This window comes from Artibeus jamaicensis, unplaced genomic scaffold, assembly GCF_021234435.1.
Source record: "Artibeus jamaicensis isolate MK-2021 breed Jamaican fruit bat unplaced genomic scaffold, CSHL_Jam_final scaffold_1964, whole genome shotgun sequence".
Classification (NCBI taxonomy): domain Eukaryota; kingdom Metazoa; phylum Chordata; class Mammalia; order Chiroptera; family Phyllostomidae; genus Artibeus; species Artibeus jamaicensis.
This window is the reverse complement of record NW_026522030.1, coordinates 23,017,075-23,305,432: the sequence shown is the minus strand read 5'-3', so window position 1 is coordinate 23,305,432 and position 288,358 is coordinate 23,017,075. Positions and strand designations below refer to the sequence as shown.

The 288,358-nt window shown below is 42.6% G+C and overlaps 4 protein-coding genes, 1 non-coding gene and 1 pseudogene across 16 annotated transcripts; 2 read left to right on the top strand and 4 right to left on the bottom strand.

Moving 5' to 3' along the window:
• Positions 1-75,329: 75,329 nt before the first annotated feature.
• APTX (aprataxin) lies at positions 75,330-158,443 on the bottom strand. Of its 10 annotated transcripts, none has more exons than XM_053656566.1 (11): positions 157,686-158,443; positions 151,805-151,893; positions 136,503-136,662; positions 131,809-131,945; positions 130,420-130,466; positions 129,881-130,183; positions 129,134-129,193; positions 127,744-127,970; positions 123,268-123,371; positions 122,365-122,547; positions 75,330-75,437 (listed from the first exon to the last, which is right to left on the bottom strand). In XM_053656566.1, the coding sequence occupies exons 3-10, from the start codon at positions 136,535-136,537 to the stop codon at positions 122,393-122,395; spliced, it is 1,068 nt and encodes a 355-aa protein (XP_053512541.1). In that variant the 5' UTR covers positions 136,538-136,662; positions 151,805-151,893; positions 157,686-158,443; the 3' UTR covers positions 75,330-75,437; positions 122,365-122,392. The 10 variants fall into 10 exon arrangements, with proteins under 10 accessions (XP_053512541.1, XP_053512540.1, XP_053512537.1 ...); XM_053656565.1 differs by lacking the exon at positions 75,330-75,437 and adding an exon at positions 117,106-117,672; XM_053656562.1 differs by lacking the exon at positions 75,330-75,437 and having other exon boundaries at positions 120,965-122,547; positions 157,686-158,442.
• On the top strand, positions 109,115-109,778 carry LOC119060033 (thymocyte nuclear protein 1-like; annotated as a pseudogene).
• Positions 158,444-158,552: 109 nt separating the features above from the next.
• Positions 158,553-168,391, top strand: DNAJA1 (DnaJ heat shock protein family (Hsp40) member A1). Of its 2 annotated transcripts, XM_037159913.2 has the most exons (10): positions 158,553-158,690; positions 159,365-159,586; positions 159,779-159,920; positions 160,055-160,232; positions 162,193-162,297; positions 162,904-163,131; positions 164,833-164,947; positions 166,456-166,571; positions 166,871-166,971; positions 168,003-168,391. In XM_037159913.2, coding segments are annotated over exons 2-10 (1,206 nt in total). In that variant the 5' UTR covers positions 158,553-158,690; positions 159,365-159,584; the 3' UTR covers positions 168,222-168,391. The 2 variants fall into 2 exon arrangements, with proteins under 2 accessions (XP_037015808.1, XP_037015809.1); XM_037159914.2 differs by lacking the exon at positions 159,365-159,586 and having other exon boundaries at positions 158,554-158,690.
• Positions 168,392-174,586: 6,195 nt separating this feature from the next.
• On the bottom strand, positions 174,587-202,916 carry SMU1 (SMU1 DNA replication regulator and spliceosomal factor). The gene is made up of 12 exons (XM_037159911.2): positions 202,812-202,916; positions 199,880-200,090; positions 198,180-198,332; positions 196,874-196,984; positions 185,721-185,849; positions 183,930-184,049; positions 182,522-182,638; positions 181,762-181,889; positions 181,134-181,260; positions 178,538-178,705; positions 176,893-177,045; positions 174,587-175,502 (listed from the first exon to the last, which is right to left on the bottom strand). The coding sequence occupies exons 1-12, from the start codon at positions 202,835-202,837 to the stop codon at positions 175,404-175,406; spliced, it is 1,542 nt and encodes a 513-aa protein (XP_037015806.1). The 5' UTR covers positions 202,838-202,916; the 3' UTR covers positions 174,587-175,403.
• A 26,492-nt stretch (positions 202,917-229,408) lies between these two features.
• B4GALT1 (beta-1,4-galactosyltransferase 1) lies at positions 229,409-280,277 on the bottom strand. Of its 2 annotated transcripts, XM_037159882.2 has the most exons (6): positions 279,661-280,275; positions 252,944-253,179; positions 235,094-235,281; positions 233,160-233,282; positions 232,509-232,613; positions 229,409-232,303 (listed from the first exon to the last, which is right to left on the bottom strand). In XM_037159882.2, the coding sequence occupies exons 1-6, from the start codon at positions 280,073-280,075 to the stop codon at positions 232,171-232,173; spliced, it is 1,200 nt and encodes a 399-aa protein (XP_037015777.2). In that variant the 5' UTR covers positions 280,076-280,275; the 3' UTR covers positions 229,409-232,170. The 2 variants fall into 2 exon arrangements, with proteins under 2 accessions (XP_037015777.2, XP_053512183.1); XM_053656208.1 differs by lacking the exons at positions 229,409-232,303; positions 232,509-232,613; positions 233,160-233,282; positions 235,094-235,281 and adding an exon at positions 246,938-249,554 and having other exon boundaries at positions 279,661-280,277.
• Positions 260,765-260,906, bottom strand: LOC119060035 (small nucleolar RNA SNORA19). The gene has a single exon (XR_008389963.1). It is a non-coding gene; the product is annotated as a small nucleolar RNA SNORA19 (small nucleolar RNA).
• Positions 280,278-288,358: the final 8,081 nt, after the last annotated feature.

The following is a 288,358-nucleotide window of genomic DNA, read 5'->3' as shown; positions in this document are numbered from 1 at the left end:
AAGGGTTTCAGAACCTCATAGGTCACTGTCCAGTGAGGAGGAGAGTGAAGAGAAGGGAGGATTCCTAAAGGGAAACATGTCAGATGACTGGGACCATGCCAGTTTGTGAGATACTAGTACCAAGCCCCAATGTTAGTCAAAGCAAATTTTGGGGAAATGTGATTAAAACTTATTTTTAAAGTTATTCCATGAAAGAAAGCTTTTGATTAATTATTTACCAAAATAAATCTTCAGGTCCTTTAAATACTTGTAAAAGTGGTCCAAACTGGCAGCCTATCAGTGCAGTCTGGCTGGCAGACACTCATTTTGCCTAAAGAGAGCTATAACTCAGGAAATTTCACATGAAAGCCTAAGCTGAGGAATTCTCTTGAAGACTTGAAATCTGAAGTGCTGGCACCTCATGGCGTCCATCAGAGGGGCTGAACAGTTGCTGCCTCGGTGGAAAGGGGCAAACACTCTCCAGCTTGTCCTAGCCTCTGCTACCCTTTCTTCTTCTGCCCTGCCTCTCAGAGGGGACTCTTCCATTCGGGCACAAAGTTGGGTTAGAGGCCACCGTCATCTGTTCCAGCCCTGCTCTATTACTGGGCACCTCCTATGCATGGGACAGAGAACAAAGGCACTGGGGATACAACGGCGACCACTCGCAGACTGTGAAAGTCGCAGAGACTGATGGAGCCTTCATCTCAACCGTATGGGGCTGCTGGGACCCTTTGACAGTACAGATTTAACTTTGCATTAAAAAAGTATTCCAGCTTTCTGTTCATCCCACACACCCACTGATGAACAAAAGTGCACTCAGAATGGATGCTCAGCTAGCTACAGAAATTCTGACGCAAATCTCCTGGAGTTTGACTCTGTTATAGCACATTGCTTTAGGAGTCAGGCCAGATCACTGCCTGAAGAGGGCAGGGGGGAGAATCATTGAGCACAATACAAGGAATTTAAAAAGAGCACTTGAATGTTTTTGCCAATAGCAATCTCACTGTATTCCTTCCTTTGTCTGCACAGGCTGAATGCACTTCTAATATTGTGCCGATATTTGACCTTGTCTTTCTTTGCCGGACTCAACTAAAGACAGTAAGACGATAGAACAGATATGACCTATAGGCTCAGAAGATTTATTTGTTTTGCTAAAACTTTCAGCTGATCATTCGGCCAGTGTAAGCACATCTGCCTGCCTGTGTCCCTTGGGAGTACTATTTTAAGGAGAAGATGCTCTGAAGAACAGAAAGGCTTTTTCACTATGAGCCTTCTCCTATTCCTGCAGCAGACAGAATGGGGAAAATAAATTTGACAGTTTCAATGTGGACTGAAAAAGGCATTATCCATATAAGATAAAACTTTTTTTTTGCAGTAGAATTACTTTTCTTTGAATAAGAAACAAAGATGAAAACAGCTGAGTCCCCAAACTAAAATATTCCCATTTTGAGAACTAATACTAATCAAAGACTGTGAAGGGGGGTGTGGAATCAAGGTGGAGGCAGTGGGTTGCTCTAAGTTTGGGGCGAAGACAATTACAAGATGAGATGCAGTCACATGGGCTGCTCTGTTGACCTAGTGGTCCCCCTACCTCCTCTCTAAGTCAAGACAGCACTTCACTCAGTGCATTATGACCACACACTTTGTGTTTGCCTGGGACGGACTCGGATTTGAACCCCAGCTCTGCCTCTTACTAGGTGAGTAACCTTGTAACCTAAAGTCTCTGAGCTTCTACCTCATTTATTAACAAAACTATTAATACACACACAGTTCAGAGGGCTGGGATGAGAATGGAATAAAAACCCTTTGCAAAGCAGCTGGTCCATAGCAAGCATTTACTCAATGACAACCAAGGAACAGATTGAGTCCTTCTGAGTATATGGTAAAAAAATATTGGGGACATCTTTATGATTTCAGTTATCAAAATTCGACATCTGAATTCCAGTACTCAGCCTAATTTTCAAACTATTCCAGTGCCCATTATATAAACCTGAAGAAGCACTACAAAAGGTAAGTGAAGGGGGCATGGACTGGATGGCCAAGAAGCTACAGAACAGATGTGGGAAGGAGAACTACTTTTCACTGTTCAAGCACTTTTTTTTTTTGCACATGGAATGTTTTTTGGCTTTATTGAGGTATAATTACAGACAGCAGTAAAATTCTCCCAGTTTAAGCGCATGATTTAATGAATTGGGGTAATGTACATAATACTGTACTTGCATAACCACTCAATCAAGACATACAACAGCTGTAGCCCCTCCACTTTCTGCTGTGCTCCTTCACAGCCGAACCCCTCTTCCACCTGGGCCCCAGGCAATGACCCATCTGCTCTCTGTCGTGATCATTTTGTCTTTTTTAGAATGTCATACAAATTAAATCTTACAATATGTAGCACTTGACCTTTATGCTTAGCATGTTTTTAAAATTCATTCATGTTATTGCATGTATTAATATTTCATTTCTTTTTGTTGCTGAGTAATAATCCATAATATGGATATATTATAATTCATTTATCCACTTACCAACTAATAGACATTTGGGTTGTTTTCAGTCTGAGAACTATTATGAATAACGCTACTGTTAACATTTGCATACAAGCTTTTGTTTTCTATCCTTTAAATTTTGTTCCAGCCCTGGCTGGTGTGGCTCAGTTGGTTGGAGCATTGTCCCACGGACCAAAAGGTTGCCGGCTCGATCCCTGGTTGAGGCACATACAAGAAGACAGCCAATTGACATTTCTCTCTCACATTGATGTCTCACACTGATATTTCTCCTTCTCTCCCCTCTCTCTTTCTCTCTCTCCCTTCTTTTCTCTCTAGAAACAATGAAAAAAATGTCCTTGGGTGAGAATAAATAAATTTAAAAATAATTTTTTTCTAAATGTAAATACTACTGTATTTCCATTTAAAAAATTAGGGCATGGTGGGAATCACCTCTCTGAATAACTAGAACATTTATTGGAATAAATGAATATAATTAATTTGGCTCACCGAGATTTAGATAACTTCTCTCCACATGCAATAATTGGTGTCCTTTTGTGTATGTACTACATGTGTAAATACATAAGAACTATGTGGCTTCCTCTAAGCAATATATCTGGTTGATTTGCCTAGCAGACAATATCAATCAAATCACTATGATGATATAAATAGCTTCCCTGTGGCCTTAAGGGTGTTTGATTTTCTTTAAAAAATAATCTTTAACAACTACAAGTGACAACATGTAGGAGATGGAACAAAAGAACATAAATTCAAACACAGGCAAAACTGATCTCTGGAGATAACAGTCAGATGAGTGGTTACCTCAGGCAGGGGTCAGTGGGGTTACCCGCAGGAGTGGGGAGGGCGGGGGGTGTTATCAAGTCTTAGGGTGCTGGAACTGTCCTCCATCTTCTTCTGGGTGCTACTTCCACAAGTGATTACAAAGAAGAAAATTCATCAATCTGTGCTATTAAGATCAGTACCCTTTATTGTATATATGTTACCTCAATAAAAAAAAAAGCTATAATCATCATCATCATCATCTTTAAATCTTGGGTCATATAAATCAGACACCTGGCATAGTTGGCCACATAATAAATGGTGATTAATAAATGCTCATTTCTTTCTTTCTCAAAGGGCATTATTTGGCAAAATGTTAACATTACAATCATGAAGTTTAAATATTCACTTTTTTTTTGCCTGCATAAATGGGGTCATGTTGTCTCTCTCAAATATTGAAGCATCATGGGGTATGAGCAAAAGTACAGAGGGCTCCTCACACATCCTATTCTGCCTTACTGGAATGGATCCCAGCACATACTTTCAGCTGGAACATCCAGCTGAAATTTCGGGCATGCCTGGAATCTCAGAGGGCTTGTACACAGCCACCAGGTCCAAAGCCATGTTTGCTACTTTCCCGCTGTGGAGGATCCCACTGGCCTTGGGTACCCTGGATACCACCATGTCTGAAAACATATGAAACAATGGCAAACCTGAGTGAACTAAAGCAAATATTTTAAGGCTGCTGGTAGGGGCTTGCCATTCCAAATCTTTAACTGGACCTACCTTTGCAGCTTGGAAAGTTCATGTAACACTCCAGGAGTGGACCTATGAGAGCAAAAGGCACTGCCCTTGGGTGATCTGGACCTGAAATGATCCAATAACCCTTTTTTGTTTATAGTGTAAACAGACTGATTGCTTCTTGGCAGCTGTTGGTCAATGCTTCTTATGTTCAAGCAGCACTGTGTCCTTTGTCCTCCTGAGAGAGCTTTGTCCTCTCACAGTCATTTCAAGACAAACTATGGGAACAGTTTGGAGCAACCAGCTGTGCTTGAGTTGATCTCTTATATACCTTTCACACTGACAGTAAGGACTCTGGGCCAAATCTACTCAAGAAATAATGTCACAAGAAATAATGAAATGATGCACTGAAGGTTAGTTCTTCAACTTCCACAAGAGCCCATTTATTATGCTCTAATAAATGAGCTGCGTTTACTATGCAGCCCAGTAACTTGGAAAGTCAGTGAGGATTTCAAAGATACGGAAAACTTAGGAAGATAACTGGGCTTGATGTGCCAAAAATGGAGTTCCTAACTCAAAGATGAATAATGTGTCTTGAAAAAGCTGACTTTCTTTAGAGAAATCTGACAAAATCTCAAAAACTCAAAACAGTATAATCTGTGATTCCCTGGAGTGGGGATCCAGAGTGTTAGAAGTTCCTACAGGAGATGAGGCTGGAGAAGCTGCAGGGGAGGTCGACACAGCAGAGTCAGGAGGATCAGAACATGGTCAAATCATAATGACACAATACAGAATGAGAACTCAGACACTAAGGCACTGACCTTGAATGTGTGACTGTTCTGCTCTGCTGGAAAGAATAGCTAATCACTTGGGATTTTATTGAAAGAGTGATGCTGCATGATGTTTCCAACCTTTTCTGACACGTTGTTTAAATGGGTAAGGAGACACTCTACTCGACACGCCCACTCTGTTTCTGCCTAGATGCTGAAGGTGCTTCCAGACACAATCTAGCACACACACGCACACACACACACACCAGTTGTCATGACAATTGAAGCATGGTATAAATAAAATACATATTGAGGCCATATCTGAGTAAAGCCAGTAATTCAGACATTTTGGGAAAGATATTTTGTTTTGGAGGAGGTGAGGGAACATGTTTGTCTAACCAACAGCAACAAAACTGCATCCGTCCACACTGCAAACAGTGATCCTGCCTAACTAAATGCTGGATTCTGGGATCTTGGAATACTAAAATTAAAGCATTGGCATTTACAGCATCGAACATTTTTCAAATGAGCACTTTGGATGGGGCTTGCCTATCTATCCTAGGTTTGAACCCACCAGGGGTCATAGGAACTAGACTGCAGTAAAAAACCAAACTAGTCTAGCATAAAACTCTGGTTTCTGGGATACATTTCTGATCATTTCATTTTGTGGAAAACATTATGGTCCACAAATGTCAATTCACCACTTGTTTTTTTCACTTGCAAACATTCTGAAGTTCGATTTGGATTTGATTGTCCTAAGGTCTAATGGCTCACTTAGGGAGCAACTTAGAGCCCACATAATCAGAAAGAATGAGATACAACTAACAAAGGTGCCTAATTTACAACCAAAGGGAAACTTAGTTCAGTTCATTTCTACGGAGATTTATTGATTGCCTTAGACACTAGGAAAATTATTGTCATTATTAACAAGCATTTTCTGAGCAATTACTTTGTGGTGGGCACTTAGGATATGGACAGAGATGAGGTTTGGGGAAATCTAAAATATAGGCCACTCACAGGGCCACACAAGGCAAATACCCAGCTAGTTGGAAAAGTGGGTGCTTAGGAAAGCTTGGGGTAAATAAAGTGTTGGGAACGAGTAGACTTGAGCTGAGCCTCATATAAAGCATAACATGTAAGTTTCTGGGAAGCAAAGGAAGAAATACTACAAGTAAAAAGAAATTGTATGAAAGCATGGGATGGTTTGGGTCTTTCATTGTTTGGCAGGTGATTCCCTATAAAAGAGTAGTGGGAAATAAGGCTGTGTGGTGGAGAACTAACCTCATCAAAAGAAAGATCTGGAAGATGGAGGCATAGGTGGAAACATTGTGCCTCCTCGCACAACCACGTTTAAAGACAACAAAGTTTTAGTAACAAAAAACTCAGCCAAAACACAGAAAAGTGAACTAAACGGAACTCCGACAACAACGAACCTTTCGGCCAGACCCATAAGAGGGGCAAAGCCAGCAGAGGAGTGGGGTCGGGCAGGAAAGATCCACTGGACCGACCCAGGTGCATGACCCAGGCACAGGGGCAGCCATGGGCAGATCCCAGGTGTAGGGTGGTGACAGGTGGACCCACTGAGGGCCCAAGGCAGCAGGCTGCCCACGGTCACACATTCATGTACAGATAAACCAGTGAAGGAGCAAGCAGTGAGACAGACCACTCAAGCCCCAACAGCGTGAAGCAGCAGAGGGGATTGCTATTGCCCCCCTTTGACCCTGCCCCCACATACAGCATCACAACCCAGCGACTTGGGTGGCCCCGCCCTGGTGAACACCTAAGGCTCTGCTCCTCATATGTAACAGGCGTGAAAAGACCAAAACATGGCTCAAGAAGAACTCAAAGCCCCAGAGCCCATAACTCTAAGCGATGAATAAATAGCAAAACTTTCAGATGCACAGTTCAAAACACTGGTCATCAGAATGCTCACAGAACTGGTTGATTTTAGTCACAAATTAGATGAACAAATGAAGGCTAAACTAGTTGAAATGATGGGAAATGCACAGGAAACCAATAGTGATAGAAAGAAAACTGGGACTCAAATCAAGGGAGTGGAACAGAAGGAAGAAAAAAATGACCAAACAGAAAAATATGAAGAAACAAGAATTTTTTTAAAAATGAGGAGAGGCTTCGGAACCTCCAGGACATCTTTAAACACTCCAACATTCGAATTACAGGGGTACCAGAAGGGGAAGAGGAACAGCGCCCAGTGGAAAACTTATTTGAACAAATAATAAAGGAGAACTTACCCAATCTGGCAAAGGCAATAGACTTCTAGGAAATCCAGGAAGCTCAGAGAGTCCCAAAGAAGTTGGACCCAACAAGGAACATACCAAGGCACATCATCATTACATTAGCCAAGATTAAATTGAAGCAGAGAATCTTAGAAGCAGCAAGAGATAAGGGCACAGTCACCTACAAAGGACTTCCCATCAGACTGTCAGCTGATTTCTCAAAAGAGACCTTATAGGCAAGAAGGGGCTGGAAAGAAGTATTCCAAGTCATGAAATCCAAAGACCTACATCCAAGATTGCTCTATCCAGCAAAGGCTTTATTTAGAATGGAAGGACAGATAAAGTGCTTCTCAGATAAGATCAAATTCAAGGAGTTCATTATTACCAAGCCTTTATTATATGAAATGTTAAAGGGACTTACCTAAGAAGAAGAAGAAGAGAAAAAAGATGGACAGTGAAAGGACAGCAAACTCACAGTTATTAACAACCACACCTAAAACAAAAGCAAACTAAGAGGACAGCTAGATCAGGAGCAGAATCATAGAAATGGAGATCACATGGAGGGTTAGCAATAGGGGAGTGGGAGAAGGAGAAGGGGGGAGAAGGTACAGAAAATAAGTAACATAAATGGTAGGTAGAAAATAGATAGGGGGAGGGCAAGAATAGTATGGGAAATATAAAATCTAAAGAACTTGAGACACATGGTCATAAACTAAAGGGGGGAATGGTGGAGGAGAGGGTGTGCAGGGTGGAGGGGAATGAGGGAGGGAATAGAACAACTGTAATGGCATAATCAATAATATATATATATATATATATATATATATATATATATAAAGAAAAATAAATTAAAAATAAAATTTAAAAAAAGAAAGATCTGGCCTTTGTCCTTGTCTACTAGGAGTTGACCTTTTAGGCCTCTGTAATTCCCGCCTGATAGGACGATCTTTGTTGCTGGGGAACTTTGGCCACTGACAGTCTAACAATGTGATTTTCGATGGGACTTTATGGCCACACTGTAACTAAAAGTATTAGCCTGACCTGTGCAAGTGGCTGGACACTAAAGGTCAGCCACGTAAACAGTATGTGATTGAGCCCCGATAAAATCTCTGGACAACGAAAGTTTGAGTGAGCTTCCTTTGTTGGCAATACTTTGTGTGTATTGTCATACATGGCAATGTATGACGTTGTCATACATCAAGAGCAGGAAATGCTGTTGATGACTCCATGAGGAGACCATGCTAGAAGCTCCATGTTTGAGGCCCTACTTGACTCTGCTCTATGTGTCTCTCACCTTGGCTGATTTTAAATTGTATCCAACTCTTTTTTTAAGTCTATTTTATTGATTATGCTATTACAGAGGTCCCATTTTTTTCTTCCATTTTGCCCCTCTGCCTTGCACCCCCCTCCCACCAGCATTCTCTCACCTTAGTTTATGTCCATTGGTCATACATATAAGCTCTTTGGCTTCTCCATTTCCTATACTATTCTTAACAGCTCTCTCTGTCTATTTTGTACCCACCATTTATGCTTTTTATTCCCTGTACCTTTTCCCCTACTCTCCCCCTTCCCTCTGAAAACTCTTCACGTATCTCCATTTCTGTGATTATGTTCCTATTCTACTTGTTGGCTTAGCTTGTTTTTTGTTTTTGTTTTAGGTTCAGTTGTTGATAGTTGTGAGTTTGTTGTCATTTTACTATTCATATTTTCTTTTTCTTAGATAAGTCCCTTTAACATTTCATATAACAAGGCCTTGGTGATGATGAACCCCTTTAACTTGACCTTATCTGGGAAGCACTTTATCTGCCCTTCCATTCTAAATTAAAGCTTTGCTGGATGTAGGTCCTTGCCTTTCATGACTTTGAATACTTCTTTTCAGCCTCTTCTTGCCTGCAGTTTCTTTTGAGAAGTCAGCTGATAATCTTATGGGAACTCCTTTCTAGGTAACTATCTCCTTTTCTCTTGCTGCTTTTAGGATTCTCTTCTTATCTTTAATCTTGGGTAATGTAATTATGATGTGCCTTGGTGTGTGCTTCTTGGGGTTCAACTTCTATGGGGGACTCTCTGAGCTTCCTAGACTTCCTAGAAGTCTATTTGCTTTGCCAGATTGCAGGAGTTCTCCTTCAATATTTTTTCAAGTAAGTTTTCCATTTCTTACTCTTCCTCTTGTCTTTCTGGCACACCTATGATTTGGATGTTGGGAACATTTAAAGTTGCCCCAGAGGTTCCTAAGCCTCTCCTCTATTTTTTGAATTCTTGTTTCTTCATTCTGATCTGGCTAAATGTTTATTTCTTCCTTCTGCTCCAAATCATTGATTTGAGTCCTGGTTTCCTTCCCTTCACTGTTGGTTCCCGTACATTTTCCTTTACATAGCCTTAACTTTTTCCTCTATTTTGTGGCCATACTAAACCATTTCTGTGAGCATCCAGATTACCAGTGCTTTGAACTCTGCATCTGACAGGTTGGCTATCTCTTCATCATTTACTTTTATTTTTGGAGCTTTGATCTGTTCTCTCATTTGAGCCATATTTTTTTTTTCTCAGCACAGCTCTTACATTGTAAGGGGTAGAGCCTTAGGTATTCTCCAGGGAGGGGCAACCCATTTCCCTGCATTGTGTCGTTGTATGTAGGGGCTCTCAATCTACTTTCAGTCACTTCCCCCGTTACCCACAAGCAAATTGGGCCCTTCTGGTGTTGATTCCCAGGTGGGTGGGTTTGTGTACATTCTAGGACCCTGTGGATCTCTCCAACTAACTCTCCTGTGAGGCTGGGAGTTTCTCCTGCCACCACAATCACCACAGATTTATACCACCAGATAATTTGAGGCTTTATTTCCCTGCACTGGAACCCTGGGTTGCACAGTTTGTCTTGCTCCCCAGTTGTTCCTCTCATTTTATTCACATGCAGACATGGGACCATCCAGTCTGCCAGCCACCATTTTGCTACATGTCTTCTGTGCCTTGGCTGCCCATCTCTGCCCTGCCTACCAGTCTGGATGAATGTTTCTTCTTTAATTCCTTGGTTGTCAGACTTCCATACAGTTTTATTTTTCTGACAGTTATAGTTATTTTCTGTTTTTAAATTTGTTTTTGTTTTTCTTCTGGTTATAGGAGGAGGCAAAGTACGTCTACTTATACCTCCATCTTGGCCAGAAGTTGTCTATCAATTTGTATCTAACTCTTGAATTCTGTGAGTAATTCTAGCAAATTATCCAGAGTGAAGGTGGTTATGGGTAACCCCAAACTTCAGCCAGCTGGTCTGAAGTAAGGATGGTCCTGGGACCAACAAACTTGTGGCTGATTTCTTAAGTGAGGGCAGTCTTGTTGGGATTGTTCTCTCAAACTATACAGTTGGCAAAATTCATGACAGAGGCTGAAGAAGTCAGTTATGTAGGGCATTGCCTACAAACCTAGGGAGTTTGGACATGATGCTATAGACAATTAAGTTCCTGAACAAGAAAATATGATAATCAAAACAGAGTTTCATCTCATAATAGTGCAGAAGACAAAGGCAAGGAGACTAGTTAAGGAACTGTTTTTATGCATTGGTAGGAAATGTAGGTCTGGAGCAGGGCTGAAGCTACATAAAAGAAAGGTTGTATAAATACTAATATTTATTGAGAGCATATGGTGCACCAGGCATCTTAAATACTCCATACACTTTTTTTATTTCACCTCCTTTTAAAAAGTTCAAGGTTCCTGCTCTATTTTCATTTATTCACACACTTTAAAACACATTCACAGAATATCCAAATATTAGAAATTAAAAAGTAATAAAATAAGGACTTACAAGTTAAAAGAATATTCTAGGCTTCAAAACAAAACAATACTAAATCAACTACTGAAACTTCCTTTGATCACAACACAAAAGTGTTTTGTTTTTAATGGGAAGGATTTAGGGACAAGAATTAAGCTTCCTGTACTGCCTGAGGCAGTCCTGGCTTCTTACCCTATGCTTTTAATCCTCAAAACAATCTTGTAAATTGGGCGACATTATAATCTTCATTTTGTAGATGAAAAAAATCTGAAGCATAGAGAGATGAATTAATTTGCTCAAAATCACCCAGCAGGCAAATAGCAGAGCTGAGATTTGAACCCAGCTGGAATCTGACTGCAGAGCCTGATTTATAACCATTCTATTGCACGAGCTGTAGCTCATATAAGATGCTTGGTAAAACGGTGGTTGTTTAATACTGTTGCTAACAGTGGTTTATGGCCAACCAGTGTAAGAGGAGAAAGTCAGGAAGGAGAAAGGACAACTCCATGGTTAGCACACTGATAAAGGGAAGATGTGGATGCCTCTATATCCCAATGCTTCTGTTTCAACATAAGCAACAAGGACATGGGCCCAGGAGACCTGAGTCATGGGCCAAATCTGCCACTAATCAGAGCACCTTCCCTAAATCAGTTAACTTTCATGGGTCTCAGGACTTTCAGTTGGAGTAAATCCCTAAATTCTCTGCAGGCCATGAGAAACAGCATGGTGAGCAGCCAGCAGCATGAGCTCTTGAATCAGATAGGTCTGAGTTCTGGCTCTGCATTGACTAGCTATGTGACCTTGGGCAAGTAACTGATCCTCAGTGTTCTCATCTGGGAAATGGGGATCATAATATCTAGGTCATAAAGGTGTTGTGAGGATACTTACTGTAATGAAATAATCTATGTCAAACCCTTTTTAGGGGTGTCAAACTCATTTTCACCGGAGCCACATAGTTGCCTTCAATGGGCTGAAAGTAATTTTAGGACTGTATAAATGTTACTACTCTTTAACTAATAGCAAGCAGCTTGGCACTGACACCAGGTAGAAACAAGGTGCTGGGCTGGATAAAACAAGGTGGAGGGCTGGATTCAGCCCTCAGGCCTTGTGTTTGCCACCTGTGCCTTAGTACAATACAATGCCTGGCACATAGCCAAGCATTTGCTACGTGGTGGCGTTATTACTAGTACCCTACCTCTAACATGCCATGAGATAATGCAAAACTTATTAGCCCTGAAACCACCCATCCAAATAATTCTATTGGCCAAACTCAAAGGTGAAAAATTTATTCTATCAATATTTATTAATAAATTATAAGAGAAGCTAATACTTTTTAGCTACTCTTACACAGATATACACTCTGTATTCTGTGTGATATTTGTTGTTGTCTAGTGCTATAGTAATATATATGATAAATATAGTTTCATACTGACATGTAACCAAATTATGCAATGACGATAAAACAGAAAGTCTTATAGGATGAAGATTCAGCATCACATGAGACCTTGACCAAAACACACATGAATCCACACATCCCTAAAACATAACAAAGCAGAGCCTACATTCCTAGTACTTTTAATCCAATTTTTATGAACTCCAAGCAAAGTTTACTTCATATTTAGCCAAAAGGTTAGTTCAATTTTTTTTCTTCAGTAGTGATCATCAAAGATTGTATTATAACTTCACCCACATTTCTGTATGATGAGCTTACCTCTTGGTGAGTGAAGAAAAATCCTTTAAATCTAGGGATTATTGAAAATCAGCATCCCTGCTTACTAAGTATCTAGAGCCCTACATTTTCCCATTAACAGATCTGCTAAAAATTCTCATCTTTTGCTGAGATCATGTTTGGATCTACCAATTCCAAATTAGAGGTACAGGAAAGAAAAGCCCAACCAGAGATAAAATAAAATGCAAAGCCAATGTGATTTAGTCACATGGTCATGTATGATAGACACTTGAACTTCAAAATGCAGTGTTTTTCGATCAGGAAAGGAAGCCTAAGGGATTGTATGAACACAATAGTTTCATTAACATTAACTTCATACCACAGTAGTGAACAGAAAGGAAAGGAATTGTGCGAGTCGCAGCAAAGAATGCATGAGTGACAGGTCAGGTAATGAAGGTGAAATGGTCATTCCTCTTCAGCATGGTTACTGGTCCCAGTCCTTCCTTCTACAGGCATGTGCTGTTCACAATGAGAATGTATTCTGAGAAAGGTGCGGTAAGGTGATTTTGTCACATGTGTACATTGTGGAGTGTGCTTACACAAACCTAGATGGTATCGCCTCCTACATTCCTAGACTGGATGGTATAGGTATGTTAAGGTACTGAATATTGTAGGCAACTATAACACAATGGTATTTGTGTACATAACGTATTGAAATATACTATAAAAATATGGTATCAAAGATGAAAAATGGCACACCTATATAGGGCACTTACCATGAATGGAGCCTGTGGAACTGGAAGTTGCTCTGGGTGAGTCAGTGAGTGAATGGTGAGTGACTGTGAAGGCCTAGGACATTACTGTACACTATAGAAGACTTTATAAACACTGTATCATAAGTTTATAAACACTGGTCACTAGATTTATAAAAATATATTTCCTTTCTTCAATACTAAATGAAACTTAGCTTACTTTAACTTCATAAACATTGTTTTTAAAAACTTTTCATATTCTGGTTTCTCTTTAGATCTTGTAAATCTTTTGCCTTTTTAAAAAACTTTTCAACTGTTTTCTAATAACACAGCTTCAAACACATATTGTACAGCTGTGCAAAGATTTTCTTCCTTTATATACTTACGCTATAGGCTTTTTCCATATGAAAATTTACTTTTTAAATTTCTTTGTTATAAACTAAGACTCAAATGCACACAAGTGCCTAGGCCTTCACGGGGTCATCAGGAGCATCAATATCACTGTCTTCCACCTCCACAGCGTGTCCCCCGGAAGGTCCTCAGGGGCAATGCCACACATGGAGCTGTCATCTCCTACGATGACAATGCTGACTTCTGGAACACCTCCTAAGAACATCCCTTGGACTCTTCTTGAGGAGCTGTCACTCTTTTCAGAAATATGCCCATGAAATAAAAAAGAAATATGTCCATGGTGGTTTGCTTGGTGGGTTTCTGTTTTTCATCCTAGATTTGCTTGTAACAGATAAGGCACCATGAACATTCCTCTCTATTATTGAAAATCTCTAGGTGTTAGGGTTTGTACCTTTGAACATCTTAAGAAGCTTATTGAAAGGTCTGCAAAATCTTTTCACTGAATTTTCTTGGGAGCTCTTCTTTTTCCGCTGCTGTTTTCTTTTCTCTTACCTCTTCTTCAGCTATGCATTCCTGTTTCAGTTCCAACAACTCAGTTCCTCAGGAGCCACCTCTAGGAGCTCCTCAATGTCACCTTCATCCACACCCAGCTTAACGTTGTTGCTATCTCAGCCATAGCCAGGTTGATTTTTACAGCCTCCTCATTCTTGGCAAATCCTTTGAAGGCATTGCCTATATCACTAGGCAAGAGGATTTTTCAGTTCCACTAAAGTCTTATAAGACAACCGTCACATATGCAGTCTGTCACTATGCAGCAAAATCTCATTATGTAGCATGTGACCATATTTATCACTGGACTGTAAATGCCCTGAAGGTAGAGATCCTGCCTCCCCCATGCAGCCTGATAACTACCAGAGCACCAGTGCTAACACAGTACCTGGCATCTACTGGGTTCTCAATAAATCAATTAAAGAGATGAATTACTATTTTCTAAATCTGTTTTGCAGATTTTGAAATGAGACATTTAGTTGTTCCCTTCTCAATTTGTAAAATTAAATTTAGAATTGAAATGATTATTGACATTATTTCATCTCATTACTGTGCTATGTTTGCTACCTCATCTTTCAAGGCTCGCCTTGTTCCTTCACTGGCCATGGGGAAAGGGAAAATTACATTGCAAACTAATGTGAGGGTCAGAAGTCATTGAGGTAAGTACCTGAGAGTCAGGCCATAAAAATAAATTATAAAACCAGATTTCCCCCCTTTTTATTGAATAAAGATGGCTCTCAAATCAAATCAATAGAAATTTTCTGGGTGCTCCCCAAAAAGTCATAAGCACAATGGAGGCCACTGAGATTTGATTATGACTTAGAAAAAATAGAAAATGTATGTAATTATTTGTTTCCATTAATTCCTGGTTTTTCAATATTACTCCATGCTTAAGGGACCACCCATTGTATCATTAACCTCTCACACAAATCTCCAATCATCTCCATGTTATGGACATTACAATGATCTATCATTTCATCAAAGGTGGTGTGCAAGTTGCCCAGGGAGTCCACTACTTAACAAAGTGTGCTGGCTCTGGAAAGCTGAGTGAGGCCCACGATGTCCCTGGAAAGGGGCAGCGAAGTAGAAGAAAGTTAAATCAGGCAAAATAATTGGCGAGACCTGGTTAAGCAGTAGTACCTCCTTATTCAGCACAATTCAGAAGCTCTCACGATTCTGAGCCAGGGAGACCTAAAAGTGATGGGCCTGTTAATTGCTTTAGAAAGTATATTTAGTTGTTCTCTATGTTTGGTTGGGGTTTTTTTGTTTGGTTTTGGGTTTGAGATTTTGAGATTCTGTTTTGGTTTTTGCTGAGCTTTGTCTTAGACTGGGTTGGTATGCTCAAAGCTGGGGCAGTTTGTTTGATGAGAACTCCATCTCCTAACATCTGGACTCGCCCTGTTTCTGTCCATCAAGTGAGTGGGTTTATATAACGAGAGACTTACATAGATTGAAACGGCTGTGCAAAGCTCGTTTAGAGAAGTCCTGTCGAGGTTAATTTGTTCCTAGTTATTCTCATTCTTACCTACATTTTAAATCTTTTATTTCCTAGACTTTTAACTGGAAAAAGGCTTTCTGCCTTCCCATCTCCCCCACCCCACCCTGGGAGAGTCATCATCAGTGACAAGGCAGGACCCTAAGCTTCTGTGACCTCTGTCCTCACTTTCCACCTCTGTAAAACAGGGAGGGTCCCTTGACCCCCAGCTAAAATGGGCTGCAGCAAATTGCTTGTGTGCAAACCATTTAGAATGTTTCAGCCTCACCATTTACAACTCCAATTTATGGGTTTTACTCTGAGCTTTCAAAACTGCCCTAAGGCAAGACGACCTCAGTTCTGCCTCATCCGTTGATGTGGCCATTGTATCCTTTGTCACTGAAGGGAAGAACTATTATATGACCTATTTATTCCAGGTTTTGAAACACATTCCCTCAGATGAAGAAGTATACCTTCCTGAAGCAATTTCCTGTGTCTTCGCTAAACTCAATACCTTTTAGCTCTTAAGAAACTGATTTAAGTTAAAAGCAAAAAACAAATAAGAAAGTAGGGGGTGGGGGAATTTAACAAAATCACACCAATGCATCTTACTAACAACATGCCTAAGTGGTGCGCTTGCTGCCACTTTACTCAAAGGCCTGCATGTTCTTCCTGTACAGGTGTAATTTCCTCTCCATCTACTAGCAGTTATGCACAAGTATAGTACTATAGGTTGCTTCATTTTTCTGTCTTTCGAGTTGAAATCATAACTACAGTTATGTTAATTTACTTGAAAATGATGGATGCACTCAGGTAACTCTGAGGTTGGCAAAATTGTCCTTGTCTTAAGGTCACCAACAACCTGTTTGGGTAACAGGCCTGTTTTCAGGTGTGAATTTAAACTGTTAATTATCCTCAAGGAAAAGGACACATAGGGCCTAATCTTCATGTCTGTATCAGCATCTGTCAGCATTGGCACTTTTGACTGTTCTGTCCTCCATGCACAGTTGTTTGCCTGGCCACAGTGAACTTGCACCAAGCCAAGCACATGCCCAACCCTGGCTCCCCCCGGGGACCAGTGTTGTGAAGGGTCATGAGTGCAGTCCGAGCCGAGAGTTAACTGGAGGAATGGAAGCTCTACCTGTATTCACATTCTCAGGGAACTTTACCCACTGAGCACTTTGGTCACTGAAATTGATGCCTCCCCTAACTCAAGACATTAGTATGGGAACCAGCACCTCAAAGGGTGAGTTAAGCAGGCTCAGCTGCCACCTTACAGGGATTTGCAATTTAGTTGGTGTGAGCAACCAGCATTGTTAGTTGAGAGAGCTCTGTGGCTTTGAACTTTGGGGGGTTTTATGGACCCTTTGTTCCCAAGAGCCGGTGATTACCTTTCATGGGCTCTTTTTCCTAAACTCAAATTGGTGCATGAACAATTTCACCCTGCCTCCAATATAGCCTTGGGGATTAAAAATCTAATGTTATTTGAGTCTCTAGACTGTTGGAAGAAGCAAACTAACTAAGGTCTCCATTCTGGCTACAGGGTAAAAACAATCAGAGTGATTTACTGGCATATTTAGCACACATTTCACTTGCAGGAAGCCTGGGACCCCCCTGGAGGAATAAAGGATGAATATTTATTGCAGTCTAATAATAGTGGAAAATTGAATTTTGTATTTTTTTCAGTGAAAGAAATAGGGTGATATTTTTGTATTTCCCTCAGGAATTTCTGTCTCAGTAGACCATTTGTGATATACATATTCATAACCTACCCGGGTAATATGCTAAATGCTTATAAATGCAGCACGATCTGGCTATGTTGTTATTTCTTGTATTTTTGTTAATGGAAGAATACGAAATGTACTCAGGCTTCCCATCAATATTTACAGAGCACCTACCATGCCCCAGGCACTGAGTTAGGCGCTGGAATCACAAAAATGAACAAAATTCAGTCCACCCACACAAATAACATATAATCCTGCTAGGTAAATAGAAATGTAATTAATCTCATATGTGTGCTAATTGAATATAAAACCCTGGTTTTCAATGGCCGAGAAAGGGTTTAAAGAAAGTATTGACATGTTCTGCCCAAAAGGGGATCTTTTCAGATAGATTTGGAAAGTTACTCATCCCACCAAAGGAATAAGATAACTCCTCATGTTTATCAAGCAAGACAGCAAGGACTCCAAGGCTGATAAAAATAAACCGCTAGTGTTACCTTGATTCTTCATTCTTGAGCCCCCTTTGCAAATATGGATGAAAACACAGCCCCTTTCCTAGGAAACACACACACAACCTTGCATACAGCTTTAGGGATTCATAACCTAACTAAAGCTCATACCTGGACTGCCTGGGGCACCAAATTTACCCAAAGGTAACATTCTAATACATGTCCACATTTAGGGACAAACAAGCACTTAAGGGAAGTTAACCAGAGAAGAGACATTGAAGGAAACCGGCATCATCAGAATTGAGTTGGATTGTGGGGGCTGGTCATCCAAGGCAGCTCTCTGAGTCACCAGTCACCACTGACTGATAAAATATCAATGTAAATACAGCAAAATGGAGAAAACTGTATTCACCAAAACTCCCCTAGAGGGGCTTAACAAATATGATTACAATGGAATACTTAGATAACCCAACTGAAAAGGAGAATGATAGCTCTAAAGGAATGCTCTAAAATAAAAGATTCTCTTAGTAAAGGTCTTAATTGCCTTCTAAAGCAGACAGGTCAGATTGACTATAGGGGGTTTTGTTTTTGTTGAGTAGAGTTTGTAAGTTTGGGGCCACAGCTGAACTGTTTGGGGGGGTGGGAGTGGGGGCAGAACCTGGGAAGCTTCTCTGCCTTCAAAACTACATAGTCAGTACTCAGCCCTTCCTCTCCATCATCACCCACCACCACCATCATCATCATCATCACAATCAACATCCTCAATAACACTTATTTTGTTCCAGGCATGGATCTAAACACTTTACATGGACTAACTCATTGAATCCTCACAACCATCCTATGATATAGGGGTTTTTTTAGATTTTATTTATTTAACTTTAGAGGGGAAGGGAAGGAGAGAGGGAGAGAAATATCAATGTATGGTTGCCCCTCATGCATCCCCTGCTGGGAACTGGCCTGCAACCCAGGCATGTGCCCTGACTGGGAATCGAACCGCGATCCCTTAGTTCTTGGGCCTGCGCTCAATCCACTGAGCTACACCAGCCAGGGCCTATAATGTAGATATTATGATCCCCATTCTACAGGTGGGAAGGAGGAGAGAAGAGCTAAGATTTAAACACAGCAAGCCTCAATCTAGAGCCCTCTTTCTCAGCTACAATGTGATACTGACAACATTATGGTAAAAGTTGAAAAAACAGAAAATTTTTGATCTGTCCAGGATGCCCATATGCCTTGTTTGAGCCCATGTCTTAGATCTTCCTTGAGTCAGAGAAGATAGAAAAACAAAAGAGCACAGTATCCTAGAAGCCAAGGGACCAAAAAGGAAACAGTAATCACTTCTCAAATTCTTTAGAGACATCACTAGGGAGAGGACTGAAAAGTAACCTTTGGTATAAGTCATGGCCTTGGTGAGGGCAATTCTTATAGAATGATGAGAATGGAAGCTATTCTGCAATGGGTTGAAAAGTGAATGAGAGGTAGAAAGAAATCATTGAGTATATACTACTTTTTCAATAAGGTCTTTAGCTAAGGGCACAGAAAATAAATTTACTTCAGGGTAAGAAAGTTCAAATTAAACCCTACTCCCAATTCCTGATCTCTACCCTCCACTCCCTCCCTGCCCTTCCAACCCCACCTTATTCTTCCATAGGAGAACCAACATTTGTGGCACCCCTATTAAGAAGCAACCACTAAGTTCCTCATATTCATTATCTCACTTCATTTTCATACTAGCCTTGTTAGGATTATTTGACAGAAGATAGCACAGAGGCTCAAAGAGATTGAGTCACATAGCCAAGAAATCAAATCGGAACTCAGGATGGTTTCATTCCAAAGCCCTTGGGTTTTACTCATATTAAAGAAAAACAGACCAGGAGTATTAGTAAACTGAGGTGAAGGAGCTACAGCCAAAGCGAGACTGGAGGTATAGAGTACAGAGCAGAGAGGAGATCACTGATGGGGCAAGGTCCATCACATTTTCTTCTTTTCTACTAGATTATTCCTTTAACTATTACATCTCCTAAATTTAATTTTTAAAAACTCATTCACTCCTCCAGCTACAGTCTCATTTCTCTACTCCCTTTCAGAGCAAAACTTCTTGAAGTAGTTACACTTATTTGCTGTCTCTACTTTTTCATATTCCTATTGTGCCCTATACACATTCCAAAGAAGGTGCTTTCTTCTCCATACTTCACCAAAACCACTCTTATTCAGACCAACAGGAACCTTCACATTGCCACATACAGGGGTTGATTTAAGGATCAACCTCAGCTTACTTGACCAGCAGCAGCATTTAACTTGGTTGATCACCACCACATCCCACCCCACAGGAGATGCTCTCCTTACTTGGCTTCTGGGACACCAGCTGATATTGATTCTAGCTACTCCTTCTCTTCCCCCTTTGCTGGCTTGTCCTCTCCCTCCACAAGACCACAGAGCTAAAGCCTAAGCTTGCCCCTGCTGTCTCGTCTACTTTACCTTCTACTTCTCTGTCCCACTGCCCCACTCCACTGACCTCCTTGCTCTCCCTCCAATTCAGAAAGAATGCTTCTACCTATGTGCCTCCTGTCTCCTCTGCCCCCAGATTTCCCTCACTTCATCCAGGGCTCTGCCACACAAGCCCCAGTCACTCTCTCATCCCTTAGAGGTGTTACTTTTCTTCTAGCTCTTATCACCACCTGAGACATAACTATTTACTAGTTTGTTCATTTTCTGTCTTCCCCTACTAGACTATGAGCTCCACAGGCACACAGACTCAGTGTGTCTTGTGTACTTCTGTACTCCCTGCCCACAACAATGCCTAGCACATAGTAAATAGTTAATAAGTATTGGTTCAACATTTAAATGAAAGTAGGAAGCAAGTTAGGAACCAGAACTTAAGTGGAGAGGTTGGCCTTGGAAAGCAGAAGGCACAGTTCTTCCTCTGAGAAAAGAAGCAGCATGTTAAGATAAGCCTTTATTGATAAGTTTAGTGATAGTTGGAAGTAGTGGACTTTGGTCAATTTTGCACTTTAGAGCCTACAGGTGGGAAGGCAGAATGATGGATCAAAACAATCCATTGAGAGTGAGGACAGATGAGATTAAAAAGGAATGTAAAGAAAGCAGTAAAGTAAGGAATTGCCATTGCAGCACTTAGAGATAAGTAAAAAGATTGCCACACAGCTGTAGTCTAGGTGTCCCAGAACACTGAGGTCATTGGCTGGAACTCTTACACATCCAGATCTCAAGATAGAAAAAGGGTTAAATCTGTAGGTTTGGAGATCAGTGGCATATTGGTAGTGGTGGAAACAGGGGTTGGGAGCTAAATCTGAAAGAGTTTAGAACAGGTAAGCAGCATGCCAAGGAAGCTGTCAACATCCAAGGTGTGTGTGAAGGATGCAGAGATTCTGCAAAGACAGAGGGAGTCTGCTGGGCAGCAGGAGATGAAGAGGAGAGAGGAAGTAGGGAAATCCAGGGAAGAGAAAACTTTAAAAAGGAGGGAAGAGGGAGCAGTGTCAAGTGTTGAAAAGAGGTCAAACAGAAGAAGAGCCAATTATTCCCACTGATTATTAAAGAGTTACAGGTTTGGCAATTATGTTGTTACTAGATGTTTACTGATTCCATTGCATTAGAACAATGCTTAGTTTACTTGTTAAACTGCTAGTCATTAGTTTTCCAAGCCGGGCTGCAAGTTATAATCCAACAACAAACTTTTCAAATATTAATGCCTGAATTTTCCCCTTGAATAATTACATCAGGATGTCAGAGAGGTGGGGCTCAGGCATTAGTTTATTATGAAAGCCCCAGGGGATTGGAATGGGGAGGCAGAATTGAGAAGTACTATGTTAGAGGAAACTGGGCTTTCTACCATAATCACATGGGGAACCTCCATGACTGGCACATACAGGGCAACCCCAGAGGACAGAAAACTTTAGTTCTTGGGATAATGGAACCAGTCTGTTGGGATACTAGTGGATCTTGACTCAGCACATAAGCCTGGAGATAAGATGGTCACCCTCTCTGCCAGGTGCCTGTTGCCTATTTGTTTCCTTGGTTTGGCAGATCCCTCAAAGATCCTGGTCTGTCATCACTACCACCACCACCATCATCATCACCATCTTCATCTTCATCTTCAACATCATATATTGAGCTCGTTGTTGCACCAGGCACTTACTAAGAGCATTACATCTGAATTAACTCAATTAACTCACTTAATGTGACATTCCCATGAAGTAAGTTCAGTTTTTAATTCCTATTTCATGGGATAAAGAAACTAAGCCTCACAGAATGACATGCTCAAAAATCATGAAACTAGAAAAAGGCAGAGCTGGGATACTAATCCAACTCTGACTCACTCCATAGCCCAAATTCTGAACCATGTCTACATAGTGCTGCTCCAGTCCATTGCTGGGGTTGAAACCCTTTATCTGCCTGTGCACCTCCCCCTTCAGTTCCTAGCAGAATTGCTCTCCCAGCTTCACCTCCCCCTGGGCTGGGCCCTTCCTTGCAATGTACAGCTACCCAAGATGCTGACATTAAATCCTTTCCTTGGTATTATAGGTGAAGTTCTGTCTTTTACCTTCGACCTTTTACACACAGTGACTTCTGTTAAAAAAACTCACAGTTACCAAAGTCTAGTGAAAATGAGAACTGACCCTTAAAAATCAATGCAAGCAGAACACAGGATTTTAAAACAAAGATATAAAATTGTGGTTTCCATGGCTCCAGCAATTAGTTCTCAGAAAAAAAAGCATTCCAGAGAAACAAAGTAAGTAGCAATTCACTAGCTAACTAAATCAGGCTTTATTATTGACATTGTAGTTCAATAAGGCATTACTTACTATGGAGCTGGCAACCGTTTTTTTGTTTGTTTGTTTTTCATAACACAAGTACTTCCAGGTGTTTGCTGTATTTCTCCATTTAGGCAACCATTACAAAGACATATTACTTCATGGGAACAGTTTGCTCCCTGTTTATTAATCTCTGACTCTGTGAAAGCTTCTAGAAGGCAAGGGAATTTCTGTAGGGGGCCCTTGGCTTATAATTATCATCCCCTTGTGATCAGCAACCCAGCCAGCTATGAGGGGGTGCACCACTGAGACTTTCCCTGAATGCTCTAGTAAATCCGTACATAAATGGATGCAGTTAGTGAGACCTCCCCCAACAGAGCCACAGAGCCAGCAGGTGGACCCGTATCCACAACTGCATCAACCTGGCTCACTATCCTGGGGATTCCCTGAGGCTCTGCCCCACCCAACATTTGGGCCCACCAAAGCTATTTCCAATGGCTTTGGAAATAGCCATTCCATATGAATGGCTTGTCTTGGCTTTGAATCATGCAGAACAAAAACAGAATCATACATACAGAGAATATTTTGATGGTTGCCAGATGAGAGAGGTGGGGGGGGGGGCAAAAAAAGGTGAAGGGATTAAGAAGTACAAATTGCTAGTTACAGAATAGCCATGGGGATATAAAGTACAGCATAAGGAATAGAGTAGCAAAAGAACATATAAGCATGACCCATGGACATAGGCAATAGTGAGGGAATTGCCTGAGGGAGTGAGGTAGGTTGAGTGAAAGGGGGTAAAAGGGGAAAAAATGGGATAACTACAATAGAATAAACCATTAAAAAGTAAAGTAAAAGAGAAATCATGAAAACAGAAGCATGTGCCCAAAATCTCTAGAGCAAAATGTAGTTTTAACCCCTCTGAAAGCTATTCTTGCCTTCACTGGCTTATTTATTTATTTATTTATTTATTCATTCATTCATTCATTTAATTAATATTTGCTGAACACCTATCATGTTTCAACTATGACCTAGGTACTTGGGATGCTGCAGAAGCAAAGCAAAGGTCCTGTCCTCAAGAAGTTTGTAGTCCAGAGGTAGAACACAGCAATCCACCAAACATATAATTGTCACTTTGTGATAAGACAACAGAAGAGAGTTTAGGAAAATAAATCTATATCAATGACAGACCATGTAATCTAAGCCAAGTGAGGGGGGGAAAAGGGTATGAGAGGGAGTGAGGTGCAGTCAGGTCAGTGGATTGTATCTCCACACCTGATAATTTGTGGAGTTGGGAAACTAAAGGGAATTTGATAGAGGAATAAGAGGTGGAGGTCAAAGAGTGAAATTTTGACACAGAATATATTGGGAGGGGATCAGATTATGAGCGATAATGATATATCAGTTTGAGATATAGAAATAGGTAGCTGGGGCAGGTGAAGGACAAGCTCATGGGTAAAGATAGGGGTCAAAGGATTAATAGGATGGGTATTGGACACACTGTCCTCATGGATGAAGTGGCCCATAATTATAATGGATGCGGGGCTGGAGAGAGAGAAACAGGGAGCCTGGGGCTGGAGAACTGAATAGGTATAAGGGAGAGAGCTGGAGCCTTAAACAGGTCCCTCAGTCTTCTGGATCACAGCTGCCTCATCTGAAAATGAAATAGCACAAATAAATAATCTATAAGATAATTTACAGTTAATAGCTCTAGTTCTGGATAGCCCCACAGGGACAAATTGAGGTGGTTGATTCAACCTGCTGGCTGTTCTCTGACAGGTAAAAAGGGCAAATTAGCAAGTGTATGAACTTATCTGTCAAAAAAGCATTTAGAATTACACTGTGAATAAGGTATTCCCTCATGAAATCCACTGTGGAACCATTGCTAAGTGCCTTCATTAACCACAAAAGAAAGAAAATTCTATTTTGCCACCAATACCCATCTCTCTTTTTTTTCTCTTCTTTCTGCTATGTCATTCCCACCACTGAAGAGCTGACACTGCTCCTTCCTGATCACATGTGATTTTCTCAACCTTGCATTTAAGAACCTCCACCAAAGGGTCCCTTCTAAACATTCAGTCATTCCCAGCGCTCCCCAACATGGGCTGGTCAACTTAAGCAATGCTGCTCAGGCCCCTTTACTCCCCACTATCCCTCACAGCCCACACCCTCTCCCCTGCCACACTCACTCCTATAGAGGACAGGGCGATGTCAGCCTGGCGCTGGCCGTAGACAAGTTCCATATGTGGTTACTGCTCAGTGTGGAATAACCTTGCTCATCTGCACTTGTCTTTGAGAACCTACTTTCAGATACTGATGAGAAATGGTGACTGGTATGAACCAATCCCCATGAGGAGTGGTAGTTTGTTAAGTTTTTTTTGTCTTGTTTTGTTTCTCAGGCTCTGTAGAATTACACTTAAATTTCATGGTTATTGAAAATTTACTTAAATATATATTAAAGCTGGACAATAATCAGATAATTGAGAGAAATGAGACAGATTTTCTCATTATATACTATCATCTTTCTGTTTCTCTTTGCGCCTATTTAAAAGTACCAAGGTCAGTCAATAATGTTTGATCCTTCTGGTTGAAATCCCCACATTCCCTGATTTATATGTTAAATGGCATTCAAAAGCACATAAAACTGTTGGTCAACACAGTTGCCAAGCATTTTATATTTTAAGTAATAAAATGAAAAACAATTTCAAGGAACATGCCCCACCCTCATTCACCTCCATTTCTCTTCTAGAAAATGTCCTTATGGCAGTTTTGGTATTTGTTGAAAATATGTGTAATTTTTGTGATCTGTTGGAAATTTTTAACCTGGAGAGAAATTTCTTAAGATAAATAAACAAAATATAAGGGTGAGAGGAATTTATTTAAGGACTCACATCCTGGGGAACAAAATCCATGCTCAATATCATTATGATTGGGATGTGGTCGAATGAAACAAATCCCAAAGGGCCCCTGTGTTCCAGATGCAGCCCGAGTATTTTTGGAGCTGCTGCCTTTCAACTCAATAGGCCTAGATTTGGATGGAGGAACTCATTCTAATAGCCAGAAGACTTTAGAGTATGGGATTTTTGTTCAGTGGTTTTCAAACCAAAAGCATAAGCTATTCAAATATAAATGAGGAGGAGGAAGTGGAGGCTGATGATGGTAATAAGTATATTTTATTCTCTTTGAAACATACATGAACAACTCAGATACAACACTGTTCTCTCCCAGGATAGGGCACACTGTTCACTGCTGAGCAGTGGAGAAGCAGATTCCCTGATGGTTCACTTGAAAAGATGTTCAGTAGACTCTTACCAAGATTGGGTCACTTCATGTGACGATCTCAACAAAATGATGGCATAGCTACAAAAAGACAGGTCATTTTGATGAGCAATTCCTCATCCAGAAAAAAATTTAAAATACACACAGATTTCTCATTCTCTGTGAAATGCAGAACCACTGTTTGCAGGAACAGTGGGGGCTTTGTTTTGGGCAAGCTCAGCCATATTCCAATTGGGAAATTCTATGAGGTCATCACAGTCTGGAAAAAAAAACCCTGAATATTTCTTCCAAATAAGTCTGATTCATTGGTACATATGTCACATTAAAAAACAAAGTTAGATGTTCAGAGATTTATCAGTAATTATAGAATAAAGGTTATTTGTTATACTTTTTACATTGCTAATACCCACTAGTCTATGGATATTAACCTGAACTCTTTTTAGTTATTCTCTGTAAGAAATCATGTTAGAAATGCTTTTTCCAACTACTTACTTGCCTATTAGTTTTCATTGCAGTTACATAATCATATATGAGTGTTTCTTTCTAGTACTTCTAAAGCTTCACTTTTCATATTGAAAATTTAAAGCAGTCCCAAATTAATTTTGGTTAAAGATGTGCACTAGGGATTTAATGTTATCTTTGCCAACTGGGTAGAAAGTCATCCTGAATCCTTTATTCAAACAATCTCTCCCGTCTTCACTGATTTGAAATTCCATTTGTATCAAACACTAAATTATCATATCTACTTTGGCCCTTTTCAGGACTATCTCCTTATATTCTTAGTCTCATTTCTCATCACTCCTATCTTCCACATCTACCTTAATCTCTACTCTGGTCATACTAATCTACCTACAACCTCACATTGGATCATCCTCTCTTTACACATGTCCCCTCTCTTTAGAGTGACCTGTCTTCTCTCATTCTCTGGCAAACATCTGTCCTTCCTCAGCCCACCTCCGCCATTGAGAAACCTGGCTTGGCCCATTCCCTATGCCCAGTCCAGACTAGATGCTACTCCCATAGCCCTGACATTTATCAACTGTTCTATAATAACTCTACTTATTTTTTTTCCCATCAGACCAAGATGTCCTGGAAGGCAAGGAACATTTCTTGTTTATTTTTGTAGTCTTCAGTGTATAACCCAGTGTTCATTAGATAAATTAATTAGACCTAGCCAGTGCCTACTACTTCACAAGAACTACTTGCTGTTGTCTGTAGCTTATACTCTCTAGATGCTAAAGGACTTCCTGCCAGCATCTTCAGCCAGGTCTCCCCTGGGCACCATTGGGTGGCCTGATTCAAAATTCTGTTCCCTCTAGATACCCCTGTCTAGGTATAGACTCACCCATTCCCATCCATGCCCCAAGATACAACATATATTCTCTTCCAAGGTAATACAATGCACTCAGATGGCAATAGATTCTTCAGGATGTTGATAGAAAGAGGGCTTGGCTGTGTTCCCTACCACTCAAATGCTGGGTTCTTAATAAAATTCCTAGTTGAGAGGAATGTCATCATTGAGCAGAGCATCCTTCAAACTTCCCTTTTGGCAGTATTCTGTCACAATAATCACATCTGGTACTTTAATACAGACTCCAATGAATCTGCAAATGGTTGGGTGACCTAATTCTCTGGAAAATTCAATAACACAGACCAGAAAAGATTTATCTGAATCATGATCTCCTAATTCCCACTTTAAAATTTGACCTAGTTTTTCTGACCACATAAAGAAACAAATATTCTCCTGGACTTAGTGTGGTGCATAAACAAAACTTGCAAACTCACTCACTGCAGAATAAAATATTCTGATGCAGAATAAAATATTTAGAAAAAAATACCATCATCATCACAATTCATTGTGGACCACACACTTTACATCCAGTATCTCTAATCTGTACAGCCCTGCTGGTAGCTATGATTATCTCCACTCTGAAGGAGAAAACTGAGACTCGGAAAGGGAAGCAGCTCAGCCAAGGTCCCCCATACAGGTAAGACAGCCAGATTCTAAGCCTGACTTTGCCTAATTCCACAATTCATTCATTTCTTTTTTAACATTGCCCTGGTGCATTCATTCCAGTATAAAATACAAATACAAACAGAAAAGTTCTTACATTGAGAAAAGTTTCATTTTTCTTAAAAATGTTGCTCTGGAAATAAAAGGCACTTTTCACAAGCCAAGAAGTGACAAACTTTTCAGTCTTTCCACACAGGCCCCTCATGTTTGTTTCTCTATAAACTGAGTGCCCGCCCCCACTCCTGGAGAGGGGGAAGGCTCTCCCGAATCCCAGTCCTGAGATTTCATTTCCGTGTCATTAATTACTACATCTGCACCTTCCGCTCCCAGGCACAGGTGCTGCTTTGTATAAACCAAGGACTGACTTGCAGATTATGCATGGGGAATTTTCCAGTCATAACATTTCTTTCCAATCAAAATTCCACCACCTTTTCAATTTAGTCCTTGTTTCTAGTCATCAGCCCTGAGATTAGATCACAAATGAGATGACCTGCAAGGGATAGCATAAAGCACTATTTTCTAGACTGCTGGTGAGGGGAGGCATAGTTATGCTTGTACAGTCCCGATGGGTAGATGAAGGGCTTTCTGTTCCTTCTCCCCTCTCTTAGGAGGACTGGGTAGAATGCTCTGGTCTCTCCTATCTCAGACTCACTTACCACTGAGAGAGTGGGCCTTCTGATGTGTAAGAGTTCACACTCAATGCACTGAGATTAATGGTGTGCAATATTACTGCATTAAATTCTACCTCTTGCATTTCTGCTCTACATGGTAAGCACCCCTGGGCAGTCCCTCCTAGGTGGGGCAGGGCTGCCATTCATTTTGTTTAACCTGTGACTGGGTGAGCATGGCAGGCTTGTAGTCCTGGCATGTGTGTGATTGGATAAGTGACTATATGCGCTCTGCAGGTCCAGTTTCTCTCTTGCTCACTCTGCCATGTGGCTGAGCACGTGAATGTAATAACTTGGGTTTGGGCTGGGTGGTGGAAGCATGTACTTCAACTCCATACCAAATACAGTTCTCTTCCAATCCAACTCTTACCAAAGTTTACTTTGGGGATCAGGAGCTTCTCTATCTATGAAAGGAGTGACACTTTTCTCTCTATTATCCCTTATGTATGCTCCCCATTGGTCAGAATCAGACAGAGCAAGAGAGCTTAATAGCATCCTGAACATTTAACAACTGAGAGTTCTTGGAAACCAGATTCTGAAAATATTCTCTATTAACATTAGAATGGCACCAAGTCAAGGGCACATAAAGGAACCCATCTTGACTGAAAAATGAGACCTGAGGGATGGCATTTTAAAAGAATGATCATTTGTGCCCTGCTTTATAATCCACAACATGCTTTTTATATACATATCAAGTAAATGATGCTTTGGTTTACTGAACCTGGCAAGCAAAGGTCAAGAATTGTGAGTTAAACAGTATTTGGCTGCCAAATACTGCAAGCTACTTTGTACCTAAAAGACTAGTTTCAGTGTCAGTACTATTTTGAAAAACTATAAACTTTTACCCAATCCAGCCTCTCCTAACCAATATAAACAGCAGCGCACCCCAGTGACTCTTCATTTTTCCTTACCTTTTTTTTTGTTTGAAGAGAAAGATGAAGACTGACATTTTGTCCCATTAGTCTTGGGAGTAAGAAAAAAGGGGGGGAAACAATGCGTGAGCAAGGTCCATGGCATAGGTATTGCACATATCTTTGTTCCTCAATTAAATAGAGTTGTTGTCGAGTCCAAAAGGCCAATTCACAAGGTATAGGTCAGAGGTCTAGCGTCACGATAATATATATAAAGAAGATCTGTAGTTTGAAATTACTTAAGCCCAATACAAGCCAGCGACACAAAAGCATCAACAAGTAGGCAGCTGCTACTGAGGGTGCCAGGGGTGAAGGTGTGCTGTCCAGTGCGGGGGTGTTATGCCCTATACTAGCAGTGTTGGGCTCCATCCCAGATGCCACACTTGGAAAGAAATGTTAGTCAACAGGCTGAAGAACCATGCACCCAAGAAAGGGCTTTGGACCCTGTGTTTTATGAGGAAAAACAAGGATGTTCAGCCTGGTGAAAAGAAAACTTAATCACCTGATATCCATCCTTCCCAGAAATCCAGCATGCTGCTGTCCCCAGAGTGGACCACCTGAGATCTTGGGCAGCACTCTTTTATCTAATTGGGTGGCCCACATGAGTGCTCTGGTGTATTTACCTGTGTGCCACTACCATGATGTACCAGCTGCACCCAGATGTCAGGCGAGTAGGCTGGGATCAATCAGCAATTGTAATTAAAGTTGAATATAATTAACAACATAACAATGAGATAGTCTTGTTTAATTTCCTGAAGTTGGGAGACTATGACATTCTTGACAGAAGATAATAAATATAAATAAAGCTCCCAAATTTCAAGGAACATTTGAGTCACATCCAAATGACTATTCACCAAGCCACTGTTACCAAACAGAAATTCACTAGCCCACACACAGAATAATTACATTAATTAATGATCTTTTGGCTCACTACCAATCAACTTGGATAGCCCCTGCTGTCTTTAAATGCTATAAAAAATAGATAGCCGATGATTGCACAACAATTTGAATGTACTTAATGCCACTGGACTGTATGCTTAAAAATGGTTAAGATGGTAAATATCATGTATATTTTACCAAAATCAAAAAGAAATGTTTAAGAGATACTGTGGAGTAATGATAAAAGTATAGTATAGGTTTGAGTCAGTCAGAAAGGAGCATAAATTCTGGCTGGGCTACCTGCTGGCTCTGTAGCCTCAACATAATTGATAAACCTCTCTGAATCCCAGTTTCCTCCTCTATAAAATGAGGTAACAAATGCCTACCCATCAAATGAGGTAAATAGTTGGAGTTAAGGAGCAGAAATGAAACATAGAAAGCACCCAGTGCATGGCACAGCAGCTGAGGATGTACTAGATTCATCATAAGGACAAATGGGCAGGATTTACAGGAAGACCCACTGGCATTTGGGATAAGAAGACTTGCTAACATATTATCAAACAGTAGAAGGGACACACCCACAGAAAGACTGTAGCTCAGTAAGACCACAGCTCTGGAGAAACAATAACCCAAGAACCAGAGGTTCAAAGGGGTTCACTCTGCAAGACTGAGGCTCCTAATCCATCCCACAGGGCAAGGAGGCCAAGGTTAACAGCAGACAACCACTGTGCAGTCTCAGGCTTCTCAACAAGGGTCATTGCTTGAGGCCACCAGCCCCATGTTTCTGATCCCATTACTTGCTTCAGTTGAATCACCTTGGAGAGAGGGTATGTCCTCTTCCTGATCCTCCTATGGCCACAGTCCTACCATCACTGTGATGAGAAAAGCCACTTGGACTCTTATTTGTGTGAAATCAGAACTGTGTCCCCACCTCACCCATGGATAAAGCTGAAGCAGTGTCACCCCCTCCCTCCAGGAGCAGGTTTGATGAGCTCAGCAATTTTCTCAAGAATGCGGAAGACACTCAGTTGTGGGGAGGCTTGGGAAGCTGGGGCAGCTACCTGGTATATATGCCCTTCTCACTGAAACCCTTACCTGGGGGTCCTAGTTGTTAGCTTTAAGCCTCTGAGGGGGTAAGAAATGAAGAAGCAGAGGTAAAGATTACTACTTCAGTGCACAGCTTTAGTAACATTTCTTACATTGTCTTCCCAGCTTTTCTGGGCATTGCCTTCTCAGAGCTCCCGCAAAATTGTATAAACCTCTCTTAATGCCTTATTTTGGACTATTTGCTTAAGTATCCAGATCTCTAGATACTGTGAGAAACCTGAGGATAGCGACTATATCTTTTTCTGTTTGTATTCCCTTCACCTTTCAGAAGCAAGTATAAAGTAAGCTTTCAATGTAAGGTTGTGAAATGAGTAAATAGAGAGCTGGGGCTAAATGGGCTGAAGAAGAACAAGGAAAGAAGGGTGAAGAAGAAGAAAAAACTACCACAGGGCACTGACTCCTTGCTTTACACACTTTCTCTCAGGTGATGGTTTAATCTTAGTAAGAATCCAACCAGGGCAGACACTATTATTATCTTCTTCAAACACAACAAAGAAGCAAAGTAACTTACCCAGAAATCTCCATCAGTGAGTGATGAATCAAGATTCAAACCATATCTGCCAGTTCCTAAGCCCAGGCTGTTTTCTCTGGCATACAACTCAGCCCCATCTCTTTCCCTGGTTCTGCAGCTCTGCCCTATCTCTGCTCTGCATGACTCTCTGCCTATCCTTAAAGCTTCCCCAACAACCCAAAGAGCTGTTAGTTTTGTGACAATTCCAAGTCTTAAGGACTATGCCAAAGCATTCCTGTGTTCTTCAAGTAGGAACTATTTAAAAGAATAGATTAATTATACATTAGTGAGGTGCTACTTTCATTCTTACAAAAGTAATAAAATACCTTTGCTGTGAAAATATGGTAGGAAATAAATTACCAGTTATGTTTTGTTAAAAAAAAGTTCTAATGAACATGAACCCAGCACACTAAGAGAAAATTGGGATATAGAATTTGAATTGGGATCAGCAAATGAATAGATTATATTCTCTTGTCAATGACTAAAAAGTTTTAAATAGTGAGCAAATCATGTTAATGTATTCATCTAATTGTATCTTCCCAGAAGGATCAAATGAGTTAGATATTTTCATCTTTTTTTAAAAAGAGAGAGGCAGGGAGGGAGAGAAACACTGATCAGCTGCCTCTGGTATGCACCCCAACAGACCAGGGATGAAATCCACAACCCAGGTGTGTGCTCTGACTGGGAACCAAACCAGCGACCTTGTGTTTTGTGAAACAATGCCCAACCAACTGAGCCGCACTGATCAGAGCAGATATTTTCATCTTTGAATGCAGACAAATCTATCAATATTTTCCTTTCAAGTTTATCTAATGCTTTTTTATTTTATGCAAAGCTTATAAACTCCTTTCTAGAAATTTATTTTGCTTTCATTTTTCACAATGGATTATTTAAATCATCTGGAATTAACAGGAAATAGTGAGATGAGGCTATAATTTGATTTTCCCATATAATTAATCTCTTGTTCCAACACAGTTTGTTGAATAAGTCTTCCCTTCTTCACTAATATTTGAGTTTTGCCATGCACTTATTTCATGTGTATCCTTTTGTCCATTTCAAACATCCATTCTACCCAAATCTATTTGCCAAGACTTTTTTCAGCAACACACTCTTATAATTACTGTAATTTTCTATTGTTTTTTATATCAAAGACTGAAAATACAGATTGTTGTACTATTTTTTAAATGTCCCTGGATAGTCTCATCTGTTGATTTTTCCAAATGAAACTTGGAATCATTTTGTTAGCATGATTCCGAGGCATCTGAGACAGTGAGCAGGCAATGGGGGAACAAGTACTGGCCCCCCTTCTCTCAGGCTAGCAGCACTGCCATTTATGTGAGATGGAACAGAGGAAGTCCAGGAATGGGTTTTCTCCGCCTACTTTAATTCCCTATAATTTTTGGAATTTTCTATTTAGAAGCTTCTTTTCTGTCAAGCAGAATTGTAGCAAAACTGGTTCTAGTGAAACCTACACTAGACATGTTAGAATGGATTGGATGGTTATGATGAGTGCTGGGCTTTCTGACAGACAGAACCACTTAATCACAATGCTTGTGATGGGTGTAGCAGACAATCTCAAAGTTACTTAGAAATCTAAAGGGAAAAATATTGTCACAGAGGTAGATTTTAAGTGAATGATTTCACTATCAAAACTGGACTGTGTTGTTTTGGAGTAAGAGAAAAATTTTCTAGTTAAATAGACTTCTTCCCCAATAAGTGATAGAATATTGGCCCAACAAAATAGTCTTTAGTATGATTTAGTGGATTTAAACCACACTAAAAACTGAAATTTTTGAATATTCATCTCTTTCCTTGTTTTTTAGGTATTTTCTTGAGAAGCTGGGAAAGGATGTATCAGGGGATGTTAAACAGATGCCATTAAACCATTACAAATGTTATTTTAAGAAGTTAGAAGGAAGCATACTAGGTGCTCTGCTGAGTAACTACCACCATCTGACCCAGAGTCTAGATATTCTCTAAGTTAAATTTGCACTACTTTTAATCAGCACTAGGACAAACCTGGTTTAAGAGTAAAATAATGTGCTTAGAATCCAACAGGCTTGAGTTCTAATCCTGCCTCCACATAAATCTATTTGAGGACTGCTCTGGCCAGGTGGCTCAGTTGGTTGGATCATCTTCCCATACACCAAAATGTCACAGGTTCAATTCCCAGTCAGGGTACATACCTAGGTTGTAGGACTGAGCCCTGGTCAGAGCACATATGGGAGGCAACTGATCACACTGATGTCTCTCCCCGCCCCCCCACCTTTCTCCCTCTCTAAAATTGATAAAAACAAATCCTCAGGTTAGGATTAAAAAATAATAATACTATTTGAGGACTAGCGGTAAAGATGGCACGTAGTTAAACATGGTACTCACATCCTCCCATAACCACATCAAAATTACAACTAAACTGCAGAACAACCATCAATCAGACCTGCCTGAAATCTAGATTACTAGAAGTCCTACAACCAGGAGTTTAAAGAAGAAGCCATATTGAGACTGGTAGGAAGGGCAGAGATGCAGAATGGGCTGCTCCCATGCCACATGTGGCAGATAAAACTCAGGAGGGATATGTCATGTGGGGAGTGAGGGGTCCCATACCAGACTGCCAAGCTCAGAGCTCCAGTGCTGGGAAGAGAAGTCCCCATAACTTCTAGCTGTAAAAACAAGAGGGAATTTAGGATGAGTGATACAGAGGGCTCTGGAGTCCCAGGCAGTTCCTCTTGAAGGGCCCCCACACAGACTCACTCTAACTCACTTTTTCTGAGCTCCAGCTCTGGGAGAGTGGCATGAAAGGTACCAGGGACATACAGGAAGAAACTGAACAGTCTGGCATCAAGGTGAGAGCTGGAGGAACAGCTTTCTCTAAGAAAAAAGTGCTGGCAGAAGGCATTTTTTTCCTTTGATGAGCCCTTCTTTACTGATCTGGCAGGCAGGCACCATACCCGAGTCTCCATCAACCTGGCCGTCACTGTTTTCCCCACCCTGGTGATTCCCAGAGACTGCTCCACCAAACTTGTGGGCCTGCCTAAGCTGTTTCCGGTACCTTTTTCATACAAATGGTCTGTCTTAGCTCATTCTTCAGACTTTCCTAAAAATCTCTCAAACAAGATTCATCTGCCCTTGGTAGGCCCGGTACCTTGTGCTAAGTGGCCCTGGGCATGACACTAGCAACAGCAAGCTTTGTTTTGCAGCTTGGCCTCTCCTGTGTACCTCCAAGCCCAGCACAAGTAGAAGAAAGCTGAAGATCACTTTTTAGCTCAAGTTGGGTGGCCGGTACAGAACACAGATGGTGGCTGACCTTGGCCTACACTTCCTAGAATGCCCTAAAGCCACCACTCCTGGTGGACAATTTCAGACCACATCAAAGCGTCACACAACCACTTCCACAGTGACATATTCAAAGGGTGTACTCAGTGGGTACCAGAGCCCTGCTGAAGTGCCTACTGCTCTGTGGGGTGGGTGCCTGCATACTTGTACCTCCACAGTTGTCAGTGGTCAAAGCCAGTCCTTGAAGTACATCTGCTTGGGGTTAAATCCCTCCCATTGACATACCAACAGTAATTAAGGCTCAACTACAACAGGAGGGGGAGGATATATACAGCACACACGCAGGGTTGGGGAGAAGAGCACAACTGAAATGCCCAGCTTGTGTGATCAGGGAGGCTGTGCCACTGGACCCTAAACAACACCTACTACATTGGGCCACTCTACCAAGCCCATGAAACATAGCAACTGTACCTGATACACAAAAACAAACACAGAGAGGTTGCCAAAATGAGGAGAAAAAAAATGTCTGAAATGAAAAAACAGAACAAAACTCCACAAGAAGAAATAAACAATGGAGACAAGCAATGTACTAGATCAAAGTTCAAAACACTGGTTATAAGGATGCTCAATGGACTTAGGGAAAGAATAGTTGAAATTAGAGAGAACTTCAACAGCATAAAAAAGGACATGGGAGCCATGAAAAAGAACCAGTCATAAATGAAGAATATACTAACTGAAATAAAGACTAATTTATAGGGAATCAACAGTAGAGTACATGGAGCCAAGAATCAGATCAGCAATTTAGAATATAAGGAAACAAAAAACACCCAATAGAACAGCAAAAAGAAGAAAGGATAAAAAAATAAAGATAGTGTAAGGTGCTTCTGGGACAATTCAGGCATACCAACATTCACATCATGGAGTTCCCAGAAGGAGAAAAGAGAAAATAAGAAATTGAAAGCCTGTTTAAAAAAATAATGACAGAAAACTTCCCTAACTTGGTGAAGGAAATACACATACAAGTTCAGGAAACACAGAGAATCAAATTCAAACAAGATGAACCCAAAGAGGAACACACCAAGACACATCATAATTAAAATGCAAAAAGTCAAAGACAAAGAATTTTAAAAGCATCAAAAGAAAAGCAGTTAGTTACCTACAAAGGAGCTCCCATAAGACTATTAGCCAATTTCTCAACTTTGGAGGCCAGAAGAGATTGGCAAGAAATATTCAAAGTGATAAAAACCAAGGACCTACAACCAAGAGTACTCTACCCAGCAAAGCTATCATTTAGAATCAAAGGACACATAAAGAACTTCCCAAACAAGAAAAAAGCTAAAGGAGTTCATCACCACTAAACCAGTATTCCATTAAATGTTAAAGGGTCTTCTTTAAGAAAAAGAAAGGATCAAAATTATGAACAATAAAATAACGATAAATATATATCTATCAACAAGTAAATCTTAAAAAAAAAAAACAAAGAAGTAAAACAGAAACAGAACATTTCTGTTCCCCATCATATACACAGGGAACATTTTGTTAGTTGCCAGATGAGAGGGGGGTTGGAGGGATGAGTGAAAAAGATGAAGTTATTAAGAAGTACAAATTAATTGCTAAAGAATAGTCATGGGAATGTAAAGTACAGCATAGGGAAAATAGTCAATGATATTTTAATAACTATGTAGAGTGTCAGGTGGGTACTAGATTTATCAGGATGATCACTTAGTAAGTTTTATAGTGCCTAATCACTGGGACAATCACTGAAACTAATATAATATTGCCTGTCAACTGTAATTAAAAAATAAAATTTAATTTAAATTTAGATAAATAAAAAATAAAACTGGAGGCCTTACCAATTCAACAGAAAAAAGAAGCCCTGGACAAGTTTATTTACCAGCTCTGCCTCAGTTTCCTTGTCGGTAATGTTGGGAAAATAAAACTGACCTGTAGGATTCAAGGATTAGGAATAATACATATAAAGAGTTTTGTACAATAGTTGGCATAAAGTAGGTCCCTGACAAATATTAGTTATCAATACCACCAATAATGCAAACAGTCTAACTTCCTTATTATTTCTAGTCTGAGAGCTTACTGACTGTGTTGAGTGCTGGGAAAAGATAATAGATGATTCTCCCAGTGTACAGAGTTTCTGTCTAGGAAACCGAGTTCTTGCCCCTGGTTTGAATGGTGTTCAAGGAAGCCCACTGACTACAGCTCAAGCTTAGTACAATGATGGGAACATGTCCCAGCCCCACACTGAACACACATTCAGGAGACAGCCTACTAGATCCGAGTCTGGGCAAAGTGCTGCTTCCTGCAGAATCACAAGCAGCTGAGCAAATGCTGTCCCAGTGCCCCAAGTGGCTGTGACTCTTTAGCCATTTAATGTGTAATAGAGGTACAATTTGAACTGAATTAGCCTAACTGCAAAATCCAGGCTTTTAACCACTATTCTGTCTTGGCAATTTGTCTCCCTTCACCGAGAGATGCAGAGATGCAAATGTCCCTGCATCTACAAGGGCTGATGGAGCGCCTAGCTGTGATCGCTCAATTTCCTCCTAGCGCCACTCACTCTCGAGGACAGCAATTTCTTCTTACCACTCCTAACACAGAATAAACACCTAAATATCATTCCATCTACTAACATTTCTTTAATCAAGTCCTCAAAAAGGGAAAAAAAAGGAAACCAAACCAAAACCAAACCAAAAAGAAAAAAAACAGCTGTCTTTTACTTTGTATCATTTGCCTCCCAAGCTATCCAGGAATCTTCAAGATGACTGAACCCCTTTCAAAACCAATCACAATGACTCTGGGTCCTGGTGATTCACAGACAAAAACAGAGGAGGACTGTTCAGCAATTAGGAAGGAATAAGATCACAGTTATGACAGCTACAAATAGCTTTCATAAGTCTCCTGTAAATAGGGCTGAAAAATGAGAAGACACCAATATGCTATTCACTGGTTATCAAAAAGTACAAAGTTGTACTTCAAAAAATATCAATAAGCTTCTATTACCTCCTGACAGGTGGAGAACAGCTAGGAGCTTCCGAGGAGCGAGGGTTAGAGTTCAGCCACTCCCTGGTCTGGGAGTCCTGCTGATCACAGCTCGGCAGCGGTTGGTTAGTCACAGAAGGAGCCTGATGGCACCTGTGCCAGAGATGCTGCGGGGCCATGATGGGAGTAGCAGCAGCGTGTTGTCTCCTAATGCCTTAGTCTGGATGACGAACGGCTCTTGTTGGGCTCACTGCCCTTGTTTGTAAGAAGCAAGAGCAGTCAACAAACATCTGCTGAGCACCTATCATGTGCAAGTGTTTCACTGCAGAGAAGGACTTATGCCTAAAGGAGGTGGCCTTCCAGACTCAATGTGTGTGTGTTCTGCTCAGCTCAGTGCCCACAGCAAGAGCAGTCTGGTTTACTAGGAAGACCATGAGACCAGGAGCCAAAAGGGTTAAGTCCGCATTCTGCCATTCACACCCTGTACAACTTAGGCAAGTCACTTAACCACCCACCTTAGTTTTCTCATGTGCTAAAAGGAATCTGACAGGTTAAGACCCAATGAAATGAATCCAGGATGATATGGTTAAAATTTAAGGGGAATCCTGGCCGGTGTGGCTCAGTGGATTGAGTGCTGGCCTGCAAACAGAAGGGTCATTTGTTCAATTCCCAATCAGGGCACATGCCCGGGTTGTGGGCCAGGTCCCCAATTGGTGGCAAGCAGGGGGCAACCAATCGATAATTCTCTCATGCATCGATATTTCTCTCTCCCTCTCTCTCTCCCTCCCCCTCTCTCTAAAAATAAATAAATAAAACCTTTTAAAAAGTAAAATTTAGGGAGAGAATGGAAAAAATGTGTTTTAGTCCTATTTAATTTAACCATTATAGCAAGAGTAATCAAATTCCCTGATTAAGTAAGACAGGGGGAAATTGAAACATAAAATCAGTCCCAGGAAAATAGGTTTATTTTTACAGTTTGGTTTATTCTCAAAGCTGCTGTCCCTTCTTTTTTGATGTTCACTTCACTCAGTGCCCAGTGCCAACATGGGGAATAGCCCCCACCTCCACCCCTTCCAGAATTACTGGACCTTATCAGTGGAAGTGCCCTCAGCCCACCTCATCCAGTGTTTGGCTTCCACAGGATTCCAGACATCAACATCCTGCTTGAGGCCTCCCAGCTTTTGCTTGAATACATGCACGGGTAAGGCATCATTGTTTGTCAACGTGCCGCTCCCTTCCTACTTAGCTCTGATGAGTAAAAACCACAAATTCCAAAACCCCTCCCGAAATCCACCTCTAACTGATCCTACATTGCCCCCCTGCAGCTACCTGAATTCGCCTAACCCCTCTTCCTCTCCGGGTGGTCTTTGACACAGTGCCTCATCCCCCTCTCCTTCATAAGAACGCCTATGAACTGCTTAGGGGTTTACAAAGCACTTTACTCACAGGTCATTGGAAAAATGACATTCCAGAGGAGAGAGGGGACCCACACTCTGGCATTGCTTGAGTGCTATTAACAGAAGTGAGTTTATTCAGAAGTTGACATTGGGCATAAAAAAATAGGCATGACCTTTTTAGTCAGACCCTAGGGAAGAGATACTAAAAATATATCGATGTCCTCAGGCACTATGGTCAGAGCTGACTCTATGAATGAGCCGACGCTATGAATAACCCTCCATGCTCCCAGAGATTCAGAAAGGCACAAGACAAGGCTTGCAGGCCAATTTATGTGGGGGTGCAAGGGGAGTCATCAGCCAGGGCTAGCCTTTGTCCCCTAAGAGATGAGGCGTGACCCAGAGCAATGGACCCTCATCCATCCCCAAGAAGTGAAATGGGCCAGAGGAGGAGAATGTGTAGACTATGCGTAGGGGGGTTTAAAGGGCTGACCATATTATAATCATAATAATTTTTCTCAATATCTTATTTATGAGCAAAGACTTAGACTGAAATTAACTTACAATGAAACTCTAATAGTGTTATGGTACTGTTGATTAAAATGAAATGTCTGACTATACTAAGTCCAGGTCACTAGGTCCTGGAAGGACTTAGTCCCACATAAGTATTATCACTATTAATAACAATAATATTAAAATTTATTGAGACAGCCACTATGCTTTGTATATATTATTTCATTTAATCCTCACAAAAACCCTACGCGGAGGTACTTTTATTATCCTCATGTTATAGTTGAGGAAACGGAACTGAAAGCAAGTTAACTAACTTGCCAAATCACACAGCTAATAAATAATTTACTCTGGACCCATGTGACTCAGATTCTGAGCTCTTAACCAAGAGACAAAAACATAAAGAGAATGAGGCCACCTTCCACAGCCAACCAGTTATAGAGCCATTCAGACCAGTTATAGAGCCATTCAGACCAGATCATAGTCTCTCTTCACATACCGTTCACTCCTACATGCAGACTTCTGACAAGAAAGCAGGAGAGCCCTCTGATTGATGCGGAGCTTCTGGGGACCTCCGGACCCAGGACTCTGCCCACTGCAATCTAGGCTTTACCTCAGCTGCCTATCACCTCATACCTGGATCCCAGGCTCCCTGCCCCTGCTACCACCTGTGCCAGCTTGACCTTGACAGAGCAGAGGTGCTCATTCCCCCAAACCTATGCTGACTTCCTGGACCCTTAAACCTAGCAGGTCTACTCAGAAAACCATGGCCCATCTGTTCTTCCCTGACAGTCACCCCCTTCCACAGGTGCTGAGCTCAGCCTGCCCGGGGGTCCGCCACAGCTGGCTGCTTCTCCTCACCTTCATTAAACTTATGGAACTCTGAACCTGGCTTTACACATTGCCCTCTCATGCCTATTTAAAACCTTAAGAGGCAATAAAACACAGTGGCTACAGTCCACCAGACCTGAGTTCACTCTTAAGCATACCATTTGGGAAATGAGTAATCTTGGGCAAGTTTCCTAAACTTATCCTCAATGTCCTTTTTTTCTGTGGTATAACTGACATAACATTATATAAGTTTCAAATGTACAATGTAATGATTTGATATATGTATTAGCCTCAATTTTCTCATCTGTAAACTTGGATTTTGAAGACTCAGTGAGGTAGGATACAAAGGGCCTTACATGCACTTGTGTTCAGTAAATGTAAGTTTCTGTCTCCAAATTCATTTTAGCTTTACTGCCTAGCCCAATCCTAACTCAAGTATTCCCTGGGTGCCTCCTACCGAGACGCTACCCAAGACCTAGCTCTGAGTTCCTGATTTGTTTTTAACCACCGTTCCTAATGCAGGGCTTCTCTGAACTGATAGCTCATGATATCAGACCACATTGGAGCTATGATGTTCACCTACAGCTTGTGCTTTACGGAGAGCTGGAGAGGGAAAGCACCTGAGAGAACCAGACCCCAAGGTCACACACCTGAGAGAGCGGGGATTAGAACCTGGGTTCAAGCAATTTGCCTCCTTGCTGCAACTGTTTTAAATTGACTTAACAAGTAAACAGAAGTAAAGTTTCTTGGCAAAAAGATTCCGTTTATAGGGTTATCCATTACTGTGATCCTCAGAATCCTGTAAGTTGAGTCACCTAAAAATCCTTTTTTATGAACTCAGTTTATCCTCACAATAAAGTATGTTGTGATAAAGGCTGTGGCTGACACCTTAATTTGAACATAATCTATTGGAAGGACTGTAGAAGGTGCTCTTACACCCTGGAGAAGCCCAACAGGAAGAACTCCGTTTATAACAGAACTCTATGGAGGTGGCAGCCCCTCCCCTTAAGCTCCTCTTCCCGCCTATAAAGCACTTGCTCCATCTCCACTTGTGCATGAAGCTCCACGCGGCTCACCACGGCTGCAGGCACTCAATAGCAATCTGTTTCTAGTCCCTGAATAAATTACTTTTGGTAATGCAAATATAATAAATAAATATTATTTTCTTTCACTTTTATTGCATTCCATTTATCTGCATAATTAGATTTATGGATAGGCTGAAGCTCAAATTAATTTCAGTTCCCTAATTTCAAGTGAGATGCCAGTGGAATTTGGAGCTGCAAGAATGGGCTGAGCGGCAGACAGAGCTAGCTTGGAATTCTGTTTTGTTGAATGTAATTTCTGGGTAATTGAGAAGTGACCATAAGCCACTTAGACTCACTGTCTCTCAGAGGTGGGAGGGACATTAACATTCGTACATTTCTAATCATGATGATTCCCAAACACCGGCAGTCACGTGCCACCATCGCAATTTTTGGAATACCTAATGGACCACTATTATCTACTTCATGTGACTCTGTATAATAGCTTATTTACTTTATTTAGTGTCTGAACAGTAACATCTGAAATCACAAGCTAATATTCTGGTAATTTTTTTCTAATACGCATTTAAAGAATTACACAACTGTTAAAATTTTTAAATTTCCCTTCAGTGATAGGTCACCAAGGTAGTACTGGGGATATTCTGCAACTTCTGCTTTTTTTTTTCCCAGAAAGAACTTCATGAGAGAGTAAGATTTTAAGGTCAGAGGTTGTTAGAATTTCAACTCTACCACTTGTAGATTCCTGAGTAACTAATGAATTCTCTGGGCCTCACTTTCTTCTTTCTACAAGGGGACAATGATACCCATTTGACAGGGTGGTGCTGTGGGTTAAAATGTATAGATCAGCACTTGGGCACAGCACCTGGCACCAAGTAATCACCTAATATTATGAGTTCTCTTCCTTTTCTACAAGATCAGTGAATAACCTGGAAACACTGACTAATGGCATCCTTTTGGTAAGAATTTGCCTGGTTTTTCTCTGGGAGGCACTCCAGTCACTCACTGTTTCACATATGAATTTGGCAAAGCATTTTTCTTTCTTTAAAAATTTATTTTATTGTTGTTCAAGTACAGTTTTCTGTCTTTTACTCCCAGACCAGCCCACCCCACTCCTAGTGCTCCCCGCCTCCCTCCCATTTCCACCCCCCTTAGTTTTTGTCCATGTGTCCTTTATATTTGTTCCTGCAAACCCTTGCCCCTTTCCCCTGAAATTCCCTCCCCTCTCCACTCTGGTCACTGTCAGCCTATTCTCTATTTCAGTGTCTTTGGTTATATTTTTGCTTGCTTGTTTGTTTTGTTGTTTAGGTTCCTGTTAGAGGTGAGATCATATGATATTTATCTTTCACCGCCTGGTTTATTTCACTCAGCATAATGCTTTTCAGTTCCATGCTGTTGCAAAGGGTAGGAGCTCCTTCTTTCTTTCTGCTGCATAGAATTCCATTGTGTAAATGTACCATAGTTTTTTGATCCATTCATTTACTGACGGGCACCTAGGTTGCTTCCAACTCTTGGCTGTTGTAAATTGTGCTGCTATGAACATTGGGGTGCATAGGTTCTTTTGGATTGGTGTTTCAGGGTTCCTAGGATATAATGCTAGCAGTGGAATTGCTGGGTCAAAAGGGAGATTCATTTTTATTTTTCTGAGGAAATTCCATACTGTTTTCCATAGTGGTTGTACCAGTCTGCAGTCCCACCAACAGTAAACTAGGGTCCCTTTTCTCCACCACCTCTCCAACACTTGTTGTTTGTTGCTTTGTTTATGATGGCCATTCTGACCAGTGTAAAGTGGTATCTCATTGTGGTTTTAATTTGCATCTCCCTGATAGCTAGCGATATTGAGCATTTTTTCATATGTTCCTGGATCTTCTGTATGTCCTCCTTGGAGAAATGTCTGTTCAAGTCCTTTGCCCACTTTTTAATTGTGTTGCTTGTCTTCTTAGAGTGGAGTCGTGTAAGTTCTTTGTATATTTTGGAAATTAAACCCTTATCTGAGGTATCATTGGTCACTATGTTTTTCCATGCAGTTGGTTCTATCTTTATTTTAATATTGTTTTCTTTAGCTATGCAGAAGCTTTTTATTTTGATGGGATCCCATTTGTTTATTCTTTCCTTTATGTCCCTTGCTCTAGGGGACATATCAGTAAATATTTTGCTGCGTGAAATATCTGAAATTTTCCTGCCAATATTCTCCTCTAGGACTTTAATGGTGTCATGGCTCATATTTAAGTCTTTTATCCACCTTAAATTTATTTTGGTGTATGGTGTAATTCTGTGCTCAAGTTTCATTTTTTTGCATGTAGCTGTCCAGTTCTCCCAAAACCATTTGTTGAAGAGGCTATCTTTACTCCATTTTATGTTGCTAATCGCTTTGTCAAATATTAATTGACCATAGAGACTTGGGTTTATTTCTGGGCTCTCTGTATTTTTCTTCAAACCTGACTGTAAGCCTGATTACCTTTCCAAACCATAACTAGGAGACATGGTCATTCTGAACATCAAGGCAGATTTTTTAACTGAAAGGGCAGAGCCCTCACTGTTGGCTTTCTAAGGGCAACAGGTTTCCATGATCCCAAGGGGAAATCTGGTCTTCCTGGGGAGGGGCCCTCTTGGGGGCAGGGTGGGCTCTAACCTGGAAGATACCACCCCTCAACCTGACTAGATGCTTAAGCCAACAGAATTTTGGCAGAGAAGCATCAACCATCACTGTCTAAAGTGCTGGGGCCTTTGAACTGAGACTGCACAGCTCACAGGAAAAGTTTAAAAAGTAAAGCTGGAGTACAGTCCTAACGAGGTGGTCAAAGCCTTATCTGCATTCATTTCACTCATTATTAAGTGGCATTGAGGAAATTTTCTGCTGAGCAGAGTGACCTTGACATGTGATTTCTTATGCTCTCTGGGTGTATACAGAACACTATAAGAAGTAATGATTCCCAAAGAGCCCATCTAATCTGACAGTTTTCATCAGCCTTCAAAGGGAGATTTTATCTTTTGTCCATTTCTCCAATTTTTTTAGTGTGTTACTATAAAAAGAGAGGGAGAACAAGATCTATGACCTTCAACAACGTCCTTGCAAAGTTAGGAGTGTAACATAAATGCTATAGCTCACTCGTCTTTGCAGCCAGTCAGCATTTCTCAGCAGGTGAATTAAACACACACGCACACATGCACACACACTGGCCAGACTCTCATCTTTGTCTAAATCTTGGTGGTACTCTCTAGGCACTGCATGTGAGTTTCACATAAAAGAGCCACAGACACTAGACTATCAGGACCAAGCACAAATCTAGGCTGTCAGATCCTGTCTACACAATTTTGAGTCCACATAGGTAATGTGCATAGTCACAGAGTTGGAAATAAAATTCTGATTCTATTCATTTACAAACATTGTCTGATATGAATGAAATCTACTATCCAACTTTCATCCCCAAACATCTTTTGTTTCTGATACTGGAACTACTTTTTTTTTAAGACTGTATTTATTTATTTAATTTTTCTTTAATCCTTTTTTGAAAAATATATTTTATTGATCACGCTATTGTAGTTGTCTCATTTACCCTGTTCACTCCCCTCCACCCTGCACACCCCCTCCTGCCCACATTCCCCCACTTCAGTTCATATCCATGGGTCATAAGTTCTTTAGCTTCTACAGTTCCCATACTATTCTTCCCCTCCCCCTGTCTATTTTCTCCCTACCGTCTATGTTACTTATTCTCTGTGACTTTTCCCCTCCTCCCACCCCCCTGTTGCTGACCCTCCATGTGATCTCCATTTCTGTGGTTCTGTTCCTATTTTGGTTGTTTGCTTAGTTTGCTTTTGTTTTTGTTTTAGGTGTGGTTATTAATGATTGTGAGTTTGCTGTCATTTTACTGTTCATATTTTTTATCTTCTTTTTCTTAGATGAGTCCCTTTAACATTTCATATAATAAGGGCTTGGTGATGATGAACTCCTTGAACTTGACCTTATCTGGCCTTCCATTCTAAATGAAAGCTTTGCTGGATAGAGCAAACTTGGATGTAGGTCCTTGCCTTTCATGACTTGGAGTACTTCTTTCCAGCTCCTTCTTGCCTATAAGGTCTCTTGAGAAATCAGCTGACAGTCTGATGGGAAGTCCTTTGTAGGTGACTGTCTCTTTATCTCTTGTTGCTTCTAGGATTTTCTCCTTCATTTTAATCTTGGCTAATATAATTATGATGTGCCTTGGTGTGTTCCTCCTTGGGTCCAACTTCTTTGGGACTCTCTGAGCTTCCTGGATTTCCTGGAAGTCTATTTCCTTTGCCAGATTGGAGAAGTTCTCCTTTATTATTTGTTCAAATAAGTTTTCCACTCGTGGCTGTTCCTCTCCCCCTTCTGGTACCCCTATAATTCGGATGTTGGAACATTTAAAGATGTCCTGGAGGGTTCTAAGCCTCTCCTCATTTTTTTGAATTCTTGTTTCTTCATTCTTTTCTATGTGGTCATTTCTTTCTTCCCTCTGGTCCACTCCATTGATTTGCGTTCCAGTTTCCTTTCCATCACTATTGGTTCCCTGTGCATTTTCCTTCATTTCATTTAGGTAGCCTTCATTTTTTCATCTAATTTGGGACCAAAATCAACCAATTCTGTGAGCATCCTGATCACCAGTGTTTTGAACTGTGCATCTGATAGGTTGGCTATCTCTTGGTAGCTTAGATGTATTGGCTCTGGGGCTTTGATCTATTCTTCATTTTGAGCCATTTGTGGGGGGGGGGTCTGGTTGTGCCTGTTACATATGAGGGGTGGAGCCTTAGGTCTTCGCCAGGTCAGGGCAACCCCTGTTACTGGGTTGTGAGGCTGTATGTGGGGGCGGGGTCAAAGAGGAAACAATGGCACTTGCTCCACTCTCTCTTGGACTTCAGTCCCTTCTGCCACTTCCCACAAGCAAATTGGGCCCTTCTGGTGCTGGTTCCCAGGTGGGTGGGCTTGAGTACATTCTAGGACCCTGTGGGTCTCTCCAGTGAACTCTCCTGTGAGGCTGGGAGTCTCTACTGGCACCTCAACTCCCACAGGTGTTTTCAATTGGTGCTTTTAGGCTTTATTTCCCAGCACTGGGGCCCTTTGTTGCGCAGTCTGTGTCACTGCCTGTTTTCACCTGGTTTATCTGCACACAAATGTGTGACCATGGTCAGCCAGCTGCCTTTTGCACCTCACTGGGTCTGCTCATTTCCACCCCGAGCCCAGGGTCTGCAAGCCCCGCACCACCTGCATGCCAGAATCACCAGCCACCACTTTTTCCTGCCACAACCCCTCTCCACTGGCAACTGACTCCGCCCCTCTTACTGGTCTGGATGAATGGTTGTCGGACTTCCATACAGTTCAATTTTTCTGTCAGCTCTGGTTGTTTTTCTGTTTCTAAATTTTTGTTATTCTTAATTTTGGTTGTGTAAGGAGGCACAGTGTGTCTACCTACACCTCCATCTTGGCTGGAAGTCTTGGAACCACTTTGTTTGTTTTTTAAAGAAGGAAAAGAGAAAGAAAAACAAAGATTGAAATATGATTTAAATGTTTTACAGTAAAAATGAATCAAAGCAATAGCATTCAGTACAAATTAACTGCGATGGGTTGAATACGGATTTCAATTTAAAAGTCATATAAATGAGAAGCCAAAGATGTGAGAATTTAATATAATTCTTAAATGCCACATGACTTTACTTCAGATTTATCAAAACCCTTTATTTTGATACACTGCACATTCTAGCCTCAAGTAAAAAAACATTATTTTCTAGCTCTTCAAAAGCTATTGCTATTCTTCCTCACATCCTGCTCCTACTTCTCTAGAATCCTTCTTTAGCAATCTTATGGATTCTTTTCTATTCTCTTAAAGGTTCGAAGGAAATATTTCTGTCTCAAAAACCCCCAACACACACACTTTGCCCTCACAGTCAACAAGCTCTGTTATCTATTCCAGGGAGGAAAATATTAGCATCAACAATCCAAAACAACAGAAAACACCAAAACATGGGCTTTTTGTTTCAGAATATACTATGTAGGTTTGGAGAGTAACTGTGTCTTTCTAATAATGCAGTTTCTATAATAATGCTTAGACGCACTTCGTCAATTTTCTAGGTACACGCCAAGTGGCAGGAGGAGCAGGAAGGAGCCCACACCTCAAAGAATGACCTAGTAAGAATCTGAGATTTTAAATTTGCTACGGTAGATGCACTTAAAGTTGGTGTGACAAGGAACCCCCCAAAATGCATAAGTAGCCCTCTTGTTTCCCCCAACTTCCCCACCCCCATTTAAGAAGGAAGTTATCCTAACTTCTGAATCAGTTTCTAGACCTTTCTTTATTGCACAGAACCAAGATAATTGGAGGAAAATTTAAGTTGCCAAAAAGGCTATGTTGACATACATAATGAAGAGCTGAGCAAAGAAGAAAGAATAGAGAAGCAACTTTATGTGGGTTCAATTGGGTAAATATTTGGAAAGTAGCTTATATTGGTGGAGAAGAAAGATTTTGAAGGAGCTACAGTGGTGGAGAGATAACATGAAATGAGAAAATGGGAAATGGGATTTTTAAGAACTTCTAGCCCTGGCTGCTGTGGTGCAGTGGATTGAGTGCTGGCCTGCAAATCAAAGGGTCCCTAGTTTGATTCCCAGTCAGGGCACATGCCTGGGTTATGAGCCAGGTTCCCAGTTGGGGGTGTATGAGAGGCAACCACACACTGATGTTTCTCTCTGTCTCCTTTTCTCTCCCTTCCCTTCTCTCTAAAAATAAATAAATAAATAAATAAATAAATATTTTAAAAACCTAAAATTCTGTTATAGCATTCTTAGGAGAAACAAGAATTCTTTATTTTGTTTATTTGTAACATGTAAAATATAATAAAGTTAATTATTTGCTGGTCTTTTTACTGAATGAGACTCCATGCTGGACTAGACCACAAGACGATTATCTCCATCTGCATATCAAGTGTCAACAAAGATTCAAGTTACCAGATTAGTTGGCAGTCATTGATACAGTTGTATGTGTGTGTATGCGCATGTTATTCTTTTAACATGGTTTGCTCTCCTCTTCCCTATTTTACTTTAAGCAGTTTGACATCACGTAGTCTGCCTTTTGTAAAACAAGAATTAAAAAGTACAGAGCTCTACACACAGTGTGGTGGGATGTGCTGATTAAAGTTTACTGCTTGATGCAGAGATAGGACTGAGGCCATTTAGCTACAATGGCCTCAATACAGAATGTACTACATGCCCTGTTCCTTTCGCTGAGGCTCTGGGAGAGGCACAGAAGTCCCAGCTGCCAATTCTGAAGTCCCCAGGTGCACCAGTCCCAGATTAGCTTATCTATTATTAACTACTGACATGTCACAATTCATTGCTCCACACCAGTGTGTCTTAATAGCATGGATAAGAACAGTGCAGATAAACCTTTTCCTTTAAGTAACAAAAGACTCCATTTGAAAACCAGCAATGTCTATAGTGACTGACTCCATTGTCTAGGAAAACAATCCCCAAAAAGCAGGGCCAGATAGTGATGCTCAAGTTCAGTGCAGACCTTGTCAAACTCAGGGACTAGTCTTGCACACCTCTCCAGCCCAAGGGAGTTAGGGTCCAAGATTTTCTAAAATGGGATGGGAAGAGCATTAGACCCACAGAACTGGAGTCAATCCAAGCTCTGTCACCATCTTAAGTGGCAACACTGGGCAGGAAGGTGTGCAAAGAAATAGACTTTGGAACTAGACAGACGGGGTTTAAATTCCAGCTCCCACACTTACTCTTTTGACCTTGGGCAAAGCACTTCACCTTTTTATGCTTCATTTTCCTCATCTGTAAAAAAGTCTAATAATAATTACTTTTCAGGGTTTGTTGTAAGAATTAAATAAATATGTGAGATGTTCCAGAAAGGTTAGTTGCTGCTGTGTGGCCATGGGCAAGTCACTTAACATCTCTGGACACCTCAATTTCCTCATTTGTAAAGTAATAGAAATGGATTATATAATTTCAAAGACTCTTGATCACTGCAAACTCTAAGAAGATGTCAGACCCTGACAGAGAATAATAAACATAAAGAACATAGCTAAGAAAAACTGAGCATGAGATGTTGGTTAAATCTTACCAGAATGGCCAAGGCAGAGGTGGTGGGAACCAAGCAGAATGGAAAGGCAGTCACTGCCCAGGCATCTGCAGGAAGTGGACAGTCCCCACAGACAGCTGGGCACCTGGGGCAGCTCCCACCTTCCTCTCAGAGGCCATCCCCATGGGCTGAGCCAATGGAGAAAAAGAAGAATGCTAAACAAAAACATTTTAAGACCAACAGGAGTAAATTCAATAAAAAATTATTTTTAAATAGAACAAAAAGCAGACTGGTCTAAGATCGGGTTCTGATGCTGATTCTATCACTGGCTTGGTTTCCAATTTTGCTTTAGCTAATCCTGAAGCTCATAGTCCAATTATTGTTCATTTTTAATAACTCTACAGAAGTTACATATTGTCACTGTCAGTTCACTCCCCTAACTCACTTACCCATTATAGTTTAATTTATTTTCCATGATCACAGCTTTGTTTTTATTTTAGATTTTCCTATTTCCTTGTACATATGCTTATAACCCCCCTGAAATCTTTTATGAGGCAAGGCAGGGTATAAATTAATAAAAACAATTCACAAGTCACTTAATCACTTTACACATCATTTCTCTATGGGACTCAATGTCCAACATCCCTTTTGGTGCTAATCCTATTAATTCTAATCTTGTATTTCTAAAACTCAAAGTCTGTATTAGGTTGCTTTTATGGAACCTTGACTTGCTAGATGTAAATAGTAGTAGGTTCTCCAATGTGCTTTAAGTTTTCCTTATACTTTTATTGGGAGCCATTTATGCTAAGATTATTGTCAGTAGCTCTAATGAATTTTAAAAGACTCATTTTGTGGATTCTCTCCACTCATATTAGGCATTCCATTAATTAGATTTATAAACTCTAATAGCTGAATGAGGTTTATTATTTGTAAATAAGTTATAACCTTGATTACAAATTTGAAATTATCTCACTTGAATCTTCAGCAACCCTGTGTGATAAGTGAAGCAGGGATCCTCCATTTTACAGATAACAAAAGAGAGATACAGAGTGAGTGATTTGCTCAAAGTCATGCAGGTAATGATGGGCACAGGCACTTGAACTCTGATCTTCTGATTCTAAACCTGCAGCCCTTTTCAACCTCTCAGCCTCTTCAAAAGACCCCTTCAGCTCCCACTGAACACTTCCAGGTCACACATCACATGGGACAGCCTCTTTGATGTATTGTTCTGGAGAGTTACCTGCTCCTGTCCTGAGGAGTACCACAGGATTGGTCTTACTCCTCTTTGACATGGCAGACTTTCTAATGTTGGAAACAGTAATCCTGTAACCCTTGAATCTTTATTCCTGAGCCAAACATCAACATTAAATTCCCTCAGGGCTGTTTTAGCTGTTAAGATAAAAAAAAATCCAGTGCTCAGGACGAAAAGCTTTCCATGGGCCTATGGAGGAAAAAAATGAATTGGCTCCAAGCTACCAAAAAGCAAACTGAAGTTAATAAGCATTTAATTAAATGCCTTAAAAATATAGCATTGTGTCAATGGCATTAACTGGTAAATTTATTATTCATAAAAATGTCATTACATGTGAGAATAATTTGTAGATTCAATTCTCCTGTTTTGCAAAAATTCCTAAGTAGGCACAATGATTGATTAGAAGACATAGTAAACTATAAATTTAATAAGTCACTCATAAGCAAACAATTTCAAAATTATAAAAATCTTTGCGACATAATTTTAATTTTTTATTAAACTATTGGGGTGACTGATGAATAGGATCATATAGCCTTAAAGTATACATTTCTATGATCACCCAACCTTTCAAAATTTTTATGAAAAATTTTACATTTAATTGAGATGTGCACTTTAATATTTGGTTTTATACCAAAGAGATAAAACCTCCAGAAGGGCCTACAAAAAGCTTAGAATGGTCTCCCATTCTGATGGGAGTCTCCCACTGTCTATGCAGACCAACAAGATAACTTTTAGTAAGATTGTTCTCTGTGGCCTAATAGTTTGTACAGTGTTTGCTAGTTGCTGGATTTTCCCAGCAAATTGTGCCTCATGGGTTTGGAATAAAATGAATTTTCTGGGGAGCACTTGGCACCTTGCTACAATATCACCAACACAGCCTATAATGTGTCAGAGCTAGTAAATAACTAGAAATTCTAAAGAAACCCATGGGAAGCTTCCTTTCTCCACACCGGTCAAACCCAGTCTCTTCCAGATGTGATGGGAAATGCTCTAAGAAACTTAAATTCTGGCAAAAAGAGCAGCTGTGGTCTGCATATTGCCAAGGGCATGGCTTTAATTGTCTCTTTAATTGGGGTGCATTGGAGACATCCTAAAACTATTGTAGGTTAAAAACCATCTTAAGTCATATCTGAAGAAATCTGAAACATGAATTCAAAAGCATAAAGACACCCTTATGTTCATTCATCATTATTTACAATATACAAGATTTGGAAGCAGCCCAAGTTCCTGTCAGTAGATGAGTGGATAAAAAAAGCTGTGGTACATTTATATGTTGGAATACTACTCAGTCATAAAAAAAGGAGGGAATCTTACCTTTTGCAATATCATGGATGGACCTGGAGACTATTATGTAAGTGAAATAAGCCATAGAAAGAAAAATACCATATGATTTCACTTACATGTGGGCTCTAGTAAACAAAATAAACTAACAAACATCATGGAAACAGACTCATAGATACAGAGAGCAGACTGACAACTGTCAGATGGAAAAGGGTTAGAGGACTGGATGAAAAAGGTGAAGGAATTAAGAAAAAAAAAAAAACCACCCTCAAAGGCAGACAACAGTATGGTGATTAGCAGAGGGAAAAGTGGATGGGGTTGGTAGGAAACAGTAAAAGGAGGGATAAATGGTGATGGAAGGAGACTTGACTTGGGGTGGTAAACGCACAATATAATGTACAGATGATGTATGATAGAACTGTACCCCTGAACCTATATAATTTTATTTACTAATGTCACCCCCATAAATTGACTTAAAAACCCATCTTATATCTAAATAAAGAGACTGCTCTTAATTTTGTTAAACTTCTTACTTCAAGTGATACTCTTGGCATCAAAAATGGGCAATTCTTTAAAGGCTCAAAGCCTCTGTGAGTGCTGCCTTCATGGACTCTAAAGTGAGACCATCTGGCATGAATCCTTTACCCTTGGTGCCCTCAGAAGCCACCAAGGCGAAAAGCTGTGGGGATTGGTTGTGAATCCTGAGGGCTGGTAATGATGACAAGCCTGCTTCCTGGAGGGCTGAGCCTGGAACAGCTGGCTTCAATCCCATGCTCTGGGAATCCTGGGGAGCTGCATTACTGAGGCAACATTTGATGGTACCTGCCAATTCTAGAAGTCGCTTGGGAAAGGAAAGCCTGAACCTTATTTGGGTTCTGGGAGGGCTTTCTGGATCTTTCTGCCTGAGGCAGGAAACAGCAAGTTCCTGAGAGGGGTGAGATAGGGGATATGGGGCCCTGCATCAAGAGGACGTGTGCAGAAAGAGCTTCTACTCAAAGGTATGCTATGTCCTCCAAGCTCAGTGCTCCAGGCAAGGATGAATTTGCCTGATAAAAGCTCCCTGTCTCCATCTAGCGCTTCGAGAGTCTGTCTAGGGCTGCCTCCTAATCAAGCTTCCAAGTCTGCTTCTTCCATCTCTGTGCCTCAAACTTGAGTTTGCCTCTCCACCCAGGCCCTCCAGATTGATGTTGAAATCAGCAAGAGTTCTTGACCCTGAATCCCCAAGTGCTGACTGCAGATGTCTCTTGTCTGCATTCCCAAAGCCAGACCAGGCCCCAGAACCCAGACAGGGCTGCAGAGCCACACCCCTGTATTCAGGCAAAGGCTCCGGATGCTCTGATGCAGAGATATCTAGAGCTTCTATGTAGAGATTCAGCCAGGGCCCTTGAGGAAGGGGGCAAGTTTGGCCATTGAGTAATAAACCCCTGTTAGCAATTCAGTAGTATTTATTGAGTACCTATGCTACACGAGAACTATGCTAAGTACTTGCAGTACAGTAAGGAACAATGTCTACCTGGGCTGTGTCCTCACAGAGTTTAGAGTCACTTTCTGACCTACTGAATAAGATATTCTGCTTCCTTACCCACTCTTGGTAGCACAGTGGTTTTGGCTTCCAGAGAAGCTTGCATCTTTCCAATTCTGATATGGGCAATAAGAGAGGATATACCTCATGGATGACCACCAGCTGGAATAGCAATAAAGCAAAGAATCCCTACAGCCAAGTTTCATCCCATCCCTTCTACCTGATTTCCATTCTAGTTCATGCATTGTTGCCCTGGGATATTCATGAAATATGGGTACCTCCAGGATACATCCATCAGTTGCTTCAAGTTATTGGTTTAGTGCAAAGAAAGAAAATATGAAAGACTACAAATAGCTGATGACCATTGAGTATAATGCATGTAAAACCTATCTTTCCACTGGAATAAGTATTTAGTCCATTGGAGCATACATGACAGCAAGATATATACATCTCCACACATACTTTGGGCCTATACCTATCTATAGATAGATATAAAGATAGAGATAGAGATAGGTCATGAAAACATACTTATTTTCTATTAATTTTATAACAATACCCCTCATCCATATTAAAATAGTACTTAAAACCAAGGTCATATCACCTGCAGGGTTTATGACCGATTAGAAAGAAGCGTCCTGAATCATGATGCTAATTCCTTGAAGAAGTCATACAAGAAGACAGACTGCTCTCTTGTAGATCTCAAGATAAGGTTCTCTCATCTATGACCATATGGGTACTGGTTTCTCTGAATTTTGCAAACCCTCCAAAATACCACCTAATCCTTACTATCTTATGGTATCCTCAGTGATATTCAATTTTGAAGATCAAACACACATCATTTAGGTAATACCCTTTAATAACCAAGAGTTCAATTTAGCATTTTTTAATTCTAGGATTATTTTTAAATTGGCTATTTCATGGTCTTCTCTATATTCACTGCAGTCGGTGTATCTCACTTTATGGAATAAATGCATCCCAGAAGGTTTATTTTTAAGTGAATCTTCTCCCTCTGACATTTACATCAAACTAATCCAAGACAAAATAAAATCACCTTTAATAATGTGAAAATCTTTTTAAAATCACACACTTAAAAGAGGGTTTTTTTTGTAAAATAATGATAATATACATATGAAGACTAAAGTTTCTTTTGTTTGGCAGAATCACTTTTGGAGTTAAGTGAAAACAGCAATTACAGCTTAAGAACAGAACATCATAGACTAAAAATTTATTCTGCTTTTATCAAATCTCCTTGCCATCATTTTATAAGAGAATAACAGGAAACTCTCCTCGGGGGCTCAGACCTTGTTTCCTAGCAATTGATGGAGACTGCAGGCTGTTAGGAATAAGCAATTGAGCCGAGGCTGAGGAGAGTGAAGATTGAGGTTTCATATCCCATAGGAAGTGGATCAATAGGCAATTATTTAAAAGTGGGCCTCCTTCCTATGTGTTCCTAATGTTACCTGTTCCCATTTAAAGTTAGGCCTTAGACATTATATAATAATTCCTTTAATAAACCAGAATCCACATTATATGTTTGTCCATAATGGTTGAGAAAAGGGAACAAAGCATGTAAGAAAAAGTAACAGTCTAGTACAAAAAGGCCCAAATGTAGATGTTGTGAATCAGGTTGCAGAGTGGCCAGGAGTTCAGCAACTGCCCAAAGACACCAGTCACAGTTGTGTGAGTGTGTCTGTGTGCGTGCACACATGTGCACATGCACACACATGCATATGCACACACAAATAACAGCATAATAACAGCACCATGTCTTTCCTAGGGGTTGGTAAAGACTAAATCAGAAGAAAAGATAAGGAGAAAAAACAGAATACAGATCTGAACACACAGTAGATTTGTAATTATGCAAAAGCAAAAAAAATTCGCCAAACTTTAACTATGGTTATTACTAGGCTTGTGGATAATTGTACATACTTTGTCTTTGCACTTTTTTGTATTTTCCTAATTTCTACAGTGACCATGCATTTTTTACTTCCACATATAATAAGAAAATGTTTTGTTTAGAAAAAGAAAGAAAAGGTTTGACATCAAAAAACAGCAAGCAAAGAGAAATTATGCTGAGAAGAAAACACCGAGAGAAGGAAGACTCAATCAAAAAGCTGAGGGCGGAGGTTGTGGAGAAAACTTTAAAGTCCTCCTGAGAGACTTCACCTAAAAAAGGTAATGGTTAAGCTTAAAGTCAGCTCTTGAGGTGACAAAGCAGGGGCTATAAAAGTGATGGACTAGTTAGTAAGGCTCTATAGCAGTAATTTACCCTCCTATGTGTGCTGGTACTCCCCCCCCCAAATTGCCTCACACTATAATAAAATAGACTTTAGACCTAAATTACCAACTGAATGTGCAACTCAAGACCCTCTCCAAAAGAGGGCATAAGAGGAGCGGAAGAAAAAAATAGGCATCCCAAAAGGTGGCATCTAGAAGGGATATGCCATGACACCACTGGCAAAGAAGCTATGACAAACACATCGCAAGAGCAGACTGGCAGTCACCGGAACCAGTCATTGAAACACATGGCATGGAACAACAGCTCTCAACCCACAGAAGCACAGAAGGAGCAATGGCGTCCCCAAGGAAGACCCAGAAGAGGATGGGGGAAACTCTGTAGAAGGCCCATTGTGAAAGCTGCCCTTCAGTCCTTCTTTCCTCAGTGACCTCGGCACAACCCAGGACTTGACCACCTGAGACTGAATTTCTAAGGGATGTGCATGAAGTACATGATAAGAGGGATACAAGTTTTCTCTTCCTCTCATGCTTACGAGAATTCTGTCTCCATAATACCTGATACCAAACTGTATTACAAGGCCACTGTAATCAGAACAGCCTGGTACTGGCATAAAAACAGGCACATAGACCAATGGAACAGAACAGAGAGCCCAGAAATAAACCCAAGTCTCTATGGTCAATTAATATTTGACAAAGAGGGCAGCAACATACAATAAAGATAGCCTCTTCAACAAATGGTGTTGGGAGAACTGGACAGCTACATGCAAAAAAATGAAACTCGAGTACCAACTTACACCATACACCAAAATAAATTCAAAGTGGATAAAATACTTAAATATAAGCCACAACACCATTAAAGTCCTAGAGGAGAACATTGGCAGGAAAATCTCAGATATTTCACACAGCAACATTTTTACTGATATGTCCCCTAGAGCAAGGGACATAAAGGAAAGAATAAACAAATGGGATTTCATCAAAATAAAAAGCTTCTGCATGGCTAAAGGAAACAGTATTAAAATACAAAGGGAACCAACTATATGGGAAAACATATTTGCCAATGATACCTCAGACAAGGGTTTAATCTCCCAAATATATAAAGAACTTAACACAACTCCACTGTAAGAAGACAAGCGACCCAATTAAAAATGGGCAAAACACTTAACAGACATTTCTCCAAGGAGGACGTAAAGAGGATCCAGAGACACATGAAAAGATGCTCAATATTGCTAGCTATCAGAGAGATGCAAATTAAAACCACAATGAGATACCACTTTACACTGGTCAGAATGGCCATCATAGACAAAGCAACAAACAACAAGTGTTGAAGAGGATGTGAAGAAAAGGGAATCCTAGTGCACTGTTGGTGGGATTGCAGACTGGTACAACCACTATGGAAAACAGTATGGAATTTTCTCAGAAAAATAAAAATGAATCTCCCTTTTGACCCAGCAATTCCACTGCTAGGATTGTATCCTAGGAACCCTGAAACACCAATCCGAAAGAACCTATGCACCCCAATGTTCACAGCAGCACAATTTACAATAGCCAAGTGCTGGAAACAACCTAGGTGCCCGTCAGTAAATGAATGGATCAAAAAACTATGGTACATTTACACAATGGAATTCTATGCAGCAGAAAGAAAGGAGGAGCTCCTACCCTTTGCAACAGCATGGATGGAACTGGAAAGCATTATGCTAAGCGAAATAAGCCAGGGAGTGAAAGACAAATACCATATGACCTCACCTTTAACAGGAACCTAAACAACAAAACAAACAAGCAAGCAAAATATAACCAAAGACACTGAAATAGAGAACAGGCTGACAGTGACCAAAGGGGCAAGGGGACGGAATTTCAGGGGAAAGGGGCAAGGGTTTGCAGGAACAAGTATAAAGGACACATGAAAAAAACTAGGGGGAGTGGAAATGGGAGGGAGATGGGGAGAGCCGGGATGGGAGTAAAAGGCAGAAAACTGTACCTGAACAACAATTAAAATTCTAAACAACGAAACAAACAAGCAAGCAGAAGAAAAAAACCCCAAAGACACTGAAATAGAGAACAAGGGGACAGTGACCAGAGGGGAGAAGGAAGGGAAGTTAAGGGGAAAAAGGGGGAGGGATTTGGAGGAACAAATAGGAAGGACACAGGGACGAGAACTAAGGAGGGTGGAAATGGAAGGGAGGTGGGGAGCAAGGGGTGGGGGAGGCTGGGATGGGAGAAACAGACAAAAAAAACTGTACTTGAAAAATAACTAAATAAAATTAATTTTAAAAAATATAAAAACAATTTTTAAAAAAACGAGAGAGAGAGAATTCTGTCTTGACCCTCCTTGTCCCACCTCCAAGCCAGGGAGGATCCTGCTTTGCTAAATAAGTTCTCTTGGGCCTTGTAATACAGAGAAAAGGAGCTGGGTGGATGACAACAGGCATAGAGGCAAGAGCTACTGTTGCATTGGGCGGGGTTGATGGGGGAAAGCTGGGGTGAGGAAGATGGGGGGGCTACTTCAATATAAGAAAAATAGATAGGAGAGAAAAGGAAAGGTTAAAGATTTATTACTGTGGTATACTCGCCTCCCCTTGCAGAGTTTATTAAAGGCAAGTAGAGGGCCGAGACCTTCTGACAGTGTTATTCTAACCTCAGCAGTGCTCTGAGGCAGTGCCACGAGAGCATAGGTTTTTAAAAGATTGCACATTGGTAAGGCACACATCCTTTCTATGGGGCCTTGGGGCTTAGGGCTGAGCTAACAAGAATCCAACAAAACCACAGCAAATGTTTACTTCTAATGTTCTTTTGTGCATTGGCTAAAATAAGGGTCTTTAGCCCTTACTGGTTTCCTTGGGGCTTTTTTCTAACAGAATTGTCCCTGAAGCTCCTAGCTGTGAAAGTTGCTCAAATTTCTCTGACAATACAGAAGATATTAAAGCATACTATGTTGGAAGTGACAGGGAAAAAAATGATATAATATCTTCCCTAAGCTTGAGCTCTACAGAAATGTCTGCTCCAGGTATGTTTTAAAGGATAAATGGTCAAATCTGAAATATTCTTTGTATCTGGAGCACAATGCTTGACAATTTCATAACTCGGTGCTCTATAATGAAAGCCAGGTTTCTAGAATGAAATCAACTGTATTTACCTTAATATGCAGGAATAATGAGCCATTCTGGGTACACCAAGATGGTGCTACTAATCTTACATGCAGAATCATAGGCAGATACATAAGGTACACACCAGGACCTGCTAGGGGTCATGAGAATTCAATAGTAAACCCTGAGTGTTGGGTAGCAGTTAGGGGCTAACTGGTGACAAATGACTTCCATATTGTGATACAGAAATATTCACTGCCATGGCACAATCTAGGACAAAGGTAGCACAAATGCAGCATCAATGCTACCACCCCATCTCAAATATCTGCTAACACCATAGCAGACATGTTTAATTAATCAAATAAATCTTTCCTACTGAACCAGTTGCAGTCTCAGAAACTTTATCATTGTAGTTCTCCAGGCAGTCTCTCCTAATGGATCAGGGCTGGCATATGAGATGAAACCTACTTGCCATTCCTAGCCTATGGGACGGTTAGGGCCAAAATGTCAAAGTGGAGATGAGTGCCCGGAGATCCCACTCCAAAGACACACAGAGGTTACTGGAGATGATGATCAGAGACATCATCAGAGACGAATGGACTGCAGAGCTGGCCTTCTGCAAAGGGTGAAAACAGGGCACTTAGAGTAGCAAGAGGCAGAAGAGGCCCCTCTTACCTCTATTCTCTCTCAAAATCCCAAACCTCACCTATTTTCACCTCTGACTTTAGGCACTGAAAGCTGCTGTTCAAATGAAGGTACCTTCAGGAAAGAGTAACTTTTTGAGTTATTGTCTTTTATAAACACTTTGGCTCAAATTAATTTTTCACATCAACAAATCAGATACCTGGAAAGATCCTGAAAGATTAGGGTTTAACCTGGATCAGGTTTGAAAAGACAAATGATCAGGGATTAATCAAAGAAGGTGTAAATGGTTGGTTACACCCGCAGCTTTCAGGAGGTAATCAATAAACTGAGCATCAGGTCCTCAAATAGGGAAGGAAAACCCATAGTAAATAGTGGAAGGAACCATTTACTTAGGGCTTTATCTTTAATCAATCAAATTAAAATTTAGAAAAGTAAGTTTGTTTTATCTTTTAATTAGGTTTTAATTGGCACAATTATGTATGAAGTCTTTAAACAAGTCAAACATTTATGTTAGGAAACAAAAAAGTATATAAAAGCATTATATAATATACTCCATTTCATGGTCAATTTTTTTTAATTAATTTTATTTAGTTATTTTTTGAGTACAGTTTTTTGTCTATTTTTCCCATCCCAGCCTCCCCCACCCCTTGCTCCCCACCTCCCTCCCAATTCCACCCCCCTTAGTTCTCATCCCTGTGTCCTTCCTATTTGTTCCTCCAAATCCCTCCCCCTTTTTCCCCTTAACTTCCCTTCCTTCTCCCCTCTGGTCACTGTCCCCTTGTTCTCTATTTCAGTGTCTTTGTTGTTTTTTTTTTCCGCTTGCTTGTTTGTTTTGTTGTTTAGTTTCCTGTTAAAGGTGAGATCATATGGTATTTGTCTTTCAGCACCTGGCCTATTTCACTCAGCACAATGCTTTCCAGTTCCATCCATGTTGTTGCAAAAGATAGTAGCTCCTTCTTTCTCTCTGCAGCATAGAATTCCATTGTGTATATGTACCACAATTTTTTGATCCATTCGTTTACTGATGGGCACCTAGGTTGCTTCCAACTCTTGGCTATTGTAAATTGTGCTGCTATGAACATTGGGGTGCATAGGTTCTTTGATATTGATGTTTTAGGATTCTTAGGATATAATCCCAGCAGTGGAATTGCTGGGTCAAAAGGCAGGTCAATTTTTATTTTTCTGAGAAAATTCCATACTGTTTTCCATAATGGTTGTACCAGTCTGCAATCCCACCAACAGTGGACTAAGGACCCCTTTTCCCCACAACCTCTCCAACATTTGTTGTTTGTTGCTTTGTTTATGATAGCCATCCTGACTGGTGTAAAGTGGTATCTCATTGTGGTTTTAATTTGCATCTCTCTGATAGCTAACGATATTGAGCATCTCTTCCTGTGTCTCTGAATGTTCTGTATGTCATGGTCAATTTTTATAGTAAGATATTGAAGAGGGTCACTTCAGCAAAAAACATTCAAGGACATATTAATTAACTAATATCAATATCTATTGATATTTAAATCATTTGCTTTGAAGACCTATCATGTCACAAACCTTACTGTTTTTCTCTTTGATTAACTTACCTGACTTTCCCAAACCTCATTTTTGTGTGACTTGACCAATATTCCAACATCATTTTCTTCAACTTCATGAAATTCTGAAATGTTTACAAGAGTTTGAGTCACTTCACAACCTATTTACACTGAGTCTGCATCTATACTATCAAAGATTACAATATTCATCAGCAAAACTGACTGGAAAAATATGTTGATAGATAAAGAGAAGCAGATATTGGCATAAAGCAGGATAGATGCTTGAGAGAAGATGAAGTTTACAGGTCGAAGAGTACGTTCACGTGATGATAAATGTTGCTGCCCTATGAAATCATGTAAGTGTGGCTGTGATCATGAACACTCAGGTTTAGGAGGCCTGTATGGTGCCACCCTCCTCCCTGGGCCACTGCTGATTGGATCAGAGATAGATACTAAACCAATCGTTTTCTCCTTCCTGGGATTCTAGGATTGAGACACTTACATGTATAGAAAAGTGGTCTCTGAACTTCTTTGGCTATACATCTGTTATCAGTAAAAAGGTTTAACTACACTTTCAACAGATATTTTTCTTTATAAATAATATTCATAATTATATTTATTATAAATTACATGAATATAATTTTTTATTCTTTCAAACATTTTATTCTTTCAGCATTTTAAATGAGTAAAGTATTTTTAATATTTTGATTTTTAAAGATGTTATTTACTTATTTTTAGAGAGAGTAGAAGGGAGGCAGAAAGAGAGGGAGAGAAACATTGATGTGTGAGAGAAACATCAAGCAGTTGCCTCCTGCATGTGCCCTGACAAGGAATCAAACAACCTTTTGCTTTGCAGGATGATGCCCAACCAACTGAGCCACACTGGCTAGGACTAATATTTTAATTTTATGACTAATATAAAAACCCTTTTATTCTTTATTTTAAGTATTAATATTTAATTTTAATTATTCATTTATTAGTTATTATTTTAAGAAACTTCATTCAAGTCTATGACACAAAAATTTACATTTGTTTTAATGGCTGCATGGCTGAACACTTAACTCATAATGATAATAGGTCCAAAAGGAAAAAACAAAAAAGATGCATCATTGGCAGGATTTTTAACATTATAATTTTTTAATTCCAACCAAAAATTATGCAAAGGCTTTTGCTGAAATGAGGCTCAGAAATTTCTACCTTCTCTGATGTCAATTGGTTCTTACAAATTAATCAACCCACCTTTTCTTCTGGAAATTTTTATGCCAGTTAGAAAATTCTAGTTTTTAAAGTGCAGAACTATCAAGGTTTTTATGTTTGAGATGCATAATTTTAACCACAAAATTATATAATGATAGAAACTTTTCTTTTTTAAGTATATTTTATTGATTATGCTATTACAGCTCTCCCAATATTTTTAATATATTTTATTGATTATGCTATTACAGTTGTACCATTTCTCCCCCTTCACCCTGCATACCCCCTCCCACACACATTCCCCCTTCCTTTAGTTCCTCTCCATGGGTCGTACATTAAGTTCTTTGGCTTCTACATTTCCTATACTATTCTTACCCTCCCCCTTTCTATTTTCTACCTACCATCTATGCTACTTATTCTCTGTACCCTTTCTCCCTCTCTCCCCCTCCCTCTCCTCCACTCCATGTGATCTCCATTTCTGTGTTTCTGTTCCTGTTCTAGTTGTTTGCTTAATTTACTTTTGTTGTTGTTTTAGGTATGGTTGTTAATGATTGTGAATTTGCTGTTTTTTTACTGTTCATATTTTTTATCTTCTTCTTCTTAGATAAGTCCCTTTAACATTTCATAAAATAAGGGCTTGGTGATGATGAACTCCTTGAACTTGACCTTATCTGAGAAGCACTTTATCTGCCCTTTTATTCTAAATGAAAGCTTTGCTGAATAGAGTAATCTTGGATGTAAGTCCTTGCCTTTCAGGACTTGGAATACTTCTTTCCAGCCCCTTCCTGCCTGCAAGGTCTCTTTGAGAAATCAGCTGACAGTCTTATGGGCACTCCTTTGTAGATAACTGTCTTGTTTTCTCTTGCTGCTTTTAAGATTCTCTCCTTATCTTTCATCTTGGGTAACTCAATTATGATGTGTCTTGGTGTGTTTCTTCTTGGGTCTAACTTCTTTGGGACTCTCTGAGCTTCCTGGACTTCCTGGAAGTCTATATCCTATGCCATATTGGGGAAGTTCTCCTTAATTATTTGTTCAAATAACTTTTCCACTTGTTGATCTTCCTCTTCTCCTTCTGGTACCCCTATAATTGAGACGTTGGAATGTTTAAAGATGTCCTGGAGGTTCCTAAACCTCTCCTCATTTTTTCCAATTCTTGTTTCTTCATTCTGTTCTGGTTGGATATTTATAACTTCCTTCTGCTCCAAATTATTGATTTGAGTTCTAGTTTCCTTCTCTTCACTGTTGGTTCCCTGTATATGTTGCATTATTTCACCTTGTCTAGCTTTCATTTCTTCCTTCATTTTGAGACCAAGCTCAACCAATTCTGTGAGCATCCTGATTACCAGGGTTTTGAACTTTGCCTCTGATAGGTTGGCTATCACCTCGTTGCTTAGCTCTTTTTCTGTAGTTTTGATGTGTTCTTTCATTTGAGCCATATTTCTTTGTCTCAGTGCACCTGTTAAGTTGCAAGGGGCAGAGCCTTAGCTATTCACCAAGGCAAGGCAACCCTCTTGGCTGTGTTGTGGCACTGTCTGTGGGGGAGGGGTCAGAGAGGGAACAATGCCACTTGCTCACTCAGCTCTGGCCCTACTTTCCAACAAACTCTCCTGTGAGACTGGGATTTCTCCCACCAGTGCAACCCCCACAATATTTTACCACTAGAGGTTTTGAGTCTTTAGTTGATAGAAGCATTTCCAAACATCAATTTTCAAGATGTTCTCTCCATAACAAGAGTTCTTTTGTAAAGCAGGTATTTTCTCTTTGTCATTGAAAAAAGGTCATCTTTGCCTTAAAAAAGCAGAATAAACTTTAAAAAAAAATATTGTTAGTCTTACCAAAATAGGTCTGTGAATTTGGAATATTGGTTGAAAAAGAAAACTGTGTGACTCATCTTTAAGAAGAACCATTCTTTTACCACAAGGTGACCAAAAAGTTCCTGTGATGCAAATGATTTTCATGGTCACTCCCTTTCTCTTTACAAATTTTAGAATGATTCTACTATTAATCCTTGTTTTTTATCAAATTAACCACATTAATGATCTCTGCTGACACTCTGTACTCTTCTGACTTCAACTCTTTTCTACATTACATTGAATATTAATAACAGTAAATGAATTTCACATGTGCATCTAATACCCTAGTCTCACCCCAGAATTATTTTTTATTAACTGCTCCATTAGTAATTACACATAGGCACAAGACATCACTTTTTTGAAGAATTTATCTCCATCCCGAATGGTGTGACTAAGTTGGTTGGGCATCATCATGCAAAGCAGAAGGATGTTAGTTTGATTCCTGGTCAGGGCCCATGCCTGGGTTGTGGGCCAAGGCCCTGGTCTGGGTACATTTGAGAGGTGACCAGTTAATGTTTCTCTACCTGTATTTTCCCCTCCCTTCTTCTCTTTCTAAAACATAAATTTTTTTTAAAAGAACTTATTTCTTATGTGACTATGGCTGACATTTGTGCGTCCTATGCAATGTATTCAAACACCTATGCCTCATACCTTAAATGTCCAGTTTCATATGGTTCTTTGCCAGCAGTAGACAGAGTATTATAGAATATTTGTCCATTATCAGGAATCCAGGGGCACATATCTCACATTTCCCCTTTGCCAGAAAAAAAAGAAGCTGTTTTATTAACAAGAGATACAGATGAGAAAGCATCAGTTATAATGACAAGAAAGTGTGGAGCAAAAAGCTAGTAAGAAAAAAAAGGTTCTGGTGGTATTATTTAAGCCCTTTCTTCTGATTAGGTCTACTTTGCAGCAAATGCAGAATGTGAATGGAATCACTCTGAAGAGCTCTGAAATGTGTTAAATTAGCTCTCTAGTCAGGATCTAATGCAACTAAATGGAATTCACCTTTGTACCAAATAAGAAAAATTCTTTTCTGTGCCTTTTATTCTCCAGGAATGCCATAGTAATGAGCTGGAAACTCAAAGTATAGTTATTATTTTAAAATGCTCAGATGATTCAGCCTATGTATGCTCTCAAAATATTTGAGTCACTAGAAGAAATTAAGAAAATGTACTGAAAGGTTAGAAGAAATTTCCAAAAGAATTATATTTTCACCTCAGATCAGAGTCCCTTAGCCTGCCATAACTATAAGCTTTGGCTGCTATTCTCACTGTATGTGAAATATTTTGGATGTTTCTCACTATTATAAAAATTTTTAATTTAATTGTAAACAATCTAATAGAAATGACATGCACCAAATTAAAAGTAATCACAATCACCATGGCTGTGACTGTACAAATATCTTTCCATCTTAAAATTATCAAAGCTCCTCTGCTTGCAAATGGAATTTAACAACCTGAACCTACTGTGACACCTCTGGTGGCTGGGTCTTTCCTTGCCATCACCAAGTGAGTGGAGCCTTTGGTAAGGGTTATCAATCTTACTTGTATTTATTAGCAGGATTGCTTTCTATTAAGATTTTATGTATTTTTAGAGAGGGGAAGGAAGGGAAAAAGGAAAAGAAACATCAATGTACAAGAGAAACATCAATGGCTGCCTCTCACATGCTCCAAACCAGGGACCTGGCCCACGATGTGTCCATAATGTACCCAGGTATGTGCCCTGACTAGGAATTGAAACTGTGACCTTTCAGTTTGTCGGACGATGTCCAACCAACTAATGCCACACCAGTCACAGCTATTTTCTGTTTCTTAGGATGAGGTGCCTGGACATACTTATTTTTCAAGTTTGTTTGGAAGTGAAAGTATGCAGTTCAACAGATGTGTTGAGCTCCCGCTTCATGCAGACTTAGTTTCAGTTTTGTGAGGGCTTCAGAAATGAAGAGGTCCAAGCTTTCCAGAGCTTCCTCAGGAAAGATGTAAGTTCATTTTTTAAAAAAGTCCTAAGAAGCTCAAAAATATAACACCTCATTTCAGTTCCAAAATTCCTCAATTATTAAATTGTAACATTTACTTAAGCAGAATAATCTAGGCTAAAAGCTAAATCCACTTTATCCCTTTGATCAAAACTAAAGTTCCGCCCTGGCTGGTGTACCTCAGTGGATTGAGCTCAGGCCTGCAAACCAGAGGATCGTGGTTTGATTCCCAGTCAGGGCACATGCATGGGTTGCAGGCCAGTTCCCAGCAGGGGACACACGAGAGGCAACCATACATTGATATTTCTCTCCTCTCTCCTTCCCTTCCCCTCTAAAGATAAATAAATAAATAAAAACTTTAAAAAAACTCAAGTTCCTATAGGTTGAAAGTACAGAAGTAAAATGTATAAGGAGGCAGAAAAGACAAATGGGGTAAGTCTATTTAATTTATAACTGGGCTTTTAACCCATGAATACATATGATCTAACTCCGTGTTGTCATTTTGAAAAGGTGCAAAGTGGAGGAGGGGAGTGTCTAAGAGGGGCTGAATTTTTAATGACAGGACCTCGAGGACAGTGCTGAAGCTGAGTCACCAGGATCCATTGTCTGGTCATGGATCAGTCAGATCCAGATACTGAGCCCAAGATGAGTGACTTCTCAGTGACAAGCTCATAGCAAATGGACCAGACCAATTCCTAAACCTAGAAAGCCAATTTTCATTTTTCATTCATATCATGACTTTCTCTAGCCTAAAATAAATGTAAGGATACTTAGAAATATGCAAATATGTTACAAGAGAAAATAAATTCAAAATAGAAAGATGAGGCAAAAAGGAAATCAAATTAAGAAAACAAGGTACCTTTGAGAGTGCAGTCATCCCACAAAGTATAGCAGGAGGTTCTATGTTCTTTCTTGAGTGGCCTCCTCATAGCTGGAGTAAGAGGCAAACACAGCGAGTTACACGCTGCACTGCCACCATCCTGGTGTTAAGATACCAAACAAGCCAAAGGGCAATCAGATGATTATTCAGAACAAAGGAAATATAGTTGATTGGGGAGAGACATTCACCCCATCTCTAGTAAAACTTGATATCTTGTTCCCAAGCAATACCCATGGTCCAGTGACACCATGGTTACTGAGTCTGCCACACACAGGGTCTCCTCCCTGGTCCATATGACAGAGTTGCTTTCCTGTACTCACATACTCCTTCACTAACACGTGAAATGTCACTGAGGATATGAAGTATCTTCAGACACTTGAACCAATTCCTCATGTGAATCTTAGACACACTCTGTCTGGTTCCATCTTTATCCTTGCATTTCATCAGACCAATCCTACAAACATCCTAGACAAAATGCACTAGCTATAACTAGATACATGATTCCCCAAAGGGCAGCAGCAGTGCTTCCAAGCTACTGGGGGGTCTTAGCATAGCATAAACTAAGGAGAGTAGCCCCAGACACAAATTCTTTATAAGAGATCCTACTTTCAATAGAATATAAATACTCTAAGCTTCACAAAAATGAATATGCCCCTTCACAAGGTAATTCAGCCAAAAGAAATTTCTTCTAAGGAGGATATGAAAAACAGGGCAGAGGTGGGGGGAAGCATGTTCAAAGATAACTACTGTCACACTGGCTGGGTAGCTCAGTTAGTTAGAACATCATCCCAATTTGCCAAAGTTGTAGGTTTGATCCCCATTCAGGGAACATGAAAGAACCAACCAATTAATGCATAAATAAGTGAAACAATCTCTCTCTCTCTCTCCAAAAAAATTTTAATTAAAAAAAACTATATTTTCAGGGATCATTTCTATAGTTTGTTAAAAAAATTTTTAAAAAATACAACTCCATGATATAGTGCCATGAGCTCTCATATTCTTCTTGTTGGGCCCTGAGCTGATCTTGCAACTGACCTTTTATTCTCCCAGAGTGGATCTTACAAACTGTTAAAGAAAGTATGATTCAATCACTCCATAAACACCTCTAGACACCCACTGTGAGCATAGACTCCTTCTCAGGTGGGGATTACAGAAAACAAAGACAAGGTTCCAATGGATTTGTCCTATTTTCAAATAGCTCTTAGGCTGGCTCAGAAAGAATAGCAGAACGCAGGAAGCAATCCTCACTACAGATGCACTTAGGTGTCAACTAAATTCATAGTTATCACAGGTGAAACAAAATAAAAAGGAAAATATTCCCCAACTCAAATGTCCAATGAGTTGGACTTGACAGCCTGGCCTTGAGCTTGTCTGCAGAAGAAATTCCCATTAGGTCTCATGCTTTTTCCCTCCAGAGAACAAGTCGCAATGCCTTTTCTTAAATCTCATGGCTTTATCTTTTTTTTAAATACTAACCCTTTGTTTTAACTGTACAAGTTTTCCATTAATAAACAACTATCACATTTAAAGCATATGTTTAAAATACACATTTACACAAAAGATAGTTTTGCCTGTAAACTACTCATTTGCAAAAACATCACCAAAAATATAAGGTCTGAATCTGTTGCTGTTAATGAGGATCCACTTTAGGAATTTTCTCAGAACAAGTTTCCTTCCCCTCTAGACAATTCAGAATCATGTCTCCCTCCTATCCTCAAAAGAAGTCAATTTTCAGACATAAATTTATGTGTAAATCAAAGTATGCCTGTAGCTTGTCATTTATATTAATAAAGTGACATGCATTTGTTAAATGCTAGCTGTGTGCCTAGCCATGTTCTAGGTGCTTGAAAGTACAACTCTCTGGATCTATTTAAAACCTATTTTGTCACATTGAAAATGCTTCAAAGATTCCAAAGATAAAAGAGCAAACTTTTTTCCACTGTGAGCCTTTGAAGCCCATGTTAAATACTACAGAAGAGTTTTTGAAACTTAGATTCTTAAAGAGGTGGGGAAAAAAACGTGTTGGCCTGAGGTTTGAAAGAGGTTGTGGCAGCCAGTATGAGGCATTCTTCAGGGAAAATAGTGCTTTTAGTGTTTATGAGTTCTTAACTATAAAGGCAGAGTCTAGCTGGCTGTGCTGTGGGGTATTAAGGCAAAATTTTCACCCTGGCTGGAAGGTAAGAGCTATAAAGCCTGTTAAGAGCTGCCATGGGTTTCTAGAGGACAATTCCAAATCATAAGAGCATAGAAAAACATAGAGAGGACAGGAGACATCAGAGACAGAGAAGGCTTTGCTGTTTTTGTCCACAGGAGGAAAGACATATGTCAGAGGCAGAGCTTCTGAAGCTCACTACTGCAGGTAGAAGGCAAAGAGGAGACCTTGTTTTGAGAAGACAATTGCAGGGATCTGAGTAATTGCCATAATTTTTAAATTGAAAGGTTAGAGTGGTACAGGACTCTTACTCGAATAAAATATTTACAGACAGTTTGAGGTTCAAATTATTATTAAGTAGACGAGGTTTAAAAATAAGTGATTCATTGAAATAGATTACAGGTATCTGGTTTTGCATGGTTCCAAGATGCAGAAATTTTAGTTACCATGAGTTAGTTAAATAACACCATTCAACAAAACAATTCGAATTTCACTTACCATCGTACATTAATTGTGAGTAAACAATTAACCACTGAACATTCATTATTCAGTTTTTGCACAGACATTAAAGAGTATAACTGTGTTGCATCCTTGTCTCCCAGTGATAAACTTATGAAACATGTCACAACAAAGATTCAAGTGCAGCAAAAAAAACCAAAAAGTGATAGTGCTGAAAGTAAAATAGGACATGATTAGAAGACTTGAGAAATGGCAACAGAAAAACAAAGATAGGATAAGATCTAAGCTTTCATGAAGCTATGGTATAGCCTCTATTGACAAAATGCAATGACTATGAAAACAAGGTAAAGTTACTTCATTATATTTTATAGATTAAATTGTAGTAGGAATAGAAAGCCAATGATGGTAGAAATGCAGCACTTCTTATTTGGATTGAAGACTGAAATAAAAAAATAATCCCAATCACTTTGATTAGCATTCAGGCCAAAGTGTTAGAATTAGCTGTGATATTGAAAGAAAACAGTAATTGCAAGGAGACCAAAAAGAGAACCTTTAACTTCCAGTTTCACCATTTCAGATGTCAGCGTGAACTGATTAGTGTTAAACTATCTGATGAAATGACTAGCACAAATAAGGATACTGCAGTGAAATTGGAACCCAGATTCCTAGGATTAGTTAAAACAGGTAGTTATGATGCTCTCAACTATGAAAATAGCTATGACAAAAACATAAAGATGTCCCGAGGAAGGGAGAGTGGTAAAAAAACAAACAAACAAAAACCAAAAAAAACCCTCAGGTTAAGAGAACTCTCAGAAACAGTTCAGATGTTGAAAATGCAAATGCAAAGAATGAAATTGAAAGCTGATGCAAAATTAGAAAGGTTTACATCAATTTACCAAGGCTAAAGTACTAATATATGCTACAACATGGATGGACTTTGAAACATTGAGCTAAGTGAAAGAAGCCAATCACAGAATACTACATATTATATGATTCTGTTATGTTCAGAATAGGCAAAACTACAGAAAGTAGGCTAATGGTTGCCTAGAAGTCATGGTAGGGGTGGGGTGGGACTGGGGAACTGGAAGGTGATAACAATGGGGTATGGTATAAGAGATCTGTTTAAAGATAGCAGAGAGCTATCAAAATAGAACAGCCAATATTCCAAAGAAAAAGGAAGCTCACTAAAATGAGTCCATTATTTTGTTTACCTCTTTACCCTTCAAGGCAATGATGAGTCTTACTGTGGTAGGGATTGTTGGGAGTGAAGGAATGGGGCTGCTGAGAAGCCAGGCAGAGAATGAATGTTAAGAGACAGAGAAACCAGTACTCTCATGGACTTGGTGAGGGAGTGGGGACAGGAGTTGGGGCCTGCCAAGGCAGCCAGGACTTAAATAGCCAAGACTCCCAAAGAGGGGAGGCCTAGGAAAGAGAGGGTGGCATTCAGTGATTTCCCTCCAAAACTAATAAAATTGTTTTAGTAAGACTAAAAACTATTTATTGTTTATTTAGTAAGACTAATCAAGAAAAAAGAGAAAAAACACAGATTACCAATAACAAAAATAAAAATAGAGACCTCACTATAGAGCCTACGAGTTTTAAAGAGAGTCTGATAGGCTATTAGACTAATTTTATGCCAATACACTTTAAAGTTTGGATGCAATGAACAAGCTCCCAGAAAAATAACTTAGCAAAACAGATACAGGAGGAAACATAAAATCTGAATAAAGCTTTGGCTATTAATAATACTGAATCTACTATTTTAAAATCTTTCTACGGGCTTCCAGTCAAGATGGCAGCACTCACATCTTCCACAACCACATCAAAACTATAACTAAACTACAGAACAACCATCATTCAGAACCACCTGTAGTCTAACTGAACAGAAGTCCTGCAACTCAGGATATAAAGAAGAAGCCATATCAAGACTGGTTAGGAGAAACAGAAACCTGAAAAAGAATAGTCCCATACCCATATTTGGTGGACAAAAATTAGCGGGAATGCCCTGGCTGGTGTGGCTCAGTAGACTGAGTACTGGCCTGCCAATTAAAAGGTTGCCAGTTTGACTCCCAGTCTAGGCACATGCCTGGGTTGCCGGCCAGGTCCCCAGTTGCAGGTGTGCAAAAGGCAACCAATCAATATTTCTCTCCCTCTCTTCTTCCCTCCTTTCCCCTCTCTATGAAAATAAGTAAATAAAATTCTTTTTAAAAACATTTTAAAAACTAGGAGGGATGTTTCGGCTACAGAGCCTCCCACTAAGGAGTGAGGGGTCCCAACCCCACTTCAGGCCCCATCAGCCCAGGAAGAGAAGTCCCCATAACTTTTGGCTATAAAAACAAGCAGGAAATGAAGCTGAATGAGACAGAGGGCTTCTGGGGTCCCAGGATTTCCTCTTGAAGGGCCCATGCATGGACTTACTTGGACTTACTCCATCTGAGTTCTGGCACTGGGGAAGCAGCAGCTTGAAAAGTATCAGAGACATACAAAGAGGAACTAAAGTGTCTAGCATCAGGGCAAGAGCTGAGGTAGCTTTTCCTCAGACAGAAGTGTTGACAGAGGCCATTGTTCCTTTTCTGAGCCTTCCCTGCACAAAGCCAGCAGGAAGGTGCCATATCTGAATCTCCATCAACCTGGCTAACACTATTCCCCTTGGCCCTGGTGATTCCCTGAGACCTTGCCCTACCCAACTTACAAGCCCACCCAAGCTGTTTCCAGTAGCTTTTCCATACAAATATCCTGCCTTGGCTCATTCTTCAGACTTTCCTAAAATCTGTCAAATAAGCAGCACCTGGTCTCAGCATTTTCCATACCTCTAAGTGACCTCAGGCCCAGCACTAGCAGCAGCCAGCCTTGGTTTACAGGTTTGCCTCTCCTGGGCACATCTAAGCCCAGCACAATTAGCAACCATCCTTATATCACTTTGTAGCCCATGCTGGGTGGCCCCATGCTGAACATAGGTGGTGGCTGACCTTGGCCTGAACTTCGTGGGAGGCCCCAAAGCCAGCTCAACTAGTAGACAGCTTCAAATCATGTGAAAACACCAATTAGACACCTTGACAAGAAATCCACTCAAGGGATAACCTCAGTGGGCACCAGAGCCCCACTGAAGTAAGTCCTGCTCTGTGGGGTAGACCCCTGCACAGCTGATCTTCCACGGTGGTTACAGCCAGTCCTGTAGCCTACTGGCTTGGAGATAAATCCCTCCCATTGATGTGTCAACAGTAATCAAGGCTCAACTACAAGAGGAGAGTATATACAGCCCACACAGGGAATAGGGGGCACATCTGTAGTGCCCAGCTTAGATGATCAGGGAGGCTGTACCACTGGACCCTACAGAATACCTACTGTGTAAGGCCACTTTACCAACCCTGGGAGGCATAGAAGCTCTACCTAATACATCGAAACAAACACAGGGAGACTGCCAAAATGAGGAGGAAAAGAAATATGTCCCAAAGGAAAGAACAGAACAAAACTCCAGGAAACGAATTAAACATAATGGAGAAAAGCAATCTACTAGGTGCAGAACTGAAAACACTAGTTATAAATATGCCCAATGAACTTAGGGGAAGAGTAAATGAACTTAGTGAAAACTTCAACAAATAGATAGGAAACATAATAATGGAACTAGAAAACATAAAAGAACCAGTCAGAAATGAAGGATACATTCAGTGAAATTAAAAATACATTATAGAGAATTAACAGTGGAGTAGATGAAGAAGAAAATCAAACCAGCAATTTGGGAGATAAAGAAGCAGAAAATACCCAATGAACAAAAAGAAAAAATAATCCAAAAAAATGAGAATAGTATAACGAACCTCTGAGACAACTTCAAACATACCAACACTTGTATCATGGAGGAGTCAGAAGCCAATGAGAGAGCAAGGAATTGCAAACCTACATGTAAAATAATGAAAGAAAACTTCCCTAACCTGGTGAAGGAAATAGACATATAAGTCCAGGAAACACAAATGGTCCCAAACAAGATGAACCCAAAGAAGCCCACACCAAGAAACATCATAATTAAAATGCCAAAAGTTAAAGACAAAGAGAGCATCTTAAAAGCATCAAGAGAAAAAGTTACCTACAAGGGAACTCCCATAAGACTAGCAGTCAATTTCTCAACAGAAACTTTGCAGGCCCAAAGGGATTGGCCAGAAATATTCAAAGCACTAAAATGCAAGGACATGCGACCAAGAGTACTCTCCCCAGCAAAGTTATCATTTATAATCAAAGAGCTTCCCAGACAAGAAAAGCTAAAGGAGTTCATCACCACCAAACCAATACTACATGAAATGTGAAAGGGTCTTCTTTAAGAAGAAGAGAAAAAAGATCAGAATTATGAACAATAAGAGGGCAATAAGTACATATCTACCAAAAAGTAATGCTAAAATATAAAAATAAAACAAACAAAGAAACAGAACAGAAACAGGCTCAAAGATACAGAGAACATTTTGACAGTTGCCTAATAGGAGGGATTTGGGGTCATGGCTGAAAAAGGTGAAGGGATTTAGAAATATAAATTGATAGTTACAGAAGAGTCACAGGGATATAAAGTACAGCATAGGGAAAATAGTCATTAGTAACAGCATGATAACTATGTATGGTGTCAGATGGGTACCTGATTTATTGGGATGATCACTTAGTAAGTTATATAATGTCTAATCGCTGGTATGTACACCTTAAATTAATATAATATTATTTGTCAATTGTAATTAAAAATAAAAAATTGTTTAAAGACAAAAAATAAAGTCTTTCGACTAAGGAACTCCAGATGCAGTTTTATTCCATGGATGAATTGTTCCATTAAAGAAGAAATACTAATACTAAGAAAACTTCTCTCAGAGAAAACAATCTATTTTTAAAAAAAAGTAAATTTAGCTCTGGCTGGTGTGGCCCAGAGGACTGAGTATCAGCCTGCAAACCAAAGTGTCACTGGTTTGATTCCCAGTCAGGGCATATGCCTGGATTTGCGGGCCAGGTCCTCAGTGGGAGTGCATGAGAGGCAACCACACATTGATGTTTCTTTCTCCCTCCCTTCCTCTCTCTCTAAAAAATAAATAAGTAAAATTTGTTTTTTTTAAAAAAGTAAATTTATCATGTTTACTAGAAAAAAGGTCAATGTACAACAAACATAAAATATCAAAAATAAACTATTAGAAAATAAGATTTGAAAAACTGTACAATAGTAGCTCTTACCTTCCCCCTCCCAGTGGATCTCAGATTTGAGGTTTTTTTAAAATAATTATCCAACATTGAATTTAACACTTTGGAGGAAGTCTTCATAAGAGATGGTCTATACTGATACAGTTGGACAATAGGACTCAATTTTCTCCAATATATGCATGTCTTCCTTTTAGACAGGCCATCAGAACAACTCTCCTGGTGCTCAGCTGCAAGGAAAGTCAATATCCCAGGAGCCACAATAGTTCCAGGTATGTCTGCCTAAGTTCTGTGGGAGAAGAAAGAGAGCTAAGTCACACAGCTGATACAATCCACCAGCTCATCCTCAGTTTACTTCTAGGTGCCTCTTGTTTCCAAGGGGCACTGACTCTATAGGGGGACCTGCCTTGGACCTGGCTGGAGAATCTCCCAGAAACGTAGGCAAAAAGGTAAGGGCTGGAGGCCAAGTAGCCTAACTGCTGATCCTCAGAGTTTGATGTTAAGCCTGCTCAGCTTAAAGACTGTTAGCACTTCCCTTCTACCACTGCACTGATGATTGTTTGGAAAAATTATTATGACAAATTTTACAATGGGTTGTTAATACCCTTAATATGTAAGAAGCATACAAATATCAATCCAAAAGACTGCTAAGGCCAAAAATACAAATAAGCAACAATCCTGAACAGAATTTACAGGAAAAAGTATCAATTATAATGTCCCATAACCATCTGAAAAGTGCTTGCCTGGGGTAGAAATCAAAACAAGGCTAATGAGGCTAATTCTAAACTAACTGCTATAAAAATACACAAATGCTACAAGTACAAGGGTTAATATGTCCTAGCTCATTTCATGTATAAATAAGTCAAAACACCTTTTACTCGAAATAAGTACAGGCTCCAGCTACAGCATAAAGGAAGATTACTATCTTCCTTTATGCTGTTGACCTGGCTCTTCTATCATGATTCAGGAATAACCTTAAGAGAGATGTAAATCTACTGGCAAACTATCAGGAAAAAGAGTTTTGGTAGAATATATCTCAGCATTCAGATTGACAACATACTCACAATATACCCCTTCAATACACACACACAATCACTCTCACACACATGCACACATACTTCCTGAAACTCATTTATTTTCAACACTTTTCAAAGCATACCACCTCTTGATCCTCTAACTTCTTTCTGACCACTTTCCACTTGCCAGCAAGTTTTCCTGTTTGCCCTATAAATGCCCTAAAAGGTTTGCATCCTTGGCTTTCTTCTCTTTAGGTTATACACATTTTTGCTTAGTGGTCTCAGATTCTATGATTGCTTCAAAAACTATCTCTATGCTAACAACTTCCAAATCCATATCTCCAAACCTGTGTGAAGTTTCCTCACAAATTCTAGATCAGTAGTTCTCATATTGACTTCAAATGTACACATCTAAAGTGAAATTTTCCTTTCTTACTTCATTTCATCTAATTTTTGTCCTGTTTATTCATTCATTCATTCATTCATTCATTCATTCATTTACTCATTCAACAAATAGTTTCCAAGTGTCAGCCATTATTCACCCTTCATTCTTCCAAGCAAGAGAGAATCAACCTTCATTCTTTTCAGCCCTTCTCCTGCTCAGGTCAACTTTGCATTCTAACTTCGATCTCTTGGAGTCAGCTCTTTTCTTCATGTCTACTAACTCTTTAGCCTCAGTTCCCATCATTTCTCACCAGGATGCTTGCAGCAACCTCCTGTATGTTTTCCCTGCCAGTGAAGTAAGTCTGTTTACCACAGTGTTGGCGGAATTAGCTTCCTAAAAAATAAATCATATCATGTCACCTCATGTTCTTAAAAGCCTCATAGCCCATAGCAATGATGGGGTATGTAGACCAGATGCACTGGAATCATCTGGGGAGCTCATTAAGCTGTCACTTCCTAAGCCCTAGTCCTATTGCATCCATCTCCTTGGAAAAGAGTCCTAGGAATACCTATTTTTAATGAGTTCCCCAGGTGATTTTTGTGCCCACTAAAGGTGAAGACCTACTGGCCCACACAAGAGAAGCCAAGTTCCTTAGACAGAAATACAAGGTTCTTCACTGACTGGGCCCAACTGGTATCAGTTTCCTCCCATTCTACTGTGCACCCTACACGCAACTCCCACTGAATCTCTCACTCTTGTCTAGACACTTCAGGACCTCCCATACCTCCATGTCCTTCTCTACACACAATTCCTCTGCCTCCTTCCCCTAGCAAAAAGCTAGTCTATCTTCTTTTGAGAATCCTCCCCTGACCACCACCCCGTCCTTCATCAGAATTGTCCCTTCCTCATTTGTTCATAGCCCTTTCCTCACACCCACACCACAGCCAGGCACTAGTCCCATTGAATCAGCCTTCATAACCATGTGACCCAAATCTTTATAATAAGTCTTATCTATTTGTGTGTTTGTTTGTTTATATACATACCTTATAAGTTCTCTGGAGAACTTATAAGATTACTAAAATAGCCACCAATTGGCCATTTGAAAAATGTTTCTATCTTAACCCCCATTGAAAACTTTGTTCCAAATAAGGCCCTGGCTGGTGTAGCTCAGTGGATTGAACGCGGGCCTGCAAACCACACGATCGTGGTTTGATTCCCAGTCAGGGCACATGCCTGGGTGGCAGGCCAGTTTCCAGCAGGGGACTCACAAGAGGCAACCATACAATGATATTTCTCTCATTCTTTCCTTCCCTTCCTCTCCAAAAATAAATAAATAAAATCTTTAAAATAAAAAAAACACCCACAGAATGGGAGAACATATTTGCTGATACATTTGATAAGGGGTTAATATCCAAAATTTATAAAGTACTTACTAAACTCAAGCTCCCCAAATCAAACAATCCAATCAAAAAATAGGCAAAGGACCTGAACAAACACTTTCCAAAGAGGACACACAGTTGGCAAATAGACATATCAAAAGATGCTCCACCTCACTAATCATCAGAGAAAGAAATAAAAATGACAATGAGATACCATCTCACACCTGTCAGAATGGCTATCATCAATAATCAACAAACAAATGTTAGTGAAGATGTAGAGAAAGGGGAACACTTTTGTGCTGTTGATGGGAATGCAGACTGGTGCAGCCACTGTGGAAAGCAGTATGGAGACACCTCAAAAAATTAAAAATGGATTTGCCTTTTGACCCAGCAATCCCACTTCTGGTAATATATCCCAAGGGACCCATAACACCAATTCAAAAGAACATAAGCACCTCTATGTTCATTGCAGCATTATTTACAATCACCAAGATATGGAAGCAGCCCAAGTGTCCATCAATAGATGAGTAGATAAAACAACTATGGGACATATATACAATGAAATTTTACCCTTTGAAACAGCATGGATGGACCTGGAGAACAATATGTTAAATGAAATAAGCCAGTCAGAGAAAGACAAATGCCATATGATTTCACTCACGTGTAAAATCTAATGAACAAATTGAACTAACAAGCAAAACAGAGACAGACTCATGAATGGAGAACAGATGACAGCTAGTGGGGGTGGGAGGACATTAGGGAGTGGAAGGATTGAGCAAAAAGGAGAAAGGACTCATGGACATGGGTAACAGAGTGGTGACTGCTGGGGGGAGTGGGGAATAAAGGGACTAAATGGTAATGAAAAAATATAATAAAGATTTTTTAAAATTTAAAGCCTTGTCCATTATGTTAAGTGCTCCTGTGAAACAGTGATAGACACAGCCTGAGTGTGCTGCTGATGCCCAAATGTGCATCACTTCCCTGTGTTCCATACTCACGGATCCAGCCGTCCACTTCAATTCTCAACTGAACATAAGTACCTCACATTGAACATGTCCAAAATGGAACTCCTGGTTTTACTCTCCAAACCAGCTTTTACCCAGTCTTCACTATCTCAAGAGATGGGTTGCCACTCACCCATTCACTCAAGACAAAAACCTACAGCAATTTCAATTCCTCTCCCTCATTTTCCTCAGTCAGTTAACCAGCAAGTCTTGTTGATTCTGCTTCAGTCTGAACACTTAACACCACGTCCACCAGCTTCTTCCTGGACCAGCCACCCAGACCTTTGCAATAGCCTCCCCCCAATCTCCCTGCTTTCACTGTTGTCTCCTGCTTTTCTCCATATAGTAGCTAATGAGTATTATAATTAGACATTTTGTTTTTTTAAGATTTTATTTATTTTTAGAGAGTGGGAATGGAGGGAGAAAAAGAGGGGGAGAAACATTGACATGCAAGAGATACATTGATCAGTTGCCTTTCACACACCCTGAACCAGGGACCTGGCCTGCAACCCAGGCATGTGCCCTGACTGAGAATCGAACTGGCAATCTTTTGGTTGGCAAGTCAATACTCAAACCACTAAGCCACACCAGCTAGGGCTATAATTAGGCATTTTAAAAGGTGAAAAAACTGCCTGCCCAAAACTTCCAACAGCTCCCCAATCACTTGGAAAAAATTGCAGATCTCCACAAAGCCATACGAGTCTACCTTCTCTCCATGCTTCTCCTACCAGTCCCTAGTCACTCAACCCCTCCACGGTTTTGTCCTCCCAAGTACATGCAAGTCTTCTCCAGTATTACTGGAGAAATTCTGTTTCTCAAATATATCACGTTTTCTCCTACCTCTGGGGCTTGGAGCTTGCTGTTCCCTCTCCTAAAATTCTCTTTGCATGGCTCACTCCCTCTTATCATCGGGTACCTACTCAGATGTCACCTCCTCAGAGAGACCTTCCGTCTGCTTCCCCAGTGCTCTCTATCCCACCAGTTCACTTCATTTGCCTTCAGAGCCCTCATTACCAACTGATGTTACTCAGTTTACTAACTTGTTTGGCTTTCCCTCTCTCCACTAAACTATAAGCCTCACAAGGGCAGAAAATTTTTCTTGTACACCTTCAGACACATGAAACATAGTATGTGTACAATAACTAAATGAACAAATGGGTTCTTCTTAGTATGTAGTGACAAAAAATTCAGTGTTTACACACTCATATGTATCCTCTTATGAGACATGGAAATTATATAATTCATCAAGTTTACCTTTTTTCTAAACTTCCAGGAAGTCCAATTCTAAATTTTGTATTTAAGGAGGTGGGGGAGGAGAGTGAAGGGGGGCTAAATGGTGATAGAAGAAGACTTGACTTGGGGTGGTGAACACAAAACACAATAGATGATATACAATAGAATTATACACTTTAAACCTACATAATTTTATTAACTAATGTCACCCCAACAAATTCAACTTAAAAATAGTAAATAAAAATAAATGTTGTACTCAAGCCCACCTTACATTGGGTTTCCTTTATAATTATCCCTCTATTACATGGCTCTTGATCTATTATTATTGTAACATTCTACAGAGTGATCTTTTATTGTAAGCCACCTCAATTTCTTAATCTAGGTGGACTATAAAAATTAATACATTTTTTTTGTTCTGTCATTAATTCATGGGTGTTAACATTGTCCCTCTAATGTGATGAAGCTTCTAGAAAACAAGCCTTCATCCAGGGTGGGGCAAAAGGTAGGTTTACAGTTGTGAGTACGAGAAGCAAAGTTTATTCTTGTACTATTATTTCTTAATTATTGTATTATTTTCCACATGAATAACTGAAGACCTACTTTTGTCCCACTCTGTATAATGATCCTTCATATTTCCTCAAGCACATTTCAAGGGGCAGAACTTACTATATTTGCGTAATAACATTATTAAAATATTGATTTCATCAGTGGTTAATTTATCAAAGACATAAGCACATTTGGTTACAAGTGAATAAGCAGGGTCTAGAGAAAGTTGTCATTTTCCTTTCAAAAAGTGGACAAAGAGTTGTTAGAAGTGAGAGAGCAGGAGCTACCTGCATAAGAAAGTGAGTTTGACTTGGGGAGGAAAACAGGGAGAATATCACAGGCACAGCTAAGACTGCTGCAAAGCTTAGTGGCAGAAAACCTAGAAGGGGCCAAAGGGTCTCCAAGAAAATGCTCCTGGAAAAACTGATAGACAGAAAGTAAAATACAGGGAGAAAACAGTTTGAGGCTACCTGGAGGAGAGCCTTGAAGAAGGGCGAAGCTATTGATCCAAATAGTTGGATCAATATGATCCTTTTGCTGGAGAGATATGAACACCCTTGGAAGAGTGATTGGGATTTGTCATGAACACGGAGGATTGCCTGAAAGTGAGGACGCCAAAGGTGGGGCCTAGACTAAGGTCAGAAAGACAAGATAGGAGAAAAAAGAGAGGGAGAGAGGTAAGTTCTGATAGAAACCTGGCAGGGCTGCCCCTTCACCACTAGTTCTTGACATTCAGCAAAAAGCCCAGCCCCAACATTTTTCTTTTTGAAGAGTGTATTTTATGTAAGATTTTATTTATTTATTTTTAGATAGAGAGGAAGGGAGAGAGGAGAGGGAGAGAAACATCAATGTGTGGTTATCTCTTGTGCACCCCCTACTGGGGACCTGGCTGGGAATTGAACCAGCAGCCCTTTGGTTTGCAGGCCAGCACTCAGTCCACTGAGCCACACTAGCCAGGGAGCCCAGCAGCAATCTGAAAGGCCAGCACTAACCATGAAGGCCAGCAGGCAGGGGAAGATGTTGACATGGTGGGGGCAACACTCGTCCCCACTGCCACCTTTCCAGCTGGCTGGATGCTCCACATTTCACAAATCTCTTTGGCAGCGCTGCGGTGCTAGACCCGTGTGAGGTTTTGAGTTTCTGTAGGTGTTTCCCCACCCCTACAGGCCCCGTGAGTCCACAATTTGCATACCTCACACCAGGAGAGGGAAACAGGATGGACAAGCAAAAGCTAGTGAACACAGCAGACACCCCTCATCCAGTCACTCTTTCAGCATCCAGAGCCTCCTACTGGACACTTCGCTCAGACATTAATGTCTAATAGAGCCTCAGAAATAGCAGGGACAAAATGTGACATTTCATCTGAAAAATGTGCCAAATAACTGCCTGCTAGTGATATAATGTGCCAGGGTTTTTTGTGAAGGGTTTTAGTGCACTCAGAGTACAGCTCCATTACTGAGCCACTTACCTATTCCAGAGCAGGAAACAGATGGTAGGGTGAGTTTTAACACATGAGGGAGAGCACTTTTGCTTACGGGGCTTTTGCCTAACTTTGGACCTAGAACCACTGACACCTTCAAAACACCTAGTAAGCATTAATTAAGTGACACTCACTAACCCCACCAAAAGATCAAGCTACCCTGATGAGAGGTCACTCATGATTTAATTGGTACAGGCAGGACAAATGGAATAAATTCACAATAAATCTTGAAAACTTTGCATCGAGTGCAGCTGCGACTGCCATGTCCTTCCCACTTAGCTCAGCAAGTCAGGTTCTCTTCACCCACTAACACCTTCCACTCCTTCTTTTCTACACTTGTAGAGGCACAGCCATGTCCATGCAAGATCCCCTCCACCATCAAAGTGCATGTTCATTGAATACTTCCTGTGTTTCAAGCACTATGTTTGCATTTCCATCTCATATAAGCATCCCAACGACCCTGCAAGTTAAGTACCACTATTACCCCATTTCACAGATAAGTAAATTCATCAAGGTTAAGCCCTTACCCAGTTGGTGGAGCCAGCCTTGGACCTAAAGTATTCTGACTCAAGAGCTCCCATTCTTCGCCTTTAAGCTACACTCTCTCCCACAGGATGACACGGGGTTAATGCAATAGATACCAAAATGAGGCACATCATCCCACACAACCACTCTTCTGGAAGAGAAAGAGGTGGTTGCAATTGACCGGGGGGAATGGATTTACAAGTCAGAGACAGAGAAGATGAGTACATTTAAAACTCGAAATGTACAATAACTCTGAATACAAGTGGCTTCATTTGCTAAATTAAACTGGTATTGGCTGAAATTACAGTAATTCAGCAATCCCTTTCATTTTAATCTAGTTTATAATATTTGAAGTTTCTTCCTAACAAACAAACATGACCCCTGACTGGTGTGGCTCAGTTGATTGGGCATCATTCCACAGAGCAAAAGGTTGCCTATTGGGTCCCCAGTCAGGAAATATGTTGCAGGATTGCTCCCCAGCCAGGGCACATACAAGAGGCAACCAATCAATGTTTCTCTCCCTTTCTTTCACCCTGCCTTCCCCTCTCTCTAAAAATAAATAAAATCTTTTTCTAAAAAACCATGAAGCTCAAGAGAACATCTTTCAAATAGTTCTGGGGAGATGAAACATTGGAAAAATCTGCATCAATTGATCTCAATGCAGAGATACTTCTAAAACTACAAATCTAAGCTCTGGATCTCAGCTTCCTACAGAATAACACACACACACACACACACACACACACACACACACACCCAAACACAGTACATTCATTACATATACTCCAACAGCACACACATACTAAAAAAAACACACACACAACATAAACACATACAACATACAATATACACCACAAATCATACACTATGCACACATATCAAAGCGCACACATATTCATCATCAAAAATATACCATAAATACACACACATACACCACACTCCTACCACATACACGCATATATGCCACCAAACCCATGCCACACAAACCACACAGATAGCACACACACACTAACAGCAACATGCACTGCCTTTGCTTTTAATCCCTTCTCTGCATCCATTTCTGGTGTAATTGCACCTTTTATTTTCAATGTGAAGCATACAGCTCTCTAGGGGCAATTGTTTTAAACTTCAGAATGCCTGAGTTAAATGACAATTTAAGTTAATTTTTATAATAAAAATGCAGTTTACATTAGCAAAAAAAGTGTGGGGCTTCAAAAATCATACTCTTAAGCTTACTAAATCACTGCAATTTTAAAATTTTGAATCTGCCATTAGGGGAAGAAAGGAAATTTATTTTGCAATCTGGCACATTTTCATGTTGACTTTATCACTGTGACTCATGCCATAGATGCCTTGTGCAAATGTAAAAGAAAATAACCAGACTAGTATGTGAAAAGAGTTTCAGTGACGGAGGAGAAGCTATATGGGAAGGTGAATCATGCACTTCCCAGCCTTCTGTGACTTGGAGCTCCTTGGACAGCCCAGATCATGTTTAAAATATTTATTTGTTTGTTTGTTTATTTTTATGGCCCTGGCTGGTGTAGCTCGGTGGATTAAGCATGGGCTGCAAACCAAAGGGTTACCAGTTTGATTCCCAGTCAGGGCACATGCCTGGGTTGCGGGCCATGTCCCCACTGGGGGCCAAGTGAGAGGCAACCACACGATAATGTTTCTCTCTCTCTTTCTCCGTCCCCTCCCCTCTCTCTAAAAATAAATAAATAAAATCTTTAAATATATATATATTTTTCTCATAGTTGGGAAGAGTCTCACAGAACACTAGTGGAGAATAAGAGACAATTTTTAAACTTGTTCTGACCAACACTTCCTGTGTCCACTGTAAAACAATCTCAGCCTAACAGCCTATCCTCTAGTTCTCTATTTTTAAGATTTTATTTATTTACTTTCAGAGAGAGAAGGGAGGGAGAAAGAGAGCAAGACAAATAAAAATGCATGGCTGCCTCTCACAGACCCACCACTGAGGACCTGGCCCACGACCCAGGCATGTACCTGGGCTGGGAATCAAATAAGCAACCCTTTGGTTTGCAGGCTGGTACTCAATCCACTGGGCCACACCAGCCAGGGCTAGCTTCTAGTCCTTTTATTCTCCCAATTGAAAACCTTATGGCTAAATGTGATTGGCCATAACTGCTTTCAAGCCTACAGCTAGGGAGGGTGAATGGAAGTGAAGAAAAAGAAGAAAGTCAAAGAATTTAATTAATGGGAGATTAGGCTGAGTGGGCTCCTCCAGGACTGGGTTTTTCAAAGTGGGAGGGCAGTAGCGAAGAGGGCAGGAAGAGCACAGGGTTGAGGAAGGTGGGTCATGCACCTGATTCAGAGGTGCGTGCCCAATTCTCAATATAATATGTGCCAAATAAGTTCATTAAATCTGTTTTGTACAGTGCCTTAGTGAGTTCGGTTTACACTGCAATTTGGGATTATCCACGACCGTGTAATTATCTCACCCTGTTGTTACTTATTGCATTGTGCTTATGTTTCAGGGAATGAAACTGTCAAGACTTCTTTTCTTCTTAATCTACTGACATAGAAGAAATCAGGTGTATGTTTTAATATAAATGTTGATTGCAATTCACCTTTAAGAAAGGTCTTACAAGTTTACTGTGAATCCTTTACAACATTGAACAATATCAGAGCCACTCATTAGGCTTCTTCATAAAAACAACTATTAAAATAATACAAAAAATTTTAACTTATTTGTGAATAAAAATAAAATATTATAATTAATCTAAACAATATTTCATAATAAGTGTTAGAGGCAGAAATTTTTTAAGAGTTTATCGTGTGCACAGAAAAGGTGCTAACAGAGTATTTTTAGTACAAGAAAAATTCTTATCTTCTCCCTGGGTGTCAGAAGCTGGAGAACAGATAGTTCAATCAAAGAAAATGCATTTGGCTTCGAAACTTTTCTTGAACCTCAAAATCTAGCTAACAAGCACTTTACTGATAAATTGACTTCTGTTATTAAAGGCAGGAATTGCACTTCTGTTCTTATAATTATCTTTCTAAAAATGGAATTTTTAAAAGATTTTATTTATTTATTTTAGAGAGATAGGAAGGGAAGGAGACAGACAGGGAGAGAAACATTTTTGTGCAAGAGAAAAACAGCTGCACTTCTCACATGCACCCCCCATCCCGCAACCAGGGACCTGGCCCACAACCCAAGCATGTGCCATGACTGAGAATTGAACCACCAACCTTTCAGTTCACAGGCCAGTGCACAATCCACTGAGTCTGTTACACCAGTCAGGGCTAAAAAAGGATTTATGTGATTTTTCTTTACTTAAGTTGAAAAACAGAAAATGAAAAATCAAGTCCCTCATAAGTTTTAGAATCAAGACACGGATATCCAATATTACAGCTATTATTTAACATTGCCTTTTGAGGATTTTGGCAAATGGAGGTGAGGAGAAGGCAATAAAAAGAAACAAGTGAAACAATCAGAAAGGAGAAAGAATTATTATTTGATGTCTATCTGAAAACTTCAGGATATCGATTGCCAAACTAACAGAACAATCACTAAGGGGTAATTACAAAATAACTAATTTTGGTTATTTCTATTTTTTATATACTATTAATTACTGCTTTTCTATATATTAGCAATAAGCCAAAATTATGATAATAAAAATAAAAATCTCACTTTAATAGCAACAGGATCTCTTTACATATAATGAACAACCTCTAAGATAAATAAGAGATGTGGAGGATGTAGATTGAGAGAAAATTATAAAACTGCTGTAAGGCATAAAGGAAGATTTGAATCAAACGGTTTTAAGGAAAGTTCAAAAGTTATACAACTGAAGTCCACCCAGGCCCAAGGATACTGCGTTTAAGGCCAAGGCCAAAACCAAACCTAGAGAAACGGACTTCCTACAGGAGTATAGTCATCAGTCATTGGATGATAAGAAGACACTATTCCTAAAGACATCACCAAATCCATTTGTCACCATGTTTTAACAGTGAAGAGACTTCATACAAAAACAGACGGACTCCCTAGTCATGTGGCTCAGTTGGTTGGGGTGCCATCCAGTACACCAAGAGGCCGTGGGTTCAGTTCCCAGTAGGAGTATGTCCAGGAGGCAACTAATCAATTTTTCTCTCACAGATTGGTGTTTCTCTTTCTCTCTCTCTCTCTCCCTCTCTCTCTCATCCTTCCTCTCTCTCTCTCTAAAATCAATAAATATGTCCTTGAGTGAAGATTAAATACATGTACATATGTATCTCAAAAGAAACCTTGCAGGCAAGAAGGGGCTGGAAAGAAGTATTCCAAGTCATGAAAAGCAAGGATTTACATCCAAGATTGCTCTATCCAGCAAAGCTCTCGTTCAGAATGAAGGGCAGATAAAGCACTTCCCAGATAAGGTCAAGTTAAAGGAATTAATCATCACTAAGCCCTGATTATGTGAAATGTTAAAGGGACTTATCTAAGAAAAAGAAAATCATCAAAAATATAAAGTAAAATGACAACAAACTCACAACTTTCAACAACTGGGCCTAAAAACAAAACAAAACAAACTAAGCAAACAACTAGAACAGGAACAAAACCACAGAAATGGAGATCACCTGTACAGTTATCAGTGGGGATGGACAGGTGAGAATGAGGGAAAAAGAGTACAGGGAATAAGAAGCATAATTGGTAGGTACAAAATAGACAGGGGAAGGTTAAGAATAGTACTTAGGAAATGGAGAAGCCAAAGAACTTACATGTATGACCCATGGACATGAACTAAGTGGGGAGATGCTGGTGGGAGAAGGGTGCAGGGTAGAGGGGAATAAAGGGGAGAAAAAATGGGACAACCATAATAGCATAATCAATCAAATATATTTTTAAAAAAAGAAAGAATGGACAACTCGATTTACTCAAAAGGCAAAGGAGGAGCTGCCCAATTAACTTCTTCATCTAACTGGAGCTTGCCTTTTAAATATTTAATTTCTAGATTTTACACACTTTAATGAAACTTTTCCTAAACTACATAACAATTTTGCTGTTTTAACAGAGTAGGTAATAATGAGATTTTTCCTGTGGCTCAGGCCCTTCGTTATGAAGATCGGCTGTGTTCCAGGAACTGCCTGCAGGAACTTTTGAAGAACTGCTGACCCTTTACCTCTAAAAGACTCGGGCTCCTTCTCTTTCTTTAAAACCCTCGGGTCTTTTTACATTTTTTCTCTGAATCCTTCCTCAGGGTAGAGTGGCACCTGTCATTCCTGCTGCTGTCATCACCCAGGCTTCTAGCAGTTCATTCCCTGCGAACATCTGGCTTCTACTAAGGGTTTATATTAAGGTATAAAAACTGTGTGTAAAAGAGAAACAAAAAGTGGCCCACTTCTCAGTAGAGAGTGTAAATTTCTATCTCTATCACCTGGACTTGTTAGCATTAACTTTGATTATCCAAAATCCTTCTTAAATGTTTTGCTCCCAAGTTTTTACTGCTTTTAGAAGTTGCAACTAACCATTTATGTTGGTATAGGCTATGATCCTAGGAAAGAGAAGAAAATTCTGCCTCAAAGAGAAGCACTTTACAAAGAAATCTAAAATACAACTAGAATAACAACTAATAAGAAAAGAGGTCTGCAACATACTGTTAGGAGAAAAAAGCAAACTAGAAAATGGCATTTATGGTGTAATCCCATTTTTGTAAAAAAGAGGAAGGAGAAGCACATGTTTGTATGTGCATAGAAAAAAGCCAAAGGAAGCAGGAGTGGTCATCTCTAGGTACAGGATTACTGAAAAAATTTACTTACAATGTCATTCATTTGAGTGTTTGACTATTTTATAAAAGTATGGGTTTTTATAAGCATAAAAACCAGTAAAGACTTAAGAATATAATTCACGCTGTCTTCTCAGAGTATAAGCTCCTTAAAGACGTGTGACAGATGAGCACTCTTCTACATACTGCCTGCTGCCACAAATAAGGGGGTTCTTCATAAACACTGATTTTTATAGACCAAAAAAAGGAGGAACTCAGAGTCAATCTCATAGACAGGGTAAGTTCCGGGAAAGTAGTGATGACTTACCTTCTGGAAGACTTCTGACTGGAAATCTGTGGGAGACCATATTAGTCAGAGTTTCAAGAACCCATCAAAGCCCTGGCAAGCTTATAATAACCAGAGCCACACTCTAACCTATACTAGAATTACGATGAAAATGTATTTAACAAGGGTAATTCTGTATAACTACACTATCGTAAAAAGCTTTTCAGAATCTACTTGACTTTTCTAACAAATATGTTGACAATTTAGTGTGGGAAACCAACACACAGAGCAGGATTTGTCTCCTGGTGTACACTGAGGGGGTCCTATGAGACGCCGTCTGCCCAGCATTTTCACTCTGCTCTGCACTAAAATATACAAAATATGTACAAGGAGTAAGTCAAGGCTTCCAGAATACACCAGTTTAAATAAAAATACACTTATTGGAAAAGTAATGTATCAGTTAACTATACCATTAAGCCACAAAAGAGCCTTACAGATGATTACCCTAAAACTATGGGGCATGCAACAGGAAGCATTTTTTTCTCACATAAGTCTGCAGGAGTTGGTTGGGGTGGCTCTGCTCCACATGTCATCACTCTTCTAGGAATAGTGGAGAACCCAGGATGTGTTCATGGCAATGTAGAAGTACAAGAGGGCAAAACACGTGGGTATATCCATGTTCACTAACATCCCATTGGTCAAAGCAAATCATATGGCCTATCCCAAAAGCAGGAGGACTGAAAATATACTCCATATCTAGTGAGAGGAAACACAAAGTCATATGGCAAAAGGCCGGAACACAGGGGTGGTTTGAAGAATTGGGAACAATAATGCAGTCTTCCAAAACTAACATGAACTCATTGTTAACCAATAACACAGTAACGTTTGCTTTCAGACTTAGTTGGTTTTGGAAGGAGGACACCAGGGAAACAGAACAGAAGGAAAGGGAAGAAGTGGGAACTAGAAAAGTGTAGCATTTTAGACATTTCCTAGAACAGAAGAAGGGCTAGAGGAGGTGCCGCAACAGAGGTCCCTGGAGGACAACATAAGAAAGCAGAACACCCTCATGAGTGACATTCGCTAATAAAAATTCAGGAATATAGAAAAACAATATAAGGCAGTAGGAAGAGATAGATATAAGAAAGGTGAAAGAAAATCCCAGAGCCCTGGCTGGTGTAGCTCAGTGGATTGAGCGCGGGCCTGGGAACCAAGCAACCACGGTTCGATTCCCAGTCAGGGCACATGCCTGGGTTGCAGGCCAGTTCTCTCTCTCTCTCCTTCCTTTCCCCTCTAAAGATAAATAAATAAAATCTTTAAAAAAAAAAAAAAAAAAGAAAATCCCAGAGAAAAACAATTTTTAAGGAAACGTCACAGAGAAATCAACTGTTCAAGCATAACATGTTTCTGCATTTGAAATTGGCATTTCTTATATGGCCATCCCTAGTGTATCACCTACAGTTTATGGTTTATAATCTGAAAGAGGTTGCAAACCCCCTTGAGAATTTCTCTGTTTAAAAAAAGTGTGTGTGTGTGCAGAATTATTTTTCAAACCAGGCAGATCAGAAACTTCCTAGAATTTGATCACAAAACTGAAAATGGCAGCAGCCGCACTCATCCTTCTGGCTGCCCTGAAGAGGCTGTCTCACGGTCACTGCTTCCAGGTTCTGAGAGCTGCTCCGTGTTCCTGAACCCTCTGAAGCCGCCCTCTTCTGAGTTTCCTGTGAACCCTGTGAACTGTCCTTTGATCCTACCAATACATGTATTTCTGCTTAAATGAGTCAAAACTGGTTTCTGTTGCTCTTAATCAAAGAACTGTGTCAGGTGTAAGTCCCTTTCTTTTTTGTTATCCCCCAAGGAGATAAGAGAGAAAGAGAGAGAGAGATCTTAAAGCAAACAACAAAGCATGGCATCACTCAAGAATCTAGTATCTAAAATTATTTCATGAAAATTACTGTTACTATGGCAACCTTTCTGTGTGTATTCAGTGAGTTTATAATATATTAACACTTGAATGTAACCAAACTATATTGGTTTATTCGGCCTTGATTCCTTTTTAAATGGTTTTGTCTCATAAAAGTTATCAGAGCTTCTAGTTCAAGATGGATGATTAAATGAGTAAATCTACTTTTCCCTCTAAAATTCCTATTGAAATAACAGCATAAAGAAAGTCCTCCACCATTCTACACACACACACACACACACACACACACGCATATAATCCTTTAAAGTCCCAGCTCCTAGCCCTGGTTGTTGTGACTCAGTGGATTGAGCACTGGCCTATGAACCAAACAGTCACTGGTTCAATTCCCAGTCAAGGCACATGCCTGGGTTGTGGACCAGGTTTCCATTAGTGGGCAATTGAGAGGCAACCACACATTAATGTTTCTCTCCTTCTCTTTTTCCCTTCCATCCCCTCCCTAAAAATAAATAAGTAAAAAATAAAGCCCCAGCTCCTGTTATTAGAATCTGTTCTGATGATCCAACATGGTTAATATCCCTCTCATTAACTGATACATTCAAAGCAATCAAAGTCAAAATCCTAATGAGATTTTTTTATTTGACAAGTTGAATAAGAAGTTCATATTGTATTTCTTGAAGGGTGACTATATCGAAGAGTGACTATAGAGGATCCAATAAAATGTGGAGAAGAACACTGACCAGACAGGCCATGACTACCGAGAAAGTGAAGATGGGTAGCAGCAAAGCTGCACAAAGAGCCCAGGGCATGTCTATTTCTCATCCTGCTGAGCCCCACACAAGCATACACTAGCACTTCCTAATTATCTACACCCAGGACAAGTTCATCCAGAACTTAGAGCAGCAAATTGTCTCCAAGAATACCATAAAATTCATTCAGATGCTACATGATTCTGAGATTCAGTGGCTCACTAATCCAGAGAAGAGCTTCATCTTGCCTAAAGAAACCAGTCAGGCACCAAGGAAGATAAATAAAACAGTAAATAAAGACGTGATCCATACACACTGAAGACAATGATGTCTTTACAACTACAGAGACCCTTAAAAAACTTAAATTCAGCAATAAAGAGAAATTGATTGCACACACACAAAGTCCAAATGATCAAAAAAATGAAGTGCAAAGAAAAAGTCTTAACTATAGAGAGCAACCCTTGCAATCCCAGCATCCCATGCTATGCAAGGCCTGGAAGGAGTGTCCAGCAAAGTCCAGCAAAGAAATGGAATAGTGATGAGCAGGAAAGAGACAAAGACTCTGTGGCCAAGGAAATAGAGATAGAAGCCCACGCTGGTTTGCCCCTTCCTCACAGGAGCATATGAGCTTGGCTAGGTGAATGAAATGGAAGCAGGGAAGAGAAAGGAGGAAGAGTGGGAAGGAAAAGAAAAAGAAAAAGAAAGAGTAATGAAAATATGGTATGAATTGAGTAATAAACGGCTCAATAGAACTGAAATAAGAGTCCATAATAGACTATTGTATTAAAATTCAGCTCATCATAATGGACATTTGAAGTGAATGAGAATGATAGCTATTTTAAATGAGTTGTAGTAATTACCTAAAAATTGAAAAAAATAAAGATGAATCCCTATCTCACAGTATACCAAAAAGTAAATGTCAGATATAATAAAGACCTAAGGTCAAAAAACAAAAGTATAAAAGTACCAAAGAAAATATAAGAATATATGGATAAGGAAGGCCTACTAAAGAAAAATATAAAATCCAGAAACAACAAATTAAAAAATTAATGCCTATTTCAGCTAGATAATAATTTTAAACCTCTGTATAATGAGAGACACTATAAATAAAAATAAAAGGTTAAAAGGTCAAAATCTGTCAAGTATTTGTGATATAATTTACAAATAAGTCAAGGAGAAGAGGCAAACCATTTTTTTTCCATGTGCAAGGGAACATTGCCAGAGACTGTTCAATATCTCCGATTTTTATTCTGTGATGCTTCTATAATAATAAACATTTTAGTTGGGCATGTAGTTACCCAAAATAAAGATATTTCACAGCCTCCTTTAAAGCTTAGTCACCTATAACACATGACTGAATTCTGGAGCTCAAGATGAATTCTGGCTTCTTTACATATTCTGGCAATATGTAAAGAAGGGTCCTGAAGGAATATCCAGGAACCTTCCTAAGAGATAGTATTCATGAGTCCTTGACTCACTTTTCATCTTTTCCTCCATCCTGCTGCCTAGTGATGTAGACTACAGCCAGCGGTGTCTGTGGTGTTGTGGCTGCGACAAACAAAATCACACAGACTACAGAAGTCCTGTGGAGAAAAAGGGACAGCATGGCCACTCTCCGAGTGAGAGAGTGCCCCAACCCTTGCCTGGACAGGCTTTTATTGCTTTCTGGGAGCATTACATCAAGGAAGGTCCTGATTCCTTATGCTCGGGTTTACTTCAAGTGATTACTTCTTACAGATAACAAAGAAAAGAATGTTGCAAATGCAAGGGAATGATAACAGTGATTGATCTGGTAATACTTGTGCTTGGCACAGACTTTAGGGAGTTACTTCAAAGATATACATTAAACATCTGCTGTCTTAACTCGGGGTGAGGAAGTCTTAGCAAAAGCAAACCTCAAAGCAGCCTAGGTACATTGCAGGCCTGGTCCCCCATGGGAAAGCCAATCTGTGGGCCTGGCTCCTGTGTGCCACCTCCCGCTTGTCAGTTTTCCAAACCAGAGCTAAGCTACATTCACCATTGCCACGCGGACCAATTCCCTATAGCCCAGAATGCAGATCTTTCCATCTTTGGACTTGAGCTCAAGATGAAAAATTGTATCATAACAAGAAGAGGGATCCCTTATCCTGTGGAAGAAAGTCAGGAATGGTATACATGTAGATGAGTGGCAGTGAGGGGGATGGATAGTTGAACAAGACAATGCTTAATGGCTTCTTTTTGATGAAACAGGAGAAAACATGGCTACAAGTAAGAAAAGTTAGAACTTAAAGACAATGACATTGACATCCCACAATTGTTGAAAACAGACAAGTCACAGAATGAAATAATAGTGCTGAGAGCCTAGCAATGGTTTAAGGGCATGAAGGTATAGTACCAATCCACAAGGTTTATTGCAAGCTCTACTGATTTTTTTTTCTAACACTGATTAACTTACGTGATGATAGGAGCAAAGGAAACAAACTGTGGCAATGATCCAAGGTCGAGATACGGTGGAATGGGTTTAGCAGTAAAAGTAAAATGGGTATTTATGGGGGAATATTTTAGATGATCAAATGCGATAAAGAAGAAAGAAAGCCCAACATGGAGTTACTAAACCAAGAGAAAGTGGAAGCACCAAAGGATTGAAAATCTGACAACGTTAAAAAACAGATATAGGGGAAATGAAGCTATGAAAAAGCTGGGGGCTGAGTCAATAATTAGGATTCTTGAGTTTTACTTGAGTCTTCCAAGATGAAGGTGTTCTGGAAGAAGGCAAGTTCCAGAATATGGCCATGCACTAAACAGAAGTGTATCTCATAGTTAAGAGCATGTACTTAGAGCCAGAGAAAATTTCTCTCACCAGTTTTATTGTTTATCTTCACTTAACCTTGCTTTTTTATCATACCTAATCCACATGAATGTGGTGCAAATTAAAAGGAATAACTTATTTAAAGAGTTTTATTCAATGTCCAGCACATACTGTGCTCTCAATAATTGCAAAAAACTAGAAACGTACACAGGTACCCTGTTATTCTGCCTACTATTAAGATGAATAACACATTATTGGATAGAAAATGTACTGCCCTTAATATTGACGCTAATATAAGCAAATCCCTAATAAAAAAAAAACAAGTGAAAATCCTAATTCAATTATGAGCTCTTATTTTCTTTGATTGAAAATTGCTCAGAGGCCCTGGCTGGTGTAGCTCAGTGGATTGAACGCAGGCCTGTGAACCAAAGAATTGCGGTTTGATGCCCAGTCAAGGCACATGCCTGGGTTGCAGGCCAGCTCCCAGCAGGGAACGCATGAGAGGCAACCATACATTGATATTTCTCTTCTTCCCTTCCCCTCTAGAGATAAATAAGTAAAATCTTTTTTAAATTAAGAATTAAAAAGTAAAAAAAAGAAAATTGCTTAGAATATGAATTTTAAGTACTACTCGCACATTAAGGTGAGTAGTACTTCATGAGGATGTGCCTGTTACAACTATAAGTCAGCAATTACAGCACAAACTCGACCTCTTCATCTAAGCCAACATTTTGAAAAGAGGAAACAAATATTTATAAATGAAAAAAAAAGCCTTATTTCAGATAACAAGTAAAAAATAATCATAAGTAAACAGACAACAAAGCCAGTATGCTTGGACATGGACGAATTATTCTTAGTAAAGCTGGAAAGGACATCAAAGTTACCTAGGCAGTCAACGTGTTCAGTGACAGAAAGCTTTTCCTACTCCATGTGCCCTTATCACACCTCTCTCACTCTGTAAATTATTGTCTGAAGTGTGAGAACTGGATATGAATATCAAAGGTATGAAATGAATCACTTCAGAGACTCAAGATGGAGATGGAGATAACACAGCTCATCTCCTCACACAACCACAGCAAAAATTATAACTAGACTACAAAGCAAATATCACACAGAACTGTCAGAAAACCGAGCTGCGTGGAAGTCCAACAACCAGGGAATTAAAGAAGTCACATTCATCCAGATGGGTGGGAAGTGCGAAGATGCACAGAGAGACAATGAGACCCAGAGACGCAGAAGGGACAGTCCCATACCCACATGTGGTGGATAAAAATAGGAAGGATACCTTGAGAGCCAAGGATGCCAGCCCCACACCAGACCACCCAGTCCAGGCTTCCTCCACCAGGAAGGTAAGTCCCTATAGCTTCTGGCTGTAAAAAAACAAAGAGGGTTGGGCCGTGGAACTTAGTGGGTACTTAAACGACATAAAAAAAAAAAAGACCAAAGCAAAAATGAAGGTTATACTAAATGAAATAAAGACTCTCAGCTGATTTCTGAAAAGAAACTTTGCAGGCTAGAAGGGACTGACAAGAAGTATTCCAAGGATGAAAAGCAAGGACCTACCACCTAGATTACTCTATCCAGAAAAGCTATCATTTAGAATGGAAGGGCAGATAAAGTGCTTCCCAGACAAGGTAAAGCTAAAGAAGTTCATCATGACCATGCCCTTATTGTATGAAATGTTAAAGGGACTTATTTAAGGAAAAGAAGATCAAAACTATGAACATTAAAATGGCAATAAATTCGCAACTATCAACAATTAAATCCAAAAAACTAAGCAAACGGGCAGAACAGAACAGAATTATACATGTGGAGATCATTTGGAGGGTTACCAGTTGGGAAGGGAAGAGAGAGAATGAGGGAAAAGGTGCAGGGATGAAGAAATACAAATTGGTAGGAACAGAATAGGCAGGGTGATGTTAAAAACAGTATAGGAAATGGAGTAACCAAAGAACGTATATGCATGACCCATGGACATGAACTAAGGTGTGGAGATTGCTGGAGGGAATGGGGGATATCTTGTGGAGGGAGTCAAAGAGGGAAATATTGGGACAACTGTAGTAGCATTATCAATAAAATATTTTTTAGAGATTAAACTCCAGTCATTTTTCCAGATGCAGGTTAACATTCCAACTCATTTGTTGCACCTGTGTGGAAAGTAAGCATTGTGTACAATTACAACTGCCAGTCATAATAGTTTTCACACTCAGGGTCTTGTTTTCCATGTGTTACATCTTCACAAAGCCCAGGAGGTTTTAAACCAATGTGACTAAGAGCAAAGATGGTCAACAGAGCATTCTCTCTTCTTCCGTGGCCCATTTCTTTCTGGATGGGCTACTCTGTACACGTAACATAATTGTGTTGTGCACGTTATCTACTCCTTTATTTAAAACTCAAAGGGGACTTATCAAAAAGAAAAGCAAACCACCTTTAAAGATGAAAAATACAGGTAAGTTCATTGCTTACAATCACAGTTGGAGGCTAGCCTAATAGGACCTTGTATTATAATTTAAAATGTTTCTGAATTGCTTTTTAGCATCTCATCATGTTATCCATATGGCTTCTGTTTCTTGAGAGAAAAACATAATTTTTCTCTTTTTTAACAGAATTTCCTAATTGCACAGTTATTTTCAACCATTCAAAAGCCAACATTAAAAACCAGCCAAGGGAAATAATTACAACTGTCAGACAGGGAAGAGGTAACTAATCTGATATGTATTCAATACTTCTTGTGCTTAAGGAATTTAATTTGACATCAACAGAAAAAGGATTTCTCTGAAGGAAAAAAATGCAATTTAATCCACAATGTATTTAGCTATAGTTCTATTGACAGATTTGTTTGTTTTTCTGATTCATTTGGTGCTTAACAAAGGTATTACTTCAGTGCTTGTATCTCAGTTCATTGTTGTATGATTCTTTCGTCTTAATTTTTTTGGCTGTGAGATAAGTAAAATAATTACAGTGAGAGATTTGTGGTGCATATCAAAATTGGACACCTCCAGGAGGCAAAACCACCTAAGGACATACAGGAACTGAACATACAATAAGTAAACTCATGTCTGTGGAACAGTTAACATAGTTGATTCCACATTTGATCATAAAGAAAATTCGATACATGTTTGTATTGTTTCACTTTTTGCAACAATCATGTGTTGCTTTTATGGTGCAAAAGCACAAAAATAAAATAGATTAAAAAATTTAAATGTGTTGTTTCTATTTCTAATGTCTAGAGCAATGTTTGGCACACATTAGGCACTCAGTAAATGTTGGCTGCATAAACAAACAAATGAATCTTAACATCCATTGAGCACCTGATATGTGTTAAGCACTAAACATCAGGTATTGCCTCATAACTGTGTGGTCTAAAGCCATTTGGGTTAAATGGACTTTATTTATATCACAGAGCAAACTATGTGTTCTAAAACATAAATAACAGATAACAAGTCTGTAGTCACTTCTTTAGTGAATGACAGGGGCTATACCTGTTCTGCAACTGCATTGTAAATTATTCTGCTCAATAGTTTATTTTTTCAGTTTCTTTTTGTTTTTTTCTTTTTTCTTTACTTGTATTGTTGACACTATTATAGATGTTCCCATATACCATTATTGTTTTTAATAATATATTTTATTGCTTCTACTACTACAGTTGTCCCAATATTTCCCTCTTTGACTCCCTCCACAAGCTATCTCCCCATTTCCTCCAGCAGTCTCCACACCTTAGTTCATGTCCATGGGTCATGCATATATGTTCTTTGGCTAATCCATTTCCTATACTGTTTTTAACATCACCCTGCCTATTCTGTACCTACCAATTTGTACTTTTTCATTCTTGCAGCTTTTCCCTCATTCTCCCTCTTCCCCTTCCCAAATGATAACTCTCCAAATAATCTCCACATCTATGATTCTGTTCTGTTCTGCCCGTTTGCTTAGTTTTTTGGATTCAGTTGCTGATAGTTGTGAATTTACTGCCATTTTAATGTTCATGGTTTTGATCTTCTTTTTCTTAAATAAGTCCCTTTAACATTTCATATAATAAGGGCATGGTCATGATGAACTTCTTTAGCTTTACCTTGTCTGGGAAGCACTTTATCTGCCCTTCCATTCTAAATGATAGCTTTTCTGGATAGAGTAATCTAGGTGGTAGGTCCTTGCTTTTTATCACTTGGAATACTTCTTGTCAGTCCCTTCTAGCCTGCAAAGTTTCTTTTCAGAAATCAGCTGACAGTTTTATAGGAACTCCTTCATAGGTAACTCTCAGCTTTTCTCTTGCTGCTTTTAAGATCCTCTCTTTATCTTCAACTTTTGGCATTTTCATTATGATGTGTCTTGGTGTGGTCCTCTTTGTGTCCATCTTGTTTGGGACTGTCTGTACTTCCTGGATTTGTATGTCTATCTCCTTCACTAAATTAGTAAAGTTTTCTTTCATTATTTTTTCAAATGTTTTCAATTTCTTGCTCTTTTTCTTCTCCTTCCAGCACTCTTAGGAATCAGATGTTGTTATGTTTGAAGTTGTCCTAGAGGCTCCTTAGCTAATCCTCATTTTTCTGAATTCTTTTTTTCTCTTGCTGTTCTGATTGCATGTTTTTTCTTCCTTATGTTTCAAATCATTGATTTGATTCTTGGCTTTATCCCCTCCACTATTAGTTCCCTGTATATTTTTCTTTATTTCACTTAGTGCAACCTTCATTTCTGCCTGTGTCTTTTTTATGCTGTTGAAGTATCCAGTGAGTTCCTTGAGTGTCCTGATCACCAGTATTCCACACTCTGCATCCAATAGGTTGGTTATCTCTGTTTTGTTTTGTTTTGTTTTGTTTTTCTGGAGTTTTGTTCTATTCTTTTATTTGGGCCATATTTCTTCATCTCCTCATTTTGACAGCCTCCCTGTGTTTGTTTCTATGTATTAGGTAGAGCTGCTTTGACTCCCTGTCTTAGTAGCATGGCCTATTGTAGAAAAGTGCACCTGTAAGTTGGAAGGGGCAGAAGCTTAGGTAATCACCAAGGCAGGGCAACCTGTGTCACCATTCTGTGGCTCTGTGTGGCAGAGGGCTCAGAGAGGCAATAATCTGCTGCCTGGCCTCTGGAGTTTTGTCTAGGAGGAAGCTATCTCCTGGAACTCACTCTATTACCAGACATTTCAATTTCTCCTCTTATCCCATTTGTGCCCTTCCAGCTGTTGCCCTGGTGCTGAGTCCCAGAGGCAGTGAGTCTGTATAAGTTCTAGGTCCATTGCAGGTTATTTAAGAAGAGTCTTCTGAGAATCACGCAGTTTCTTCCACCACTGAAACCCCCACTGATTATTACAGCCAGAAGTTATGGGGACTTATGCCCCTGTGCTGGAACCCTGAGCTAGGTGGTCGATGCACTGGGGCTGGGACCCCTCACTTCTGAGGTATCCCTCCCAAATTTTATCCACCTACATGGATGTGCTATTGCCCGTTCCACCTCTCCAAGTCTCTGTCCCTCCTACCTGGGTGGATGAATATGGATTCCTTAAATCCTTGGTTGTCAGACTTCCATACAGCTCAATTTTCTAACAATTCTGGGTGATATTTGTTTTGTAGTCTAGTTGTAATTTTTGCTGTAGTCATGTGAGGAGGCAAGCCATATTTACTTATGCCTCCATCTTGACCAGAAGTCCAATCTGGGAGTTTAAACTTGAAGTTGGCTATTGCTCCATACATTTAGGAAATTCAATTCACCTAAAATCTTCACCTGCCATTTTATTTTCCACTTCAGAAACATAATAGTTTATTAATTGATATAGAAACTACCATTACAAGCTCTTGTCTTTGGAGGAGAGGCTAAGTTATTTCCTTTCTGAAAATTCTTTTGAATTAAAAGTAACTTGTTTTAGTCCAGCTGGGTATCTTGGTTAGAGTGTCATTCTGATACACCAAGGTTGCAGGTTCAATCTCTGGTCACAGCACATGCAAAAAGCAACCAGTGAATGCATTCGAAAAAGTGGAATAACAAACTGATGTTTCTCTCCCTCTCAAATCAATAACTACAATTTTAAATTTTTAAAAACATGACTTTTTGTTAAGAATGTTTTACTTAGTCCTAAGACATATTTGTTATCTGCCAAATGATTCTTTTCTGAAGCTGCTTTGTTCATTACTGTTCATTGCTGTGTAGCTCCGTATCAGAAGAGAAACCACGAAGTCAATGAATAAATAGATTAAACCAATTCCAGAAAGTTTCCTTTAAAAACAGCTATTTGCCAATATCATCTCTGTTAGTGACCATCAACCAATGATTTACCCTCATTATTTCATTTAATGATCACCTTATAATGTCACCTTATAATTTTATAAGGTGACATATTACAGTGTCCCTGTTTTACTGGTGAGAAGTCCTAAGATCAGAAAAGTTAAACAATTCACCAAATGTTGCACCATTTCTAAGTGGTAAATCTGGGATTGGATCCGGTGACTTCAAAGCTTCTAGTGGGCTGTCATCTAGGGTTGGTTAACAAGAGAGACTAAGAAGAACCAAGATTGGTCACTGGGGCTAGAACAGGCACAGGTATTTCACCAGGAGGTCACTGAAAAACCACTTTCAGACCAAGGGCCCTGGGGCCCTGAGGAAATAATGAGTTCCCCTGCTCACAGCCCAGTCTCTGGGTGTTCAAGCACAGCCCCAGCAAGTCGCCAGGATAGCTGCATTCACCTAGCTGTCCAGCACGATGCTCTTGCCCGGGCAAAGCAGTTGCCTGCTGCTGTGGTCTCTGCTGTCCAGATCATGCCAGGCCTGGTCCTGGGATGAGCAGCACCTTCAGGGGCCTGAGCCCCCCTGAGCCTCCCATGACCCCAAACCCCAAGGAAGTCCCCATGCCAGGACCCCTAGCTCCAGGGTGGGTTTCCCCGCTGCCTGCACACAGCCCCAGTGAGGTTCTCAAGAGTCTGCTACCATTGAGAATAACTCTTGTGGGCACTGGGGGAGGAGAGCTAGGACCAAAGGCTTACCTTCCTGTAGCCCCAGGCTCATGGGACCCAGGTCTCCTTCTGAGTCACCATCTCCCATGTTCCCCACTTCTTCCAGCTTGAGCCCAGAATGGCAGCCTCCAGAGCCACCAGCATGCTAAGGAACCCTCAGAGCCCATGAGCCCACTCTTATAGTGGAGTCCAGTGGTGGTTCCCGAAGCTCCCTCACCAACAACTCAATGCAGTGATCCTGCCTGGCCTTCAGACCGTCTCCCCGGGGAGGACAAGGGAGGAAGGAGACAGGTAAGAGCTTCACAGCTGGCTGGGACTGCAGCCCCTTGCCCCCTCTCCCTGGTCCACCAACCTCCTCCCCTTCCTGAGGGTTGTGGGGGACACCTGCCTAGTACCTTCTCCCAGGCAGGCCCTCCATCCCACCTCCATGAGAATTAAAATCCACTGAATCAGTTGCTGTGCTGGGCACTTTAGATACTTTTATCTTCCTTACTTCTTACACTTTAAACCCCTGGCTTCACAGCAAAGAAAGCTGAGACTCAGACAAGCCAGCCGGAGCAGGGAAGAGCCAAACAGCCAAACCTGCTCAGCCTGCTCTCCTGCCCTTTCCACCTCACCTCTCTCAGTGGTAGCGCAAATTTTACTGGAATAAGTGATCTGTTAGCTATAATTTCCCAGTTCTCGCCGTTAAAAGAAAATCCTTTGGGAAGAATGGGTGCTTTTCTGAAAGGGATTGAGGGTAGAAGTAGGGTTTCCAAATAACAAGCCCCAGCCTTCAAAGTTAATCCCTTCAGCTCAACCAGACCTAATCATTCTCAAGTTGCCTTCTAACATCCTTGATTCAAATTCAAGGCTCAGTCACCAGTTTAAGGAACATGTCACATGTCGATAGAGAAGGAGACACCTGGGATGAGGGAGATCTATCTTCTGAGTGCCCTAACTTCCATCACTGGCTCCTCACCTTGGTCTGTGATATAACCACTCTGAGCCATAAGTTCCTCAAGCAAAGTGACACTAAAGCCACCTATCTTATGGCATGGCAGCCAGGGTTGGTGCCTGGCACAAAGGGAAGCCTGGTCCTGCCGCTTTGGTTCCTCTATGTCCATCAGACCATGTTTCCTAGGCCTCAGCCAGGGGGAAACATCTCATCCTGAAGAGACCAGTTTCTATGTCTCACAGCAAACCCAGCTTTGGAGTTACTCGTGCCTCCAAACAACCCCCTGCCCCCACTGCTCGCTCACCCACGTCGACAGCCTGATGCTCTCTGTCCCCACCTGCCTCTCACGAATTAGTTCCAGACTCTTCCTCAAAGAGCAGACACCACTCTGGTGTTCCTCCCACCACCAGTGACTGAAAAACAAACTGTGCCTTCACGGAACACTGTGCTCAGCAGGTCAGCCTGGCTCCTGGAAGTGCGCGCCGGAGTTTTAAGAAGATGAAAGGATTCCTGGAGGATTTGGCGGGTTTGGAAGAGTGCCTCTGGGCAGATCACAGGCTGTGACAAGTTCTTTGCGAACTGTGATATTTCAATCATGCCTTCTACAAACAACTAACTTTTCACGTCTAACACCAATGGTGGCTGCCTGTGCTTATTTTCCCCGAAATCTTAAAGTGAGTTTGGGACTCGACACGGAAGCAAATGCATGGTTTTCTGAACTGCCCGCATTCCACGGCGACAGGCACAGGCAGGGGGTGAGCGGCCTCTGCCGACCGGTGCGCCAGAGTGAGAACCAGCACATGCAGCCTCGGGAGGGCAACAGCTTCCGTGACCCCATCCCCTCCACTCCAGCCCTAGAGGAACAGGAAAGGGCTGGAGAAGGAGCGAAGGTCTCACACTCTAGTATCCCTAATGTGCATGGCTTTCCGCTAGCAGTGTGTTATCTTCCTTTGAAATTTTTGTCTTTAATCATAGATTCTCATTATCAGGGAAGTGAGACATTGGAGGCAGAGGAAAGAGAGACTTACTTAGTATTTTAAAATGTCCCCATTGGGTAATGCTTTAAAATCCTTTAACTGAACATTCAAACGCAAAAGAAAAATGAATCTAAACACAGACCTTACACCTTTCATAAAAATTAAATCAAAATAGATCATAGACCTAAGTGTAAAATACAAAACAACAAAACTTCTAGAAGATAAAATGGGAGAAAGTCCAGGTGAACTTGGGTTTGATGACGACTTTAATACATTAAAAGCATGACCTATGGGGGAAGGGAGTAATAAGTAGTACTTCATTAAGTGAAAAATCCTTTCACGGGGGGGCAAAATTTTTTGTTGTACGAATAGAATTGACATACAAATATCTGGAAGAAATAATATTGAGGTTTAAAATCATACTAAAGTATAAAAGACCAAGCAGATCTTTGCCTAGGTCATATCGCTTTGTTGGTGGAGTATAGGTAAGAAGATGAGAGCATTTTAATACCAGTATTCTTTTTTTAAGTATTCACTTATTTTTTAGAAAGGGAAGAGAAAACACTCATGAAATGTGTAAGGAACAAAGCCTTAACCTAGGGATAAGCACACCACTTCCGTGTTAGCATCCTGGGCATACACCTTCTCTGTAGAAACAAGGAAACCTGATGGTCCTGGTAGAACTCAGAGTGAGGATCTCCTTGGTATCAACAGCCAAGGCGGTCTCCCTAAGTCTCAGGTCTAACCCAGCAGTTCAAGTCACAGTTTTACATATTTGCATTATTTTAAAAATTTAATTGTCAAGCCCTGGCTGGTGTAGCTCAGTGGATTGAGTGCAGGTCTGCGAACCAGAGGCTCGCGGTTCAATTCCCAGTCAGGGCACATGCCTGGGTTGCAGGCCAGTTCCCTGCAGGCCAGTTCCCAGCAGGGGACGCACTAGAGGCAACCACACATTGATGTTTCTCTCCCTCTCTCCTTCCCTTCCCCTCTAAAGATAAATAAATAAATAAATAAATAAATAAATAAATAAATATTTTTTAAAAATTAATTGTTAACAAAAAGAAAAGATATTTTAACAGAAAACTATATTAACTCAATATCTGGCTCAAAGAATTAGAAAAATAATAAAGCAAAAGAAAAGAAATAGCTATAGGCAAAATCAAAAAATTATAAAGCAATCATGAAGGTAACTGAAATCTAAAACTCTGCTTTTCTGAAAAATGTCACTTTATAATATAAGCAAACATTTAGCAAATGTAATCAAGAAAAGGGGAAAGCATGAATGCAATGTATGAGAAATGGGATAAGAACAACAGAAATCAAAATTTCAAAAAAACATGAAGTATATCATCTTTGTCTGCACCTCCCAGAAACCATTGAAGGTGAGATCCAGGTGACATCTAAGGAGAGCAGCCCTTCTCCAAGTGCCTCTCCTCCTTCCCCAGTTCTGGCCACTCCACAGCTCCCACCTCCCAATATCCCCAATTCTTCCCCGGATGTTCACTTCCTGGATCTTTTTCATCTCTCTCCTCCCTCCCTCTTCATTATGTAGATTGGTTTAGCTTCTCTGACTTCTTTTTGTTGCCTTTCCACCTCTCCCACTACTTGAATTCTCTACCACGAGGAATACCCTGAGAGCTGACCCAGCAAGACAGAATCCTACCCATTCTCCTGATTTCAGGTCCCATTTGCTCCCCCTGCTGTCTTGGTACTTTATGTCATGGTTCCAGAGGGTTCCTGGTTCAATTCCCAGTTCAGGGCACATGCCTGGGTTGCTGGCTGGATCCCCAGTTAGGGGTGCATGAGAGGCAACCATACATTAATGTTTCTCTCCCTCTCTTTCTCATCCCCTCCTCCCTCTAGAAATGAAATCTTAAAAAAAAAAAAAAGAAAGAAAGAAAGAAAAGAAAAGATATCTGGGTTCTAGTCCACAAAGCACTCATACATGAACTAATCTATAAACTTTATCCCCCATCCCCTCAAAAATGTTTCTGGAGTTGAGCTCGGCATTGAAAGAGCAGCCCTTAGGAACCCAGAAGGTTCATTCACAGAACCCAAGGATGGTTCAATATTAAAACTTATAACATGCCACAGCAACATAACACAAGAGAAATCATGGGACCTCGGGGGCTGCCAAAAGGCATTTGCAAATACAAACAGGAAGTTGCTATGAACCACAATTTTGAAGAAAATGTAGTTGACGTCTCTGTGAAAGAGACAGAGATTGAGGCTGGGGGCAAACAGAGAAAATCTACTTTTCTCGACCCAGTGACAGGGAAGTCAATCTGCAGCGTGAGTTACTTTCATTGGTGTCATCCTCAGGACCAACTGAACCTGTAAACACTTGGAATGTGGCTCTACTGGATGTCTTTTTATCTCTAGGGGCCTGGAGAACTGATATGACTTGTTGAAATTATTGGCCATTTTTGGTTTTAGTTTTCTTCACAGTCCCAAATATATATTCACTATAACTAATTAGGTATCCTCACAAGACTATGAAGAATTTAAATTACCCACATTCCCACCATCCAGAGAAGACTAACCATAAATATTTTAGTGTATTTTCTCCCAGCATGAATCTGGGAACATAAGTACTCCTGGTGTTTACTAAGGACATCTGTCACTGGTGTTGGAACAACCATTTCTGTCTCCCAAACCACACAATGGGACCACAGAGGCTGCCAGATTAAAGAGCTTTCACAGGTTCTCAAGGCAAGAGATTGGACATTCATCTGCCCGCAAAGCACCAGGGGCATTAGGTGCCCTTCCATGGTAGTAGAGTGCCTTCTGGGTGTGGATTGGGAAGAAGCCTTACCACATGGTTCAAAATCATTGAAGCCTGAAGAATATATACACACACACACATTCCCACTCCAGTTGGGCACCTCAGCCTTTGAAAATCCATGAACAATTGATTTTTATGAAGATGTATGGAGAGAGGTTCTATAGCTTTCACCAAATTCTCAGAAGCCTGGTTTGAAAAGTTCTTTCCAGCTCTAATATTCTGGTGCTATTTGCATTTCGAGCATTTATTCTGTCTGCTTAGAAGACAGGTCTTAGAACAGCTGGAAACAGAAGTAAGGCTAGTTTCCTACATCAGAAAGAGGTGCCACTGTTCAAGGATTAGCCCAGAGAAAGGAGGAAGTGTCTGCTCCCAGTGCGGCTCCCAGGTAAACTTGTGATGTGAACAGGGCTTACTACTAACCCTGGGGTCAAATTAAGAAACAGAAGGAAATGAGCTATTTTCAATGCCCACCATGCACGTGACACACCTCGGGACACTCACCTGATAAACGCTAGTGTCAAGCCTCAACCCTGGCTCTCCCCAGTTTTAGAGGCTATTTAATCTCCAAGCCAAACGACCTCCCCTAATCAATTGTATTCTTACCTACACCCTGGTTTTCTCTCAAACTTCTATCTTAATTAGGAGGTCAGTTAAACACACATCAGACTTATTTTTTTTAAACTCATATATTTTATTTTGGAGCACTGATTCTGAAACATAAAAGAGTTATATAAAACTTCTTTCCAAAAAAGCTCTGGACTACTAAAAAAAAAAGAAAAAACAGATTAAGAATTTATTGTTCAAAGGCTGCCATCTGGTGGTCAAAGATAGTAAACCAGAAAAATAGATCATGGAAAAGTTATGAAAAGAACCCATATCCCTAATCGCCTGGCTTGCTAGCAAAGATTGATAATCTGGAACATTATGTAAAAGAATACTATCTGCAGAATTATGTGCAAAAAATATTAGCATGTTTATGTCTCACTAATTCTGGTCTTTAAGAGATACTATGCCTGTAAACAATGGTAGCAAGAACATTCATCAAATGTTTCCAAAAGCCAGTTGCAACCTCACCAGACAACACACTTGACAGTTAAATCCACCTGCACCAGAGTTGTTTTCTTTATGCCTTTATTTTTTTAAGATAGACTGATTGATTTTTAGAGAGAGGGGAAGGGAGGGAGAAAGAGAGGGAGAGAAACATCTATGTGCAAAAGATACATTGACCAGTTGGTTGCCTCTCACACACTCCCAACCAGGGACCTGGCCTTCAGCCAAGGCACATGCTCTGACCAGGAATCAAACCTTTTGGTTCTCAGGCCATGGTCACTGAGCCTATGGTCACCATGGTCACATGGTGTGGCCACTGAGCCACACCAGCCTGGTCTCTTTATGCTTTTAAAGCATGACACAAGGTTCCATCCACTCAACAAAATTTTATTGGGATCCTATTATGTTCCAGGTACACTGAATTTCATTGGGTGCATGATGGAGAACAAAATAAACAGCATCTGTTCTAGAGAACCTCATGGTCTGGTGAGCAACAGAGTCCCAACCTGTAAAGTTGCGTATCTGTGCCCTACATGGGCCTCAGCCTGGGTGTGTGAGGGGGAGTTGCCTAAAAGCTTCCACCTGCAGGGGGCACTCTTTTGTCATTCTCCTTAAGGGGACAAGGGCCATCAGCTTGTCAGGTAAGGAATTCAGATACCTTCGGTGTCTTCCCTAATGCATGACCAGCTGGAGGGATCACATTTTAGTATGTGACCAATCTCCTCCCCTTGCTCTGTCATGAATGTTTCCACCTTTACAGGTTCCTGGAAACAAAAGTAAGTTTCCATTCCCTAGTCACTGGGCCATTCTCTAAGAATACTTACGATAGTGGAGATGCTATCAGTAGTACTTAAGAATCCAACCTTAGCTGCCTTTTCAGGCAGCCCTCAAAGCCCCTTCCCCTGGCCCTGGCCTCCTATCTCCAGAACACAGCCAAGGGAAGAACATCAAAGGCTGGTGGTTGGCTGGTGAGCCAGGACCTGGAGAGGCCCCGGACCCTGACAACTCTAACCAGAGTTGTAAAGGGACATTGTATAGTTTCTGTAGAAGTTTTTGCATACAGTCCTTGGCCAGTAACCAATTATTCAATTTGAATATATAATATCAGTAGTTTTTCCTCCAATCAAGGCAAATGGTAAAGGTCAGGGGTGGAGGCAGTAGGTTATGTCAACTCTTCAACTTGTAGCTACCAGAAGTCAAGGACTGTTTTTTCTTTTTAGTCTTTGATCCCATGAAAAACAGCATGGGCCAAGGGAGCTACCAGCATGCCGGGATGACGTATGCAATCCACATGAGTGATAACCATCGATTGTTTTGCAAACTACCAGTCTCTGCTCCAAGTAATTCCAGAGAGGCCATCGGTTCCAAGGCACTCCACCTCATGACGGTCCTCCTGATACTCACAACAGCCAGAGTATGCCACCCCATTCAGAGACACAGTGATTAGTCCAGAGATGGGTGTGTAACCTAAGCAGAGAAGTCAGTACCCTTTCTGTGCTTTGGTAACAATGGCAGCAGGGGGTGGGGCGGAGTGGGGGAAGTGTTTTTCGTTTTCTCTCTCTCTCTCTCTCTCTCTCTCTCAGACCCATGGCTATTTTTACTGCCCTCTTAAGAGGTCAACACAGGAAGAACTAAGAGATAGAAATAATACCATTTAAACCCCTAGATTTGACTATGCTGTGGATTCAGAATCAGCATAAAGTGGTGCAGATGGAGGATCCTTTCAAAACTTACTTTGCTTCCATGCTGATAGCGCTCTAACAAGCATGGCAAACGTCCTCAGACCTGCCAAACTTTCTGTAAGATGTGTGGCAAGCATCAGCCCCACAAAGTAACTCGGTACAAAAAAGGGCAGGACTCTCTTTGCATAGGGAAAGCAGAGTTATGAAAGGAAGCAGAGCAGCTATGGTGGGCAGGCTAAGCCAGTTTTCCACAAAAAGGCTAAACTACAAAGAAGATTGTGCTGAGGCTTGAATGTATTAAGCACAACTGCAGATCTAAGAGAATGCTGTTTATTAAGAGATAAAAGCATTGCTTCTTATCTGGAAGGAGATAAGAAGGGACAAGGCCTAGTGAGCCAGTTCTAAGCTTTATATTTTGTTTTATAATGTGACAATAGAATCTTGAGGATATGTTTACTTCAAAAGAAAAAAAACTTTAGGGGCTGGGGCTGTGTCTGCAGAGTGGTTTCCAGAGTCACGCACAGAGCTGCCTCTTGTATCTCTCAGTAGACTCTGGAATCTTCAGGTCTTCAGCCTGTGCAGGGAGACCATGCTGAGACCCAGAAAGAGGCTGGCTGGGGCTGCTGGACCAAACGAGAAGGGACCAGCAAAAAAGCGTACCAAGACTGAGAACCCCGGTGAGGTATGGGCAAAAGTGAAGAACTCCAGCGCTCAGAAGACTTCAGCCCCTAAAAATGTGGGAAGATTCTAAGCAACTACTGGCTGATGAAGTCAGAGCCAGAAAAATGAGAGAATGAAATAGATGTGAAGTTCAGCACCAAGCATCTCAAAGCGCAGCCCAAGCAGATACCATTCTGGGATGGTGTTTGCGACTAGGAGATCCGGAACTTCCTTAGAGCCATGAAGCTGGAGAAAGAAGCCTTCTACGATAGCAACTGCTAAGAAGCAGTCATTGCAGGACTTACGAAGATTGTAAAGGAGGTTTACCCAAACCACACACAGTTTGAGAAAAGCTATCCCTATTCTGATCCACCCAGCAAAACAGACAACCCCAAATGGTCCATGGTGGTCGTACAGTTTGCTCAGATGATGAAGTGTTTCATTTCCCCTGGGTGAGCTCAAAACCCATCACCAAGCTCACAAAGCCACTGGCATCCCTTTAGAAAATATGGTGCTCTTCACTCTCCAGAGATTCTTAGCCCCTGACCCAAGAGGAGTTTCGTTTTACTTTGAGCCTGGAGGAAAAGAACTAAGTCAACTCAGATACTTGTTGGAATGGGCAAGACATTACTCCAAAGAAATGAAGCTTTTATAAGGTAACAGGAGGTATGAGGATGCTTGCTTATTATATGCATCTGAGGGTATATACACAGGTGGTTTTGTGTACTTTTCTCAATAGAACACTACTATAAAAAACAACTTACTTCATGGATTAAGGCATGGATACCAAGAATCTCTTGTGCTTTAGAAAACACATCTGTCAATTTTGGTCTTAGGAAAAAAAAGAGAACTTGAGGACAGAGCCAAGCAGCTGAAGCTTGAAGCCTCCAATCTTACAGGAAGGGGCTTTAAGGATAATCCAGCACAAGGCCCTAATTTTAAATATGAGAAACCAAGGCTGGGTGGAAAAAGAGGCTTGTTTGAGAGAATTCTCACTAGGGGTAGCATTTGGCAGAAGAAACTAGGATTGATGAGTGCTGGGCCACACACATACCCAGCCCTACTGAGTTCATGCTTGTTTAATCTTCAGTCTGGGAGGTACATATTTTAGGCCCATTTGACAGATGGTAGAATTGAGACCAGAGAGGTTAAATGTTCCCGGTGTCATACAGCTTACATGGAACAGAACTGAGCCTCAAATATAAGCCTAAGCTCTTTTTCTTTTTTTCCTACTCTACCTTTAGATGATATATATGAAGGTAAAGGCAGGACACAGAAGTGAGTGGGATTTAGCAGTGGTGCCAATCTTTCTTAAATAAGATGTTGTTGCCTCAGAGCATCTGAGAAGAGTCAAGGAGAAGATTGCAATAAAGAGCAAGACCTAGTTTAAATGCTAAGTGAGCCCCTTCAATTTCCCCATCCCAGCTGCCTTCTAGAATTGAGGAAGTTGAAACAGTCTCAAAATAAATTTGCAAAACAGAACTGGCAAAAAAGTTGAACAGTGAGTGGCCCAGAATCCTGGACTTCTAAACTCCTTTCCCACTTCCCTGCCTTGGCCATTCCCTTCACTGAGGTTTAAGCAGACAGCAGCTGTGACAGGGGAACTCTCAGGCATTTGATTTGAGTATGTCACTGATTTTATGAGTCTTTTGATAATTGCGTCTATAATTGTGACTACTGGTGCCTTCTTAGGTGAGAAGCATGAGAACCCTAATCATTAGGAAACTCCAAAACCCAAAGCCATCCTGGCTGTGGCTCAGTGGATTGAACGCCAGCCTGTGAACCAAAGGGTCATGGGTCTGATTTGCAGTCAGGGCACATGCCTGGGTTACAGGCTGGGTCCCCAGTAGAAAGCTCACAAGAGGCCACCACACATTGATGTTTCCCTCCATTTCTTTCCCCTCCCTTCCACTGTGAAAATAAATGAATAAAATATTTTAAAAATAATAAGTAAAATAAAATAAAATATAAAACCCAAAGCCCATTCCCTGGTAGCAGAGTTTATTGGTTTGCTTTAAAAATAAAAAAACTAACAGATTAACTATAAATATAGATTACTCCCATTCAGAGAGTCCAATGGGCTTTGAGAACCCTTTTCTCCAGCTGTGACTTAAGATCTGTTATTAACTGTTCAAGGTCTATTCCCCATGCTCTCTCAGAAAGCATTCACTTGCTCAGTTTCAGTTTCCAGTTCAGCTCTGTTACATCATATCTACCTTCTTTTACAGCAACAGAACTCAATAAATTTGCCTTCTTAGCTGGAGTTGACAGAACCATCCATATTCAGTTGCATTATTTTAATAAAACTGCTGCCTTGCCAGGCTATGCTGGGACCAAGATAAAAGAGGATAATCCCCAGTGGAGGAAGTATGACAACCTGGCTTCACAAATATGACTTAAATGGTTCTGGTCTATTTTTTTATGCCAGTGGGCCCTGTACCTTGAGAAGACTTTGCCCAGTTGTAACACAATGATAAATCTGAATAAAATAAGCAAAGAAAGGTAATTTTTTTCTAGTAATAATGTCAACAGTAGCCCACCTGGGAGAGAGGTGCCATGAGACCTATATACCTCAATATCTCAGATACATTTTTGGCCCCTCCAAGTCATTATTTACATTTGTTCTTCTACAATTCTACAATAGCTAAAAAAAGCTATTATTCAAGGTCAATGAGTAGCCTGGTTGAACAAAGAATGTAAGAGTGGTCACCTTACTCTTCAAAATTTTCCTTAATTACATCATACACGTTTTTATACTTTCTTTTGTACAGTCTCTCCTTGGTTGGAGTTTCTTATCAAGTATTTTCATTTTGATTTTATTTTTATGTATTTTATTTCCTATGCTGTTATAGTTACCCCAATTTTTCCCACTTTGCCCCCGCTCCACCTGATACCCCCATTCCCTCCAGCAATCCCCCCCTTAGTACACATCCAAGGATCATGCATAGAAGTTCTTTGGCTACTCCATTTCCAATACTGTTCTCAGAATCACCCTATTCTTAACCTACCAATTTTTACTTCTTCGTCCTTGCACCTTTTCCCCATCCTCCCCCTTCCTCCTCCCAACTGGAAACCCTCCAAATGTCTCCATATCTAAGATTCTGTTTCTGTTATGCTTGTTTGTTTAGTTTACTACATTCAATTGTTGATAGTTGTGAATTTATTGCCATTTTAATGTTCATAGTTTTGATCTTCTTTTTCTTAAATAAGTCCCTTTAACATTTCATATAATAAGGGCTTGGTGATGATCAACTCCTTTAGCTTTACTTTGTCTAGGAAGCACTTTATCTGCCCTTCAGTTCTAAATCCTACCTGTGCTAAATAGAGTATTCTAGGTAATAGGTCCTTGCTTTTCACCACTTGGAGTACTTCTTGCAAGTCTCTTCTTGCCTACAAAGTTTCTTTTCAGAAATCAGCTGACAGTTTTATGGGAACTCCTTCATAGGTAACTCTCAGCTTTTCTCTTGCTGCTTTTAAGATCCTCTCTTTATCTTCAACTTTTGGCATTTTCATTATGATGTGTCTTGGTGTGGTCCTCTTTGTGTCCATCTTGTTTGGGACTGTCTGTACTTCCTGGATTTGTATGTCTATCTCCTTCACTAAATTAGTAAAGTTTTCTTTCATTATTTTTTCAAATGTTTTCAATTTCTTGCTCTTTTTCTTCTCCTTCCAGCATGTCCTATGATTCGAATGTTGGTATGTTTGAAGTTGTCCTAGAGGCTCCTCAACCTATCCTCATTTTTTTTTAATTCTTTTCTTTTTCTTGCTGTTCTGATTTAATGTTTTTTTCTTCCTTATGTTCCAAATCATTGATTTGATTCTCAGCTTCATCCACTCCACTATTACTTCCCTATAATTTTTTCTTTATTTCACTTAGTGTAACCTTCATTTCTGCCTGGGTCTTTTTTATGCTGTTGAAGTATCCTATAAGTTCCTTGAACATCCTTAATAACCTGTATTTGGAACTCTGCACCTGCTAGATTATTTACCTCCATTTTGTTATTTTTCTGGAATTTTGCTCTGTTCTTTCATTTGGACCATATTTCTTTGTCTCCTCAATTTGGCAGCCTCCCTGTGTTTGTTTCTATGTATTAGGTAGAGCTACTTTGACTCCGTCTTAGTAGCATGGCCTATTGTAGAAAAGCACACCTGTAAGTTGGATGTGGTGGACCCTTAGGTAATCATCTGAGCAGGGCAACCTGTGAGAACCAGGTTGATGGTGTGTCCCATATTGTGTTGCTACTCTGTGGCTCTGTGTGAGGGAGGGCTCAGAAAAGGGACTATAGCCACTGCCTAGCCTCTGGAGTTTTTTCCAGAAGGAAGCTGTCTCCTTGCACTCACCCTAATGCCAGACACTTCAGTTTCTCTCCGTGTGCCACTGGCACCCCTCCAGCTGTTGCCCTGGTGCATGGGAGCCCAGAGGAAGCAAGTCTACCTACCCTAAATCCATTTCAGGCTCTTTAAGAGGAAACAGGCATTTTGCAATAACTGTTCTGAAGATATTCACTGGGCATTTCATATGAAGTTAAATGTTCTGTAAATGTTCTGGTGCCTCAGTATCTCTGCCTTAGCTAATAGTACAAGCTGCTAAAAGCTATACAGGGTCTTCAGTACAGTTTGTAGTGTTAATATACTGTACCCAAGAAATACTGCCACTCCTACGATCCTGGGATACAGTAACGATGCAGCTCATCTATTTATGCAGATGATTGGTACAGTTTTTCCCAAGGCATTCATTTCAGTAATACAGACTCAAGGCCTTTGAGATAGCTATGAATAGTCTGTTAACCAGCATTCCCAAACCCCTCAGACCTGCTGAGGTTTCCCTATTTCCCTGAGTGTGGTGGCTGAACTGGAGCCAACAGCTCCAGGGCCTGAATTCTATCTCTAGCCAGAGGTCCCTAAGACATACACATACCAAAGGGCTGAGGTAGGAGTGCTGAGATCAAAGGACAGCATCCCAGAAACATCCTGAAGATGAAGTCCATCCCCTAATCCTCCATAGTAACCCAAACACCTCCTGAAATCCTAAACTCATGGTGATGACCCTTTTCTCCAGAGCAGAGGTTCTTAAATAGAGGTCCAGACACCTAGGGAGTCTATGAAAGCACTTCAGGGACTTCATAAACTCCCTATTAAAGTATATAAAATGTGTAAATATATTCCTTACTCTGGGGAGCAGACTTCATAGCTTTCATCATATTTTTTAAAATCTAGTCTATGGAAGAATCTTAAGAATTCTGTGGAAATCTCCAAGTTGGGATTAAAGGGACAGAGAGAGGCAGTGAGGCCAATTCTGACACAGGTCAGTCCTGAATCCCTGATATTCAGCCATATCCAGTGTTTTCGACATTGCCAAATACCAGATTCCAGGATATGCCTCTGAACCTGCAGAAACTCTTGATGGCCATCCTAAGTATGGTCTGGTCCATGAAAGACTATTTGTACCTGGATATTTCAGAGATAGACCCAGAAGAGGACAAATACATATGCTCTGAGCCCAGGCTAAGTCTCTGGAACTGGCCTCTGGGCAGGAAGAGGAGATAGGCACCATTGAAGAGAAACAGCTCAACTCCAGACCTGGTCCCTAAGAGACTAGACCAGGGGGCAAGCCCAGACTTTGCAGAAAGGACAAGCTGGTCCCTACTGCCACTCACTCTCCTTCATTTAATGCCCAAGGTCTCCCTGGATCCTGAAATAACATTGACCCTGCATAGAAAAAGCCCACAACTGACAGAAAGCCAGAAAATGGTGTAGGGCACAGCCTAATCTGGAAGCTTCAGAAATACAAGGTGCTTTGAAGCCGAGGGTTCATTTATATTGTGGGTCTCAAACTTCAGTATGAATAAAAACCATCCTGAATGTGTTTTATAATACAGATGCCTAGGCCCAGGGATTGTGATTCAGTAGTCCTGTGGTAGAGCCCAGATGTTAACACTTTTTAAAAGGTAACTAGTACTTCTGATCTCAGGAGTCCACGGAGTAAGTACACCTTTAGAAACAGTTTCTACGGGCACTAAGGCATCAGATGTGGAGAGGGGACTAAACCAATCCCTCCTTCCCAATCCCCAGTGAAATAAAAGCAGAGGTTTCCAGTCATCATTTACTTAGTCTTCTGTGCCACATACTATGCTAAGCTTTTACATAAACTATTTTATTTAATCCCTTACAACCCTGAGGTTCCAAGAAAATACATAACTTGCACAAGATCCCTCAGCTGAGTACTAGAGCCAGGACTGGGACCCAGATCTGAATCTAGGGTCTGTTCTTAACCAATAAACCCACAATTTTTAAAAGGCTTCCAGTGCCTAGTGCCCGATGACAGCAAAGGAGAAACTGTGAAACCACTTCCCCTCTGCAGCTGCACTGGGGGAGAACCCCACAGGCCACAGGGTAAGTAGGCAACCACTGCAGGGGAAGATGCAGATGATCGGGCAGGGCAGAGCCAGAATGGAAGACCTATGGTAGCTGGGCTAGTGAGGTAAGGACTACATTGCTGGACTACATCCTATTGCAGAAGGGGCAGAGGACAGAGGAAAATATTGGGGAGTGACAGGTGGGCAACAAACAGACTGTTCTCAGAGAAATCAATAAAATGCCATGGAAATTTTGTGGTCAGTGCAGGCCCAAGTCCCCTGCAGGTCTATGGCCCCTGCTTAGTACTGCATTCACACTCTTCAACTAATAGGGAAATGAATTTGTTGCACCAGAATCAAGACCAACTTTGAAGCCCAAGATCCTTTATAGATTATCAAATCCTCATTCCCTAAAGAGACATAACAATAGTACGTACACCATACAGTTACATACAGTGAAAAGTAAATGAGATCATTTGAATAAAGTGCTTAGTATACTGTTAGACACACAGGACTGAACGTGTGTTAGCTGCTACAATAATTAATTACTACTAATTATGACTATACCCACACCTACCAAGAAACCACTGTAGCATCTTAATTACTTGTGAAAGACAGTGAGGTCAAATGTGGTCTCTATGAATTGAGATTTTTCTCCAGAGAGAAGTTATTTTTAGGGTGTTTTTTAAATACATACCATATTTTGCCATGCATAATGCACACCCACACTTTTAGCCCAAACTTTCAGGAAAAAAAAATCTTTCACTTTAATTCTTTAATTCAATTTTTATTTATTTATATTAAGTTGTTTTTTGTATCATAAAGGAATTCTGGCACTTATTTTTTAATATATTATAGTACAAGAAATGTTATGTAACAAGTAACTACAAAACACAAGAAGAGATATTAGGTTCAAGAAACTTTATGTACCAGTAGAAAATTTACCATATTTACACATCAAAGCAAGCCAAGAACTCTTCATCACTGTCCATATCAGAAGTATGGCCTTCTTCAATTTCTACATTACTAGTGTCTTCTGAGGAATCACTTTCCTCATCCCAGTAAATTTCACTGTCCTCAGTTCCATCCATAGCATTGCTGATGTTGCATTTTTTAAACAATTTCACAACCACTTCCTTCTTGACACCATTCTATGACCTTAGGATCCAATCATGAACCTGGGTGATGGATGCTTTCTTGGTCCTTCCTATAGGTGTTAAATCATTACCAGCTGACTACATCCATGATGTCCTCTTTCTTCATTAGGGTCTTAAAGGGCTTGTTTACTGACACATCGAGAGGTTGCAGTTGGCTGGCTAGCCCACTAACTATCACAGCAAGTTGGGTTTTCAAGTCTGCTGTGATTGCTTTTGCACTTTGTGTAACACAGACTTTGAAGTGATCAAAAACAAGCAAAGTTGGTTTTTCAAATAATCTTCCAGGCCTCCATGACCAGACTTTGTTAAACCAGATTTTCATGCCTGCTTCATTTGTCCATCCTTTTTCATGCACATGGACAATAACTCCACTTGGAATCTTTTTTTTTTTTTTCCAGAAACATTTTTCTTTAAAGATGATCGTAGGTGGTAGCTTTGTCCCATCTGCACAACAGGCTAGAAGAGTAAAATGTATTTTCTCATGACCACTAGTTTTAACAGCCACTGTCTTAGCTCCTTTGACATCCACAGTTCTGTTGGATGGCACATCAAAGGTGTGTGGGACCTAAACCATACTGGCGATTTGAGACAGCTCAAAGTTCTAAGTCTTTGAAAGACTGATAACATAAGAATGAAATTCCACAGCTTGATTCTCATAGGCTGCTGGAAGTTTGGGGGCAAGTTTCATTCATGTCCACATGCTCAAACCTTCTCTCTTCATAAAGTTAAAACACCATTTAGATGTCCCTGAGAAATCATCAATGCATCAATGCAAAGGATTTCCAGTGCAATCCTTTTGCCTTTGTATCATCTCTGACGAAACAGAAATCCCAGTTTGGCACTGCTTCAGGACACAGGTATGCACCTCCTGCCCTACCTCCAGCTGCTTTGGAGGTGTCCCTCGCATTGCCTTCTTTGTCTTGGCATCTGAAGAAGCGTTTCTTCCTGTTGACTCCACAACCTGCTCACACTCTCTGTGGGAAAAGGTCCAGAGTCTCTCGGCAGCTCTGTTGCCATGCTTTTTAGCATATTTAATAACTTTTAGTTTAAAGGTTGCAGTGTATGAAAACCGTTTTGACATTTTCCAATAATTTCTCCCAACTAAAGTGTACAAAGAGAAAGGTCACGCTGTTCACCCTATGATAATAAAGTTGGCATCACCTATCTTAACAAGAGGATAACAATCGGCTTCATCTATCTTACTCTGTGGATAATAACACTCACTCTTCATTTCATTTTGTTGAAGCATTGGCTGGAACTGCTTTCATTGCAAGTTCATGGTAAATTCAACAAAATCGATTATCATATTCCAGGGTACTATTGTGCATGTGGATATCGTTATTGCTTTCTAGAGTTACACGTTTAACACGTAAGCATAAATAAAAGAATAAAAAACAGCCCTGACTGGTGTAGCTCAGTGGATTGAGCACAGGCTATGAACCAAAGGCTCGCCAGTTCAGTTCCCAGTCAGGGCACATCCCTGGGTTGTGGGCCAGGTCCCCAGTAGGGGACACATGACAGGGCGCTCGAGAGGCAACCACACACTGATACTTCTCTCCCTCTCTTTCTCCTTCTCTTCCCTTCTGTCTAAAAATGAGTAACTAAAATCTTTTAAAAAGTAAAAATAAAAGAGTTAAAAACATTTCTTGAGCCATGTTTCAGTCTGTTCAAGCCTGTTATGTATGAGGAGTGGAGCCCTAGGTGTTCACCAGGGCCAAGCAACTCAGTCGCTGAGTTGTGATGCTGTATGTGGGGACGGGGTCAAAGAGGGGCAATGGCGATCCCCTCTGCTGCTCCCTGCGGCTGGGGCCTGCACAGTCTGTCTCACTGCTCGCTCCTTCACTGGTTTATCTGTGCGCAAATGTATGACCACAGTCAGCCTGCTGCCTTGCGCCCTCCCTGGGTCCGCCCATTGCTTCCTGGCACCTGGGATCTGCCAATGGCTGCCTGCACAACCTGGGTCAGTCCGGTGGATCTTTCCTGCCCAACCCCGCTCTGCTGCTGTCTCTGCCCCTTATCAGTCTGGCTGAACGGTTCATTGTTGTCAGACTTCTGTATAGTTCAATTTTCTGTGTTTTGGCTGCGTTTTTGTTACTAAAACTTTGTTGTCTTTATTTTTTTTTAATTTGTTTTATTTAGTTATTTTTCAAGTACAGTTTTTTGTCTATTTTTCCCATCCCAGCCTCCCCCGCCCCTTGCTCCCCACCTCCCTCCCATTTCCACCCCCCTTAGTTCTCGTCCCTGTGTCCTTCCTATTTGTTCCTCCAAATCCCTCCCCCATTTTCCCCTTAACTTCCCTTCCTACTCCCCTCTGGTCACTATCCCTTGTTCTCTATTTCAGTGTCTTTGTTTTTTTTTTTTTCTGCTTGTTTGTTTGTTTTGTTGTTTAGCTTCCTGTTAAAGGTGAGATCATATGGTATTTGTCTTTCAACCCCTGGCTTATTTCACTCAGCATAATGCTTTCCAGTTCCATCCATGTTGTTGCAAAGGGTAGTAGCTCCTTCTTTCTCTCTGCAGCATAGAATTCCATTGTGTATATGTACCACAATTTTTGGATCCATTCATTTACTGATGGGCACCTAGGTTGCTTCCAACTCTTGGCTATTGTAAATTGTGCTGCTATGAACATTGAGGTGCATAGGTTCTTTGATATTGATGTTTTAGGATTCTTAGGATATAATCCCAGCAGTGGAATTGCTGGGTCAAAAGGCAGGTCGATTTTTATTTTTCTGAGAAAATTCCATAATGTTTTCCATAATGGTTGTACCAGTCTGCAATCCCACCAACAGTGAACTAAGGACCCCTTTTCCCCACAACCCCTCCAACATTTGTTGTTTGTTGCTTTGTTTATGATAGCCATCCTGACTGGTGTAAAGTGGTAAGGTCTCTTTTGAGAAATCTGCTGACAGTCTGATGGGGACTCCTTTGTAGGTGATTGTCCCCTTAGCTCTTGCTGCTTCTAGGATTCTCTCCTTCATTTTAATTTTGGCTAATGTAATTATGATATGCCTTGGTGTGTTTCTTCTTGAGTCCAACTTTTTTGGTACTCTCTGAGCTTCTTGGATTTCTTGGAAGTCTATTTCCTTTGCCAGATTGGGGAAATTTTCTTTTATTATTTGTTCAAATAATTTTTCCACTGGTGGTTGTGTCTTTCCCCCTTCTGGTACCCCTATAATTCGGATATTGGAGCGTTTAAAGATGTCCTGGAGGTTCCTAAGACTCTCCTCATTTCTTTGAATTCTTGCTCCTTGACTCTTTTCTGTTTGGCCATTATTTGCTTTCTTCTGGGCCACTTCATTGATTTGAGTCCCAGTTTCCTTTTCATCTCTATGGGTTTTCTGTGGAATTCCATTCATTTCCCTTAGTTTAGCCTTCATATGTTTCTCTAATTTGTGGCTATAATCAACCAGATCTGTTAGGAACCTGATGACCAGTGTTTTAAACTGTGCGTCTGAGAGTTTTGCTATTTCTTCATCGCTTAGATTTATCTCTGGGGCTCTGAGGTCTTTCTGCGACATTTTTGGTCTGTTCTGGCCCTTTAAGCTGGAGAAGCGGCGCGTTGGACTCCCAGGTCGCTGGGTTGTGATGCTGTATGTGGGGGCGTGGTCAGAGCGGGGATATGGCGGCGCCCTCTACTGCCGCAAGCCACGGGGACCGCTGGGCCCGGTCCAAGCGCCCGCTCCCTCGCCTGTCCGCTGGCCCACAGATAGGCAACCGCAGTCAACACGCAGCCCCGCCTCCCCACTGTCTCCTCAGCAGTCGCTCACCCGGTGGGTTGCTCGGTCGCTCACTAGGTCCAATCCTGGGTTTGGAACCCGTGCGTCTGGATTCGCGCTCTGGATTCCGCGCCTGGGTCCGTCCGACCGGAGTCCTGTGCAACCCCTCACGAGATGCCGGTTTCGCCCCTTACCGGTCGGGCTGAAGAATTTGTTGTTACCGGACTTCCAAAAAGTTCAATTTTCCGTGTTCTGGTTGTGTTTTCTGATGCTCATATTTAGTTGTCCCTAAACTTGGTTGTGTGAGAAGGTACGGCACATCCATCTATACCTCCATCTTGGCGGAAGTCCTAAAACTTTGTTGTCTTTAAACCTGGTTGTGCAAGGAGGCACAGTGTTTCCACCTACGCCTCCATCTTGGCAGAAGTCAAAACATTTCTATAAATACGTAATTAGTACTACGTATTAAATATGTATCAAAAATCTGGGGGGAAAGTGTGCATCATACATGGCAAAATACAGTAAATTCAAGAACAAAAAGAGTCACATCCCCAATTTAATCAAACAATTTAATCAAAACACTTTAGACTTTCCCTTACTTTTAGTTCCAAAAGCTGATTTGATCCAACTGTTCTGTCCAAATTCCTTCTGAGGGGAAAATGAAGCTGTGCAGTTCTCTGCAACTTTTTCATTCAACAACTACTTTTACGTGTATCAGAAATGACCTGTGACTGTTCGCTAAACTCCCAACAGTTTTCCACTACATGAGAGAGACACCCCAAACAAATCAACTTTATTTTCAGACAACAGATCCAAGCAGGAGAGCAAGGAGACTTGACAGCTGAACTGTGATGAACATTAGGCTGCATAGTTCCTCATCATCCAGGAACCCCCGATATTAGAAGGAAACCCCATCCCTCCACCCCATCACCAAGCCTGTTTGCTCAGGGTGAGAGAGAACTTATGAGACAGACTTTCTGAGAAGGGAGAATTTGGGTGGTTTTGGATAGAAAAACATGAAAAGAACAGAAGAAATTAAGTCTCCCCATGACAGAGGAAAAGAGAAAGTATATTATAGAATCAAATAAGATCAGAGAACAAGTATAGCATAGAAAATATAATCAGCCCTGGCTGGTGTGGCTCAGTGGATTGAGTACCAGCCTGCAAACAAAAGGGTCACAGGTTGGATTCCCAGTCAGGGCACATCCCTGGGTTGTGGGCCAGGTCCCCAGTAGGGGACACGTGACAGGCAACCACACACTGATGTTTCCCTCCATCTCTCCCTCCCTTCTCCTCTCTCTAAAAATAAATACATAAAATCTTTGAAAAAAATATAATCGATAATATTATAATAACTATGTATGGTGACAACTGGGTACTGAAAATACTAGGGGAAACACTTTGCAAAGTACATGGTTATCTAACCACTATACTATATACCTGAAACTAATATAAGGTAATATTGAATGTAAACTGTAATTGAACATTTTCTTTGATTAAAGTTCAGAAAACAAAACTAAACGGTGCCTTTCAGGATAAACAAGGGATCCCTCTGGCTGCTCTGAGGAAAGGTTACTGAATGTCTCCAGGAAGGAAGGATAATTTTAAGGAGAAGAAATACATAGTCCACCCTCTGCTTCCATTCCTGCATTAGGTCAGTTTGAACATAGTTTTGCTCATATTAGTCAGAGCTGACATGGGTCCTAGATACGATTGGGCCTATCCTAGCCACCCTCACCAACCAGAGAACATATTCATGACAAACCCAAATTCCTAATTCCTGAACCAGTTCAAGTCACCCCACACTGTAGCCACTCAGGAATAGTACAAGCTTTGTTTACAAAAACAAACAAAACAAAAAACTATATATTTTTAATTCAAGAAGTAAGTAAAAGTTCACAAGCAGTCCAGAACAGGGGCCAGGAGTTTGCTCTAAACATTCAGTCATACTTGCTGCAGAAGCTCAGGCTCCACAGAATCACTCTGGCCAGTGCTTCCTGAGATGCTCTTTCAGCTGAGGAATGGAAGGCAGCAGCTGCTGGCACTCATGACAACGCAGGGGCAGCTTCAAGAGCTCAGGCATCCCATCTCGGACAGTCACTCTGCCAGCCTCTTGTACCATTGCGATCACAGCTGCAAGCAAGGAACAAAGTTCAGAGCCCAGCTACTCTGGAAAGCCAATATAAAATTTTAAAAATCTGACTCCAATGAAAAATATGAAAAAATTTGAGGTTAGACTCATTGCTAGGAAAATGGGCTTGATCGATTCTAAATCTAGGCAACCTATTTTGGAGATGATTACTTTCCTTTGAGATACACTCTAAACAATCTATGTTACTATGTCAAAGGCTTATCACAGTGTTTTACTCATGGTTGGCTCTTGGTCAATGGCCCTGGTCATTGTTAACTTGCCAGCATACTGAAGTTCTACAGAATACACACTGGGAAATGCTTCCTTCTGCATACATAGCCTTCCCCTGTTTATTAACCACTCCTGGCACGAGGTAGTCCCAAGCTCCTGCCTACCAGATGGCAGAGGAAACACAGAACTATTTAGAGCTTTCATATCTATGAAGTCCAATAATTCTCAGAACAATTTTTAAGTCCCCTGTTGTTATAATAAAACACCTTTTTGATCTTGACATAACAGCTTTCTAGGTCCCCCAAAGGCTGCTCACGACAAAGTGACAATTCTACTATATGCCCTATTAAGGCTCATTAAGGCTCTCTTTATAGGGAACACAAAGTTATACATGAGTTTTGAGACCTGGTAATTATTTAGGGAAACGGCAGAATCAAGTATAAGAACACGAGAAAATGAAATAAGTGTAAAAACCAAAGAATACCGTTTACCTTGTGATTCTAGGAAGTATTCTGTATTAAAAGAATTCCAGTGTTTTTTGTTTTTAAGGCAAGGAGAATCAAAATCCTGGCTGATGACATGAAGGTGGACATGGCTAGTTGAAAGGGAAAAAACTGATGATTAAATCCATTAAAGACTACAGTTAAGTTAAAAAGACAAACAGTACAAGTATAGGTATGTACACTATTGACAGTGTTTCCATTCAATTCAATTCATTCATTCACTTAAGACTATTTAATGCTCATCAAGTACCTAGAAGGGCCAAGCTCTGTTCTAGCACTGAGAATTTAATAGTGGACAAAATAAGAAATGCCTCTGTCCTTTCAGAAATTATGTTCTCATGAGGGGGGACAAGTAAAATATAAGTAAATCCATAAACAGGGCAAATTCAAATCATTAACATTGCTAAGAAAATAAGAACACAAGGAAATATGATAGAGTGTCCAGGGGGTACAGGCTGCCTCTTTAACTAGCTTGGGGTGTTCAGAAAAGGCCTCTCCCAGGAATGATTTCAGCTGATAAAGCAGTCAAGCAAACAAAGATCTGGGGAAAGAGTGCTGCAGAGAGCAGGCGGGCCAAGCACAAAGGCCCTGAGATGAGAAAGGGCTTAGTGTAGCCAAGGAACAGGGAGGTAAAATGGCCAGAATGACTGTAGCCATGGAGCAGAGATTAAGTAGGAGACAGATCAAAAAGGTCTCCTAGGTCAGCAAGGGGCTAGCACTATATTCTGTGTGTGCTGGGGAGCCATTGAAGGATTTTAAGCAGGGGAGTACTACTATCTGAGCCACACTTTTAAAAAATGACTCTGACTGCTGGGTGAAAAAAGACTATAAAGTGAATAAGGATGGATACCGAGAGACCTAGCAGTTCAAGCCAGAAATAATGATGTCTTAGACTAGAGCTATAGACTAGAACTACTAGATGACAAGAAGCAATCCAATTTTTAATACATTTTGGAACGGAACCAGTAAGACTTACTAATGAATTGGATATGGGTTTGAGGAGGTGCCACCTACAGAAATGGAGAAGCTTACAGGAAAAGTAGATATGAGGAAGAAACTCAAGAATTCTCTTTTCAACTTGTTAAACCAAGTAGTATGCCTTTTTGTATAGCTTTGACTCCTAGAATCAATAATACTTTAATAATCTAGGAGCAAGGACACCCTACAATCAACATTACAGAAACCTAGTGCCCAAATCTTGGTTTATAAATATCAGTCTCCAATAAGAGGAACTAGGGATCTTGACAGATGTGGTTCATTCCAGGGCTAGATCAGGAAAAATATAAGATGACCCTGGAATATCTTATTTCAGAAAATAAAGAAGTGCTCAAAAAATGTTGGGGGCATGTCAAAGTACTGCAGGAACCAACCTAAAGGAGCATCCAATGACCACAGCTAGAACCATTTGAGCAACAAAATAAATAAATAGGTCAAACTAAAACCTATAGAATAAAATAAATATCCATGAGTCCTTACTGATAAGTAACTGAACAAATACAAAATAGGGCCCTGGATGATGTGTCTCAGTGGATTAAGCACAGGCCTGTGAACCAATGTGTGGCCGGTTTGATCCCAGCCAGGGCACATGACTGTGTTGTAGGCCAGGTCCCCCATAGGGGGCGCATGAGAGGCAATCACATATTGATATTTCTCTCGCCCTCTCTTTCTCCCTCCCTTCCCCTCCGTCTAAAAATAAAATAAAATTTAAAAACTGCAAAATCAGGGTCAGGTGAGGGTAGGGAGACAGCTCTTCCACATAGAAGAATTCCAATTAATAAATTAGAAGGAATGAGAAAAACATAAAATCACCACTAGATAAACTCCATAGCAATAACTATCGCAGGCAAGATCCACCAATAGAGATGCTAAAATTACTGGGCTAAAGTTTGAGGAGGAACAAGATGGTAGCAGTCTCAAAATATTCATGATATTCATCAATTATAAAGGAAAAAAATAGTAACTTTGAGTAGAGAACCTGGCAGATATCACTTAACAAAGTGACCAAGGTTAACATCATGAGTTATAAACCATACCAACATCATTCACTCCTTGATACAATGCATTGAGGATACATCACTGCTGTGGCATTTTTGCAACAAAAAAAAGAAAGAAAGAAAAAAGCATAACCTCAATCTAAGATGAAAAAAACATCAGACAAACCCAAACTGAGAGACAGCCTATAAGATAATTAGCCAGTGCTCATTAAAAGTGTCAAGGTCATAAAAACCAGGAAAGGAAGCAATGGCGCAGATTAAGGGAGACTAAGGAGAGATAATAAATAACTGCAATGCAGGATCCTGGATAGGATCCCAGAGTAGAAAAAGATTGTAAGAAAAATGGGTGAAATTCAAATAAGGTCTAGTCTATAGTTTAATTGTGGTGATGTTATGGAAGATTTTTGTTCTGCTTTATACTTTTCTGTTTTAGATTTTCGACATTGAAAATACACTACTGTTACAACTTAAAAAAGTTATTTGTTACCTTTTTCTTTCTATAACATTTATTCAAAATTATATCATAAAGAGTGATCATAAAAGGACATTAAGTGGCAACTTTACTCACTGCTCATTTTGTTTCCCACCCACACCTGCCATTGCTTTCAGCATTTCCCTTAGCACAACAGCGTTCATTCTATGAAGAAGGCATGCACACCATGGTCACTATGGGAAAAGGGCTGTGCAGTCAAGGGCTCTGTTAGTCACAAGCTCTGCAGCATTAGGGAAATAAATAGCATTATGGCTGACTTTTGCCCTAAATCTTTAAAGAAGGTTTTAACAATATAAAATATTTTTCTAATAAAGTATAACGTACATTCACCCCATGACCTAGCAATTCCATTCCTAGGTACTTATCCGCAAGAAAAAAATGAAGTATGTCTATGATACACGCAACAATATGCATGATGCATGAACCTCAAAATTATTCTGCTGACTAAAGAAAGCCAGAATGAAAAACAGTATACATTATATTATTCCATTTATAAGTTCTAGAACAGACCAAACTCTTCTGTGCTGACAGAAATCATAACAATGCTTGGGGGAAGATTAACCAGAAGGAACACAGAGGACCTTTCTGGGGTAAGATGACAGAAGTACTTATTCTGTATCTTGATCACAGTGATAGTTACATTGTATCTACATTTGTCTAATTTGACCATTTGTACATGTGACCAAACTATAATCTTATTATGTATTTTATTCAATGTATGTTGTGGCTTAATTTAAAATAAAGAGTATTAATAGGAGAAAAATATGTGGCATGAAAATTTTATTAGGTTTAAGTAGCCTAATTACCCACCTAAATAAAATGTGAAGACTGTTGGGTGCTTAAAAAAAATAACCAAAAGGTATTATGATACATGGTACAACATAGATGAACCTTGAAGAATTATATTAAGTAAAATAAGCCAATCACAAAAAGACAGATTTTATATAATTCCACTTATATGCAGTACCTAGAGTAGTCAAATTCATAGAGACAGAAAGTAGAATGATAGTTTTGAGGGGCTGGCGGGAGGATGGAATGGAAGGTTGTGTGGGAAGAGAAAGTTCCAGAAATAGACAGTGGTGATGGTTGCATAATGTAAATGTACTTAATGCCACTAAACTGTACACTTGAAAATGGTCAAAATGGTCAATTTTGTTATGTTTATTTTACCACCAAAAAACCCCACCCAAGATAAAAACTCTGAACACCAATTAGTCTGCTTATCCTGCTGCTTGGCTGTAACCAACTGTGGAGACCTGCCTTGCCCGCACTCTGAAAACAGTCGTTCGTCTCTGAATCCTTCTGGCTGTGAGCCAAAAGAAAGCAAACTCTGCACTTTTCTCTCATTTTGTTTTTTTTTATAGAATTTTTTTTTATTTTATTTATTTATCTTTAGAGGGGAAGGGAAGGAGAGAAAGAATTATCAATGTATGGTTGCCTCTCATGAGTCCCCTGCTGGGAACTGGCCTACAACCCAGGCATGTGCCCTGACTGGGAATCGAACTTCAATACTCTGGTTCGCAGGCCTGCACTCAATCCACTGAGTTACACCAGCCAGGGTTTGTCATTTTGTTTTAAATCTTAGATCTACTAAGCTGTCATGACAGAAGTCAGTGACATTTGTCTTCTTCAGAGCAATGGTCCTTAATCACTTAGGGGTTATGGAGGCTTCTGAAAAGTCACTGACCACAATTCTTCATCAGAGAGTAATAAAGGTGCTTCATCTAGTTCACAGCTTAGGTCCTCAGAGGCTTATACTTTGAGAGGAGCAAAAAAAGTATGATTGAATTACAAGCAGAAGTAGGAACTCAAGGCTCATAGGCAAGTCAGACAGAAGGGTGGAAGTTTCAGCCATCCTGCCTTGGAAACATCCCACTCTACCCCTCCGTGGCTATCGGCACACTAAGCAGACTCAGGCTGAATCCATTTGCCCACCAGGACAAAATAAGGACATACCAGCACTACCCACAGGCTTACCTCATACTGGGAATGGCATGGTAGCCCAATCGAAAGCGGAGTTTGCTGGACTCAGCAGTATCTGCAATCACCTTTTCCCCAACCGCATGCATGTGTTTGAGGAGCTCCAGGTGTTCCCTGGTCACAGCCTTCAGACTGGAAATGGAGGCCCATGGTAAGACCAGCCAGTGGTGACGAGCCTTGGGGTATTTATCCTTAATCACCACCACCTGCTCATCTTTGTAAACCTGGCAAAGGGGCACAGGAAAAGGGAACAGATATCTTCCATGCATCTTCTGTGTGCCAAATGATGTCATATTTGTTAACTCACTTAATCCCTACCACAATCATCTACAAAAGGCTTTAGTATCCCAATTTTGACAGATGAAAGTGCAGAGACTCAGATAAGTTGAGTCTTGTGCAAAGTCACAGTCACTAAGTAGGAAATCTAGGATTGCAACCCAGATTCAGTGGATCACTACGCTACACAGAAGATGCACAATACAAAGTAGTTCCTAAGGATCTGATGTGAAATCCCTGCAGGCATCAATTCGAATGCCCCTTCTCCACCCTACCAGCAGACCACATGCCATCTGCACATGTGTTCCTAGAAGCACTTTCAGATCTGGCCCCATGTCACCCCAGGATGTAATTTAAGAAGAATTCAAACAACCCTCCCAGGGTGATGCCGAACTATTAACCCCAGAGCGGCCTGTAAGTACAGTCACAATATATCATCTAATGCTCTCTTGAAAGAAACCACAATAAGGTTAACTCACCTCCTGTTAACAGTATACAGAATTTCAGGTGCTCACTTAACTGGCAATGGGAAAAGCTACCTGTCCTCCCAAAATAGCCCAGTGAAACAAATTTCATTCAGCCCTGGCTGGTGTTGCTCCGTGGACTGAGCACCAGCCTGGAAATTAAAGAGTCACCAGTTCAATTCCCAGTCAGGGCACATGACTGGGTTGTCAGCCAGGTCCCCAGTAGGGGGCATGCAACCAACTGATGTTATCTCTTGCATATCAGTGTTTCTTTCCCTTCCTTCCTTTCCCTCTTAAAATAAAAATTTTTAAAAAAATCTCATGCAGAATGACTGATCTCTTTTGATTTCATTTGTAGTTACAACCTCTGCAGAATGGTCATTTTTTAAAGATTTATTTATGTATTTATTTTATTTTTAGACAGAGGGGAAGGGAGAAAGAGAGGGAGAGAAACATCAATGTGTGGTTGCCTCTTGCGTGCCCCCTACTGGGGACCTGGCCTGAAATCCAAGCATGTGCCCTGACTGGGAATCAAACCAGCAATCCTTTGGTTCACAGGCCAGTGCTCAATCAACTGAGCCACATCACCCAGGGTTCTAGTCATCTAAAACATGAAATGTATTTCAATGCAAAAATTTTTTTCTGACCTGCATTTTGGGGTCCTGCATAGAAATCTTCAAGCCTTGACTCCAGTGGCCCAATGACTCCTAAAACAAAAAGGGTAATGTAAATTTCAAATGCCAATAGTTAAATATGGCATTAGTTAACACTGTATGTCAGCAAAGTCCAACCATACTTGAAAATAAGGTGTAATTTTTAAGGATTTATTTTAGCCCTGGCTGGTGTGGCTCAGTGGATTGAGTGCCAGCCTATAAACCAAAGGGTCTCCAGTTCTAATCAACCAAGCTACCCAGCTAGGGCTTAAATAAGGTTAATTTTTTAAGAATTAAACTATATCCCCTTTATCGCAATCTTTTGCCTTTGTAATCATAAGTCGTCCTCATTTTCTTTCTGTGTTCAGAGCTGCATGTCCTCTCCCACTCCATCTAAGCTGGACTATGCTTCCACTTTGACATCAGGATAAAAATAACATGATCTATGAAAAGTGTTTCAATGCTAACCTTCCAGATTTACACATTACTGACCCATTTAAGTAGTTCATTGTTAAAGTACAATGCCATTATCACACTACCTTCAAGTGGCTTACTTAAGGAATTCAAGAGAAAAGTACCAACTGACTGGTGACACCAACAAGTGACTCCTCCATCTTGGTTAATAACCCTTGCCATGGTTAATAACCCCTCATGTGTGCCTGGGCTTTGAAGTGTATAAAACAATTAAGCAGTCATTATATCTCCTTTAATCTCTTCAGCTATCAGGCACACTATCCTCACCTTTTTGGTAGATGCATCTGTTCCCTTGTTTGGGGGCACAAAGCACTGGCTAGAGTCACTCCCCGGCTGCAGTCCTGTACCGGGCTCAGCTTCCTGGGCAGCATCCCTTTTTACAGAATCACTGCTGCCTGACCTCCTTCTCTTCCTGTGTGTCTCCAGGCCAGGGCTCTTTGCCTCCTCCTCAAATTCTACAATATATGGATAAAGTTCATTCACCATGTGGAGAACCTGGCCAGGCTGCAGCTTTACCTCTTGGTCCTTCCCAATTATGACTGAGTCAATGCTGGTGGGATTGACCCCTACCTAGGAAATAATAATAAAATAATTATAATAATAACAATAACACCATTACAAATACAGGCACTGCTATGTAAACCACTTACTATGTGCCAGGCACTGTGTTTAATGATCACTTCCACTGCTCCATCACTCCCACACATGGCAGAGAAGAGTGATGGGCTGGCACAGACACTCTAAAGTCAACAGCATGAGAGACTCATCAAGTATAAAATGGAAATCCAAGTTATATAGAGACATACCTGCTTTACCCTGACGTATCCTTTGTTACACTCTGCTTTCAACTGTACTGAAAGAGATTGAAAAAAGTTAAACCCAGATGCCATGAAGAACCAGGCACTTACTCCTATTGTCTCTATAAGACATTGAAGTCTCACTCTAGGAGGCAACCTGACAGAGGATTCCTTAAAGGCCCATGAGCAAAACTGCCTGTCATACAGGTGGCTGGGGCTCCAAATCCTCCCATAAAATGTCCAACAGTGTCCACACTCCCTTACCTACTACTAATATCCCTAATGAGGCAGCTTCACTGAATCCCCACAGGTCTCCCTATTCCAGAGTTCTTGGCCCACCTGGGATCAAACACTCTACAGTCACCAAAAGGGACCCACTTCTCTCACAAGCTCTTGGCTCAGGATTAAATCAGGCTTCTACTATCATATAAAACTATCAGATGCCTTTAACAGATAAAGGGGCAAATGATACATTCCCAGAAAACAGAAGTTCAGCTGGCCTTGGGTTGGAGGAATGGAGAGAATATTCTAGGAAGAGGAATACTCAAACAGAAAGTCTGAGTATGTGTGAGAAGAAGTAACATTAAGCACACATGTTCAGAGAAGTGAGCAAAGCTTCTGGAATGAGACAGGGAGCAAAGAAGAGACACCATAGCTGCTCTCCAGGGAGGACAGGCAGAGGACAGGCTGACATTGTGACAAGGGGGACAGAGAGCAAGAAGCAGCACCTGCTTCTGTATCTCAGACCTAGATAGGTCAAGCATGACTTTTTCTTCCCCCCGCTTAGATTAATTTATGTGGCAAAACCAATGGTCAGTACTGCAGACTCTAAGCCTTGGGAAACCCTGCTGTGGGGAACACACCATAGGCGGGAGGCCTGGGAGCAGTAAGCATGTCCAGAAGTTTACAGGCAAAAAAGGAGGTATATGGTAAGGCTTTTTCCTAAGGACTTTCATTTCACTAAATCCCAATGATGACATTTCAAGAGCTAAATGCCATCTCAATAAGATGCCACCCTCTGTATGAGGCAGTATGTAAAGGATGGAACCATTTCATCACTTCTCGGATATGGTTTCAGCCTGCAGATCCCAGAATTCAACAGTCTCACTGCCCAACACGGACACTCCCTGAGCAAAGCACAGTGCAGAATCAGTCCCACTACCCACAGCAACAGGAAGGACCTGCCTGTTCTCAACACTAAGCAGTAATTGCTTTCAGAGGTTGGAATCGGGAGTGAATGGGACCCTGGTGTTGGCTAAAAGAGCTTAGTTCCTGAGTTCTGTTTATAGCAGAAAAAAGTTCTTCTTCTATCATGAGCATCCAAAAAATGTGCACCCTTGGTTATCACTACTCTAAAGAACCATACACAATACTCTCCACATTCTTAAGACCAGTTACCTTGCTGTCGAGAACATTTCTTATCAGTGATCTTGGTCTCTGGGCTCCGCCCAATGGTGACTGCTTCCAAATGTGGAAGTTTGATCCGCTGGTGCCGGTTGTCCTGTCTCACCAACCAGCACACCCGCATTGTTGCTCTGAGAGACGAAACAGAACAGAAGAGAACTGCTGGAAAAACACACAAGTCCTCCAGAGCCACACCCCAGCATCCCCCAACAAGCCATTTACAAGCTGCTCATCTGGAGACAAGTAACTTCACCTCCCTAGTTTTCATTTCCCCACCTGTAAAATGTGATAATGAAAGGACTAATGAGGATTAAATAACATAATGAGAGTATTCACCTCTGTGCCTGAATCATGCCAAGCAATCAAATGTGTTATACTTACTGATATCTTTATGTGGACATTAGGTTACATGCTGAGGGTCAAAGAATGATTAAACACTGACCTTATCCTTGTAGGGCCTGGCATACAATGGGACAAAGAGACTCATATACCAATTCTTAAAATATAATGTGATAAGCATTTATTAAGAAGGAAGTAACCAAAAATGGTACTAGGCTGGCCAAAGGAATGACTGACTCTTAAAGTATAAAAAAAGGCTTAACTAATAAGACAGATTTATGTTGGTGCTGGTTTTGTTTTGTTTTGTTTTTAATATTTTATTTATTTATTTTTCGAGAGAGGGGAAGGAGAAAGAGTGGAAGAGAAACATCAATGTATGGTTGCCTCTCATGCGTCCCCTGCTGGGAACTGGCCTGCAATCCAGGCATGTGCCCTGACTGGGAATCGAACTTCGATACTCTGGTTCGCAGGCCCGCACTCAATCCACTGAGCTATGCCAGCCAGGGTGGTGCTGTTTTTTTTTAAGTACAAAATGGAGTTTGCCTGGCAGAAAACTAAGACATAAGAACAGAAGATGTTCTTCAGTCCACAGGCATTTTGTGTGTATTAGAAGATTTCCCTTCCTTAGCTGTCATCACATACTGATGTTAAAACGAAACATTTTGCTGCCATCTGCCAGAAGACTGTCATAAGAAATACACAAACCTACAATTTCTAAAGTATGAATACAGCATCTGTGTGCAATATACAATCTACACAATAGTGGAATTGCGGTGCTCTTTTGAAAAACAATCATTAAGGTCATGTAGACAATCAGCAGAAGAGAAAGAGACAAATTCTGCCTGAACAAAGGCAGAACAAAGGAGATGGTGAGGAAGAGCCAGAGGAAATCATGAAGGTAGACTTAATTACTGAATGTATTTGGGGAATGACAAAGGAGTAACTTGGGAATACTTATTAACCAAAAGGAAAAATAAACAAAGAGACATAATTTGGGGATACATGGTAGGTGAAGAAGGGATGATTTCAGATTAAAACACAATTAGTTTAAGTTGCCTATGAAAGATCCAAGGTTTGAGCTGCATATATGGGTATGAAGCTCAGGGAGAGGAATGTACTGAATATATGAAAGGGAGGCAGAGAGAGGAGAGAGTACCTAGGGAGGTAGAACAGGGAATCATATTCGGGAACAGGACTAAATCTTGGGATGCCTCTCTAGACTCCCTAAACTTACCAATGCTCAAACCTTTAATACCCTCATTAAGAAATGTCCCTTGTAAGCAAGGCAACATCTATCAGGCCCTATGCACAAGCTTTGTGTCCAAAGTGGAGAGAGAAGAAACCATATTTTAAAAATCAGTTTCACTCCCATCTGCAAAGACAGGATAATGCAAGGCAGAGTGAACATATGAGTGCTCAGGGGTGCCAAGTCATAGGAAATGGATCAGTGAGGAAAGGTTTCTGAAACCTCCCAGTTGAAAAGGCCAGGAGCCAATGGAAGCAAAGGAGTGGGTGGGGACATCCCAATTTTAAAAATACAAGCGACAGCACAGATTTCAGCAATGACAAGCCATTGGTGAGGGGTAGAAAGCAGACCTTAGCTGGCTGAACCAGAGGAGTTGCCCCAAAGGGTAACCAAAAAAGGCGGAGGGTTTGAAAGAACACTAAGCTGAAAAGTTGAGATCTGACAATCATTAAGAGACAATTGCCAGGTTCTGAGCTACACACTAAGGTGAAACAACAGCTGCGTGTAGGCCAGGCTGGAGTGGAGAAATCTAGGGTCAAATATTAGGCCCTGGTTTATGTGGCTCAGTGGATTGAGCACCAACCTGTGAACTAATAGGTCACCGGTTCAATTACCAGTCAGGACACATGCCTGGGTTGCAGACCAGGTCCCCAGCTGTAGAAGTGCAAGAGGCAACCAATCAATATATCTTTTGCATGTCGATGATTCTCTTTTGTCCTTCCTTCCCTTCTCTCTACTATAAATAAATAAAATCTTTTTTAGAAAATTGGTCAGCAGGCTGTTAATATGTGACCCACAGTAAAGTCTAAAAGGCAGTTTAGCAGGTGTTTGTGAAGGAGCTGATGCCAAAGCATGTAGAGTCAGCTATAAATCCAAAATCTTAATCTGGAGCTTCAAATGATGATGGTGCTACAGGCGAGTCCCACTTTTAAAAGCTATGTGTTCCGAAGGGCGTCTGTTTGTTCTTGCTGGAAACTGATGAACAAGCAGGTAATGCACTGAGAAGTATATCTTCATTAGGCAGGGAGAGAAGTCATGTGATGATGACTGACTACTCACTGCAACAATAAAAGAATCCTGGCAAGAGCAGTTTGACAGCAGGGACAGGAAAGAATCCAATGGACAGCTGAGAGCATGGCTGTTTGTTGTAGGGTAACAGGAACTACCCTTCCTGTCCTACACAAACACATACTCACATGCTTCATTCCCCCAAAGTTCTGAAGTTATGATGTTCCAACTCAGCACTCCCTGAGAAGCTGAAACAGTGACTATACAATACTTACGCAACTAACCTTAAATAATATCTTGGCTTGTTTAAGCCTCTAATTCTAACTTCTAGGAATGAACCATTTTAGAATACAGGGAGCACTTAAGGACAGGTGTTCCTGAATCTTCAATATAGTCCATCCAATAATAAAAATCCTTAAACTTGCCCTGGCTGGTGTAGCTCAGTGGATTGAGCATGGACTTGGAACCAAAGGGTTGCCAGTTCGACTCCCAGTCAGGGCACATGTCTGGGTTTCAGGCCAGGCGCCTGAGGCAGTGGGAGGGGGGAGCACCACCTGAGAGGCAACCACACACTGATGTTTCTCTCCCTGTTTCTCCCCGCCTTCCCCTCTCTCTAAAAATAAAAGTAAATAAAATATTTTTTAAAAAAACTCTCCATAAACTGCAAACTCTACTAACAGCAGGAGTCCATGCTTGTTTACCAATATAGCTCAGCACTTAATACAATAATGGCATACAGCAAGAATATAATAACTATTTGCAAGTGAATGACCAGATGACCTGCCCAGGTTCTCTTCCCTTCTTTCTCTCTTCCCTTCTCTGGCACCCCCTCTTATGTGCGGTGCTTTGCTCCTCTCTTTGGACAATCCCATCCTCCCATCTATGTGGATAAGTCCTAGTTCTGTTTTTCAGCTCCATACTTTCCATTCCGGAGTTGTGAGGACTGATAAGGAAAAAACCGTGATTATTTCTTAAGGAACCCAAGTGATCCGATAGACCACACAAGGTTAGCAATCTGATAACCTGGAACAGTGCTGTCCAGGGGAATTTTCTGCAGTGATGAAAGTGCTCTAAACTTGTGCCATCTAATAATATAGCCAACAGGTGACAGTCTGAAATGTAGCTAGCACAACAGAGGAACTGAGTATCTTAGATTCCTTTTAAACTGAAAGTTAAATAGCTAGTTAAATGTGGTTGATGGCTACCATAATGTCCAGCACAGCCCTGGAAACTTGCCCAACCCTGATCAATCCCAAATCCCTCAGGCTTGAAGTTTATACCCTCATATTCTAACCCCATGGAGGCTATTTACTTCCCTCCCACTTTTTTCATTGGACTAGTCCCATTTACCCATTCTCTCTCTCCTCCCTACCCCCAGATTCACACATATATCCCTCAGGTACAATGTACAGAACCATGTCTTCCAAATAAATAATCCTTAATATCCCCTGGTTTTATTGGTTTATACGCTTTCCTCACTCCTATATACCTAAGTCCTTCACAACTTTCAAGTCCCACCTCCTCCCTAAGGCTTCCACTAAACTGTCTTCTCTACATCTTGTTATTGGGTGTGGTCCATTTACCTTCACAATTCTCTAAAAATTAAATGTGGGTGTAATTCTACTCTCCAGATGAGAATAAAATCTCCTTGAATACAGACTGCATCCATGCCCAGAAAACTCAGAGGAAGGCTTTCTGGAGATCACTGCCCTGGGTCAGGTCTGGCCTTACACTTCTGAATCCCCTGGTGCTCAGCATACCTTTATCGAGCACATTATTATGTGCTAGGCACTTGCTAAATGTCTTATTTATATCATCTCATTTAATCTTCACAACTCTCATTCTAAGGAAGAAAAATTTAAGGCTTAGAGAAGATAAGTAATGTGTTCAAATCACATAGCCAGTGTGTGCCAGAGCTAGAATTTGAAATAATGCCGAAGAACAGGTTCTTAATCACTGTACCATATACCAGTACCTTTTGTCTTCACTCACTTGATCATTCTGTCAAAGTTAAAGCATGCCCATGCCCTGGTCAGGTGGCTCAGTCCATTAAAGCATTGTCCCATAAGGGTTTAACCCCAGTCTGGGTACATACCTAGGCTGTGGGTTTGATTCCCAGTCGGGGTGCATAGGAGAGGCAACTGATCGATGTTTCTCTCTCCCTTCCTCTCTCTCTCAAATCAATGAACATATCCCCAGGCAAGGGTTTAAAAAAATTACTTCATGCCCAGTATGTTCCTTGTGCCATTCTGGTACTAGGAAAAAAGACATAATACATCTTATTTGCATTTTATGATACAAATATAATACATCATACTTGCCCTCAAAAGAATTTTGTGGGAGCACAAAGGCGGAGCACCCAACCCAGAGTTGGAGAAAGGAGGTGTCAAGAAAAATTTCCTATAGGAGATAGGCCTAAAAATGAGTCCTATATATTGAATATAAACCAGGTTAATTAGGTAAGAGGGAGCAGCCTAATTAGGTAAAAAGCAGAAAGCAGAGAAAGAAATCAAGGAGAAGATTCCAATAAAAAGGAACAGCAAAGGCAAATACACAAAGAAACAGCACTGTATATATGAAGAAGCAGTTCAATGTTGCTGCAGTCTCAAGTGTGAGAAGAGGCTGGAGATGTAAAAAGGTCCAAATGAAGCAGAGCCCTGGGTGAGTGGCTGAGCAGCTCAAATTTTAAAAGTTCCAATGGATTTTGCAATTGAGTAAACAATAAACATTTGCTGAATGAATGAGAAAAATCAGATGAAAGAACGGAGAGCTCTTTAAAGATTATTAAGCAAAACTTTGACACAGATGTTTTCAAAGATCTTTTAGGAGAGGAGGTAGGTAGTGTGGAGAACAGATATGTGGGGAACAGAACTAGAGACAGAGAAACAGTTAGAACATCTCTTACCCATGTTCCAGGTAAGAGATGATGAGCCTAAAGTAGGACAATAGTAGAGACAAAGTAGACAGCACAGATTTGAGAAACATTTAGGGAGTGAAATTGCCAGGATTTAGTGATGAATGTGATAAAGTTCAGGGAAGATACTGAGTTCAGTTTTGGGCCTCTGAATTTGAACTGCCTGTGGGACTCACACAGAGCCATCCCGGAGGGTAGTCAGAGGTGAGGGTGAAGGGGTCTTAGATGACAATCCCTATTTGAGAGCATGTCAGGAGTTAAAACCAAGCCAGGTGATGTGCTCACTGAACAGTGTGTACAGAATGAAAAGAACAGTGGGCCACAGCCACAAGCATTGGAAACACCCAACATTTTAGGAGAGGATAAAGACTAACCACAGGAGAAATGACTGGTGTGAGAGGAACCTGGAGAAGGAGCTAAAATTAGGCTCTTTAAGGAAAGGTACTTTGTCTTATTCATATGTATTACAATAAATGTTTACTGAACAAATCAGCTGGGTGCATTATCCTGGAAAGCAAAAGAGAAGGAAGTGAGAGGCATCAAAGTTTCAAAAGCAGCAAAGGGCTCCAGTAATTATTTATTTTTATTAAGATTTTATTTATTTATCTTTAGAGGGGAAGGGAAAGAGAGAGGGAGAGAAATATCAATGTATGGTTGCCTCTCGTGCATCCCCTGCTGGGAACTGGCCTGAAACCCAGGCATGTGCCCTGACTGGGAATCGAACCTCAATCCTTTAGTTCACAGGCCGGTGCTCAATCCACTGAGCTACACCAGCCAGGGCCAGTAATGATTTTTAAATGTCTATCTGGTTTGTGAATTAATTACTGTTAACTTCAAGTAAAATTTCAGAGGTTTAAGAGCTAGACTGCAGAAGGGAATGGGAGGTGAATAAATGGAGACAGAATTTAAAATATGCTTTAAAACAGCTTGGATAAGAAGGGGAAGAGTTGCTGGATGGCAGCTAATGGAAGACGATCACGAAGAACTTCCTCTCTTCTTTCTGGCTTACAGGTGGGAGCGGGGGGTGAGGGATGGCCAGAAATCTGAGAAATCTGACCTCGTTTATACATGACTGGGACAGGGGCAGAAAAGACAAATGAAAACAAAGTCTCATAGGTGAGAGTATAAAACAAAGGTCAGAAACACAGATGGAGATTTGCTTTGATCAGAGGATACAGCTCATCTTAAGGTAAAGGTGGGTGTAAACCTAGATGGCTTTGTTAAAGGGAAAGAGGAGACAGAAATTTGAAGAAAAGCACATCCGATGCTTTCAATTTCCCCCATAAATAGTAGATAACAACAAAGTGAAGTGTATGGGAGCTTAAGGAACAGCTGAATAAACAATATAGAATAACAGGTAACGTCCAGGGCTCTGAAGTCCAAATGCTTGAGTTCAAACTGTGGCTCCACCACCTACTCACTGTGTGACCTGAGACCAGTTATTTAACCTAAGCCTTAACTTCTTCCTCTGGAAAACAATATTCATAACTCTCTACACTACAAGGACTAAACGAGGAAGTATTAAAGATCAGTGTCCGGGAAAATGTAAGCATTCCAAACTCTTATCACTCTCGTTAACAGTAAAGGTAGGATTCAAGCAGGTGCTAAAGGGCAGACTGTGCAACTACGGTGAAAACGTACAGACCCGTGTTGTCTCCCCACATGCACACTCCTGTCCCGAGTGTTCTAACGATCCCCAACGTAAGTCCAACAGAAGGCTGCAAACCTGGGCCACATTAACTCCAAGTGGAAATTCTATCCCTGTTTTGTATCCCTGGCCTGCGGAAGAGCAGGCTTGCTTCTTCTCGAGGACGCTATGAAGGGCCCTCAAGTTCCTTTCAGGAAGCGTTTCTCAAAGAAACAATGTCCTTCCTGGCAGGCTGAGCCGCCTCCATGGGCTGGACAGTGCCCGCTCTCTAATCTTTCCTCTGTTTGTGTCGCGACCGAGCTAGGTCCTGGTGTCAGGGTCACAGGTGAAGAAACGCCAAGTGGGGCGGAGTCCAACGTGAGCGCGGCCAACACTCGGCCGAGCGGTGGGAAAGTGGGTAGCCGAGGGCCCTGCAGCCCTGCAGCCCGAGGCCGGAGCAGCGCCTGCCGACGAAGAAGCCGTGATGGCTTTATTCAAGGCGCCTCGCTCACAGGCAGGAGCGAACCAGGCCTCGACTTCCACACAGCCAACACCGGAGGCAGGCCCGAACTGCCTTACCTCGAAGAGTAGACCACGTCGCGTCCGTCTCTGCGCCCGCACCACTTCCGGCGCTGTGGAGTGACGCCACCAAACGGGGGAGAACCACGAGTCACCAGTACCTTTCAGAAGATTGGCTGTCTCGCCCAACGCCCGGATCGTAAACGCCCACCCCGATCGGTCCATCAGCGGGATATGGCCCAGCGTGGCACCTGGAAGTTATCTCATCATCTGTCTATCCGAGGGCTGCTCCCCGGTCACTGCCTCTGTCCTGAGTTGGGAGAGACCTGGGGCAGCTCTCCCCTCTGTGGCCATTTCTAGGCAGCAGTGCAACCTCTTGGCACTCCCCTGGTAAGGAACTCACTACCTTTGGTAAAGCCCAGTTTCCCACTGTAGACAGTACCTGTTTGTCCACAGCATTTTCCCCGCCCCCTTTCAAAACTAGTCTTTATCCTTTTTCAGGACAGAAAGGACTGCTGAGGCTAGAGGTAAGGAAACCTCCTAGGACTTTTTTTTAATGCTGCCCACTAAATGGCTGGGGGCAGTCAAGGAAGAGGCAAGCTAGATGCTGGGATGAGCCGTTTCCAGATTTCTGTGGCAATCCCAGGGTGTTCCCTCGAAGTCATGTATTGCAGTCACTAGAAGGCATTTTGACAGATGGAGAAATTCCTCTCGTGGATGAAGGCACAGTTCATAATTTTTCTTAATAGAAACTCATCCTTAAGGAGTCACATTTCTTGATCAAAATGGAATATTGTTTCCTTCCATAGGAAAGCAGAAACTCAGTGTTATGAAGATACCAGAGCTATCAAAACAGAGGGTGGGTGGATCTTCCAGGAAACACGGAGGAGAGACTTGTCTGTTAGCAGAGAAATGCAAGTTTACATTAAGGTCACACCAGGAAGTGAGGAAGCACCTCAGCAGCCACACAGGCCTCATGGTGGTGCAATGTGGTTCATACTGCTTGAGATAAAAACAGGCAATTCTGGGGACTTAACTAGTTTCGTTGTTCCATCAGAATTAAGCTTTTTTTAGCCTCTGCTTCTACCTGACCTGCCTTCCTGTGTCTTGCATTCAAAATTGGATGGAATTATTCTAATTGGATTATTCACCATATATGTGCAAAATTGGGCAGTTTCCATGCCAGGTCTATTAGGTCTAGCCCTTTGTGTACACGCAGGGTTGTCCAACCCGCAGTCCATGGGCCGCATGCCACCCAGTACGGCTATGAATGCAGCCTAAGACGAAATCATCAATTTACTTAAAACTTAAAAAAAAAAAAAAACTTTTTTTTTTTTTTGCTCAACAGTTTTCATTAGTTTGTATATTCAGTGTGTGTGGCCCAAGACAAATCCGTGTGGCCCGGAGACACCAGAAGGTTGTGCACCCCTGGTACAGCATACTATTGGCCAGAGAAGCAAGGGGACATGGCACAATGCACTGCTAAGGGCATAGACTTTCACAGACTCCAAAACCAAAAATTTATCACAAACAGGTAACAGAAATAAAGAAAGTAGTCTCCAGTATCATCTAATGTAGACCCATGTTAGATCTGTAGCAGTAGCCTCACACCTGGAAACTTATTAGGAATGCAGATTCTTGGGCTTCACCCCCACCTTACTGATTCAGAAATCTGGGGGTGAATCCCATCAACCCGTTTTAGGTTATCCTGATGCACACTCAAGTGAATTTGAGATTCCCTGATGGAAGACAAAGGCTTCAAACTGTACACCATGATAAACTTGTTTTGTTGGCCAACTCAGGCCTTTTGAGGGGTTTTTTCCCTTGGAATCCTTGTTGAAAATCATCTGACTATATGTAAGGGTTTATTTCTGAGTTCTTTGTTCTATTACATTGCTCATTGTGTCTGTCTTTATGCCAGAACCACCCTGATTTGATTACTGTAGCTCTATAATAACTTTTGAAATCAGGAAGGATGAGACCTCCCACTTCTCTCTTTTTCAAAATAGTTTTGGAGGTTAAATTTTTTTTATTCCAACAGTTAAAATATAGAAGCTCTCTCATGAAAATTAGGATTCTTGGTCTCCAGGAGAAAAACAATCAATTCAGCAAATTCTGGTGACAAACAGCTGGAATTGTGAGTGGTTGCTTTGTGCTCTCTAGTTTGCTACTGTCTCCACCCACTCATTTATATAACCTGCCTGGCTCCCTTAAGGCCCTTTTCTTTGAACTTTGAAGCTTCTGGTCTAAAGGAAGGGCAGTTAGAGCCAGAGTACCAACCTGGGGAAGCTACAGTGGTCTGTTCAACAGATTTATTCTGAAGCAGAAGTATAGAGTTCTGGGATAGAATATAGCTAGGAAATTTTGTTTTTGTTTTTTTTTGGGGGGGATAGCATGGGAGGAAGTTGGGAGGGGTGTTGGCAAAGACCTATCTGAGGAAAGGAAAATAAACGGAGTACATTAAGATGAAAAGGAAACAAAGTGAACACTTAGTGGAAGAATATCCCAGGTCTGATCTAGGCTGAGGAAAGGGCATGTACAAAAGCTCTACAGCAGGGCCTTTAACATACTCTTTCAGTTGGTCTGAAAAATTGGAGCTGAAGAGCACATAGTGAAAGGAAAATGGTGAGATCTGAGCAAGGCTCAGATAGTAAACCACTTTGAAACTGTATGTGTGTTCATGCTACATTCAATGAAAGTCCCTGAAGAGTTAGCCAAGGAACACATTATTCAATTTTCATGTTATGAAGATAACTGTGGCTCTGTGAGAAAGAAGGGATTCGGGGGAGGGCAAAAACAAAGACTGAGAGCAGTTAAGAGTTTACTGATGTAGTACAAAGGAGGCTGGACAAGAGGTGGACTGATTCAGAAGATATTTTGGAAGCAGTTTCAAAGAGTGCAAGACATACTCTTCTCTGTAGGCAGACCTAGGTCAGATGTCAAATAATAAAAGTCACTTAGTGGGGATAGGACCAAAACCTAATGAGCTATAAATTTAGTTGCATGTTTCATGTATCCAAAAATTTCACTGCAAGCACCTGCAACTCTGCCTGTAGCTTCCTCTGGCCCCAAGAGCGTTCTCTGACTGCATACAAGCCAGAAGTGAGGGACTTTACACGCTGGGAGCAATAGCGCAGTGTTATGAACAAATAAATGGGGAAGCTTCCACCCCTCATCCCGGGGGTGGAACAACTTTGAAGTATGTACTACACTGTCTCCCAGAGGGTCTCCAGCAAGAGCCCCGGTTGCCCAGAGTGAAAACCTGGACATTGGCTTCCTTCCCCTCCCTGGCTCACTTCTCCATGACTGACTGGCACTTCTTGGGATCATCTCCTAAACAAATGACTCGCACTCAAATCTTTGCCTCAGTGTCTGCTTCTGGGAAAAATGGCTAGTTCTATTAAGGTTTATAAATTAGTAAGTGGGATATCTAATTCTGTACATTTAAAAAGTGATGTGGACATTTTGCATATTATTAGCCTTTCTTGAGATGTGGTGGGAAAACATCAAAGGATTTTAGTCAAAGGAGTGACCTTTTTTCAAGTCCTGCCACCTCCAACCAAAGTAACATATTTTCAAAACAGTAATTCTATTTATTTAAAGAGAGAATACTGCAATTTCTTCACATCTTAATGTCTGTATCAATTTAACAACCACTTAAGAGTGCCTCCTCTCTATCAGTGAGTTAGGAGCTGAAGTCAACAAGCCAGACATAGCCCCGCCCTTTATGGAATTTTCAGTCTGGTGAGCACAGCTCCAGCATCCATTTACCTTGCACAGACTTCCCTTTGACCTATTCTAATCTGAACCTGTCAGTAACCTTCCTGCCAATCTGTTCTGTCTCCCACTGTCTTTTTCATTATACTTCAGACTGGATGCCCCATGGTTTGCCTCCTCTGGACAAAAAATGTGTATGTGTATGTTTTTACCCTATTCAGGTAACCCTCCTACTTTGTCACTCGTTCACTAGCAAAACTACCAGCTCTGTATGTCAGAATAACAGTTAATTGCATTTATGCTTTCTTTCTTCACATACTTTCAGCCAGAGGAAAGTGTCTACTTACTTACATAGTATAGTAACACACTAAATTATATGGCCTGTTACAAAAGTTGTTAACAACTCTCCAAAGGGCTTTTGATACAGAAGAAACCTCACTTCCCATCTACATGACTTTTCCTGACATCTTAGAGATGGGGAATATGGCATATGCAATTGAGGAGAAAAAAAGAAAATATTAGAAAATATGGATTTGGAAAGTAAGGATCATCTGTGCTCCCAGAGACTCTGGCCCATGCTATGGTGGATTTCAAGTGTTCCTCACCCCTGGCTGCTGGCTGCCTATACCAACTTCACATGCACCCTCAAGGGAATTCTGCTGTTTGCTGAGATGTCCCGCCTGTTGATTCTGCTCTATTTCATCACTTCCACATCGGCTTACTTCTCTGTCAGTGGTTGAGATGATTCTTGCTGCTATCTTCTTTGTCATCTACATGTGTGATCTGAACACCAAGATAGACTATTAAGTGGGCCCTGACCGGTATGGCTCAGTGGGTTGAGTATCAGCCTGCAGAGTGAAAGGTTGCCAGTTCAAAGCCGGTCAGATACATGCCTGGGTTGTGGAATGGTCCCTCGTTGGGGTGCATACGAGAAGCAACTGATCTATGTTTCTGTCCCACATTAATGTTCCTCTCCCTCTCTTCCTCCCTTGCCCTTGCTGTGAAAATAAAATAGAATCTTTTTTTAAAAACATGAGATCATCAGCCCTGGCTAGTGTAGCTCAGTGGATTGAGCTCGGGCCTGCGAACCAAAGGATCGCAGTTCGATTCCCAGTCAGGGCACATGCCTGGGTTGCAGACCAGTTCCCTGTGGGCTATTTCCCAGCAGGGGAAGTACTAGAGGCAACCATACATTGATGTTTCTCTCCCTCTCTCCTTCCCCTCTAAAGATAAATAAATTTAAAAATCTTTAAAAAAAGGAAAACATGAAATCATCAACTGGATTTTGAGTGATTTCTTCCAAACCCTCATAGCAGCCATCCTCTTCCTGATCATCTCGACTGTGGTCCTCATTGAGAGAGGAAACCACTCCAAAATCACCACAGGGGTGATGCACCTAATCGCTGCATACCTCTTCTGCTTTGATGCCTCTGTCACCTTCCCCTGGAGGCAGCAAAGAGGTACAGCAGCCACTACTGAACCTGCAGATAACCAAGTGCAGGTGAACTCCCTTCATTTCTCTCTGCAACCTGCATATAACACTTCCATTAAATAGCTCCTCTCTACCCTTATGAGCACTCCCAGCCAACTGCCAGCCCCCTATTGAGATAAAAGTGCCTTCATCTGGATAATCTGTCTTTCAGCCTGCCCTCCTAGGTGTGACCTCCTTTATGGGTGTGCCTAGGTCCCCCTGCTGAAGTACCCAAAAGCACACACCAGTTCTGCCTGGACTATGCTCATACCTAAGCCACAAGATGAGAGACAAGGGTGCCTCAGATTGCAGACTCCAGGCCCCAGGTTGTGACTCACTCCAAATAACCTCAGCATGGGGGGGGGGGGGGGGTTCTGTGGAGGGAAAAATATAAATAAATAATAAACAGATTGTTGGAATATATAATAATTAATTAATCCTTTGATTAAAAAAGAGGAAATGTAGATTTAGTCTTTCCGTAATAGTCTATTACTTTACTAAAACCTATCAATTCTCACCTCAGAGAATTAACAAGTTAAGCTAAAATGTGAGCAGAGCTGTAATAGGTGCTTACACATTGTGGCCTGTCCTCTTGGGGTGATCCTCTTCAGAACCCAGCTGCAATGCTGGTAGAAGCCCAACTCAGCCGCGTGAAGAGATCATGTGAAGGAGAACCAGGCCCCGGCCAACATCCCCAGCTGAGCTCCCAGCCAACAGACAGCATGTGAGTGATCCAGCTTGGAAGGATTCTCTGGCCCCAGTCAAGATATCCCAGCAATCACCACACAGAACAAAGATGAGCTATTCCTGCTAAGCCTTGTGCTAACTGAAGAATTTTGAGCAAATAAATGACTGTTGTTACTTTAAGCCACCAATTCTGGGGGCAGTTTGTCACAGAGCATTAGATAACCAAAACACTCTATTTTTTTAAGGCATTCTTAACAATGAAATGTCTAAACTTTGGACCAAAGGTCAACTTCACTAACAAGAAAACTGACTTATATACTCATGTAATTAATTTATCAATTAATGAGAGGGATATTAACCATATTAACCATGTTGGATCATCAGAACAGAGTCTAATGACAAGAGCTGGGACTTTATTTTTTTTTAAGATTTTATTAAGGACTTCCAGTCAAGATGGAGGCATAGGTAGACACAATGTGCCTCCTCGCACAACCAAAATAAAGACAACAAAAATTTAGAAACAACAAAACAACCAGAACCAACAGAAATTTGAACTGTACGGAAGTATGACAACCAAGGAATTAAAATAGACACATTCATCCAGACGGGTAAGAGGGGTGGAAACAAGTGGCCAGACAAAACAGGATCGTGGCAAAAAAAAGTGGTGGCTGACAGACCCCAGTGCGCAAGACGGCAGTAGGTGGACCCTGGGTGGGCAGGCAGTGGCTGGTGGACCCCAGGCACAGGGTGGTGACAGGCAGGCCCAGCAAGGTGGCGACTGGGAAGCAGGGCACAGCACAAAGGGACACTGGCAAACCGGGCAGTCCCTTTGTGTGCAGATACACAAGGCAAAACTGGGGAGCAAGACACACCATGCAACCCAGGGATCCAGTGAGGGAAAATAAAGCCTCAAAACACCAACTGAAAACACCGGTGAAGGTTGAGGTGCCAGAGGAGACTCCCAGCCTCACAGGAGAGTCTGTTAGAGAGATCCACAGGGTCCTAGAATGTACACAAACCCACCCACACAGAAATCAGCACCAGAGGGGCCCCGTTTGCTTGGGGGAAGCAGCGGAAGGGACTGAAATCCAGCAGAGAGCAGAGCAAGTGTCATTGTTCCCTCTCTGACCCCTCCCCAACGTACAGCTTCACAACCCAGGAACTGGGTTGCCCCGCTCTGATGAACACCTAAGGCTCAGCCCCTCACTACATAACAGGCGCAACAAGATAAAAAAAAAAAATGACCCAAACAGAAGAACAGATCAAAGCTCCAGAACAAACACAACTAAGCAACAAAGAGGTAGCCAACCTATCAGATACACAGTTCAAAGAACTGGTGATCAGGATGCTCACAGAATTGGTTAAATTTGGTCAAAAATCATATTAAAAATGAAGGCTATGCTAAGTGAAATAAAGGAAAATGTACAGGGAACCAACAGTGATGGGAGGAAAACTGGGACTCAAACCAATGGAGTGGACCAGAAGGAAGAAAGAAACAACCAAACAGAAAAGAATGAAGAAACAAGAATTCAAAAAAATGAGGAAAGGCTTAGGAACCTCCAGGACACCTTTAATCGTTCCAACATCCAAATTATAGGGATACCGGAAGGAGAAGAGGAAGAACAACAAGTGGAAAAGTTATTTGAATAATGAAGGAGAACTTCCCCAAGCTGGCAAAGGAAATAGACTTCCAGGAAGTCCGGGAAGCTCAGAGAGTCCCAAAGAAGTTGGATCCAACAAGGAACACACCAAGGCACATCATAATTACATTACCCAAAATTAAAATGAAGGAGAGAATCCTAGAAGCAGCAAGAGAAAAGGAGGACATTTATCTATAAAGGAGTTCCCATAAGACTGTCAGCTGATTTCTCAAAAGACACCTTGCAGGCAAGAAGGGGCTGGAAAGAAGTATTCCAAGTCATGAAAGGCAAGGACCTACATCCAAGATTGTTCTGTGCAGCAAAGCTTTCATTTAGAATGGAAGGGCAGATAAAGTGCTTCTCAGATAAGGTCAAATTCAAGGAGTTCATTGTCACCAACCCCTTATTTTATGAAATATTAAAAGGACTTTAACATTTCTAAGAAATGTTAAACATCTAAGATGTTAAGATATTAACATTAAACATGTTAAGATGTTCTTTAACATCTAAGAAAACGATAAAATGCACAGAAAAATGACAGCAAACTCACAATTCTTAACAACCACACCTAAAACAAAAACAAAAGCAAACTGAGCAAACAACTAGAACAGGAACAGAACCACAGAAATGGAGATCACACAGAGGGTTAGCAACAGGGGAGTGGGAGGAGGAGAGGGGGAAAACGTACAGAAAATAAGTAGCATAGATGGTAGGTAGAAAATAGGGGGAAGGCAAGAACAGTATGGGAAATGTAGAAGCTAAAGAACCTATGACACATGAACATGAACTAAAGGAGGGGAATGAGGTGAGAGAGGGGTATGCAGGGTAGAGGGGAATGAAGGGGGGAAATGGGACAACTGTAATAGCAATCAATAAAATATATATTTTTTAAGATTTTATTTATTTATTTTTAGAGAGGGGATAGGAGGGAGAAAGAGAGGAAAACATCAATGTGTGGTTGCCTTTCACATGCCCCTTACTGGGGACCTGGCCAGCAACCCAGGCCTGTGCCCTGACTGGGAATCAAACCAGCGACTCTTTGGTTCGCAGGTTGGCACTCAGTCAGTCCACTGAACCACACTAGCCAGGGCTATTATCCCTTCTTATAAATAAGAAAACTGAGGCACAGAAAGGATAAGTAACTTGCTTGTTGCAGGACTTAAACCCAGGGAGTCAGTTTCCAGAATCCATATTCCTTTTCTTAAACTGAACCATTACTATTTTATTATTAAGAAATCCACTTCTACAACTGTCTTGGAGCCCAGGCTGGATTAATAGTGACAAGTTCTATAGGTAACTCGCACTGAATTTTCTGGTTATAACCACTGTCTTCTCCCTCTACACCAAATGAAAACCAAATTCATGAGTCCTCAATCCTCACCCTCCTATTCCTGAAAGATGCCAAAGCCAACTACGCAGGAGAGTTTTTCAGAGAAGATGATCCTGTCTTCCCAGAAGACAACCCCTCTGCTTTATAAGGCAGAGAGCAACCCAAGCCCTGGACAGGCTGGGACCTGTGCAGGCCTCTGTCAAAATGCATGTTCTTTTTTATATATATAAACATTTTATTTAATTTTGAGAGATGGGAAGAGAGACAGAAAGAAGGAGAGAGAAACATCAATGTATGAGAGATACATCAACTGGTTGCCTCTCACAGATCCTCCACAGGGACCTGGCCTGTAACCTAGGCATGTGCCCTGACTGGGAACAGAACCTGCGAATCCCCGGTTTCCAGGCCAGCACTCAATCCACTGAGCCACACCAGCCAGGGCAAAAGCCCACATTATTAACTACTATATACTCTCTCCCAGTTTCCTGTCCTAGCTCTGGCAGAGCCATTGCTGTTGAAGTGTGAACAAGGTAAAGTTACACACCAGAAGATGAGCATCTTCATCATGATGCAGACATCATCGGAACTATGCACGTAGAAAGCTGCACACAGGGACCAAGTTCCTGCTCTGAAATACCTCTACAATATCAATAACAACAGGAAGATAACAGTCAGAACTGAGAGGTGATGACACCCACCAGGAAGAAAGACCCTTATGCCAAGCCCTATCCCCAAAGCCTCTAACTCTGCAACTAAAATGACTAAACCCTAACCTGTGATCTCAACTCACCCCAGTTCCCCTGCAGGTCTGTCAAGAGCCTTGAGTCAATAGCTGCTAGCTCAGCACTGAGTCTCTTTTAATGCTGGTGCTACTATGCCCTGTAACTGGGTCTTCCCATTGCACAGACTCACGGCAACAGGCCCACTGTAGCACCATGACCAACCCTGCCTCTGCTGTGAAGGACAGCTGGATGTGAGAGTTTGTATCTAAGCCAACAGTACTCCCAGGGTGACGTGCAAACTGGCTTCCCAATTTGATGAGGACACACTTTCCTGACCCAACGCCTCCACCACCACCAAGTGTGAGCACACACACAAATTCCCTAGTCTCTACTCCCATATCTGGAGACGATCTGAGAAATTTAATATTAAAATATTGAAATGGCAATTTAACCCACTAGTAAAAGAACCATTTCATAACTGTATTGCTTGATAGCTACAAAAGGACTACAGAGTTGGGGAGCAGGGTGTTAGGTCTTGGTGATCAGGGGAACGTTCTACAGGGAGTCTTTGAACTGGTCTTGTCCATTTGACATTCACTCAAAAACTATGTCTCAACACCTGCCATATGCCAGTCACTGTGGTAGGTGCAGGAGATCAAACACCGTGGAGCCATGACCACTGAGAGAGCGCTCCACCTCAGAAGTGCTGCTTTCACCATGGACTTGCTTTCTGGGTGTTGCCGACAGGCTATACGAGGCAGCCTTGTGAAGTGGCCACTCTGTCAGGAATGCTGTCAAGGACACTGCTGTTCACATGATAACACACTGTTCTCTGCATAAGCATCCCTGGGAGACAATCCAATCTGACCTCAGTTTTGGGAACAGTTTTACTTCTCCAGAGTAATGGGTTTGTATTTTATCTATGGATATCATGAATTGTGGGACCAATGAAGCTGTCACATTAGGGACAAATTCATGTGCCAGCTGCAGCAACTGTGAAGGCCATTCCTACACTCATTTTTAGCTTTGTCTCTGGCTTCAGTTCTTCATTCTCTGCCCCTTTAACTTACGGTATCTTGCATTGTGTGTATGTATATGTGACTTTTGTTTGGGGTTTTGTTTCTTATATCTTTGGAAATGGCTATGAACCCTTTCTGGGAGATGATATCACCATCAATATTTATAATGTACATACATACACATTTTTATATAAATGCTATGACAGAGATGTGTACACCGGGTGATGTGGGCACACTAGAGGGTTTACAAATCAGTCGTCACCTGCACCAGAGGAGACCGTGCATAAGGGTCACTGCTTGAGTTGAGTTTTTCTTTTGTTCTTTGTTTACTGAGGATGTTTTAGAGTTTATTCACAATGTAGCAATTATTAAACAAAATTAAGTTGTTAACAAGTATAAGAAGATGCTGAAAATAATCTTGCAGAGTATATTTTTATGTCATTGCACAGGTTTATGGGACACCACAGAAATTGTTTACAACAAATTGAGGCTACTGCCATGAGAGTTTCCTTTATCAATTTTTTTTCTGACAAAAAGATCATGGGGCAGAGCAATTCATATCTACATCACGATTTGTGTTCAGAAAAGAAAATTCAAATGGGGTATCAAATTTAACTTAGAAGATATTTGATAGCAAAGTAAGGTAAAAAAGAATTAAAATAATTATCTAGAAAATAATGATGTATGAGGTCTGTCCATAAGGTATCCAACCATGTAATATGAAAAATAGAAACAATTATTGAAGAAGATACAAGATACAAGAAACACTGTACATAGGACCGTGGTGCCTCAGTAGCTTTCAAAGTAGGCACCTGGGGTCCTCCCAGGTGCTCCCTGTGAGGTCCTCCCAGTTGCCATCGGCTGCCCTGTTGTATTTTCCTGAGAATCATCAATCATGTGAAATCTCTTCCCTTTCAAAGGTGATTTTAATTTTGGGAAAAGCCAAAAGTCACAGGGTGCCAAATCTAGGCTGTAGGGGGGCTGAGTCACCTGCATGATTTGATGTTTCACTAAAAAAAACTCTGCATGAGCCGTGATATATGTGGGTGCATTGTCATGGTGAAGCTGCCAATCACCAGCTGTGATCTTATGAACCATCCAAATAGTTTCCACAGAAGAATGTTCAAGTTTAACACAAAATTTGATGCAGATTTCGTTGCTCTACTCAGTCACCTCGAATGTAATGGCCACACAGTACACATGCTCACACAATGGCATCTACCACTCCCACTGACTACTACAGTGAAGTTGTCGTTGTCCATACATGTGCATTCCAGCCCGCTCTCCTTGGCTGCCAGGTTACAGATGTAACGCAAATGTCATGCAAATCATTCTCATTATATTAACAATGGCTGGATTTTTTCCGAGCAGACTTCATGTATCATTATCAAAACATGATAACAAAACACTATCAACTGGATTATTTGAATAAATGAAAACAAACACTACTTAGAAATTTAAATTATATAGATCAAGAGTCTCAGATTTGGGAGGAATATTAAAAATCATTTAGTTCAGCCCTGGCTGTTGTGGCTCAGTGGACTGAGTGTGGGCCAGCGAACTAAGGGATCACAGCTAGATTCCCAGTCAGGGCACATGCCTGGGTTGCAAGCCAGTTCACAGCGGGGGACACACAAGTGGCAACCATGCATTGATGTTTCTCTCCCTCTCTCCTTCCCTTCCCCTCTAAAAATAAATGAATAAAATCTTTTAAAATTAAAAAAAAATTTTCATTTAGCTCAATTGCATACCTGTGCAGCACTGTTCTTCCTTAATTCTTCATTCCATCTTGAGGTGTACCCCCAGCCTTAAAGTTGCCCTGGATTGTACGTGCAGTTGCCTGTGTGAGAACACGGTGAGAGAAAGAATGTTGCCGACACACTGTGCTAAGTGTGCTAAATCAGCAGATTATTTTTAAATACACTCAATTTAAGTTCCTTTTGTTTTCTCTTTTCTTAAGAAAGAATTCTAGCAATAAAACTCTGATTAACAAACTGCATACAGAGGACCTCAAGAAATGGTCAGGATCTCATGGATGAAGCATTCCAAAATATTACAAAAAGACAGGAATAAACACATTTACTGCACATCCTCTCATTCTTCAATAATATGAAAAATTACAACCATCTTCCTTCACATAAAGGAAAAAAGAGAGGGAAGGAAGGAAGGAAGGAAGGGTAGAGGGATGGAAAAAATAGAGAGAGAAATAGAAAGAAAGAAAACAAACCAGATATACCCCTATGACCTCTCTCAGCTATCTGCAAGGCCTAGCACTTTAAAGGGAGCACTTGTCAAATTGTTGACTTTTAGTGTAGAATAACTAAATAGAATGCATTACTCTGCCCCTGCTATTATATTAGAATTTTTTTAAAGTCAAAAGCAAAACTACCTGAAAATTGCTCACTGCTAAGAGGCAAGGCTACTCTGAATTCACCATTAGTCACTCAGATACTTCCCAGAGAAGGGCAGTTCAGGGAGGCAGAAAAACCACAAGACTATAAGGCTAGGTTGGATGCTCCATGAGGGCAGAAGCCAGCTCTTCTTTTTCACAACTATGTACCCAGAGCCTGAGTAAAAAGTCTGGCACAATGAATATTCATTCATTTGTTCAATCAGTACCTCCAATTCAGTACCTATTCTGTAACAGGCAGTGTTCTAGATGCCTGGGATACATCATAAAACAAAGCAAAGATCCCTGCCCAAATGATGTTTAAATTCCAGTGGGAAGGGGGTGTGGAGAGAAGAGATGATAGGTAAATATTGTGCTATAAGTGTAATGGAAATAAAATAGAGCAAGCTAAGTGGGATTAGAACTAAGCAACGGTGAGATACACAACCTATCTGATGCAGAGTTCAAAACACTGGTAATCAGGATGCTCACAGAAATGGTTGAGTATGGTCGCAAAGTACAAGAATAAGTGAAGTCTATGCAAAGTGAAATAAAGTAAAATATACAGGGAACCAACAGTGAAGGGAAGAAAACTGGAACTCAAATCAATGATTTGGAGCAGAAAGAAGAAATAAACATTCAACCAGAACAGAATGAAAAAACAAGAATTCAGAAAAATTGAGAGGTTTAGGAACCTCCAGGACAACTTTAAATATTTCAACATCCAAATCATAGGGGTGCCAGAAGGAGAAGAGGAAGAGCAAGAAATGGAAAACTTATTTGACTAAATAATGGAGAACTCCCCCTATCTGGCAAAAAAAAAAAAAAAAAAAAAAAAAGACTGCCAGGAAGTCCAGGAAGCCCAGAGAGTCCCCAAAAAGTTGGACCCAAGGAAGCACACACCAAGGCACACCATAATTACAATACCCAAGATGAAAGATATGTAGAGAATCTTAAAAGCAGCAAGAGAAAAGGAGACAGTTATCTACAAAGGAGTTCCCATCAGACTGTCAGCTGATTTCTCAAAAGAGACCTTGCAGGCAAGAAAGGACTAGAAAGAAGTATTCCAAGTCATGAAAGGCAAGGACCTACATCCAAGATGACTCTATCCAGCAAAGTTTTCATTTAGAATTGAAGGGCAAATAAAGTACTTTCCAGATAAGGTCAAGTTAAAGGAGTTTGCCATCACCAAGCCCTTATTATACAAAATGTTAAAGAGACTTATTTAAGAAAAAGAGGATAATAAAAAATGTGAACAGTAAAATGACAACAAACTCCTCGCAACTATCCACCACTGAACCTAAAAGAGAAACAAACACAAAAACAAGGTAAGCCAACAACTAGAACAGAAACAGAATCACAGAAATGGAGATTCCATGGAGGATTATCAGTAGGGAGGGGAAGGGAGACCAGAGTGGGGGGAAGGTACAGGGAATAAGAAGCATAAATGGTAGATACAAAATAGACAGGGGGCCCTGGCTGGTGTAGCTCAGTAGATTGAGTGCAGACCTGCGAAACCAAAGGATCGTGGTTTGATTCCCAGTCAGGGCACATGCCTGGGTTGCAGACCAGTTCCCAGTGGGGGACATATGAGAGGCAACCATACATTGATGTTTCTCTCCCTCTCTCCTTCCCTTCCCCTCTAAAGATAAATAAAATCTTAAAAAAAATAGACAGGGGGAGGTTAAGAATAGTATAGAAAATGAAGAAGCCAAAGCACCTACATGTATGACCCATGGACATGAACTAAGGTGGGGGAATGCTGGTGGGAGGGGGATGTGGGGCAAAGGAGAATAGAGGAGAAAAAAATGGGGTAACTGTAACAGCATAATCAATAAAATATACTTAAAAATAAAAAAATAATAATTTTAGTGTAAAAAATGGAATCATAAAAAGCACCAGCTTTGGAAGACTGTATTTATAATGAATTGGTGAAGGCTTTCTAGTAAAACAAATAAAGGAAAAGGGGGAGGAGAAAAGAAATGCAAAGCCAAAAAGAAAGAGTCAAAACTTATTTAGCCCTGGCCAGGTAGTTCAGTTGATTAGAGCACTGTCCCAATAAGGAAAGATTGTGAGTTCTATCCCTAGTCAGGGCACATGAAAGAACCAACTAACGAATCAGAACTAAGTAGAACAACAAATAGATGTTTCTCTTCTCTCTCTTTTGCTCTCTCTCTCCTTCCTCTCTCTAAAAATCAACTTAAAAATTTTTGAAAACTACATAAAAATTAAAACCTTTACATTGCATACATATATGTGTATATAATATACATACACATACATGTAAACACACTATCTCTAATATAAAAGTGCTATTATATCACATTAAAGTAATGGTGTTACACCATAGAAAAATGGTCAAGTACCAAGAAGGTCCACGGACATAGAGGAGTTGATAAATACTATTTACTTCTTTTTAAGATTTTATTTATTTATCTTTAGAGGGGAAGGGAAAGAGAGAGGGAGAGAAATATCAATGTATGGTTGCCTCTTGTGCGTCCCCTGCAGGAACGGGCCTGCAACCCAGGCATGTGCCCTGACTGGGAATCGAACCACGATCCTTTGGTTCACAGGCCTGCACTCAATCCACTGAGCCACACCAGCCAGCGGTGATAAATACTATTTAGATACAGGAGTGTCCAACCTGCATGCCGCATGCAGTCCAGGATGGCTACAAATGTGGCCCAACACAAAATTGTAAATTTACTTGAACGTGATATTTTTGTTTTTGTGTTTGTGTATTTAATCTGTGGCCCAAGACAACTCTACTTCTTCCAGTGTGGCCCAGAGATGCCAAAAGGTTGGACACCCCGATAGAGGATGCTTAACCACCACCAGTGAAACTGGAAACCACCAGTTTCTTTCTTGTGAAAGAAACTCAAACAACAGATACCATGTTTTAATCTATATAGTTAGCAAAGGCTAAAAAAAAAAAGAATCCCCCATATTGGCCAAGCCCACTCACACAGTGTTGGTGGCAATACAAACCAGTATGGAAACTTGTTTATCATAATTTTATTTTAAATTTTTTAAATATTTTTTAATTTATTTATTTCCAAAGAGAGGGGAAGGGAGAGAGAAAGAGAGAGAAACATCAACGTGTGGTTGCCTATCACAAACCCCCAACAGGAGACCAGGACAACACCCAGGCACGTACCCTGATTGGGAATCATACAGGCGACCCTGTGGTTTGCAGGCCGGCGCTCAATCCACTGAGCCACAACAGAGAGGGCTATCACAATTTTAAAACTGCATCCACAGAGCCCAACAATTTTAATTCTAGATGTTCATTTACAGAAATACTTGCATGAGTGGCTGAACCTGTATCTGAGAATTTCTCAACAATAAACAATATTTATTAACGTTGTAAAACATTGGCAATCACCAAAACATTCATCGATATGACAATGGTTAAATTACACTGACTGCATCCTACATACCATGAAATCATTAAAAATATGGTAGGTTTATTATCTGAACATGATGACAGTAACTTAAATAAAAAGGGTAAGGGGCAAATGATATATTTAATATGATCCCATTTCCTTATCAAACATCACATATTTAATTATTGTTAATCTTGTTCTATTTTATGTAAATAAGAATGCTTCTTAAAAGTGTTAATTTCTATTAGTGAAAAGTCAGAATACTCATCAGGACATATTTTCAGCATCGAGATAAATTTCCATGAAGGAAAACAATATAAAACAGAACATATATAATGATGTTTTTAAATTTTTAAATAAGTACTACATTCAGATGGGTTAAATATTCCGAAATTACAAAAGGGTACTTGGTGAAATGTCTCCCTCCATCTGCCTCTCCCCCACACCCACAGGCAACCATATTGCAAGTTTCCGGGAATCCTTCTGAAATATCCTATGCACATACAAGCAAATAAGCACTAGTTTTCCTTTTCTTTTTTTTACTCTATTTATATGCCCCTTATTTTTAATCTTAATAAAAAAATTAGCCTTGGCTAGCATAGCTCAGTGGATTGAGCACAGGCTGCGAACCAAAGGGTGGCTGGTTCGATTCCCACTCAGGGCATATGTCCAGGTTGCGGGCCAGGTCCCCAGTGGGCCCCAGTGGGACCCCAGTTGCCACATGAGAGGCAACTATACATTGATATTTCTCTCTTTCTCCCTCCCTTCCCCTCTCTGAAAATAAATAAATAAAATGTTTCTTAAAAATAAATAAAAATAAGCAGCCCTTTAAAAGCTACTGAACCTTAAAATTAAATTAGGAGCTTAGTGAGCTTGCAAATTTTAAAAGCATTTTTGATATAATATTGCACGGCCTTCTGTTGGCAGTCTCTAGAAGGTATCTTCATGTTTGTTATCAATTGGTAATATATACTGTGGAAATTCTTGAACTGTTTTGCTGTACTGATGCATATCTCACATGCTTAACCAGTGTTAGATTCACAAATGCACAGTTTTTTACAGCAAAGTAGGAAGTTTTGAACTACAATGCTTACGTAACACATGTACAGTATCAATTTAGTTATTGTTTGCTCGCTCATCTCTTGTTTACGTTTTCACAACTGCTGGTCTCTCAGCCTGGAATATTTACTTAAATGGTGCAAGGTTTCCCTAATAAGCACCCCAGTATATTTGTTTATTGACATTTACCACACAACTCCTCTTTGTGGCAAACTCCTTGAGGTCAGGGACTAAGACTTACGTGACTTTTATATTATCAAGCGCTGGTGCCCTTCCTGGCAGTGTTAGAGTTTCCGTAACTGCTGATGGGTAGAAAAAAATTTATAGCAGAAACAATGTTTGACAAGGTAACATATAAGATTGGGGAAATAAGGTATTCACCGGCCGGAGCAAAAGCACAGAAAGGTGAAAAAGTGCATTTGGGGAACTGCAAATAGTTCCACGTCACTGGTGTACATACACAATTTAAATAAAAGAGATAAGGCTGGAGAGATACACATGGGGATGCCTCCAGGGTAAAGTTCAGATTCATTAGTTTAGCAAGATATAAACAAGAGGTGTAACCCAACTAGCTCTGAAGCCTCAACTCCTGCCACTCCAGCTCCCTTTGGTCTAACTATACCCAATTATTTGCAATTTTAAAGTCTAAGCGATGTGAACCCGATTTTTTCAACTGTCCAGTCACCGCTTCCTTGGAGCTAGATGGTACTCCTAAATTTGTTGTGTTAATGAATAAGGAAAACAGACCACTTTTTCCAACATGCCCCCCTCCCAGCATTTGAAATCCCAGAGACTCACTTTGCAGACGGTAGATCCAAGCTCAGACAGGTGGAATTTAGAAAATCAAATAAAACAATCTGTCAGTCACTCTTGGTGCTACTCCGTGCCTCCTGCTAGCCAAGCCAGGCGAACGCCAGGTCAGGGAAGAGCTCAACGTCCTCAGTTTGCACAAAGGGATTGCAAACGTTTCCCTGTTTAGTGCTTGCTGCTCTGGAGCCTAACGCGTACGAGGCAGCAAGGCCGAAGGTACATAACTCGTGTGTAGAAGTGTGTACAGAGCTCTTCCAACTTCGCAGTTTGAATTACGAGGTCAGGGACTGCGTGTGAAAAGGATCAATAAACAAGGCCTGTGAGATTTTTCTGGGGTCCAGAGCCATCTTGCTCAGCATTTCTTGCTCAGTGGGTTCCCAGAACCTCAGGACTAAAGAACTAAGCTGAAAGAGGCAAGAGAACTAAGCTGTCAGAGCTAACTCGAAAGAGGCAAACGAAGAGGCAGCAGGGTGGAGGTGCTGCAGGGCTTTGTTCTGTGAGACACTTATTCGGCACACAGCACCCGCCCGCAGTCCAGTTCCACCACGTTCTCGCAAGCCGCGGCGGCCGCCCCACTGATTTGAAAATTCCGAGTTTGCTCGGAATTGCAACGGCCCTGGGCAATTCCAGCTGTTGCCTCACACCCCTGTATTCTCGGGCCGACCCGGTGGAAGAACGAGCTCCAGAAAGTTCCAGGAGCGCCAGAAACCCAAGCTTGGACCCACCCCCACTAGGCCTTTCGGCAAAGCCTAGTTCAGCTCGAGCACCCCCGCGCTGTTACCCGGGTAACCGCGGGCGGTGGCAGCGGCGGGAAGGGCGGGACTTCCTGCGGGTGACGCGTCTGGGGCTCGGATACAAAAGACGACTGCTGCGGCCCGCCGGGCGGAACTTTCCAGAACACTCGGTGAGAAGCGGAGGAGCGGCGGCTTTCGGAGCTGCGCGCCGTAACGCGCTCTTTCCCGCTCCTCCACACCTGCCTCGGCCCGCTCACCGGTGAGTTTCAGCCCTCGCGCTTCCCGTGGAGCCAAGGCCGGCGCCATTAACGGCGCCATGAAGCTGGATGGAGCCGCGGTGGGGAGGCGGTTGGCTCCGCGTGGGCGGGAGAGGTATCGGTTCTGGGATCCACGATTCCCATTTTGGAGGGCTGGTGTGGTACCCCGGCAAGCTATCTCTGGCACGTAGTGAGTAGGCCCGAGACCTTTCATACAGCTTCCCCTATATTCCATCCAACCTGAGGTCTCCAAGGACTAGCTGTCTAAGGCTTTTCCTCCTCGCGCGCCCCCTCCCCTCGCGCTCCCTGGGGGTGGGCGACCCTGCGCGCAAGCGCAAAAGGAGCCTAGGGCTGGGGGCTGCGGGAGGAGCCGGGTGGAGGCTTTGGTTTCGCTTCTCGCGTCTCTTCTCTTTGTTGCTGGCTGGGCTTCTCCTACCCTTCACTGCCTGATGAGAGGGGGGAAAGGAAGAAAATTTTAACAATCTGTGCCTAGTGCAGGAGAAACTTAACGTCGTGTAAGCTACGCTGTCTTGTGGAGGTGAGGGGTTCGGCGGTGTTCGTGGAGGCGCTATGAGTCCTGCGATTGAGAAACATACTTAGGATTGTCCAACAGTTTCATAAACCACTCCTTGCCTCCCCCCCCCCCCGCTTTGTACCCAGATGTATTTTTTTCTAGGGAGTGTATGAGTTACGGGATTTACCAAAGACGACGATAATGGAATAAGCAGTGGACTGAACCTGTTTGTGCTCCTTTTGATTACTTCTGTCTGAGGGAGAAGGGAAACTCGGAAGAAATAAGATAATAGTGGTGGTAGTATGGAGGCTTTCGTGTGGGAGACTGGGAACCAGCTGCTATAGAAGAAAGCTTTTTGAATTGTTCCCTGACCATTATTAGCATGTATTTATTCGGTTAGAACTGACAGCTGATTTATCACTGGAATTGCTACCTATTCTGTGAAATTCAGGGAAGGTGGGGTTCTTATAATCAGATTTGGCGAAGAAGAGATTTTTCTATTTTTAACTCTGATTTAACTAATTACAACTGCTGGTCGAAAGTTGGATAAAATTGCATTTTTTTTTTAAATTTCAGGCTGTCAAAAATGGTTAAAGAAACCACTTACTATGATGTTTTGGGGGTCAAACCCAATGCCACCCAGGAAGAATTGAAAAAGGCTTACAGGAAGCTGGCCTTGAAGTACCACCCTGATAAGAATCCAAATGAAGGAGAGAAGGCAAGTTGTATATTTATACTCAAAAACATAGCTTGAATAGTAGTCTGCCAAGGGTATGGTAATTCCATTACAACATGAAATTTAGTATGCCGAATATAGTGGCTATGCCTTATAACACTTCTTTTCTCAAACAGTTTAAACAGATTTCTCAAGCTTACGAAGTGCTCTCTGATGCAAAGAAAAGGGAATTATATGATAAAGGAGGAGAACAGGCAATTAAAGAAGGTGGAGCAGGTGGTGGTTTTGGCTCCCCCATGGACATCTTTGATATGTTTTTTGGAGGAGGAGGAAGGATGCAGAGGGAAAGGAGAGGTAAGAAAATAATCTAGTTCATATGCAGTGATTCAGAGTAGTCTCTTGGTCAAAGCAAATTTTTGAGAATTCACCTATTTTAAATATTGGTATAATGTTGCAAACTAAACTGCCATTTTGATTTATGGTATAGTTTTTTAAATGAGATTTGATGTAACTAAAATTATGTAGGCCATTCAAGTGCTAACAAGTGACTTGGATTGTAGGACACAAACTTTAATAAGGTTGTCAAGCATTAGTTAAAGGAACAAAGTATAGGAACGTAATTTTCAAAGCCTTTACCTGACAGCCCCAACCCAGTGGGAGATACTCAGTTGAAAAAGAGTTCAAGTTTGAGGTCATGTAGCAAGAGGTAGTAATCGGGATTGGAATATAGGTTCACTACCTCCAAATAGCCTGCCATCTGTTTATCATTGCTTCATTTTTATTATATGAAGATATATTTTTTAAAAAGTCATTTCCTGGCTGTAGAGATATTTATCATAGGAAAACAGTGTTAGGGTCAGAGTCGATCTCACTTTGTTCTCAGTACAGTTTACACTGTAAAGGCTAATGGTTAGAACCCATTTTGAAGGAATAGGGAAGCCATTGAATTTCACTTTGAGCTATTTAAAATTTGACTGGAAATTGTTTACTCAGTTTTTCTTGAAAGGGCAGTATGTTTTTATTGTCTTAAAACAATTTGCAATCAGTCAGTCACTTAGGGTTTTTTGTCTGTTTGTTTTTTAATTATCTTTTTAATAATGAAGGGCAGCTTACAGCATGCTGGACCCAGCTATGTGGGACTATATGATACAGATCCCAAAGACAGAGCTAGGAGCAGAAGAATATACTTCACACTTTCATTGGAAACTAGGAATGTACACAACTGGCATGTTGTGCAGATAAGAGTTTAAGAACTTTTTTTCACTTAGGCATAAGGCAATACTGTTTTGTGGTGGGTAAAGTCCTTGTGGAAGAACCACTGCTAGGGACTTATTAACCATCGGCTGGTGTCCTCGTATGATCTGTACCTTCCACTTCCTGTTCCGAAATGAGATATGGCACTCCTCAGTAGCCACTGGCCACAACAAATTTAGATTGATCAGACAAAAATTCAATCTAGTCTTCGATAGCCACATTGATGTGCTCAAAAGCCATATGTGACTAATGGCTACTGTGTTGAATAGCATGGATATAAAACAGCCTTTTTCTTTTTTTAAGATTTTATTTATTTCTAGAGAGAGGGGAAGGAGAAAGAGGGAGAGAGACATCAGTGTGTGGTTGCCTCTCCCATGTTTCCTACGGGAGACCTCGCCTGCAACCCAGACCTACGCCCTGACTGGGAATCGAGCAAGCCACCCTTTGGTTCACAGGCGGCACTCAGTCCACTGAGCTACACTAGCCAGGGCAGAAATCCACTCTTTAACTAGTGCTGGCCAAGTAGTAAATGTGCTGTTCCTACTTCTGGAAGAAGTAGTAATTGGTACTTTATGGAGACTGAATAAATGCATCAGCTTCCCTGGTCAGTCATGATTGTTGTAGCATGAAAGTTGGTGTGCTAAAGGAGTTTTTGGATGAAGTAATTTGCCATGTTGCTCAATATCCTAGTAAGTGAAAGACTTAACATATTGGGACAGAAGTGCAGTTTAGAGTAATTGTGAAATATACCTTTATTTAAATGACATTGATTCTCTGAAGTGATTCTGCAGTTAATGTTTTTGGATTGCCATAATCTGGAAGATGGCTACACTACATTCTCAGGCTAATTATTTAATCTCAGCCAATTTTCCTTATCTGAAATTACAGTTTGAGGATCATGTGGGGATAATGTGGCCAACATTCTATGCATATGCATGTAACAGTCAACAGATATACTCTATGAGCCTCACCTTTCATTATTCTTTACCATTTTTATGGTGCATTGAACACAAATAAGATGCAGCATCTTAGTTTTTTAATGAGCAATATTTTGTTCCAGGTAAAAATGTTGTGCATCAGCTCTCAGTGACCTTAGAAGATTTATATAATGGTGCAACAAGAAAACTAGCTCTGCAAAAGAATGTGATTTGTGACAAATGTGAAGGTATGGTATTTAACATCTTTAATATAACTGAAGCCTTTCTGGAGATAAAAAACTGACAAAAATACACTACCTAAAGATTGAGAGTGCAAATAAAAAGAAAACTACATAAACCTACCATCTAGAGAAATATTAGCAAGATATTGGCACTTTTATTTATATTTTTTTAAATGTAGTTGTGATTACTCTTAGTGTCTTCCTAAATATTGTTCAAGCAAATACTTACTATTATCTCGAAAACGTAATTATTCCAGTGGCTTCATAATATGTAGTATGATTTAAACAGTGTCCTATTTTTTCTTAGATTAAAATATTCTCACCTCAGACAAAGTACGTTCTATGAATTGTTATTTGGGAGCACATTTAAAATCACAATTCTAAAATGGCTCCTTGGGAAAACAGCAGTCAGTGTTTATAGATACAACTGAAGCTGACTGCAGCTGTATGTTGTCAAATACAAAGGTTGAATTGTGGGTTCTTAAGGCAGCATTCCATCACACCTTGCAAATGTTAAAAAGTGAAGTGTTTAGGAACTCTCTTATTAAAACATTCATTACCCTGTCCAACACTGAGTTTAAACATAATTTAATTTCTTTTTAAACTATTTAGGCCGAGGTGGTAAGAAAGGAGCAGTAGAGTGCTGTCCCAATTGCCGAGGTACTGGGATGCAAATAAGAATTCATCAGATAGGACCTGGAATGGTTCAGCAAATTCAGTCTGTGTGCATGGAGTGCCAGGGCCATGGCGAACGGATCAGCCCTAAAGATAGATGTAAAAGCTGCAATGGAAGGAAGATAGTTCGAGAGAAGAAGATTCTAGAAGTTCATATTGACAAAGGTGAGTTCTAGCCTCTTAATTCTTTAAAGCTATGGCAAGAATATTTACATTTTATAACTAAAAATAATTCTCAATAGGGGTATATGTATGATCTTATCACTCAGAGATACCTTAGCTACATAGTAAAGAATGTTTTTCCATCCAGACATTTTTGTACATTTGTGGGGAATACATTAGGAATCTCCTCAGTTAACAGACATCAGTGAATGGTGGGATAAATTACTAGTTCTACTTGGTTTTAAATTGTAATTAATTAGCTTTTGCACACATTCTTAAGTTCCTTAGGAACTGCTGGGTTAAGTAGTATGTGTATTTTCAAGGATTGGGGGAGGCCTCACTAAAACTAATATTTCCTTGAAAATTTCCCTAATGAAATGTGTTTTGTTTTTAAATTGATTTGTAAGAACTTAAGAATATTGCTTTATAAAAAGTTTTTTATAGACTATGTAAACCTGTCTGTTGGTTTCTGACTCTTGGGTTTTAGGTTATAACATGTAACTAACTTTACATTTTTTTATTTTGCCAATTCCTTAATTTCAGAATTTATAAAAATATTACAGCTATACACATTTGTTGTAGAAATCAAATGTATGTAACTCGAGTAAATTAAAATCTCTAATTTTGCTATTCTGAAATAATGAATGTGGTGACATCATTTCACTAATGCATCCATCTACATTACTTAAGCCCTACAATAGTAGTTTTCCCTGTGAATCATGATACTACCCTTCCTCACATTTCCCTCCTCACTTGGCCCACATTTTGTAGTTGGGATTTTTTTTCCTCCAATATGATGCATGGCATTCATGCACCCCCACCCCCACCCATATATGTACTTTGGGGAGGGCATTAATTTTGCCTTTACCCATGCTCTTTACAGTAATGAAACAACCAGCAAAACATAGCTGAGTTTGTTACAGTACTGTAACAAGACAGGTACATTACCTCACCATGATTAAAACCAGAGTATGTTTAGTTTTATCAGTGTGTAATACTAATCTTGTGGTTTAAATTTTTGTTAGAAAATACTTGTACTTTTAACACTAACCACATAGGCTGAAGGCAATGTCACATATTTATCCTTTTTTAAGTGTGCTAAACTGAATCATTTCTTTGACAAAATGATATGGGTTTTTCAGTTACTTAGATTTTAGATATAGATTTCCTATATGTAAATATTGCTAATAGAAAAAAGACAGTTTTGGTGTATGTTTCTGTTAGGGTTAATAGAAATAATGATAATACATTCCATGAAATTGAAATAGTTAACATTCATGGTTACAGTGTTTGCCAGTCACTGATTTGTTGTCAGCATAGGACTTCTTTTTTTCTTTTTTTAATCCTCATAACAGCTTTGATGAGGTAGGTCTCTGTGGGACAGTTGATGGTTAGGAAAGTTACACAACTTGCTTCCCTGGGTAATCCAGCTGGTAGTAAATAGCTCTGAGTCTTGAGGTCTGGGGCCTGATCTGGTGGCTCTGTGTTCTCCACTGTGATAGCTTTTCTGCAGTAAGAAATTGGATCGATCAAATGATACAGGCATTCTTATAGTGGTCTCTGTAAACTTTATCGTCCACAAAAACTTCAATGAACTTTCTTTTTTATGCACACACAAACATGCATCTGTGCTTCTTAATAGATTGCGAATCTGACCTTAGCTGGATGTTAAATAAGAGTATAAAATTAACCTTTTGTTTTTAGGCATGAAAGATGGCCAGAAGATAACATTCCATGGTGAAGGAGACCAAGAACCAGGGCTAGAGCCAGGAGATATTATCATTGTTTTAGATCAGAAGGACCATACTATTTTCACTCGGTAAAAACTTTAACCATTTACTCAAACTGACATCTTTCATAGTTGGAATATTTTTTTAAAACTTAAGTGAGCTTTTTATTACTCTCAGAACATATTTCCTAGAAATACCCTGGAAAAATATATTGGGAGAGCAAAGCTCTGGGTAATATCTTTTCTAAAGGTTGTTAATCATTAGTATTTCCATCTTTTAAAAGACTAAAAAAAATCAAATTTTAGCTTTTTATCTAAATTTAGGTAAGTTGTTACCTAATCTGGAATTTAAAGGGTAAAAACTTCAATTAGATGATGATTTATTGAATGTAATAAACAGGTGGACTAGGGGATACCTCCCTAGACAAAATTTTGCCCTGAAGTTTTCACCAATTTCAATTCTTAGTTCATGATAGGTTGCTTTTAATTGTAAATAAGTGTCTAGAACCATCTCTATTAAAAACTGTAAATTTGGATCTATTGCTCTGAAAAAAATTTAAGATTTTATTTTTTAGAAGGGCAGGGAAAGAGAAAGCAAGGGAGATAAACATTAATGTGTGGTTGCCTCGTGCATCCCCTGCTGGGTACCTGGCCTGCAACCCAGGCATGTGCTCTGTTTGGGAATTGAACCAGTGACCATTTGGTTCACAGACCCATACTCAGTCACTGAGCTACACCAGCCAGGGTGCTGTCAGATATTTGATGGTGTTTCCAATGAATGAACTTAAAGTGAAGCACAAAACTTGATGGTAAACAGCAAATGTGTTAAATATACACCCATGGCTGACTTTAAAATTCTGGACTGGATTACGATTTTAATCTTACTAGGAGTGACATCTGAAGGAATTCCTTCATTTTTTTTTAAAAAAGATTTTTATTTATTTATTTTTAGAGGGGAAGGGAGGGAGAGAAACACTGTTGCTTCTTGTATGCACCCCAGTAGGGGACTGAACCCACAACCTAGGTATGTTTCCTGACCAGGAATTGAATGAGCAACCTTTCGCTCTGTGGAACAGTAGTGTCCAACCAACTGAGCCACACAGGTCAGGGCTTAAGGAACTGGTTTTAAATTAATTGTAAAAGAACATTCCATGAGTGTCCCAACACTGTCAAGCTCAGGATTTTAATGCTATTGTTTGAGATAAATCCTCGGTGTTTTCAAGAGGGTATTCTGCCTGATGTTTTTTTAATGTGGATTAGAAAAGGAAGAAAATCTGAGGAGGAAATGGCATGTTATTAAGTATAAAAGATTGTGTTTATAACATGCCAGGCACTGTATTACTTAATTTATGTGCATCAGTATTTCATAGGGCCCCATAATCCGGGACCCAAAGTGTATAGAAGGATTCTGAAGTCTTGTTTAGGAAAGGGGGCTGGCGTGTATTTGCTGTTCCCAGTTCTCAGCTGTTTTTAGAATGGAGAAGAAAGGACATTTTTGTGAAAGATAACCTTGCTGCTGTTAAGAAAATAATTGCCTCCTGTGGTACTTATTGGTGATTTGAAAGGTCTAAGTATGTGCTATATTTATGTTAATGCAGGCGAGGAGAAGACCTTTTCATGTGTATGGACATACAGCTGGTTGAAGCACTGTGTGGCTTCCAAAAGCCAATAGCTACTCTTGACAACCGAACCATAGTCATCACCTCCCATCCAGGTATGGTAATATGAGCCTCTTTCTGTTCTGGCCATTTCTTTTCATTCTCTGCAGATAGCTAGTATAGACATTAAGGAAACATATTTTACTTGCTCAGTTACATACCCTCCTTATGAGCTGAGCTGAAATCGTATGGCTCTTTTGGAAGGCCCTAGAAAATCCATAAATGAAAAAAGTTAAGTATTGGTTCATAACTTTACCTCCTGTCAATGAGCTAGGACATTCCTCTGTTCTTTATTTTCCCCTATTCATTAAAATCTGGCTGTATTTAAGGAAGAACTTGGCTTCAATGTTTTTAGGCCAGATTGTCAAGCATGGAGATATCAAGTGTGTACTAAATGAAGGCATGCCGATTTATCGTAGACCGTATGAAAAGGGTCGCCTAATCATCGAATTTAAGGTAAGCTGTAACGTATTCTAGGAATATTTAAGTGACTGGTTACTAAAATCTGGTAACATTTACATTTTTTTCAGTGGGAAGAAACTTTACATTTATCTTCTCCCTTGTCCAGGAAGAAATAACATTGGTCTAATACTACTACTGTTGTGTTGGTCATTGTTAACATGTTGGGATTGGTTTTGGTTTGCCCCGGTATTTGACTACTTAAAGATTGGTTAATGGGGGCACAGTGCATGGCAGGTAGGTATTGTTAAGGTTTTGTTTAAGATTTTGTTTATTTTTATACAGGGGGAGGGAGAGAGGGAAACATCAGTGTGTGATTGCCTCTCATGTGCCCCCTACTGGAGACCTGGCCCAAATTGAACCATCAACCCTTTGATTCACAGGCCAGTGCTCAGTCCACTGAGCTTACACTAGCCGGGGCAAGATTTTGTTTTTATTTTTAGAAAAAGGGGAAGATAGGGAGAGAAACATCAATGTGTGGTTGCTTCTTACCCACCCCTTATTAGAGACCTGGCCCACAACCTAGGCATGTGCCCTGACTGGGGATTGGATGGATAACCATTTGATTTGCAGGCTGGCACTCGATCCACTTGAGCCACACCAGCCAGGGCTATAACTGGGATCTTAAGTGTCAGTGAAAGGACTTGGGATAACTATTGTGAATTTTTGGCAAAAATTACAGTGCTTGGTTTATTAGTAGGGTGGTTCATAAAAGGTATTTTAGGAAGGGCTCTTGTATAATGTATTTGCTGAACAGAACAATAGTTATTACAGTACAGTTTTACTGAGACCATTATTTTTTAAAAAGCCCTAACTTGTGCTATATGTCTCAAACTGAACTGAAACTAGCTCAGAGCACTAGACACTGTGCCTTTTTTAGAACATGTGTTCTAATCTGAGATTGGTGAATTCACTGAAAAGTTGTATGGTTACATGTGTTTTTCTGGGGGAAATGGGTCGACAATAATTTAAGGAACTAATGATGAAGTAAATCAAATTGAACTTAAAGTAGAAATTTCTTTCTATAGGTAAACTTCCCTGAGAATGGCTTTCTCTCTCCTGATAAACTCTCTTTGCTGGAAAAACTCCTACCTGAAAGGAAGGAAGTAGAAGAGACTGATGAAATGGACCAGGTAGAACTGGTGGACTTTGATCCCAATCAAGAAAGACGGCGCCATTACAATGGAGAAGCATATGAGGATGATGAGCATCATCCCAGGGGCGGTGTCCAGTGTCAGACCTCTTAATGGGGCCGGTGAATGGCACTCACTGCTGGCATCTTATACACAGTAGTGAATGGGTGAAGGACTGTAATCACAATATGCTCACTACTTGCTATTGTTTTTGTTTTAATATTCAACTATAGTAGTGTTTTAAAAGTTAAATGAAGAATAAACTCAAAATATAAAAGCTCTGACTTTGCCCTGTATGTATGATGACTTAAGTGTGCAAGATAAGTTTAATACTTGTAAAAACTATTTAAGAAAAATTTTGCCCCTAGCATTTGTTAGGCCATACTTTGTAATTAATTTCAGCTATGTACATGGAATAGCTTAGACTGAACTGCTAGGTTATATGTATTGACTTTGGTGTATGATCCTTAATTGTTAAGCTCTGAAGTTAAAATTCTGTATTTAACTGGCAATCAGACAAAAAACTTAATTTATAGAGAAGTGTTAGCTTGTATAGTTGTATTAAGTGGGATTCATTGTAATGCCTCTGCATTTATTGCCTCAACTGTTACTTGAAGGTGGCATGCCATACAGTTTAACCTGTGGTATCAGTGATAGAAACGATACCTTTCTGAAGAAGGGGTTTATCATAATAAGATGCTTCTTGAGGGCTTGCACTTGTAGAATTGCATTCCCTTCTGCAGTGCCATCTTTTTAAAAAATATATATATATATAACTATATCAGTCCTTGGTTACATTTTTTTTTTTCTTCTCTTTGGACCATAAGCCTTAGAGTAGTGACTTCTGGAACAGACTAATTTAGTTGAGTGGTGAGACTTTTACATGGAAAAATAATTTGCATGTTATGAGATAGGAAGGTGGTTTTTTGTTTTGTTTTAGGTATGTTACAGGCTTACTTTAAACCATTTAACTTATGCTCCAAAGTAACTGTAATTTAATGTTGGTAGTATAGCAAATTATGAATAGCTTTACTTGTGTGTTTAAAAGTCATGTTCACAAGCTTAAGTCTGGATATCAGAACTTAAGCAATTCTTGAAATGTATGAATGTCTCCTTAATATACTGATTACAAAGCATTTCCATTGTGTCACTACAGGCTTTTTTTTCCCAGAAGAAAGCATTAGCTTTTCACTAATTAAGATAGGTAACTTTTCATTTAACTAGTTAAAATGAGTAATTCCATTACTCATAAAATACCATTAACTGTAGTCAAAATATTTTCATTTAAATGTGTAGAGAGTGAAAAGTATCAGTCATGAGGGAAATCCAAAACAGACCACAGTGAGCTACTACTTCCCATCAAATAATCCAAAATCTAATTCAAACTGAAAGCAAATGAGAATGAAGAAGTTGGAACCCTTACATGGTTTATGGGAGTGTAAAATGATACGTACACCTACCTGCTGTGGAAAAGTTGGGCAGCTCCTCAAAGGCCAGGCATGGAATTGCCATATGACCCAGCCTGTATACTTAAAATTCAGATAACTTGGTATGCCAGTATTTATTGTAGCGTCATTCACAATAGCCAAAGGGAAACCAACTGTGTGTCTAAAAAATGGTAAACAGAACGTGGCACATTATACAGGGATTGGCAAAAGTAGGTTTACAGTTGTGAGTACATGAAACAGTTTGATGCCGTATTAATTACTAGATCATAAAAAAACAACCTACTCTCACCCACTCTATATATGATATGCAAAAGGACCAATACTGTATATTATGCTTCCAGCTACATAAATGCCACAGACTAGGGTGGCGGGAGGAACATAAATGGAAAATTGGTGCATAATTTTTCTGTCTGGGATGATAAAAAGTTTTGGAGATAGTGACAGTTGTATAATAACATTGAATTGTACGCTTAAAAATGGTTCAAAGTAAATTTTATTTTATATATATCATACCACATGGAACTTTTAAAAGAAAATAGAAATCAGTAAAAAAAAATAGTCTGGAGAGGCCGAAACTTGATAGGTTTATAGTCTTAAAAAAAAAAAATGCCTCTTAGAACATTGACCAAGGTTATCACAGAAATACAAGTGCATTTCCTGACCTCAGCACTACCTGCTTACTCTATGATACTTACCCCCACCCATTCACACTTTCAGGGAGTGAGAATAGAGGCCAATTATGTCCCCCAAGGGTACTGTGTACAACCTTCCTGTATGTAAAAGTTAGCATCAGATCTTTTTGCATACAGTGCTGGTTTTCAACCTTGGCTGCAAATTGAATTACCTGGGAAGTTTTAAAATCTAGATGGTTGGGTACAGCCAAGTGTCAGTACTTAATCAATGTGATGATGTGATTGTATTACCCCACCTAGGACAGAAATGCCATATAGAATTAATGTGGAAGTTCAACTAATGGCAGCCTTTTCCACTGCAAATAAGATACTGAGGCTGAGACCAAGGGAGCATCCCAGCTTGGACATCACAATTTTCCTTTTGAAATAACTGAGAAAATGAAGCAGGCCCTGAAAGCACAGAGGAAAAAAAAATGCTAGCAAGCTACGAATACACTCAAAGGTTTCTGAAATCTTGCATCTTTATCACTCACAGCTCCATGAGACTGACTGAACAAGGATCAAAACGGCCCTCTGCATCTCAGGTTCTGTAATCACAGATTGAACAAATTATGGGTTGAAAAATATTTGTGGGAAAACATCCCAGAAAGTTCCAAAAAGCAAAACTTGACTTTGCCAAAAGAATGATTGATACATAGCTTACCTGAATGATTGATACATAGCTTACCTGCTGTAACCTGAATGTGAATGTCATTTTTATATAAGGGTCTTGAGCATCGTCCCAGTTTTGGTATCTTCTGGAGGTCTGGGGCCCAATCCACTGCAGATACCAAGGGATCGCTGTACTTTATAGGTGAGGAAACTGCCCTCTAGTCCACTGGTTCTCAAATTCGTGAGTGCTTGCTGGGTGCCACTGCCAGTTTCTGCTTCCATAGGTCTAGAGTAGAGCCTAAGACTGCTTTTTCAGAAAAATTACCAGGTAACAGCCATTGTGACTGCCCAACTATTTACTTTTAGAAGAGAAAGGATAGGGAGAAAGGCAGACAAACATCAATGTGTGAGATACACACCTATCGGTTGCCTCTCACAGGCCCCCAACCCAGGCATGTGCCCCAACAGGGAATCGGACTGGCTACCTGTGAGTTAGCAGGTCAGCACTCAAAAATCTGCTGAGCTATACCAGCCAGGGCTTGCTCATAGTTTTGGTCATCTTTTTCTTAAATGATGATTTGGTGACGCAGACACCGGCCTGTGGTGTCTGTGGTGTTATGGAGGAGATACAGAACAAATTCACGTGGACTACTAAATCTTGTGGAGGAAAAGGGACAGGCCACTCTTTTGAGGGGAGAGCATGCACGCCCTTGCCTAGACAGGCTTTTATTTGGTTTAATTTGCACAGGAATACAGGTACAGCTCATTATTGTCAGGCAGTAAGGATCAAACAGTAGATTGTATACAAAGAACTATTAGGGCTTATTCTGAGTCAGGGTCTATTAGCTAAAAGGCTACAAAACTTTGGGAAACAAAACTCATTTCCTGCTCCGACCTTTATCATTTAATTAAGAGCATGCTTAGCAAAGCAGGCTTCACAGGATTTTCCATATTTTCTCAGGCCTGATCTCCCAGGGAGCCCATCCTTTCCAGCACAGGGCTGCACCGCCCTCTGTTACTGTTTCAGGCTTAAGTCAGGCAGAGGAGGCAAGATAGGCAGGAAATGAGGAGACTTTTCACAGAATGAGGACTCAGGCTTTGTCAAAGCTGAGGGGCAAAGGTCCATCATCCCCTTTCTCCATAGCTCCCCAAGTCCTTCCCTGGGGCCTCCACATGATTGTGCCTGTCTTAGGTTGTTCCCCCCTTGGGGAATCTTACTCGTCATTGGCTAACTGATCGAGCATTGGGGGCCAGTTATGGAAAAAAGAGAAGTGGTGCTCCTGTCAGGGAGATGAGCTTTGTCTCCTTAGTGGCTTGTGGTCCCGAAGGTCACTCACTCAGCCTTAGCCATGGGCCCGGGGGAGGTTACAGCTCCTGACACCAGGCAGGGTGGCTCCCAACAATTTGATGATGATGAACTACTTTAGGTTTTTTTGTCTGGGGAGCTCTTTATCTGCCCTTCGATTCTAAATGGTATTTTTGCTGAGCACAGCAATCTTGGCTGTAGATCCCTGCTTTTCATGACTAAAAATTTCTGCCAATCCATTCTAGCCTGAAAAGTTGCATGTAAGAAATCAGCTGACAATCTTATGGGAACTTCCCTGTAGGTAACTGCTTTTCTCTTGCTGCTTTTAAGATTCTCTCTTTATTTTTAACCTTTGGCATTTTAATTATGATGTGTCTTGGACGGGGCCTCTTTGCATCGAACATAATTGGGACTCTGTGCTTCCTGGACTGGCACATCTATTTCTTTCACCAAATTAGGGAAGTTTTCTTTCACTGTTTTTTCGAATAGATTTCCAATTTCTCGCTCTTCCTCTTCATCTGGCACCACTATGATGCTAATATTGGACCTCTTAAAGTTATTCCAGAGGCTGCTTATACTATCCTTTTTTTAAAATTCTTTTTTCTTCTTATTTTGATTGTGTGTGGTTTGATTTTGTGTGTTTTTGCTTGCTTCCTTATGTTCCAAATCGTAGATTTGGTTCTTGGCTCCACCTACTCGTTTCCCTGTAAAGTGTACATTATTTCAATTACTGTGCCCTTCAGTTTTTATTTGATCTTTATTCAAAGATCAAATAGGTGCTGAGGTCCTCCCTAAATTCCTTGAGCATCCTTATAACCAGTGGTTTGAACTCTGCATCTGACAGATTGCTTATCTCCATTTCATTCAGTTTTTTCTGGAGTTTTGATCTGTTCTTTTATTTAGGCCATGTTTGTCTCCTCATTTTGGCAGCCTCCGTGTGTTTGTTTCTATGTATTAGGTAGAGGTGCTTTGACTCCATGTCTTGGTAGTGTGGCCTAATGTAATTGGTGTCCTGTAGGGTCAAGTGACACAGCCTCCCTTATCACTTAATCTGGGTACTTGAGGTGTCCCCTTCATGTGGCCTGATACACCCTCCTCTTGCAGTTGAGCCTCTATTGCTGTTAGAAAATGGGGGGATTTCCCCAGGCCTATCAGCTGGAAGGATTGGCTGTGACCACTAAACGCCAACCTCCACCCTCCATGGAGGATCAGCTGTGTGGGGGCAGGGTGCTGATGCTCCAACATGGTCTGTAGCTGTCCACTGGGTGTACTGTCCCTGGGGTTTCCTGGGTGGTGCAGACCAAAGTCAGCCCCACCTGTGTTTTGCCTGGGGCCACCCTGGGAAAGCCAAGCTGTGTCTCTAGGCTGGCAGCTGCTAGTGTCTGGCCTGGGGCTGAAGCTGGCTCTTGCTTGTTAGAGGGAATTTAGGTAGTTGTGGAGCATAAGCCAAAACCAGCCATTCATATGGAAAAGCAGCTTGGGTGGGCTCTTAAGTTGGGTGGGGCAGTCTCTGGGATCCCAAAGGCAGGTCAATGTTAGCCAGGTTGATGGAGTCTGATATGACACCTGCTTGATGGTTCTGTAGGGGGAGGGATCAGAAAAGGGACAATGGCCTCTGCTTGCCTCGATGACAAGACACTTGTTTCTCCCTCTATGCCACTGGTGCCTTTCAAGGTACTACCTGGGTGCTGAAGCTGAGATGGAGTGAGTCTGAGTAGGTGAGTCAGTGTATAGGTTCAACAGGAACTGTTTGGGGATCCTGCAGTTTCTTCCCACTCAATCCCTACTGGTTTCTGCAGCCAGGAAGTTATAGTGGCTTATCTTCCTGGCTCCTACACCCAGGGCTGGGGAGTTGGCGTGGGGCTGGGACTCCTCACTCCTGACATCCCTCCCGATTTTTATCCAACACATGTGAATGAGGGACCAGTGCATTCCACATCTGTGCTCCTCCTACCAGTCTGGATGAATGTGTTTTCTTTGATTCTGTAGTCAGACTTTCATTCAACTCAATTTCTGATGACTCTGAGTTATGGTTGTTCTATGTTTTAGTTGTAATTTTGATGTGGTTGTGTGAAGAGGTGAGCTATGTCTGCCTATGCTGCCATTTTGACCAGCAGTCCCAGGAAAAATTTTTAGTTTGGGAAATATGGCTGGGAGAGAGGGATTTCTTAACATCATTAAGAATTTATTTAACCAATATGGAACATTACCATTTGCTAGACACAGAGTCAGGCTGTATTTAAAATTACAATCAAAGGTAAATTATTAGACTGTAAAGGTTTTTAAAAACTCTCCCCATTAGTTTGCACCTAAAATTACAGGAGGGGCATAAAAGAACTACACAAACTAATAATGCCTCACTGGAAATGGTATCTAGCACAACACAGGTGCTCCATCTTGCAACACCTTTGGTTGAAACAAAAGAGACACCCACATGCCAAATATTTTCAAGGGTTTCTTGGCTTTTAATTTTCTTTAGCTACCTGGAATGACACACATGGCAAAAAAGACTTTTCTAAATCTCAGTTCCTTTTCTTCAGAACAATAGCACATTTGTAATGCCGAACCCTCCTTCAACGAAGAGGAGGTGCCGAAACTGAATTCCTATAACGGACCCTGCAACTAGTTCCACCGGTAAGGTTGGTTGGCCAGAACATGGGAGAAGGCACAGCTAATAAAAATGGGTGGAAAAGTCAAACCTTTTCCTGTACAGTCTCCTCTCCCACCCAGGAGCTGACTCCCTGCTGTATTTAAGATTCAGGCATAATAATGTCCATGTCCCACCCACCTCACTAGATTCTAAGTAAATATGTTAACTAGAGGAGCATTTATTTACATTTAAAAACAAAGCCCCAGGAAAGTTGTAAAGTTTATTATAATCTAAAAAAAAAAAAAACAGCTATTGAATATGGAATAGTCCCTTATTTACAAGTTTACTGCAAGGAGGCACATTTTAATCAGCATTTCAATAATCAAAGGATTACTTTTTTCCCCTAGAAATAGCACTTATTCCACTTTCCAGGTAAAAGACTATTGAAAACATTAAGTGACTACCTCAATCAGAAACAAATGAATACCTTAAAAATATATTAAAAAGGGTAACTGCCACTTAAACATGAATTTTCACAAAATTATTCTTGTGCCTAATTCAGACAATTTACTCAGAAAAGCGCCCCCCCCCCAAAAAAAAAAAAGCATCACAGGAATATGTCTTCATTTAAGTACATGCTCTCAAGCTAATAAAAAGAAAAAAGTTAAATTAGGGTTTCCAGAGTTTGAGCAGTCCGTCTTCACTGTAGGTTGCAATCAGGTTCTGGTGAGGATGATGTGCAATACCAATCACATCCTTCTCATGAACCTGGGAAAAGTAAAGCACAGGGTTAGGGTACACAGGTCTATAGAAAAATCACTCCAAAGAGGCTTCCAGAGCTGAGTGTGAGAGAATAAGAGTGAACCTTCCACTTTTCACCAAAGGATTCAAGCCTAAGCCAGCCTCAGAAAGGGCTACACACACACACAAACCCAAAACTCAGTGTTTTTCATAATGTGTGAATAACACTTTGCCTCAAGACAGTGGCTGAGAACAAATGATTCCTTCTACTCAGTGAACTTGGACTGTCCAGGGCCCTCAGCTAGAGGACACTCTCCACCTCACCTTGCTTTACTCCACCAGTCTTAGATCGGTACTGGAGACCTCCCAGGGTAGGTGCACCAAAAGTTCACTCAAGAATGATAACGAGACAAGAGGTTATTCTCTAACTTGGGTATGTACATAATTTTCTATGTGTTCACCATAGCATTTCTTCCTGGACCACAGAATTTACATTTTCATTGTCCCCCTTGCATCTGGGTGTGGCCATGTCACTGAATTCTAACCAAAAACGAATGAGAAACAAAGTAATAGAAGCCATTCCCAGATATGGGTCTTAAAACCACCCAACATAGCCCTCCAGGTATCTTTCTTTCTTTCTGAGATCTTAAAGGACATATATTTCAAATGGCACATCTAAAAAGATGGAGAAGGCCTGGCTGGTGTAGCTCGGTGGATTGAGTGCTGGCTGCGAACCAAAGGGTTGCCAGTTCGATGCCCAGTCAGGGCACATGCCTGAGTTGTGGGCCAGGTCCCCATGGCAGGGGAAGCGGCACATGAGAGGCAACCACACATTAATGTTTCTCCACCTCTTTCTCCCTCCCTTCCCCTCTCCCCGAAAATAAATAAATAAAACCTTAAAAAAATATATGGAAAAGGGCTATCCAACTCATTCAGTTAAGCCACTGAAATTTGGCTGAAATCTGGGGACTGGCTATTACAACAGCTGGTATTAATTGCTCCTTGTACTATTACAAAATCAAGCTGCTTAAAAACATCATAATCACATCATTTGGAAGGATAATGTAAAAGTAATGTGCTTTTGAAAGGGCACACACAGAATTAGCTCTGTCACTCTCCAAGCCCCTGAGGAAGATATAGACAATCTAACCAGCTAGACCGGCGTATTCACTTCTTCTCTTCTTTATGTACACCTACCCTACCCATCTGAAGCTGAGGTTCTCAACGAAGGGTGACTTTTCTTAACAGAGGAGGTAATTACATACAGTTACTTATGGGTCCTTAATTTTATTTAGTGATTTTTTTTTTGTATTTTTTATACTGAGGTTCACACTGGTAGCAGTCAGGAAAAGATTTCAGAGTTCAGAAAAACACAAGCATTAATTTCTTTAAATGGCCTGAAGTCAGTAATACTCACTGTCAAAGTTCTCTCCAGTTTGCCAGTGACCGTGCTAAAACAGTAGAGCACAAAGTCCTCCCCCACACAGTAGATCCATTCACCTCGGGGAGAGAGGGCGCAGCAAACAAAGTCACCACCTTCTCTCTTACCGGAGCTGAAGCTTCTGACAATCTACAGCATATTGCAGACCAAAACGAAACATTTGGATTAGCAGTTCTAATGCAACAGTTTAAATGGCTATCTTTACATTGTTACATTGTACTTTCGTTTACTGACATTTTAAATAGATCATCAGTTCCATTCTTCATATGCTAAATCCTGAGATACATTCAATGGCCAGTGGCAGTAGTCAATAGCTAAAGTCAGTGACAGACAGAAACTTAAACTTCCTATGTCCCAAGTCACCAATCTCGCTCTTTAATCTAATGAGTCCTTTTACCCTAAGGCAAATTCATTACCACACATACAACAAATTCTAAGTCAGTACCCCACTAGTTCTCAATGTTCCACTGACCATGCCCCCCAGTTCCCACTGTCCAACAGAATGAGATGCTCTCTCATGTAGGATGGCACTGTCTCCAGAACCTTGCTTGCTCTATTTTGCATACCATTTAAAATCATTCCAAATCAAGCTGAGAGAAAACATAGTGCAAAGGTCAAAAAAGGCTACATACCACAGGATTCCATTTATTCACCAGTCTCAAAATGACAAAATTATAATAATGGAAAACAGACCAGAGGTTAGGCTTCATGGAGAGGGTTTGAATGTAAATACGTATTATGAGGAAGACTCTTTGGAGGTGATTAAACAGTTCTGTATCCTAATTATGGTGATGTTTACGTAAATCTACATGTGATGAAATTTCATAGAATGATTAACTTCCTGCCTCAAAATGAATGAATGTAATTAACTGGTGAAATCCAAATAAGACTGTATTTGAGTTAACAGAATTGTACTGATATGAACTTCTAGGTTTTGATCATTGTACTGTGGTATGTAAGATGCTATCATTGGGGAAAGGGTACACAAGAACACTCTACTGTTTTCTGCAACATCTTTATGCATCTAAACACAACGTTTAATCTGTATCAGTTACAGGGACTAAAGGAATACACAGCTCCATACACCACCCCCCAGGTCTTCTCCATGCTCAGCAAAATCCCCACATGCCCAGGCCAACATTTCAGTATCACACAACATAGTCTCAAGGCTTACGACCTCAACCTTGAAGTTTCTAATGTCCCTGATGCTATAAAAGTAAGGTTCCTTAAGAATCGTACCGATGTGCTGAGTACAAATACACGTCATGCAGACATTGTTGCCCTTCTCCTTTAAGAGTTCCTTAGATCACAGGGTAGCTAGATGTCCCAAGTTGGTAACTGACACTATCTCCCTCACTCAGACAGGAACTGTTATCTTTAAATTTTCCATAAAACTCAGCAAAGGTTTAAAGACAGATAAGAGCCTCAAGTATGCAAAGAATACAAAAGAAAGAGCAAAATACACAAAAACCTTGGGGGAAAGAGGTAACTTTTGAAAAGCCAAAGAGTATAGTTTAATAAGCACTTGAATAACAAATACAGTGTACATGGCTTGGGGGTGGTGGCCAAGCGGGCGAGGACCACAGGCTCTGGGCGAAGGCACTCCCCCTGGGGCACTCACCTGCCCCTGCATGTTCATGATGACCACCGTGTTCGACCTGTTGCACACCACAAAGTGCTCTGGGTTTTTGGGGAGCAGAATCACGCTGTTGACAGTGATGTCTGTCCCCGCTGTGCTGCCCAGAGATTTGAAAGTATTTGAACATTCTGTGGTCTTCATATTCCAGATCTGTGACACAAAAATTTAAAGCATAAACAAATCCAAAGCATAAGAATCTCTATAGTTTGGGGATTTAAAACAATAAAAATTAGATCACTAAAACAGAATAAAATTGACTCAGAAAGAAATTCTTGATTTTTCAGTCTAATCAAATACCTACACTGCCATATTTATAGTAAGCACTCATCTATTTGCTAATTAGTATAAATAAAAGTCACAAAGCTAAATAATAAAAACCTTTAAAAATCTATGATCTTTTCTCATAAAATTTTTCCAATGAGCTACCCAGCTTTAAAATTAGCTGTGTCAATGCTCTCCCTCCCAGGAAGACACCCACACCTTTCTTTCCTCTTAGGTGTGCACGCAGCTCCTATACTCTAAGGGTTTCCTCCCCACAAGACTTGCAAACGGGAGAAATGGGCAGCAGTTTGCCCCAGGCTAAGCCCCTGAATCTGTCTCCAAGACCCCCTTTTTTCTGACTTTTCAGTAAGCCAATAATAGCAGCCCCACCTTGGCTCACTTCTGTCACTGTGACTTACTTCTCAGTGAGCCAAAGCAGCCCTGCCACGGCTCATTTCTCTCCTATAACATTTCCAAAGCAGCTCCACCTAGGTGCTCTCCAGTTCATTCCGTCCATTCTAAGCCCTTCCTTGTTTCCCTGTTCCCAGCTTTAATAAATGTACTCTCAAAATAAATAAATAAATAAATAAATAAATAAATAAATAAAATTAACTATATGTCAATACTGCCACTGTCATCAACAACCACAAAACTACCCTCATCTGGACAAAAAAAAGTCAAATGGCAGCTGTTTAGAACTGCATGCTCAGGACCCTATTATCCTGAGATTCTGATTTGGTGGAGCACAGGCATGTGCATTTTAAAAGCTCCACAAATGATTCTAATGCACAGCTCGAACCCCTGAGCAGAAGTCCAAATGTTGACACACACACGAGGATCCATGAGGTGGAAGCCGCTCTTGGCCACCTGTGTTATCTCTCCCCGTACAACCTCTCTTCTAGTAATAGCTCTCCACCCTAACGCTTTTCACTGTGTCCCCTGGACTGTTAGGAACTGAAGGGTTACATCAGACATCATAGTTATTGACATCTGAGATGTGCTAAGCCGAGGGAGGGACCAAACATTAGTTGCATAGTCTTGTCTGGACACCACTCATTTAATGAGGTGTAAATGCCTCAAAAGTATGGAATTTGTGTTATTTTCTCTGTGCCTTCAACAGAGTTTGGCACAAAACAGATGTTGAACACCCATAAATAGTAAAGTTGCCCACTAGTTGCCCTAGTTTTTTTTTTTTCCTAATAAACACTGTAATCATCTGTCCCAGTCTCCTCTCTAAAACCCCAGTTGCACCCTGGTTGGTGAGGCTCAGTGGACTGAGCACCAGCCTATGAACCAAAAGGTCATTGGTTCGATTCCTGGTCAGGGCACATGCCTGGGATGCAGGCCAGGTCTCCAGTTGGGAACGTGCAAGACGCAACAGATCAATGTATCTCTCACACATTGATGTTTGTCTCCCTCTCTCCCTCCCTTCCCTTCTCTCTAAAAATAGATAAAAACCACCTCCCAATGGCATTTTACATGTGGTGGCACCCTACACATAGCACAGAGAGCGATCCCATGACTGAAGTACCAACAGCTCTGTATACTTCCCCCTTCATCCTAAGGAAGTGTGTGTCTTCTACCCTCAGGTTTCTGATTCAATTCCCAAGCCGGAACAAACCTCAGGGCATAGTCTGACTTTCAGGTGTTTGTATTAAAATGTTGAGGTCTTTTGCTAGAAAGCACCCAAATTAAGGCAATTTAAAAGCAAGTCCGGAATGTGTATGGAATGTCTCAAAGATCTTCAGCAATTTACTATTTGGATTCCTCATCTTTTCAAGAAAATGAAGCCCTCTCTTAAAATAAATCTCTTAGGGTACTAGAGATCCATTACTTTCAGTGGACAGCTGAGGGCGGTAGCTGAGAAAGGGCTGGGCTCTACTCTTATACATCTTCTGCTCCTCTAGAAGTACTATTAGAAAGGCCATAGTGTGGGGGCCAGGGGTGAAATGAGGCTATGAAAAAAAAAAAAGATCCATTTATTTGGTCACCAAGTCCTTTGTGAATTGGCTGCAATTGGACCATACCTATGGCAAGATCAAATTTAACCCTGTAAGAGGGGTATGACTTAATTTAGGACCTCACACCTTTCCCCTTTCCCTGCACATGCTAAAGTCTGTTTTGATTTTGTAGGTCTGAGATTTGAGGTTCCTTGGCCAAAAGGAATTACCAATGGGATTTTACTATTGTCTCAGACTCACCTCAATTATAGATAAAATAGAGAGTAAAGAGGTTTACTTCACTACAATTATCACCATTACCACCCCTGAAACCTCTTCAGAGAGCAAAAATGAATAGAAACCCCCAAATACTTAACCTTTACAGTGCCATCAGAGGATGCACTGATAATATAATGCCCATCCTGTGTAAATGTTGCTTCGTTAACAAAGGAAGAATGACCACGAAATTCCTTCAGGGTTTTCCCAGATTTTAAACCATGAATTCTATCACACATAAAAGGAAATAAAAAGAACTATTAATATTCAATGTTATAGTTGAGACCAAGTATTGAATGCATTTTAGATGAATTATAGAAGCTCTCGTTATAACAGGTCTATGCATTTATGGATGCAGTTTAATTTTCATTGTGTCAAAAAAATCAAACAAAACTAAGATAAAGGTTGGCACAGAGACTGGAAGAAAATATGCCAATAATACCACAGGCTTCTATTCATGGACAGACTTCTAGGTCTTGGCTGGATCCCAGGAATCTCTGTTTGTGATATGCCCTCTAAACACGATGCAGATGCAGGTAGGTAAAGACTCCAATGGACAAACTAACAGCACTGTGTCAGCGTACCCTGACCGGGGAAATAAGACCTCACATACTCTCACTCTCATGTAATAGCATCCTGGTAAAAGCACAGGGAATTACAAGTACCTCTGAAGGGACGTACTGCATCATATCGAACCCGAGTGAGGGCAATCTAGGGATTCTTACTTACCTAATTGTCTGGTCAAAAGAGGCACTAAGGATCTGACTGCTGTCCTTAGAAAAGCTCAGACAGGTGACACCTTTACTGTGTGCCCTTTCAAATCTCCTCAAACACTGTCCGCTCTGAATTTTCCAAACCTTTATAAAAAAAACATAGTGAAAACTTGTAAATAGTGTCCCACTCTAGCCCACAAAGCCAAGCCACATGCAGTGCTCACTACTGTATGAAAATAGCATTAAAAATGCATGCTAATAGCTGAATATGATGTGTCTGGTTCACATAGTACAATGATAACTGAATCCTTAAAAGCTGAACCTTTTTCCTTGTAAATTATTAAAACAAAAATTTAGACATTAAGTTCACTTTGCAGAGACCATTTCTGTATTATATCTAGCTCAAGGCATTTTACTAGCAATTAAGTACAAGCCACAGCTAATGAGCTACAGGCCATCTCACTTGCTAAAAAATAAACTACAACATCTATGAGGTGAGGAAGGGTGGGGGCATCCAGCAGAAAGGGCAAGAGCAGATCTGGACTGAAGTCCCAGATCTATCACTTACTAACTGTGTGACCTTAAAGAAATTATTGGACCTCCCTCAGCAGAGTTATTATTTGGATTAAACAAAAAACAATGAAGCAATGAGCACAAAGTTGATGCTCAATAAACAGGAGCTGTCACTGAGCTGCATATCATATTTAAGACCCCAACTCCCTAATCACAGAACTCTCAAAATGTCCACATACAAGAGTTTGTGCCATAATCCATACCTTGATTTTTCCATCTTGGGCCCCAGTTGCTAACATTTCTGTATCTCTGCTGAAGCACATGCAGAGGACAGCATCATCCATCATCATAAAGTTATCCTGGGCCTGGTACTTAAGATCCTAAAGGGAACAATGATAATCAGTTATCAAAATAACACAAAACCCAGTCACCCCAGATCTCTACAAACTCACTGAGGGCAGGATAATGGCTTATACCTACACTAAATCTCTGAAGCAAATAGCAGTGGCATGCACACACATTCCTAATAGCAACTGATGATACTGGGAATAAATGCTTTTACACAATTCTAACACTGTGAGGCATGCCAACAAAACAGCCTATATCCTTTGCTGACTAATCTTTTCTAAGCAAAAATTCCACCCAGTTTCATACGGTACATCTTTAATAAATCTGAAGTTATTTACCTTAGGGGTATGATGCGAGAACCTAATGTTTTCTTCCCCCAGTTCTCAGCTACTTTTCCTTAAATCATGTTACTGACTAATCTGTTTATTTGTGACTTCTATTTTATCAACCAGTATTGTTCAAATAAAGTATCCCTATATTTTTCTAATTATAAACTGAGACCGCCTCATGGTTTTAAAACAGACAAACTGTAAAAATATATATATAAAGAAAAAAGTGAAAATTACTCATAAATTCACTACTCAAGTACAATTTGGTACTCTGTGATGAAGATTACAATTTAAATTAGTGGAGAGTCAATAAATAGCTACTTGGGAAAAAAGATTAAATTCAATCTACACTAACTTTATCTCCCTAAACAAATTCCAGATGGATCAAAATTTGAACATAAAATGAAACATAAAAAAATTAGAACTGTGGAAGAAAAGATGGATAAGTATGATACAAAAAAATTTTAGGTATGTAAAGAAAAACCGTAAGCAAAATCAAAAGACAAAAGTCAAAACTGAAAAGTATTACAAAGATTGATTTCCTCAAACTTTAAAGAACTCCAACAAATCAATGACACAACCCAAAACCAAAACAGGCAAATGATGTGAACAGACTTCACGGAATAGGAAATAATGGTGGCTTATCACATATAAAAAGATATTCTCTCATTCATAATAACAGAAACACAAATAGTACTACAATTAGGTTAGATTGGGAATAAAAACTGCTTAAATATACCAAAAAAATTCCAGCAAGGTTACACACAAAAAAACTAGTAACCCTGGGTGGACCAAGGACAGGAAATTACCAGCTGAGGGACAAGAGTGGGAGCAAGACCCTTTAGTGAACAATTTTTCTATTTTATATAAACATTCTATCAGATGTACGTATCACCCATTCAAAAAAATTAAACTGTAAAAATAACAAATATTTTAAAAAGCAATAATAGGTCATTGTTTCATTAGAAAAATTAATACATTTTAAATACTTTACCTTCCTGATTTTTCCAGTTGTGAAGTTCCATACTTCAATGAATCCGTCAACAGACCCAGTGACCAGATACTGACCATCTGGAGAAAATCGAGCACACTCCACATGTGATTTCTGACCAAACTGTTTCAAACGGAACAATGAAACAGATACATCTTTATCTAATGGCCTTATAACAATTCTCATTTTAACCTTTTGAGAAGCCTTGCCCTTGCATAAAGTCATAGCTAGCTTATTATTAAAGTATTGGACATTTCTGTACCCAGACACAGAAAGATTGTGGATATATTTTCTCTGACCAGTTTGATGTGTAGGCTCTCAGCTGAAACTAGTTTTTTTTAATGTAAAGTTGACATTTCCAAAGAAAAGTGCCCCCCCCCAAAAAACTATTTTAGCATGAAACTTAGAAGACACAATCCTGTTAACCCAAACAAGCAGCTTTTATCAGGATCAGACACTATTAGCATGATTTTAACATTCAACTTACTATGGCATTATATGTTCCTATTGTGCTTTAAGGGGAAAAGTCACTTTTTCAAAACAGATACCTGTTTTCACACACTATTTTGTAAACAAATGTTCTATTACTGTTTCTTTTCATGACCTTCTCTTAATTAAGTGATAATGTGTAGGTAACTAATTCCAGGAAAACTAATGAAAGCTGGTGTGAACTGTTTACCTGTGAAATGCATCCTGATCACTTACCAGCAGTCATGCTCCCAGTAAACATGAAAACTACAGAACATCAGACAGATGAGTATAGAGAAATGCTCTTTTATGAATTTCAATTTAGATGCCCAAAAAGGAACGTGTAATAAAAATCTTAGCCCAGCAGTATAATTGCAGTGGATCTCTATTTGTCTCAAGGCTTCAGCCAGGGTAAAAGTATTGCTAAAAATATCTTTGAACGCAAGTCAAAACATAAAACCCAGAAGAGACAAATTCAATGTGCTAAGCCAAAGTCAAATTTTAAGAATATGAATTATGTTAAAATCCATAAATTCAATGACAGCAGAAACCCCGAGAAACTATAATATAAAAACATGCTGCTGCAACTGGTGTGGCTCAGCGGGTTGGGCGTCAGCCTGCAAACCAAAAAGCTATGGGGCACAGGCTTGGGTTGGGGGCCAGGTCCCCATTGAGGGCATGTGAGAGACAACTGATCATTGTTTCTCTCCCTCTCTTTCTCCCTTCCTTCCTGTCTAAAAAAAAAGATGCTGAAGTAGCGCAATTCTGGAAACTGCAACGATTACTTAATTGTGCTTTTTCCTAGAAAAGTCTCAGATTTAAAATAATAATAAAAAACAAAGAAACAAAAACCAACACTGGCCCCCTCCCCCCGCCAAATAAAACAAGACCCAGCCATAGGATGATAAAATTATTTTCCTCAAACTGCACACAAGCCCACTTTACAGTCCATGACTGATAATTTGCCTAAACATACAGCGGGCAAAAACACAAATGCTGAACAAGACAAATATATTAACAGTTCAGTCAGTCCCAGGCTTCACAAAACAGCTAACCGTTCTTCCAAAGCTGGCTTCCTGGGAGGAAGTGCAGGGCAGATGATGGGCCAGATGTCAAATGTATGTCCACTAGGTTACACAGCTGAGAGGCGCCGCTGCCCGGCCACAGGACCCCAGTAGTGACCAATGGCAACACTGAATGTGGTCAGAGCTGGAGAATGAGTTCTGCTTCCTAACCCAAGCTCCTAGAACAGGGGCCTGACTGAGCAAGAACATGTTGAGTCCTCAACAAATGATTACCAGCTGGCTGAGTATCTAAGTATCTTACCTTAATATGCCTACTCAGCTGTGTAGGAAACTTTTCTTCTTCCACATCTTTGACAGCTGCTTTGCCTCGGAACAAATCTATGGTCATGCCAGGAGGAAGCAACCCCTGGTGCTGCTGCCACTTCAGTGCCTATGAGAAAACAAATGTATAATAAAATCCCCGTGGGTGTTTTTAAGATCTGATCCTGATTGCTCAAAGCCAAGCCCAAAAGGATGAAGTTCAGAAGACACTGTGAGCTACTTAGACCCAACCATTTTTGGCCATCTATACACAGTATTTTTAAAATTTATTGAGGTAACATTGGTTAACAAAATTATACAGGTTTCAGGTGCACAGCTCTACAACACCTCATCTGTTCAGTGGGTACTGTGTGTTCACTATCCCAGCTCAAGTCTGTTCAACACCATTTATCCCCCATACCCTCCTCCGTTTCCCCAATCCTTCTCCCTCCAGTAATCACACTTGTCCATGTCCATGAGTTCTTTCTCTTTTTTCTTTTTTGTTCAATCCCTCCACTGCCCCCCAGCCCCGCCCACACAGCTATCAGGCTGCTCTCTCTAAGTCTGTCTCTATTTTGCTTGTTAGTTCATTTTGTTCATTAGATTCCACACAATATAATCTATGTTACTCTATGCGGAATCACTAGATTACAAACAGATTCTGCACACCACAATCTATGCTCCTAGGAACACGGGCTAATCTTAGCGTGGGCTGAGGATTCTGAAAGCCCATCTTTCCACACTTATTTTGTTTTATTATGAATAAAATTTGGAAAACATAAATCTCCCATAGTTCCAACCCTGAAACACAGCCACTGTTAGCATTTTACTTATTACCTTCTAGTATTCCTCCCTTACACATGTGTTTAATTAATGTAGCTGTAATTATACTATGTGTAAAGTTTTAAGTTTAAAAAAAAATTTTTAATTGATTTTAGAAAGAGAGGGGGAAGGGAGATACAGATAGGGGAGAGAGGGGGAGAGAGACAAACAGACAGACAGACATCAATTTGTTGTTCCACTTATTTATTCATTGGTCGATTCTTGTATGTGCCTGGACCAGGGATCGAACCTTCAACCTTGATGTATCTGGACAATGCTCTATCCAACTCAGCTACTGGGTCAGGGCTATATATAAAGTTATACCTTCCCCTGTTTTCATCTAATATCAAATCATGCTATGCTATAATTAACATTTCAATGGCTATAAAATATATCATATCTAGTGGATATTTGACAATTTAATTAATGGACATTTACACACTTTCAGGATTTCACACATCTAAATAATGCTGCAATAAACATCTTTGGACATAAGGCCTTTTCTATTTTGGGAAATATTCCCACCTTAGAATAGACTCCTAGAATAGGAATTACTGAATCCAAAAAAGAACACAAATGGTTACAGCTCTTGATATATACTGACAAATTATTCTCCCAAAAAGTTGCCAACTGCAACAGTGCCCACAACTGTATTATGAAGAGTTGAAAGAATCGTAGACATTGGAGACAGATGGCCCTAGACTACATCATTTGCCAAATGTTATTCCAACTCCCCATCTTATGAACTAAAAAAAAGTAAAAGCCTAATTCCTAGAGCTCCTGAAAGGATATAACAAAATAATATATATCAAGTCTATATAACCAGTACATGGATCAATGCTTATTCTTTCTTCCTTTTGTTATACCAAGAAAACTCAACAGTTTTGGATATCATTTTAAAACTCTGCTAATTTACTCTGGCTGGTGTAGCTCTGTGGATTGAGTGTGGGCCTATGAACCAAAGGGTTGCCAGTTTGATTCCCAGTCAGAGCACATGCCTGGGTTGCAGGCCAGGTCCCTGGTAGGGGGTGAGTAAGAGACAACTAACCCATGTATTTCTCACACACTGATGTTTCTCTCCCTCCCTTTCCCTCTCTCTAAAAGTAAATAAATAAAGTCTTTTAAAAAATGATGTTAAAAAAAACACAAGAGCTATTTTTTCATTGCATTATTCAACTGATACTGGTGATACATACAAATGCAATTAGCTTATATCTGGCAATATCACCAAACATTTAAATTCTATGATTATTATAGTCGAAATATATAATGTTACTAAATATTAATTTTTCTTTCCAAAATTCACGTTATTTTTCATGTTCTACTGCAATAATAAAAACTTGTATCTCTTTCACAACCAAGATTACTTTAGCAACCAAAGCTATCATTTAGATTCGAAGGGTAGATAAAGAGCTCTCCTGTCAAGAAAAAGCTAAAAGGAGTTCATCACCACCAAGCCAGGACTATATGAAATGCTAAAGGGTCTTCTTTAAGAAGAAAAAAAAGATAAAAAATATGAATAACAAAATGGCAATAAATACATATCTATCAACAATTGAATCAAAAAACAAAATGAAGCCCTGGCTGGTATAGCTCAGTGGAGAGCGAAGGTCTGCAAACCAAAAGATTGCGGTTTGATTCCCAGTCAGGGCACATGCCTGGGTTGGAGGCCGGTTCCCAGCAGGGGACACATGAGAGGCAACCCTACATTGATATTTCTCTCCCTCTCTCTTTCCCTTCCCTTCTAAAGATAAATAAATAAAAAATTTTTAAAAAAATGAAAAGCTGCACAGAAACAGATTCATAGATACAGAGAGCATTTTGACTACCGCCAGATGTGAGGACGGTTAGGAGAATCCAAAAAGGTGAAGGGTGAAGGGATTAAGAAGTACAACTGGGCTGTTACAGAAGAGACATGGGGATGTAAAGTACAGCATAGAGAATATAGTCAATGATACTCTAATAACTATGCAGTGTGTCAGATGCGAAATTTATCAGGATGATTACAGTAATTTATGTAACATCTAGCCACTGGGTGTACACCTCAAACTAATAAAATAATGTATGTCAACTGAAATGGAAAAATCAATAAAATAAAAATAAACAGACTTATATCTCCTCAGGGCTTCTCTCCAGTTGATGTGTACTCTATGCTGGCTCTTTACCATTAGTTTATAACAGTTTCAAATCACTCCCATCTTTAAATGAAAAAAACAAACAAACAAACAAAAAACCCAACCCTCTCTTGCCCTGTTCTTTAGCCATTGCCCTCTCCACTCCTCCTCACTGTCACTGTCTCCCTCTAACAGCCAAGCTTCATGGGCCATCTATATTCATTATCTTCAGTTAATTCAGTCCTAACCCACAGCAACATACTGTCTGCCTCCTTTTTCATTGGAAATGCATGTCAAATATCCTAACAGTCAAAACCAGACTCCTTTCTGATGTAAAACTTCCTCATGTTCTCTGTTGCTGTCAACTCTGATGACCACTCATCCTCCTGAAACCCCTCTCTTGGCTTTTCTAACCCTATTCTCTCAGCTTCCCTTTTATATCTCTGGCTGTTCTTTTCTACGTTCACTCTGTTGACTGTAAGTGTCCCCTATGGCTTTCTTCTCAAATTTTTACTTTTCTTATTTCTACATGCTTTCTGAGAGTAATCGTATTTACATGTATGGCTTCAACCACTACTGCAATTTACAAATCTATAATCTTACCAAAACCTCAAGGCTGAGGTCTAGGTTCACACTGGTATTTTCCAAGATGTTCAGTGGATGCTTGAAACAAAACAATACTGAATCCTACATATACTCTTTTTTCCTGATACATACTTATGATAAAGTTTAACTTATAAATTAGGCACAGTAAGAGATTAACAATAACTAATAAGAGTAATAATGACAATACTATAAAAAAGTTATGTGAATGTGGTCTCTCTTCAAATATCTTGTGCCGTATTCACCCTTCTTCTTATGATGATGTGAGCTGATATAATCCCTATGTGATGACATGAAGTGAGGTGAGTGACAAAGGAATTAGGCTACTACAATGGTTACTCAAACATAAGCCCCCAGATACCTTAACAGTCAATGTGATAATCAAGATAGCTCCCAAGTGACTAGAGGACGGATGGTGTCTACAGCATAGATATTCTAGACAAAAAGATAATTCAGCCCTGGCTAGTGTAGCTCAGTGAATTGAGTGCTGGCCTGCAAACCAAAGGGTCATTGTTCAATTCCTGGTCAGGGGATGTGCCTGAGTTGCACTCCAAGTTCCCAGCAGGGGGTGCACAAGAGGCATCCAGACATTGATGTTTCTCTCCCTCTCTACTTTCCCTCCCTTCCCTTCTAAAAATAAATGAAATCTTAAACAACAAAAAGATGATGCATGTCTTGATGGGACAAAGTGGGATAAAATGAGACTTCATGCTACTCAGAAGAACATGCAATTTAAAACTTACAAATTGTTTACTTCTTTTTTTTAAATTAATTAATTTATTTATCTTTAGAGGGGAAGGGAAGGAGAGAGGGAGAGAATTGTACGGTTGCCTCTCATGTGTCCCCTGCTGGGAACCGGCCTGAAACCCAGGCATGTGCCCTGACTGGGAATCGAACCGCAATCCTCTGGTTCGAAGGCTTGTGCTCAATCCACTGAGCTACACCAGCCAGGGCTACAAATTGTTTACTTCTGGAATTTCTTTTTTGGGGGGGAATTTTTCCATTTAATATTTTCAGACCTTTTGATGCAGGTAAGGGGGAGCGCACTATACTTATACTGGAAGTTTCTACTTGTACATCCATAGCAACTTCAAAATTATTACATCTAAAAGTGATCACCTCCCCATCCCTAGTTCCCACCTCCATCCTAATGACTCTGCCCTTCTTGCATTCCTCACCAAGTTCCTCAAGCCAGAAACCTAAAAGGGCAACCCAGAGTGAAAGCCTCACTCACTCTTCACAACTAACCAATTAAATGTGGAAGAACACATGAATTTCCACTGTCTAGAAACTCTATTACAATGACAACAAAAGAGAAATACAAAAGTATATACCGAAAAAGACAACAAGAATGGAAGAAGAAAAAACAGCACAAGATAAATGTTAGTAAAATTTCAGACACTAAAAAGTGAACGAACCAGTGGCAACCAAGAACAGAGAAATACATAATCTAACTATATAAGGATGAGGAAGCTACAAAAAGCCCCTACCCTGCAAATTCCAGAAAGGTTTAGGAATTGGAGGTACCATATACCCCTCAAGGGTAAGGCAGGACATGAAGCAATGATAAAATATGTATTGAGAGCAGTTAGCTCCCAGGACCTCTCTTAACCCAGTGCATCAGGAAAAAAAGGAAATGCAAGGAGAAAAATAACACTTTAAACACTTGAGTAAAGAGAGATAAGAAATATTCCATACACAAGTGTCAAAAATTCACCTCAATGTATCCTTTCTCAGGAAGTTACTAGAAGTACTCCCTCACAACAAGGGTTAAACTATGAAAGAGGAAAAAAATGCCCCTAAAAAAATGCCCCAACAAAAGAGGGAAAGAATTCCCAGGAGGAAGCTGAAAGAAGCCCCAGTACCATAACTGTATGCAAGCCAGGAGAACCAGTCCTGACGGAAACCAGAGAGGAGCCTCAGGGAGGGTATCAGCAGGAGGGGAAGGGAAGCACTTTTTACGTGTTGGAAAAACTCAGGCTAAGCTAGCAAGAGTAATGGAAAACCAGGCAAAAGGAAAAAATTAAGTAATAATTGCAAGGAACCATAGAAATTATGTAAGAAATTCAATGTAACTATTTTTGGCTATGAACAGTACTTATGTAAAGGTAAGACTTTGAGTCAAGATGGTGTTATGGGCAGACACGGCTGGCCTCTTTTCACACCCACATCAAAATTACAACTAAAATATAGAACAACAAACACTCAGAACCATCAGAAATAGAGGTGAGTGGAAGTCTGAAAACTACAGAATTAAAGAAACCACATCAATCCAGACTGTAGGAGGAGCACAGATGTGGAATGTGCTGGTCTCACTCCCACATGTGGTGAATAAAAATTCAGGAGGGATATCTTGGGAACAAGGAGTCCCAGACCCATATCACATCCCCCAGCCCACGATGCCAAGCAAGGAACATAAGTTCCCACAACTTCTGGCTGTAAACCAGCAGGGAGTGAGTCGGTGGAAGAAACTGTGGGAGCCCCAGACAATTCCTCTCAAAGAACCCATACACTTACTCACCTACTCAGACTCACTCCCTCTGAGCTCCAGCACCCGGGTTAGCAGCTTGAATGGCACAGCTGGTATGGTATACAGGGAGAAACTGAGTTGTCTCCCATCGAGGTGAGCAAAGACCACTGTCCCTTTTCTAACTGCCCCCCCCACACACACACACAAAGCTTGTAAGCTGGTGCCATATCTGAGACTCCATGAATATGGCTAACACTGTTTGACCCACCTTGGAGATCCACACAGGCTCTGCCCCACTCAACTTACTCGCTGCCCAAGCTGCTTTTCCATCAGATTGGCTGCTCTTGGCTCCTAAATCCTATCAAACAAGCAAGAGCTGGCTTCACTGAGCCCGAGTGGCAGCCAAATTAGAGTCACAGCTTGGCTTCACCTGGGAATCTCCAAGCCCAGCATAAGTAGCAACCATCACAGATTGCTTTGTAGCTCAGGCAGGGTGCCCCAGGAAAAACAAAGGTGGGGGCTGACCTTGGCCTGCACCACCCAGGAAAACCCAGGGACAGTGTACCCAGTGGATAGTTACAGACCATTTCAGAGAGCACCACCATCCTGCCCCTGCACAGCTGATCCTCCATAGAGGGTGGAAGTTAATGCTAAGTGGTCACAGCCAATCTTTGCTGCTGACTGGCCTGGGGAAATCCCTCCCACTGATCTTCCAACAGTAACCAAGGCTCCACTACAAGAGGAGAGTGAGCTCAGCCCACCCAAAGGGCACACCTCTAGCACTCAGCTTGGGAATAGGGGAGGCTGTGCCATTGGACCCTACAGGACACCTGCTACATTAGGCCACACTACTAAGACATGGAGTCAAAGCAGCTCTACCTAATACATAGAAACAAACACAGGGAGGCTGCCAAAATGAAGAGACAAAGAACCATGGCCCAAGCCCTGGCTGGTGTAGCTCAGTGGATTGAGCACGGGCCTGCGAACCAGACAATCGTGGTTCAACTCCCAGTCAGGGCACATGCCTGGGTTGCAGGCCAGTTCCCTGCAGGCCAGTTCCCAGCAGGGGACGCTCGAAAAGCAACCATACATTGATGTTTCTCTCCCTCTCTCCTTCCCTTCCCCTTTAAAAGATAAATAAATAAAATCTTTAAAGAACCATGGCCCAAATGAAAGAACAGATCAACACTCTAGAAAAAGAGCTAAATGAAATGGAGATAAGCAATCTATCAGATGCAGAGTTCAAATCACTGGTTGTAAGGATGCTCAAGGAACTTAGAGAGGACCTCAGCAGCATAAAAAAGATGCAGTCAGAAATGAAGGATACACTCATTGAAATAAAGAACAACTTACAGAGAAACAACAGGAGAACAAATGAAGCCAAGAATCAAATCAGTCATTTGGAACATAAGGACAACAAAAAACAACCAACCAGAAAAACAAGAAGAAAAAAGAATCCAAAAAAATTAGAATAGTGTAAGCATCCTCTAGGACAACTTTAAGAGGTCCAACGTTCACATCATAGGGGTACCAGAAGGAGAAGAGAAAGCAAGAAACTGGAAATCTATCTGAAAAAAGAGTGAAAGAAAACTTCCCTAATTTGGTGAAGGAAATACACGTGCAAATCAAGGAATCACAGAAGAGTCCCAATTATGATGGATGCAAAGATGCCAACTCCAAGACACATCATAATTGAAAGGCCAAAGGTTAAAGATAAGGAGAATCTTAAAAGCAGCAAAAGAAGTTAGTTACCAGATGGGAGTGGGGAGGGGAAGAATGGGTGAAGAGGTGAGAGGATTAAGAAGTACAAATAGGCAGTTACAGAGTAACTGTAGGGGTATAAAGTACAGTATAGGAAATGCAGTAGCCGAAGAACTTATACACATGACCCATGGACACAAACACTGTGGGGGAACTGTCTGAGGAAGTGGAGGGTGCTGGGTTGAGAAGGAAAGCGGAACAAAATCAGGACAACTGTAATAGCATAATCAATAAAATAAAGTAAAAAATAAAAATAATAATGTAAACACTAAACTGATTTAATCAAAAGTTGTGATATAACTTATTGAGAATCTGAAGAAAGAATGTGAGTGCATTCTAGGGAGTGAATATGAGGTAAATCATCCTCCAACGTCAATAGCTAATGTCTTAAAAAATTTCAAGATATAATTGCATAAACAAAGTACTTTACTTCTATGGAGGTAAATGCCAGGAGAGTTAGAAGTGACTGTAGGAACTAAGACTCAGAAATGGAAAAAGACAGATGGAACTATTTTTCACTAAAAGCCCTAAATTTTGTATATCGATTACTTTCATAAAAAAGTAATTTAGAAAAAAAGCAGCTTAATTTTGTATCTGAGAAGCAGTACAAATGTGGAACAAATGGCTTTTCAGCTCTCTTCTAACTGCCAATTTACTGCAAAAAGGCCATTTACAGCTCTGTTAATCACTTGTGTCCTGTGCTACTTATAAAACATCTATTAGGCCCTAGCTAAGTAGCTCAGTTGGTTAGAGCATTGTCCCAATATGCCAAGGTTGAGGGTTCAATCTCCAGTCAGGGCATATACAAGAACTAATCAATAAATGTATGAATAAGTGCAACAATAAATCAAAATGTCTCTCTCCCTCAAATCAATTTTTTAATATGTTTTATTGATTATGCCATTACAGCTGTCCCACTTCCCCCCCTTCATTCCCCTCCACCCTACACACCCCCCCCATCGTTGCCCCCCTTTCATTTATGTCCATGTGTCACAAGCTCTTTAGATCCTACATTTCCCATACTATTCTTGCCCTCCCCCGTCTATTTTCTACCTACCGTCTATGCTACTTATTCTCTGTACCTTCTCCCCCCTTCTCCTCCTCCCACCCCCCTGTTGCTAACCCTTCATGTGATCTCCATTTCTATGGTTCTGCTCCTGATCTAGCTGTCCTGGTAGTTTGCTTTTGTTTTAGGTGTGGCTGTTAACAACTGTGAGTTTGCTGTCCTTTCACTGTTCATCTCTCTCATCTTCTTTTTCATAGATAAATCCCTTTAACATTTCATATAATAAGGGCTTGGTGATGATGAACTCCTTGAATTTGATCTTATCTGAGGAGCACTTTATCTGCCCTTCCATTCTAAATGAAAGCTTTGCTGGATAGAGCAATCTTGGATGTAGGTCCTTGCCTTTCTTGACTTGGAAGACTTCTTTCCAGCCCCTTTTTGCCGGTAAAGTCTCTTTTGAAAAATCAGCTGACAGTCTGATGGGAACTCCTTTGTAGGTGACTGTCCCCTTATTGCTTGCTGCTTCTAGGATTCTCTCCTTCATTATAATCTTGGCTAATGTAATGATGATGTGCCTTGGTGTGTTCCTTCTTGGGTTCAACTTCTTTGGAACTCTCTGAGCTTCCTGGACTTCCTGGAAGTCTATTTCCTTTGCCAGATTGGGGAAGTTCTCCTTTATTATTTGTTCAAATAAGTGTTCATTCCACTTGTGGCTGTTCCTTTTCCCCTTCTGGTACCCCTATAATTCGGATGTTGGAGTGTTTAAAGATGTCCTGGAGGTTCCTAAGCCTCTCATTTTTTTGAATTCTTGCTTCTTCATTCTTTTCTGTTTGGTCATTTTTTTCTTCCTTCTGGTCCACTCCATTGATTTGAGTCCCAGTTTCCTTTCCATCACTATTGGTTTCCTATGCATTTCCCTTCATTTCAATTAGTTTAGCCTTCATTTGTTCCTCTACTTTGTGATTAAAATCAACCAGTTCTGTGAGCACCCTCATCACCAGTGTTTTGAATTGTGCATCTGAAAGTTTGGCTGTCTCTTGGTCGCTTAGAATTATTAGTTCTGGGGCTTTGAGCTGTTATTGAGCCATAATGTTTTGGTCTGTTCGCACCTGTAATGTATGAGGGGCGGAGCCTTAGGTGTTCACCAGGGCAGGGCAACTCAGTTGCTGGGGTGTGACGCTGTATGTGCAGGCGGGGTCAGAGAGGGGCAATGGCGTTTTCTCTCCTCTCTCTCAGATTTCTGTCCCCTCTGCTGCTTCCCACAAGCAAATTGGGCCCTTTAGGTGCTGGTTCCCGGGTATGTGGGCTTGTATACCCTCCAGGACCCTGTGGGTCTCTCCAACGAACTCTCCCAGCACCTCGACCCCGAAAGTCTTTCCCATTGGTGCTTTCAGGCTCTAATTCCCATCACTGGGGCCCTAGCCTGAGCAGTCTGTCTCACTGTTCACTCCTTCGCTTGGTTTATCTGTGCTCAAACGTGTGACTGTAGTCAGCCAGCCGTCTTGCGCCCTCACTGGGTCCGCCCGTTGCCACCCAGCACCTGATATCCGCCAACTGCTGCTTGCACTCCTGGGTCGGTCCACCTATCTTTCCTGCCTGACCCCGCTCTGCTGCTGACTCCGCCCCTCTTACCAGTCTGGCTGAACAGTTCATTGTTGTTGGACTTCTGTACAGTTCAATTATCTGTGTTTTGGTTGCGTTTTTGTTACTAAAACTATGTTGTCTTTAAACTTGGTTGTGCAAGGAGGCACAATGTTTCCACCTACGCCTCCATCTTGGCCAGAAGTCCCCCCTCAAATCAATTTTTAAAAAACTGATTGTATTACTCTAGGTAGCTCTATATTAGTAATGACATTAGTAAATACTACCACAAATTTCAAAAAAATCACCACCAGCACCTACCATTTACTATGTGTTTACAAGGTGTCAGGCAATATAGGAAATGTTCTAAGTGCATTATATCATTTAATCCTTACTACAACACCATGATGAATAAATGGGGTCAGAAAAGGTAGGTAACATGCCCAAGACCACACAGCCAGTAAGTGAGAGAGTTTGGATTTTAACTAGGGTTAATATTTGTTCCAATTTGCCTGGGACAGTGTTCTGGCACAATGACCAACAGTGCCCTTAAATTACACTGGATGGAATGATAAATCCTATGGTCACTCTGACTCTGACTCTGACTCTGACTCTAGAGCTTTTGCTCTTAATCCCTCATCTATACTGCCTCTCCCAGGAAAGATGAGGGTGGCATGGCACACCTGTTAATACAGTAAGTTCTACAGGTAATCCTCAACACTCAAGATGTCTGATATCTTTAGCTTACATGAATAGTTTATATACAGGGTAATTTCAGTTCTATGGACTTTAACTACCTGTCCCAGCAATGCCATGAGACGAGATGGAGGCACCACGCTGACTTCCCCAGCTAAGGCCTGGGCAATTGCTGCTCTTCTCTTCTCTTTGCTACTTCCATCTGGGTATGCCTGAGAAAAGGAGAGGGATCAGCATCATTACCAAGAAATGGCTAGAAGATCTGAGTGTTCTTAATTAAAAAAAAATCATAAAGCAGAAACACTCAAAGAGGAAAATATGGAAAGAAGCTTCCCAGTTAAACAAGAGATTAATTAATTAGTTTTTTTAAAATGACTTTCCATTTCTTCCCACTTGTATTTCTAAAGTATGAGCTGGCAGAAAACTGATGTCAGCCAATCCACACTTATTTCTGAAGAGTCCATGCAAACCACACCAAAGCCAGGGTTGTTTTTGCAGTTTTTGAAAAATCTGCAGAGCCAAGGACTCTTTTATATTCTTCGGTAATTTCTCTCAGTCGAAGACCCCAGCCCAGAAGCTCTTCAGTACCTATAACTCAAATCTGGTCTTGGTAAGAATATCAGTCACTATGCTTTACCAGTAAGCATAATCAGCTGAGAAGTATAAGCATGAGCTTTGCCCTGGCTGGTATGGCTCAGTGGATTGAGCACCGGCCTGCAGACTGAAGAGTTGCAGTCTGATTCCCACTCAGGGCACATGCCTGGGTTATGGGCCAGGTCCCCAGTGAGGGGCATGTGACAGGCAACCAGTTTATGTTTCTCTCCCTCTCTCTCTCCCTCCTTTCTCCTCTCTCTAAAAATAAGTAAGTAAAATATTTTAAAGTGGGAAAATAAAATTTTTTTAAAAAGCATTAGCTTCTAAGAACTGAAAGAGTCTACAGCCATACCACCCTGAATGCTCCCGATCTCGTCTGATCTCGAAAGCTAAGCAGGGTCGGGCCTAGTTAGTACTTGGATGGGAGAACTGAAAGAGCTGGAAGGAAACTGCAATCATCAGTGGCAAGGGAAACAAATGCACAGTGAATATACCAGCAGTCAGGTCGCACTTACAGGCCAGGCACGTACTTGGAATAATGAAGAAGTGATATCAAATAGACTTTCTGCTTCTTTACTTATCGACACACAAGCCTCTGCAAAAGGGGTATATGAGGAAGGGGAAGACCCTCCAATACTCAGAAAACTGGACAAGATTAATCTCTAACATATGCAAATTTCAAACAACATATATAAATAGAAAAGTCATTATAAAAAATTAAAATCACAAGCTATCCAATAAAATGGTTTAAAAGATTGCATTATTGTAAGTTTTTCAAAATTAACAAATTTCTTTTTGTTACCATAGTCATACCTCACGAGGATCAAAATAAGACCTGGCCAAGAGGTTCTCCAGATGAATATACCGCTCTGGCTGCGTCTGCTTTAACATGATCATAGGGTCGGTCTGTCTCAGAAGTGACCTGGCTGCCCCCAATTCACGGAGCTCTATCAATTCCAGAACCACCTGGAAAAGTGAAAGAAAATGGCTATTTCAATGCATTCTCTTTGTAAAACTTCTCTTTTTAGTACAATTTCTTGTGCAGAAATGGCTTGTCAAAGTAATTTCCTATGTTAGGAAATGCTCCTTCTCATTTTCAGGTGGACAAATGAAGTAATTATAAATAGTAACTTCAATATTTCAACTTCTACCCTCTATTTTTATCTACCAAACTCCTCTCCTCTCAAGCCACTTTTTTCAGAATATGGATGCTGACCAAAACTAAAGAGGTTAATATCTCCGTGGGCTCCAGATAAATCTTTCTCCAAGTATCAAAATTTTCTTCGAGAAATTACTGAATTCATGCAAATTGTAAAGAAACAAACCAATTACCCTATTTTTACAAACAACACTACATTCTTATATATAGAAACTCCACTCTGTTCTTTTATATGATGTTTGTCCTGGTTTCCTGGCACAGCGCACCTAAAACCCCTGAAATTTCACCAGTGATAGGAGTATCTTTGCTATTAATGAGCCCCCTGCAACACTCTTGAGTTTGTACTAAAAAAGACAGTTCAGGATGGGGGCCAGAAAGACCAACCATGTGACTGTAGAGTTGAGGCTCTGAGCTAGCCCAACCTCCAGGGAGCTAAAGATTGAAAGAAACCCCAGTAAAAGCCCCAGAGGAGCTTTCTGGTTGGTGAACACATTACTATGTGAAGGAGGTGAAGGAGACACTGAATCCATGGAGGGAGAGCACTGGAAGCTCTATGTTCAGGATTCTACGAAGAACTCACTCTATGTGTCTCTTCTTTTAGCTGGTTTCAGCCTGTATCCTTGACAATAAAACTGCAATCATAAATATAGTGCTTTCCTTGTTATGTGAGTCATTCCAGTAAATTATTAATTCCAAGGGGGTCATGGGAACCCCCAAATTTGTAGCCAGTTGGTCAGAACTCTGGGCAGCCCAAGACTCCAAAGTACAACTGGCATCTGAAACGTGGACAAGCTTATGGAGAACTGACTCCTAAGCTTGTGGGGTCTGCACTAACTTTGGATGGTTAGTGCCAGAACTGAATTGCAGTACATTAGTTGGTATCAGAATAGCTGGCATCAGAACAGTTCACTGAATGGTCAATTAAGAAATACTTCCAATTTGGCCCTGGCTGGTGTAGCTCAGTGGATTGAGCGTGGGCCTGCGAACCAGACAATCGCAGTTCGATCCCGTCAGGGCACATGCCTGGGCTGCAGACCAGTTCCCTGCAGGCCAGTTCCCAGCAGGGGATGCATGAAAGGCAACCATACATTGATGTTTCTCTCCCTCTCTCCTTCCCTTCCCCTCTAAAGATAAATAAATAAATAAAATATTTTAAAAAAACAAAAAACTTTCAATTTGGGAAAACCTTGGCTCTTCCAAGAAGACGGGAAAAATACAAAGTAGCACTCAAGCCTTGACAGTATAAGTTTTAAGGGTTATTATATCCCTATAGTGCTTGAAGGAATGCTCACTAATGCTTCCCAGCCAGGGGACCCACAATAACCCAATCCACAGGAATCACCTCCACACTTACCTGTTCATAGAGGTCAATGAGGGTTTTGTCAGGCAATTTCAGAGACTGTATTGCTTGTAAAACAGTGTCCCAGTGGCCACTATTAATGTCAGCCACAAAACTCTCAATGCTGTCCACGGTATTCAGAGACACAGTAGTCTCCTCCTGTAAGGTGGCTAATGCCCGGTGTAAACTGTTCTCCTTCAGGTACTGCATGATCAGACGGATCACACTGAAAAAAGAAAGCACGTCATCCAGTTCGGGGAAGCTCGCTCAGCGGAGAGACCACAAAACGAAGCCTATGCCGGCTTATTTCTACTTTTCCGCCACCTTCTTCTCACTGCCTACTTTCCATTTCTTTATCATATTCGGGAAACTTTTGGAAAAATCACAGAATCTAAGTTACAGGAGACTTTGGGGATCATCTATTCCTACCTCCATCTCAGAAATAGGAGAACTAGGGTTCAGAGAGGGGAAATAATTTGCCCAATGCCTCACAGTCAGTTAAAAAGGGAGTTGGTACCAAAGTGACCCTCTTACTACCAGGCCAGAGATCTTTTTGCTATGCTAAGTTTCTTACCAATTTGTACAATTATATTTTTGCACACTTCAGTGAACTATTTAAATTTAAACCTAGTGTAGTCACTGACTAGTGTTCAGCACTCTAAATGCTTATAGGATGATTTGGTTCTTTTTTAAAATGACAATCAAAAATGTGAACTGAGATTTTCTTAATAGGGGTTTGTTGAAACGCAAATAAATGCTGTATGTAAAAGTAAAGCAAAGATATGTGTCCTCATTTGCAAAAATAACACCGACCTACTGCCTTCAGTTTCCCAAGGAAGAAAGGAGCCAGATAATTGCCAAATACTGAGAGAATAAGCAACCATTTCAACGTGTAACAGAAAAGTTATACTTAAATATGTTTATAGTTAAAACATCTTGATCTTGCACTTAATGAGTCTAGTGAAGACTGTTCCTATATACCGTAAAAGTTCACTATACGTTTTCCTTCTTATATGTGGCTCACACTATATTTCTACTGAACAGCGCTGGTACAGACGGTCAGATTGCCATAGGGAAGGGATTTCAGAATGGAATTAAGTCAGTTTACTCTGGGGAGAAATAATAGTCATAAAGTAATAACCAATGTTTATTATGTATTCACAGTATACCAAGTGCTCCTCAAAACAATCCTATAAGGTAGGTTATTACTATTATGTCCATTTTACAGATGAAGATCTCACCAATAACAAATTAAGTGGGAAAATGAAGATTTAAACTGGCAGTGTGGCTCTTGAGCATACATCACTGATAGGAAAGCAAACGCTCTCATCTTAAAAATCCCTGTAGAAGGAAACCAGTTACTGCTATTTAGTGGTCTTTTTTCTCACGGCTCCTTTAGGAGACACTCAGGGTTAGATCTCTACTGTCCCTTCTAGTACCTACTATCTTCCTTAACACACTTCCATTTGTACTCCCAAAATAAGACATTTTCCTTGAAAAGACCTCTTATCTGGCATTATCAAAATCAAATTTACTTCCTCCAAACACAATGTAATACACAGAGTATAAAACTCTAGAGAACAGCTGGGATTTGAATAAGAGTGTTGTCACTTACTAATTGTGAGCTTAGGCAAGTCAGTTATCTCTGTACCTGTTTCCTCATCTGTGAAGGAAAATACCTACCCTGTTGGCTTGGTGAAAGGGTTGGCTATAACGCTTATAGCAAGACTAGCATAGAAAATGCTTAATAAACAGTGGCTACCATTGATAATAAAAACGTACGGCAGCCCAAGACTGGAAGAATGGTTGGTGTCCACTCTTACCCAAGTCCAAAAGCATGGAATCCTTTCCGACTCCTGCCCTTGACTTAGTCGTCTTAACTCCAGCCCTCTTTATCACTCTTCTTTGCTTTATTTTTTCCACAATACGTATCATCATCTGTTAAGCCTCATAAGTCACTTATTGTTTTTGTATGTTGTTTGCCTTCACCAATCACTATGTACATCCTTAAGGACAGGGATTTTTGTCTGTTTTGTTCATTACTGTATTCCCCAGGGTCTAGAACTATACACAGTAGACTTCAGTATTTGGTGAATAAATAAACCTCCTTTCACCCTATGGCAGGTTTTTACAAGTCCTCTCTCCCTTACTTATACTCAGGACACAAATATTATATGTCTGATGACTTAATTATTGTTGACAAAGTAGAAGATGATGTCCTGGTAAAGTTCACCAAAGACGTACTTCAGTCATTAATCCCCGTCCCCCCCCCCCAATCTATCGTTCTTCTGCCCGACCTCCGGATTGTTTCTCTGTAGCTACACAGAACTCACAGACGAACCAAAATTCAGCACCACGTAGAGTCTGACAGTATACCTAGTTGTTCATGCATTACAAAGGCGGTGACTGAGCCTCTACGGTGTGCTAGGCTCTGGAACTATAATAAAAAAGAGCCTCTAAGCGCCAACACAGGCTCGTAGGGTGGACAGAAAAAAGTGACAGTACTGGGTTAAATGGTGCGCACAGGAAAGCAAAGGGGCCACGTAAGCACATAAGAAACAAATCACACTTATTTAACAGGGACAGGAAGAGCAGGAATGCTGAGTCCAAACCCCCTTGCGCAGATAATCAAACTGGAGCCCAGAATGGAGGGGTAATCTGATCAGTCGTCACAGCGCCATCAGGAGTCGGCGATGGCTACAACTAGGATCTTCAAGGAGTATCCTTCGCCCGGCCCCACGCCGCCTCCCACGGGGCTCTGGGCTTCTTGTCCGCTACTTCCTCGTGGGCCCGCCTCCGAGGTAGACCCAAGAAACTTATTTGTGGGCAAGGAAATGCTCCTCCATTCCCGAGCCTCTTGAATGCCTCCCGCTGAGCACCTTCCACTCTGCACCCTTCAAGTCCCTGCCCCCGCCACTTCCCGACCATCCATCACCGCAGGACTCACTCAGAGGATTCGATTTCGATCGACATTCCGTTGTATTCCCGGGTGCAGGCCCCAGTCCACTCAGGTCTAGCCGCGCAACACACCAACGACACCTCCGGCGACCAATACGTCACTTCCGCTCGACGTCCAAAGTCCGCCCCAGGGCTGAGGTATACAGAAAAGGGGCGTGGAGTACGTGAGGGGCGGAGCCTCTGGGGGCTGTCAAAAGCAGAAGAGGCGCCTGCCGCAGAGAATTCTCCAGTCTCTTCCCTGGAGGAAATATCAACTTAGAAGCCATGGATGGAAATTTTGCTTTCATTTGATGTAATTAGTTGATTGGGCTTAAAGATAGGATTGAATTTATAATACTGGGAGGTTAATACATTCGAAACCAATGAAACACTAGCAGGTAGAGTTAAGAATTAATGGCTGTGGCTGGTGTAGTTCAGTTGATTGAGCACCAGCCTGCGAACCAAAGGCTTGTAGGTTCCATTCGGGTCGGGGCATATTCCTGGGTTGCAGGCCAGGTTCCCTGTTGTGGGGCATGCAAGAGGCAGCCACACATTGATGTGTCTTTTCCTCCCTTTCTCTAAAGTAAATAAAGTATTTTTAGAAACTTAATTAATGACCTTGAATCCAATACACAGTTTAATCAGTCTAGTTAGGAAAGGTTTGGAACTCAGGATTTTCATGCCCACTTGGAGGAAGAGCTTAAACTAAGCTCTAAACACTAAAGCTCCACTACACAATAAACGCTTAGTGTTCAGTTCAAAAGGGTTTCATTTCAGTGGTTCATTTCAGTGATACTGGAAAAACAATGAAACCAAATGCAAAAGTGTGGGGAGATTTGAGATTCCTCTTAATAGACTTTAAACCATGCATTATTAAATTAGTTGAAGCAAATGAAATGTAGAGGTATTAATGAATTTCATTAATAAAGGTATTAAAAATACTTTGTCATTTTATATAAATTTTTTAATGTTGCAGGGCAATGATATGAAATATGTATTGTGAAAAAAACCTCTTGAAATGATTTATTTGGAGAAATTCTGTTGGCTTTCAGTTTTATCTGATACTGTCCCCAAAAGTTAGCCACGGAGCTTCCCTGTAGCTTCTTAAATACTGCCTTTTTTTTCTTTCAACTCTTTCTCTATTTCCCATCACTCTTGAAAGACAGGATCTCCAAGATCTCAAAGTTCTGGGAGTCTAAATGTTTGCTCCAACATGGGGTGAGATAACTAGATGAGCGTATGAGGTCTGAGATATTCTCTCACAATCCCATCCCATGACACACAACATAGAAAGTTAACATCTTCCTTGAAAAGCGCTAGCTAATTTTCAACAACAGCATATACCTTCATTTTTTCTACTTAGTACTTCTCATGTTATTCTTACTTTAATTAAGTTTACCTCCCTATTTTGTTTATGCAAATATCTTCTCTATAGTTACTTAACACCTGGTTTTATTCTAATGTCTGCCATATCTCTGCTGTCATTTAAATAGAATGGCTTCACTTCTTATTGTAATGGGTGTGGAATGAGGTTCAGAACTTGGGGTGTTTGGGAATATAGGAATAAAACCCCACAGCCATCCCTTGGGGGACAGGGAAGTGGACAGACCACAGACCAGGTTGAGAGATACTTTGCGTATCAATAACAGCTGCCTACTGTTACGATCATTCTAAATAGCTGTGGCAGCCTACTATGGGCCAGGGAGTTGGGCGTGACTTTACCTGTGATGTAGCCTGGAGGTGGTTACCCAGTTGCTGCGCCTCCATGAGGGCAGGAAGACACTTCCTCCTAGTCAAGGACCACACCTGTCAGGACTAACAATGGCTGCCAGAGAGAGGCAGAAGATACCAGAGAAAGGGCAGATGTAGTTGATTGTGGGAGGAGTCAGAAATGTGGTTACAGAGGTGGCACTGGGAACTAAACTAGGCAAGGGAGCAATTTTCCCACTCTCTACTACATGGCTGGAAAAGAAAGAAAAGCGGAATGTAGCAGCCATGTGGAGCTCTCCTGACCATTCAGCTTGGCAAAGAGAAGGGCTCTTGGCCATGCAGCGAGTATTAGAGAGGGAAAAGACGTGCTATCAGTAGTGAGGGATTTTTGCCATGCATTTTGAAAGACAGCAGTGAGAAGGGAGAAGTAAATGTTCTGGCTGACTCTAGAGCTGCAAAGGACTTCCTTGATAAATCCTGACTGGCTGCACCTGGATTTTACCTAGAGTTTTAAGACCTGTGCCTTTCCTGAGTTTCACCATGATCCAGGGTAACACAGGGCCATGCTTTTTGGACTATTAAAATGGAGGCTGATGAACATGTATTGCAGATACTGAAGGAGAGAGCTGCTGAGTGAGGATGGTGACTTTGGTACCTTCCAGAAGGACTGGAGAACTGTATGTGCAGCTGGCTTAAAATAAGAACATGAGCAAGTTTCAGGCATGTTTCTGGCTCATAGTCTGGTGGGGAACATGGGAAGTGCTGAGTCTCATGGGAAAACTGAGCTCAGAGAATGAGTGCTCCAGGCTCCCCTAGGGTTGGTATGTATAAATAAAGATCTGCTCCTTCCAACATTAATTGTTGGGTCTTACACCAAGGCGACACATGAATGAGCCATGGTCTGCTTTGTAACATTATTACTCTTATCAGATTCAAACTAATTCGTTATACATAGATACAAGCATCTCATTTCTTCATTATGTTTTTTTAATTATATTTCATTGATTATGCTATTACACTTGTCCTGGTATTTCCCCCTTTGCCCTCCTCCACCAAGCACCCCCCTCAAGCACCCCACAGACCAGGTTGAGAGATACTTTGCATATCAATAACAGCTGCCTAGTGTTATGATCATTCTAAATAGCTGTGGCAGCCGACTATGGGCCGGGGAGTTGGGTGTGACTTTACCTGTGGCAAAGCAATCCCCTCACTATTGTTCATGTCCATGGGTTATGCCTGTAAGTTCTTTAGCTACTCCATTTCCTTTACTCTACTTTACATCCCCCTAGCAGTTCTGTAACTACCTATTTGTACTTCTTAATCCCATCACTTCTTCACTCATTCTCCCCAACCCCCCTCCCATCTGGCAACTTTCAAGTAATTAGCTTCTTTTCTCTTATTGCTTTTAAGAGTCTCTCTTTATCTTTAACCTTTGGCCTTTCAATTATGATGTGTCTTGGAGTTGGCATCTTTGCATCCATCATAATTGGGACTCTTCTGTGATTCCTTGATTTGCACGTGTATTTCCTTCACCAAATTAGGGAAGTTTTCTTTCACTCTTTTTTCAGATAGATTTCCAGTTTCTTGCTTTCTCTTCTCCTTCTGGTACCCCTATGATGTGAACGTTGGACCTCTTAAAGTTGTCCTAGAGGATGCTTACACTATTCTCATTTTTTTTGATTCTTTTTTCTTCTTGTTTTTCTGGTTGGTTGTTTTTTGTTGTCCTTATGTTCCAAATGACTGATTTGATTCTTGGCTTCATTTGTTCTCCTGTTGTTTCTCTGTAAGTTGTTCTTTATTTCAATGAGTGTATCCTTCGTTTCTGACTGCATCTTTTTTATGCTGCTGAGGTCCTCTCTAAGTTCCTTGAGCATCCTTACAACCAGTGATTTGAACTCTGCATCTGATAGATTGCTTATCTCCATTTCATTTAGCTCTTTTTCTAGAGTGTTGATCTGTTCCTTCATTTGGGCCATGGTTCTTTGTCTCTTCATTTTGGCAGCCTCCCTGTGTTTGTTTCTATGTATTAGGTAGAGCTGCTTTGACTCCATGTCTTAGTAGTGTGGCCTAATGTAGCAGGTGTCCTGTAGGGTCCAATGGCACAGCCTCCCCTATTCCCAAGCTGAGTGCTAGAGGTGTGCCCTTTGGGTGGGCTGAGCTCACTCTCCTCTTGTAGTGGAGCCTTGGTTACTGTTGGAAGATCAGTGGGAGGGATTTCCCCAGGCCAGTCAGCAGCAAAGATTGGCTGTGACCACTTAGCATTAACTTCCACCCTCCATGGAGGATCAGCTGTGCAGGGGCAGGATGGTGGTGCTCTCTGAAATGGTCTGTAACTATCCACTGGGTACACTGTCCCTGGGTTTTCCTGGGTGGTGCAGGCCAAGGTCAGCCCCCACCTTTGTTTTTCCCCCACCTTTGTTTTTCCTGGGGCACCCTGCCTGAGCTGCAAAGCAATCTGTGATGGCTGCTACTTATGCTGGGCTTGGAGATTCCCAGGTGAAGCCAAGCTGTGACTCTAATTTGGCTGCCACTTGGGCTCAGTGAAGCCAGCTCTTGCTTGTTTGATAGGATTTAGGAGCCAAGAGCAGCCAATCTTATGGAAAAGCAGCTTGGGCAGCGAGTAAGTTGAGTGGGGCAGAGCCTGTGTGGATCTCCAAGGTGGGTCAAACAGTGTTAGCCATATTCATGGAGTCTCAGATATGGCACCAGCTTATAAGCTTTGTGTGTGTGTGTGGGGGGGGGCAGTTAGAAAAGGGACAGTAGTCTTTGCTCACCTCGATGGGAGACAACTCAGTTTCTCCCTGTATACCACAACAACTGTGCCATTCAAGCTGCTACCTGGGTGCTGAAGCTCAGAGGGAGTGAGTCTGAGTAGGTGAGTCAGTGTGTGGGTTCTTTAAGAGGAACTGCTAGGAGCTCATAAGTTTATTCCACAGACAATTCCTGATGGATTTTGAAACCAGAAGTTGTGAGAACTTAACTTCCTGGCACTGGAATCCTGGGCTGGAGGGCCTGGTATGGTCTGGGACTCTATGCTCCCGAGATATCCCTTCTGAATTTTTGTCCACGTGGGTGTGGGACCCGCCTGTTCCATGTCTGTGCCCCTCCTGCCAGTCTGGATGGATGTGGTTTCTTAATTCTATAGTTGTCAGACTGCCATTCAACACGATTTCTGACGGTTTGAGTGATGGTTGTTCTATATTTTAGTTGTAATTTTGATGTGGTTGTGCAAAGAGGTGAGCCATGTCTGCCTATACCACCATCTTGAGCAGAAGTTGCTTCATTATGTTTTTAGTAGTAATGTAACTGAGTAAACCAGGGCTCACCTATGTGGCTTTTTGACACATGGCCCAACAATTTGTGTTGCAGGAAACAGGTTTTTATTTAACAGCATTTTTAACTTGGGGGGCCTGACAAGAAGGGGCTGGAAAGAAGTAGTCCAAGTCATAAAATTCAAAGACCTACAACCAAGATTGTTCTGTGCAGCAAAACTTTCATTTAGAATGGAAGGGCAGATAAAGTGCTTCTCAGATAAGATCGAATTCAAGGAGTTCATCATCACCAAGCCCTTATTATATGAAGTGTTAAAGGGACTTACCTAAGAAAAAGAAGATAAAAAAGATGAACAGTGAAAGGACAGCAAACTCACAGTTATTAACAACCACACCTAAAAAAAAAGCAAATTAAGAGGACAGTTAGATCAGGAGTGAACCATAGAAATGAAGATCACATGGAGGGTTAGCAACAGGGGAGTGGGAGAAGGAGAAGGGGGGAGAAGGTACAGAAAATAAGTAGCATAGACAGTAGATAGAAAATAGATAGGGGGAGGGTAAGAATAGTAGGGGAAATATAGAATGTAAAGAACTTGAGACAGGTGTTCATGAACTAAAGGGGGAGAATGGCGGGGGAGGGGTGTGCAGGGTAGAGGGGAATGGAGGAGGGGAAATAGAACAAATGTAATGACATAATAAAAAAAAAAGTTAAAAATAAATAAATAAATAAACTTGGGAGACCTGAGAGCACTCCTGCTCAGAGCCCACCTCTCCCACAAGACCTAGCACTCACCTCCCTCCCCATAAGCCAAAACTATACCCAGAACTTCCCTATATTCTTGTCTGTTCTTAAGCCAGCTGCACAAACAGATCTCCATCCTCCCGAGAAAGTGCACGTGTGGGTTTCAGCATCACCATCTTCTTGTAGCAGCTCTCTCCTTCAGAATCTGGAATATGATATTCTCAGCCTTCCTGTAATAGTTCAGGAAAACATGTGCTTATGCAGGATCATGGTGGAGTCCAGAGAGGTACACGTCCCAAGAGAGTGACTTTTCTGTACATCCTTCAGAGAAGCTGAAGTCTGCAGCTCAACATTCACAGTCACAGTTCAGCTCCAAGCATCTCCCACACAATTGTTCTTGGTTAGGTGACTCCCTGCACAGTTCCATCAGCTCTGCCAGTGTCTTCTTATTCAAGGCCTCATGGTCCTTACTCCATACCACATAGCTTCCCCCTTACACACCACACCTAGTAGCCGACCCCTGTCTACTCCCCTTCAGAGGAGTCTACACTCTTTCAGTGTATGTGGCTTCTGCTCACGGTGGACCTCCTCTCCTCTTTCAGCCTGCCCTCATTTTAAATGCTTGACTTAGAACTCACTATGTGATCTCCTACCTGGCCCCTCCTGTATCTTTTGGTACAAAAATGATGTGCTATTTTTGCCGGTTCCCCTGAATCTTTTACCTTATTCTGGCTGCCAGCCATTTTTAGTCAGCACAAGAGTTCCCACTGACATCTAAGGTGGGCAACTTCCCCCTTCCTCACCCAGCTACATTATGAGTCACTGTGTGTTTTTGAAGTTACTACACCTTTCAACCAGGGTGGTAGACCTCTTCAATCAAGAAAGCCACAGCTATTAACTTTCCATTATTATGCAAAGTATCTTGAATGCAGTATCACCCACTTCCCCCTTCCTCCAACCCAGGATTATAGGGATTTTCTCCTATTGTCAGGAAACTCCCACTCTGTACCCTGTTACAGTAATGCCCAAGAATTTGAATATCAAAATACATATTATTTATTTTTATATATTAGGCTTTATATTGATCTTTCATATCTGTGTGAGTAGATTATTTATTATCCATGAATTTCAGGACACCAAATATTTGGAAAGCCTTGAACCAATTAGTCCTTGAGAGCATGTGGGGAAGATCTTTATTGGAAATGATGCCAACATTATTTCATCTTCTCTTTTTTAATCTTAGAAAGATATTTTAGAAAGTAATGTCTCTGTGATAAAGAAACATTTATGTAAAGTAAGGCAATTGCTTTTGTTTCCCTTTAGTTTCTTTTTAGTCAGTCCATTATAGTTATAGTTAAAATGATTGCTTTTTCTCTTAAAAATAGCATGTATTCGTCCTGACAGGGGTGGCTCAGTTGTTGATTGGGTGTCATTCCACAAAGCAAAAGGTCACCAGTTTGATTACTGGTCAGGGCACATCCTGGGCTGTGGGTTCTGTTTTGGGCCAGGGTGCCTTCCATAGGAACCTGGTGAGGTGGGGGGAGTGCACTGGGAAGGTGATGGATTGATGCTTCTCACATCAATGTTTCTCTTCCTCTCTCTAGAAATAAGATCTTTTAAAAATATAGCTTGTATTCTATGATCTTATTTCATTAAAGCACGGGTTACAACACCTTACCCGCAATTCTGAAATCTAAAAAGCTATTAAAATTAAAGGTATTTATTTTATAAATCATTTAGCATTAAAATATGTCCTAAATTTAACTGAGGCTATTTGCCATCTTTTAAATATCTCTCTGAATGTGGGTATTCACATGTAGAAATGCTAATATACTTAATTATGTAGTACTATCTAAATCCAGCTGGGAGATAGTAAAAGATGTACAGCATATATGTGTATGTCATGTTATCTTTTCAAAATATAAAACATTTTAAATCCCAGCCCTGACCGGCGTGGCTCGGTAGGTTATATGTCCCACAAACTGAAAGTTGACCAATTTGATTCCTGGTCAGGACACATGCCTGGGTTGCAGGTTCCAGCCCCTGTCAGGGTGCGTATGAGAAGCGACCAATTGATGTTTATCTCTCACATTGATGCTTCACTCCCTCTCTTTCTCCCTGCCTTCCCCTTTTTCTAAAAATAAATAAATAAAATCTTTTTTTCAAAATAAGTAAAGAAAAAATGGGTGCTACTTTCCCTGCTGCTGGAGAAAATCCCTAGAGCCAAGTGGCCTGTTCCAAGTCAGATCTTGTTATTCGCAGCTGTGTCTGTGGTTTATGAATCCACAGCAGTCAGATCATCAGACACCATTTTTCAGAAGTGAAACATTATAGTTAACAGCCACAGATATATTCTCATCCTTTGCTTCTTAGATGTATTGGATTTTTAGTCTCTGATTAACAGGCAATGCTGAGCATGGAACCCTCTCCTCATCCCCGTTTACTCTGTAATAACTGATTTGAATATGACATTTTTGCTACCATATGTAATGAAACTACAATCTTTACCTCATTAGGGAGATATCCTCCTCTAAACTAGCTGCTTATATGTGTTCTGTGTATCCCAACTATGGAACCCATCAATTTCTGTATTCTTTCCCTACACAAAGCATCAGCTTTTGTCATCTTGCTGATTCCTTAGTAGCAAGTCCATAAGCTTTGGCAATTACTAAAGATCAATTTGTCTGGGAAATGTTTCTTTAAATGCTAGACAAATGAGATCTCTCACATCTCTCCACTGAGTATGGATAAAGAAACTCAAACAGGCAGACAAGTTTTTAACCTCTAAACCAGGCAGTTGTATTATTCAGGAAGCATCCCACTTCCCATTTAAAGGTTGGGTCACAACCTCCTAGACCATATTTCTGGCAAACAAATGGTGTAGCGTGATCCCAAAGGAAATCCTGTCTACTAAACACAACCTCTTTCCAGAAAATTGGCCCTTTGCTGAAGTCCACATCTCCATAATCCAGCTCCCTAACCAGCAGAGGGCAGGCTGACCACAGAAAAGCTGCCATTGTGCACCCCGGGGCTCCCAGGTCCTGCTGGATAGTGAGGGACAAGTGTAGGGGAAAGAAATTAAGACCCTAACCAATACACAGCATGGGAGCGAGAGCAGCAGTACTGAGTGCTTCAGAGCAGATTTTCTGGGTTGGAATCCCAGCTCTGTCACTTATTAGCTGTGTTACTTTAGGCAACTTGCTTGCACTCCCTGTGCCTTGGTCTTCTCATCTGTAAAATAAGGATAATGATAGTCCCTACCTCAAAAGTTATGAGGATTAAGTGAGTTAATACATGTAAAACATTTACAGCAGCCCCTGGCATATAGCAAACTCTGCATTAAGAATTTGTTGTTGTTATATATTAAGAAGTAAAAGTCCTCTTATTTATGTTTCTTAACACAATAAGAGAATTAATACTGAAAGTCAAAATGAAGTCTGTTTTTGGAGGGAAGGACTCCTCTCTTCTCTGATACAATGCTGCTCTCACAGGTAGGTTTGTACTCTGCTCATGTGCAGAGTGGTGGGTGGCTGGTCCCCTGCAATCTTTCACTTTGTCTTGATCCCTGGAATCTCTGTGGATCCATTCAGCCTCCGTGACATAAAACCATAATGGGGTATGTTGTAAGCACCCCCTTTATTTACTCAGAAGGGTTCTTTCCACAAACCTGGGACTCAGATGGGAGGCCAGGTTGGAGAGTCCAGTTCTCTACATGATGACTTGTTAAGACTTGTGGCTTCCAGAAGTTTCCCTTAGCACATCTTTGTTCTGGAATCTGAGCAAATAGAATCCACAGGGTAAGACCAGGATGAGGTACAGCTTTTTATATACACCCCACAGGGACTTTCCACCGTTGTCCTTTTTCTGAAATAGCATCTCTGATCTCCTTTCCCAGGCTGCTTTCCTTCAACCACCAGGAACTCTAGGACATCTTTATCTACTACACCAAGGGGAAGTTCCAGCTTCATTACCCATATTATATCTACTCAAAGAGCAGACTGGAATTTACTATACCTCAGTTGCAATGGTTATCTTTTGGAATGTCGGGCCAATTCACAATTCTTTCTCCCTGTGGTGCTCCAACTGATACAGGGTGCAGCCAGGGGGGCCCCCAAAAAAAAGATTTGGAATGGCGTCCAGAATTCAAAGTGTATAGGAATATTGGAGAGACATATAAGATGTCCTCACCACCCCCCCAAGGGGGAAGGGATAAATAGAACCAGGGTCATTGAAAGCTGTTTTGCATAGCAATGGTTTTGCAGCTAACCTCTGGAATGATTATTTAACATATCTATAACCTTTAACTGGTTTCATAGATATGTTAAATAGCAGTGGCCAAGTTTGGAGCTGGAGGGAGAAGGGAGTACTGGGACTCAAGATGGAACTAGCGGGCTGCGCTCCTGAGTAAGAAGGCCTGTGTGGGAGCTTGGAAAAGATGGGCTCCGGGACATGAGGGGAGAATTGCCCAGGTGAAAGGGAAGACCACGCAGCTTTGCCAGAATGGAGATCCCTGCAGCCAGGTGAAGAAGAAAGACAATGCGCTTTTGGTGGAGCGTGAACCCCTGCAGCTTTGGTAGAAGAGGCCCGCGAGGTTTTGGGGTGCCCCTTTGGCCGCGTGGACTTGGGAAAAGCAAGAGAGACTTTGACTGGAACTGGGTACAAAGGACTCTTGCCAGTGGACCATGAGAGGGTACCACAGTACTTTGGATTAACTCAAGATCCTGCACAGTGACACAGCTGACGGTACCAATGACCTGCAACACAGACATGTGCTCTTTTCCTGATTTACGGTACCCGGAGTTGGGACAGTGGGAGAAGGGAGAGCTGTGTGGGTGTAGGTGTACAACCTAAAGGACTTTGATATTTTAGTGGAGGCATTAGGCCTGAATAGCATTAAATAAACATTTTGTTTCCTTTTCACAAATCTCTGGCGTTGAGAGATGTCTTTCCAATTGGCGGCGGACAGAAGAGCCCAGTAGATATTAGTATTTTGTTTTGGGGGGAGGGGCCCCTGTTGTGTAGCAATATTTGGCATCCCTAGGTGGGCCAAATATTGTATTGCCCCTCCCTCGGACCTCTTGTTCGGTAACACAACTACACAGGGGTGGGCCTGCTACAGCCACATTTTATGAGTTACTTCTCTTCCCACCACACCTAAATGGCCCAGTGGTAGACACTGACCCAAACAAAGCCTGCAGGATTCTGCCAGTATGAAGAATTGGGATCAAAATATTCTAGTTCTAACTGGCCTGACACACTGAGGAGCTGTGGGCGGCCACTTTCTCTTACACAACCAAGGAGCAAGGAAAGTCAGGCTGCAGGATGAAACCAGCTGCACAGAGAAAAAGAGAGATGAGACTAACCAAGCCTGCTATTTGAACTTCTGGTGGCTTTTCTTCCCCACAAAAACTCTATGTGGTAAGGACTATTAATATCCCATTGTACAGATGAGGAAACTGATACACAGAACAACAACATTGTCCGGGAGGTATCGTGAGCTTCTGGATCTTGCTGTTCCTAACAAGAATATGACTTTGGCCACTCTAGTTGTGTGAGTTGGTGAAGGGTCCCTTTTTGTCTCCGTAAGCTGGTTCAGGTTTGGATTCTGTCAATTTTGAGCACTGACAAAAGAGAACTGCAATAGATTCTTTTTTTTTTTTAAATATTTTCTTTATTTATTTTTCGAGAGAGGGGAAGGGAAGGAGAAAGAGTGGGAGAGAAACATCAATGTGTGGTTGCCTCTCACGCGTCCCCTGCCGGGAACTGGCCTGCAACCCAGGCACGTGCCCTGACTGGGAATCGAACCGCGATACTCTGGTTCGCAGGCCCGTGCTCAATCCACTGAGCCACGCCAGCCAGGGCTGCAATAGATTCTTTCCGTTAAATCCAGACTTGAATGTGAGGAAGGACACCAAGACACAGGAAAAGGAGATGAGAACAGGTGCAGCTGCAGACTAGATTGAAGTTGAGAAAGGGCAGGAAACGGAGGAAGGTCACACCCATTTATCTTTTTGTGTTTCTGTGAGGTGGTAGGAGGCAAGGTCTTTGTGTTGAGAACAAAGAGAGCTCTTGGGGTAGAGTAAAGGGTGCAGCCAAAAAGACAAGAGCTATAAATAGCTGGAAAAAAGAAGAGCTATAAATAGGGGAGGGAGGGCAGTTTGCATCAGGCAGAGGAATCCTCAGTTGTGGTTACAGGTGATGAATGTTAGGTAGACTTATCCACCCCACTTTGCTCCAGCAAAGCTCAGTTATGTTGTTGGGCATTCGCTGGGTAGGGTGAAATATAGAACAAATCTGCTAGAAGATTAGGACATGGAGGGTGCTGAGGAGAGAGCTATTAAGCTGATACACTTAGAGGTCAAGGCTGAAGGGGGTAGGCAGATGTGACAGGCTGGAGGCCCCGAGGAGGTAAAAGACAAGTGTGGTGAGAGTTAGAACGTGATTGAACTAAAGAGAAAAGTGGGTATATCAGAGCCTGAAACACTGGATTTGAGACTTCTCTCACAGATGACAAGGTTTAGGATATGACCACGAGAGGGAGTAGCTGAAGTGTGTGGAGGAGAGATGTGTTCAGTAGAAGTCATGGAATTTGAGGACTAAATACCTGTAAACATACAGGCTTAGAAACGCATGCAAACAAGTATCAGATACACTTGGACGCAGGATACAGACATACATGCAGATATACACAGGCACACATCATAGAGAGGCCTACGACTAACTCACGGACATAGGACAAAATACAGCCTCTCTATTCTCCCTCCAAGCATACAACACAGGCAGGTGCACACAGGGACACCGTGACATGTACATACATAGACATAAAATACATATGCAGAGACACATAATCATGTGACAGACATGGAAACTTAGACACACACACATACCACAATCTTGTGACTTAAGGAAGTAAGTTTTTCCCCTGGGTATTGTTTTTCTTTCTTTCTTTTTAGAAGATTTTATTTATTTATTTTTAAAGAGAAGAGAAGAGAAGGGGAAATAGAGGGAGAGAAACATCAACGTGTGGTTGCCTCTCATGAACCCCCTACTGGGGACCTGGCTTGCAACCCAGGCATGTGCCCTGACTGGGAATCAAACCAGTGACCTTTTGGTTCACAGGCTCACGCTCAATCCACTGAACCAAAACAACCATGGCTCTTTTTTTTTTAAGATTTTATTTATTTATTTTTAGAGCGGGATGTTTTTAGAAAGAGAGGGGGGTGAAATGCCAGTGTGTGAGAGAAACAGTGATCCGTTACCTATTGCGTGCTCCCACCTGGGGACCTGGCCTGCAACCCAGGCATGTGCCCTGACCAGGAATCAAACTGGCGACCTTTTGATTCTCTCAGGTTGGTGCTCAATCCACTGAGCCACACCAGCCGGGGCTCCCCTGGGTATTGTTTTTCTGGTGGACTGGCCACTGTGGTGCCCATGGGGCACATACCCAGTTCTTAGAAAAAAGACAGAAACTTGAAGCCTCTTCCAAGTTAGAAACAAAGGTCCTGGCACAGCCCAGCCCCAGCTCTCCAGTCCAAGACGTCTACCTTTGTCTCCCTGGAACTGCAGTTCTAGCTCAAACGCTTCCCCAGGGGCTTGCAGCCAAGGGAAACAGAACTTCCCCAGGCACAGGGTAGCCCTGGGACAGCTGGCCGAAGCTGGGCAGATAAGTTCTGACACCCAGAACCCCCACCTCCTGTAACTTAAGCATCTCTTTCCCAGACAGGCCAGCCTTGTGCTACAAAATGGCCTGGTGGGGAAAGGGAAGAAAGGTGAGAGGGGTGAGGCTAGAGAGACAAGCAAGAATGAAGGCTTCTGACAGAGGAAAATTGGGAGCCAAGAGGTATTTCTAAGAGGGAGACATATTTAAATTTGTACTTTAAAGCTCCCATCACCTAGAATAGAGTCTGGCACATCATAAATATGAATGGCTCTGGTGGCTTCCTATAGAAGGAGCTGGAAACTAGTCACACTAATGGGAAGAACCCCAGTCAGGAGCGTCATATCAGGTGAAAGTGGATGGGACCCCCTCTCTAAAAATAAGTAAATAAACTCTTTTTAAAAATCCCCAGTTGGTCGGGGTCATGTGTAGGAGGCAATTGATCAATGCTTCCTTCTCTGCAATTTATCAATGTTTCCTTCTCTTTCTCTTTCTTCCTTTCTCTCTCCCTCTCTCTGTCTACCTCTCTCCCCTTCTCTCTCTCTCTCTCCAATGAGAATAAAATAAACCTTTGGGGGAAAAAAAGGCTGGTTAGAGCTGGATCTCATGAGTGGCAGGGCCCACGGGCTTTAACTCATGCTAATTAAAGTACCACTGTGAGGCAGGTGTACAAATCCACCTTGTTAATTTACCTGTCATATGTGTATGAAATATGCCTATCACGAAGACGGCAAATCCACACATCATCAAAAGCATTCCTGCCAGCATAAACATGCTCTGATATCTGTCACCCTTAAATTTTTCTTTGGCCCATATCATCCTTCTTTATCTCTCAAGCCATTTCTCTGCTTTCCTTCATCACGAAATTTCTAGAAAGAGTTGCCTGTCAAATGCTGTTTCTACCTCACCCCATTCACTACTGACCTATTCTAACCTGACTTTCGTCTCCACCATCACCACTATCTAATGCCTGGAGAAAGGTGACTTCTAGGCGAAAGCTTTAAGCCCAGAGGATATAACAATTCTAAATTTGAAAGGCCCTAATACCATAGCCTCAAAACATAAAAGGTAAGAATCAACAGAATTATAAAAATAACCAGAAAAACATACAATCATACTGAAAGATTTTTTAACAGATAAAGGATATAAAAGACTCAATTTAAAAATTCATTAAGGTTATTAAAGATTTGAACAATACAATTAGCAACTTTGACCTGATGGGCATACACACAGTGCTGTCCCCCCAGCTTCTGACTACAATGTCTTTTCCTGCATAGAACACTTGCAAAAGGTGACCATCTGCTGGGCCACAAAGTCTCAACACACTTCATCAATGTGTGAGTGAGTGCCTCTTGAGAACCCCCTACTGTGGATCTGGCCCACAACCCAGGCATGTGCCCTAACTAGGAACTGAACCGGTGACCCTTTGGTTTGCAGGCCGGCACTCAATCCACTGAGCCACACCTGCCTGGGCTGCAAAACAATTGGAAGGATTGATACCATAATGAGGATGTTTTCTGCTTACAATGCAATTGAGCAGGAAAGCTAATGACAAAAACAATAACCCCAATTATTTGAAAATCCACATATGATAAGACATTTAAAAATAATTTCTATTACCATTGGGTGAAAGAGAAAAAAATCACAATTGAAATTAGAAAAAGTTCAAACTAGACACTAGATAGTAATAAAGATGACACATAAAATTGCAGGATGCTGTTAAATATGTGTTAGAGGGAAATTTGTAGCTTTATTTATTTTTAAATTGTTTATTATTTTTAGATAGCGGAAGGGAGAGAGAGAAACATCAATTTGTTGTTCCACTCATTTATCATTGGCTGAGTCTTGTTTGTGCCTTGACTAGGGATCGAACCCACAACCTGGATGTGTCAGGATGACATCTGACCTCCTGAGCTACCTGGCCGGGGTGACATTTACAGCTTTAAATGAAAATATCTCAAGAGATGAGCCTTTAATCTCAAAACATTAGAAAAAAGGAAATTAAACCCAAATATAGTAGAAGGAAGGAAATCTTAAAAATTAGATCAGAAATTAATTAAGTGAAAATAAAATATAATAGGATCAAAACCAAAAGTAAGGAGGATGGCCTTGTCCCATAGCCCTGAAGCCCCTAGTAAGTCCCTCTCTGTTCCTGTGAATGGCAGCTGATGCCTGAGCACCAAGTCTCCTGAAGAGGGTGGCTCCCCAGTTGGATGCCCGCTGGGAGAGCACCCTTTCGGTCAGGAGGCTGGCGTTCCAGCACAGCCATGGGGCGCTCCCAGAACCCAGTGACAGGCCAGCACTCTGATATTCCCTTGGGGTGGGGTCACTCTCCAGCAGTGTTTGGGAGAAAGCACAAGCTAGGCCACCAGAGTCTGAGGCCAAGTTTTACATTTCACTTGGTGAGCTGAACTTTGTTTTTTGCAGCTTCCGCAAGGTGGTGAGACAAGCGGAAGAAGCAAAGCAGTAAGGCATTCCAAGAAGGCTTGCAGCAAACACCTGGCTCCCTTTAGACTCCGGATGATGCCCTTGGAAGTGCCTGAGGACTGCCGTGCGCTATCTTTCCTTTACGCATCCTGGCATCCAGGATTGACAAAGACCTTTGTTGCTGGCCTGGAATCCTGTCTTAAGTGTTCTAGTACAAACCTCACTCAGGCAGAGGGGGGCTGGAGCAACAAAGCACCCCCAGAAGTTTTCCTGGAACCACACACTGGCATCCCTGAGGGGTGCTTACACAGTCTCCATCCAGTTTCTGGTTGAGGACCAGAGGTGCTCTGGCCTTGGTGACCGAGAGAGTTAATACTGGTCTTCCTTCAGGGCTTCCTCAGCTCCTCACACTGCCTGCATCCCCCAAAGCAGTGTGCTAGGATGTGTCCTTACCTCAGGATTGGTGGGGGCCAGAGAGAGACCTGGCAGGCCTTGTTTCCCATGAGGAAAACCCTGGAACAGTCTTCTGGTGGATATGGGCAGTGAGCCTGCAAGATAGAGCATGCCCGAAATAGAGAGGGTGCCCACAGGCCCTGGGGAGCCAGAAGGACTAAGCTCATCAGCCAAACACACCAGTTGCCGAGCCAGGGCCTGTGGGAGGCAAAGTTAAGCCCCAGCACCTGAGTCAGAGGAAGAACATTCGCTTCGGCCTGGCAGGGCCCAGGCCGGCATCTGAGACGCACCGCCCGACAAGTTAGTCACGGTGGAGACTTCTCTCCTCAGCAGCAGCTCTTCTCATTCCGTGGTCTCAATGTGGCCGGGTCAGCTTCTATCCAGAGCAAACCACATGCAGCATAAGTCACTAAGGTCTGGAGTTGGACAAAGTTAAACCCAAAGACATGCTTTTTAGAGCTTTTGGTTCTGCCTGTTTGGAATCATGAATCATCAGACCAAACCACAGTTCCTGGCTTCATTTAGGAAAATGCCATCGGCTAAGGAGGATTTGGAGTGGTATGGCAGCTGCCCTCCTTTGGGGAGAGGGTGTATAGTGGGAGAGAAGAGGTGCCAAGATGGCAAAGTATTATGAGAAAGTATGTTCATGATATAGTCTTTCCTTAAGTCAGCCAGGTAACTGCTCAGCTAGCTGCCTGCTGAGTAGTCAGCATCAAGGAATAGACCAGAGTCGCACACAGTAACTATGCTATTCACCCAGGTTTTATTAAACGCAGATTCACTCAAAGTAGAGCATCAACATACATTAATATCCTACTCACACTCTAACAATCTAAGAAGAATATAACACACATGCACAGCTATCAATGGGGGATAATGAACCCCAGTCCCAGAGTCTCAGTCCACAGGTCCGGGAGACAGCATGGTGGGCAAGGAGTTGTCAGCGTCTTTCGAGGAAGGATCTTCAGAGACAGGTGGGCAGCAGGGCAGGGAAGTCCTCAGTCCAGCCAGGCAGAGTGTCCAGCAGCCAAAGCCAAGGGAGATCAGCATGGCCATGTGGCAGCACTCTGGTGTGTGGAGCTTGGCTGCCTCAGCAGTGGTCTGGAACTGGCCTCAGTTACACCTTGAGAGTGGTGCACTCCACTCCTCTGGGTCTTTACCCCTGATGCCAAGGAACCTGTGGGTAGAATTTTCCCAGGAGCCTATGGGTGGTACACAGCTGTTCTGCTTGACACCCCTGCTAGCAAGGGTGGAATTTCCCCAGGAGACTATGCGGAGTCCCACTCTGCAGAAATTGCTACTCTGACCATGTATGCAGATATCAGGTATGTCTCCTTGCCAGACATATCCACTCTGACCACATGGGCAGATATGTCTCCTTGCCAGATGTGTTCACTCTGACTTAGATAATTTTCCTCTTAAACCAAAGTGTCATGGCTGACTGGCAGCCATTTTAGTTGGCATAAGTGACTCCACTTTGTTTTATATACTCCATGCTCTCTTAATTGGACCAATGCCGTTTTATTGGTCCTGCTCTTCACAAGAAGAGAGAGTTGAGGAGTTCAGACCTCAGCAGAGCTGCCTGTCTTTCCACCCTCCCCTACAGGTTCCCCCAGCCTTGGGACAAGATGGTGCTGATCTTCCCTGGACACCAGGTATCAGCCCAGGGCAGGGACAAGGCTCAGCAACGGGACAGAGGAGCTGTAGTATGCACCAGGGGCTGGTTGCTGTGGCCCAGAGCCATGATCCTGGAGGCAGAAAGCAGTCCTACTTCTTCTGGTCCACATTTGTCCTCAGCACTCAGGGGGTCTCCCTTCCTCCCTGTACTCCATGCCCTAGGCCACAGCTGGCAAAGATCCGGCCCTCCACCTTGTTTTATCCGGCCCGGCACCTTGTTTCTACCCAGCAGCCATGCCGAGCTCTTGCTTAACTGTTAAGGAGTAGTTACATTTACACAGTCCTAAAATTACATTCGGCCCTTTGAAGGCAACCTCGAGGTTGATGTGGCCCCTGGTGAAAATGGGTCTGACACGCCTGCCTTAGGCCTCCTGCAGCCTCAGGGATGAGTTCAGTGGTGATCACTCCTGTGTGTCTCCCAGATGGAGGCTGTACTGATGTCCCTGGTGTAGGGAGCTGCTACCATGAAGTATACCAGGTAGGTTCCCAAGTCCCCTGAAACCAGAAAGGGAAAACAAAACGAAACAAAAAACAAAAACCATGCTCTCGGGTCCAGCCCTTCGTCCACACTGCACTGCTCTTGGCGATTTTGCTGAGGCCAGGCTCAAAGCGAGGGCTATGTCTTCTTGGCCGGGCAGGGCACTGCTCAGCTTCCAGCCTCCAGCCCCAAGCCTTTTCGTGTGGGCCTTGCTGCTGAAGGTGGGCCAGTGGCTGGATTACAGTCCAGTGGCCAGAGACCTGCATGAGGACTCAGGAGACTGGGTTAGGCACTAATTCTCGGTGGGTAGCAGTTCACCCAGTCTGCCTGCACCCTCCCTCACTCCCTTTCTCACTTACACACTGCGCCTTCAGTAAAGTTGGCAAACACAGAGCTGGGGCCTTGGAGCTGGCCTGTCTCCTGCGCTGCCCTCATCAGGGAAGACCAAGGTCACTGCAGCCACAGCCACAGGGCACTTTCGCAGAAAGGGAGTACTCTGAAGTCTCCACCAATGGCCCGAGTTCCTGGCTGGATAATCTCCAGAGGCTCATGTCCAAGGTGCTCAGTGCAGGAAGCTGCAACTGGCTGGGCTCCATGGAGCTGAGCAGGATGGGGTGGGGCAGGGCACGGGCCTCTTGGCACCCCACCACGCAGAGATTCAGGGACAGAGGCGTGCACTCTTGCTGGTCACGGCCTGGTACCCACCCTGCCCTGGCACGTGACTCCCAAGTAGGGACTGGATCCAGAAGCACTCACCTCTGGTCCGGAAATGAATCTATGATAGCTCCAGGCTCAGACCTGTGTGAAAATCCAGATGTCAGGGCCTTCCTCAGCAACAGGACTTCTGGATTCTAAGGCCAAAGATCCATGGGCAATGGAGTTCTCCTCTCTTCCCACCGGGCTCATGCAAGATTGTCCCAAGAACCCTGATCCCGTGCCTCAGGCCAATCTTGCCCCTAAAGAGACAGGGCAGAGTGCCCCCTCCAGCCCACCTTTCTTTTTGCCCTATAATGTTTTTATTACTCATGTACAACAGGCATGAATGTTCGACTGCACTTAGGAAAGAGTGGCAAGAAATGTCCTCACTAGCCCTGGCTGGTGTGGCTCAGTGGATTGAGCGGTGGACTGTGAAGCAAAGCATCGCCAGTTCAATTCCGAGTCAGGGTACAAGCCTGAGTTGCAGGACAGGTCCCCAGTAGAGGGCATATTAGGGGCGATCGCACATTGATGTTTCCTTTTCTCTCTTTCTCTTTTCCTTCCACACTCTCTAAAAAAAAAATAATAATTAAAAAAAAAAAAAGAACAGAAATGTCCTAACTGGATTTTTCTAAACCTAGCCTGAACTTCTATCGAGCTTCCATGAACGTCCTCCCAGCAAGCCACATGAACAAGCCTCAGGCCCCCTGCATGTCCCTGCGGAAGGAAACCCCACCTCACTTCCTAGCGTGGGCACTTTCAGAGAATGCAGTCCCTCTAGAGGACAACCCAGCTGTTCTCTCCTTGGCCCTCGGCCCTCAGGGAGCCCCCGAGACACCAAGCATCGTTACTTTGCCTGAGAGCACAGGAGCCCGGCTGCACGGCCTGTGCAGAGAAGGGAAATCGTCGCTTCATGGCATTGCTGGGCATCTGCTCCCACAGACAATTACAGAGTGATTTCTGCCTAAATTATTCATGTAGTTCCCCCGCCATATATGGAAATAACATTCTATAGTTTGCTTTCTCCCCTTAGACCTCTTTCCCATCAATAAATATAGATCTGCTTCATCATTCTCAGTGGTCACAGTGCCTGTGATTGTTTGGATGTACCTCCTTTTACTCAGCACAGTCCCTACTGATGGTGGCTTCTATGTTGCAGTGTTACGAGCAGTGATGGGGCAAACACTGTCACACATCTTGGTGCATGGCTGCGATTGTTTTTGGATAAATCACTAGAAGCTAATTGTAAGGTCAAGGGATAGATCTATTTTTAAGATTTACTTATATACAGGCTACTCCCAGACGGACTGTACCAATGTGGCAACATGGCGGCAGAGGCTCCCCATTGTCACCACCACCCAGTCTAGGGCCATCTTCCCAAAGTGTCCCCCGCCCTCTAAGTCCAGAATGCAGGCTCTCTGTGGTGACACCTGGGGGCCTTCCTCCTCACCTAGGCAGAACCAACCCACGTCACCACCAAGAATCTGGCCCCAGCTTGTCATTGCTCCTTTGAAAAGACTCCAGTTCAACTCTCAGTTTCTGGCAACAGTAAACGCCCAAGTGGGCACTCTGGGACTAATGGCCTTTCAGTCCTAAGACCTGCCTGAGTTCAAGCCTCACTGCCTCCACCCAATCCCCCCACCTTCTGTTACGGGATAATTGTGCCTATGTCTAGCTTTGCCACATCAAGTTTCCTTAGGGAAGAATGTTTGTCTTGGGAAAAGAGAGCAACTAAGAAACCAGTCATCTGGGGAAGAGTGCCACGCTGGATTAGGCAACCAAGCTGTGTGCCCACGATTCGTGGGGTCTCAGGTGGCATGTCCTACATGGTCAGCTAATCTTACTCTCAAAATCTCTAGGTGGATGCTGAACTCACACCACCATATTCAGCTACCTCTATTGTAGGACAAGGTCAAGCTTGGCTGCAGGGAGCTTCCTTTGTTAAGATCGTGATGAAATATACTACCTTAGTCTTTTCAGGACGCAGCAACACAAGTACCATAGGCAGCATGGCTTATAAAGAACAGAAATTTATTTCTTACAGTTCTGGAGACTGAGAAGTCCAAGATCAAGGTGATGGCACATTTGATATCTGGTGAAGGGGTTCATAGACGACACCTTCTCTCTGTAATTTTGCATGGCAGAAGGGACGAGGGGGCTACCTGGGGTCGCTTGTTTTTTTGAGCATCACCCAAGGACATTGTTTTCATTGCTTCTTAGAGAGAGAGGGAAGAAGAGGGAGACAGAAACACTGATGTGAGAAACATTGATGGATTGTGCCCCAGCTGGGGATCAAACCTATAACCTGGATATGTCCCCTGACTGTGAATCGAACCCACACCCTTTTGGTTTATGAGACAACACTCCCAACCACCTGAGCCATACCAGCCAGGGCCGGGGGCACTTTTCTAAGGGCACTAATCCCCTTCAAGAGGGCTCTGCCTGCAAGACCTAATCACTCCCAAAGGCCCCACCTCCAAATACCATCATCACGTTGGGAATTAGGATCCGATATGTGAATTTTGGAGGATACATGCAGTCTGTAGTATACATGTAACATGAAATTTTAACCATTTTCGAAGCGTAGTTCTTTGACATTGAGTACATTCATTTTGTTGTACATCTGCCATCCACCTCCAGAACTTTCATCTTCTCCAACTGAAACTGTGCATATCCAACACTGACGCTCCATTCTTCCCTCTACTCTGCTGGCCCCTCTACTTCCCGGCTCCATGAGTTTGACTCCTTTAGCAACTTTATAATAAGTAGAACTATACAATATTTGCCCCTTTGTAACTGGCCTATTTCAAGGTTCATCCCTGTTGCAGTATGTCAGGACTTCCTTCCTTTGCAAGGCTGTGTGATATTCTGTTGTAAGTCTAGACCACATTTTGTTTATTCATTTCTTGTCATTAGATACTTGGGTCATTTCCCCCTGTCGGCCATTGTGAATAATGCTGCTATGAACACGCACATACAAATACTTGTTCAAGTCCCTGCTTTCGTTTCTTTGGCTGTATACCCACAAGTGGAACTGCTGGATCACAAGGTAGTTCCATGTTTAATCTGTTGAGGAATCACCATGCCATTTTTCGGCAGGGGTTGCACCACTTTACATTCCCATCAGCAGTGCACAGTTCTTCCACATCCTTAGCAACACATTACTACTTTTTTAAAGATTTTATATATTTATTTTTAGAGAGTGGGGGAGGGAGGGAAAAGGAGAGGGAGGGAAACATGGATGTGCAAGGGATAACATCAACTGGTTGCTTCTCACACATCCCAGCCCGGGGAACCTGGTCTGCAACCCAGGCATGTGCCCTGACTGGCAATCAAACTGGCGACCTTCTGGTTCATAGGCTGGCACTCAATCTACTGAGCCTCTCCAGCCAGAGCTATTTATTTTAGTTAGTAGACATCCTAATGGGTATGAAGTGGTATCTCAGTGTGGTTTTTGAGTCGCAGTACCACAGCATGCCTTCTTAAGGTCAGGATATTCCAAGTCCTTTTTTTACAGGGAAGCAGGTCCACCTGAAAGAATCCCAGGTATGAACATGAAACTGGCTCCTATACCACCTTTAATCCTACCTCCTTCTTTCAGGAGCTGAGCAGAGAGGCTCAGGCACCCCACCCAATTCCTGTGCTTCTCCCTCAGGTCCTGTGGGATAATCAGGAAGCCTGAGTCTTGAAAACCTAAGGGAGAGCAGGAGAGAGCAGTCTGCCCTGTGCCTGGAAGAGGCCTCAGGCAGAAGAGGGAGATAGCATCAGAAACTATACCCTAGCCCTGGCCAGGCAGTTCAGTTGGTTACTGCGATATCCCAATAGACCAAGGTTGCTGGTTCAACCCCTGGTCAGGGCACATACAAGAAATCAGCCAATTAATGTATAAGTGGGACAAAAACTTGATGTTTCTATTTTTCTCTCCCTCTTTCTAAAATCAATAAAATAAAAAACAGAAGAGCAAACTGAGGCTCAGACCAGGGCGTTGACTCGCCCAGAGTCACATAGTGCGTGGGAAGGCAGAGAAAGCCAGAATAATGATCACTGCATGGCTTCTTCCTGGCTGTCTTCCCGGGCCCCTGCCTGGTGACCTGGCACACATCTTGCTCCAGCGCAGATGTTCTTGGAGTGCCACGTTCCTCTGGTTTCGGTCCGTTGACCCTGTCACTTCTCAGGACAACCATGCCCCGCAGGTGTTTCTGCCTCACAGCCTGGGTACAGGTCCCGGAGCCCAGACAAAAGCGGCAGCCACGTTCCCTCCCTGTGTGCAGACTCTGCCAGGAGGAAATGAGGCTGGTCTGGCATGACCGACTGGCTCAGCCAGACAAACCTCATTTCCTTTCTGATGGGGTAAGATGTTCCAGCTCTAAGAAGAAATTGGCCCAAGGAATGTCTGAACTCACACCTCCTGGAAGAAACAAGAGAACGGACATCTGGGAGTGTGGTAGAAACCTGGCCGCCTCCTTGTTTCCCTGACCTCGCCCCTCCCCTCCCCAGCTTCCAGGTTGTACGCACCGGTCTCCTCAGGCACCCACCTACGTGGGCGCCTCCTCTGCCTCCAGAGGACATTTGTGAGTCACTTGCCATCCGGGCCACATTCTCACATGGGAAAGAGCTACCATATGGGGAAGAGGGTGATCTGGTGCCCACCAAATCCACACTCATGACCATTGGGCTCTGCTGGCTCATACTTGGGCCGGGCCCTGTGTGAAGTGGGAGTCTTGAAACAGAGCACTTGCCAAGGAAATTGCCAACCCCAGGAACCTGTCCTTGACCTTCTTCCTCATACCTTCTTCTCTTCCTGGCCCCTCAGAGTCCACAGGGTTGGTGGTAGGGGTTCAAGACCCCTCCCTCCGCAAGGCGGTCATTCCAAACACCTTGGCTTACGTGAGGTGGGGTAGGGGTGGGGAAACACCACTGGTACGGTCCTGGGTGTCTCCAGAAGGGGAATGGTCATTGACCCTGAGGTTAACTGCTCAACTGCTACAGTTAAACCCCAGACACGTGCTCTAGAAGAGAAAAATAAAGATCTCCACTACATCCGGCGAGTGTTTGTAATGTGTGCAGAGCTGTCTACATGAACATGTCAGCAGGTGCGTCCCTGTGCATTAAAAGAAAGTAACAAACATTTGTAGCATATATAATGCTTACTGTGAGCCAGGCATGGTCTAAGTGCTTTGTGAGTATTAACTCACCTGTTCTTTGTAACAACACTACAGAAGTGGCACTGCTAACCCTATTGCACAGATGAACAAACTGAGGCACAGAAAGGCTGTCATCTGCTCAAGGTCATAGAACTAGCAAGAAGCACCGAGGCAAGATTTCAACCTCAAATTCTAGGCTCTCACAGGTACGTGTCAGGTATATTATGCATGTTTGTGTATATGCATCTGTGCAAACATATACGTCCATGGGGAGAAAAGGGTGCGCCACTTAACCCAGACCTTACGGCTTGCAAAGCCCTGTGAGACGGCACTTTGTCCAAAGGACTAGAGCCTCCTGGTAGAAGGTCAGGTCTGAGCCCCAGGCCACCTCTGTTCAGGACTGGGGACACAAGGGGTCCTTCTGGCAGTCACGGGGATGGGCGGAGACAACCAGATGGCCTGCAAAGGAAGCTACAAGGGGTTGCCCTTCCTGCTCCTGTCTCCCAACTGGTTCCATTTCTGCAGCTCCATCCTAGCAGGGCCTATGGTTGTCTCAGCCTGGACAGCAGGGCCACCTCTCCGGCACACCGGTCTCCTCTGGCCCATTTCTCCCAGATGCCAATTCAACCCAAGCAGCATGTAAGGGGCCGCTGCTGGCTAGTTAACTGTCTCACATCCTTGGGTCACAACTAGGACCTTCTAGTTAATTTCCTGGGGCTGACAAGAAACCTTATTTTGGGTAACAGTGACTAACACCATGAATATGTTGTATAAGTGGCTCTGACCTCTATCTCGGAACTATTCTGGCATTTGCCCTAGAAGAGAAAAAATAAAGATCTCCAATAAAGGTTGAATATAGCAAAAATGTGGCCAGAAAAGTGCTGTGAAAATTTCTACTTTGAAGTGACGCTGGCTACTATGTAGCGAGCATCTGTGAAGTGTCAGTCACTGTATTTTTTAAAAGATATTTGGTTTCAAAGATCTTATTTATTTATTTCTAAGAGAGGGGACGGGAAGGAGAAAGAAAGGAAGAAAAACAATGATGTGTGAGATAAACATTGATCAGTTGCCTCTTGCACACCCTGGCCTGCAACCCAGGCATGTGCCCTGACTGGGAATCAAACTGGCAACCTTTTTGGTTCACAGGTCAGGGCTCAATCCACTGAGCCACACCAGCCAGGACTAGTCACTGAGATATTTCATCTCTTGTAAGCCTCAAAAGTCTCTATGAAAATGAGGCTCAGATAAGGTAATGGTTGTGTTAAACAAAAATCTTTAACTTCCATAACGGAAGTCTTTAAAAAATTTTTTTGCTATTTATTTTTTACATTATTTTTCATTACATTTCTTCTGTTGCTATTTATCCCCTATATCCTCTTCCACCTCTGCCCACCCCCTTGAAGACTTTTTTTCTTAATAAGGTTTGGTTTTTTTTTTAAGGTTTTATTTATTTATTTTTAGAGAGAGGGGAAGGGAGGGAGAAAGAGAGGGAGAGAAACATCAATGTGCAGCTGCCTCTCCAGAGCTCCCTACTGGGGACCTGGCCTACAACCCAGGCATGTGGCCTGACTGGGAGTCACTGCGAGCCAATGACCCTTTGGTTTGCAGGCTGGCACTCAATCCACGGAGCCACACCAGCCAGGGCTAAATAAGGTTTTATCGAGCCAGAAATGCGAGCCAAAAGACCGGTCTTGGGGCATGGAGTCTAAGCCACCAGCAGCATGGCCAAGCAGAAAAGACAGCATGTCCGTCATCCCAGACTTCTGCAAGCATTTTTATACATCAAATGGAGAGGAGGAAGAAAGAGGTAGTCTGAAAGGGGTGGGAGAAGGTGACGCAGGGCAAGCTCTGGGATAGCAGAGTCTGCATAAAGAAATGTCTGCTCCAGTGGAATGGCTGTGGGCAGCAGTCCAGAAAGCTCACGTGCACACAAGTGGGGGCCCCTGTAGTTTGATGATGCCTGGCTAAAGTAACCCATGGGCATCACCACCTGGAAATCAATCTAGAATTCCAACAGGCAAAACAGGAACGTGAGAAGTCCTTTGTTAGTTGGCCCTCGGCCATTAACCAACTTTCACTTTCAAGTTGCTGCTACTTCATTTACAACATCTTGGAATTTTTTTCCTAGTGATTCCAGGGAGATGTGTGTATTCCAGCTGTGATTCCTGGGTGGTGTGAGTGGATACCAATGCCTCCTGCTACCCAGCGCCCCAGCCATGATACCCTGAACCAGAGAGGCATGAAAGGCAGACCTCTGCTTCCCTCAGATCCTCCAGCTGGCAGCCCCAACCACTGCCCACCAGCTCTGGGAGAGCCCAAACCCTTTAAATCAGAAGAGAAACCACCTGCAGTTACAAAGATAGGGACATTTATTCACGTTATATTACTGAATTTTAAAAGCAAAAATACAGTTCTGTTTTGAACACCAAATTCAGACCCCCCCAACATTACAACGGCAAATACATACATTTGCACACACAGGAAATCATAATACACAGCACAACAGGTCTCCAGGACAGGAAAGCTGCTCTCCCGGCTGTGGGGTCGCTCTATGACCAGCCCTGAGGTCAGCAGCGATCCTGCCCAGCCTGAGAGCGGCACTGGCATTTTCTTTACCCTCCTGGGCCACCTCTGCCCTCTGATTTCCCCCCCAAAACCGCTTTACAGGGTCACCAGCAACAAGAAGAACAGAAACAAAGGCACAGTGTGCGACAACTTTATAGTGACAACTTCCAGGTAAAGGAAATGCTCCCTGAACCTTCTGTCCTGACGCCCCAGGGAGGGAACAGGACCCAGAGCATCTCACGAACCAGGCAAACATCCAGGCCTAACCTGGGGCCCAGGTGGCCCCCATGAGAGCACCAGGTCAGTGAATGAGGGACAGATGACGCAGGATTTCCCTTGGTTCTGAGAATGAACCATGTCCTTGAATATTACAATGCAACATAAAGGAAAATATAACCAAAAAAATTTTTAAGTCTGATTTTTTAAAAGAGTTTACTCTTAAGTTACTTTCCAGGGTATTTGTCTCCTTTCTTATAAGGCACTTTGGAAAAGTCAGGATCTGGGGTCAGAGAGAGAGGCCTTCATTCTTTGTACTTCCCCAACTCCTCTCAGTGCAGTTATTCTGAGTTTTATCAACATCGCTATTAAGGGATGGGGAACTGACAGAAGAAATACTCTTTGCATAGCCCAGATGCTTTTGCAGTGGTAAATCAATTTTAATTAATACAAAGGCTTCTGGAAAAAACCAAGTCAGCATCTGAGATGCTCGAAGCAGTAAAGGCACAGATAAAACTGGGGCTGGACACCAACTCAGCCTCCACACTGAGCGCTGGTTCCCAGGTCTGTGGTGGGGGTCCCAGCCACCATCAGCTGAAAAGTCAACCCTGGGATTAAACAGCTGAGTCTCAGAGTCTTAGCCCAGACTGGGCCCAGCAAGGGCACCCAGTGGTAGAAACCACCTCATGCATCTTGCTCCAGGCAGGCTAAGCCTCTCCCAGCAGAGGTGGATTTTGAGAAGACAGCTCCATACATAGGTCAGCCTCCTGGAGTGGGGGCACCCATTAAAAACCTGAGGGGGAAAGGGAGGCTTTAGGCACCAGAGTGGTTGTGGGAGAGTGTGGGTGGATTCAGCTGACTTCTGTTTCTAATTAAAAGGCACGTTCATGCTCGGGAATGAATAGTCTGTTTGACCCTGAGTGCCACAGGCAAGTTTTAGGGAACAAGCAAGAAGCAAAGGAACACAAAGGGGGAGGTGGAAGGGGATGGAAGAAGGAGAACCGGTCCTGCAAGGTGGGACAGGCAGTGTGGGGCAGAACCTGCAAGGGAGGCAGTCCCCAGACTCCACGGGGGCCAGAACTGAGGCCCCCTCCACTGCCCCAGGCTAAGGGCCAGTAAACCGACCCGACTGCTGTCAGTCACAATGCCACGGCCTAGGTCTTGGGGTGGGGAGAGTGGTCAGTCCAAGAGGTGGTGGAGGTGCCCTCCACCCTGCCCACTTGGTGAGGGTGAGGTGGTGGGGAGCTCTGCCCGGCAGGCCAAGGCTTCTGCCTTCCTGCAGAGGCCCCGGGAGGCCCTGCCCTCTTCAAAGGGCCCAAAGGTGATTTTGATCTTCACAAACCTGGCCTGCCAGCTAAATTGGAGGCGGCTTGTGGACACTACAGCATACAGAATTTTTCCCCCTAAAAGGAATGCTCAGTCCCCTCCTCACTTTTAAAACACAATAAAAATATGTAGGTAATTCAAGTGTATATAGTATACTCAGAAAAATAAATTGCCACAACTTCTAAACAGCTATGCAAATCTGGATCAACACAAAATCAAGCTAGATCATCAATCGCAATTGGATTTGGCCTTTAAAATACTACAAACTGCAAACTGCTATTTAAAAAAAAGTTTTACATTCAGAAACCAGGCCATTTGCAGAAAGGCCACTGACTGTGAGAGCGCCCAAGGCTTTTGCTCTGATGGCTACAGGTGCCTTGGAATTCACACGTTACCAGGGCAAAAGGTCTGAGGCTCAAGTTTTGAAATTCTTTTGCTAAGAAATGACACACACACGGTGATTGTAATAGTTGTATAGAAGTAAAAAAAAAAAAAAAAAAAAAGGTGGGGTGTGGGGAGTAAAATGAGAATGGTTGAAACTTTTTCTGTTAAAACTATGACAACAAAAAAATATCACACCAATCCAATTTCAGCAGCACTATCCAATTTTTCACAAAGTAATAGCAATACAAGATCTGAAGCAAAATTCTTACTCACTTCACAACAAACGAGCAGTTTAGCACTGGGAACAAGTCCTGCAGTCACCAAATGTGGGGCTGCATACAGCTCAGAGTCTTTGGGGTGTGACACTGTGAACATGCTGAGAAGTCCCAAAGGCTGACAGTTTCCACACTTATAAACCCCTCGCAGAGTTAAGAAGTCACATGCCGAGTCCAGTTGGGAGCAAAACATCTGGCTCCTTCCGGTCATCTGGAAAGGCATGTGAATGAGCGAAAGGGCCTATCACTCTGATTGGTACGAACAAGAGGGACCAGCTCAGCACACTGGCAGGGACACAGCAGAGGTCCCTGGCCATTTTTAGGTCTCTTATCAGTGTAGCAAAATGCTAGCTCGGTGTCCCGACGTCCACTGTGATTTTGGTATACAACGGGTGTCTTTCTATATTCAACACCTCGTAGGTCAGTGTGTTCAAACCATCCGAGAGCATTGTCTCCTTCGTGTGTGCAATTCGGTCAAACCTATGAGGAAAAAGGACAAGTGGTTGGTGTCAAAATAAAACTCTTAAAGAAAAAAAGCATTAAATGTTTGTACTTCGTTGCCTTCCCCACCTCGGACAGAACCCTCCCTTTCCCTCCTGGCATGGAGCTCTACTCAGCCCATCATTTCTGCAGCCTGCCCCATCCTAAAGGGGGAATAAGGAGTATGAATGAACACAGAACACACCTCTGAGGATTGGGTTCATTTTTCTTGTCTCTTGAGTGGCGAATCATCCGACACTTCCCAACCACAGCATTTGGGCGAGATATAGACATACCCTTGTAAACTAACCTGCAAGGAGTAAAAGGGCCGAAATCATCACAGAGCTGCCATAAGGCTTGGGTCTGGTAGCCCCAGCTGCAAGACTGTAGCCCCATGCCCCATCCTGCTTACTGTTCTCACTTGCGCACACCCCAGCCCAGCGTGAAAGTGGTTAAACTCACACTCCTTCCCCATGTCTTTCTACCACTGGCTCCCCGGTTTGTGTTGGTGACTAACTGCGCCAGGCTCTGGGGCAGCTGCCCCTGTGGAACCGACAGTGTGGGTGCCTAGAATGCAGGGCTGTCAGTGGCCGGACGGAGGGGAAGAGGGGAGGCGTGGCTGCAGGGCACAGACAGAGAAGCGACTAACTACCTGAGCAACACTAAGCACAGGCAGAGGCAGGGAGGGAGGGCCAGCACAGCAGTGCAAGCTTCCAGGGACTGGTGAGCAGGTCTGGGGTTGGAAGTGGCTGGAGATGAGGCTGGAAAGATGGGCAGAGGCTAAATCATGGAGGCCTTCTCAAAGCTTCAAGCACCCCAGCTAACAGTGCCAGTGTCGGAAAGTTGTGACTATTACCTGTTAAAAATGTCATCATCTTCACCTCCCCAGCCCCAATAATTATTGGGAAATCCATTGATGGTGAGAAATTGTTGTTTACTTAGAGCAGACACACCTCCAAAAAACTGAATGTAAGGTAAGCTGGGAAGAGAACACACACACAGATGACCAGTGGTGAGTAAGTTCTGACTTACTCAACATAAAGCCTGCTTAAAACACGAATACTCTAAAGTTATTTTTATTCTCTGGAACATTTTAATTGGAGATTTATAAGGGTTTTTTTGTTTTGTTTTTAGAACAGACTTAGATTATCTTAGAAAAGACACAGATATAAAAAAACCAGAATCTTCTTTGTAAGAATACGGTGTCACTTCTGTGGTGATCTAGAAAACCGATTACAGGAGCATAAGCCCAGTTCTCCCGTACCGGTCCGGAACCTGCTTCCCACGTGCTCTGCTCCTGCACAGGAAGTCCTTCCCTGGGTGGTCCTGGAATCGGAGACTGGTTCAGGCTCCCTCTGCCCACTCTGGCCCGCGCCTGTCCCATCTACGGGTCTAGCTTTCTTTCTTCCAAAGCTCTACCGGCTTGCACGCTGACTGACTCCAAGCAAAGATAGCGGTTCTGAAAATTTTCTTGAAAAACATTTCTTGGGAATTTCTACCATATCCCGACTTCAAAAAATGTATAATGGTGACTCTATTTGGACACTTTTGCAAGCAGCAGGGCATCTGGGCTCTCAACCGTCTGTCTAAAGTGTTTAGTATTTCAGGGTTTCAATGTTTATGAATCATGGCCTCCTGACAGCTACAGCGGAAGCACCGTTGAGAAGTGCTAAGAATCAGGACATGCCCAGCAGCCGTGCAAAGGCCTTCTGTGGGTCCTCTAAAGGCTGTGGTTTTGTCCCGACCTCGGGTGCAGTTCCAAACCAGACTCAGGCTCCTACTGAAATCCAGAGACACCAAAACCTATCACACAAATTAAGAAAAACCCTAACTCAGACTTCATGAGAGAACTTAGCCAAATCACATAGAACACATCTAAAAAATGTAGTTACCATTTTCAAATACATTCAGCAATTCTGACCGCAAATATCCACAAGCAAAGATGCCCAGGGGCTTGCTTTAATGAATCTAAGGTAATCTATTTGTAATAAGGTATCATCACTGAGGTGCCAAGTCATCTACCTTTTGGCTTACCTCACGGTAGAGTCTGCACTTTAATGTGAGGGTTTGAACCAGAGGTAGCCAGGCCAAGAAAGTTTTTTGATAATAAGTGCTTTCACAGAAACAGACTCTTAGTGACTTTTAGGGAAGTACAAGCTGAGTGAACAAGATCTGGTTTTGCTGTCTCTGCTGTTTTCTTTCACCTCCTGCCCTACCCCCCAAGCCTAAGTGGTTCTGGTAAAAACAGACACGGCACTGGGCTGAAGAATTTGGCCATCGCCACCATGCTTCAAGGGAGGGATTAAGAGGGGTCAGGGTATGAACCTGTGCATCTAAAAAGGAAGGTACACGGAGGGAGGGAGGGAGGGAGTGACGTTTACAGTTAAATCTCTCCTCTTTGAAGACAGCAAGATTAGGGCCAGAATACCTTTGATCTGGGGACTTCATAACAACCCTATATTTATTTATACCGGGGGAAATGATTCTAATTTGTTTCCCAGACTGGGTGGGGGAGGCGAGAGAAGAATGCAAGAAAACACAGCGTCAGTCTGGAGGCATCCCAAACATTAAAAACTCTTCTTGTCTGGATGTACAGAGGTTGTAGGCCTTTCTGGACTCCACTTTCCTCCCCAAATAATAATTCACTTTGAGTTTAATAAGCACTCATCTCTCAAGAGAAGGCCATCTTTTCCAGAGCACAAAGAGGCGCTCCTGGGCTGGAGGAACATCTCCTGGTGGTCACATCAGAGAGGAACATGTTTACTATAGACTCTGGTGAACAGCTCTTACCTAAATCCAAACTTATCCATCGCCACAGAGATGTGCCGTGGCTGTGAGAAACACCTGTAGGTGTTGCGGTCGTCCATTGGAATGAGGTCCACGTCGCTGAACACGAAGCAGTTGTAGTCATAGTCCTTCAAGGCCTCGCGAAAGCCAATGTTGAGAAGCTTGGCGCGATTGAATGTGGAATCTCCAGCCTAGCACAGAAACAAGAGAAGTGATGGCAGAAACCATAAGGACTTTGAGCAGAACACACAGCCTGGTGACTTGCCCGCAACACGGGGTCATTACTCCACTCGTGGGCCTCATATTTTCTGCCCTCATTTACAAACTGATACGAAGTGGTATGTCCTGAGTCAGTATTCCCACCTCTTGGAATTAGCCTGCAAGATCTGCAAACACGTGAATGACATATGAACATTATTTCCCACGGAGTGTTCATCGCCGCAAAATATGGCAAACAATGACATAAGCACACTAGGGAACTGGTTAAATAACTCATGGTGCATCCATAAAATAAAATAGAACTATTTAAAAAAAATATGGAAGCCCTAAAAGGAAATGATCTTTAAAATAGTATTGTTGGGTGAAAAGGCATTTAAACATATGTCATTTATTTACATACTATATGTAGACTAATTCCAAAAAAGATAGGCAGGAAACCAGCGCCTATGGGATGGACATTTTCTCTTCTACCTTCTTTATACGGTTGATAACCACACTGTGCACCTACCAGCTGTCTGTTACTAAACGAGGCACCAGAGAAACATGGCAAACTCCACTAGATCTCTGCCCTCACAGTGCTCACAGCGTGTGGTGGGCAGCGGTGTGGTGTACGCCATGACAGGAACAGGGACTATGACAGAGATGACAAGACCTGCTTCGGAATGCCCACCGCTGGGTCCCAAAGCACCAAGTCTTTTTGTGCAAAGTACATATTTTATTTACTTACCTTGTTTATTTTCACCCCCCCCCCCCACCACCACCACTAGAACGTACGCTCAATGAAGGCTGGAATTTTTTAGTGTTTATTCACCCAGTGCTTTGTATGCTGCTTGGCATATAATAAGAGCTCAATAAATAATGCTGCTGACTGATGACAGATGGATGGGTGGATGAATGGATGGATGAATGAGTGAGTAGACCAATGGATGGGTTTCAACACACAATGGCAGAGAGCAATCCACTCTGGGAAGCTCCAACGGAAGGGCCCTTCGGAGTCACCAGCATGAGTCTCTTACCAACACCCACGGCCCTAGGGCAGTGAGAACAGTAACAGCATCAACACAGCCACCCTTACCCTTAGCACTTCACAAGCCCTTCCACACACGAGCTCTCATCCTGCCCAGAACCCTTCCAGCTACACCATGAAGAAACTAGGGCCACGCAAGTGACACGACTGGGACCGGAGTCCAACACTCTGCAACCCTGACTCTGGGCTTTCCCCCCACATCTCCTGGGATAAATAAGATCAGGACCCTCTGCTTTGGGAAAAAATATGTCCCACAAGGGCCTGCAGTGGATACATGGTCTCCAAAGTGGGATGCCCAGACCTCTCTCCAGGCGCCCAAGAGAGGACTTGGAAACTGGTACCCCACAAGGTACCTGTGTGAGAGCAGGGCAGGCAGACAGCACCTCAGCTGCTCAGCCACAGGCGGTGGCCCAGGAAAACAAACCACCTGAGAAAAGCCCCCAGGAGACTACTAATGAATTAAGGAAACATCTCACTCAAGAGCTCCTTTCCTCAGCCCATGACAAAGCTTTCTAACTACACCTGGTGAAAAGAGAAAGCTGTGACCAACGAACAGCACACACAGTGTTCTTCGGCTGTCCCACCGGTGAGTCATTTAGAATTCTGCCTCCAGTTAATTCTGTGCAAGTCACGAGGCAAAAAGAAGTTCAAAGTTTAGAAACTGTATATGAAAACTACAAAGTTGTTGTAATTATTATTACAATAATACATTGCTAATATTTATTGGGGGAGGATATTATATACCAAGCAAAAGGTAAGTGTTTATATGCATGCCATTCCATTTAATCATCTCAACAATCTGTAACCACCTTCACCCCAACCCAGATCCACTTCACTCCTCTCACGCCTTCCACCTTCTGTGATGGGGAGACAGGCCTGCCCCTGGTGCTTTCCATCTTGCTCTTCCAGCTACATGGAGACCCTAGAAGAGTTAGCCGAACATTTTCAAACACAATTCAACCCCATTAAACAGATTTCCAACCAGTGAAAGAGCGGTGCCTCACAAAGCCTTGTCACACCTCCAGGGCAGACCCACACGGTGGCTGCTCAGTGCTCCCTTCTCTTGCCACACTCTCCAATACCATGGGCGGGGGGCTCCTGGGGCCATGTCTCAATCACAGGATCTGGCCTCCTGGCCATTACTGTTCGATCTAAGCAGATGCCTGAATGAAATTACACTAAGCATTTTCCTTCTCCCAGAAACTGGTAAGTTGGGATCATAAATAGGCACCTCTGGACCCACGCTCTGAGGACAACAGTGGCTTGGAGGAGAAACCTAAGGAAAAGTCCTGCTTCTGCCCCTTTGCCCACGTGTGAGGCACCAGTTCCTTCAGCTCAATAAGGCACTCCAGTGTCTGGTCCACACTTAAAATTGGGCAGTTTTCCAAAATAACCAGAACTACACGTTGCTTTTCCCATCCTTCCTCCCAGTCTGGCCTCACCTCTGTGATCCTGGGAGAGGGCAAGAGCAGGGCGTATTTTTGCAGGTGTCAGCCCTAGGAACACCAGATCGGCAGAACGATGAGGAAAGCATGCGTTTTCCTCTTTCTCCCCTGGGATTACAGAAACGTCAGTTCTAGGCTTCTTTGGGTGGAATGCTATAATAACATGGGTAAGTTTCTGGATAGGAAAGACAGGCCCTGTCAAATCCACAAGCCCCACCACTAAGAGCAGGTGCCCATTCCTCTCCAGGAGGTAGGAAGACACCCCACCCTCATTCCTGCCCCTCCCTCACGGGGCACATTTATTTGGTGCACTGGTTACTTCACTCAAGTAAACATTTATCAAGTACGTACTGTCTGGCCGATCCTAAATGTTGTGACAGATACATGCATTTTTATACCAAGAGTGCCAGGTTCTTTATTTATTAGCTATTGGACTTTGGGCAAATCTGACCTCTAGTTTCCTCATTTGGGCACGGGGATAACAACAGGTGGGCTGCATTAAATGAGACAATACGTTAAAGGCCTTCACACATTGCCCAGCAACAAACGTCAGATGCTATCATTACTACAGCATAGGTTTCCCAACCCATTTGGAACAGTCAGACCTTTCAGAATGTTTCCCAGAGATCCAACCTAGAGACAACTCCTTCTCTTGTATTTGTGTGTGTCCTCCCCAGTCAACTCTAAGATTCCTTCCAAATCCTGCTTCTCTGCTGGAGGGGGAATTTCTTAAAAAGAATTAAGTCTCAGGTGAGTTAGTCTGCAGCTCACATGAGTGTCTATAGCAGCAGAGGAGAGACCTTTAGAGACCCGTGAAATGCCCGGGAAGTCCTGTTAGGTGAAGAGGAGCTGCTGCACTGGGAGGTGTCCCTCTGGAAGATAGAGCTTTTTAAAAGCGTGGCTTCTATAAGTTGGTAGATGGGCTTCCTTAAGTTCGTAGACAAGAGTTAGACTCAGCCCTTCCTTCTATAGCAGCCAGCTCCTCTTAATGGAGAGGACAAGAGGAAAGAAAGGCCAAAAACTGTATGGCATTCCCACAGTTGGACAGGGCAGCTGTCCCACTGACCCTAAGCTCACAGGGAAGCCTTTTATGACTGCGCACACAGTCCTGACAGTGGGTGTATGAGTTGGTCAAGCAGAACCAACAATGGCCAGCACAGAGAGAACAGGGGCCTGGGCTTGGTCAGGCATGCTGGCCTGGGGTACAGGGAAGGGACCTGAGATGGGGTGCCTGGTATAGGCCTAACAGCCACGCTCCTCAGAAGAGAGAAAAGAAAAAAGAACCTACCTTCAGACACACGGTGGAGCAAACCCAGTGCCCTTCTGCAAGATCTGGGCTGCAGGGAGGAATGTCTTAAGAAGTATCAGAGAGCTCTCTGGGGCTAAGAAAACTTTTTCCCAGAGCCCTCTCATTTACACTAAATACAGGAAAGAGCAAATAGTATGTCTGAAAATGGAACCCTCCTACACCACTGGTGGGAATGTAAAAGGGGCAGCCATCTTGGAAAGCAGTCTGGTTTCCGCAAATAGATGAAGAATTGCCATACAATCCAGCAATTACACTCTTAGGCATACACCCAAGAGAAAGAGAAACATACGGCCACACAAAACTTTCACACAGTGTTCACAACAGCATTATTCACGGTGGCTGAAAAGTGGAAACAACACAGATGTCCATCAACAGGTGAATGAACAAATGAAATGTGGTATATCCGTACAAGGTAAAGTTATTCAGCAATTAAAAGGAACAATGTCCAGAGACTAGCTACAACATGGATGAACCCTAAAAACATTATGCCAAGTGCAAGAGGTCATAACAAATCACATATTTATGATTCCATTTATATGAAATGTCCAGAATAGGCAAATCCACAGACATGGAAAGATTATTGGTTGGTTGCCTAGGGATGTGGGGAATGGAGGGATTTGTAGCTAAAAGGTGTGAGGTCTCTTTCAGCATAATGAAAATGTTCTAAACTTGATTTTATGGTGATGGATGAACAACTCTAAATACATTTTAAATAGGTGAACTGTATGGTATGTGATTATATCTCATTAAAGTGGTTATAAAAAAAAAAGCAAGCCAGACCCAGAGACAGAAAAGGACCAGAGAGTCCTGTGTCTCTTCTTTCATATATTCATTCTTGCCATTCTTTGAATATCTACTTCATGTTTAGCACTAGGGATTCACAAAAGGAAAAGAAACAGGCCTTGCTTTTGAGGTATTTCAAGTTAAACAGGCAACTGTACTGGGCGATGAATGACAAGTGCTTGTGGTAAACAGCTACTGGGGTGGGGAGAGGAGGGAAGAGGAACTACAATGGCAAGCGCAGAGGGAGTGGTGGAGGTGCAGACACCAACCTCGTCCGAGGGGGTCAGAGAAGGCTCAGAGACGTTAGCCAAGTTTAGTGGGGAGGCCTGAAAAGAGTAGTCCTAGGAGAGCAACATTTGTAAAGGCAGTGAGGAAAACAGAACATTCAAGGAACTACAAGAAATACACAATGTGGAAGCCAGAATAAGAAATGAAGGTGGAGATAGAACAAATCATGAGACTGAGGAGGAGGCTGGATACTCAGTTAAAACACTCAGGCTTTCTGTTTGATTAAGGCCACAGGAAGCCTTTGAAGGTTTTTTTAAACAAGGATTATGTTTTGTATATCAAGGAGGGATTTCTGCCCCACACCCCAACTGAAGGCAGGGGGACTGGTTTGGAAGCTGCTGCATGATTCATATGAGAAATACACACAAGCAGTAATGGGAGGCAAGTGGAGAATGTCTCCTCCATGGGCTAAGGCAAGGGCTCCACTTCCCCATTTCTTTTTGTATTTTATAGATTATGCTATTACAGTTGTCCCAATTTTCCCCCCATTGCTCCTCTCCACCCTGTACCCCCTTTCCCTCTGCACCCTTAGCTCACACCCATGGGTCGTGCTATAGGTTCTTTGCTTCTCCATTTCCTGTATGATTCTTAACCTCTCCCTATTTTGTACCTACAAATTATGCTTCTTAATCCCTGAACCATTTCCACATTCTCCCCCTCCTACTGATAACCCTCCATGTGATCTCCATTTCTATTATTTGTTCCTGTTCTGATTGTTTGCTTAGGTTTTTTTCTGGGTTTTATTTTTTCTTCGATTCAGTTGTTGATAGTTGTGAATTTGCTGCCTTTTTAATGTTCATGGTTTTGATCTTTTTTCTTACATAAGTCCCTTTAAAATTTCCTATAATAATGGCTTGGTGGTGATCAACTTCTTTAGCTTTACCTTGTTTGGGAATCACTTTATCTGCCCTTTCATTCTAAATCATAGCTTTGCTGGACAGAGTAATCTTGGATGTAGTTCCTTGCCTTTCATGACTTTAAATACTTCTTACCTGCAAGGTTTCTTTTGAGAAATCAGCTGATAGTCTTAAGGGAACTCTTTTGTAGGTATCTACTTTTCTCTCGTTGCTTTAAAAATTCTCTCTTTAACCGTTGGCATTTTAATTATGATGCATCTTGGTGTGGCCCTCTTTAAGTCCAACTTCTTTGGGACTCTCTGAGCTTCCTGGACTTGTATGTCTACTTCCTCTGCCAAATTGGGGAAGTTTTCTTTCAGTATTTTTAAAATATATTTTATTGACTATGCCATTTCAGTTGTTCCACTTCCCCCCTTTCATTCCCCTCCACCCTGCATACCCCCTCCCCCACCTTTCCCCCCCTTTAGTTTATGTCCATGTGCCACAAGTTCTTTAGATTCTATATTTCCCATACTATTCTTGCCCTCCCCACCCCCGTCTATTTTCTACCTACCATCTATGCCTCTGTACCTTCTCCCTCATTCTCCTCCTCCCACTCCCGTGATGCTAACCGTCCATGTGATCTCCGTTTCTAAGGTTCCACTCCTGATCTAGCTGTTCTCTTAGTTTGCTTTTGTTTTAGGTGTGGTTGTTAATAACTGTGAGTTGGCTGTTCTTTCACTGTTCATATTTTTTATCTTTCTCTTAGATAAGTCCCTTTACCATTTCATATAATAAGGGCTTGGTGATGATGAACTCCTTAAATTTGACCTTATCTGAGAAGCACTTTATCTGCCCTTCCATTCTAAATGAAAGCTTTGCTGGATAGAGCAATCTTGGATGTAGGTCTTTGGATTTCATGACTTGGAATACTTCTTTCTAACCCCTTCTTGCCTACAAGGTCTCTTTTGAGAAATCCGCTGACAGTCTGATGGGAACTCCTTTGTAGGTGACTGTCCCCTTATCTCTTGCTGCTTCTAGGATTCCCTCCTTCATTTTAATCTTGGGTAATGTAATGATGATGTGCCTTGGTGTGTTCCTTCTTGGGTCCAACTTCTTTGGGACTCTGAGTTTCCTGAATTTCCTGGAATTCTATTTCCTTTGCCAGATTGGGGAAGTTCTCCTTTATTATTTGTTCAAATAAGTTTTCCACTTGTGGCTGTTCCTTTTCCCCTTCTGGTACCCCTATAATTCGGATGTTGGAATGTTTAAAGATGTCCTGAAGGTTCCTAAGGACATTTTTTTTTGAATTCTTGTTTCTTACTTCTTTCCTGTTTGGTTGGTTGTTTCTTCTTTCTGGTCCACTTGATTGATTTTAGTTCCAGTTTCCTTCCCATCACTGTTGGTTCCCTGTGCATTTTGCTTCATTTCACTTAGTTTAGCCTTCATTTGTTCCTCTAATTTGTGACTAAAATCAACCAGTTCTGTGAGCATCCTGATCACCAGTGTTTTGAACTGTGCATCTGATAGGTTGGCTATCTCCTGGTCTCTCAGAAGTATTGGCTCTGGGGCTCTGAGCTGTTCCCTTTGAGCCATAATGTTTTGGTCTGTTTGCCAGACCAAACCTTAAGTGTTCACCTGGGCAGTGCCACCTGCTTCATTGCTTTGTGGTGCTATATGTGGGGGAGGGGTCTAAGAGGGAAAAATATCCCTTGCTTGGCTCTTGTCCCATTTCCAGTCATGTCTCCCACTTCCCATTAGCCACTGGTGTCCCAGCTGCTGCCGTGGTGCTGATTCCCAGAGTGGGTTTGCATACATTCTAGGACCCTGTGGGCCCTTTAAACAGACCGTCCTGAGAGACTGGCAGTTTCTTCCACTGCCTCAACCCCCACTGGCTCTTGAAGCTTTATGAAGCTTCAAGAGTTTATAAAGCTTTATTTTCCAGGCGCTGGAACCCTGGGCTGCACAGTCTGGCCTGTGGCTGGGACCACTCAGTCCCCAGGTGTCCCTCCCAGTTTTTATCTGCCACACATGAATATAGGACCACCTGTCCCACTGGCCACCACTGCCACTCTCTGACTGTGCCACACTATGTCTTCTCTGCCTCTCCTATCCAAATGGTGAATGTTTCTTCTTTAACTCCTTGGTCGTTGGACTTCCATACAGCTGGATTTTCTGGCAGTTCTAGTTGTTTTTTGTTTTTAGATTGGTTGTTGTCTTTATCATGACTGTGTGAGGCGGTGAAGCAAGTCCATCTATGCCTCCATTTTGGCTGGAAGTCTGATCACCAATGTTTTGAACTCTGCATCTGGTAGGTTGGCTATCTGTTTCTCTTAACTCTTTTTCTGGAGTTTTGTTCCTTTCTTTCATTTGGGCCATATTTCTTTGTCTCCTCAATTTAGCAGCCTCCTTGTGTTTGTTTCTGTGCACTAAGTAGAGCTGCTAATTTTACTCCCTGTGTTAGTAACGTGTCCTATGTAAAAGGCATCTGTAAATTGTGTGGAATGGAGGCTTAGGTGATTGCCAGGGCAGGGCACCTGCTTCACCACTTTGTGGCTGTGTGGGGAGGGGTTGGAGAGGGGGCAATGCCGCCACCTGCTTCTGGAGGTTCATCCAGTGCTTGCCCCATTTCCAGTCACTTCGCACCCTTCCAGTGTGCAACTGGCAACCTTCCAGCTGCTGCTCCAGTGATGAATCCCAGAGTGAGTGGGTTTATGTATGTTCTAAGGCTAAGCTAGCCCTTAAAGTGACAAATATCTGGAAGTTTCTTCCACCACCCCAAATTGTACTGGTTTTTACAGGCAGAGGTAATGAGGATCTATCTGCCTGGTGCTGGAACCCTGGGCTGTACAGGCTGAGGCTGGGATTGCTCACTCACTCTGAAGGTATCCCTCCTGTCCATTCCACCACTGCCATTGCTGCCTTCCCGAGCCATACCATCTCTCTACCCGTCTCTGTGACTCCTCCCTTCCTACCTGAATGGATAAATGTGTCTTCTTTAAATCCTCAGTTGTCAGACTCCATACAGCTCAATTTTCTGATGGTTCTGGATGTTACTAGTTTTGAGATCTGGTTGTAATTATTTGTATGGTTGTGCAAGGAGGCAATGTGTGTCTACCTACACCTCCATCCTGACTGAAAGTCCCCATGTCATGCCTTGCCTACTCTCTGGGCGTGTGCATTGTACTTGCAAGCAGTCTTTGTGGGCCGTTCAGGACAGGTACCAGAGTCTGGTCCAATCTCCAGGCAAATGCTGACTGTGGTTAATCAAAGGGCAGCCTTCTTCCCCTCATTTCAATAAAGGATAGATAAGTAACTACCCAGAGCCATGGTTTCTGCTCGTCCAAGTTCTAACAGTCTCTAGACGATCGCAAACCACCCTGCCTTTCCTGATGTCAGGCCCATGTGTGCTCAGCAGCAGACATGTCCCGAGACCATGATGACATGGGAATGAGGGGACCTGGACCCTCCTCCACAAAAAGACACAGTAGCAATAAAGGTAAAAAACATGAACCCAAGGCCAAGACTCCCAAAGAATGAGAACTTCTATGAGATGAGAGAGACAATGTTGCTCCAGTACACATGCCCCAGCCCATCACAAAGCAGCTCCCCTCTGCCCACAGTTTACCCCCAGGCTCTCAACCCCATGGATCCTGATGCAGATCAGCAGTCTGTGGAAATGTTTGCTGAAACACTCTCAGCCGTCAACAGGAAAGGCCTAGGCAGAGTGAGTGGTGGGAAATCTCTGGCTGAGCAGTCCTGTGCAGGACTGACACACAGGCCTAAGTGTGGACCTTGGGATGGTAGACAGGCTAAGAGGTGATCTCCAGAGATTACTGGAACGGGCCTGAAATTATACAAATGAGTTTGTGGAGGGCTAACGTCCACCTACCCATGATTTCACAGCAGTTGGGCTTCTGGTTTTTCACCATAATGATATGGAGCTTAGACAGGCCTCAAAAAAAAAAAAAAAAAAAACACCCCAGACTTGAGACTTAAGCTTTTTACTCAGTGAGTGAAAGAAACAGTTCCTTCAGGATCAGGGAGTTGAGAGGGTGGTTCTTTGTTTAACAAAGGAATTACTCACAAAAGTGAGCACATCCTTGGCCCCTGCCTGGCTGGAACACAGGTCAGAGGCCGTAAGTTGCCTTTAGAGAGAACTGAACTAACAGAACAGCCCAAAAGCGATTCTGGGAGAGGTGAACACAGAGAATTTTTAAACCCCAGCTCCACAGGAGCCATAGCAGGATGCCTGCCTCTCTCCCTGGGCCCAAGGCACTTTCTGCAGAGCAACACTTTAGAAAATAAAGGCTTCTCTCAGAAAGCAATTTGCTCATTTATCTTAAGAACCATAGAAACGTTTAAACTATTTCTAAACTCATAATCCTGTACCTGAAAATCTAGCCTGGGGAAACTTAAATGTAGAAGAGGCAAATACAGAATAAGATTTTAGACTCAAAGATGTTCATTACAGTATTATTTATACTAATGAGAGAGTAGAAATCATGTAAATGCCTGCTAATATAGAAGAATGGCTAAGTTAATTATGGTAGAATTGTATGCTCAACTACTATGAAGACATGGAAAGTGATGATTATGAAGACTATGAAATAACATGGGAAGATGCTGATGATATAGAATTAAGAAAAAGCAAGATACAAAACTACACATACATATAATATGAGCTCAACTATGGCTTAATTTTAAGAAGGCCAAGTCTCTCAGACCTCTGCACAGCAGGCTGGCATTTCTAAGCAAGCCAACAGGAGCCCACAGCCTTGCCCGGGAGACCACAGGGCCCAAGGACGGCACACTGGCACATGACACAGCTTCCCCTGACCAGTAGGGCCTGGGCTCTGGGTTTGACTTAGGGGCACGTGGACATTACCAGGGTGGCGGCGGTGGCAGCGGCAGTGGTGGCAGTCGCAGCAGTAGTTAGGTCGGGACTCCTCTCTCTGTAGGAGGTGGAGGGAACAGAAGAGGAGGTAGTGCAGAGTAAGAAGCAGACCAGAGAGAAGGTCCTCCTTCAGCAGGCTTCACTACAAACAGAATAAACAAGTAAAGGAGAAAGGCCCCCACTAGAAGGAAAAAAAGAAAAAAGAGAGAGAAGGTGGATGCAAGGCAGGTAAGGAAGGCAGGCAAATGTTAAGGCTGCAAAGGACAAGGGGCCCATTCTGACCATCCCCATTCCAGAGCAAGGATAATTCCTAATAAGTGGTTATTCCTGGTCCTGAAGTTAAGGGTGGGCAGAGAAAATGGCATTTCTCAGAAAAATGTCCAGGGAGGCAATTCACCAGCTGTGTGAGCACCTGTAAGTGCTCTGACACATTCCTCAGGGGAGCGGAGCAAACTATGGACAGAGAAGGGGAAAGGCAGCGCAGGAGATTCCCGATCTCGGGGCAGCGCACAAGCAGTGACGGGCACAGATACCCAGTTCTCCCACGGCCCTCCTCGGCCCTGGGCTCCAAAAGTCTGAGGGCTCGAAGGAGGCGGTACTGCAGGACAGGATCAGCCATGCCCCGCCGGAGCCCCATTCCTGCACACCTCGGTCTGGCCACCGATGGCAGGGGGAGGAAATCCAAGGCAGGGATGGGGGATGGTAAAAGATGGTCAGGATACAAACCAAACCAGTGGGGGCCACAGGCCCAGGCAGCTCTCCTCAGTAACGGGCAGACTCATGAGTCTGTTTTACCCCAATTCATCTGGATCTCATTTAGGAACAAGCTGACTGGTCCAGGGACAGAGATGAGCTTCTGAGAATGGTGACTTCTACTCATTGAGGGTACAAGGGTTCTCTCCAAACCTGCCCACACTTGATCCCAGACAAGCAGCCTGGGACCATCTCACAACAGTGCACAGATGGAAAATATTCCAAAGCCAGAGAAAGCCAGGGCCCCCTCTAATTTCCCTCCCACCCCAGCATTTCAGGCCAGGGTTTACCTGTTAGCATGATAATTAGGCAAGTCTCACACAGGGTTCTGAGGCTGTTATTCCAAAGGCATGTCCCCCCTCCCTCCATGAGCCAGTGGGACAGCAGAGCCATGTGGAGGTGGACCCGTACCGCAGTGAGGGAAAGAGAGGCATTCCTTAGGATTCATGTGATCTCCGTCCAACCCCAGCTCCACCACCCAGCCACCACAGGTCCCAAGGAAGACACTTACCTTCATGAGCCTTCCCTCAGCAAGAACAATGAGAATAACCATTTGCCTCACCGGAAGGTTGTCAGAGTCAAAATTCAAAGTGAGACCTTTAAAGATGTTCAGTCCAAAGGACCAGAACTGTAAAGTTTCATGACCATAAACAACCACCACAGGGTTAAAGTAAGCACTCTGCATTTTTCCTGAAAAGGGAGGTCACCCCAAGGGCTGTGTCCTAGGCTCTGGTCAACAAGGAATAGAAAACTCTGGGGAAAAGCCCCAAGGGAGGAGCTGGGTAGATTCCCAAGGATTGTGATATGGCCTGACTGCAAAAGGGGGCTTCACCTCCAAGAAGCACTGCCCTCACTAGAGAATGGGGAGCAAGGGGTCCTGACAGGGGTCCAAGTACAGGGGCAGGAGCCACAGGGAGTGGCTCTGTGCTCCAAACCTTGACTGAGCACCAGAGCCATGGGGTGAAGGAGACAGAGACAGTCAGGCCCAGGAGCTGTGACTCCAGGGGCCGCTGGCTGGGCTGAGCATGCACTCAGGCACTCACCCCTCATTGCTCACTGGGATGCGCCGAGTGGCCTGTGAGCAGGAGGGAGGGAGAAGTCTGCTCCACTTGGGGCTTCATGGAGCTAATAAGGTGTGGGGGCTGCTAAATGATGGCCAGGAAGAGAGCAGGAAGGGGACGGAAGGCAGGCAAGCAGGGCAGAGGGGACGGCAGAAGCAGACACCAGGCAGGAGCAGTGTATAACTGGGTGAGGATGAAGAACCCAGTATCACTGTGACACAAGGTTTGAATGAAGCCTGAGGAAGAAGTGGCTGGAGGTAGGTCAGAGCTGGACTGCAGAGGGTCCCAGATGCTGAACTCAGGGCTTCAGATTCTGTAGACCCTTGCCTTTGGGCAGTGGGGACATACTGAAGGTTTTAAAGAGAGGGCGCGACATGGTAGAACTAGAAAAATCTTGGCAACTGAGTGAGATCAGAGGTGCCAGAAAATATACACGTGGACTTGGAGAGACCAGTCCTGGGTGCTGGCTGTATGGCAAAGGGCAGCTGTGCTGATTACAAACTCACCAGGCCAGCTGGCCTCCATTCTTCACCTGTGGGTAACTTTTATGATGGTTAATCTCACAAAGGTCCTGTGTTTATTTAGGGCTGGTGCTGCCAGCTGGCAACCTGTCTTCCCTTCGCTTTGGGTAATATTAGTTTCCTTTCCTCATTAAAGTATGACTAAGTGTAGTATGCACCCCACCCCATTTGCTATGACGTCTTAAAGCACACTTCTGCGTCAATGTTTAGCGCTGGACCGTGGTGGGGCTTCCGTGCTTCAGAGCAGCACGTTTGGTGCCAATGGGCTGGCAGTGCCCGAACTCTGAAGGCAGACTCAAACACTGGTGGGCTGGGGCAGGTGACCTGAGGACAAACAGCAATGCTTGTACTCTATCCCGACTGGTAACCTCGCCACCCACCCCACCACTTATTGTGAGGTGTAGGTTCTTCAGGTTATTGGAAGAGCCTAAACCAAAATAGGGTGGTTAACAGCTTAATATGGACAGGGGTAGGAGCCACAAAAGCCTGTGAAAGGTCATCCCCTGTAGGTGGAGCTTGAGATACAACCCTATTGCGAAGGAGCTGGTAGGCTTGACATGGTACCTACACCCCCTGAGATTCTGTTACCTGATGGGTCTCTGTATTATGTCATTATCCAGTCCCCTTTGACCCTACAGAAGCCACACAAATGACTGGGAGAGTCTCAATGCTGGCACTGAGTGACTGAGTGGGGCCAGAGCAGGAGAGCAGTAAAGAGGTGAGCCCTGGCTGGTGTGGCTCAGTGGATTGCGCACGGGCCTGCGAACCAAAGGATTGAGGTTCGATTCCCAGTCAGGGCACATGCCTGGGTTGCAGGCCAGTTCCCAGCAGGGGACACACGAGAGGCAACCATACATTGCTATTTCTCTCCATCTCTCCTTCCCTTCCCCTCTAAACATAAATAAACCCTTAAAAATAATACTGAGTAGAGAAAATAGGCAAGAAGCGGGCTGGGAGAAGAAACGCAAATCATAGCAGTAACAGCTCATGTTTACTGAGGGTTCACCGTATGCCGGGTGCTTCACAGCCTGTGCAGTAGAGGAAACCGAGGAACTCAGCTGAGCTCAAATGGGAGAACTCAAGCCTGAGGTCACTAGCTGAAAAGTGGGACAGCAAGAACCCAGGAAGTCTAGGCTGGAGCTCACTCCCCACCCTGGAGAGCCAGCTTCGAGCAGCTTCAGGGGAGGGACTGAACGGCCTCGAGGGGAAAGTCACTGCGCGTGCAGTGAGCGGGCACTAGGGATCAGGCCCAGGGTTGGAGCTCCAGCACGACCAGCATTTATGCGACTTCCTACTTCCCTTCTCTGAGCCTCGGTTTCCTCCACCTGCAAAACAGAGCAGACATTTTCATACTACCTAGCTTCGGGGGTCCAGGAAAATCCCAGCAAAGACCAAAGGGGAAGTGAGGGAGTAGAGGTTCTGTTCTTAATAACCTGTTTGAGAACCCCTGGACTAGATGTCTCAGGGGCCCCTCCTATTTTAAGTGTTCATTCTCTCTCTAACCTTAAATGGGGCTGGGGATGAGCAGTCAAAATGAGAGCAGGGTGTCTGAGCCGGGAGACAAGAGAGGCTCTAATGATGCCTATCTGCTCAATAGTACATAAAGGTCAAAGCCAGATGCTACGAACTCCCTCTCCTCATCTAAAACAACTATCAAAGAGAGAACACAAGGAGTTTCTAAGTCAAATGGGGGAATGATGCAAATGTTTCTCCCTTGGCCTCTTTCCTTCAAAGGTTTAGGTTTCCTGTCACCACTCTGTTCTTTGTAACTTTGAGACAGATCATCTTTACTGGAAAGGGAGGGCAAAACCCAAGTTTCTCCTTAGTCTCCTTATCTCAAAATCAGGCTGTATTTCTCCAAGAAACCAGGGTAGAGTTGGAACAGGAGAAAAAAGTTATCAGGAGGAGAAGGAGATAAAGAGGAAAGACTCTCTTAATGTGGAAAGTTACGATTCTCTTGAGGTAGGAACAGATGTAGCAGCAAAACACCGGGGAGGAGGTGATGGGGAGGGGGTGGTGGGGAGGGGAGATGGTACTGGCAAGGCCAGAGGGGAAAAAAGACATAAACATGTTTGAAAAGCTAGACAGAATTTCCAGTGCTGAGTTGCAAGTGGGAAAGATAAGAAAGAGAGGGAGAACTGGGGTCCTCAGGATCCTAGAGAAAGTGAAAGAGGTGGGGGCTTCCTCCTTTCCCCAAAGTGTGACCCACGGAACATTCATTATTTGAGAAGGTTCTTAGAAAACCATCCCCCAGGCAAGCAAGCTCAGGCGACACGGGGTGCTGAGTGCTTCTGGTGGCTATAAGGACACTAGTGCGCTGAAGGTCCTGCGGGCCTGAGACCTGCCTCCCACTGCTCCGGCCAGCACCCCTCCAAGGCATCTGGCCCAGCTCTCTGCTTTGGAAAGCACACTTTGAGAGATGTCCTGACTTAAGCAGTGCCCAGTGTTAGCAGCTCGGGGGCGCCACTGGTTCATGCTGGCTTGCTTAGCTTTTCCGCCAGTGTGGACTGGGGCAGGTAGAAGCAGATAGCTGGTGTACTGACATGGGAAAATTTACTGTCTGAAACCTGAGGATTATCTGTATAAATTATGTGATAGGAATTTAAAATGGTGGCTAAATTTCACTGGTCCAGTATTTGTTTTGACTTGATAATTAAACAGGGAAGTCTTGAGCCCTGGCTGGTGTAGCTCAGTGGATTGAGCACGGGCCTGCGAACCAAACAATCGCGGTTCGATTCCCAGTCAGGGCACATGCCAGGGTTGCAGGCAGGTTCCCTGCAGGCCAGTTCCCAGCAGGGGACGCACGAAAGGCAACCATACATTGATGTTTCTCTCCCTCTCTCCTTCCCTTCCCCTCTAAAGATAAATAAATAAAATCTTTAAAAAAAAAAAAAACAGGGAAGTCTTACATTCATCAAAACTTTAACCTATCTATACACTGGTGTATCCATCCCCTCTAGTTTTCCCTGACTTCAGTCACCTAAATTCAAAAACTCGGCATCATCACTAACTCTTTTACCCTCTTCATGCAAGTATAGATTTTAATGCAACTCAGATGTAATCCAGATCACAGCTGTCCATCTGCTGCTCAGGAAGATTTGCCAGAGGCCATCGGATGCCTCGCTGAGTAAGATTTGACAACGCTGTGTCTACAGTGTATTACTCATCCACTGGCCTGAAAACCGTCAAAGGCAGGAAGGAGATGCAGCCGGCAGGAGGGCATGACTTGTACTTTTTCCCGCTGGTTCCTGGTGATGGTGGCTTTCCTCTTCCGGGCACTCGCTGCCACTGCTTTAACAACAGACTCCTGAATCTATGATTAACATGTGCTCACTGGAATCACACTAGGGTTCCTCGGTGACAGGGCTTTTTTAAACACATACTTGTTGGATTAATGTGGTCTGGCATTTCCTAGCTCAGTCTTACATTCGCCAACGTTATTCTGCGGTGAGTGGCCCACAGCTATCCTGCTGACAGATTTTTCTCAGGGCCCTGGTCTGTGCCTCACTTGGCCAAGGGACTCAAACATTCACCTGCTCTCCCAGCCTTGAGCTTCTGTTCCCTCGTAAACAGGGCTGTTCTGCTCTTTCCTGACAGACTCAGCTCCAACATCTGGCCCTACAACCTCTGCTGCCTTTACCACCCAATAGTCATCTCAATCTCTAGGAACAAGCAAGGCTCCTTTTTCCTTAAAGTCCCCATTCACTGTCTCCAGCTGAGATGTCCATGTCTCCTATGAGTACCCGAGAAGAAGTAGTTAAATTGGATAAATTTGAAATTGCCTAAAAGTCTGACATCTAAATGGGAAGGGGGGTTATTTTCAAAAAGGAAAATACAGCCATAGCTGTTGTGGCTCAGTTGTTTGGAGCACCAACCCACAAACCGAAGGACTGAAGGTTCAATTCCCATTCAGGACACATGCCTGGCTTACGGGTTCTGTCCTTGGTTGGGGCACAACTGGGGGATGGGTACTTCTCTCTCATGTGGATGTTTCTCTCTCACGGTGGTGTTTCTCTCCCTCCCTTTCTCCCTACCTTCCCCCCTTTCTAAAATCAATGGCCATGCCCTGACCAGAGTGGCTCAGTCGTTTAGACATCATCCTGTGAAGCAAAAGGTCACTGGTTCAGTTCAATTCTCAGTCAGTGTACATGCCTGGGTTGCACATCAGGTCCCTGGTTGGGGGCATGCAAGAGGCAACTGATTGATGTTTCTCTCTCACACTGATGTTTCTCTCCCTTCCTTTCTCCCTCCTTTTCTCCTTCCCCTCTCCTCTCTCTGAAAATAAAGAAATAAAACCTTCCAAAAAATAATAAAATCAACAGGCATATTCTTGGGTGAGGATTTAAAAAAATTTTTTAAAATACACAGGTATCTAGAGACATAAAGTAATCAGTGCTTTAATTGGAGAGAACTACAATTATTATTTTTCTCTCAATTTTGTTGGAAGACTACTTCCAGAAAAAAGAACCAAAAACCCTCAAACAAAATATCCCAGCAATTTCCCTTGCCGAAAAGAGTTAACAGCAACAAGCAAGTACACTGTATGTCATTTAGCTTATCTACACTCATTAAAGATAAGAAGGTAGCACAACTGAGTTGTAAAATGTCACATACCTCGGAAATCACTTCTTTTCCTTCTACACTCATTACTCTCAAATACTATGCCATATTTACACACTCACACCCGTCCTCACCCCATCTTCCCGGACCTCACCTGATTGATAACATAGACGCCATAGTCCAACTGCTGCCGTTGGAGGATTGGGTGCAAGTAATACAGCCAGTACTTGAGGTGTTCCTGCCGGTTGCGGTATGGAATGATGATGGCCACCTTGTGGGGAGAGATGCAGTCCTTGGGGGCGTAGCGACCGCCCACCTTGACCTCAGGGTTCTGTTTCGCCAGAAGCGTCAGGTCCACGGGCGCCTTAAACTCGATCAGCAGGGGGCCAACTAGAGGGTGGAGGGAAGGAGAAGTTAGCGGGCCACAGGACTCGCTCGCTGCTTTGCAGGAGTGTCAGATAGCCAGGCTGCAGGAGACGGCCCTTCCAGAGAGGCGGCAGGGCCATGGAAAAGGCACTCATGCCCCGCCCTAGGTACTGTGTCTAGCAGTAGTGTGACCAACCACTGCAGGAAAGTCGCACCAGGCAGACCTGGATGGCTGGTCACCCTCGGAGGCACTCACCTATGCAGGACAGGTCCCCTTCAGAATCTATGTTTCCCAACTGTAACATGAAAACAGGGCAACTCCTGCTCCGACGTCTGAGTGGGCTATTGTAAGGATCAGAGAGCATGCAGAAAACACATTCTCAGAGATTCTGAGGTTGAGACCTAGCTCTGCCAGTTCCCAGTGTGTGGCTTTGGACAGGTTCTTTCTGAACTTAGCCTAACTGAGAAAAAGGGCGTGAGTGTGCACAAGCACACACGTGCGTGTGTGTTGGAGAGTTCAGTGTTGAGAAAATCAGAAGGCAGCCTCATGGGTTGATGCCCAGGAGAAACAAACTTGATGGGAAGGACTGGAGGAAATGAGACCCTGGAAGAGACCAAGGGGGAAGAGATGAAAACAGCTGGAAAGAACATCGGAGAAGAACGCTTAGGAAAATCGGGGAGTGAAGGAGTAACAGAGGGAATGAAGAAGGGAGGAAAAGTCAGGGATGACTGCAAAGTGTCTGGCCTGGGAGAACATGGCTCCGGAGGAGAATGAGTCGGTCAGAGAGCCTTTTGGCCTAGATGAAAAACTAATAAGATGCAGATGGTGGGTTTTTATTAGTGGCAAGTTGGGAAGAGGGAAAGGCAAGGGTCAGGATCCAGACACAGGCATGGAAGTCCCTGCTTCCTAAACAGAAACAGGTGGAGCTAAGAGAGAGCTGCCGGGGAGGGCCCCTCACACAGCAGAGATGGTGAGCGCCGTGGGAAGCTGACTGGCCCAGGGACACACAGGGATTGGGGACAGAGTCACTGAACCAGGCCCCCAGTATTCCCTGTAGGCCAGACTTTCTCAAAGTGGGTTCCAGGAACCACTAATCCCAGCAAGTTGCTCAGATGCTCCCTGGTCACATCAGGGTAGGAACTCTGCCTGCTAAATCCTGCCTCGGGAAAGTCAGGAGGTACGCCAGAGGCTTTGAGAAGCTGTGTAATCCAGAAACCCCTTCACTTTACTTAACCTACCAGCTCCCAAACTTACTGGGGAATAGTAACCTTTGTGCCATCTGATCAGGGGGCACACTTTGAGAACTGTTACTCTAGTGTAACCACCTTTACCTGTAAAGCAAACTAGTCACAGAACAAAGGAAGGAACCTACAGAACAGAGGTGAGAACACTGACCACAAACTCAGAGCAAGTTCACCTGAAACATGCTCGTGAGAACCAGTATGCAGCCCTCTCACCCTGTTTAGCAATGATATGTGGCTCTCCAAGTGCCCCTATCCCCAGAGATCACTCATTCTCCTGAAATGAGACAGCTCAAGAAAGCTGTGACTCTTGCTTCTCTGGCCCGACCACAGGTGCAAACTCACCATCTCCTCCCCGCCCCCTGCAGCCCCCTACAACACTCCACTCACCTTCTCTCCCTCCCGTGCTGACCCAGTTCCACCATCATGAGACCTGTTCCCACTCATTTTCTTCGGAGATACAGCTCTGATCATGACTCTCCCGCTAAAAGCCTCCGATGGCTCTAAGGCTGTGTCGCCTTGGACAAAGGAAGGCCAAATCTCGTAACTTGGCAACAAGGCCCTTCAGTCTCAGTTCTACCTCCTTCTCCACTCTTACAAAGCAGGCCTAGGACCACAGAAATGCCCTTCCTCCTCCTTCTAACAAGAGACACCAGAATTTTAGCAGCAAAGCCCCAGTCTGGTCTCAACCTTTCCCATTCTTCATTAGAATGGAGCTCCACAGAGCTCAGAGAGCAGATCCCCTGGGGGCAGGAAGGGAAGCCTCAGGGTTCCAAAGCTCTGTTGCCTTCCTGGCCGTGTACCTCCCTCTCTGGAAGGACAGGGGTCTCACAGATCAGTCCCTCACCTGACTGCTGGCTCCAGTCTCCAAGGGTGCCATCAGAGTAGCGGGCTCTCAGGCTGAGAAAGGGTGAACCCTGGAGTGGTTTTTCCCAAAACTACCATCAAAATCACTTGAGGCAGGTTATAAAAATATGAAATCTCAGACTCACCCCCCTAGAGAGCCTGACTCAGCAGATCTTGGGAAGGACCTAAGTGGACAGATAATGTTAACAGAGCCCAGGTGATTCTGTTTGCACAAATTGGGCAACAGAGAGATGATCTTCCTCTCCTCAAGTCTTGGGGCTTTCAGGCAAGGAGGGTTCTTAGCATCTCCCACAACTCACACGTCATGGAAGACGTGTGAGTCTTCCTGCTGTGCGGTGCACTTGTGAAAAAACATGAGAAAAGATCTGTCATTGGCGTCCTCTCACTTCAGAGGGCCCCACAACATCTGCAACCCCCCAGCCCCACTGTACCTTTGCTTCTCAAGATATTGCTAAATATAACCCCATTTTCAGGAACACAAGAGGCATCTGGACTGTCACCCTACACTTGCTCACACTTTCTGAAACCAGCCCAGAAGACAGGAATTCATACTTGCGCTGCCTAGCTGCCTGAAGCACACACCTGCAGGCCCATCTTAGTGGTGCCCCTTTCAGGAGTTCCAGAAAGGTGGTCTTGGGTTTCTTGGACAGAAGAAAGGATGCCTGGGCCCTGGTTCAGCTTCAACAGTGTGTTGCTGGATGATCTATCTTTCAGCAAGCACCATCTGCTTTCAACATACTGGTTTCCCATTTACAAATTGCAAGGACTGGAATTCAACCTGCTCCAGAAAAACTCTTATCTGCCACCACCCCCATGGGCTCCTCCAATGGCTCGTGTGGAGCCTTATCATTGAACAGCCTCTCTTCTCACCCACCTGCTTCTCTTTGTGCCCCTCACAACCCCTATCATGTTTCCAGCACATTAAGAGCACATTGATGCCTGGATCCTGCCTCACCTGCCCGATCTGGCAATTCCTTCCCCACCTTCTCTCTGTGAAGCCTCCACAGCTCTGAGAATCCTACAGATCACACCTCTGAGAGTGGGTAGCACCTAGCAGTCAATGGCAGCTCCAGACCTGGAGCAGAATGCCTCCTTGGATCCAGTGCCAGCCAGGTGGCCTCCCTGAGTGCCCTGCAAATCTCCTGCCATGCTGCAGGGATTGCCCTCTGCTGTCTGCCTGGCCCAGTCCCAGTGAGAAAATCCACAGAGCTCAGACTCCAGAAGGGGAGTGACCAGCTCTGCCCGGAACCTTGCAGAGCTGCTACCAGGTCTCACAGCCACTGCTTGAGGCTTCTGGGAAAAAGCAAAAAACGGAAGGCTTTGTGACAGTCCTCAGGCTAAGCCAAGGCTCCCTTGCTGTGAGGCACATGGCGTATGCTACCACAGGGCCTCAGCCCCGCTGGGCTGGCTTGTGTGTTTTCTTGGCTCTGGGAGCTGGGAAGCAGGGTTACGTAAGCAGATGAGCAGATGTGAGCCTGTCCTTCACTCCCCCAGCTAAAGCCCTGCCACGTGGGCCTCTCAGCTGGGAGCCCAGGTCATGGCCTTGCGTGTAAGTCACTCAATAACTTCAATGTGTGAGGCTCAACTCAGACAAATTCCACTGCTCCCTTGCTCGGCACGGCAAACCCAAATACACACACAATCCTCCATGAAAAGCCCTGCTAATCTACAGCCAACCCAGCACAGACTCCCTGCCTCGCTTTCTTGATAGCTAGACTAGCTGAATCCTCTAGCCTCAGCAAAACAGGCTGGAACATTGAGTCACTGCTTGCCAACTGACACCCAGTGCTCCAGACACAAACCTTGGCCAGACGCTGGGTAGTGACAATGTTTCACCAGCCTGGACAAAACAGCAACAGTTAGGGGAGTGTAGGTGGTTCATTAGCTAAATGTAACCAATGTATCAGAATGTCCTTTCCTCTAAGACTGAGACCTTCTTACTCTTTAAATATTAAGATGTCCTTTCTTTTTATGAAATAATTACAATTGATTTTGGTGCTGGATTGCTTGCTTGCTTGCTTGATTGATTTAAAATTTTGGTGCTGGATTGGAAGCCATGGGTCAAGCCCCTCAGTTCTTAAAAAAATTTTCCTGAGCAGTGAATTCAAACATTTGGGAACTGTGAGCTTTGTGCTCTGAAAGCTCCCAGCTGGAATGTCTTCCTTGGCCAGGCCTCAGTCCTGACAGTACATGGCACAGCCCCTCTTTGAGCTCTCTCCTCCCCAACCATAGTGTTGTTCCATGGGCACTGTGTGTGGGCCGTTTCTCTCTGCACCCATCTTCCAAGAGCTAGATATGCACTGGAAGCTGAGCCAGACACTACCAAATCCCCAGGCTTGGGAATGACAGCAATTTGCAGTGGTCACATGAATTCATGGTACCCTCCATGGCCCCTCTACTGCACATCCATGGCCCCCCTCCAAGCACCATCTACTGCACAGGGGCTCATCCTAAACCTCTCTGGGCCTTCGGGGAACAGAAGCTCTCCAGAGTTCTCCAAGGACTTAGTCATAACCAATCCAACAGCTGCCTGGCCTTGGCTCAAACATCACGACCCCTAGGAAGCCTTCTTAGACCACTCAAGACTAGTTCTCACTCTTTCCCCACCTCAAGTACTCATAGCACCACATCCATCCAAACATGCACCAGTTAGTCAGTCATACCATGTGCCAGTGATACCAGGCATGCAGCAACAAGCTTGAGTTAAGAGGAGGCCTTTGTTCTTGGTGGGGGGTGGGGAAGACCAGCAAAGCAGACAAGATGGTGGGGGTGACAGTGGTGAGAACCACTGACATGACACAAAAAAAGCGGAGTCAACTCTAGGGCCAGGGAAGAAAGTCAAGGAAAGCTGTGCAGAGATGCAGCTGCCTGAACTGCACCTCTCAGCTCCTCTCCAGGGGCTCAGCTCACAGAATTGTGAGTGTCCACTTAGCTGCCATGGACCCAGAGTATGCCAACCAATCTTAGCTGGGTGGATGGCGCACAGCTCTTCTCCCTGCTCCCCTGCCACTGAAGCAACCAACAAAGGGGACTGTGGTAAAGCTGGAGAAATCCTGATGGAAGAGCATGGAGACAGAGAACTACCGGGAGGGTCTTCTCGAATCTCGCATTAACCATTTCTCACTGAGTGTTAAAATCTAACTCTCCAAGGCTTCAAAAATACTGAAAAAAAGGGCACCTGTCAGAGGAAGTCTACGGAACACAGCCCAGGTGGCAAGGGCAAGCTGGACAAATTGGGCACAGTGGGGCCAGCTGCTCTCCAACCAACTCTGCTCAGGAGTCGCCCTGCCATGTGCCCAAACTGCCACACTTTGTAGGTCTTCCAAAATATGACCTGGAAACAACCTGGCTAGCAATGGGCCACCGATCTCAGTGGAACTGGTCTTGCTTGTGCCCTGCTCTCTCCCCCATTATAAACCCCCACCCCACCTTCCAACAAAGGCCAGGCACTCTCATTTGCTACTCTCTTTGCTTTCAAAATGCCAGTGAGCCTCCCACCTATTGTAAATGTCCCCAAACTGTGCAAGAATCACCTGGGGAAGCCGGCTGCAGACTCCTGGGTCCTACTCACCACACCTTGGGCTGGGGGCTAGGACTCTGCATTTTAACACCAAGCATTCTGGGTAATTTTAATGTGGGTCCCTGGATTATAGTTGGAGAAATGCTGGTTTATAGATTCACTCATTAACTACTACCTCCACCTACCCCCCTGAAGCTCTCACGTAAGAGTGAGGTACCAAGGAAAACGGCTTACACTCAGGAACCACTGCGCATTTCTCCTTCCTGACAACGTATGTCATGTAACGGAACACATTTCACCTCTGGCTTTTGTAAAGGGACAGATGTCATAACTATTTTGGGCCATACGGCCTGAATGTCTACATTTTTTAAAAGTTTTTATTTATTTATTTTTAGAGAGAAGGGAAGGGAAGGAGAAAGAGGGAGAGAAACATCAATGTGTGGTTGCCTCTCACGTGCCCCCTACTGGGGATCTGGCCTGCAACCCAGGCCTGTGCCCTGACTGGGAATTGAACTGGTGATGAATGTCTACATTTTAACTCATCCCCAGCCTTAACATTTTTTTCTCTATTTCTGATTTTATATATGTTGGTCCTTTTTTATGGTGTGTATTCTTATAAGCTATCTCAAAAACCTTTGTGAAAGCTACCAATTGGTAACACAACAATCCTTCAAAGTTCAAACCAAATGTCATTCTCTCTTTAAAGTTTTTCTTCAAGCCCCTTGGGTCAGTAATCCCTGCTCCAGATGCCCCAAACATCCGTGATGCTACAATGAGACCTTCAGGATGAGGGTGCCCTGCTTCCTCCCTCATCTCCATGAGGGCAGGGACTGTACCCTTCCTTTTTGTACCTGGGACAGTTACTTGCAAAGCAGCATCAACAAACATGGGCTGACCCATACAGCACGGGTTCAACTACTAGTTAAGAAGCTGAGCCCTGACTGGTTTGGCTCAGTAAGTTGGGCATCATCCTGCAAACCAAAAGTTTGCTGGTTCAATTCCCAACCAGGGCACATGCCCGGGTTGTGGACCAAATCCCCAGAAGGGGGGCATGCGAGAAGGCAACCAATCGATGTTTCTCTCACACATCAGTGTTTCTCTCCTTCTCTTGCTCCCTCCCTTCCCCTCTCTCTAAAAATAAACGAAATCTTAAGAAGCAGCAGCAGCAGCTGAACAGAGCGGGGAACCACCTTGCCTTCAATGCTTGAGAATCTAGACTGTTGTCCTCATACACATCTACAACCAAGGTCACCAAGGGCAAAAACACTTCCCTTTCCAGGCTCTTAAGATGACTTTGGGTCTAGGCACAGCACCTGGACGAGCACATCGCCAACCCTCAATTTTAAAATAAGTTCCTTACAGGTTCCAGGCCGACGGTTCAAACTTTGTGGCAGTGGAGAGCTCACGGAAATGTTCCGTTTCCTCGTCTAAACCTCGCACTGTCACGTCAAACAGGTGCGGCACCAAATACCACTTGTTCCTTGACAGAATAGCTCCAAATCTAAAATCTGATGTGGGCTGTGAGATCACCAGAAAACCCTTACTTAGGCAGTCACTCAGTCCAGGGTCCTGTCACCAAGTGTATCAAGGCCTGAACCCGAGGGAGCAAAGCCATGGTCAGATTCCATCACCCTGAAGGGTGGGGATCCTCTCTGAACCAGAACCAGGAAGGGTCCTGGCAGACCAGGGCTGGAGGAACCTTCGGAGTTACGTTTAGCCCCATGGTTACACATGGGGGTTTGAAACTGAAGGCCAGAGAGATTGACAGGCCTCCTCAAGGACATCCATTCTTGGATTGTCCTCCCCGCCACAAGGAAAGCTGCCTTTGTTTCCCCTTATTAGTCCTTTAGGTTCTTGTGTTCATGGACACGTCCACACAGTGGACAGACTGCAGCACACGTGCCCCTTGACTCTCCCTGCGCTGTGCGCATGGAGAGTCTATCTCAGAGTCCTTTTTTTTTTACTTTTTTTTTTTTTACTATTTGTCTGAAGGAGACTGGTAGCATTACTATTTAGTAACCAACAACTACTACTACTGCTAATTAACCTTCAACTACTTGTATAGCACATAAGAAATAACACTGCTCACATATACAAGAAAGCAGGTCAATTCAGAATCCTTTTCAACCGAGGGTTCTAGGAGCTACCAACGGATCCCGGGTGGCCCAAATATGAATCCTACTTGACCTCACTAACATAAACCCTGCTTACGTGCATCTCTATACCACGTGTCCAGGGCTCCTGAATTCTGAGGCAGGGGAATTAAAGGAGAGATTACTGAGAAACCTCTAGAGCTCCCGGCACTGTGGGCACGGCAGTACATTCCGTCCTGGGGTGATCCAAAAAGGTTCTCTTTTCTTTTTAATTTTTATTGAATTTATTGAGGTGACATAGTTAATAAAATTATATACTATAATACATCATCTGTATATTGTATTCCCCATCCAAAGTCAAGTCTCTTTCCATCACCATTTATCTTCCCTTAACCCTGTTCTACTTCCCCAAAAAGGTTTTCACCCTCAGTGTAACCACAGGGATGCAAGGCCCCGAGGTCAAGAAACAGTGTTGCGGACCACAGGCTTTTGAAAGCCCAGGAAACGGGCTTCCCAGTGTTTGTCCACTGGGGAAAATTGTCCCAGGAGGATTTCTGCTTTGTTTGGTCCTGACCTAAACACAGATTTTTCCCCTCCTCATCCAGCTGTTTTTCCTCCCTCTCTCCCTCCCTCCCTCCCTCTGCTAGAATCTGTGGAAATTGCGCCTGCCCGCGGTGATGTGAGCACTACCAGGAACAGCTAGCGAGGACAACTTGGACACGCCACGTCAGCCCTAGGAAGATCCTGCTGCATCTCTCTCCTCTTAGAACTACAGCACTTCTGGGAGGAATGATTTGAACTTCTTGGAGAGGATCAGAATGACAGAGTCCGGTATTTTATTTTAAGACCGACCCCTCTGAGCTGAGGCGGTCCCCAGCCTCCTCTGAGGCTCCACTATCACCCCGGAGACAGTCAGCAACAGGCAGCCCAGGGCCAGGGTGGCAGGAGGCACCTTTATCCATTCCTCTTCTGATTACTTCCCCCTCCTCTGGTATGAGAACACTTTGCTCTGCACATTCTTAAGTCATTTGTTAGAAAAAATATAGAAATTTGACACACAGCTCTACAGGAAGCAAATGCAATTTTCATGGGAAGCAGCATGGTAGGAACAGGTCACAGACCAGGGTTCAAATCCCCGTGCCACTTCTGAACAGTCACGGGCGAGTTTCATAACCTTTGAACCTTGTCAGTGACAGCACAGTACTTAACCCAATAGACCTATAGCATATATTTGCTGAATATATGAATAATATTTGCATATAGGGCTCTGCCTGGCGTGGCTCGTCCCGAGAACCACAGGGTCACTGGTTTGATTACTAGGGCACGTCCCGGTCAGGGGCGCACAGGAGGCAACCACGCTGATGTTTCTCTCCCTGTTTCTCCCTCCCTTTCTCTAAAAATAAATAACTAAAATCTTAAAAAAAAAAAAACTTGTATGTGGGCCTTACACTCCAAGAGGCAAAGTCATTCTCAATAGAATTCAACAGAGGCTAAAGGGTCATAAAGCTCGACTGTCTGCTGAGGACAATCAGCGGAGTGAGGCTACACCACGACACCTAAAATGTAGCAGAGGGTCCTGCCTTTGGGCGTGTCTGGGCCACACTGGAAGAAGAAGAGCTGTCCTGGGCCACACATTAAATACACAAACACTAACGAAAACAAAAAAATCTCATCGTGTTTTAAGTAAATTTACCATTTTGTGTTAAGTTACTTAGGGTAAATTTACTGCAGCCACAGGATGGACACCCCTGATAGAGGAACTTAGGGTATTGACGCAGTTACAGAAAAAGAGAAGTGCCGGTGAGACCGCACAGAACAAAGAAAAAGGGTCGTGTTCTAACAGAAGACAGCATGGGCAATGTGAACAGACAGATGACGGACTCAGAGAATATATCTGCGATGCCTGCGACCAGCAAGGGATGAGCATCCAGAATGTATTAAAAAGTCCTGCATATCAACAAGAAAAGTGTAAGAACCTCGATGAAAAAAACCAAACAGCTAGAGGATTATTATGAATAAGCTACTTACGAGAGAGGAATCCCAAAGGCCGTCAGGCGTATGAAGACGTTATTTGTAATTAGAGAAAAGCAAGTTAAAACAAGAGCTTTCCCAGCACATTTATTCATTTGGCAAAAATTAAGAAGCTGGTTATGCCAAGTATTTGTGGAGGTGCAGAGACACTCACGCTCCACTGGAGGAAATGTGAACAGGGGCTGAATTCAGGGGTGGTAGCCAGCACTCCCAGATCAACATAAATACACACACAGGTTCACAGAGGACCTGCTCCGGAAGTCTGTCCCTTACAGCAGCACTTGTGGAGGCAGTGCGGGGGTCTATCATTACGAAAGGGAGAAAGAAAATTGGTATGAACACCATGGACACTAGATGCACACACAGCAACGCGAATGGCTCTTAAAAACAAGGTGAGCACCTGGAGCCCATTCTTGGTTTCTAAATACCATGTTCTATTAAAAACAATCAGAGCCGCTCAGAGAAATGGCTGATTCCAGGGCTCAGTCAGGGACCGAGCAAGAGGAACCTGGACCATCTTGCTGTATCTAACAGGAAGGAAGTCCTCAAATATTTTAAAAGGACACAGGAGTTAACCTGAAGAGGATCTAACTGGCCAAATCTGGGACAATCTGAGCATCAAAATAAATAATCCTAGTAAAGAATTATGAGCTACTGAATAAAATAAGGATCCATAAGTCTGCACCGAATTAACAGGGGTGAAGGGAAAGCTCTTCCTTACATAAAAATGCCAACTAATAAACCTAGAAGGAATGACAATGCAATTAGATCACCAAAAACCATAATAACTGATTCAGGCAAGAATCATCAATAGATGCTAAATACCAAAAAATAACAGGATATTTACATAACCTTTTAGTATACTTTTTAAAAAATTATTACTATTTTTATTGCTGCTCAAGGCCATAATATACGTTTTAATTAAAAATGGTAAAATAGTACCAGTAGCTTCATAATGGAGAAGTGGCAGATGCCACCATAATGAAGTGATCAAAGTCCATGTGGCCGGTAAGGACCGAGTTAACAGCATGTGCCTCCAGACACGGTGCATGGACAAGTCAGCACTGCTCGCGTGGTACTCCTGTGAAAGGCGCACAGTCCCATCCCAAGGGAACACCAGATGGGCCCAAACCGAGGGCCTTTCCACAAAGTAACTGGCATGCACTCTTCAGCAATGTAGTGCTGTGTAGTACAAAGAAAGACTCGGGCATTGTTCCAGATTAAGAGACTAGAAAGACACAACAACTGAATACAGTGCATCGTCTTTGACAAGGACAGTCTTGGGACAACTAACAAATCCTCCTAAGGTCTATAAGTGAGACGGGAATTTTTCAAGGTTGTTTTCCTGATGTTGATCATTACACCATGGCAGTGATTTTCAACCAGTGTGATACAAGAATTTTTAAAACACGCAAAACCTGGCCCTGGCTGGGGAGCTCGGTTGGTTAGAGCATTGTCCCGATACACCGAGGCTGCAGGTTCGATCCTGGGTCAGGGTACATGCAAGCATCAACCAATGGATGCATAAATGAGTGGAATGACAAACTGATGTTTCTATCTTTCTTCCTCTCTCTCTCTCTCTCTCTAATCTCAATAATAAAAATTTATATAAATAAATAAAAACATGCAATACATGACTATGTAGTCAGGTACGCTGACCTCTTTTCCCTTAGACTGTCAAATAAAAAAATGACAACGGCCAACACAATAGCTGTCTGGTGTGGATGAATCAAAATCATACCAATTTTTCTGTCAGATTGGCAAAAAGTCTACTTTTTGGTATGTCACAGAATTTTAGCTATTAGTTTATGTGTGACATGAGATTAAAAAGTGCTGAAAATCACTGCACTGTGATTATATTTTAAATGATTTTATTTTAGGAAATACTGACTATTTAGGGATAAAGGGGCAAGGTTCAGAAGATATCACACATACACATGTACGGAGAAAGAAAGAAGAGAGCAAAATAGCAAATACAGCCAAATGTGAACATTTGAGAAATTTAGGGGAAACCAGAGGATATCCAGAAGTTCTCTGTATAATTCCAGTCACGTTTCTATACCTTTGAAGTTAGGTCAAACTTAAAAATAATTGGGGGGAGGTGGGGGAGGGTATGGGGGGATAAATGGTGATGGATGGAGACCTGACTTGGGCTGGTGAACACGCAATACAGTGTACAGATGCTGTGTTGCAGAACTGTGCACCTGAAACCTGTAAAACTTTGATAACCAGTGTCACACCAATAAATTCCATAAAAATGAAAAAAAAAAAAAAGATTTTAAACATAACCTTTATTTATAAAATTTGGCCAAAGATTGTATTTGCCAAATGTTTATAATCAAGTTAATATCATTCTAGAAGATATTAAATGAACTGTCTTTGAAAATTAAAAAAAAAATTAAACAAAGCTGGAAGAATAAAGTTACAATCAGAATGAGCTATAAAATAACACTATTTACATAAGTTAAAAATACATGCACAGCCCTGGCTGGTGTGACTCAGTGGACTGAAAAAATGCCTGGGTTGTGGGCCAGGCCCCCAGCAGGAGGCCCAGGAGAAGCAGCCACACACTGAAGTTTCTCTCCCTCTCTTTCTCCCTCTCCATCTCGCTAGAAATAAATAAATAAAATCTTTGAAAACAAAACAATAAATTAGTTAAAAAACACATGTACAAAAAATACGTCTGTATATGCTGTATGATCCATTTGTATGAAATTCTTGAAGAGACGAAACAACAGTAATGAAGAAGAGATCAGTGGTGGTGGGGGGGTAAGGTTGAAGGAAAATGGGACTTTAAGGGGGACTTCCGCAGTGATAGAAATGTTCTGTATCCTGATTGTGGTGGTGGTTATACAAATATGTACTTGTGTTAAAATCCATAGACCTATACACCAGAAAAAAAAAGAAACCGAACAAACAATTTTACTGTATGCTCATCTAAAAATTAAAATTTAAAATAAAAAAAATGCATTTATGTAAAACGGCAGCTCCCATTTGGCAAGAGATAAAATGGATACACATGAAACACATCAGAATGGTTACACGAGGTGAGGGGTGGAGAAGTGGGAGTGGGAATGAGAATAAAAGAGAATAAATAAATAAGGCAAGAGAGTCCATGATGGTAATGGGCCACGTAGTAGTTTGATGATTGAATGGGAAGGAAGGAAGGGGAAATGTACAGAGGAAAATAAATAGGGGAGTGGTGGAGGATGGAGCTAGAGGTGCCCTTCCAGCATTTGTACAGGGGAGAGAGGAGCCCTGACCTCTAGAACAAACCAAAGTCCCTAAGCAGGTCTGTAATACTGTGGGGGCAGACCGATGAGCCACGTCACCACCCGACATTAGAGTGCTCACTTCCCTGCTCTGACTTCTGACTCACTAACTGCCTGACTAAACTATGCTTTCCCTTGTAGTGCTGCCTGCAGCCAGAGAATTCTAAGACACTTGACAAGAGTTCTAGTTTTCCCAGTAAATCAGAAATTTAGCATTCCAGCAGGTAAATAAGTCTCCAGGGGTTTTATTACTGAGTCGGTTTCCCATCTGATATTCATTCAGTTCTGGAGCACGGACTGAAATCTGTGGCCCAGTAATACTGGTTACAAGTGCATCCTTCTCTCTACACCTAGAACCGGCCTTTAGGCTGCAGAGAGCCTGCTTCCCCAGTGGCCACGTGGGCGGTCTGCCAGCCGTGCACTCCTGGCAACACCTCTCAGGTATCAGGACTACTTTAAATGTAGCCAGCTCCGATTTCCTTCTCTACGGAGTGGGTAAAATAATGTGTTCTTCTCAGATGGTGAATGAGAAAACACATATACATATTTATCACAGCGCTGGACACTAATAGATGATCAATAAATATTACTCTGCCTTCTCACTGACTCCCTAGAACTTCAAAGCCTATAGATTATCACAGCTCTACAAGCACAAGTGGCTAAAATTCCACTTTTCTACTCCGATCCACTATAACAGTGGTAGATTTGGAAGAAGAGCCTGGGACCTCAAAGGGTCTTTTAGGTACGACATGTCTTCCTACAGTACATGAGGGTCAGATAGTGACCGTGTCCATCCCTCACTGTTAGGGACAAGTACTAAAATGTTAAAGCAGCAGCTTAGAAGAGAATACAGATGAAGTTTTTAATCTTGGAACAATAAAGATCTTTGGGGGGAGCACGGGAGGAGGAGGCATACATACTTTTGGCTAAACTTACCAGAGGGGGGAAAAAAGACTCAAATTACCAAAATCAGGAATGAAAAAGGAAACATCCCTCCAAGCCCTATAGAATTTTAAGAGAATACAATGTATGCCAACAAAACTTACATTAAGTGGATAAATTTTTAGGGAGACACAAACTATCAAAACTGACTTAAGAATAAGTAGAAAATCTGAATAGACCTGTGGTAAGTTAAAAAGTTGAATTAGTAGTCAAAAAGCTTTCAACAAAGAAAAACCCAGGCTCAGATGGCCCCACTAGTGACTTCTACTAGATATTTAAATACAAATCCTTCACAAACTCTCCCTAAAATTGAAGGGGTAACATTTCCCTACTCATGTATGAGTCAGTATTACCTTGATACCAAAAATCAGACAAAGACATCATGAGAAAGAAAACTACAGATTTTTTGGTCAATTATACCTCAATAAGAGCTAGATTAAAAAAAAAACAACCTGTAGATCAATACCTCTTATGAATAACCCTCAACAACAACAACAACAAAAATAGTTAACTGAATCCAACATATAAAAAGGATTATACACCATGGACAAGTAGGACTTATCCCAGGAATTCAAGATTGATTTATATCTTTTAAAAAATCGATCATGCATAATATACCTTACCAATAGAATAAATGACAAAAACCACATGATGACCGTACATCAACAGACCAACTATTCATAATAAAGACACTCAAAAAACTAGGAACTTTCCTAGCCTGATACAAGAAGAAAGTATCCACACTGCTATGAAAATCCCACTGCTGACATAGCAAAAGACTGTTTTCCCACTAAGACCAGGAACAAGAAAAGGATGTTCTTTCTTAACAGATCTATTCATCATTGCACTAGAGCTCCTCTGAGAGTCAATGAAAAGAATGCATCTGGCCCTCACTGGTGCGCCTCAGTGGATTGAGCACTGACCTGTGAACCTAAATGTCGCCAGTTCCATTCCTAGTTAGGGTGCATGTCTGGGTTGTGGGCTGGGTCCCCGGTTGGGGGTATTTGAGAGGCAGGTGATCAATGTTTCTCTCTCTCTCTCTTTCTCCCTCCCTTCTCTTCTCTCTAAAAATAAATAAACAAAATCTTTCCTTCAATTTTAAAAAAGATTTTAAATTCATCTTTAGAAGGGAAGGGAAGGAGAGTAGGAGAGAAATATCAATGTACGGTTGCCTCTCATGTGTCCCCTGCTGGGAACTGGCCTGCAACCCAGGCATGTGCCCTGACTGGGAATCGAACCGCAGTTGTTTGGTTCTTAGGCCCACGCTCAATCCATTAAGCTACACCAACCAGGGCATAAATAGAATCTTTAAAAAAATAATAAAGCAGACCTAGGAATTCCTACTTATTAAAAAAATGCACCTTAAGTACCTTTTCCATGCTCGGAAGTGCTGAATCAGCATCATCTGCAGTGAGAGGGGTTGGCTGGTTGTCGCTGGAGCCTAGGACACTAGATCACAGTGGCTCCCACTGACTGGGTTTTCCAAGTGACCAACTTACTCCTTCCAAGTTTTGATTACGTGTCTAGAAAATGAAATTGCTAAAGATCAGGTGGTCATGGACATGGACTTTGATCAGGAAGACACAGTCCTGGTTCCCAGGGTCCACTGAGAGTCACCCCAACTCTACATGACTGGCCTTCATGGGGACAGAACTCTACTGTCCTGCAACAGAGCCATTTAGCCTCGCTGAGCAGCAGTACGTGGCTACATTAGAATTCCCAGGCAGGCAGGGACTCTAGAGAGCATCCAAGCTAACCCTTCATCTCATTTTATAGATGGGTAAACTGAGGCCCAGTGAGAAGATGTGTGATTTCTCTCAGATTACTTGTGGGTTGGCACCAGAACTGGACTGAATGGCTTGCCATCCTGGCTTTCAACACCAGCCCCTGAGTAAAGAAAGGATGTCTACAGGTCTGCGCCTAAGTTTGTCTAAACACAGTAGGCACAGGCCGCTCGCTGGATATCCCAGGCTAAGCCCATTTACATCCAGTCACCATTACTTTATTTTTTAAAACACCAGCGTGTGGTTACCTCTTATACCCCTGCACTGGGGACCTGGCCTGCAACCCAGGCAAGTGCCTTGACTGAGAATCAAACCGGTGACATTTTGGTTCGCAGGCTGGCACTCAATCCACTGAGCCACACCAGCCAGGGCAGTCCCCATTTTTCAACACCACTTCTCACTTCCTGAGGCTCCAACAAAAATCCAGTGCTCCCTCCAGCTCCTCCTCCTGACCACTCAGCTCAGCTACCTGTAACCTATGATGGTATCTCCCCAGGACACTGATAAACAATGTCTGCCCAGTGAAGGGAAGACTAGGGGTCACCACAGAATCCTGGCATGCCTGACACATGGCAACACACACTCCAAATTCCCAGGATTGTGGAGTCACCAAAATGAGATCCCTCTCCATGTGGCCTGGGGAAGGTGCGCTCACCTATAAGCCAGGCAACTGTCTCTGCTAACCCCTGGTTCCAGGCTAAGTCTTGTCCCCAAACTGTGGTTACAGCCTCACACCTTTCCTTCCTGTTAACTCTACCACAGGACAGACGGATAAAATGCATTTGGAGGAAATTATACTCTGCAGCCTACTGCGTCGAATGCGTGTCTTCTGGGCCCAAAGGGGTGGTTTAGGCACTGATCAAAAGACAGAATATTGATATTACCACAAACCTCACCTCATTCAATTGTCTTATCAGCCCTCTGAGGTAAGGATTATCCCCCCACTCTACACAGGAAGAAAGTCTTGTCCTGGGCCCCCAGGAACAATATGCTGGACAGCAGCTCTGGTCTGATTCCAAATGGACCCAGAGGCGCCCTAGCAATAAGCCACAGCTGACTGCTGCGGAATGTGGCAGAAGGGACAACACAGGGAGTGGTTACGAGACGAAGGGAACAGCTGTCCCGAGTTGAATGCACCCTGTCTGCTGCATTTGTAAGCCTTTGGTCACTGAAATCACTAGCTCTAAAGTCATTCTAACCACTTATGCAAGTCAGCAGTTTATCTATAAAAGGGGCATGTGCGTGGGGGGGGGTGGCTATAGGAACAGAACTGTCAATTGACATTTGCAGACCTTTGGTTATTGATCAACCTATTTTACCCAATATAATTTAAAAGCCTTTCTTTGTTTGGGCCCCCTTTCTGGATCCCATAAACCAGGGCTGCCAGATCAGAGTTCACGTGCTGGGGTTAAATGGTCAGCTTCCCTGGCTAGCCCATCAGAAGCTTACTCGGTTCTATGGGTGGCAACCTGCAGCATTTCCAGCACCTGACCCACAAATTTTTAGATCAACACCATTTCTAAGCCAGGCTTTCAAAGCCAGACTATAGAAAGTCTGCCCCCATTCTGTAAGTTTGCCTCTGTAAATGAAGGAAAAAGAAAAGGTTTTTATCTTGTGTAAATCAACTATTGGCAAAGATATTGAAAGAGCCACCAGTAAGTCTTTTTGGGTATAAGAAACCTCAGCAGGAACCAGAGGCAAAGGCTAAAAGGAAAAGCTTCAAGTCCAGAGTGGACACAGGCCCTACACAGGGGACCTTAACACAAGCACAAGGCCCAAGGGCTGGGCGTATTTAAGTGTGAAACTCCAGAGAGACCTGACTCTCCCTGGGAATCCACACTCCTTAAAAGTCAGTATCCCTGGCCCAGGAATTTACAGTTTAGGGCCTATGGATTATTCTAATCTTCTGGAAAACAAGTAGCCACTTGAACCAGTGTCCTTGAAACAACCATATCCTCAGGCCTAGAAATTCCTCCAGAGGAAATAATTCTATTGAAGCAATGAGCTGCACACAGCAAAAACGTCCGAGATTATCTATGATGGTGAAATCTGGAATGTGGAAGCTAAGGGAATATCTGTAAGAATCTTAGAGAGCAGCTACAAAAAATAATTAGGATAATTATAAGCAATTTAACAGTTGAATGAAAATAGCAGAATGCAAAGTTTCACACTACAGTTGCAACAGAGTATAATATGTATACATTTGTTAAGTAGATTCAAGTTTCACTACACTGTTAGGCACATGTTTTATTACAATGGAAGAGAAAAGAATCATGTTTTGAAACATTTAAGGTGATGACATTTTCAATGAAAAAAAATAAAAGGAGGAAATCCTACAAAGCAAAAGCCAAAATCCTCACAAGTAAGAACGAACTATCAGTACTGCCCTGGCCAGTGTGGCTTGGCTGGTTGGCCAAAAGGTGGAGGGTTTGATTCCCAGCCAGGCACATACCTAGGCTGCAGAAATAACCAATGGATGTTTCTCTCTCCCATAATGTTGCTCTTTCTCTCTCCCTCCCTCCCTTGCCTTCTCTCCAATATCAGTGAGCGTGTCCTCAGGTGAGAATTGGAAAAAAAAAAACAAAAACTATCAGTACTACCAATAATAGATAACATATATTCAGAGCTTATTCTACGTTAGGCACTGTTTGGAGACCTGTTATGTTTATTACCTAAGCTTCACAGCTACAGATGAGAACAGAAAGGATAACATCTTTTCCATATCACATGGCTAGGCACAGTGATAGAAAGACACATTCACCATGCCATTACAGAGGTAATTCACCAACTAAAATCTTTACGCCTGCTTAGTCAGAGATGACAAAATCCTCAGCAGAAGCCTCACCACAAGAGCCCTTGAAATAGGCAGTGGGTGATAGTAAACTTCACAGGGAATTTCAAAAGCCTTTCATGTTGCAGATATAACCAGGATTTCCGCCCCCACGCCAACCTATAGACTTCAGGAGGAAGAGACAGAGGGCACAAAAGACCAAAAAGTCCAGCCCACTCAAACTTCAGAGATGAAAAGAGGGGCCAATGCAGCTGGGACTTGCCCAAAATGATGTAATGAATTAGGAGAAGAACAAGAACTCAGAACCCTCACTCCCGTGGCCTTTAAGGCTTGCTCCTCCTGCCTTCTGTAGACCAGAAAACCCTCTCTGTTCCTCTCTCTCCCTTTACCTTCCGCCCTTCAGTCCCTCCCCCTAAGCTATCCTCAGCCTTCCCCTGTCCAGCATGATCCCAACCATACTAGCTCTCTCTTTTATCATCTTCTGTTCACTCTGCCTCCACTTCCTATCTTCTCCTACCCTGCTGGTGACTGTATGCAACAGCTGGGCCTCAGCTATAATGTTCTTCCTACGCGCAGCAGTAACTACAGGAAATTATAGGCTGTTTTCAACAGTGTATCCCTGCCCTTCCAAACCAGGGAGACTGCTCAAACAGGTGAGGTAGGAGTGCTACAGTCAGTGTTTGGAAGTAAGGCCCTTCATTCTGACTCTGACTTCTCTCTCTGACCACACAGTACTGCCAGAGTCTGTCCACGGCCGAGTGGCTCCCTCAGAATGGGGGTCAGGCCTTGTTCGCATCTAACTTCCATGCTTCATTTAGTCTAGTTACCAATGAAAGTTTGCTGAATGAGCAAATAAGTCCCCATTCACTCTCTTTCTTGGGACCTCTATTAACTTCTGGGTGAAGACTCAAGTCTCTGGGACAGGCAGAGACCCTACCGAGGCTGCCTGAAGAGCTCACTCGAATGCCAGGAGCTACCTACTACCTCCTACAATGCAAATACGTTTCCCTAAGTCTACCCTTATCTTGGAGTCCTTTCCTGTTTTTTCGAGCTGGCGGTCTCCTAAAACACCAACAACAACTCTGTGGTTTCAGGATGTCAAAGGCAAAAGGACATGATGCAAAACAGGAAGAAACTTTTAAAGAAAAACTGTAAGGCATTTTTACAATGCACCCATTCATAGGGGCAGACAACGACTGAACCCCTTGCCAGGGCCCATCCCTATGATCCATGTGGTGGGGCAGGAAGGGCCCTGATCTCATACCATACTGGTCACGCTGGTATGACGAAACCCTGCCCCTTCCTTCAGTGTAGCCTCCCCCACCCCCATCCCCAGGCTCTGTGCCAAATGACCCCTGGCAGACTCCCAAACCCAAGGTGTCCCTCACAAGAGGAGAATTTAGCTCCAGTGAGGACACTCCAAGTGGAAATAACTTCAAAACAGACACCTTGGAAAGAGCCTGGCACACTGGCCTGAGGTTGAATTGCTCTTAACCTCCCTGAACAAGCACCTACTGTGTGCCAGACCCGCGTGGTCTCTGAGCCCCCTGCTCCCCACCCCCAGCCCTTCTCCTCTCCAAAGGAATCCCGAGAACCTACAGGTTTCTCACTTCGTGACCCCCGCCCCCACCCGGATCTCAGGGCTTCCTGTTGGTGGGAGAGCTGTACTGCGTGTTGTAGATTTGCTAGCTTGTTGGCACACTTTCTGTGGAAACAGTCAAGTTGATCATGTCAGTAATACTGGGTTAGCTAGCTGGTTGTTCACCAAGCACCAGGGTCCGGATGCTCCTAAGCCCACAGTCCCACAGTCCATGGGAGCCCAGGGACATGGCTGCTAAGGAGACGGATGGAAATGTTACTACGAGGGCTGACTGGTGGGGCATCACCCCACTGGTTTTCTGCTCAGCCTTACCCCTGAGAGCCGGGCCTGCTGCCTGGCCCTCCACCCTGCCCCAGACACTTCCTGCACCTAGTTTCCCTTTTAATCAAAATTCTAGACATAGCCTCCATTCAGCAATAAATGATACTCATCTGCCTGCAACAAGCAAACATGTAATTTTCAACGGGCCTATCCTTTAGGAAAACTGGTTTAAAAACCTAGCCCTTCTCAAAAAAGCACTCCTTTATTTTGTTTTTAGAAAACTTTACTATGGAAACAATGCAGAAGTGCATAAAGCTTTGTGCACAAGCCTCATGAAACCCCCAGAAAAAAACAAAACTTCAAAACTTTGTGTGTCTGTGTTCAACAATTGTTAAATGATAAAAATTATGGCATATTCAGTGGACAGAATAATACAGCCTTTGTGCCTTTTCAAGGTATAGAACCAAGCTTGTGACAGAACCTTGGGTGAAAAATACCAGAGATCAGGCTATCTATCTCTGTACCAGTCCATCTGTCCATCTACAAAGATATCAGCTATATCCTTGAACGCGTGCGCACACACACACACACACACACACACACACACAAGACTAGTAGAAAATACGCCATCATACATTGTCTGGTTGACAGAAACATAAGTATGCTTTTTACTCCTTAACTTTTCAAATTATTTTCAATGAGCCTGTATTACTTTTTACACAAAAGAGAAGAAGACTGTCAGATCCTTAAAAAACAACAACAACAGGAAAAAGCAAACTACAGTCCCTACTCTCCCAGAGAGGCAAATCCTTCTCCTTCTCTCTCTGGGCTTCCTGGAGGACTTTGGAGAGGCAACAGGGGGATAGAGGAGCAGCTACATAACACATCCAGAACAAAATTAAAATCACTGCCAAATAATTCAGCCACAGCCACTTATCCAGCCACTGGCCTTCACTGTGCAGGAATGGAGTTGGCTGAGGCAGGGCTGGAAAGCAGAACCTGAAACACTGAGGGTGTGAGTCAGCCCTTCTGCCTTCTAAGGACAAATCCCGTTAGGCCACGTTCACCCATGACCAGCTAGCTCCCTGCCAGACGCTGTCGCCTACCCCCAAATCACCACAACATTCTAACTATCCTTCAGAAAGGGATTCCAGATCTCTCCCCAAGCTGGTGACCAGCATAGGCCCCGATAAACACAGAGGCCCCCACGACTGGGGCCTTTACAATCTTAGCCACAGTCTGGCTCCCAGAACCCCTCACCAAGTTAAGGGATAGGAGGGTGTTGTGGTGGCCACCAAATCCAAACCCATACCTTGTTAACTCCCGAAGGAGACAGGGTCTTTCTGGCTAGCCTTCACAGTGACCTCACTGCCCAGAGAACACACTGGGCAATGCCAGAGCCAAGTGTAAAATGGCCACAGTGCCAGGCCCTCAAGGGATTTAGGCAGAAAGGGCAGACCATTTGTCCTATGACAACTGGATTGGTGGTTAACTGGATGAGAAAAACTGGAATTTCCAGGTGGCTGTGGATTCAAACAGAACTTCAGTCTCTGCTTCCTGCTGGAATAGGCAGGGAATACTCAACAGGGAACAAGGGGTAGGAGGCACTGGGTAAAAGGCTGGAGAAGTGACCAGCTTTGATTTTGACTACAGGATGGCTGAGCCCCTTTCACAAACACCCAGAACCCAGCTGAGCCCCTAAAGTCTGGAAAGCCCCTAGGGCAGAATCCATAGAAGGGCTGGAACTGCCTTCGCATCAACTATCCCATCATTTCCAACCCATAAATTAACCAAGTCCCAACTGGGGAATCCCTACCCTGCTGCTATCCAAAGACTAGAATGCCTAGTCATATGGCTGCTAATGTCTCATCATAGTCATTGAAGAGCAGCAAGTTAAAGATTACCCAGCATAGCTAATGTTAGGCTTCAGAAATTAGAGAAACAGTCTCCACACAATCGAATAAAACCTGGGAAAATAAAATGTAAAAAAATAAAACAAAACTAGGGCTGAAGAACTTTATACCAACTCTGGGTTTCCAAATAAGAGAAAGAAATAAGGAAGAAAAGAAGGAAAAAAGGATGGTTAAGGCAAGGGAGACACTAAACACATTTCCCTAAATGTGTCTAGATCTTTAAGCTTTAGGAGGTTAGGTAACTAGTTCTTTAATCCAGTTTTGTCCTTTTGCCCTAAAAGCTTAAAGATCTGACGTTTCCCTAAATGTCATCAGAGCAGTTAAATATGCCTCCTCCACCTGAACAAGTTCACATTTTGTCCTCTTCCCCTCTGTAGCTCTAGCACCCAGCAGGCCTAGGACAGGCATGTTGTTGGGAGAATGAGTTAAGTGACCAAATGCTTTAGCCATCAAGGACATCCAGGCAAGTCGTCATCATATAAGATCTTACAAAGGGACACACAAACACACCTAGCAGGATTCTCCCAAACTCTAGGCCACATAGGCTGCCCTGAGCCTCTGCATTAGGTGCCTACTGGGCAATAACCTCAGGAAACAGCATGGAGTGGGGAGGCAGGAGACTGGATTTCAGCCCCAGCAGGCCACTCTTTGGGTGTGTGCACGGAGGCAGGGTCCTTCCCCTTTCCACAATGAGGGGTGGGGGCCAGGGGACTAGACAGTTCCACCAGGGGATGCTACCGCCGTCCCCCGGATTGAGTACAATCCCACATTTGGTTCTCGCTCCCTGTGGCCCAAGGAGCTTACACCTGCTTCATCGGGTGAAGGCTCCCCTACTTGCTCAGAGTCTGAGAGGAATAAAACAGACAGGAATCACTCCTGTCACCACCAGAAAGCCAGACAGCCATGAAGGGTATTTCTCAATGTCAGCCTGTTGAACAAGGCAAGTCTCTGTGTATGTCAATATTTTCCCCAGAAAAGCAACAGGACAAAACTGGATTAAAGAACTAGTTACCTAACCTCCTAAAGCTTAAAGATCTAGACACAGGGGAGGCTCCTCGGGCCTCCTTAAGCTGTAGGGTGAGACTCCACCCCAAGCTGGAAGGTGATGAGGTTCCAAGACACATCCCCTAAAGGGGAGAGAAAACCCTTTCCCAGCAGAGGCCAGGACAGAGGTCCTCAAAGTACACACTGTCCTGGGCTTGTGTCCACATGTGTGCATATGTGGGAAAGCGGGGAGGGGACTCCGTGCTAGCAGAGAATTAGGCAGTCTCATACTCACCACCACCTCCTGCCCCAAAGCACTTTTGAGGGGACTGTACTAACAGTCTTAGGCCCTGTGTACTAACAGGTCCCTGACTCCCCTAACCAGTTCAACCTGAGGTACTGCCCAACCCCTACCTAGACCCTCTCTGGGCTGGCAGTGCCAGTGCCAGTCACCAGTCAGGTCACATTGAGCTGCTACCAAATCTAAGCAGAGATAACATTCTGGGTGGGGGCAGGGGTGGAGGGAAACTACACCAAATGCAAAGCTGCTGCTCCTCCCAGGCTGATTACATTGCAGGCAAACACCCAGGCAGCCAGGAAAAGGAGCCTCACTGCCATAGTTCAATGGACTGGATGCTGACAGGCCCCTGAGGGCTGAGAGGACACCACCTACCAGCCCATCTCCCTGGGAGAATTCCCCAGGGAACTTGGAGGAATCCTCAGGAAAGGCCCGCCTCCCCCAGCAGCACCCAGCTCAGGAGACCTCACACTAGCCCCTGGGTATGCCTGGGGCGGAACCTACTGTGGCTCCAAACACTGTACCCTGCTCTACATCACACAGAGTACAGACAGAGAAAGGATTCCAACCAAGTCTACCTGAAATCAGTCCCGAGGCTCTGACAACCCAGTACGAATCAAACAGAGACCGCTCAACAGCCTGCCTGGCTCTTCCATGGAACAGCATGCCCACCACCCACCAGCCACATCTGGTCCAGACTCCTGGACACCAGAAAGAATAGCCAAGTTGTGGAAAGAAACTGCAAGTAGTGAAAATGCCACAGCTCTAAAACCCACGGACGCTTTCTCCCACCAACCTCAAAACCACTCAACAAGGGCTTTGGTAGACACCTGCCCAGCTGAACAGATACCCCACCCCTGCATCTTCCCCCCGCCCCCCCAGGGAGACTTTCGGCTTTTTCAAGGCCCCCTCCCAGCCAGGAACTTCCCCTCCAGGAGCTGCACCCAACCACTCAAACCTAAAGACTCCGTTAAAATGAAGAAAAACCCTCCGCCTTCGCTTTCTGGGGCTGCCTCAACCAGCCGCCTGAATACCACGGTCCCATGCCTGTCACACAAAGGCAGCCAAGCTAGAGAAGACCCAGGGCCTCTCTCCTTGCCCTCCCAAAGCACTGTCTCTCAGAAAGTCCCTTTGAGCCACCAATTCAGAGTCAACTGTAATTCAGAGACCCCGGCAACTGGCCACCAATCACTAGCTACGCCACAGCCTCTCATGCTTCATCAGGAAGTCCACACCTCGAACATCAATTTAATGAACTTTGGGGTCCTTTAATTTTCTAATTAATTTCTCTTTCTTTCTGCATAAAGTCCAGACAACAATTAAAAACAAAAGGACAAAACCAGGCCTCTCGGGGGTAAGGGAACTCATTCTTCCTTCTTTTCTCAGAATGAGAACTCTCCATGGGAGTCTGAGAAATAAAACTTCAAGTCTCAAGTCCTATTTGTCACATACTTGACAAACACAATCTCATTCAGTCACAGAAACAATCCTGTGAGTTAAGCACGGACAACCTCAGTTTACACAGGAGAGACTCTGAGGAATTCTACATCAGACACTTAGCAGCAGGACAAAGATTCGACTTCATTTTATAGGACTAGTCTGCTTCCCAGACAACCATCATCAAGTCCAAAGAAATTCAATTTTCTACTTAAAAAAAAAAAATCCCCCGTTACCACAATTCCTGTCTGACCAATTGCTAGAGCTTCCTCTCAAACTGGATACAAAAATGTTGAAGTAATTACTGGAGATATTGAGCAAGATCCCGTAAGAGGCCTGCCCTACCAGGGTTCTGTGGAAAAGTGGAAGAGTTCCTATCAGCAGGATGCCTGCCCGCTTGCCTGCCAGGGCCCCTCACTCGAAACAACAGTCTCTAAACCCTGCCATTGGAAATGAGCAGCCACCTGTCTGGTAATCATAAGAGCAACCTGTGGCCATGTTGGGCCTGACTGCCTGTGGATTTACAGGTCAAAGAAAGGTCTGGGAGTAGGCTCAGCCTCCTGCTGACGTGGGGAATGTAATCCCACCCACCCAAACTCCCAGCCTAGCTGAAACAGAGGCTGGAGGTTAGAGTTCACATCCTCTGGGCCAAATAACTGAGACTCCAGGCTGCTCCCTGAAAGGGACAACTCAGTACTAACTTGTTATATTTCAGCCCTCCCATCCCCAGGGTACACACTTTATGTTCCCACAATCACCTACCGCCCCGGGAAGGACCCAGCTCACTGAGGTTTTGGGCAAGAAGCAGGAGAGGAGGGTCCCAGGGCAGGGATATGGAAGAGGAGCTGAAGACAATGGTGACAAGTTATTGAGGGTTTACCCTTTTTAATGTAAACCGTTGTTTATATTGTCTTTTCTAATTTTCGAAAACGACTTTCTGAAACAGGTACCATTTACTGTCCCCATTTAACAGGCAAGAAAACAGAGGTTTAGGGAAAGTCACTTGCCTAAAAGCTCAGGAGAAAAGGTTAACTCACACTCCCTTGGGAGTGGTTCTGCAGCAGACGTGAACTGGGAGGGAGCCCAGCTCCCCTTCCCACTGGAGGCCTCATCATCTGTCCTCCAAACTGGAGGTTACTCTGAGCTAGCAAGGCGAAGGCTGCTCCAAGCCCTAAACACTCAAAATCCAACACTACTTGAGGCTTGGGAAAGAGCAGGGGAGTCTCCAAGGCCTTCTCGGGCTCTGGGGCCAGAGGGGCCCGTGGCTTCCCCATACCATCCCGCACCGACTTCCAACACAATCTACCAGCCTCTCACCCCCAGCAGGGAAACAGTCAGGGATCGGGGACTCGGATTCGGAACAGGGAGGCTGGCCGTCGTGGAGGAGGGCATGGGCGGCAGTCCGGGGGGCCTGTCGGGGAAATCCGGGACAGTCCCAGTTCTCGGACTGACGCAAACTAGAGTCCTTACCGAGCAGCGGGGACTCCTCCGGGCAAGCGGGCAACGACAGTGCTGCGCTGGGCGTCACTGGGGCCGAAGTCAAGTTGCTCGAGGAGCCGGGGCCAGAGTCCCCGTCTGGGCTGGGACCGTGACCCGGACGCGGTTCGGAGGAGGCGTCCAAAGGCGGCGGCGGCGGCGCCGCTCCTCGCGTTCGGGGCTCCCCGGAGGGCTCCGTGAGGGCACCGGCGCCGTTCGAGCCAGCGTGCAGCGGCGTGGGGACTCCGACCAGATAGGGCAGGCGACTCAGGTCGCGGCCGGACAGGTAGTAGACCAGGGTGACGCCGAGGTGCAGCGCGCAGACGGCCACAAGCAGGCGGCAGGCCCGCTGCAGCGAAGCGCCCGGCATCGCGGTGTTGCCGCCCAACAGAGGCTCCCGGAACCTCATCTTCCCGCCGCCGCTTTAAGAAGCGGGTGGGCTACAGCTGGTAGGGCGGCCCGCCCGCGGGCCGCCGGCCAGGCGCTGCCAGACCGCGGGAATTGGGGGAGGGGGCGGGGAGAGCCTGGAACTCGGCGCCGGACGGCGAGCAACGGAACGCGGAGACTCCCCGCCCGCCCTGCGGCGGAGCAACGCCGAGGGGCCCGAGGCGAGGGCGGGGCGCGGGCGGGGCCGGGGCGGGGCCGGGCGCGCGACGTTCCGGGCGAAAGCGCCAGGGCGGGGGCCGAGGGGGCGGGGAGGGGCGTGGCTTCGGGAGTGGAGCTGCGGGGGCGGGGCTGCCGGGGGCGGGGCTGCCGGGGGGCGGGGTTGTTTCGAGGGGGCGGCTGGCAGCCCTCGGGGCCGGGAGCCACCCTGCGTTTGAGTTCGGACCCCGACGGCCCGCAGTGAGCCGCTCTCCTTCCCAACCTTGGTCCCGAGGCTTTGGTCGGTAGCGAGCCGCCCTGGAGAGGCGCCGCCACTTTCTGGGGTGCTCAGGGGCGGCTCGGCGGCACAGAACAGGGCGGGGAAGAAAGCGAGCAGGTCGCTGTTTGGAGGGTGGAGGGTCGTGGCGGCGTTAGGCCTGGGGGTCTGGAAGCTGCGGGGTGAGAGGTTGTCCAGGAAACGGACTTGGACGCCGGGCGCGGGGTGCGAGGACTGCGGAGGGTTCTCCGGGGCGTTCGGGCCCCGCGTGCGGGCCCCTTCTCCGCTGTGGGGGCTGGGCGAGAAGACGTGGCTCACGCGACGCCGCGTGACCGAAGAAAGTGGCTGAGCCGGCTTCTGCCGCACAAGCCAGGCGACGGGTCAGAGCCCTGCGCGGCTCGGGTCAGGGCGTGCGGGGAGGTTGCCTCTCCCTGCGCGACCCACCGCGCCGGGGTACACGCTTCGGGAGGGGAGCCCGGGGCCTCACGAACTCCTCTGCCAGCTTGTGGGAGGAGAGGAGCCGGCTTTAGTAACAATCTGCAAAGGGCCTGGACACAGTCCTGTGACGGAGGAATTGTCCCCATTTTACAGATAAAGAGTTCAAGGCTCAGGAAGGTTAAGAAACTTGCATAAGATCCCACAGCTGTTGAGAGGCAGAATTCAGGCTCCAAAACTTACGTACCACATGCTAACTTCTTGTTGACTTGCAAGTAAGGGCTGGAGGCTGTGTGGGTGAGAGGCTTAGGCACGGAAGAGGCTTGGTTCAAATTTGATCCCAAGGCCACACCTCAGGCCCACCTAGTGCCTGAGTGAGCAGAGACACCTCACTCCTGAGAAGGACTCATGGTGGTGCTGTCATTTATGTAAGTGGAGAAGCCAACTCTAAAGTGGGGGGAAATGATAACATAGATTGAAAGTTTGTAACTGGTATAGGCCAATCAGACACAAGCTAATTGCTCTACATGTTTTATCTCATTTAATTCCAGCAACGCTGTAAAGTAGGCAGTTGCTACTGTCTCCGTTTCACAGATGAGAAAAAGGAGGCTCAGGAGTTGACCTTTGGTTGCGATGTTTCAGACAGAATCCACTTTCTTCACCTGGTTTCCTGGACATCAGGCTTTTTCACGATCTTCCTCACTTCACTGGCCACTCTCGTCTTTTGATGGGCTTCTCCTCCTCTTATCCAGTTGTTGAAGTCTCGAGGCTATCATAGTCCATGATGATCTTTTCTGTCTATGCTCACTCCTCAGAGTTGGTTTATGATAACTATATAATCATGACTACAGAATTTCTGTCTCTAGCCCAGACCACCAGACTAATATTCAACTGCCTATCATACTGGCATCTTAAACTCAACACATCCTGCCCCCAATAACCTACTACCTACACTCCCACTCTCACCTACCTCAGAGAATGGCACCATTGTTTTCCAGTTCCCCAAGCCCCAAACCTAAAAGGTGTCATCAGTGTGCCTCTCTTACGCCCACATGCCATTTCCAGGTCCTCAGCAAGTCTTGTCAGTGGTACCTTCAAACCATCAGAATGCATCACTCACTAACTCTGCTGTAACCATTCCAAACCAAACCACCAAATATCTTGCCCTTGGTTATATAGTAGCCTCCTAACTGGTCACCCTGCTTCTACCTCCTCTATGTCACTTCCCCAGATCTTGCCATTTTATTCAGAACAAAGTTACAAAAGCCCTATCTGACCTGGTTCTTGTCTCTCTTTCCTACCTTTATCATTTTCTACTGGCTTTAGTTACTCTAGCCTAATTGCTATCCCTTGAACTTGCCCTGTTTCTTCCTACCTCAAGTCCTTTGTACTTACTGGGCTATTCACTTAGCCGGAAATACTCTTCCCCCATATTTCGTTCAGATCACTCAAATGGCACCTTAAGAAAAAGGTCTTCTTAGGCCACCCTTATAGAATAGTCGCCCACCCAAATTTTCGTAAGCTGCTTGATTTTTTTCAGAGCAGATACCACTACCCATCATTGGACATTTATTTATTGTGGTTTGTCTCGAACAATAGAAAATCAGTTCTGTGAGTGCAGGAACTTTCTTATTCACTACCGCATCCTAGAACTGACCCTAGAACTTGCAGTTCCTGGAACTGACCTGGCACATACTTGGCACTGAGTAAATACTTGTTAAAATACCTGTTAAATGAATGTTTATTATTTTCTTTATAATGGGGGGAAGGGAGATGGAAAGAACTATTGCTAAAAAAAAAAAACAACAAACTATTGCTAGGTTATTTTAGAACACAAAAGTCAAGAGTTATTCACCAAGGAGTTGGTGAGGATGAAGCTAACCTAATAGCCTGTGTATGCCTCGAGGAAAATGCCTGGTCAATGAGTGAGGATGGGTCAGATTAGCCCCCATCCGAAAAATGAGGGGATGGGAAAATGGTGATGTATCTTCTATATATCTAGGTAATGGCCAGGAGACAGGACTGAGGAGAGGTTAGGGGTCACAGACCTGTCCCAGGACCCTATCTGTGGCCAGGAAGTGAGGAAAAGAAACAACACTTGCTCTATCTCCCAGCAACATGCAGAATCCACTGAGGCACGAACACCAGCCTCACCAGCTCCTGCCCAGAGATACCTAGAATCAGTACATTTCTTCCTACAGAAAGATCCAGAAGGCCAGAAACCTTCAGGATAACATTGTCCAATATGAACTAGTGTTAGACAGACAGACCCAAGGCAACCTTCTCCAGCTCTTTCCACTCTCACTTTTTTCAGGTAAAACAATCCTGTTAGCGGGAGACACTTGGAGGAGGAAATTGCCATACTGACTGGCCAAAAGTTGGGGTCCAGATTGGGTAGTTTGCCCGTCCCATGTTGACCTGCCCGGACTCACTCAGTTCTCTGCTTCTCTCTGCAGGCATTTACTCTGCCCCTTCATAGCACCCATGTCTGTGCCTGTCAGTTTACATTTCTGTATCACCCTAGTAGACCAGAAGGACACAGCATAGTGCCAGGTACATGGTAAACAGTTATTTCAATGATCTGTTGGTGAATAACACACAACCGCAAAACTCAATGTCTTAAAAACTAACTATTTCACACAACTGTGTTGGTTACCCGGGCTGTTCTGCTTCACATGGTGTCAGCTGGAGCACTAGCACAGTTGGAAATTCCCAAATGGCCTCACTCACATGGCTGTCAGTTGGTGCTGGCTTGGGGCTGGGTCAGAATGGGTTGTGGGTCAGGGCCTTGGTTCTTCACTTGGACCTCTCCACAAAGGCCCTTCCATATGACTGCTTGGGTTTCCTTACAATATAAGGGGTATTTCAAGAACAAAAAGATATAGATTTCATAAAGCCTTAGCCTTAAGCATCACTTATGTGGGCATTTTAGTTAAAACCAGTTATAGGGTGGTCCAGATTCAAGGAGAGTAGGAATAGACTTCACCTCCTGATGGCAGAAGGAGTTAGAAAAAAATTAGCAGAGATCTTTTGTAATCCCAGTGGCCACAAATTTTCTATATTCCTCCCATGTGTAAAATACATTAATCTCCTCCAGAGATTACCCAAAGGTGCCTCCCATTGAGACTTCAGGCTCAGCCTCCAGGTCCAGAATCTTATCTTACCATCTGAATCTGGCTGGCCTAGGAATGATTCCTCACATTCAAGGAACCATGAACCATAAAACAAATTACTTTCTTCCTTCTTCTCTGAGCAATTCTGTCCAAAAGCCACTAGGAAGGAATGAGCAAAGTAGAAGTCCAAGCAGCACGGACAGTGTGTAAAAGCTCAAGCATTGAAGAGGAGGGGGTGGGGTGAGGGGTGGGGAGGGTGGCAGTCCAGCACAGGTACAGGAGCCCCAGCAGAGTAAAGAGGGTATCCATAGGGTGTTGGATATTAGTTCATGCCACGTCTTCTTCCAACCATGTTGTCTGACAAGGTCCGGACGTGGAAAGAAGGAATTCAGGGAATCCATCTTAATGGAAGAGAACGTGGCATACAAGGGGGGGTGGTAATTTTGGGGGGATCGCTCTTAGTAACTTCCTTGCTGATGTTATTCATGGTCTTACATTGTACCCTGATTCCCATAGGAACAGGCCATGAGGAGAAAGAGGCTCGAAGTAAGTCAATGATTAACTTTGAGGAAAATTTTTAAGGGACAACTAGTTCTCCCCAGACTATTGAATCATGCCCAAAAATTGTATAAACAAGGTGTTTATAAACCTGAGTAAGAAATTATCCCCGACTGTTCCCATATAAGAACTCATGTGATCAAAAGGTGGTGGGATTGTTAGACACCTGTATTTCAGGTTCATTGATTCACATAATTCCAATGAACTTGTACAAAATAATTTCTTGACCAGAGAATAAAATCCCCTCTAATGAAATAGCTCCTGAATGTCTAGAAGTTATTAGAGTAACAGTCCCTCCTTTACCTTGAATAGGAATATATATCAATTAGAATTAGACAGGCAAAGAAATAAGAGAAGCTGGTTAGCTACTACAAACTAAGTACATAGAAACAATTACCAGGGAGTCAGAGTCCATAGTACATAGAGAAACATTTTAGACAGAAAAGATAGATAGCTAAGTTAGACGTTACAAAAGCATTATAATAATTTTCCTATAACCTCTACTCAATCCAGCGTATCCTTTTACCCCATGACAAATTCTGAGAACTTTAATAAACAATAAGACATTCAAACTCTATACATACAGCTATTTCTCATTGTCTGATTTAAAATATCCGGGTAGAAAATTTCCTGCTTTACCTAACCGCAAATGTTAATCACTACCAAAAATGAAAATATAAAAACCTGCTTGTACTTCCAATAAACAGAACAGAGCTTCACTTTCCTCTGAGTCGTGTTGTTGTCTGTCTCCCATCGCTGACACCTTACCCTTTCAGGAACCCCTGGACCCAGCTGTGGCTGGACCGCGGCACGTTCATTTACTTTGATTGATTTTTTGCTGGCTGCTGAGACTGTCCTGAGCCCTCTGTAGTTCCTCTAAATTCTGCTTGAAACAGAAGTTTCTTCTTCCTGTACTTTTTTATAGGCAGCTAAAGCAAGTTAGTTGCAACTTCGAACATTTTGCCTGAAAATCTCCAGAGCAATACCACAAGTTCATTGGATACATTTTGTACCATCCACGTTAACTTCATATTGCCTGTATGTGCTTTCGGTCTCTAATAACCTCCAGTAACAATTTCCTTACTGCACTTGCAATCTCCTTGCTACTGTTTGGGACTCTGTAAGCTTTCTGCTTCCAAAGTCAATGCTCTGTTTTAGGTTTTTGTTATGGAAGCACCACACTTCTGGATGCCAGTTTCTGTTTCAATGATCTATTGCAGGTGTTGGCAAACAGATTCCATAGGCCAAATCCAGCCCAATTTTTTTGGTAGAGAAAATTTTATTAGACCTGGCTACACAGGTTTACCTATTGTCTGTGTTTGGTTTTGCGCTACAATGGCAATGTTGAGTAGTGCAACAGAGACCATCTTGCCTGTAAAACCTAAAGTACAGGTCTGTCCAGAAAGTATCCAGCCATGTAATATGAAAAACAGAGGTATTTATTGAAGAAGATACAAGAAACATTGTACATAGGGTAATGACACCTCAGTCCCCTTCCAAGTAGGCACCCATGTGAGTAGGGACCTCACGCAGTTCTTCCAGACTCCATCAGCTGCCCCATAATATTTTCCTGAATCTTACCAACAGTTTCAAATCTCCTTTCAAAGGCGATAGTAGTTTTGGGAAAAGCCAGAAGCCATGAGGCACCAATTCTGGGCTGGAAGTGTGTTGAGTCATCTGGGTGATTTGATGTTTCACCAAAAACTCTGCATGAGATGTGATGTATGAGTAGACTGAATTATAATGAAGCTGCCAATCACCAGTTGCCCATAGCTGCAGCCTTCTGTATTATCCAAATAGTTTCCACAGAAGAATGTTCAAGATTAATGAAAAATTTGATGCAAACTCATTGCTCCACTCACATAGTCATTTTGAATTCAACAGCCATGCAGTACACATGCTCACTCAATGACATCTACCTCCCCTACTGACTAGTACAGTGAAGTCATAAGTTCACACATGTGCATTCCAGTCCACTCTCCTTGGCTGCCAGGTTACACTGGTGTCATGCAAACCATTCTTGTTACGTTAACAGTGGTTGGACTTTTTCTGGACAGATCTCATTTTTACTATGTCGACATGAGAAATGTCTAAACTTGTAGAGAATTTTCATAAGAATTTACTTGAGCCAGGGACTTCCGCCAAGATGGAGGCGTAGGTGGAAACACTTTGCTTCCTCACACAACCAAATATAAAAACAACAAAGTTTTAACAACAATAAACACAAACCACAGAAAATCGAACAACACAAAGTCTGAAAACAACGAACCACTCAGCTAAACCGGTGAGAGGGGTGAAGCCAGCAGCAGCAGAGTGGGTCAGGCAAAAAAGATCCCCCAACCCGGGGGGCATGCAGGCAGCCAAGGGCGCGGATCCCAGGTGCGGGGTAGCTACGGGCGGGCAGACCCAGGGAAGGCGCCGTGCTGCTGGCTGTCTGCGGTCTTGCATTTGCACGCAGATAAACCAGTGAAGAGACGAGCATTGAGATAGACCACAGGGTGGTGGGCTCGCACATTTGCGCTCAGATAAACAGGCAGGGGTGAGTGGACCATTGCTCCCTCTCTGACCCCGCCCCCACATACAGCATCACAAACCAGCGACCTGGGTGGCCCCACCCTGGTGAACAACTAAGGTGCCTCTCCTCATACGTAACAGGCACAAACAGATCAAAACATGGCTCAAGAACAACTCAGAGTCCCAGAGCAAGTAAATCTAAGTGATGAAGAAATAGCCAAACCTTCGGATGCACAGTTCAAAATACTGGTGATCAGGATGCTCGCAGAACTGGTTGATTTTAGTCACAAATTAGAGGAACATATGAAGGTTAAACTAATTGAAATGAATGGAAATGCACAGGAAACCAAAAGTAATGGAAAGGAAACTGGGACTCAAATCAAGGGAGCAGATTAGAAGGAAGGAAAAAGTGACCAAACAGAAAAATAAGAAGAAACAAGAATTTTTAAAAAATGAGAAGAGGCTTAGGAACTTCCAGGACATCTTTAAACACTCCAACATCCGAATTATAGGGGTTCCAGAAGGGGAAGAGGAACAGTCACGAGTGGAAAACTTACTTGAACAAATAATAAAAGAGAGCTTCCCCAATCTGGCAAAGGAAATAGACTTCCAGGAAATCCAGGAAGCTCAGAGAGTCCCAAAGAAGTTGGACCCAAGAAGGAACACACCAAGGCACATCATCATTACATTAGCCAAGATTAAAATGAAGGAGAGGATCCTAGAAGCAGCAAGTGATAAGGGGACAGTCACCTACAAAGGAGTTCCCATCAGACTGTCAGCTGATTTCTCAAGAGACCTTATAGGCAAGAAGGGTCTGGAAAGAAGTATTCCAAGTCATGAAAACCAAACACCTACAACCAAGATTGCTCTACCCAGCAAAGCTTTCATTTAGAATGAAAGGACAGATAAAGTGCTTCTCAGATAAGATCAAATTCAAGGAGTTCATCATCACCAAGCCCTTATTATATGAAATGTTAAAGGGACTTACCTAAGAAAAAGAAGATAAAAAAAGATGAACAGTGAAAGGACAGCAAACTCACAGTTATTAAGAACCACACCTAAAACAAAAGCAAATTAAGAGGACAGCTAGATCAGGAGTGAACCATGGAAATGAAGATCACATGGAAGGTTAGCAACAGGGGAGTGGGAGAAGGAGAAGGGGGGAGAAGGTACAGAAAATAAGTAGCATAGACAGTAGATAGCAAATAGATAG

What these genes read in the sequence shown, in the direction of transcription:
- APTX (XM_053656566.1), bottom strand. Translation starts at nt 136,537, where the DNA reads ATGCACCCCGACTGGGAATCAAACCCACAGCCTAG. An exon ending in CATGCCATTCCCAGTATGAG is followed by an intron (nt 123,372 to 127,743) that starts GTAAGCCTGTGG and finishes CCTTTCAACTAG; the next exon opens with CCATGTCCACCTTCATGTCA. An exon ending in ATACTTCCTAGAATCACAAG is followed by an intron (nt 122,548 to 123,267) that starts GTAAACGGTATT and finishes CCTTGCTTGCAG; the next exon opens with CTGTGATCGCAATGGTACAA.
- DNAJA1 (XM_037159913.2), top strand. An exon ending in GATGCAGAGGGAAAGGAGAG is followed by an intron (nt 160,233 to 162,192) that starts GTAAGAAAATAA and finishes ATTTTGTTCCAG; the next exon opens with GTAAAAATGTTGTGCATCAG. An exon ending in GATTTGTGACAAATGTGAAG is followed by an intron (nt 162,298 to 162,903) that starts GTATGGTATTTA and finishes TAAACTATTTAG; the next exon opens with GCCGAGGTGGTAAGAAAGGA.
- SMU1 (XM_037159911.2), bottom strand. Translation starts at nt 202,837, where the DNA reads ATGTCGATCGAAATCGAATCCTCTGA. An exon ending in AGCTGAGTAGGCATATTAAG is followed by an intron (nt 184,050 to 185,720) that starts GTAAGATACTTA and finishes CGTTTGAAACAG; the next exon opens with TTTGGTCAGAAATCACATGT. An exon ending in TCTTTTGACCAGACAATTAG is followed by an intron (nt 181,261 to 181,761) that starts GTAAGTAAGAAT and finishes TATGTGTGATAG; the next exon opens with AATTCATGGTTTAAAATCTG.
- B4GALT1 (XM_037159882.2), bottom strand. Translation starts at nt 280,075, where the DNA reads ATGAGGTTCCGGGAGCCTCTGTTGGGCGGCAACACCGCGATGCCGGGC. An exon ending in GGAGGAGTCCCCGCTGCTCG is followed by an intron (nt 253,180 to 279,660) that starts GTAAGGACTCTA and finishes TCCACCCTCTAG; the next exon opens with TTGGCCCCCTGCTGATCGAG. An exon ending in ATGGATAAGTTTGGATTTAG is followed by an intron (nt 233,283 to 235,093) that starts GTAAGAGCTGTT and finishes TTCTCTTCCCAG; the next exon opens with CTTACCTTACATTCAGTTTT.